Here is a 223,543-nt window from a genome sequence, read left to right as displayed (position 1 = left end):
CTCAAAAAACATAGAGGCACCTCATAATTATTACATGGTGATAGGTCAAATACCATATACCACCTATCCCAAAAACATGATCTAATCCTAGCATGAGTGCACCAATGAATATGAAAAGTTTTGGTTGTGTATAATAGGGAGTTACCGGATATAAGATCCGTGAAAAGAGAACTTACAGTACCTTTCTTTATGTCTTTATCTTTCACTTTATGATATGATAACCCATTGACATAAAATGCATGACAACTATCCCTCCATGTATCCCATTTCATAACCTCCCTAGACACCTCATTTGCATTTTGGGCCATTTGTTCAAGTGTATTCACTAGGGTTGAGTGGTGACCAAGTGTAGATGACTACAACCTATTGACCATTTGGGTAATGTTAGCACTATTTTGTGAGAGGTGGTTTATGGGGTCCTCTTGTGTAGTAGTAAAATTAAGTAACTGTATGCACAAAGTATTTATAGGAGGTGGTGGTTGTTGAATGGGAACATTGAGTGGAGGATTTTGTGGTTATGCCACTATGGGTGGAGGGTTTTGTGGTTGTGTCACAACAGGGGTAGTGTTTTGTGGTTGTGTCGTGATGGGTGGAGGGTTTGATTGTGTAGGAGGTGGTCTTTTTTTCTCTCCCTCATTTTCTTGGATTTCTTGATGCATCTATATTAAAAAAATTAAAAACATGTACAAAACTTATAAATTACAAAACCAAATTACAAAATTTGATAAAAAATACATAAACAATGAATAAAATGAAGACTTACCTTGTTTGCGGAGTGTCATGAATGGAGATGCAATCAATTTCTATGGTAAACTTGATCAGGTTTTGGTGTTCTCATACATAATTCATGTTGCTACTATCATTTGAGGATATACATATGCCTTCAAATGCGGACAATAGTAAAAATATATACTTTACAAAACCTAATCAGGTTTTGTAAAGTATAATAGCTAAGCTTGTATACCAATCTTGACCGACATTTCACTTTTAAATAACCTGATCAAGTTATTAAAATTTTCACTTTTTTTTTTTTTGGGGGGGGGGGGGGGGGGGGGGTCCACTTTTTTGTACACTATCTTGTTGCACTTACCCTAGGATTTGTGGCTATCAAGGAGGATGATCTTGATAGAGAAATTAGAGAAGAAAGAGCTCTAGTTACCCAAGTGGAAAGAAATTCGATTGGATAATTGACAATGGTTGTTCGCATTACTTGATTGGTGATATGAATAAGTTTTTTAAGTTCAAGAATCATGATGGAGGAATTATTAGAGTTGGTAACAATGCAACCTGTCATATAATGGGAATTGGATCCATTACTCTTGATGGTAAAACTAACACTGATGCTGTTTATTTTGATGATGGATTGAAGCATAACTTGTTGAGTGTTGGACAGTTGGTGGACAAGGGTTATCAGTTGCAGTTCACTGAGAAGACCTGCACTATCAAAGACAAATATTATAAGATGATTGGAACTAGCACTAGATCTAGAGGTAATATGTTTCAATTGAATCCCACTAAGATGAAATATTTGGTAGCTAAAGTGGATAAAATTTGGTTGTGGCATAGAAGATTTTGTCATATAAACTTTGATAATATTGTGAAAGCTAGTAGCACTTTTGCAGTCATAGACTTGCGTAAGATTGTTAAGCCTACTAATGTTGTATGTAAGGAATGTATTTTGGCTAAGCACAAGAAAGTATCATTCCCTAGCAAGAAGTTCACTACCACAAAGAAGCTAGAGATCATTCACAAATATGAGTGGACCTTCCAAAACAAGAGGATTCTATGGTGAAAGGTATTTTATATTTTTTGTTGATGATTTCACTAGAATGATGTGGGTAGCATTTCTTAAAGAGAAATATGAAGCTTTTGAGAAGTTTAAGATATTTAAGAATAGAGTTGAGAATGAATCTGGTGTTAAGATTAAGTCTTTGAGATCTAATAGAGGAGGAGAATTCGCCTCTAGAGAATTTAACATATTTTGTGAAGAAAATGGAATCAAAAGACAACTGTTTGCACCTAGAACACCTGAGAAAAATGGGATTGTTGAAAGAAGGAATAAGTATGTAGAAGAGGAAGCTTGAGCGATGTTATTTGAGAATGATGTTTCTAAGATATTTTGGAGAGTAGTAGTTCATACAACAATATATACTCTGAATAAGAGTACAGATCAAAAAAGGTATGGACAAGACGCCTAATGAATTATGGTTTGGACATTCACCATCAGTCAAATATTTTAGGATATTTGGGAGAAAATGTTATATTAAGAGAGATGATGAGATTGGTAAGTTTGATCCAAGAAGTGATGAAGGTATTTTTCTTGGTTGTTCATTGAAAAGTAAGGCTTACAAATGCTTTAACTATAGAACTAAGACAATAGTTGAATGTGTAGATGTAAGAATCGATGAGAAGTTTGGAACTAAAGAAAAGATGATAGATTATAATTCAGATGAGGAAGAGGATAACTCTTGGATTTTTAGACATAATGCTAAATTTTTTTTTAAGACTAAATATGACTTGTAGAATAATGTGCTAACTTTTGAGCATAGAGGAGAACAAAGTTATGAACCTAGGGAAGAGATAAGAGTTGAGATGTCAACTCCTACCCCTAACAAGTATTTGACAAAGAATCACCCTCCTAAGTAGATAATTGGAAGCAAAGATAAATGTGTGATGAAAAGGAACAAAATAAATGAGGGACAAATGGGAGTTAGTTCCTAGACCAAAAGACAAGAATGTGATAGGAACAAAATGGGTTTTCAAGAATAAGATGAATGAACAAGGAGGAGTTATGAGAAATAAAGGCAGTGATTATGAGGAAACATATGCACCAGTAGCAAGAATGGAAATAGTAAGGATGTTCTTGGCTCATGCAACAAATAGAAATTCAAGGTTTATTGAATGGATGTTAAATCAACCTTTCTGAATGAAGAACTAGAAGAAGAGGTTTATATTGAGCAGCCTAAAGTTTTTCCTTTATCAAAAGACAAAGACATGGTATGTACATTAAAAAAAACTCTTTATAGTTGAAGCAAACACCTAGAACCTAGTATGCGAGGTTGGACAGTTACTTAGCAAAGCTTGGATTTTCTAAATGTATGACAGGTAATAACTTTAAAAGAAATTGAAGATGGATTGTTGATCACTGTAATATTTGTTGATGACATCATTTTGGGAGGTAATGATGAAGCTAGTGATAAATTTGTTGAAGAGATGAAGAATGAATTTGAAATGAGCATGATAGGAGAAATGAAGTTTTTCCTAGGTTTTTAAATTGTGTAGAATAATGATGCAATATTCATTTCACAAGCTAAGTACCTAAAATATTTGTTGAAAAGGTTTGGTTTTGAAAGTTGTAAACCTATTGATACACCCATGATAACTGGTCATAAGTTATCCAACAAAGATGAGACACCTATAGTAGATTAGAAGAAACATAGATCAATGATTGGAGGTTTACAATAGTTGACTCACACCAGACCAAATAGAGAAAATGTAGTTGGGATTATAGCTAGATTTCAAGATGATCCTAAAGAATATCATTTTGTAGCAATAAAAAGAATATTCAAATATCTAAAAGGGACATCTGACTATGGAATTTGGTATGACAAATTAATGATTTCACACTTTGTGCGTATACTGATGTTGATTGGGTAGGCAATATGGATGGCAGAAAGAGCACCAGTGGTGGAGCATTCTTTCTTGGATGTAGATTAGTTTCTTGGTTAAGCAAGAAGCAAGATTGTATTTCACAAAGCACTACTGAGGCAAAGTATGTTCAAAAAACTACAATCAAGTTATGTGGATAAAGAAGATGTTGAAGGATATCATAATTGAGATGGAAGAGCCTGTTATCATTTACTGTGATAATACGAGCACAATGAGAATGTTTAAGAATCATGTATTGCATACTAAGACTAAACATATATCTATTAAGTATTACGTGATGAGAGAGAAAGCAACAGAAAAGGAGATCAGATTAGAGTATGTAAGTACCAAGGATCATTTTGTAGATTTTTTTACGAAGCCTTTGCCTAAAGATACTTTTGAGTACTTAAGAGGTATGCTTGGGGTTATACCCCTACCTACTTCTGAGTAGATGATGCAGAGAGTGCATCAGTCCAATAGTACATAACACTATTATTTGATTGGATTGAATGCTAATGCTTCTCATATGGGGGAGTATCTGGTATGAATTGAGTCATAGAGGACTCTTGGTATTTGGTATTAAATAGTGTCTTTGGACACTCGAGTTGGTTGATGACTTGGAGCAACTGATTAACAATTGGTATGTAATAATTGATAACATTGAGACTAACACCTTTGACATTGATGTCAATGGGGGAGAAAATATGCATGAAAAACATCTCCTAAGGCATGGGGGAGAGTATGCATGAGAAGAACTCCTAAGTAATGGGGGAGAGATATGAACATAAGTAACAATAGAAGATTAGTTGGTGTTCTTGGAACTTAGATGGTTTTTCATCTATGTTGCCATCAATGCCAAAGGGGGAGATTATTAGCATGAATTCTGATGATACTACTTGTGGGAGCATCTGAGCATTGGAGAGTATTGATATGTTACATTCATGAATGTATTTTTCATTGATGTCAACATAGCATTGTTTCTGTAAAGATTGGCATAGTAGAAGATAGAAATCTTGATGGTATGAAAAATGGTTTGATTGTTTGGTCATGTGCAATTATGGACATGTTCAACATAGTATCTTGATGATGTGATTAAGTGCACAAACCCTGAGTTGAAGACATAGGAAAGTTGTACCTAATTTACAAAGAGCAATTCAAAGACAGAGTATTGGGAAAGAAGTTCCTAATGTTTTTTGGCCATCTTTCATCTGAGTGTAATAAAGAGATGTGCAATTAGGTAGTGATAGAGGACAATCAACAAATGATGTCGGTGAGTGTGCAAGCCTTAGTATCACACGTGTGAAGTTTTTCATAGACTGAGCCGATAGTGCTATTGTAATTGTAATTAATTAATTATCTTATTATAATTAATTGGGAAAGCCTCAAGGCCGAATCAAGGAAATATGATGAAAATATGGTATAAAGGAAAGATGTTTTTCTTGATTGTAAAAGGGATTAAGTGTGTAGAGGTATTGTGATCATTGTATGGACTGCGAAAAGAAGTAGAGTGCTTGAGGAATGCGCGTAAGTGATCCAAGGAATTATTGAATGCCTTAAAAAATATTTAAGGCATTAGTTGAGAATCAAAGTGGAAAAAAGATAAAAAGATAAAAAATGGATAATGGGGCTGAATATTGTAATTATACATTTGACTCATTTTTGTGAAAGTTGTGGCTTTAAAGTACAAATAACAATTCCTTATAGCCCTCAACGAAATGGGGTGGCTAAAAGAATAAATAGGACTCTTTTAGAAATTTCTTATTATATGTTGCACTTCAAAAGTTTATATAATAAGATCACAAATATAAGCATGAGAATGCATAAATTCATCATCAACAAATCCCACAAATTTAAATAGTCTCTCTTCAAGATCAACTCTACTAATAGAAATTATATTACTTGGATCTTTTTTATCTCTAATAATAACTTGATCAATAATAAGAACAAACTCATATCCAACTTCAACTATTTTGTATACTAAAATTAGATTCATCCCTAATCCTTCAACTACTAAAATATTTTTTAAAGACCCATTTGTTACATTAACAGTTCATGTTCCTAGAACTGAAAATTTCATTCTATTTTCAATAGTAATTTCTTGATCTGAATTCTTTCCTTCGTAAAAATCAATAAGCAAAGATCTATCTCTAGTCATGTGAAATGATGCCCTTAAATGTAAAATCCATTCTTTAAGAGAATTTGGAGCAAAGTATCCTCCCTTCACATTACATCTAATTTTAGGTGTAGTAATTAATTCATTAATTTTTTTCTCTTGCCTTTTTTTGGAGATGGGCACAAAGTTGTGTCTATCCTTCTTTCCACCCATAGAACTTTCTTGTTTGGGGTTGTAGTACTACCTTTCATTATGCTTCTTCCATGTAATTTTCACTACCATGGAACCTGCAAATAATGGGTTTTCTTCCATCTTGTTTTTTTGCACCATCATTTCTAGAAAAAATGGATAGAACCTTCATTGTTTTAAAATTTATTATATCATATCCAATTCTTCTTTCCATCATTTCTAAGACTTTACTTTTAGATACATATGCATGATTTTTATTAATATATCCTTCTTTAATAAGTTGATCTTCTTCATCTAAAATATACTTACAAAATTGACCAAACGTTTGTTGTGGAGCATTAGCAGTTAGTTGAATAACCCTTTTCCTTCATTCCTTAAATACCTTTTATGGATGAGGGAGCTTACTTTCAACCATTTCAATCAATTGAAATCCTTCTTTTGTATATTGAACACCTATTTTCTTCAATTGATCGTTAAAACAAGTAACTTCATTGAAATAATCAATCATTTTTTGAAAATAAGATAGATCTAAGTTCACCAATCTTTCTTATATACTGAATGTGCTAGCAATATTTGCATCCATATAATCTTTTCCTAAATTCTTCGCAACTCTATTGGATCATTTCTATTGAGATTGGGGCTTAAGCTTTACCAAGAATACCTCTGGCTTGCTCTATCTTGCACTTCCAAATCTCTTTTTCTCCATTTTGGGATTCTTTAGTATCTCTACTCACTATCTTCCATAAAGCCTTTTCTTTTAAAGCATTCTTGATTGCAATATTTCAATCTGCAAAACCACTTCCATCAAATATTGGCAACACCTAATTTGTAGATCACATGTTAGCCACAATTGCTTTTCAACTAAATATTATTCTAGCAATATAGAAGCCTTGTAAACAAATAACTTAAGCAATATATTTCTAGATGAACCTTTGATCTAATACCATGCTAAAAGAACACATAAATAATATAAAATACCACAATTATAGTTGATTCAATTTAAGAGAATATGATAAAAATAGAGCAAAACAAATATGTATAACTAATTAACAAGAATATATTAATCTAACTTGCTTACGACCATTAGAGCTTTCAAATAGATTCTAAATATGCAATGCTTGTTTGTGCATAGTACATATTTATAGATGTGACTAGAATATTCTACATCCTAGAGTGTTCTACTCACAATCTGGAGTGTTCCATGAAAGACTTTAGAAAATTTCTCCTATCTGTACTCTAGAACATTCTAGACAATCTTAATCTTCCTAACACATTTTTTATATCACTTGATGGTGTTGTAACTCGAAACATTATCAACAACTCTTTCATTTATGTAGTATAAATCTGGTAGAATGTCCTTTCTCTCAATTCTATTAGTGACTGATTTGACTTCTAATCAACAAGTTCTGACCTATTGTTAAATACTTAAGTAAGTATTGATGCCTATTGCGACTAATTTGTTTACTCATTAAGTATTTTAGTTAATGTAATGTTATGAATGTTGAGGTAAAAATGAAGACTATTTAATGTTTGAAGTCACAATGTAGGATCATATATGGGACATTTAAATGTTGCATTTCTTCCATATTGTGCTATTGTAGAAATAGTGATTATTATCCCAAGTTTATTTTGTTGTTATCTATAATATTATTCATTGATATGATGTATCCCATCTCGCAAAAGTAATGATTGTTGGCCATAATATTGATAATATTTATCAGTAGCTATGAAATATTGATTGAAATTCTAGACATTTATAAACCTTGTCTTTTTGAAATAGTATCCAACATATAATTAAAAATCCTAACTTTGATTACATATGAAATTTTCATATGTTATAGTATGAAGAAATTCAAATGGCCTCCCTCTTTTATACTATCCTGTATACGATTATTGTTTTCTTCTCTTTTTTTCATCATTTTCAGTTGCTTTGATTTAATATATCTATTTTCAATCAATTTTGTATATATATTTTATGTACATCTTAAGAGAATGCTTTTCCTATCTCTTATATACTTATTAGGCATGAAGAACTCTTTTGATACCTTAATTTAAATTTTATTATATTATAATTCAATAGTGGTTAAACTATTATATTTTTATATTTTTAATATGATAATAATATCAATTTTATATCATAATAATATTTGATGCATTACTATTTAATATATATGTATATAATGATATATTATATTGATATATATTATACATCATATTATATTATATTCATTTATAATTATATCAACATTCAAATATGTTAATTATCTAAAATAAACTTACTAAAAATACTAAGTATACAATTGAGACCCTCAAATCTTCACTATTAACTCATGAGGGCCTACTAACTAGAGAGACTAACAAAAAATGAGGACATTACATATTAAATTTGGTTTATTTTTTTATTACATTTAGCTAAACAACTTTGTCTCCATTATGTGGTTATAATGTAGAATCTAATGCTTGATAACTACTACTTTTATATGACAAGTAATTCAAAGACATACTATAAAATATTCAATCAAATTAACATTTTGTTAAAGTTCTATGATCTCTTTTTTAAACTAATATTATATATCTCTTTAAAAAAATATTATCGTAAAATATTTATAAAAAAAGTATTATAGTAAAATAAATTATTATTAAAATAAAAAATAAAAAATAAAAAATAAAAGCATTAATTAGTTTATGTGTTGATTGATTATTGACTTGTTGCTTACTAAAAGATTGCTTCCATTATCTCTTCTAAAATAGTATAATACTAATTTCTACATTAGGTTTAATTTTTAAAAGAAGTATTTATAAACATAGATTTATTTTGTTTAGAAAGGGCTATCCTAAATTCATATTTATTTTAAAATATCATAATAAAAATATATTTATCAAAAAATTAAAAAATTGACGAGATACTAATTCAATGACTTTTAATGCAGAATAGTTTAATTTGAAGTTATTTTTGAATTGTTTAGATACTTTTGCATCAATGTAGCACTGTGTGATCCAATATCATTAGAAGGAACATGAAATAAGTGTAAACATAAAGATGTAAGAGGGGAGATACACTGCTAGGAGTATAATAAGAGACCTAAGAAATGATAAAAATAATAATAAAATAAGTAACAATTAGAAAACTCAATTAAACTAAAATAATAAATAATAATAAGATAAATATTTGAAATAAACTTATAAGTAAAGATAGACATCAAGAAAAATTAAAAATAAATCTAACAAAGATTAAATGAGTTAAGAAATGAACATGAAGAGAGAGATAATGAAGAACAAAATAAACCCAAAATAAAAAAATTCAAAAAGAAATAAAAATAAAACTAAGAATTTTATTTGTCTTTTCCTAAGTTTAATGGTTCAATCCATTTAGAATTTTGTTGAAGTTTGGTTCCTTCCATCTCTTTCTTAAATTAATATTATATATATCTTTCAAAAAATATTATAGTGTTAAAGGGCCCTTGGTATATTGGTGAAGTTGAATGACTCACAAAGATTGCCTCCATTATCTATTCAAAAATAATATAATTTAGGAATTTATACATTACTATTAATTATGAAAAAGAACATCTATAAATGTTGATTTGTGTTGTTTAGAAAGAACTATCCTAAAAGTATATTTACTTTAAAGTATCATTGTAAAAATATATACACTAAAAATGAAAAAATAATGAGATATTAATTCAATGACTTTTGATATAGAATAATTTTATTTGAACTTACTTGTGAATTCTTTAGACATTTTTGCATCAACATTTTAGATCACACTTTGTGATCCATCATTAAAAGGAACATGAAAGAGATCATAAGGATTAATGAGAAAATTAGTACACATAACCCCTTAAAAGGAAGGATATAGATGGAAGAGGGGAGAGAGGGAGCTAGGGCTATGTCATGAGAACTAGGAAAGAACAAAAATAATAAAAACGAACAAGCAACAATGAGAAAATTTAATCAAAATAAAATAACAAGCAATAAGAAGACAAATGTCTCCAATAAACTTATAGGAAAAGATACACATCGATATAAATTTAAAATAAATCAAACAAAGACTAAAGAAATTAAGAAATGAACATAAAGAAAGATAATGAAGAGAAAAAAGACCCCAAAAAAAAAGGAGAGAAATTGGAAAATTTTGTTTGTCCTTTTCTCTTGTCATACCCCTAGTTCCCTCTCTCCTCTTTTCCACTCTTCTCCTTTTTAAGGGGTTATGTATGCTACTTTTTTCCATTACTCCTCATGTTCATTCTTATGATGGATCACATTTGAAATGTTTATGTGAAAACATTTACATAATGGAATCCATAAGCAACTTTAGATGATCTCATGAATTATGGACTATTAATTCAAAGACCCACAATGTATAATGATTCAATCTCTTTAAAAATTTGTTGAAGTTTGATTCCTTTCTGTCTCTTTTTAAAATTAATATTATATATCTCTTTACAAAATATTATAGTAAAAAAACTATTATTAAAAGTTACCAAATAAAAATTAAATTTAGATTACTTAACAATAGTGGTGGGTTGACTATTGACTTTTGAATTTGTTGCTTCCTAGAAGAATGGAGCAATTATCTCTTCTAAAATAGTATAATACAAATTTCTACATTACAATTATTTTTAAAGAACATTTATAAATATTGATTTTTGAGAAAAGGCTACTTTAAATGTATATTTATTTTCAAATATTATAAAAATATATATTCACTAAAAAAATAAAAAAATCAAGAAAATATTAATTCAATGACTTTTAATAATCAATAATTTTAGTGCTATTATATAATCTTATTTCTATCTATTTTCTTGAACTTTGATTCCATCTATTTATTTTGTAAGTTAATATTATATATATATTACTTAACAATAATATGAATAATTTAAGCTGATATTTTATATATTTAATTTTATTTTTTTTAAATTATTATTATTATTATTATTTTAAATAAAATATTAAAATGATTAAACTTTGATTGTAGTGTATTGATTGTTCAGTAATAGTCAAATGTTGCATTTGTTAGCTACTAAAAATAAACTTTAAATAATTTGTCATATACCTACTACTGAAGTAATCAAATGTTACATTTATTTTATTAAGAAAGAATAATTTCAAATATATCTCTATAATAAAACCTATATATATATATATATATATATATATATATATATATATATATATATATATATATATATATATATATATATATATATATATATATATATATATATATCTTATCTCTGCTAATGGTGGCTAATCAAATGTTGTATTTGTTTTCGTGAGAAAAAGGGTTGGTCCAATCAAAATATAAGTTAAAAATAAATCATACAAAGACTAAGAAATTAAGAAATGAACATAAAAAGAGATACCAAAGAGCAAAATAAACTCAAAGAAAACAAGAGTCAAATGAAATAAAAATAAAACAAAGAATTTTGTTTGTCCTTTCCCAAGTCTCTTGCCATACCCCTAGTTCCCTATTTAGTCTTCTCCACTCTTCTCCTTCTTTTTTAGGGGTTATGTCTCCTACTTTTTCTCGATTAATCCATATGCTCTCTTTCATGTTAGTCTTATGATGGATCACATTTGAAATGTTGATGCAAAAACATTTACATAATGGAATCCATAAGCAATTTTAGATGATCTCATGATTATGGACATCTACTTGCTGGATGACTAGTACTCCACAATATTTAATGATTCAATCTCTTTAAAATTTTGTTGAAGTTTGATTCCTTTCCATCTCTTTTTTAAATTAATATTATATATCTCTTTACAAAACATTATAACAAAAAAATCAGTATTAAAAGTTACAAGTAAAAATAAAATAAAAAATACCTAACAATAGTCGTGGATTGACTATTGACTTTGTTGCTTCCTAGAAGAATGGAGCAATTATCTCTTCTAAATAGTATAATACAAATTTCTATATTAAATTTTTTAATAAATGTGAGAAAATACTACTCTAAATGATTATTTATTTTCAAGTATTATAAAAATACTTATTCACTAAAAAATTAAAAATTAAAGAAATACTAATTCAAAGACTTTTAATATGTAATTTTAGTGCGATTATATATATATTTTTATTTCTATTTATTGGAAATTTTCTTGAGGTTTGATTCCATCCATTTATTTTGTAAGTTAATATTATTTATATTACTTTAAAAATTCAATAAAAAATGTTTATTATAAAAAAATAAAAATAAATTAAATTGATTCAATTTTGATGTTCTAAATATCTCTTCCTAAATAAAATAATATAAATGCTTAGCTCATTTAAGAAAAAGAAAGAGTGAGCATTTATTTGAAATACTGATTTTTATTTTCTAAAAGAACAACTTCAAATATATATCTATTTTTAAATCTATGATAAAACATATTGACCATAAAATAAAATAAAATCTATAGTCTACCTATTCATGGCAGCTCTAGTCAATGTTACATTTATTTTATTTTTTATATTAACTATAAAGAGATCAAAAAATACAATGAGTTCACCAAGTAACAAATGAGGAGGCAGAGCCTCAAACCGAGATCAAAGTACCATAACTACAAAAGGAACAAAACAAAAACAACAAGAGGACTAGTGCAGAATATCAAAGTAAACATCGACCCACATGTCCCACTCGAGTGGGCTTTCCATCCAAACAATATTCTTGCACTCCTGGATCTGGGTAAGCATAAAGAACTCCTCGTTCTTGGTATTAAGGTTTCTCTTGATTTCTTTGTTAAGTCTCTTGCAAGTGTGTTCAAAAACCCATAGATCGTCAAGGGTTCTCCTCCATTGATAACTATGCTTGAGCTCATAGTAGAAGAATGTGGCGTGCCCATCCTTGAGAAACCTTCTTAGCTTCTCATTTTCGACCATCATGATCGTATGAACCTATAGAAAGATTTTAAAATAGGTGAGTTTTCAAAAAAAAATCAATAAGAATCCTCGGCTTACCTTGATATTTTTCCTCATTCCTGCATTTCCAAATTTGCCAAAGAATGTTAGAAGACAACATATTCCAACAGAAATTAGCATCTTTACTAAGACCGTTAATATGACTAGTAACAATTTCAAGAATATTCACATTAACAAGATAATATATTCCAAAAAGATTCCAAATTTCTTTAGCAAAAAGATAGTCAAGAAGAATATGTCTACCAATTTCAGGCAACCTGCATAAGTTACAATAATCAAAATTATGGTTATCTCTTTTAATTGGGAGTCTATAAAGTAAGACCAGCCAATTAAAACATCTTATTTTAGGCCATCAGATCTAGGATCATCATCAAAATCAGACGAATCCATATCCATACCAAGCATATTCTGAGAAGAATCGATAGCTGGAACGATTTCAAACAAACAATCATCATCAATTTCTTTAAAAACTTTGGGAGGGAGTTTTCGAGGAATCGACATAGGTTTATCAAATTTAGTAACAGGGGTAGGGTAAGCAATCATTTCAATAATAGGAGAGGAATCAATGGGGGTTTGAGGAGTGACAAGCTTACCAGAAGGAATCTTGGGTTTGGGGTTTCCAGTATTATTCCCCTTTCTCTTCTTCCTTTTCCTAATCATCATAAAACCATCATCACAACCAAACACTGGCTTAGGGGGTGGTAAATGTTGCTGACTGGAAGGAGGAGTGGAGGTAGAAGCACTAGAAGTACCAGAAGGTTTCAAAGAAGGAGGAGCATTAGAAATTAAAACATCAGAGGGGTTAACATGAGATGTAGAGCTAGAAGGAGGATTAGGGTTAGCTTGATTAGGTGTTTTAGTAGAAGCCTTTTTAACAATAGGGCAGTCTTTCTTGAGATGACCCTCTTTCCTGCAAAGAAAACAAGCATTCAAGCCTCCTAAAATTTCAATAGGACAAACAAAGTTATCATTTAACACTTTAACAGTGATATCTGTAGGGATCTCTTTACCAGGAAGGAGCGAAATGAGAATCCTAGCATCCATGTGAGGCACAAGCCTAACAGTGTCATCCATCTAGATGGTCTTACCCAGAGTTTCAAGTAACTATGGCAAAAAATGCCATAAGAATGAGGGGATATTCTTCACAAGTATCCATCTAGGGGCTGAAAGAGCCAACGTTTCCTCATGAATGGCTTCAGGGGTCCAAGCCAAGGTACGGAAGGAGGTTGACCCTACAGTCCAATACTATTTTTTGAGAACTTTTTTTTGGGATTCTTGATTAGCAAAGAAAATGAAAAATAACAACCTCAAATATATATCTATTTTAAAATCTAAAATAAAATCTACTCATAAAAAAATAAAAATCTGTCATCTACCTACTAATGACAGGTAATCAAATGTTGCATTTATTTTATTGGAAAAGAACAACTTCTATAATAAAACTTATTAGCCGATAGGCTTTCCCTCTAGACTTGAGTCCAATTGGATTTTGTCTCATGCTAGAAATATTTAGCCGATTAATAGTTTTTTTGATAGATTTTTCGGACACAGAAGGTAACTATCGATTCATTTTTAGCCGATAGGCTTTCCCATTGGGATTTCCTGCAATCAAAAATTGTCTGATGCCTGCAAACCATCCTGCAAACCATCTTCACTCGCTAGAAGGTATACCATCTTCAGTTAGCAATTTTTTATCACCGACTTGGACCGTCAGTTTCTGATTCTTGCATAATGAGGAAAATCTTCAAGAAATCTTATCCATTATGATTTGATATGATAAAATCTTAGAAAAATCTACGAAAATCTTGTCCATTATGATTTGCGTTAGTAAAACAAGTCCGTTGCATTGTCATAGCGCAAATTGTTGTCCATCATGCTGTCGTTTGGTTGAAACAGTACATAATCCAACGAGATTTGGTTTAGATCGGCCTTCTAGGCAAAGAAAGGGTAGGAGTTTATAATCTGAATTGAATGAATTACAATCTATAATTTGAAACTTTATATCTCAATTAAATGAAATACACATCTGCAATCTTGTTTTCCAAGAAAATGGAATCAACATTGAATTGAATGAATACAATCTATGATTTGAGATTTAATTTCCCGACTGAGTGAGTACAATCTATAGTCTGAAATGAATGAATCTATAATCATATTTTCCAAGAAAATTGAACCAACATTGAGGACTAAGTGTAATTTATCATCTCAGGGTTAACTCATCCTCTTTGATGCCATTTATGCATTAATAATTCAACCTTTGGGCTAATGGAGACATAACTCTAAATCAATTGGACTATTTCTTTCTTTACCATGATCATCTTCACCACTTTTTCCCTTGTTGACAAAATCAATTGGGCAATTTCTTTCCTTACCATGATCATCTGAGGCAAGATCATTTTTGGCTTTGGGCTGCTGATTGGTATACATGTTTCCTCTGACTCACATTGCATGATCATTTGAAACAAGACCCTTTGCATTCCAATCAATTATGTCTTGCAGAGGACTCTCTCAACACTCTTCTCAATGCTTTACATTCTTCCAATCTACCACTCTTTCCATCTTTTCTTGCACTTGCTCCTAGCAAATTACTGAGAATAATATTTGCAACAATTTTGTCCATCTTCTTCTCTAGCCTATTTGATCATCTGCTATGTTTATTCAATCTTCTTCTCTTATAAGCAATGAGGACGAGAAAAACTAAAATTTTCTTGATTTTCTTGATTTTACACTAGACTTCTTATAGTCTCCCTAATGGTCTCTATGCACAATCGGGCTGCAATCTTTGACAAAAATACAAAAATCATGACATGTTTTTACTTTTCCTGTCTTATTACATCAAAATAAGTGATATATGATTACATGTTATAATTAATTTGATAAACATGTTACATTTTCTATATAAAATAATGAACATTCATGTGTTTGATCAATTGCAAGAAAGTAAGCTAAAATTTAAGTTTGTATGCACACATTGAACAAGTTGGATGGAAATCCAAGTTTACTGTATATCAAAATGAATAATATATTATGTCATATCAATCATATAGTTACAAAAATATGTTATGTCTCATTGAGACAATACAAACGTCAAACACTCAAAAAATGTCGAATGTGTACAATAGAAATGTCGAATGTGCACAATACAAATATCGAATATATACAATACAAAGGTTGAATAGCTAACAAATTTCAAATATGTGCAATATAAATGTTGAATGTACACAATTCAAATCTCAAATATACACAATATAAAAGTTGAATATATATCAATTTCATGTGATGACCACAACTACATGTGTATATCACTATTAATATCGATGACTATGCAGAATCATCAAAATTAAGCCTCTTTGATGCAATTTGTGGCTTGCCAAGTTTCTGCAAAAGAAAAATTAAAATACACTATCAAATATCTTATCCATAAGTAATATGAAAATAACTAGAAATTGGTTCTAAATTATGGATAGTTGAGTTTTTCATTATCTCATCCCTTTGTCCCACAGTTGGACTGAATGATAGCAATTTTGGGCTCCTTCATCGATGGGTGGGACTCCTCACAAAATGATGAGGTAGAGTGACGATGGGAGACACAACTACCAATGAATCAATGCTCATGGGAGGCATAACCTGTATGATAAGTGATAAAATTTTAGCATTATAGAGTGTCATTAGGGATTACAAATAGTGTAGAAATACAAAAATTGTATTTCAGCCTGAACTAGATCTCCCATGCTAGCAGGAGGTACAAGCACTGATGAATCAATGTTGGTATGAGGCACAACTTTTGTGGTAACTGTTAAAATGTTAGAATTGTAGAGTAGGCATTAGGGGTTTCTATCACACACACAAGCAATCCAAATTGAGATTACAAAAGCACTTCAACTAAGACTCTACATGCATACCTCTGGCCTCTATTATGTTTGACCCCATCTTTGATACTCGAGATTGCTAACAAAATGAAATGGGAAAGGATTTACACGAAGTCTCAAAGACTGTTGTAATAGGTAAAAGATAAATAACACATGTCAATAATACAAATTGTTGATAATTATTATAAAATTGAAAAAAAATTGTACTCATTTGTAAATGCAACTATTTGATATGTATATAGAAAAAATGCATACTATAACCTAAAATTTATGAGAAGGAAAATATGAAATTTTACCTCTTCCATTACCTCAACATCGACAGTCTTGGAAGCATTCATCAACTCTACAAAACTAAATTATTTCTACATATATTCAACAAACAAGTCAACACATATTCATCAATATTGATTACATGTATATACATTTATTCATAATAAATTTTAAAATATAAACATGACTTGTATTTAATACCTTTTTTTTTGGTGTGCTTGTTGATTTATTTCCCTTTCTTGCAGACCTCGAGCTATGTGGAGTACCCTAAAGAAGAAATAAATATAACATAAGAGGAATCAATAAGACAAATCATGAGTTCAAATCAAATCATAAACTTGATTGGTGTGCAAGATATGATACCGCATAGCTCTCAAGGCAAAATTTAACAGCAGAAAGTGTGGCATCATCAATTTTAGAAATTTTAGCCCTCGACAAGCCCTATGAAATAGTAAAGGCTATTGTTATAAATATGAGATAATGTTGTAAATGGAAAGAAGGCACAATAATAACAAGAAGATCATAGGAGGGAAAAAAAGATAAAATGACTTAAAGGATTATATTGGAAGGATAGTACAAGGCCTAGAAATTGAAAACAAAGAGATCAAGAAGGAAAAGAGAGATGCGAATGAAATTTTGGCACCTTGTCAAGAAATAAAAGTGGAGATTCATGATCTTCATACTCTTGCAAGACACCCTATGTGATATGGAGGTTCTTAAATGTAGATGGGTATATGGAGGATGAACTCACATGTGGTTCATTAGATGGAGTTCAGGTATGCTAGGAGCAAGATATATGGATGGGAATTGGATGGATTTGATGAATTTGGGAGGGTTTCAATCATGGTAGAAGATGGAAAGGTATTATTGTACTTTAAGAGTATCAATTAAGAAACAATATTTCAAATCCAATGTATTATTGTACTTTTAAGAATATTTAATGTTTTTTACCTCGGGTGTTTTTGCTCCTAGCCTCACACCTCTAATAGAATGAGTACTATGCAATGTTCTCGTACCGCTTGTTGTACCCTGCATTGCATATTGTTTGAACATATCAATCTAAAGTGATCTATAATTTTTTTTTTTAAAAATTACTCTTTTGATATTTCTTGGCGATTAAATCATATCATGTCAAAACTCATGAGGTTCATTAGATGGGGTTTGGGTAATGCTATGAGCAAGAGATGTGGATGGGAATTGGATGGATTTGATAAATGAGAGGGTTTCAATGATGGTAGGAGATGGAAGAGGATCTATATGCGAGTTAAATGTCATACCAATTAAGAAACAATATTTTAAAGCCAATGTATTATTGTACTTTTAAGAATATTTAAAAACTTTATCTCAAGTGTTCTTGCTCATAGCCTCACACCTCTAGCACAACGAGTACTTAGTGGTGTTCTTGCATTGCCTGTTGCACCCTTCATTGCATATTGTTCACCTATCAATCTAGAGTGATCTATATTTTTTTAAAAATAAAAATTTATGGTATTTAGGTGATTAAATAATATCATGTCAACACTCAAACAAACAAACAAACTTGTGTCCCTTGTTCACCGAAGACCATCGCCATCAAATCATCTTTGAATGTGAAATCTCCACCTCCATATGAACAAAAAGTATGACCTTAATTTTCACATGAATGAGATGACACTCCATCCTGAGTCACCTCCATATCTATCCCATCATACATGTGCTAATAGTTAAAACAAAAATGTTCATTTGGCCTCAAAGATTGTAATGATGCATGTGATGACAATGCAGGTGGCAGAAGTGAGGATGACACTGGTGATGCAAGTGACACAAGAAAAGATGACACTAGTGGTGTATGTGACACAAGTGGAGATGACATTGGTGGTGTAGGAAATGCTCATGGAGCTGTCATAGGTTGTTATGAATGAGGTGCCATAGGTGATGGTGATGGAGTTGTTGCATGATGTGATGACCCTAAATGTGCATTTGATGATGGTTGGGGTGCCATAGGCAAAGGAAAACCACCTAACTATGAGCCATGTTGAATGATAACATATGTTAATGATGCAGCTGCATGAAGAGTCTGTAAATCAATGGACTCTTTTAAAATTGATGGGAGCACAACATGAGGCATGGTTTTTCATGTTGTACATCTCCTCTCATGTCCTAGTACCACCCTATGAGCCCCAAGTCTATCCTATGCAAATCATCTCCCTCTACCATAGAACTAGCAGATGTCAAAGTAATTTGGCTTCTTGCCAGGTATGAACTCACAATATAGCTTTCTCAAAAAATATAGAGGCACCTCATAATTATTACATAGTGATAGGTCAAATACCATATACCACCTATCCCAAAAACATGATCTAATCCTAGCATGAGTGCACCAATGAATATGAAAAGTTTTGGTTGTGTATAATAGGGAGTTGCCGGATATAAGATCTATGAAAAGAGAACTTATAGTACCTTTCTTTATGTCTTTATCTTTCACTTTATGATATGATAACCCATTGACATAAAATTCATGACAACTATCCCTCCATGTATCCCATTTCATACCTTCCCTAGACACCTCATTTGCATTTTGGGCCATTTGTTCAAGTGTATTCACTAGGGTTGAGTGGTGACCAAGTGTAGATGACTGCAACCTATTGACCATTTGGGTAATGTTAGCACTATTTTGTGAGAGGTGGTTTATGGGGTCCTCTTGTGTAGTAGTAAAATTAAGTAACTGTATGCACAGAGTATTTATAGGAGGTGGTGGTTGTTGAACGGGAACATTGAGTGGAGGATTTTGTGGTTATGCCACTACAGGTGGAGGGTTTTGTGGTTGTGTCACAACAGGGGTAGTGTTTTGTGGTTGTGTCGTGATGGGTGGAGGGTTTGATTGTGTAGGAGGTGGTAATTTTTTCTCTCCCTCATTTTCTTAGATTTCTTGATGCATCTATATTAAAAAAATTAAAAACATGCACAAAACTTATAAATTACAAAACCAAATTAAAAAATTTGATAAAAAATACATAAACAATGAATAAAATGAAGACTTACCTTGTTTGCGGAGTGTCATGAATGGAGATGCAATCATTTTCTATGGTAAACTTGATCAGGTTTTGGTGTTCTCATACACAATTCATGCTGCTACTATCATTTGAGGATATACATATGCCTTCAAATGCGGACAATAGTAAAAATATATACTTTACAAAACCTAATCAGGTTTTGTAAAGTATAATGGCTAAGCTTGTATACCAATCTTGACCGACATTTCACTTTTAAATAACCTGATCAAGTTATTAAAAATTTCACTTTTTTTTTTTTTCTTTTTTTTGGGGGGGGGGGGGGGGGGGGGGGCGAGGTGGGGTGCAGTTTTTTGTACACCATCTTGTTGCACTTACACAATGAGAAAATTTAATCAAAATAAAATAACAAGCAATAAGAAGACAAATGTCTCCAATAAACTTATAGGAAAAGATACACATCGATATAAATTTAAAATAAATCAAACAAAGACTAAAGAAATTAAGAAATGAACATAAAGAAAGATAATGAAGAGAAAAAGACCCAAAAAAAGAGAGGAAGGAAATTGAAGAATTTTGTTTGTCCTTTTCTCTTGTCATACCCCTAGTTCCCTCTCTCCTCTTTTCCACTCTTCTCCTTTTTAAGGGATTATGTATGCTACTTTTTCCCATTACTCCTCATGTTCACTCTTATGATGGATCACATTTGAAATGTTTATGCGAAAACATTTACATAATGGAATCCATAAGCAACTTTAGATGATCTCATGAATTATGGACTATAAATTCAAAGACACACAATGTATAATGATTCAATCTCTTTAAAAAATTGTTGAAGTTTGATTCCTTTCCATCTCTTTTTAAAATTAATATTATATATCTCTTTACAAAATATTATAGTAACAAAACCATTATTAAAAGTTACCAAATAAAAATTAAATTTAGATTAGTTAACAATAGTGGTGGATTGACTATTGACTTTTGAATTTGTTGCTTCCTAGAAGAATGGAGCAATTATCTCTTCTAAAATAGTATAATACAAATTTCTACATTACAATTATTTTTAAAGAACATTTAAAAATATTTATTTGTGAGAAAAGGCTACTTTAAATGTATATTTATTTTCAAATATTATAAAAATATATATTCACTAAAAAAAAAATCAAGAAAATATTAATTCAATGACTTTTAATATTCAATAATTTTAGTGCTATTATATAATCTTATTTCTATCTATTTTCTTGAACTTTGATTCCATCTATTTATTTTGTAAGTTAATATTTTATATATATATATATATATATATATATATATATATATATATATATATATATATATATATATATATATATATATATATATATATATATATATATATATATATATATATTACTTAACAATAATATGAATAATTTAAGTTGATAATTTATATATTTAATATTTAAAAAAAAATTATTATTAATTTTAAAAATAAAAATAAAAAATATTAAAATGATTAAACTTTGATTGTAGTGTATTGATTGTTCAGTAATAGTCAAATGTTGCATTTGTTAGCTACTAAAAATAAACTTTAAATAATTTGTCATATACCTACTACTAAAGTAATCAAATGTTACATTTATTTTATTCAGAAAGAACAATTTCAAATATATATCTATAATAAAACCTATATATACATATAATAAAATAATGAAATCTATCTTATCTCTGCTAATGGTGGCTATTCAAATGTTGTATTTGCTTTCGTGAGAAAAAGGGTTGGTCCAATCAAAATATAAGTTCAAAATAAATCATACAAAGACTAAGAAATTAAGAAATGAACATAAAAAGAGATACCAAAGAGCAAAATAAACTCAAAGAAAACAAGAGTCAAATGAAATAAAAATAAAACAAAGAATTTTGTTTGTCCTTTCCCAAGTCTCTTTTCATACCCCGAGTTCTCTCTTTAGTCTTCTCCATCTTCTCCTTCTTTTTTAGGGGTTATGTCTCCTACTTTTTCCCCATCAATCCATATGCTCTCTTTCATGTTCATCTTATGATGGATCACATTTGAAATGTTGATGCAAAAACATTTACATAATGGAATCCATAAGCAATTTTAGATGATCTCATGATTATGGACATCTACTTGCTTGATGACTAGTACTCCACAATATTTAATGATTCAATCTCTTTAAAATTTTGTTGAAGTTTGATTCCTTTCCATCTCTTTTTTAAATTAATATTAAAAATATGTTTCCAAAACATTAAAACAAAAAAATCACTATTAAAAGTTACAAGTAAAAATAAAATAAAAAATACCTAACAATAGCGGTGGATTGACTATTGACTTTGTTGCTTCCTAGAAGAATGGAGCAATTATCTCTTCTAAATAGTATAATACAAATTTCTATATTACAATTTTTTATAAATGTGAGAAAATGCTACTCTAAATGTTTATTTATTTCCAAGTATTATAAAAATAATTATTCACTAAAAAATTAAAAATTAAAGAAATACTAATTCAATGACTTTTAATATGTAATTTTAGTGTGATTATATATATTTTTATTTCTATTTCTTGGAAATTTTCTTGAGGTTTGATTCCATCCATTTATTTTGTAAGTTAATATTATTTATATTACTTTAAAAATTCAATAAAAAATGTTTATTATAAAAAAAATTTTAAAAAACAAATTGATTCAATTTTGATGTTCTAGATATCTCTTCCTAAATAAAATAATATAAATGCTTAGCTCATTTAAGAAAAAGAAAGAGTGAGCATTTATTTGAAATACTGATTTTTATTTTCTAAAAGAACAACTTCAAATATATATCTATTTTTAAATCTATAATAAAACATATTGACCATGAAATAAAATAAAATCTATAGTCTACCTATTCATGGCAGCTCTAGTCAATGTTACATTTATTTTATTTTTTATATTAACTATAAAGAGATCAAAAAATACAATGAGTTCACCAAATAACAAATGAGGAGGCAGAGCCTCAAACAGAGATCAAAGTACCATAACTACAAAAGGAACAAAACAAAAACAGCAAGAGGACTAGTGCAGAATATCAAAGTAAATATCGACCCACATGTCCCACTCAAGTGGGCCTTCCATCCAAACAATATTCTTGCACTCCTGGATCTGGGTAAGCATAAAGAACTCCTCGTTCTTGGTATTAAGGTTTCTCTTGATTTCTTTGTTAAGTCTCTTGCAAGTGTGTTCAAAAACCCATAGATCGTCAAGGGTTCTCCTTTATGCTTGAGCTCATAGTAGAAGAATGTGGCGTGCCCATCCTTGAGAAACCTTCTTAGCTTCTCATTTTCGACCATCATGATCGTATGAACCTGTAGAAAGATTTTAAAATAGGTGAGTTTTCAAAAAAAAATCAATAAGAATCCTCGGCTTACCTTGATATTTTTCCTCATTCTTGCATTTCCAAATCTGCCAAAGAATGTTAGAAGACAACATATTCCAAAAGAAATTAGCATCTTTACTAAGACCGTTAATATGACTAGTAACAATTTCAAGAATATTCACATTAACAAGATAATATATTCCAAAAAGATTCCAAATTTCTTTAGCAAAAAGATAGTCAAGAAGAATATGTCTACCAATTTCAGGCAACCTGCATAAGTTACAATAATCAAAATTATGGTTATCTCTTTTAATTGGGAGTCTATAAAGTAAGACCAGCCAATTAAAACATCTTATTTTAGGCTCCACAAGACTTTTCCAAATATTGCCAAGGACTTTATTCCAAATTTTAATATGAAAAGAGCTATACCAAATCTTGTTAATGTGATCAATAATATCTTCATTGTGACCAATGATCTTGTAAATATTCTTAGCTTTAAGCTTATCCAAAATGACCCCATCTGGCCACTGACATTTTAAGTGTGTATGGGAATCCACATGACAAACAGAGGGAAGGTCTTTAGAAGCTTGTAAAATCATATTGTAAGTCTTTTTATGAGAATCAAGAATATTAAACTTAACCTTGAGATCTTCCCAAGGGATAAGCTTATCCTGAAAAAAAATCAACTAATTGAGTGATACCAATCTTAGCCCAAAATTTGGCAAAACATCCTTGGGATAAGGCAAGGGGCTTTCCATTTAGGTTTAAATTCCACCAAATGGATCTTTCACCATGGATTTTCTTGTTGTTAAAGAATTCCTTATCGGTGATAAATATCTATACATGGTTCCGAGCTCGCCATATAGATTTGAATATAGTAGAACCTTGAACAATAACCAGGAAATTACCAACAATAAGGTCACAAAAGGGAAGATTTTTCCAAGTTCTGGCTTTTTTTGGGGAAGCCCCTTTCTATGTTATGTCTAACAGGTACTTTCCAAGGGCTATCACCCTTCGGATAGTGGAAGATCCATTTGGCAGAGAGGACAATACCTTGCAACTTGAGATCTTTAAGCCCCAACCCTCTAAGGATTTTATCAATATGACACTATTCTCATTTAATAGCATGAAACTTTTTATTGCCTCTACCATCAGACCAAAGAAAGTGTCTGATAGCCTTTTGAATTTCTAAAATTTGATAATTATTGAACATCCAAGCAGAAGAGTAATAAATACTATAAGAGGACAACATTTTTTTGACAAACTTGAATTCTACCAGTAAGAGATAAAGACCTTTTATGCCATTTATTAAGCTTATTCTCAAGCTTAGGCTTAATCCAAGACCACATATCTTTAAGAGAAGGTTCAACAGAAAAGGGAATACCAAGATACTTGACAATTTTATTAGGGCCTCGCCATTGGAAACCATGCTGATTAAACCAAACAAGGAGCTTCTCATCCCAACTTAAGCATATGGATTTAGCATGAGAAATACGAGCACCAAAGATGGTACAGAACATATCCAACTTGATTTGCATATTTTTTAAATTTATTATTAGTGAGTTCAAAAAATAAGGCAGTGTCATCAACAAAATGATTTTTTATAAGCTCATCATTATTAAGAAGGTAAAGACCTCTAACCTCAAGAGACAAAGTGTTATCTCTAAGAATATAGAATAGAGCTTCAACGATAATAAAAAAAGGAGCAGGGGCCAGGGGGCAACCTGGCTTGATGGAGCGACCAAGAGGGAAGGGTTCAGAGAGGGATCCATTAACTTCAACTTGAGCATAGGCATCTTTGAGTAGAATTTGAACAACATTATAGAAAAATGGGGGGAAACCAAAGCATTGCAACATCATAATGATAAACTTCCACTCAACTCTATCATAAGCTTTCTCAAAGTCAAGAAGGAGCATAGCATAATTCTGATGAGAACATTTAGCACATTCCATAGCTTCCCAACTAGTGATAATGTTCTCGACAATGTATCTACCCTTTATGAAACCAGTTTGAGTAGCACAAACAAATTTGGGGCGAATGTGAACCAACCAAAGAGCTAAAACTTTAGTTAAGATTTTATAAGAAACATTAAGGAGAGCAATCGGCCTCTAGTTTTTAATAAAAGTTGTTCCCTTCCTTGGGAAGGAGCTTAATGATACCACTATTGATATCAGGACCTAGGGAACCAGAGTACATGGCCTCATTATACAATTTGAACATTTCTTTACTGATCCAATTGAGATTAGCTTTATAAAATTCAATAGGGAACCCATCAGGCCTAGGGGCCTTGTCATCCTTAAGGGTTTTTATAGCATTTTTAATCTCATCAATGGAAATAGAATTAGATAGGCTAAGAACGTCTTTAGAATCCAATTTATTGGGAATAAGAGGCTTGCATTTGTTTCTAATTTCATCAACCCCCATCGAGTTCTCCGAAGTAAAAAGCTTTCTATAGTAGTCAGCAAAAGCTTGAGTAATGATGTTAGCATCCGACATTTCCCAATTGTCAATAATAAATTTATGAATAGACTCTTTAATATTCTTCTATTTAAGAAGGTTAAAAAAGAATTTGGATCCACGGTCCCATGATGAAGCCAGTTAGCCCTAGAGTGGATCTTAGCACCTTGAATTTTGGTTTGTTGATGTTTACTCAGGGCATCCTTAGTGGCTATAACCTAAGCCATGAGATCAGGCTTAGAAGCATCAACCTAAACATTGAATTCAACATTTTGAAGTTCACAAGACATGTTTTTCTATGAACCTATAATCCTTGGCACACTTTTGACCAATGGTTTAGAGAAAACACTTCCAAGTAGGAAGATTAGCCTCCCATCTATCAATCGTAGAGAGATCTTTAAGGTTAAAATAATTAATGTTTCTAATGATTTGGATGGCATAGAGAAGATCTTCATCTAGAAGAAGATTAGAATTCAGCAAGAATTTGGGACAAGCAAACTTATGTCATACTGGAGAAAAGTTGATGTTGATATAGGTGAATATAGGATGATGGTCAGATAGGGTAGTCGCGATGACCAGAACAATATTCCTAAGATTATCACGGAGAAAGGAGATGGAATCCTTATTACCATAGAAGCGATCCAATCTAGAATATATCTGTGAATGACCTTGCTAGAAATTGCACCAAGTGTGTCATATTCTAGGATTAACATCTTTATTACTAGCAAGAGGATCAAATCACTTTTTGGAGTTTATAAGTTTAGACCAATGAAAATTTTCATTTTCTTTCCATCTGAAAGGATTGCCACCCATTTTATCATTATGGGACTCAATCATGTTGAAATCCCCACCAATTAACCACGGAATATCAGGAAGGGCAGTTAACCAATTCAAAAAAGATATTCTTTCTTTAGTATCATTAGAAGCATAAATAGTGCAAAAACCAATGAGATTATTATCAATGTTCATGATAAACCATACGACTCTTTAACAAGGAGAAACACCATTAGTAGTAATGAGTTCTCTCCATTTGGGATTAACCAGGAGAGCAATTCCTCCCCTACCCCTAGTGTGGTCAGAGAAAAATTTAATAGCGTCTTTCCAAATAAAATTAAGATTAGTTTCAAGAGTAAAACTAATAGCTTTAATTTCTTGCATCATAAATATATCAACAGAGTTAAAAGAATTCAACAAATGCTTGATGAAAAATTTTCTTTTTGGGGATTCGAGGCCCCTAATATTCCAATATAAACAATTCATTGGGACATGTTGATAGGGGTTAGGCACACAACTTCAATAGACAACATGGATTTAGTGGTACTATCCCCAATCTTCTTACCTGAGGGCTTATTTTTAGACCTAGGTAGCCTCCCCCACCTTTTTGTGGTAAGGCCATCAGATCTAGGATCATCATCAAAATCAGACGAATCCATATCCATACCAAGCATATTCTGAGAAGAATCGATAGCTGGAATGATTTCAAAACAAACAATCATCATCAATTTCTTTAAAAACTTTGGGAGGGAGTTTTTGAGGAATTGACATAGGTTTATCAAATTCAGTAACAAGGGTAGGGCACCCAATCATTTCAATAATAGGAGAGGAATCAGTGGGGGTTTGAGGAGTGACAAGCTTACCAGAAGGAATCTTGGGTTTGTTGTTTCCAGTATTATTCCCCTTTCTCTTCTTCCTTTTTTTGATCATCATAAAACCATCATCACAACCAGACACTGGCTTAGGGGGTGGTAAATGTTGCTGACTAGAAGGAGGAGTGGAGGTAGAAGCACTAGAAGTACCAGAAGGTTTTAGAGAAGGAGGAACATTGTAAATTAAAGCATTAGAGGGGTTAACATGAGATGTAGAGCTAGAAGGAGGATTAGGGTTAGCTTGATTAGGTGTTTTAGTAGAAGCCTTTTTAACAATAGGGCAGTCTTTCTTGAGATGAACCTCTTTCCTGCAAAGAAAACAAGCATTCAAGCCTCCTAAAATTTCAATAGGACAAAAAAAGTTATCATTTAACACTTTAACAGTGATATCTGCAGAGATCTCTTTCCCGGGAAGGAGCGAAATGAGAATCCTAGCATCCATGTGAGGCACAAGCCTAACAGTGTCATCCATCCGGATGGTCTTACCCAGAGGTTCAAGTAACTGTGGCAAAAAATGCCATAAGAACGAGGAGATATGCTTCACAAGTATCCATCTAGGGGCTGAAAGAGCCAATGTTTCCTCATGAATGGCTTCAAGGGTCCAAGCCAAGGTATGGAAGGAGGTTGACCCTATAGTCGAATACTGTTTTTTGAGAACTTTTTTTTGGGATTTTTGATTAGCAAAGAAAATGAAAAATAACAAGCTCAAATATATATCTATTTTAAAATCTAAAATAAAATCTACTGATAAAAAAATAAAAATCTGTCATCTACCTACTAATGACGGGTAATCAAATGTTGCATTTATTTTATTGGAAAAGAACAACTTCTATAATAAAACTTATTAGCCGATAGGCTTTCCCTCTAGACTTGAGTGTAGAGGGATTTTGTCTCACGTCGAAAATATTTAGCCGATTAATAGCTTTTCAAACAAATTAATAAATACGCAACAGTAGGCAACTATTGATTCATTTTTAGCCGATAGGCTTTCCCATTGGGATTGCCTGCAATTGGAAATTATCTGACGCCTACAAACCATCTTCACTCACTGGAAGATATACCATCTTCAGTCAGCAATTTTTTATCATCGACTTGGTCCGTCAGTTTCTAATTCTTGCATAATGAGGAAAATCTTCAAGAAATCTTGTCCATTATGATTTGATATGATAAAATCTTAGAAAAATCTATGAAAATCTTGTCCATTATGATTTGCGTCAGTAAAACAAGTCCGTTGCATTGTCATAGCACAAATTGTTGTCCATCATGCCATCATTTGGTTGAAACAATACATAATCCAGCGGGATTTGGTTCAGATCGACCTTGTAGGCAAAGAAAGGGTAGGCATTTGTGAGGAACTCGAGAAGCAGTGTGAGCAAAGCGGTGAATTGAGGATTGAAAATGCTAGTGGATGGAGGGTAAGAGATGGAAAGTATACTGCTGGAGTGTGCAGTGGAGACATTAATGAAGGAGTCCAGGCCGAGGCTCACCAGCATTGAATGGATATTTTGCATCATCATGAGATCCGTGTCCATTGCCTGTAAAAAATTCATTTCCCATTGCGATGCTCATGATCTTCATGGCTCGTAACTATGCCTGCACAATTGTCTTTATCCAATCCTTTGCCTTTGCTTGATCTGTCATGTTGCTCACGTATTTGTCTCCCAAACCCACTGCAAGTTCCACTTCAAAATTTGCAAAAGCTCTCAAAACCCGCGGATTTGCATTGTATAATTTCGCCTTTTCGATGTTGATTGATTTCAAAAACCCCACGACCCACTCTGGAGACAACAGGTTATCCACGATTTGGCCATAGGTGATGCCAATACTCCCGCCCCACCCGTTGCTTAACCCTACAAAGGTAGTTACCCAGGTAAATCACTCAAAACCACCATAGATTTGAATTTTTTTTACACTTTATAATGGTCAGTGAGCCGATCTTTGGGATTTCATAGTGGAACTATTTGTATAAGCATTTAGATTTTTTTGATTCACAATATACTCCAGATTCATCCATAATTTCATTAACATTTCATTGTATATGAAAATTAGAAAGTCTAGATTCTATCATCAAAATGAGAAAGTGGTAAAAGGAAAAACCACAAAGATTGCAGATCAAGCAAACTTGACTTGGACTGACTTCTACAAGTTCCTTGATGATGAATCATCTGACTGTCATTTCAAACATAACATCCAAAAATTTAACATAACACCGTTGTTTTCTAATCAATCCACCAAATTCACCACTATGAACCTCTGCCAGCACAAGTAGACAAATGTTGCCATCAAGCTAACTAAGCGAGTACCCTGACCAACTTCAGATTTCCTTCCCTCCCCATAACGTCACTTTTTGTTTGGCTCACATAGCTGTCAAACATAAAATATTGTTGTACCATCCAATGGGGGGCTAGATTGTGATGATTACCATGCCCGTCATGCAACTCTTATTTCAACAATTTTGCTCTGAAGACGAGGGTTAGGTTTTAATCAATTTACAGTCAATCAAGTCTTCTTGTTTGTATTTTGTAATATTGTCAAATGTATATTCAGATATTTTTTGATACATGAGTTCTGCATAGTTAAATATTCGAAGTATTCAGATATTTATATACATAAGTTCTATCCAATTGTTTTATATAGATTATTTGATTTTAAATATCTTAATTTATTCTTCTTATCAAACTATACAATTTCAGATTTAAAAAAGAAGAAGAGCAAGGCGAGACCTAGGTGAGTAATGTTATGTGATTTATTGAGTTTTAGGCTTTATAGAATTGAGTTTGTTTGCCATATTCTTTTGTTTTCCATTAATATATGCTATATTTACTATTTTACAATGCATTTTGTTAGTCTTCTCCATGTTCTGACAATGCTATCTATCATGCAGAGAAAAGAAAAGTTGAAGCTGCGAGAATCAGGGACAAATATCCCAATAGAATTTTAGTAAGTGTTTTAGTTGTTAAAACATTTCAAGTATTCAACAACTTTAGCATTCAGTGACCATTTGTAATCATGGGTTTGATGTTCGACATCAATGCACAAGTTGTGGCTAATATTTTACCAATACATTTTCTCTTCACATTTCTCTATCTTTTTCAAATTGCAAAACAATGGGGCACACACAGTGCTCAAACACCTAATAATTAATAGTAGTGCAGTTTTACCCTATTTTAAGTTTTGAGAGAAGTGAGATATTAATTAGGGACTGAGTTATTAGCATACTTGATGCCAGGTTTGGTTGATTCGTATGTAGGGAAACTTGGCAATAAAGAATATAACCGTTTCCACATAACCCATAATAGATCTAAAATAAACACAGAATTAAAATCCACATGCAAGAGAATAGACAACATACCCACAAAATTGTGACACAAGATATACCCTGGGAAACCCTCATTGAGGGAAAAACCCAGCCTCCAAAAGCATCCATCACCATGTATTATTCAACAAAAAATACCATTGCCATACAACTATGGAAGCCTTCATGGCCATAGCCACAACCGAGCAAACTATGTGAACAAGCATGAATCCACACATCCCATGCCATGTTTTCAACTTTCACAAATGCTCCCTTGGCTAACTTGTCAAGCCTTGTCTTGCTCGACTCTTGCCTTTGTCTTCTCCTTGTCACTCTCACTCTCTACAACAACTACCCTTGTGGCTGCTTATATAGTAGCAAGTCCCACAAAACCACCAAGTGGTATTACATAAACCATGTGCTAAAAAACCATGTGCTACCTAACCCACTGACCCCACATTTAATATTGGGCATTTAATTCTCTTCCCCAATATTAAATAATTACATAAAATATTTTCACAATGTTACAATACAACTCATCAAGAATATTCCATGGGAATCTTTACATGTTGCACGTCCATCTAGGTACAACATTACATAATAAAAAAAAAAAAAAATCAAATAACAATATTATGCAATGTGTGCAACACCCATTATCTCAACACCGTACACTGAGCATACATTTTATTGAAACACCAGATTTATTCATAGTGTCATTAGAACATTGGCGTTGATAATTTGCATATCTCAGCTGTGTTTTATGATAGACAGTGGATTTCTTTGAGGATATTTATGTTTGCCTTATCTAAATAGTTAAGGGTATCTTTAATTCAGTTCTAGGGAGCTGTTGTTATAAGCACATTTCATCCTAGTTTAATATTGTTTTTAGTAGTTGACAATTTTGGATCTGAATCATATTTTTTTGTAGGTTAATTTTCGAAAGGACAACAATTCTTTCAAAATATAATAGAAATGAAAAGCTTCCTAAGATGTTGGTTTGGGTAAACAGAATATGGTTTCTTATTAAATAGGATGCTTAGAAGCACATCATAGGATAATTTAAAAGTACAACACGAGTCCTGGAATTTGCCATTCTGTTAAGAGTTCAGCAAAATACAACTGCATGGACTCATATTGATATGACTCCTTTTACTTTGCAAAAGTGGAGGTCTCAAGGCAAAAAAAACTACCAAACTGGAGTTGCCACATCCAACAAAGCTCAATAGTAGCCACGGTACAATATGAGTTGGACTGAATTTAGGTATATGCTTTGATAATCTGTTCTACCAAAGAAATCTGTAGCTTCTGGTAATGTCCATACTACATGTATCTACAAGCAGAGAAATAGGAGCTGAAACATTGGCACAAAGCTACAATAAGACAATTGAATTTTCTTTTTTAAGCCAACCACACAGGTACCTGAAAATATCAATTAAATCATTAAAATATGCTTGGTTAAAAAAGGTTTTGTAGCATGGCTATCATATTCATCTTTGTTGGTGCTTTCTAGCAGATTATTTTGAGGTACATTTTAAGGGTTACTGAGTTGTGAGTTTATCAAATCATTATGTACTAGGCTTTAAGATTGTGTGATTTAATTGATGTTTTACCTTCGAATAAAGTGCCTGGGATTCGAACAGTCCTCTAACATTCTTGTATCCCAAGTAATAGTGATGTAATTAAATTGAAAAGTTATTTTAGAGATGATTTTGGAAAGTACTACTATAAGACCCAATGAGTATAATTTGCAACTTGGATCCTCTTATCTTTTGATGTGTGACAAAAATGCATTCCAAGTAATAATGATGTTAAATTGAGAAGTTATCTAAGGGATGATTTTGGAAAGTAATAGTATAAGACCTGACTGCAGATGTTAACTTGATCAATCCCTCTCTTTGCTAAATAATTTGCAACTTGGTTCCTCTTATCTTTTGATGTGGAATGACAATGTCACAGGGTGCACCAAATCTCAACCAAAAATTTAGAAATCTGGCAAATAGCATTATTGTCTCTAAAATTTGTTTTACTAATTGTCTACATGCAACACAAGCTTTTTATCAAAAAATACTCTAGAAGGAAATTGTTGCTTCCCATTTAAGACACCAGCCATGTTTTAAAATGCTCAACTACAAAGATCATGAATATGGCCATCTGGGGTGAGGTCATAGAGGCATGGGTTCATTGCAAAAAATGTTGACAGCGATGTTGGTTGCTCTGTTGTTGAGGAGCTTTAATTGTTTAAGGTCATATAGATTCTGATTTTTCAATGACCTTATCACCAATGGTATGAAAACTGAGCGTTGTTACATTGCGTCACTCCAGTATAATGATTTATGGTGCGGGATGTGGGTGCTAGTGTGTTTGGATGCTCACAGGTAGGGCTTTTTTCCCCTATGGTGTGCACCCACATTTGGATACACAGACATGGAGAAAAGGTGCTCTGTTGGGGTGCACATGGATACCCAGTGCTAAGAATTTTAAATAATTTTTAAAAAAGTAGCTATATATATAAATATATCCAGAACTCCCAAAAAAAAAAATCATGTATCCACATACCGAGTTCACTTAGATTGAAACTATGGTTAATATTATAATGTGTCTACTAAGAATTTTAATTTTTTTTTAAAAAATTAGCTATATATATAAATATATCCAGAACTCCCAAAAAAATTCATATAAAAACATACCGGGTTCACTTAGATTGAAACTATGGTTAATATTATAATGTCACTTAAAGCATTGCATATTATGGGCATGTTATGTCCAACATTACCAAGCAAGTAATTTTTTTACTCATAGAATGATTGGTTAAGGCTTCTTTTGTAGCGCTACTATTTTCAGTGTTGCGCAAGTATATTTTAAAAATGTTACACCGGTATTATATCATAAGCTTTGATGTGCAATTGCTATTTTTAAGGTGTCAGTAAGTACATTTTTTGTAACTTTGAAATGGTACAGTGTTTTTTGTTTGTTTAATAGTTTATTTTCTTTGTCAGGTAATTGTGGAGAAGGCAGAGAGGAGTGACATCCCAAACATTGACAAGAAAAAGTAGGCAGTCGTTAAGTTTTTCTGAGAATAGCAGTTAGCTGTTAAGTTTTTAGAAATACTCAATGGTTGATGAAACCGATGTGTTGTTGTTCTGCTGAATATTTGTTCCTTTTGTTTTTGGTGACTCAATGGCATTACATATTTGCCCCATTTGTACATGAATTTATACTTTCATGATACTTCGACACAGATACTTGGTCCTAGCTGATCTGATAGTTGGTCAGTTTGTCTATGTCATTCGAAAAAGGATTAAGCTAAGTGCAGAGAAGGCCATCTTTATTTTTGTCAACGATGTCCTTCCTCCCACTGGTCTGTCACTACTACTCTTTTTTTATCTTTGCATCTCAATATATTGCAGATAGACTTAAATATTTCTTATACACACAATCCTGTTTACAATGGTCTATTTTGTTGGCTACGCCAAAAGTTACATTTTGGCATTGCTGTTGTGTGCAAACTACTTGACATTTTACATTTGGCTTATTAATGTTTTGATGAATAAAATCTTGCTTCGTTGTCTTTCAATGCCTATTAATAACTAAAATGCCACTTCTTAATTTTTGCAGCTGCTATAATGTCCTCAATATATGATGAGCACAACGATGAGGATGGATTCCTATATGTTACATATAGTGGAGAAAATACATTTGGCAATGAATATTTGATTGCTTGCTACTAGCTACAGTGAACCAAACAGATCTGGCAGTAAATGAATTTCCTTGCATTTAGAGTGAATATTCACTCACTCAATTTATCTACTAGGACAAGACTTACTTTTCTGATTTTAACTACCAAATTATATTGTAATCATCTTTAATGTTATTAAGATAAAGAAAACTAAACTGTATAGGAGTCGTTTGTAAATAAGTATTGTCCTCCTGAGCAAGATGCCTCTGTGTTTAGAAATGTAAATTCTATTATTTTTGAATAGCTTGTTTAATTATTTGTTTCAAATATACCTCATCTGTCGAGTCACTTATGTTGTCTAGTGATGAGTAATATAGTTTTAGGTTTAATATTGATTTTCAAGATTAATGACGCCTTTGATTGAATGAATTTTCTGGTTCTCTGAAGAATTATAGATGCTTCAAAGTAGCACTGGTGGTTTAATACAATGTCCGTACAGAAGTCACAGACCGTGTTTTTCAAATCAAATTATTACGAGGGAATCTTTTTATTGTAGCTGTTTAGATATTTCCAATGTTTGATAAATTTCCCATGGGCAGATGATTTTTGATGTTAAAAGAACCGATTGTTTTGCAATGCAAGAGTAATAGAGATGGGTTTATGATAGCAAATTAATAAATCAACAAATCACTTGTCAATATCAATGTCTTGATTTCCACTTCGTTGAACCAACCGATGGAACATTTAGATAATGGGTCTTATTCATCTAGGGCAAGTCTTGCTGGTTTTTGTCAGACACTCTAAATTCTAAATTCTTCTTGTCACTTTTCATCTGAGATTTTATTTCAAACTTTTCAATACCATGATTTAAGAAAGTATTGTAATCATGCCAGGGGCTTGTTTGTGGACACTTCCACCATCCTAATCAGAAATAAGATAAGATAAATGTATTAATGCCCTACGAAAGACCACTAGAGGTCTATGAGACTGAGAACTTACAACCATGAAAGCAACAAATAGGAGAATACCAAGAACAAGAACAAAAACCAAAAGAATTGAGCGAGAACCACATTGACAAGTAGGGATCCAAGCTCACAGAAAGAGAGAGAGGAGAAAAGATATAATTCTTTTTCCAGTGATTTAACAGGAGAGAAAATATCTATAAACAACACAAATTCACATGTGCATCAGTGTCGCTTTTTGTTCAAAATCTTTATAGCTTGGAAAATAACCAAAAATGCAATTGTGATTAGTTAGTGCGGAGGAAAACACTATGTTAAGACAATGGATGTATTTATTTGGTTAGCCTCGATAAATTATTATTTCAATTCTAAGTGAAGGAGATCAAATTTTCACACTGCGTGACAGGAAACATGGTTTGGCCTTTAATTGTGTGATAGTTTTTATTAGTTTTTATATCATTAATTTGAGATGCAGAACAGGAAAGTAGACCTTAAAATGCCAGACTATTTTTAGCATTCTGATAATGGTTCAGAGTGTGATTTGATGGTTTTTAGACTCTTTTGTTGTGCCTATACATTTTGATCATAGATCTACAACGCTGATGGCATAAAATCATCATCTGGTGTGGCTTGATGGTGTTTAGTCTCTTGTCGCTCTCCTGATTATATATCCATAATAAAATCATTATGTGGTCTTGCCTGTTGGTTTTTATTTTCTAATGACAATGGTATAAAATCATCATCTGGTGTGGCTTGATGGTGTTTAGTCTCTTGTCGCTATTTTGATGATATATCCATAATAAAATCATCATCTAGTGTGGCTTGATGGTATTTAGTCTCTTGTTGCTCTTTTGATGATATATCCATATTGAAATCATCTGGTCTTGCCTGATGGTTTTTACTCTCTAATGACAATGGTATAAAATCATCATCTGGTTCACAGTTTGTATATAATATAATAAATAATGTTGATAGAATGAAATTTAAAATGTGCCAAATTTTGATTTCTTTGGTAATGAAGCATTTTATGAAAAATTGTTTAACAAAATTCATTTTGTAGAAGATTACTTATATTAAATTATACATTTAATAGAGTTGTTAGAAATATTGTAAAATTGGAAAAAAATGTACAAAACGCAAAAAATGAAAAAATAAGTAATTTTTTCGAATATATTTTTAAAAATAAAATAAAATATTAAAAGTTTATTCAAATGCAAAGAGTAATCATAGTAATCATATTCCTTAATGGGAGATAGTAAGCAAATAAATAATGATGGAACTTATTTAAAATAATAATTAGAAGGATACAAATTAATGTATTCTTCATATGTAATATTATAGTATAAGATATTGAATTAATAAATATCCTTAACTAGATATCCCAAATAATATTTAATAGGGTATCTTATACTATAATAACTATTAACATCTTATAGATTATGAATCGTTTATTATATTCTATGAATATACTATTAAAAATAATATACTAATAACTATGTCCCACTTATAATAATAGTTCCAGAAATATTAAAAATGTGGGATACAAGAAAAGATTGTTTTAATAATAATAATATTAATATTAATATTAATAAAATTTTTTACTAATTACATTCTAATTGCCAAATCTGCTTGTGGTTTGCAAGACCATCTATCTTCTCTTGAGCGCTTTTGTAGAATGGTGGGGATGCAAGTCAATATCAGCAAAACCAAGGTTATGATTTTCTCTAATAATAAAAAACAACATCAACATGAATTTTATTACAATGGAAGTGTTCTCGAAGAAGTTGCGGAATATAAATACCTTGGCATCGATTTCAACAAAAAACTAAGCTGGTCTAGCTGCAGGTATAAAAGGACATTAGGTGGATGGAAGGCTTTCTACGCTCTTCAGAATAGGTGCCGTGAAGCGGAGTTGTGGGATTGGAAAACTATTCAAACCTTGTTTGGTCTTCTTGTGCTGCCAGTTGTTCTTTATGGGTGTGAATTATGGGCCAGCAGCACTACTATAGCACAATGGAAACAAATCGAAGGAATCCAAAAGCGCTTGATTACAAGCAAGTTTAAAATTAAAAGCACTGTTCCATATGACATCATGCTAAGTGAAATGGGGGCTGCGCCTATTGAGGCACTTGCTATGGTTCGCCTTTTAAGCTATCTAAAAAGAACCGAAAAAATGGAAGAGGATAGATGGCCAAAAGTTGTCTTTAGTGACACACTATGTAAGCGAAAAAGGACATGGATGCAACAAAACATCAAGTGGATGAGTAAATGGAATATTCATTTCAATATGTGCCCCACAAGTAATAAAGAAATAAAGGTCTTTGTTATGGAGAAATTCTACAAGAGAAATTGGGGAAGTGAGATTGGGAGGAAGAAACTATATTATATAAATGAGTTCAACCCCACTTGTGATCAACTCGAAAAAGTGTACATAGGAGCCAACATTTCTTGGAGAGCTAAAATTCTTATTGCTCAGCTGAGAACCAACTCTCACCAACTTCGTTGTGAGACCGGGCGTTGGAAGAGGCCAAAGGAGGCTTGGGAAGAGAGAATTTGCAGATTTTGCAATTCTGGGAAAGTGGAAACTGAACAACACTTTATTCTAGAATGTGAGGCCTACAAGGATAGCAGGGATAAGTTTGCGGATACTATATGTGACAGTTCTTGGCATAACCTGTTCAACGAAGAGTACATTGAGCAATTGGGGGGGCTCATCATTAGTCTACACAAGAGGCGAACAACACTACTTAAGTCTGCTTGAGTTGTCTTGCTGTCCCATAGGCTATTTTTGGCCTCGTGGACGTTAAAATTTTATCTATCTATCTATCTATCTACATTTTACACCATTTAATCATATGTACTTCCTCTTTTCAATCAAAATCATTTCCCGTCTTCATACGGGGGTTTGTGTTCGCTGGTCATGAATATGACTCAAATTATGTATGTATTTAAATGCAAAACAAACTGCTTCAACAATTGTACGTTTCAAACCAATTCTTCAGTTGGAATGTAGTACACTAAATAAAATTTTAATGTTGTTCAACTTCTGAATAAGTAAATTGTACATTACCAAATTGAAATCTTTCTTTTGTTTTAATCTTTTTAATTTTGCTTTGGACGTACCTCTTGCACCTCTTTCTGGTGCAAGTGCTAGTTGATAATAAAATAATAAAAATCTGTTATCTATCTACTAACGACTGCGAGTCAAATCAATTGGTATTTGAAGAATCAGTTTTAAAACCTATCATATAAAAGAAAGAAATCTATCATCTCCTACTACCTAATGGCGGCTAGTCAAATGTTGCATTTGTTTTACTGAGAAAAAAGGGTCGGACCAATCAAAATAAGTTAAAAGAAATGGACGCAGAGCGAATATTGTTCTGATGCCTCTTGTACATAAATATACTGCGAGTATATGCAAGATCGGAAACTTCGTGAAGCATAATCTACAGCGCGTCTGCAAGTTGGAGGCTCCGTCCGCGGACATAGAGATACACCGAGTATCTGCAAGTTCTTCTTAGCTTATTCTAGGTTGGTAATGCAGCTTCTGGCCATTTCAAAAGTTCTGAATTTGGTGAGGTCGTTTAGAAAAGTATGTAATAGGGAAATTTAAGTTCCTTGGCGACCTGTAACACCTGTACACCATAATTAGATTAGAAAGTAGGGTTCATAATATTTTGATTAGAAAGTGCATCTGTCTGCGTGTGATTATTGATTTTAGGTTGTTTGATAATTCTGTGATATTGAAATTTGAGGTGGAGGGAGTACAACTGTTTTGCTGAATTAAAAGTTGTCTTCACGAGTTTTGTCTTTCCCCACCTCGGTTGAGTAATAATTACAGAGACGGCCAACATACCTATGGATACAAGCACTTTTAACCAATACAACAGATCATTTTTAATTCTGTTATAAAATTTGAAATGTTCAGGTGTAATCGTTCTCTTAGGAGGATGATTCTCATTTTTAAAGAAGTCACACTGTTGCTCTTCTGTTTACTCTTCTTCCCCTGTTAGAATTCTATTGTTGCTACTATGATTGGTTGTTTTAATGCAAAGGAGTCATCTTGGCGTCTTTAGGTTGGATTTTGTCAGGCGATAATGCAGTTTCGTTCTTATTTGTTTCCAAAATGTCTTGAGTAGGCTGCGCTATGGTTCCGTGGAAGCATTCTTTGTACTGGGCAATCTTCTGATCTTGCTTCTGTCTTATTGGATTGAAACCATCCGTCACTTCCCTGGTACGAATGATTAATCTTTGTGTATCAACTGCTAGAAGGCATTTCGGGATAAAGCTCCCATATCGGGAACAAGTTTTGCATGGGAAGGTCACATTCTCATAGGCTTACTTTTTGAGTTCGTATTTGGCTGCCAGAAATGAAGAGGAAGCTCTAGAAGCCAGAGTCAAATAGCTAGTGAAGTGAGGGTTTCAAGGGATGCCTTAAATTTAGATTTCTAAGGCTTTTTAGTAATTCAACATACATACAGAACTAAGGGCTACGGCTACTTTTGAATAGTTCCTCATTTGGTCTGTCTAATTTGGAAACCATGATTAAAAGAAAACATGGGAATGCCTAAGATACCGTTTTGAAGGAGTGCACCCCAATTCATGGAGAGCTTCAACCAATCATTGTCAAGGGGAAGAGTAAGCCAAAGATCATGAAATAAACTTAGTAATCCTTCAAATTATCACTCTATTATGGTTAACCCCTTCCTTGGGAAACTCTTTTTTAGCATGGTTGAACACAAAATTAGTAGGTGGACAGGCACAAAAAATAAAAGAGCTAAGAGGCAGATTGGTTTTAGACCAAAGCCTTCCCCTATTAATCACGGTGTTACACTTAGATTATTGGTTGAAAAAATATGGAATACTCAAGGTGATGAGACCTTTTGCTGTTTTGTAGACTTTATAAAGACCTTTGACACAGTTTGTAATGTCCCCTCTTTAGTTCGACATGGCATTGATCATGGATTTGCCTATTACAGACTCTCGTAGGCAAATGGTGTGGAAAGAGAGTCAATTCTGCGGATCAGATAGTCATATCTTGCTCTTGAAGAAGTGTTAAGAGGTTATATTTTATCATTATGTGATATTGGGGCCCACATGTTATAATTTTAATTTGAGTTGCACTTTTTATTTTATAAAATTACTTTATTATAAAAAAGTGCATTATAATGAGAAATTATAAAGGATGTTTCTAGAAGTTCTAGCAACTTCTTAGAAAAGTGAATAAATAGAGGGCTGGGCCTCTCATTTGGACATGCTTGGATTGGAGAATTCTTCTACTTCTTCATTGTGAAGACATTTGTGGACTTTGGATCTGCAAATTATTCGATCTTTGGGAACGAATCACTCCCTTGGATTGGCGACTTTGAGGGTGTGAAATATCATCTAAATTGTTGCATAATTGGAGTTGGTATTCAGCCATCTCATTGGAGCTTATTGAGAATTCGTTGTTAGGGTTTGTTTTTGGTTGGAATAAAGATTTCAGATTTGCCCTATCATTGGAGAAGCATTTGACAAGAGTTTGAAGACAGAATAAGTGCATTTTCAGAATTGGCAAAGCAGGGTTCGGAACCACATAATTGCTCATATCTCCTCAACCCCTTGGAGTTATTTTTACGGTTTTACAGAGTTACTACCTAACCCTAGGCACCCATTTTCCTTGCATTTGGGGGTCCCAAAACCCTAATATTATTTTATTTCAGCAGCCGTACAGGTACGGCCTGGTACGGCCCTGCTAGTTTGGGCAGCAGCAGCAAATTAAGGATAGTTTGGGGGTGCGGTTGGAGGTCTTCATCAACGATTTGCAGCAAAACGTGGTGTTCTTCCATAATTTTTCAAACCAGGTTCTTGCATTCTGAAATATATGTCAATTTTTGGGTAAATTTGCTGTCATACAGTTATTGTAATAATCAGTCCAGAATTGGTAATAAAATAATTTCAGAATTTATTGCATTGTAATTGAAATATAGTTCATATATTGTAATTCTGTGAGTATATTCTGAAAGTATCAAATCTGAAATTACCATATTCTGAATATTGTTACTGTTACACGCCAAGTGTTTGACAAAATTCCTAAGTTCAGTTTGAGGGTTTCTGTGGCCTTTATAGAGAGGGTCATTACAGTGGTATCAGAGCCAAAAGTCCTGCCATCCTGTAGGGAATTTGGAACAGCTGGGGAAGTGTTTGACGAAATGTCAAAACACTAAAATCAGAGCATGTGACAGAGGCCTTATAATTTTCGCAATACCAAAGCAAGACAAGATAGGATTTCAGACCTGCAGAGCGAACAGTCTAGCTCATCTATCCAGGTGGACATAGAATCCAGTCATACTGACACAGGGGAGGTATTCTTTGATCAAGGCTACGACTACAATATGGATAGAGGCGGGAATGCCGGTCCAGATCCGCAAGAGGAAAGATTTTTACAGTTATTAGACACCCTGGCACAGGGACAGCGATTAGCCGAACAAAGAGCACAAGAACAGAATCAGAGAATGGAGCTTATGATGCAGATGATGGCTCGACAAATGGGGTTGAACGCTAACATAGGTGGAGGAAATAATTAGAATGGTCACAATCAGAACAATCAGGATGAGAGACATAATGGAGGCGAACAAATTGGGAACAATTTCGGCCATGCCCCCCAGCAAGCTCGGACAGTAAGTTCGAGGCCTATGATTCCTACGTTCCTTCCTAGAGCTCCAGAGCAACCGGTACCAGAACCCCAGATCACTGACATACAGGATCAGCTGAGGAGAGATTGGGAAGCAGGAGGACCAGATTTTACAGCTGCAATCACCTTTAGAGAGTATATGGATGTGCGGATGAAGCATATGCCCCGTGGACAAGACAGGACTCAGAACTATGAGCTAGGAAAGAAAGTAGGAAAACTACAGTTACCATATTATGATGGCTCGGGGAAGTCTACAGCAAGAGCTTGGGTTCAAAAGCTTGACACATACTTTCAATTGAATCCAATGTCTGAGGAAGAAGCTATTAAGTATGCAGCAATTCACCTGGATGGGTTAGCACACGAATGGTGGCATCATGGTATGATCACTTTGGGTCATGCACACATTACCTCATATGTGGAGTTTACGGAGAGACTGATTGAATGTTTTGATAAGAAAGATCCAGAACTCCATTTCAAGGAATTAGCCCAGCTTAAACAGTGGGGCTCATTGGAGACATACATTTCAGAGTTTCAGAAACTTGCAGTGTTAGTAACAGATGTATCTGAACGAAGGCTATTGGTTTTATTTATGGATGGGTTAGTTGATCCGTTGAGAGGGTGGATTAAAGCTCTCAACCCTCCCACTTTGCAGGAAGCCATTAAGAAAGCTCGTGACATGGATTCCTCTTCAGCTTCTAAAAATAAATTTCAGGCAAAGAGTTTCCCTTCAGGAAAAGATAAGAACAGGAAACCCTTTCATAGAGAGGCACAGCTACCTAAGGAAGAAAGTAAGAGGCTGGACAAGGAGACACTTAATGACTTGCGTAGGAAGAAGCTATGCTTCTATTGCAAAGGCCCGTATGAGTACGGCCATGACTGTCCTATGAGGCCAAAAGGGAAGGCCAACCGGGCAATGTGGGCTTATTACGAAGGCTCAGATTCAGATGGTTCAGAACATCATGATGAGGATTCTGATGAAGCAGAGGGAGAGCAGGAGATAGACAGTGCAGGGCAAAGGCAGGAAACAGAGCTACATTTACAGGAAGCACGACTGTCTAGTATCTAGAGAGAGGGATCTTTCAGACTTCGGGGAGTCTTGGCTGGACAGAAGGTTATTACATTGTTGGACACAGGTGCCACGCATAATTTCATTGATGCACGATTTGTAGAGAAGCGTGGACTCATTACTGAGGAGTTCGAAGGACTAAGAGTCAAGGTAGCTGATGGATACACTCTTCGTTGTGACAGGATGGTACGAGACTTACCTTTGCGCTTGAACAACTATGAGTTTAAGGCGGATTATCATGTGGTCAACATGGGTGACATGGACATAGTACTTGGGATGCAGTGGCTACATTCATTGAAGGTGGTTACCCTGAGATTAGAGGATATGGAGATACAATTCGAAATAAATGGTAGGATTCATGTGCTAAAGGCTATCCGTAATGGAGACATCAGGACTATCTCATTTAGGCGGCTGGAGAGATTAACTAGGCATAATGATATAGAGTGGGCAGCAGTTTGTACTTTGATACCTACACAGGAGGAGCAACATAAGGTGGAATACCATCCTGATATTCAGAAGTTGAGGATTAAGTACGAAAAGGTATTCAGTGAGATTCCACCAGGCAGGCCATCGGACAGAGGTATTGAGCATATTATTGAACTGGAGGAAGGTGCTAAACCTATCATGATCACACCATATCGACATCCAAAGCGACTCAAGGATGAGATCGAAAAGACCATTGAGGAGTTGCTAGCTATGGGGCACATCCGACCTAGTAAGTCACCTTTTGCATCTTCTGTTGTTTTAGTAAAAAAGAAGGATGGAACGCTTCGGATGTGTATTGATTACAGGGCATTAAATAAGAGAACCATTAAGAACAGGTATCCTATTCCTCGCATTGATGAGTTGATAGATGAATTGCATGGGGCCTGTTATTTCACGAAAATTGATTTGAGATCAGGATATCACCAGATTAGAGTCCGTGAACAGGATATTGAGAAAACTGCTTTCAGATGTCATTGTGGGCACTTTGAGTTTGTAGTCATGCCTTTCGGCCTGACCAATGCACCTGCCACTTTCCAGTCCACTATGAACAGAGTTTTCCACCATCAGTTGAGGAAATTCGTGCTGGTGTTTTTTGATGACATTTTGATCTATAGCCGATCATGGCAGGAGCATCTAGAGCATTTGGAGACGGTGTTGAGCATTCTACAGAAGGAGTCCTTGTATGCAAAGGAGTCCAAATGTGACTTAGGGATGATCGAGCTGTTATATTTAGGACACATCATTAGTGCAGAAGGAGTGCGGATGGATCCTGAAAAGATACGCGCTATTGTTGATTGGCCTCCACCAGAGAACCTTACACAGTTAAGGGGGTTCCTTGGTTTATGTGGTTTTTATCGCAGGTTTGTCAGTGGCTACTCACGACATGCAGCTCCCATGACAGATTTACTGAAAAAAGGGGAATTTGTGTGGACTCAGAAGGCACAGGACTGTTTTATGAGATTTAAGGAGATAATGACTACGTGCCCAGTTCTAGCATTACCTGATTTCACGAAGCCATTTGAGCTTCAATGTGATGCATCTGGAGAGGGAGTAGGTGCTGTACTTATGCAGAATAAGCACCCCATAGCTTATGAGAGCAGGAAGCTCAGAGGGCCTGAGCGTTCATTCAGTATATATGATAAGGAGATGTTGGCCATCATGCATGCTTTGGCCAAATTTAGACAATATCTTGTGGGTAGCAAGTTTTGTATTAAAACTGATCATAACAGTCTGAGGCATTTCTTGGGACAGCAGGACCTGAATGATCGCCAACAAAAGTGGGTAAGTAAGTTGCAGGCATATGATTTTGACATCTCATATGTCAAGGGAACTCAGAATGTTGTTGCAGATGCTCTATCTCGAAGGCCACACCTCACTCTTATGGTTCAGATATCAAAGGATTGGCGACACTTGATTATAGCAGAGTATGCCAGGGATACATGGGCCTCCGATATAGTAGAGGGAACAGTGATTGATACTAGATACACACTTGTGGATGATTTGATCATTTACAAGAACAGGATTTACCTAGTCCCAGGATCGAAGGTTAAGCAACTGATTATGAGAGCACTTCACGACTCACCGACAGCAGGCCATCCCGGGTACTTCAAGACTTACAAGTCAGTTCGAGAGCGGTTCACTTGGAAAGGGCTGAAAGCTGATGTTTTGCGGTATGTTCGAGAGTGTCTTGTTTGCCAGCAAAACAAACAAGAACACAGCTATCCGGTAGGGCTCCTACAGCCACTTCCGATTCCCGACAGGAAGTGGGAATGCATCTCCATGGACTTTATCACAGGTTTGCCCAAGGTACAAGGACGAGATTGTATTTATGTGGTGGTAGATAGATTAACGAAATATGCTCATTTCTTTCCTATCACCACTACACATTCAGCAGCTCAGGTGGCAGAGGTTTTCTTTCGGGAGGTTTTCAGATTGCACGGCTTGCCTCAGAACATTGTGAGTGATAGGGATAGCCGTTTCATGAGTCACTTTTGGCAGGAGGTATTCCGGTTATGTGGCACGGAGCTTACACCCAGCACTAGCTATCACCCACAAACCGATGGTCAGACAGAAATTGTGAACAAATTGGTGGAAGGGTATTTAAGGAATTATGTGGCAGCTCAGCAGCGAGCTTGGGTCAGATGGATATATCTCTGCAAGTATTGTTACAATACTACATATCATATGACTATACAGATGACACCCTTCATGGCACTTTACGGTTATGAAGCACCTAGTTTCTTGGATTTATTGTTGAGCGACAGCCGGGTACCCAGTGCAGGTGAATTATTACAGGAGAGTAAGGATATAGTTGCTACCCTCAAAGACAATATTGCAAGAGCTCAGAACCAGCAGAAGCAGTATGCAGACCAGAAGAGAACTGAGCGTAGTTTTGAGGTAGATGATATGGTTTACCTCATGTTGCAGCCATACAGGCAATCTACTCTTAAGAAGAGTGGGGCAGAGAAACTTAAGCCACGCTATTATGGACCATTCAGGATTATCAGGCGAGTTGGTGAAGTGGCTTATGAGTTGGAGCTTCCCGCAGACAGCAGAGTGCACAATGTGTTTCATGTGTCACGCCTCAAGAAGGTGTTGGGTCAGAATGTGGTGCCTTCTGCAGTATTACCTCCTTTAGACGATGAGGGAAAATTGATTTTAGTACCAGAATCCATCCTGGAGAGCAGAGAAAAGCAGCTTCGTAGAAGGGTGATCAGAGAATACTTGGTTAAGTGGAAAGATTTACCTGTTGAGGATGCTACTTGGGAGGGGGAGGCTATTTTGCAGCACCCGGCGTTGAGGTTGCTTGAGGCCAAGCAATTTCAGGAGGGGCGGACTGTAATGTCCCCTCTTTAGTTTGACATGGCATTGATCATGGATTTGCCTATTACAGACTCTCGTAGGCAAATGGTGTGGAAAGAGAGTCAATTCTGCGGATCAGATAGTCATATCTTGCTCTTGAAGAAGTGTTAAGAGGTTATATTTTATCATTATGTGATATTGGGGCCCACATGTTATAATTTTAATTTGAGTTGCACTTTTTATTTTATAAAATTACTTTATTATAAAAAAGTGCATTATAATGAGAAATTATAAAGGATGTTTCTAGAAGTTCTAGCAACTTCTTAGAAAAGTGAATAAATAGAGGGCTGGGCCTCTCATTTGGACATGCTTGGATTGGAGAATTCTTCTACTTCTTCATTGTGAAGACATTTGTGGACTTTGGATCTGCAAATTATTCGATCTTTGGGAACGAATCACTCCCTTGGATTGGCGACTTTGAGGGTGTGAAATATCATCTGAATTGTTGCATAATTGGAGTTGGTATTCAGCCATCTCATTGGAGCTTATTGAGAATTCGTTGTTAGGGTTTGTTTTTGGTTGGAATAAAGATTTCAGATTTGCCCTATCATTGGAGAAGCATTTGACAAGAGTTTGAAGACAGAATAGGTGCATTTTTAGAATTGGCAAAGCAGGGTTCGGAACCACATAATTGCTCATATCTCCTCAACCCCTTGGAGTTATTTTTACAGTTTTACAGGGTTACTACCTAACCCTAGGCGCCCATTTTCTTTGCATTTGGGGGTCCCAAAACCCTAATATTATTTTATTTCAGCAGCCGTACAGGTACGGCCTGGTACGGCCCTGCTAGTTTGGGCAGCAGCAGCAAATTAAGGATAGTTTGGGGGTGCGGTTGGAGGTCTTCATCAACGATTTGCAGCAAAACGTGGTGTTCTTCCATAATTTTTCAAACCAGGTTCTTGCATTCTGAAATATATGTCAATTTTTGGGTAAATTTGCTGTCATACAGTCATTGTAATAATCAGTCCAGAATTGGTAATAAAATAATTTCAGAATTTATTGCATTGTAATTGAAATATAGTTCATATATTGTAATTCTGTGATTATATTCTGAAAGTATCAAATCTGAAATTACCATATTCTGAATATTGTTACTGTTACACGCCAAGTGTTTGACAAAATTCCTAAGTTCAGTTTGAGGGTTTCTGTGGCCTTTATAGAGAGGGTCATTACACAGTTTCACACAAAAAACTTTGGAATAGAATGGAAGAACTAGAAATTTCTATTGAGCTCAAAGCTACGGTAAATAGACTTTATGAGAAGCCTAAGCCTAAGACCAGAACTGTATATGTGATGTTAGAGTGCTTTGGCAGTGATATAGAAGTCAAACAAGGGTGCCCCCTTGAACAATGGATAAACAAGACCAATGGTAATGGGGTTCAGCTAGCTAAATTTTGATAAAGCTACTTCTCTTTGCAAATGATCTCATTTTAATTGCCGAAATGGCTGATGGATTGAGGGAACACTTGAAGGTGCTTGGTACCTTTTGTCATGAGGTTGGGATGCAAGTGAACTACCAAAGCCAAAGTGGCGATCTTTTCTTTGAAAACAAATAGGAAGACACAAAACGTGTTCTTTTCGAAGGCAATCTTTTAGAGATAATAAATGTTTTAGTGTAAATAATTAATTATTATTACACTTTACTTAAGTTTACTTAGGAATATGCATAGACATATGAGTTGTCTTGTTGACAACATAGGAGTTAGCAACTTATTCGAGCACATGATGTTTACAACATATCTTTATGAGATACACCTATGTAAACTTATCCTCTCATCATCGCACAAACTCTTATGCCCAATGGAGGATAATCCACTCTTGGTGGACATGTGCTTAGTTGTGATGTTTATCTTTTTGCTGACTTCTAGTCATTCTAGTTGCCTTTATATACAAGCACTTCTAGTGTGTATTCATCTGATATCCGTTATCATTTTGATCATTATTGAGATTCTCATTTGATCACTATTTGTCTCTCTTGTGCTATCTATTGAGCTTCTTGATCTTGGCATTGAATTATTGCCTCAGGCAAATTCTTACATGGTATCAGAGTCATAGGAGTTCCATTGCATAGTCATTAGAGAGATTTTTTTTGCAGGTCAATAGTGGAGCTTGCTGGTGCAAATCAAATATTGGCATCACATTCAAAAGGTCAAAAAACCCCCAAATCGACTTTTGTTTCATCAAAATCGGACATCTGAAGCGGAGAGGATATGATGCCATTTTGGGCCAGGGGTGGTTGATACAAGCCAAGGCAAAACACGATTGAAAGAAAAATACTTTATCACTTGAAAGCAAAGGCCAGAAGTATGTCATCGATCTACACACTTAGATGGTTGGAGAAGAAGCTCTATCGTCGGATTCCGAAGGAGAAGATGATGAGAGGAGGCAGAGTATGGAACTCGATCAGGAGGGAGTCCTACGATTGGAAGGAGATGAGGATCTGGATTCAGTAAATGGTCTTTACCACTGGCAGATAGAGGATTACGAGCTCTTTTCAAGTTGTAATATGCTAAGGATCGACGAAGGTAAGAAAGAAGGAAATGAATGTTCGAAGGAACACAGAGAAGCCGAAGGAGGAAATGAATGTCCGAAGGAACACAGGGAAGCCGAAGGAGGAAATGAATGTCTGAAGGAACACAGAGAAGCCGATGGAGGAAATGAATGTTTGAAGGAACATGGAGAAGCCGAAGGAGGAAATGAATGTTCGAAGCAACACAGAAAAGCCAAAGAAGGAAACGCGGGTATGACTGAAGCTGAAGGACAGAACATACAGTACGAACCCAAAAGAAGGAAAGATTCTACTGTACGACTGCGCCGGAAGAAAGTATTACATCGAACCACAAATATAGCAGAAAGGTACTAGCAGCAAGGAAGACACATGATACGGTCTGCACAAGCAACAAAGAGGAAGGGTTCAATAAAAGTTGTAGCAGTACAGAGTGAATGTGTTATTGACGGACAGAAGGGGCAGCTGACGAAGTCCATGGTAGCGAGCTTCGGGAACAAACTGGGCAATGTGGAGATGACACAGAACAGGCGTAGCAGGTTTCAACTCGGACAGGGGTGTTGAAGTACGACAATCGGAATGAGATCAAACTAGGCAAGTTCAAAGTTAAGTGGGTTGGGCCGTACTAGATCCGGGAAGTAGGGGACAATGGAGCAATATAATTATGGACTTTGGATGGATAGGAAGTGCCTCAGGCGGTGAATGACTCGAAGCTGAAGGTATACCACGACCGGAAGACTTCTGCATCAGAGAATGGCCTTCGAGCGACCCCTTTGTCGTTGCAGACCGACAATGCCGATGGGCGAAGGGAAAATTAACTTTCCTATTGAGGAAAAAAAAAAAAAAATGAAAAAAAAAAAAAGAAGAGAGAAAAAAGTACCGTACGGTTTAGGGAAAAGTATCGTACGAAAAAGTGTTGTACGACTTCCATATGTACCGTACAGATTTCATAGTTGAAGGGAAGAATACCGTACGGCTTCCATATTTACCATACGGTTTCATATTTGAAGGGAAAAGTGCCGTACGGTTTCCATATCTGAAGAAAAAGGTAGCACTGTACAGTTTTTCATATTTGAAGGTGTACGGTTTTGCTGTAGTACGATTTTTAATACAATGTACGAATTTTAACTGAAGGCTGATGTACGGTTTTTTTAGCAGTGTACGGCTTTTAAAGAGCTGCATATTGTAACATTGGGACCATTGTACGATTTTAATAGCCTGAGAAGGTTAACGTACGAACTTTATTGAAATCCCAGTACGGATTTTCAACAACAATTATGGTACGGATTTCTAGTATAGTGACCGTACGGATTTTTTAGGGGTTTGATCAGTACGGATTTCTACATGTGCTGTACAGATTTTTGAGGAAAGCCATTGACACTGTGGATTTTGGCCGTACGGCATACGGAATTTGGAAGTAAAGACAGCGTACGAAAATTATAATTTGGAATGCGAGGTAATTGTACAGACTTTTCAAGCATATCATGTGTACGAATTTGGATTGCAAGATTACATATTCTGAAGAGTGGGGTTTTGGTGTGCGGCTTTTATTGCATTTAGACTTTGGAGGACATTACAGGATATTGTATAAGGAAGGAGTCGATACAGTGGCAGGATGTATGGTGGAAGGGTGACAGGAGGTTTTCTAAAAAGAAAAAAAAAAAAAACACGTCAACAAATCAAGAATGCTCAGAATGAGTAACAGATGATGCCACAAGGTAGAGGAAGAACCAACGATTGCCAGAAAGAGTGTAGAATCCGCAGAAAATGACAGAAATGGTGCGTTCCGTGCAGTTTTGTGTGGGTTTCAGAGTGCTCATTTGGTCCTCGCGGGGGCGCTGCCCCTCGACCCCACTGGGGGCATTGCCCCTTGGACCCGCAGTCGTTGTGGATATCAGTCGTGGGAGTCTGACCAGTTGAGAAGACTTGGAGCTGCTACAGGCATGGAGTGTCTGTGTACCAGAGGCATTGCGAGTAGGTGTTGGCCGTGAGGCTGTCTTGGTGGATGCGTAGAGAGCTCGGGAGGAGTTGATCATCCAGTTGAAGGCAGTACAGCGACACTTGGTTCAGTGTACCCGGAATTGGAAGGCAGAAAGCGGCACATGTATTATTATCAATGAGAAAAGGAAGTGAAAGCATTTTTCTTAAAATACAAAAGATATCTCACATGACTTGGCCCTGTGATAAAGTGACTCGAAATTCTGGAATTAGTTCTCCAGTCCGCAGCTAAAAACTCAGCCGTATACTCTGTAATACTTGTTGTACCCTCCGCACTGGGTTTTTGTGAGTTGGTTGAAGATTTCGGTTGTGCTATGGCTTACACGATTGGGAACAGTAAAGGACCCCGAGGCAAGGAAAATTATGGTGCTGAGTTACGTTGAAGTGTACAGGTAAAAAGAGAATGCTGAAGGCAAAAGATCAATGCCCAGCACAAGGACGACTGACTCCACACCCGTTAAAAGGTTTCAAATAAATAAATTAATGTTCTTATGGCTTCCATCAGTTGCAAGAAAACCCCTATGAAAAATCCAAGATGACCATTCAGATTCCAAAAATTAAATTGGCTAAAAGGAAAAGAATAAGAAGTTGGAAAGAATTGGAAGATTAAAATTCGAAGATTATAATAATTACAATAATGATAATCCGAGCATTATTATGAAGTACAACTATTAAAATTATTAAATGATAATGGTGCCAAATCATGGTTATATTTAGATGAACATTTATAAACAATTATTAAAAATACTACGACAAAAGATAATTTAAAATCCTTTAAGATATGTTTTATAAATAATTTAATTATTTTAATTAAATTAATTATTAATAACTCAATTATTTTAATTAAACTATTTATTAAAATAACTCATGCGATTCCATAGATGTATTTTGTTCCAAGTCACTAGGTCCTCTACCTGTCTGCCTAGTGATGGTGACGCCCTGCCTAATTCTTTTCTGACAATGCTTCCACCTCTTCGGCATGCTCCCTGCAAGAATTTTCTCCGCAATTAAATTATAAATTATATAATCATAAATAATCATAACAGTTAACCTTTCATCCTAATTCCATGAATTCGCGATTAACGATCAACTAACATGTCATTGGCACTTGAAATCATAATGACCAACTTACCATTTCGCCAGATTATATCAAATTAAACTGCCAATTGACTTCATGTGAACCTCAACGTCTATATTCCAAGCTAGGTCAAAAATTGGGATGTAACAATGGCTATACCCCTTAGTGTGGTAGGGAAAGCTTTTAGCCACTCAGTTGGGTGATTTCGTCCGTTGGCTTGCCATATTGTTATGCATGTTTTACAGTAGCAGGTGAGGTCCTCTGAGCCATCCCCTGTGAACCTTGGCAATTTTTGTTTGTCTATTGCCATTATGTGGTGCTTTTTCCCTCCTGTCAGAATACTTCCTCCTGATGGAACTCTTCCTCTTGACAGAACACTTCCTCCCGACGGAACTCTTCCTCTCGATGGAACATTCCCTCCCGAGGGAATACCTCCTCCTGACAGAACACTTCCTCTTGATGGAACGCTCCCTCCTGATGGAATACCTCCTCCTAACTGGAAGTTCCTTCTCAACAAGGAGTCTGATTCTGATTCTTGATTATTGGAAGTATCCTCTTCTCGGGACTTTGCTTCTTTCGGAGGTCTCTTCCTGTAGGTGTCTCTGGATTTTTTTCCCTAACTTCCTTCTTAGTGTCTCCGAGATGACCAAATTGGCTATACCTTTGATTGTATGCTCAATTAGCCCCTCTTGGATTCTGGTGGAATGCCCTTGTCCTCCCTTCAAGTTACGACATCTCTTCTCCTCTTGCTAGAGACGTAGTGTCCTCAAGGCTACTTCCTCCTTGGTTTATTCTCTTGGTACTTGCCTCGAATAATGTTTGGAATTAGGGGCATGAATTGGTTTAGTGTCTTTTTTTTTCTTGGCTCTTTCTTCCTCCATACATAACCAGTTGCATGCCAACAGGCAAGGAATCTGTCCTAGTAGATCGTACACTGCTAGTGGCATCGAGAGTTTGTTGTGTACCGTACCTTCAGGAACCGTTCTCTTATGGGCTTCCCTTTTTACATACTATTTGACTACAACTTCCCAGGCTATCACTAGATCGCGTGTCAACGATCGTCCCTGTTTATTTCCTCCTCTTGTCCATCACTATTTGTTACTTGTATAAGTGGTAGAAAGGGCCTTCCCATTACTCCATCCTGTTGACCTCCAGGTTCGGACTTACGCCATGACGCCAAAAATGTAGAAGGGAAATATCACTCAAGTTCATAGAGATATGGGAGGTGAAGGAATATTGAATTAATATGGTATCCAGGTTTCACATCTGCGAAGATAGACTCGGTGGCGAAAGTGTCAAAAAGCAAGGGATGAAGAAGTCCTTCATTGCAAAAGGGGCTTGGAGATGCATTGTGGATGTGGTGAAGAGTCGATTGACAAGGTTGATCCGGGCCTTAGATATAGCCCTTCCCTAGATTGTCCTGATGAATGGCCTTATGAACGACCTAGTTTATGATTGGGCAACACTCTTTGCAAAGTGGATGCTTGATTTTATGACATTGTAGCACAAAATGTTCTACATGCTGCATTATACCGCAGGTTTGTTTCTGGATGCCACATGGGTGCAGATTCCACACGCAGAGCTCGAGGTGAAGCCCAAGGGCACCTTGGCACATGGTGAGCCGCCTATAATGTGTTGAAGGTACTTGGATACAGGGATGATTTCAGCAAGGTAGAAGAGTTGAGGCTAGGTAGTTTTTGAGTTCGAGTTAGAGGATGTGGATGGTGGGAGAGAGGCTACATTGGAGAGCAATGCTACTTCAAGAGATGGCGATAGTCAGGTTGCAAAGGATAAAGCCCTAGAGTCTGCAGTCATGGGCATAGCAGCATCTACGCCCATACTTACACCTATGCTGTTTACTCGACCTCTGTTGTCCAAGATGACAAACTTGATATGACCCACATCAGTAGGGTTGGTGAACACAATACCTATTCCTGTCTTAGGTTAGATCTGGACACGTGTGACTATGACACAGACAATAGTTGAACTGATGGTAGTTGCATTCGTGGAGTTGGTTGAGGGACCTCATGTAGCAAAGGAGGTAGTGAAGCTTAGGGCCGAGTTGGATTTGGTTAGTTGGGATTTGCATCTTGTAGAGCCACATATGATTGTAAATATAGCCGAGACAGAGGCAGAGAGGGTAGAGCCTATTCGAAGTGGTGTGCTACCAGAGGTTGAGACAGTAGCAGTAAATTCATTTTTAAGTGAGTACAACATGGCACATGTTACCTCCTGCTCATGAGTTTTTAGATCTTGATGGTGAGAGTTCACTAGTTAGGCCAATGCCTATGGAGTTGGAGTAGATAAACCTTGAGTATCCTTGATAGCCAAAGACTTTAGTAGAGATAGCCAAGGAGCATGCCCCCATTAGAGACATTGTACCTACAACGGGGAGTTTGGAGAATGGCCCTCCTTGGGAGCCACAAAGGGATTTTGAAGATGGTAACTTGGAGTGGTATCTATAGGAGTTGTAGGAGCTAGCAAGTGATAGCCTTTTCTCAGTCATACGCCTAGGGGGGTGATCCAGGTGTTAGGGAGGTTGTTAACTTTTTTGGAGGGGGATTTGTCCAGGCATTTTGAGAGTGTTGTGAGTCTCGAGGATAGCCTACTATAGAGTCCCTTGCTATGGTGAAGGATTGGGCTCTCCAGGAGAGAGTAGGGGAGAGGCGGGTGGATGCCTTGATGAGGGAGATCAAGTAGGCTTTTAGATAGGGCTATTATACTCTCCGTTGCACAGAGAACCTCTCTACCACTCATTAGGCAACACAGAGGGAGTTGGCTAGGCTACTCAGTTGGAGACTGTGCAAGCAGAGATGGCTTTGCTCAGGTTAGATGTGGTTTGAGAGCAAGAGGCATGGGCAACAAAGAGGACAACCATACACATTGAGAGAGATGCTTTGTTAGTACAATTGGAGCAGGCCTACATAGATAGGGCTATGTTGGAGTTTTGCTTAGTGAGTTCCATTGAGACGGTGGATGCAAAAGAGAAGAAGCTAGTAGAGGCAACCATGATGGTGAAGCGTACTACGGAGCGGAAGTTGGTAGCTGATCAGGATTTGCTCGCTTTGCAGCAATCACAATGCCATCGAAAGGTGAGAGTGTGCCCCAATGCCACCCAAGGTTACATCATGAGGGACACACTCTCAGCCTCCTACATTTTGATTGCTTTTGTTTGTATAGTTGTCAGTTTGGTATCATTCCATTTTGTTGTACATTGCGGGGAGGATTTCTTTTTTGGGGGGATGATGTTGGCACGAATAATTATAATGTCGTTGGGTTGTTAGTATAACCAAGAAGTAGGTAGGTATGGGTTGCAATAGGTCACCTCGCACTCTCTCGGGGTTTATATATGTACTCTCTTGGATGGAATATGGCATGTTGTCTATGGGGTCATAGGACCTTGTGGAGTCTGAACACTTAGATATTAACTTATTTGCCATTAATGGAGAAGTTGGCAGTTCTCGAATATTACATTATTTTTTTTTGTATTACATTCCTTGCTATCTATACTATTATTTATTCACTTTACTTATAGCGGCAAACAATAAATGATTGTCTTATGTAGGGTTCATTAGAGCAGTATCTCCTATATATCTTTCTATTTTATTTAATAGTCAATATGGTAAATCTTTTGCATATTAGAATATTTCTAATTCTAACAATTGTTTCTTAATAGAAATATTATCTCTTTATAAACTATAAATGAATGTCTCTTCATTCATTAATTCATCTAATATTTTACCAATTACCTGTGTGATGATATTAGAGCATGTCGATGGGATTTCATAAAATTTGGCAAATTTTTAAGAGAAATTCAAGCCTTTTCTGATCTGGAATTGTTTTCCAGAAATTTGTTTTTCAAATTTTTAAAATAACAATCACTGAAGGCATTTTATGAAAATTCATTAATTCATCTAATATTTTACCAATTACCTGTGTAATAGGGTTCTCAAGGTATTTTCAGATTTAGGCCAACCTCCAGCAGTCATATGTAAATATTGGAATTGGTTCCCAAATAATGGTAACTGACACTTGCACATGTATAAATTTGGGACTTCGTGGATAGTTGGGGCAACACCCTAACCATGACTGTCATCCTCCTGCTAGAATGCTTTAGCTGCATAGTGGTGTGATTGCTTCTCTTTTGTTTGTAAACTCTTACATTGACTTTTGGGGTGATTTGATTCCTCTTGTCTTTGATGCCAGGTAGTGTATTATATTTTTATATAATCTAATACAGAAAGTACTCAATCAAACCTAAAATAGTTTAAAAGTTGTTAATGTTTTGTAGCTTTAGTAGGTTAAACCTATGAATAATTATATATGAGATATAAGATTATTATTATATGAGATAAATTAATAATGATATATATGTATATTAATTTGTTATTATTTTAATATATGAAATTAATGAATAGACCCATGTCTTTTCATAATCTTATACCCAATATAAATACAAGGGAGATTGTACCAAACAGGCAGTATTATTTCATTTGCAGCAATCCTCTGGTTATATCATGTTATCAGAGCAGGCGACTTCCAGACCTGTTAGTAATAATGGCAATGATCATCAGACATTCTAACATCATTCTGCGAGACATGTCTTTGGAAGACAAAATAAACTAACATGAAGCATCATCTTTTTCTGAGACTCATCTTTTCCTGAGACTGCTCTTTAAGTGATAAGATTGAAATAAATGAAACAAAAGAACTAATGTCTTCCTAAATAATAGAGGAGCAACATTAACATGGATGTTATGAATAAATACTTTCTTATTGCTGCTGGGAAAATCAAAGCAGACTTAGAAAATACTAAATATGGCCACTACAGAAAATACATCAGAATCATTGAGAAGCAACGAATAATGTTTATGATTAATAGAAGACTATGCTGGAAATCACTAAACTTAAAGAACTCAGAATAATTCCAATGGCCAAATATAATGATACAAAATGCATGGTAATGCCACTACCCTGATTTGCAAGGAAGTTCCTAAGGGTTTCAAAACCTAGGAACAAGGGACATGCCTATACTTGCGGATGCCACTGAGAATGCATGAGATTATGTGTTTGAAGAGAAAATTTGTAAGAAAGAGATGCCCCAAAGTGAAAAAATGAAAAAAAAAACTACAGATTCGGAGTTCAAACTTCATTGCTTTCCTAATGATTAATAAACATGAAACCAAGTTGAATCTTTGTAGAAATTATTCAAATCCCAAGTCAGGTTTGCCAGTAAAAATGAAATAATATTTCGTAGTGTATCGAGAATTAAAAGAAATTAGTAATTGGGCCAGTGATAGGTCATGTGACAGTGAAGGGTGATCTAAAGCGAGGAGTACCAACTTGATCGATAATACATACCAATCCGACTGACTACGACAATATGATAATGGTTTGGGTGATTATTTTCACCTGTGAGGAACGGAAAACAAAATTGTTACACATATGAAGAGAATGCAATACATAAGAATAAATAATAAAGAAACTTTTTGAATTGTTGAAGAAGTTTCTCATCAAATGCAATCTCAATGAAGGTATTGAAACACTTTTAATATGCTTGGGCATTTATAGCAGACATATCATGGGATTGTATTTGGTTGACTTCATGATAATTAATTCATGGACTACTGAAAGTGGGAGAATATTTATATTGGTTGGAACTTTAATAAATGACAAAAGCGATATAGCTTGGAGCCTTTATATTTGATCAGAGTCGACAGAGTATAAATCGCATGCTAACTAAAATGTGAAGGTATCGAATCCATAGAGGTGTGGTGTCAATGACTTCATGGGCGCATATATAGATAGGATGCTGTGGATACTCAATAATGAGGAAATATAATCGACACTAAAAGATCTAGTTTAACCTGTCAAGAGTCATTCACAGTCAATGATTGTGTTACCACATATCATTGATAGCTATCTGAAATCATCTACACATAGAGAGTGATAAAGTCGGGAATGATTAAGTCAGTGGGCATATACACTCAGCAATTCTGTTAGTGAGGACAGAAGCAAGGAGTAAAAGTTGGCTGTAGGTAAAATGCTAAATTCAGTGCCTCAATAATCATCATACACAAATAATGGGAACATACAGTCAAAGATTAATATAATGAAGGGATACCCATTCAACAATTCTACCAGTTGATCATTAATATACACAAACCTTAGAAGTCATTATAATCTATGACAGAGTTTATGTAGATGCCATTATTTAGGATAGAAAATGATTTAGACAGGAATAGAAATCAGCAGAGAGCACCCTAGAAGGCATTGTTCATGATCAATAATGAGATAGAGCTGATTCAATCTGACACGGAATGCTGGACAGCGACTACAGATATACTTTCTCATATATGAACATATATTGACGTTTCATTTATATTTTGATATTTCTAAACCATTTTTGAGTCCACAGGTTTAAGAATTGCAACCACTAATTAGTGGGCCCATTGGAACTATACCAGGAAAGGGCTGAAGCACTAAATATGAATGCTTACATGGTCAGTTCAAAATTGTCATCACAACACGAAGCAGTTAAGTTGCATGAACATGAATGTCAAGACGTATGAGACAAATAAATAGTATCACTTCTTGGCATAAACTTATGGCAAAGGCGGCATTGGTGGATAAATGATTATCATAATACTTGAGACTAGATGTTGATGTGGAGGGATGGCTTAAGTTTTTCACAAAACCGTGGGTCTTCACATACTACCGGGATTCTTCTCAATTGTTGCATATAGGTTACATGCATAGCTTCATGTATAGACATATTTGCTGCCATTGGTAAGTTTTACTGGATATTTGAACCTTCATTCAATGAAAGGACCAAATCGGAACTAGGAAGAAGGCTAATACTTAGAAAGAAGAAAGAAGTAGATTACATCAAGATAGGATGTTAGTGAACATCTTGAGATAAGTATTGTTGGTTATTACCTCTTGAATACAAATTTTATTTTCGTATCATAGTCAATATCTTAACCATATCCATGTAATATAAGTGTTATTTGCTTTATTATGTTTTCGTTCTTTTCTTTGATTCCCAGGGATGATTCTTTGCAAAGAAGCAAAAGAACGGAAATAAATTTGCAATATTTGACGTGATGCAAATTTCTTCAACAATATAAGAGTGGCAATTTACATTTTGGGGAGAATAATAAACAATGTTTCATTCCCATTGAAACTATCCTTAGAGGAAAGTGTAGCGAGTAAAGTCGCATTTAAGTAATTAAGTAGTTGTTAGGAAAAGTTGTACCAAGAGTCGCAGCCGTTGGTATATTAGTAACCAACTTATGCACTATATGTAGTATGCACATGGAATAGTATGATATGGAAATTTTTGGACTATTTGTGGTACGGTTATGTAACTTGGCTTGGTACAATCAATGCATTGTTCCATTTACTTAGATAGATGTGATAGCAATATTGTGATTTACATACATTCATATGTTGTTAGTACTGTTCTACCATTTTGACATAAACATTTTTGGCACCGTTGCCTAAGTAGAACCCAGGGTACCATAGGCCGAAGCAAGATGGATGTATAATGGGCCAACTCTTCGATCATTAAACAGTGATATTGAGGAAGAAGTGACTAGAGAGAATCAACTGACACACGACCTTGTGTACATGTGGGATGTAGTGGTTGATGAGTACATCAGGTGGGAGGTAGAGTAGAGGACTCTCCCCACTGGTACAGTACGTGCCGAATTCACGGTGAAGAAGGTTGTGTATGATCTTCTGGGAAGCCTTCCAAGGCTGTTCACCTTGAGGTTGGTAGCAGTAGAGGAGCAAAGAGAGGCGGACTTGAGAGAACAAAGGAGACAATAGACATTGCAATGGTTCTATCAAAGGACCCAAAGAGAGGAGTCCAAAGATACTAGTAACCAAAACACTAATTCTCGGTGGAGGAACCGGGGGACACAAGGAGCCATGGAAGAAACTACTACCTCCACATTTAATGCTTCTCCTGCCCAATAAAGATAGACAATGCAGGAAGGACGCCTCATTTGAAATCTCCGAAAAAGACATAAGGTAGGCGTTGCTGGCACAAAAACAAGGAGAGAGGAGGAGGCGATCTTCAGAACCTTGCCCAGAAAGTACAAGGACCGGAAGGTATTCTTAGTGAGGACAAGGAACAAAACTTGGAAAAGTAGCAGAATTATTGTAAAGTACGGTAAGAGGAATTGAAAGACTAGCAATCTCGGAGGCACCCATCATAGGGAACATTGAACTAGAAACCCCGATAAGGTGGGAATCCCACTTTCACCAAGACAGAGGAAGAAACGAGCACGCGAATACGGAAACTCTGCGAACTCTAGGAGGAGGAGAGGAACGGGAGCAAAGGACCTTGGGAGGTCGAGGAGGAGAACCCTTGCAACAAATCAATAAGAGAAAAATGGCAAACACACCGGTTAAACAAAAAATTCTAAAGTTCAAAGGGGAAGGATTAGTAGATCCCATAAGACATTGCAAGACATGTGTAACCATTTGGGAAGTAGGGGGCAAGATGATGAAGCCATCCTGTGGGGAGTGGCAATCGACTGGTATACGGACTTGGCAGACACATATAAGGCCACATGGGACGCTCTAAGGAAAGCCTTTGAGGCAAAATTCAAACTACTAAGAGACGATGATGAGGTAGTCGCTGAAATATATAGCACTCGCCATGGGAAAAATTAAATTATGCAGGTATACCATAGGAGATTAAAGGAACTGATAGGGAAGCTGGAGAACAAACCAGCCGACGAATTGAAGAAAGGTGGTTGATTGAGGGATTAAGTCCCTCCATTCGGAAGAAAATGAAGGTGGTGCCTCCATCCACTTATAAAAAGGCTTGTGATAGCCCTATGCATATTGAGAGCGAAAATAAAATGTTTAGAATTGAAAAGAAAAATAGTGATGCTAGCAGTGAGGAGGAATAAAAAATGATCCAAGCCCTCCTGAAGGACATGATGTGGATGATGAAGGTGTAATGAATGGGCGCACTTCGGTCGGGACTGCCAAAATGGTGGGGGGTGTAAGCTGTGCAGGTAGTGTGGCCCAACGAATCATGAAGACATGGATTGTCCTAAAAGAAAATCAGTCAACATAGTGGAAGTCAAAGAAACAGAGGAACAAGTTATGGCAGTCACTCGACTACAGACCAAAAAACCTTACTACCTTGATCCCCAAACTGAGAAACAATGATTCAAGGAGGGACGAATGGTGCTGGAAGAGGAAAAATATGAGGAGAAAGTAAAGCCTTCCATTCGATCTGTGTCTGAAATCAATATAATCAGACAAATGTTGCGAGTTACTGTACCAGTAAGGGTGGTCGACCTACTGGAAACCTTGCCGTAGTTAAAGGTATTAATCACTAAGACAAGAGAAGATAGCATCAAAAAAGAAGAGAATACATCAAGGAAGATGATAGTAAGAAGAAACAAGCATCAAAAGTCAAAACAATGTTAGAACCAACACTCTTTGCTATAAGAATGAGAAGAACACCTACGGTAGTAGAGATTGAAATCATGGGTCATTGACTGACTAACACCATAGTGGATGGAGGATCTAGGGTGAATGTGCTTCTTGAAGAAACTTGGATAGCATTGGGTAAACCTACACTTTGGCCATCTACCTTCCACCAAGTGGGAGCAGACTAGCATGGCATTGTCAAAAGGTAATGAGCCAAAAGGTAATTATTGGCATGCAACTATTTCTGCTAGATTTTGTGCTTATTACGCTTGAGAAGACAGGGTATGATGCCTTATTAGGAAGAGAATGGTTGGCGCTAGCCAAAGCCAACTATAATTGGAAGTGGAACATGTCCATCGAAAGCGAAGGAAAGAAATACACTATTGACTTGCAAAACCAGGTGGTAAGTCAAGAGTTGGCATCGGATTCGGATTCGGATTCGGAAGGAAGGTAATGTGAGGGAAAGGGATAGGTATAACCAGATGAGGAAGGCATCCTGAGACTTGTGAACTGTTTAGAAGATGAAACAAATTTTTTGAGTGGATTGTTTCATTGGCAAATGGAGGAGGACGAGGTGTTTGAGCCAAGTTGTAATATGCTGGAAATTGCTGAGATGGAGGAAGAGGAGGCTACGTACCCTAAGGAATTTAAGGAGTACAAGGAAGGAGTGGTACTCGTAGATGACACACTAGCCCACCAGTTTAGGGAAGAAGAGAAGATAATATACAAAGAACCAAGGGTGGTAGAGCTTAACTTGGGAAATCAAAGGGAACCAACTATAATGATGGGGATGACTAGGACCCGATTCTTAAAGGAGCGACACTTAAAATATTCCTGGAATACAAAGATGTCTTTGCATGGACATACAAGAATCTTAAAGGAGTTCCACTAGAATTGTGTTTTCACAAGATTCCACTAATGCTAGATGCACAACCAATACGAAAGTGACCATATTGTATGAACAAGAATTATGCCGCCAAGGTACAGGAGGAGATTGACAAGATGCTGGATGCGGGGATTATTTTCAAGGTACAAACTAGTGAATTAGTATCCCCAATAGTAATCTCATTGAAAAAAGAAGCAAATTGAATCATAATATGCGTGGATTTTTGATGTTTCAATGCAGTAACAATAAAAGAACCTTTCCCTATGTCTTTCACAGACACCATATTGGAAGAGGTAGCCGGAGAAAAATGTACTAGTTCATGGAAGGGTTCTCCAAGTATAATCAGATCAACATAGTAGAGTTGGACAAATTGAAGACTACCTTCATAGTGGAAGAGGGGTATATGCATTTAATAGAATGCAATTTGGATTATGTAATGCCCTTGCAACATTAGAGGATTATACTTCATATATTTGATAGAATGTTAACAAGCAACTTTAGGGCATTTCTAGATGATTGGTCTGTATTTAGTGGGAAGGAAACCCATTTGCCAATACTACGAGAGTGTATGGAACAATGCAGGAAAGCACGGCTAGCTCTAAATCCCAAGAAATGCCGCTTCGTGGTACCCAAAAGAAAACTGTTAGACTATATTGTATGTAAAGAGAAACTAAAGCTAGATCCAAACAAAGTCAAAGTTATTGTCAAGATGGAGAACTTGCGGGATGTGACTATTGTAAAATCATTTTTGGGCCATGTAGGATATTATAGAAGATTCATTATGGGGTTCGCTGGAATTTCTTAGCCACTGGAAAAGCTTACACAGAAGGTAGAACCGTTCACATGGGGGACAGAGTAGAATGATGCTTTGAAGGAACTTAAGACAAGATTGGTAGCGGCAACAATACTGGTCTATCCTAATTGGAGCAAAGTATTTCACGTACATGTCAATGGTTCAAATTTTTCCATTGGGGCAACATTGACCTAGGCACGGGCAGCAGGAGTGGATCACCCAGTCTACTTTGCGAGCAGTCTGGTCTCAAAAGCAAAAAGGAACTATAGTACAACAAAAAAGGAGGCGTTGGGCATGGTGCACTCAGTACAAAATTTTTGCCACTATCTCCTTGCCACGCCATTCATGTTCTTTGTAGATCACCAAGCACTCCTATACCTAGTCAATAAAGCAATAATTCAAGGAAGGGTGAGCAGATGGCTTCTTCTACTCTAGGAATTTACATTCAAAATTGTAGTATGACCTGGAAAAAGTTGTGTTATGGGAGACCAACTTTCGAGAATGAGGTCGAGAGAGCAAGCAGGTGGAGTAAATGAGGATTTTAATACAATGCAATTTGGATTATGTAATGCCCTCGCAACATTCCAGAGGATTATACTTCATATATTCGACAAAATGGTAACAAGCAACTTTAGGGCATTTTCTAGATGATTGGTCCGTATTTAGTGGGAAGGAAACCCATTTGACAATACTATGAGAGTGTATGGAACAATGCAGGAGGGCACAACTAGCTCTAAATTCCAAGAAATGCCGCGTCACAGTACCCTAAGGAAAATTGTTAGGGTATATTGTATATAAAGTGGAACTAAAGCCAAATCTAGACAAAATCAAAGATATTGTTGAGATGTAGAACCTGTAGGACGTGACTATTGTAAAATCATTTTTGGGCCATGTAGGATATTATAGAAGATTCGTTAAGGGGTTTGCTGAAATTTCTCTTCCACAGGAAAAGCTTACATGGAAGGGAGAAGGGGACAGAGTAGAATGATGCTTTGAAGGAACTTAAGACAAGGTTGGTAGGGGCAGCAATATTGGTCTAACCTAATTGGAGCAAAGTATTTCACGTACATGTCAATGGTTCAAATTTTGCCATTGGGGCAACATTGGCCTAGGCAGGGGCAGCAAGAGTGGATCACCTAGTCTACTTTGTGAGCACTCTGTTCTCAAAAGCAAAAACAAACTATAGTACGATAGAAAGGGAGGCATTGGGCATGGTGTACTCAGTACAAAAGTTTTGCTACTATCTCCTTGCCATGCCATTCACCTTCTTTGTAGATCACCAGGCACTCCTATACCTAGTCTATAAAACCAATAATTCGAGGAAGGGTAAGCAAATGGCTTCTCTTACTCTAGGAATTTACATTCAAAATTGTTCTACGACTTGGAAAAAGTCATGGTATGGGAGACCATCTTTCAAGAATAAGGTTGGGACAGCGAGCAGGTGGAGTAAATGAGGATTTTAATAGAATGCAATTTAGATTATGTAATGCTCTTGCAACATTCCAGAGGATTATACTTTATATATTTGACAAAATGGTAACAAGCAACTTCAGGGCATTTCTAGATGATTGGTCCATATTCAGTCAGAAGGAAATCCATTTGCCAATACTACGAGTGTATGGAACAGTGTCGGAGGGCACGGTTAGCTCTAGATCCCAAGAAATGTTGCTTCACGGTAGCCTAAGGAAAATTGTTAGGGCATATTGTATGTAAAGAGGAACTAAAGCCAGATCCAGACAAAATCAAAGTTATTGTCAAGATGGGGAACCCTTGGGATGTGACTATTGTAAAATCATTTTTGGGCCATGTAGGTGTATAAGCTTAAATCTGCACATCTAATAATGAAATCAAATAAGCTACCAAACATGAGCCTATGAACAACAAAATAAAGAGTACTAAATAATTGGAAACACACAATAGAACATGCAAAACAATCAAATACTCCAAGCTTCTGTTGCCTCTCTTTGATTATATGAAGTGTGCACTCAGTTGTGATTTTGGCACCACATAGACTCCGAGCTCTGAGAAATGATAAAAGATATTGATTTAGATGATAGCAAGATGGTAGAAAATTGATAGAGGTTCGATGTGAAAGTGAGCCATCAAATTAAGAGATAGGAGGGTTGTTTATATAGATTTTCTAGAAATCCATAAATGGTTGAGATCGATTTGGGAAAATTATGATCAATGGACAAGGATGAAAGAGATTGGAGGAATAATTGGAAAGTTTTCAATTTTAAATTGAAAAAAATAGAGGATAAAATCTGAGATATTTTCAATTTTGGAGAGATAAAGTTCCCAAAATTTGAAAATGGAAACTTTGAAATGATTTATGATTTTAGATTTTCAGAAAATACTGTGATGTCATCCATGTAAATGATAATGCACTTAAGTCCTTGAAAGTATAATCCATGGCCCTTTGAAATGTTGCACCTGCATTGATAAGGCTGAAAGACATCCTCCTGTATGCGAATGTTCCCCACTTCGTAGTGAAAGCCGTTTTCAATCTATCTTCTTCTTCCATAATCACTTGATTGTACCTCGAATACCCATCCATAAATGACATCTGTGCTTCATTTACAACTTGCAAGACCTCATCTAGTGATGGCAATGGGTAATGATCCTTTTTTGATGCTTTGTTCGAATTCCTAATATTGACAGATAACCTTATTTCTCCATTTTTCTTCCTAATTGGGACGAGATTGGTGACCCACATTGAATGCCTCACTGGGAAGATGATCCGCGCATTTAGCAACTTATTTACTTCTTCGAATATCAATGGTTTTAACAAGGGATTGACTGGCTTTCGTCATTGCCTAAATGGCTTACTTCCTTCCTTCAGTAGAATTGAATGTGTGATGATGGAAGGATCATATGTTTTCAAATCTTCATACCCCCAATCATTCACATCTGGGAATTCCCTCATCAAACTCAGTGTATCCACCTTCTCCTTAGGTGTGCAAATGCTCCCAATGGGAACTATTTTGGGACAATCCTCTGTTCTCAAATTTACCTTTTTGCATTCATCACCTCCGTGGGTTGATATGGCATTTTGTTGAATCGGTCCATGTTGAAAATTCTTTCTAGCTCAATCATTCCCTTTGGAATAGTATTTGTCTTCAAGCTCATAATACCTTCTAAATTGATTTCTGCTTCTAATCCACTTTACCATCTATGATTTGTGCTGTGAAAACATTTGAGTTGGTCAAGAAGTTGAGGATATGCCTATCATCCTCAAACACTCAGAAGTTCTTGACATTATCTGGTACTGATGGGACCAATGCTAACTCGACTCTAAATTTCTTCAAGCTGTCCAACGTAATTGGTGCTAGTGAGCTTGCAACCTGTGTGAGGGCGTTAGTCACCTGATTGTTTGCTCTATAGCTAAACTTGATATTGAAGGCATCAAAGTCCTCTATCAAATCCCAAACTCTGTTTCTGTACCTTTTCAATCTCTTGTCATGCCAAGCAAACTTATGCTTTACTTGCTCGGTTACCAAATGCGAATCTCCAAGTACATGAAGAATCTTGGCACCTTTCTTGATAGTGCACAACAAGCCTAAAATCAAATCTTCATATTCTACCATATTTTTGGTGCATGGGAATTGCAATCTATGTGCCTCCAAATACGTTGCCCCTATTGGACTGACTAACACAAATCTAGCTCCAGCCCCTTGCATAGTTTTGGAACCATCGAACCTTAGAGTCCATACCTCATCACCTTCTCGATGATCCCTTTGGGAACACTTTGGACTTGTCTAATTATCATTTTTCTTCATTTCCAAGTTAGGTGGTATAGTTTGGTTCTTTGTTTCACCCATCATGCTACTTTCTGCTTCATCAACTTGTAGGGTTTCAACCATTTGTTTTCCATGTTGATCATCTTGTTTTAGTGCCCTTGAGACTCTCTTTTCCACTTGTTCTAAGGCAACTGTGCACAAGGTGCAAGATAATTCCAAATGGAAGGCATTGTGGATTTTGTACCAGTTGGGCTGTAATACGTCTTTTATTGATGTTTGGTTACCCAACTCTACTCCTTGTTGTACAACCTTAATTAGAAAGTTTCTAAAATTCTCAAACATGCCTTCACCATCGTCGAGATCTGACTCAATCAGGATCTCAGTGGAATCTGTCCCTTCACTTATGATATTCATAGTCAACACCTCTGTCTTCTTAGGTCTATAGATGTTCATACTTGTCTCCGCAAACAATATTCCATTAGATTCCCCATACTTAGTAACTATCAATCTGAACCTTGGGGTGCTATCAATTCTGATTTGGTTGACAAGTCCTCTCCACAGGAGTCACATGTGAGAAAAGTCAGTTGCCATGTATCCATTCAACCTTCCGGCCCAGTCCCTACCTAGAATCGAACCATAGGTATCGGACACATCTACCACTGAAATATCTACCATGTGTTCCATCCTTAGATCAGATGCCAACAGCATGTGTATGTTGTGTAGCTCACCTACTACTGACACTTCTGTCTTATCCAATTGGGTAACCCTTCTGTTTGATCCCAAAGGCGTGATTCCCAAATTTCTACAAATAGTCAAAGGCATGACATTACTCGATGCTCCTGAATCTATCAAGCAATTATGAAGATATCCTTACTGAGAGCAGGAATGGGGCTGGCTCATCTTTCCCTTGATAATATACCACTGGTGTCTTATGTACTTGCTTCGGCTTCACTCTGAAATCTGTCGGTTGAACTACCTCTTCTATCTACACTGTTTCCTTATTATTTATCGTGTCTTGAATCTTTTGAGTCCGTTATTCCACTGACGTTGATCCTTGAGCCACATAAATTGGTTGAGGCCCTGGCTGTCTGTTGAAATTACTAATGTCACCATATGCAATCTCTTGTGTAGAGTTCTCCATCTCACTGTGTGAAATCCCTTGAGATGAACTCGTTGTGTTCCCACCTAGAATGCCTTGGATCACATGCATTGAGTTAGGAGGAGGCCTCCCTTGAGTATGTGTTATTGAGCTTTGAGTGTGAGACCCTTGTGATTTGTTATCCTTCAAACTATTAAGGAATGTATCTCTAATTTCCGTTACCTTCAAAAATTCAAACAAAGGGAGATTGATTTTGATCTTCTTCATCTCCTCTGATACACTCTGTGCTAATCTTTTCAACTCATCATTATTCACAGCATTGTTCCCTGTTCTTCCTCTATTTACTTCTTGTGTTGATTGCACACTCTGTGATCCTTGAACGTCATGATTGTTTTGTTGCGTACCTTGTTGAAAACTCTGTTGTCCACTTCCATTGTTATGGTTGCCATGTCTGTACTCAGGTGCATCCCTTGAAGGATCTGGTATATTACTTGCATTGGGATGTGGAGGCATATTGAAATCGTTCGGAGGTATGGAGGATGAGAAAGGTCCCTCATTCCTCTTATTGTTTCTTTGTTAAAACCTTGCATTGCTAGCCAGTTGTTGAAATGTTTGGTTTCCACCTGTCCCTTGAACTAGAACGTCACCCAAAGGTGGGAAAGAAAAATCTGACCCATTGCTATACCCATTTTGATCTATTACCTCGCTAATTGGCCCATTGGCTGACTTGGGAGGAAATCTCCCTTGGTATTCTTCATATGCTTCAAATTCTGGTGGAAATGAAATCTCCTCAAAAGTAAAGCACTGATCATATTTCGAGGATGCAACAATTTCATACCTCGAGACCTTAATCTCTTCCTGATTGATTGACTCATCTACTATGTTCTGAAACAAGTTAGATGCCTTCTTGAACTCAGCACATCCTAACTTTGAATGTTGATCAGTCTCATGGAATCTGCAATATTTAGACATGGCGGACTCAGCTAGAAATATTCTATCCACAAGCCTACTGTCTGCTGAAGCTTGGTTATCAAGTGTCAACACCGCATTTCCATTGTTTGGGCTTATGTTCCATGTCCTCTTTTGGTTAGACTGATTGTTATATCCTTGATCTTGTGACTGGTTTCTACCTTGATGATTGTTATTTTGATTGTTCCTTTGATAACCACCACCTTGGTTGTTTCTTTGATAGTTTCTGTCCTGATAGTTCCTTTGGTATCCACCCTCTTGATTATTTCTCTGATACCCCCCTTGATAATTTCCACCTTGATTTTGATAATTATATCCTTGATTACCACCTTGATTGCTCCTCTGGAAACCTTGGAGTTGATTGTTTTGATTTCTCAAATAAGTAACTTCTGTAGACAACTTATTGACTTGCTCAATCAATTCCTTCATTTCATCCTTTTCTTCTTGCATTCTTGTGGATGAACTTGCACTTTGTAGATAAACTGGCATTGGCAGTGGTACTTGAGACAATGGAGGTCCTGAATGTACCACAAACTGATTTGTAGGTGTCTGGTATGTAAGTTGTGGAACTGGATTGTTCGGATACCTAGCACTTGGGGGTTCCATTCCTTTTTGGCCCAATTGCTTCCCTATTTCAATTGCCTTAGTGTAAGCTCCATTCAATGTTGTGGGAGTGGGATTTACCATCCTTGTAAACATAGCTGTCTGATTGTCTAAGGCATTTGAATATGCTTCCAAAGCACTCGCCACCTGCATTGTGTAAGGGGCTTGCAATCTTGTGTAAACTTTGTGGAAACGATTGTTGAAGGAACTTATTGATTCTTTATCATGTCTCCTAATGTCCACAAACATCCTATGTAACTCCAATGGTGTGGTGGGCATGCCAAATTTTGCAATAAACGCTTCTTTGAGTTGAACCCATCTTGTTATAGATGACAATGGCAGATTGACGAACCAGTAATAAGGTTTTTCCCCCAATGAGTAAGGAAAAAGTTTGCACGCTACATCCTCATGTAGAATCCTTTTGTTGCACAATGCATCTTCAAATACTTTGATATGCTCCTCCGTTGTACGGTTGGAGTCATAAAAAACAAACTTGGAGCAGAATCTTGCCAGATTCTTTGGCAAGTCATGATATTGTTGAAACGAAATGGATGAGGCATTGTTTTGAATCCATGGTGGTTGAACCATTGTTGCTCGATTGACTTGAGCTTGAACTGGCTGACTACTTGAGGAGCTAGCCAAACTTGCAGTATTAGCTACCCAATGATTCCTTGCGTTCCTGTGAAATTGCAGCTCAATTAAATCCTTTTCTTGGTGTGGTGTAGATCTCAGTACCCTTTGCCTCCTATCTGATTGTAATTTCTCAAATCTTTCGGGCGAGAAAGACCCAATTCTTCTATCCAACTTGATTGTAGTTCAGACCTAATTGATTTTCCTAATTTGAAATTTCCTCAAGAGCGGCCTGAGCTTGTCTTCATGTTTTCCTTTCTCTCTAGTTCTCTTTGATGTGCCAAACCTTTTTGAATTCTCCCTTCAATAGCTTGTGTTTTCCTCTCCTCTTGATTCAATACATCAATGGTGTCCAGATACTCTCTAGTACGCTCACTTTCTTTCCAAGCAATTAAGCACAAAGTGGTTACAATATGATCTTGAAGCGTTCCCCAATTGTCTCTAGGTTGACTTGATCTAGGAAGCACCATTCTTCATCATAATTAAATATCAACAAGTCAAAATGAAAACATTATTAGCCCTCCTAGCACCAAATAATGTTGATGTCAGTTTTGTACCACTACATAACATATAGCAATTGAATACTTGATATGGAATATCAAACACTCAACTCTCTCTTGAAAAGTAAATACTTATGAAGAACACGAGAAAAACTCCAAGGTTCCTTACACCTGTGAATACTACCTCATTTATATTAATGTGATTTGTTGGTTAATTACGTAGGTGGGCTTACGTTGTTCTTTCAAGGATGTTGGATTTTTGTTGTGATGATGATGAAATCTAGCTTTGCAATTTATATTAGCGCCAAATGATGTTGATGGTGATGATGGAGGGAATGTCCTCTAATAATGCTTATAACTTTCTAACTTTCTTCTTGAATGAACTCCAACTACTAAACTACTTGCTGCTTTACCTCTACTCTTATGAATGGAAAGATTAGCAAATGCACAGGGATCAAATTTGATGAAAGCTTACTAACAGCTCTACCTCCATAGATGCAATGATTCAATGAAAAATGACTAGATTACCATGCAAGGCTTCCTAACAAGCCGCTACGATGCTAGTGGCCTAGTTTATAGATCCCTATCAAACATCTACTAATATCACCATACAACTATTCATCTATTTTTACTCTTGCTTAACAACTTTCTTGAAATGAAATCTACTTTAACAACTTTAATGAAATTTAACTCAACTATTGGAAGTAGAAACCATGCAATACTACCAAGTGTTCTTAATCACCATGCAAGTCACAACAATGATAAAGAGAAGCAATTTTGCTCTTATCTTAAGCACCAATTTTCTTCAACCCTTGGAAGTAGAAACCATGCAATAACACCAAGTGTTCTTATCACTATGCAAAACACAACAATGATAAAGAAGCAATTTTGGTATTATCTAAGCAACAATTTTCTTCAACCCTTTACAAATGAGAGCAAATGGCCTTATGTAGGGGCCAAAATTACAACCAACGATAGAGATTAATAGGTGAAATCAACGATCTAGATCAGATCCCAGAAACCTTAACTAGGTTTGCCACCCCATTGGCCAATGAGAAGACACTACCTCATCAATGGACCAATGAAAAAAAGGAAAAGTGGGAACCAATGAGAAGGTACCAAAATGGTAGCCAATCAGAACTAGACACCTATCCTACCTAAGAAGAAGGAGAATTTGCCACTTCGGCTTACATTAAATGATCTTCTAATATAATTCTACCCTTTTCATTCACCTTTTTAGCCAAGGCAATGAACTTGGCTAGCCTGTTGTTGACTTCCTTCATGGGAGGGCAAGGCGTGTGCTTCATCTTGAACTCAGCTGAATTCATCATGTTGCTCGTTGCTTGCAGTGTCTTCTCATGATCCTCCTCATATTCTTTCACATATCCAATAAAGGCACCGAGGGAGGCAAGGGTGCCCAAGTGCTTCTTCTTGATGACAACCTTCCTCAACTCATCCAATCTCGAACCAAACTCTGTCTCATTGACTGTCTCCTCTTTGATATCTTCAAAATCAAGTGCAGCCCCAACATTGCTCATCATGGTTGAAATGGAAGTGTCAACGCCTGGGCTGTGCTGTGCAATCTCATTTCATATCTCTTCAAGTATCCTTAATCTAATGGTCAAGACAACATACCAAAACTCCAGCGTACTCATTCCTCTGTCATCCACCAACTTGGTTCTTTCAAAATATCTCTCCGGTAGCCCAATAAATGCTCGTAGCTTGGGAATGGCCAAGTCCTTCACTAGAAGGAAATCCTTCCACTCCCCTCCAAATGTTCTGAATTTGTCTATAACAGCCAATAATGACCTGAATGTCGAGATAAATGAAGGCAAGAAATTTTGCCCATCTTGAATTATATCATTGATCCAATCTTTGATTTCGTGTAGCTGAGACGATATCTCTTCTATGTTGCCCCCATTGTCTTGTAGAAGGGCTACCTGATGCAACTGTTGGATAGGCTGGCAATCTCTCCAATACTTGTTTTTGGCCTCCAACTTTACAATCCTTTCATTTGCCTTCCTCAACCATTCTCTAATTGAAACCATGCCTTCTTGGATCTCCTCACACTCTATTCATCCATGATTCTTCCCAAGTTATGCTCTACTATCTCATACTCCTGGGCTACAATCTCATCGACTGCCTTGCTAACCTTTGGTATAGCAATCTAAACTTTTCAGTGACCCTCATCATCACTCCTAATTACCTTTGCCACCATTTTTGCAATTTGTTTCTGTTTCTCACTATCTTCCTTTCCACTAACCCTTGAATATCTTCAATTGTTCGGACAGTCACCATCTCGCCTCTTGGCATAAGCATTTGCCTTAACCATAGTAGTACAGTGCATCTCCCCAAATTTGGATTTGGTTCGACTAGCAAAGCATCACCAATAGCCTCAGGGGCCTAACTTACTTCCTCAATATCAACTGGCCTATCCTCTTCTTCACTAGTGACTGTCATATCATCTCCATGTTGGTTCTCCGAGAGAGGAGAGTATTTGGTACTGTCATTGTAACCACTTGATTCCAAATCATAACTCACCTCTACTGGGACCCTTTGTCCACTTGTATTAACCTCTTGGCTTCTAGCCTCAACTATGCTCTCCCTTGACGATGCTGCATATTGTCTCTTTGCTGGAGGCTCCTGGTGTTCTTTACTTTTCTCAACCTCCAAATTTCTCTTCTTGCCCTTAACTACTCTTTAGTGCTGGTTACTGCCCCCACCTTCCTGTCCGACTGACTCCGCTGGACCTTGCTCCGGTTTCATCTTCTCATAAGTAAGGTGTACCTTCCGACTTTGTAATTGCCTTAACTTCTCATTGTACCATGACTCAGTGTGTAGATCAATTGTCCTTGTAACTGCCTCTAAGGAAGGATCCCAATGATCATCCCAATCCACTAGACCCAACTTTGTTCCATCCACTGTATCATAATCTTCTCTTAGCACATTTTCATCATATTCTAGTTGATCGGGAATATCAAGGCCTCTCCATCTGATTGCCCTCATCATGCCCACTGGCAATCTTCAGAATGCTAGCTTCCTCACGTGAAAGTCATCCTGTGCATCAACCCAAAAATCTTCTTTAGTAGAAATATGTTTGAATGTGTTTTTGTGAGATGCCTTGATAAGACCATTAGAATCGAATCCTTGTCTTGCTCTATACCATCCTAGATGATACCATTCTAACTCCGTAGCTGTAAAGGCGACATGATTGGGGCAAGTATCATTGCCTATTCCCTATGAGAAGGTAATCCCTTTCTTACCTTTAAGTTTCATCATTTTGTGATAATGCTCAAGTTGCATAGCCAACTCCATCAAAACTATCTTGTCGAGTGGGTACTTTGGAAGTCTCTTGGGACAAACTGTACTTCTTGCTACTGTAATATATGTGAATTGTGGAAATTGGATGAACCAACTCCCATACTTCTATTCCTTCCGATTTTGATGAGAGCCTTGTAGCAGGTGTCCCTTGTAATATCCTTATCGTCTTCATGGCAAAGGCGTCATAAAACATCTTATAATCTTTGGTGTTGTGCAAATGAAGCTATGGATAGCACTTAGTCACCAAACATTGCCCCGACCCATTGCCAATCATTCCTAAGGCCTTAAGTCCAGGATTTTCATATAGTCTCGCTATTAGATAGAAAAGATAGGATCCCATGTAGAATTGCTTTTGAATTTGTATTGTCCTTAGTTGCAACTCTAAATTTTCACTTATAATTCTAGCCCAATCAAATTTTCTTTCCATTTCAATTTCATCAATAAAATAATACATCCAATTTTCGAATTGCATACCTTGAGCCACACCCATGATTCGACTGAGAAGCACAATAAGGTTGCCATACTTGACTTGAAATTTGACTTGGTGAGCTTTGACGACTTGGTAACTCCCTTCTTGCCTTCGTGTAACCAATTTTGCTTTAGATGAATGAAGTAAGCCTCCTGATTATCCTGAAAGAACTTGGTTGTTTGATCCATCATTACTACTGTCATGCCTTTATGCTAGGGAATATTGAATACTTCTTTGACCACTTGTCCGCTGATGTTAGCTAACACTCTCTTCCCTTCATAAAAAATGATGGACTTGGTCACAATATCAAACTAGTATACACACTACATTACCAATTCCAGACAAGGCAAAGTAGTAGGGAAAGTTGTTGCGTGTACAATTTTGCTCTTGTAGTTCTTCACCTTGGGGAATTGTCCTTCAATCTATTCTTCAATTGTACCATGTTTACCGTGCTGATATTGGTGTTGCTTATTCACCTCACTTTCGAGAAGAAGGTGGTCTTAGGCATTATGTCTTCCTTAACTTTTTTGGTATTCGTTCCCTTGGGGTTCTTGCTTGCACTAACATCCACCATCATAAACACTTATTTCTGCCCCTTTGTTCTAAATGATGTGGACTACACTTATCATTCTCCAACCTTCTTTCTATCGATGGAATCTAGCTTATTTCTGCCTCTCCAAATCCTATCTCTACGCTTGTCAATCTCCAAACTTCAATCCTAGGGGTGGGACTATCAATTATTTTTGCCTCTTCGTTATCTTAGGATGGACTACACTTATATCGCCCAACTTCAATCCTAGGGTGGTCTAGCTTATTTCTGCCTCTCCAAGTGTCCTATCATGAAATTTACACTCATATCTCCCAACTTCAATCTATAAATGGAAATGATGAAGTGGTGGATGAAAACTGCAAGGGAAATGGACCAAGTTGGAACAAGGAATCAAACCCGCTTTCAAAACCAATCTTCACCTCTAAAAATGAATGATAATTTTACCTTTAATCTGCCTTTACTAATAATCGGGCCTCTTCAAATTTAGATAAGATCTCAGAACTTCAATCTTCCTCCAAAATCTGATGCCCTTGAAGGATTAAGTTACAAAGCAGCGATCATTTAGGCATCAAACTATAATGTGTGGTCATAGGTTAAATGAATTATCACTTGCAAAAATCTACCCTTTCCACTAAATTTTGACCTTCTCACCAAAATCACCCAATTTGAAGAAAATCACCGCCCTAGCGCAGAAAAATTTGCTCCAAAAAATTGCCCAACCTTTCAAAAATCAAATCTGCTCCTCCAAATTCGCCTTAGGGCAGAAATTGCCCATCCAAGGAAGAAGTCGCCGCCAAAATGCAAAATTCAAATCTTCAACTCCAAAATTGCCCTAGGGAAGAAATCACCCAACCAAGGAGGAGAAAATTGCTGCCAAGAAATGGAAATAAATCATACTTCCAAAAAATTGCCTTAGGGTAGAAATATGCCCCTTTAGAAGAAAATCGCTCAATCTTGCAAGAGGAGGTGGAAAGAATGAATGAGGAAATAAGAGGGGGGAAGCCCCTTCTTATATCCTCCAGTTGATCTCCAAAGTGGGCCGACCTGTCTGGAGGGAAACAAAAATTAAGTTAAACCTCCAAAGATGACCCAGTTTTAAATAAAACGTGAAAATAACTAAGCCCCATAGTAAAATTGGCCCATTTAATTGCCAGTTTGATCTAGAATTGCAAAATAGAAACAAGTTAAGCCTACGAGATGTCAAAATTTTCATTTAACAACGTATTGGCAATTAAAATATCAATAAAATCAAATCTAGCAAGCCAAAATCAATTTTCAATTTCAATTTACCAATTTCTTTTAAAATTGCTAAAATCTTCTAGGCAAAATTTCAACCAAATTAATGATATTTTGCAATTTAATCCAATTTTAATTTTGCAATGCACTTTCAATTTTTTAACAAATTAAATCCTTTTTACTGGCAATCGAAATTCAAACTCTAAATCCAATTTCACTATCAACATTTCTTTTCACCAAAAAATCGCAAGATTTCCAAAACAATTAAATCTAACAAATTCATTTTGAAAATGCTGAAGCTCGTTCAATTATATCAAATTTTTAGAAAACCATATAAGTCCAAAATTTGCAATTTTATCCTGCCAGATTGTTTTAACCATCGAAAAATGTTGTTGAAACTTGTTTGGCCTAAGGACAAAATCACATGTTTCGGAAAATCAAGTTTCGCACCGGGTGAAAACAAATCAAATTGAATCCTGGCCCAAAGGTGTCCAAGGTGTAAAATTGTCCATTAAAAAAAAAAACGTCTGAGCCACTCCAAATTTTGCTAAGGCAACCGAAAAATTCCAAAAATCTGCGAAAATTGCCAAGGCTTGCCCGAAAAAGGGGGTCCTCAATTTTTTTTGGGGCGATGGTGTGAAAACCTCACAACACACATGAACTAATACACACTACTTGGGGGAATAAAGTAATACTTGTATTGAAGAAAGTAAAGCTTACTATCCACTGAAATGAAAGAAACAAAACCAAGTTTATTTGCAATCTTTCAGTTTTCATTTACAGCACATTCATCCGAAGTACCATACAGAAACTAAGTGAACAACAAAATTAAAATATAGTCTTAGAGTCGCACACAATAGTCCTAGCTACAAGGGTTTGCCCACAAAGTAATTTACCAATGTTATTAAATTCTTAGAAAGTTACATATATAAGCCTCTTTAGAATGGCCAGTTATATTCGATGATTACATTGTTGTAACATCTTGATCTCCCGGGTCTAATTTAACATTCAATATACTCAAGGAATACAGTTACTATTTCCTTTCATAGGAAGATGGTTATATCATTCATGTTCATGAGAATAAGATTTACCGTTAAAATCCGTTAAACAAAATTTCTTAACTAAATACTTGAAATACCATCAAAATAAGTTACTACAGAAATTAAAAACCACATACCTCAGAAAACTGAGTTTGAATCAAACTAGGGATGCCTCTGCAACCACCCAGGTTAGTCCACAAATACACTATAACAATTTCATATAAGAACTATCATCTAAAAACGGCTATCAAATTAAATACTTTTAATTATTTTAAATTAGGGCGTCACATACCACTGTATCAATTAGGACATTGTTTACCATCGGCTCATTTGGGGATTTTGATATCACTATCTCACTTAAGGCTTCCAATTCCACGGATTCATTTTAGGGCTTTTGCGACCACAGATTTAATTTAGGGTTTCTGCGACAATGGACTCAATTTAGGGCTTTCGCGACCACGGATTCAGCTAGGGCTTCCAACACTACTATATCATTTAAGGTTCCAGCTGTCACCCAATCAATTAGGGCTTCGGATTTCTTTTCCTTCTGATTACTTTTTTGTGACAGTTTCTCAAGATTAGATAAATACTTATATTCAATATTCATATATATGAAAGTAAAATGATGACAACAATGAAATACTTCAATCTAATCTTACCTCCTCATAAATAAATAAAAATGATAATACCTGTTTTTTGATAATCAATTGAATGCATGGCTTATCTTTGTCTGTTGCATATTTGACATCTTGAGAGAGGTGAAACATTGTCAGGGGCTTTACCACCCAACCTTGGACCACAACATATCCCCACATGATCTCTAACGAGAAAGGCCCTCCCTACTTGGAATTGACAAGGGTCATCTTGCCATCCACTAGGCTTCCCGATAATTTAGGTCACCACATGACTTGGTAGCAGGAGATCACAGTAACAGGATTAAGCATGAGCTATTAATTAATTCATATTAAATGGTAAGTATTGTATTGTCATAACTGATACTGGTTCATATTAATGATGATCCCTTTCTCACACCTCATCACCCATCTTCTCGGCTACACAGCTAGGTAAGTCCCAGGTATTCGAAATTCTCAAAATAGGCAGCTCTAACTATCATTCAAGAAGATTACATACAATCATTATTTCACATTCTATGATTATATTCTTTTAAGATCTCAAAATTGACATCATACTTCCTGGGTAAAACATGCATAAGCTATAGAAATGGTTTAAGTATCATTTTTATGAATACTGATGTCAACCTCATTTTCGCCGGTTCTCTTCACCTCCTCACCCTATTTAGGCCTCCAAGCCGGTGACTCCCAAGTGTTATCAAATTAAAGATCACAACGATATTTTACAACTTCTTCACCACATATTGGCATTCACCTGGTGAATTTCTAGGTTCTTTATCTTATTCTTAGTTATTTATTCTTATCTCAGGATGTAATTGATTTTATCTGGGATGATATCTTTCTTAAAATAATTCAGAGAAATTTAAACATATTTAGATATATATTCCAAAGAGAACTTAGACCAGAGTGTAAATCATTGCAGTGAATATCACGAATGACAGTCGGCAGACTTGATAATCTTAATAAGGAAAAAGAAAGACGACATGCTTTATACACCAATCATTGACATATTGTTTCTGTGGAGACGACAAAAATAGACTTTTCACTACATGGACGGCAACTTAAATCAGAATATGGAAGGCAACAGTCCTATTATCTGTATTATGTTTTTCAAATAGAAATGACAGTGTAAGAGAAATGATACACTTGTTATTGAAATAGAGACCTAGCATCCTATGCTTTTTCTATGAAACCCAATGCATGTAGACGTCTGCTAAAGGAGCAATTTCATCTTTATTACCAACCAGGAAAGGAATGAAAAACGGTTTGTGGAAAGTATTAGAATTCTTACATGACTCTGCCTGATTAATTAAGTAGCTTGGTTTGTTGGATGAGTTTGCCAACCTTAGTTGAGACCCGCGGCTAGACCATTCAGCCGTATGCACAGTATATCCGTTTTTGGGATTGTCTCTGCAAGATAAATTGATTGCTAATAGGGAGGGTTCGAATGTTTGAAAGGCTTGCAAGCCGTGAGCAGGGATGAATGCTGGTAACAAGAATGAATGCCGATATACGTTGATGATTCATAATAAAGATACGGCCAAACCTTTTGGCTTCCATTGGTTATAAGATCACATTCCATAGCTTCAATATAAGAGACGAACAATGACTTTCCGACTCCCATCAGTTATAAAGAAAGCCCCTCGAAAGACTATATGAATACATCAAAAATTCAAATCTAAAGAAAAGTTGGAAAAACTCAAATTTTCAAATGTTATCATTTAAAAGCAAATAATATTAAATTGGAAGAATAGAGTTGGAAAGTTATAATTCGAGAATTATAATAATCTATTATGATTCTGACGTTTTTAAAATCTTATATGTACAAGCAACATTACATTATTAACTAAATAATAATAGTGCCAAATCATTGTTATAATTAAATGAACATTTATAAACAATTTTAAAAAATACTACGACAAAAGATAATCTAAAACCCTTTAAGATACGTTTTATATTTTAACTCAATTATTTTATTTAAATAACTCATGCAATTCCATAGGTGTATCTTGTTTCAAATTGCTAGGTCCTTTACCCGTCTGCCAGTGATGGTGATGCCCTGTCTAATTCTTTTCTGACAATGCTTCCACCCCTTTGACATGCTCTCTGCAAGGAATTTCTCTGTAATTAAATTATAATTTATAAACAATCATATCAGTTAACCTTTCATCTTAATTCCACGAATTCACAATTAATGATCAACTAACATATTATCTTCACTTGAAATCATAACGATTAACAATCTTACCATTTTGCTAGATTATATCAAATTAAACTGCCAATTGACTTCATATAAACCTCAACAACTATATTTCAAGCTAGGTAAAAAATTGGGATGTAACAATTGTAGAGAATCTCTGAATAGAGGATGCTAAAAATAGAACTTGACCTGGTCATCTTCTGTTACATAGTCTAAGCCTATGGAGAAAATGCCAAAAATGGCTACAATAGAGAATTTGAGAAAGAAGAGATGATGACACTTGTCTTAGAGATTGTCAGAGCGTCAAACTTTCTTTGGGGTCACTGCGTAAGCTCTATATGCTTTCATTGCATCAGTTACATTGTTCAATTCATTGACACCTGGAATCATGATGTTATCAGCTCGAATCATCCAGTAATCATGCATCTCTATCAACTCTTCCACTCTAGCGATCTTTGATTGAAGCTTCTCCAATGTACACCTTATGATGGAATCTGTTTCTGAAAGCTCTTGGATCTTTGACACTTGGAAGTTGGCTGGATCGGTGGCTTCATCAACAAATGCTAGGAATTTGGCCTTCATTGGCTCGATGTCCACCAATTGACCATTACTGGTTACATATGATTCCGTATGTAGCACCTTTAAATATTCAAAAATCTTTCCCATGACCTTCTGCACTAGATCATACACATCCTTAAGCTCATTTGCAGATCTTACAGAGCTTTCCACTATGAATTCTAATGATTGCTTCTAATGGAGCAATGGTTCTTGACCTGTTTTGAGAATCCTGTAGGTCATGGCCACGTTAGTCTTCATATCAATTACCTCTTGCAACAAGGCCAATTGTTTTGTCAAGTTCCCCGATGCCTTGTGCATTGTGGTTTGATGACTAGACAGTGCTTCCCTTAACTTATCTGCAAATCATGTTGTATTGCAGCTGAGTAAGCAAAGTTAATTTCTTTTAGCATCATGTGAGATGGTGCATCTGAGAGGAAAAATGCATTGAATAATCTTGGAATGGATACAGTTTCTAGTCAAACATTTCACTGGCCTGACATATCTATGCTTGAATGGTGTGTTGTATCAATCAAAACCTTTTCAGTGCTTGGTAATAATGTGGCCTTTGTACCCCATCATTTAGACAACATATTGAGAAGCACTCAGATCCTTTAAGATTCCATATCCTACAGAAGAGATGTCTGATGGAGAGAAAAGGGTAGGATAATAAAACAGTATGTGGCAACTGAAGATTGATATCTAGAGAGGATCATATAGATGAATGATGGCATTAGATTTAATATTTGTGTTATGGATCTTTTTTTCCCTCTTCTTGTCTATTTCTAGTTCAAGACCCTGAAATATGTCCCACCCACTCAACACAATTTTGGTGCCTTGGTAGAGGACAGCATTCATTCCTGTACTATTAGCCAGTTCAAAGTTATGTCCACTTTTTGTTAAACAGCATTTTTTAGTTATGTTATTTGCCAATCGAAATGAAGTTTGAAGCTTATATTTTTAATGGTTGTTTTTTAAGTTTCTCAGCTATTGTATATGAAGTTGACTTGCAGTTTCTAGACTTTCATGTCATGATTGATTCATAGGCTGATATTTAGGTGAACAATGGGTCCTGAAGAAGATTGCAAGGGAAATTGTATAGGATGGGCAGCCCGAGACCCATCAGGTGTTTTGTCACCTTACAGATTTAGCAGAAGGTAAGCCTGGTTTTGTTTATTGTTTTGCATTGAAATTGTTGATATTTTCTTCAGCTTCGAGAAATATGTTTTAAATCCCTCTCAAAATATAAGTTCATCAGTGTGTCATATGTATAAATGATAGAAAGAAACAAGTTATAATAATATCCACATGTGATCAAAATAAATCAACTGGTTTAAAAATGTCATGTTACAATAGCTAATCAGGAGTGCCAACTGGAATTCCGATAGAAAAAATGTTAGGAAAACTACAACCAAATAAGAATCACCAAGTTTGAAGCTATATGAATCACCAACAGATAAAGCAAGTTCTTTCTTTTTAAAGCGAAAGCATGCTTTTCAGTAGGGGCGATATATACAGCGAATCACAGGGCTCATTTCAACGACCCCACAACAAAAAGTTGCAGTTTTTAATATGAAATATGTTTAAGATGAAGAGGAATAACTCTTAGAAACATTTGAACAATGCACAGGAGAGGTGCTTGGAATTGTAAATTAATGCCGGAAAACTACAACCAAATATGAAAGGGGTACTGGTAAAACTTCAACAAGTTTGAAGCTCAGTGAGTCACCAACAGATCCAAGAGAAGGATGCCAATGGAGAACAGAGTTCTATTATCAAACCTATTAGCATTTTTGATTTTGGTAGTACGTTTTTGAATTTAAGAATTTTTTTTAATGATAGTCTTATGAATTTGCATATGTATTGTGTTATATTTCTCCATCTCTAGGCTGCCCCAAAGAGATTGCTGTATTTTAAAGCTATATATGAGCTGTTCATGTGGGATACCATAATGTGTATGTTATGGGCGAAATATATCTGCTGTTATTGCATGTGTATGGGATTTGCTTGGATAATTTGTTAGTTCATTTATATGCTTAGATTTTGTGGTATCTCAAGTTCTCTTTTGCAAAAGCTTCTGATTGTAAAATGTGATTGAAGGTAATTGCAGAGACCTTAACACTGCTTATGACACGTGTCAAAGGCAGTTTTGTACATGTAAAGGAAACACATTACAGAAGAGCTAGTCACTGTGTAAAAACCACGATGGTTCTAACCAATACAATTGATGATGTTTCCTTGAGTTTCGAGTTTTTCATAATTTTTGAACAAGCATGAAATTTTGACAAATCCTCAAGTTGCCAGAATTCAATGAAACTTTCAAGATATGTTTTAGATGAATTATTTGAACTTTTTATACACTCAAAACTATGAAAGCATGCAATTGCAAACTAATTGATTTTGCCTTGAACATGAAACAAATTTCTCTAAGAATGATTGCTACGCAATATATAGGATTTCTTTAAATTCAAATTTGCATTTACATACCAATAACTTGCCGCTGTATTAAAACTATGATTTCTGGAAATTACTTGCAGCAAGAATTAATATTCCGTATGCCCTTGTATTGCAACTCAAATACTTGATAAATAACAATGAAATGTGTCTCCCAAGGAAGGTCAATCAAGCAATTAATTTACACCTTGCCTGGGAATGACAGGAAGATGTACAAAACTGAAAATGAATGCAAAACCCCTTCCAAACTGCAATTTATTTGTGAATCGATCATCAATGATCAGATAAAGACCCTATGCAAATAGAGGAACGTCTGATAGGCTGATATGAAAATATTTGCAAACCAACCTGCAATCTTAGTGCACAGTTTCAACACCTCAAAGCTGTCCAACTGTTAGAAAGGTTAATCTTTCCTTGGATATATTTTAATTGGGATATTCCAAGGGTCCCTACATGTAGTTTGTCCACTTGTACACATGTGGAGGACATGTCATTGTTTGTCCTTTATTCCACATGTAAGGACAACTCTTGTTTATTTCTTTATTTAGTTTATCCTCCTTAAGAGGATTGTGACACTTTGCACACACCTATTATGAATGTGGCATTCATAGAAATGGGAGTTACAAATGCAACTCCTCTCTCATCTCTATATAAGAGATGCTCCTCCTTCTTTCTTCACAACTACAACACCACTCTAAGCACTTGATGTTATTGTATTGAGCTACTTTTGCTCCAACACTCTCTCTCTTGTCTAGGCATTTGCCTTCATTCATAATACTCACAAGGGGTTTTCTTTGCTTTCCCCTTATAAATCCTTGTCTCCATTGTTGAACCATCTTGGTGTATGCTCTTGGAGTTGCTTATCTTATGGTAACATTGTTTCACACTTAACTTACTTGGATTGTTTCTCGTTCCTTGCTCAACATTATCATTTCTTACATGGTATCAGAGCTTGGTTATCTAATCCTTGTTTTAAGTTTTGTGGTGAAGGTTGCCATTCATTGGAGCACACCTTATTTGGAGACGTTATTGAGAGAAGAAGTTTGTGTTGTGATTTTAGCTCTTTTTAACTAATCTTGTGCATGCAAGTTTCATATTTTTTTACTAACCCTCTTTGGAAGGCTTGCCGCCAAAGGGTTTTCTTGTAAAGTTTCATATTTTTTTTACTAACCCTCTTTGGAAGGCTTGCCGCCAAAGGGTTTTCTTATAAAGCTTCATATTTTTTACTAACCCTCTTTGGAAGGCTTGCCGCCAAAGGGTTTTCTTAGTAAATTTCAATTTTTTTTGGTTTGTTTTGGACGGCATGCCACCAAAACAAAAAAATATTACATTGGTAAAGCTTTTTATAAAAACACAATAGTAAAGCTTTCTAACTCTCTACTTTTTCTTACTTCATTTATAAAAAAAAATAAAATTTTTTTACTCTTTAAAAAAAAATATATTTCACTATATTGTTTTTTTTAAAAATAGTGCAAAGCTTCATTTTATTAAAATAAAAAAAATATATTATTGTTCCATTTTGCTGGGCGGCCGCGCCACCCGTGCGCCACCCTCGCACCGCCGCGGTACAGACTTCGCACCGCCGCGCGCAAACACCGCCGCCGGTACAGACTTCGCGCCGCCGCGCACAAACACCGCCGCCGGTACAGACTCCGCGCCGCCGCGAGCAAACACCGCCGCCGGTACAGACTCCGCGCCGCCGCGCGCAACCACCGCGCGACACCATACCGTCGCTGCGAACCGGTTGCGCCGCTGCGCACCACCGCCCTCTGCATCTCTGCCCCACATCTGCAACTCTGCGCGCAATAACCCTTGACCACCGCTTCCGCCGCCCCCATATCTCTGTGCGCACACCTTTTCGCGGCCCGCATCCCGGACACGCGGCAACCGCCGCCTGCAATGCCCGCATCCTCCTCCGCCACGTTTTTTTTAAAAATTTTTTTTCACCACCGACCTCGGCCCCTCCTTTGGCCACGCGGCAGCCATCGACGAGCTCCGCTCCCCTTTTAATTTTTTTAAAAAATTTTCCCCCTCTTTGCTAATTTTCCACCTTTTATGTTTTTTCAAACTTTGTTTTAAATCAAACTAATAAAACCTGTTTTATATTAATGTTTTTTACATCAATTTTTTAATTCTCTTTTACACAAATAGTTAGAATTAAAATAACAAATATTCTTAATCTTATAAACAAAAAAACCAATTTTTTTTCAATTAATAAAATTAAATTTTTTTCTCATTTAACAACATTTTTTTCAATTAATCTGATTTTCAAATTAAGGGAATTTTTTTTCAAAAAAAAAGCGAAGAATTTTGTTTCCTTAATCATGTCAACATTAATTCCAGAAATCAAACTTAATTATTCTAATTATCATTCTTGGAAAACTCATATCTCATTTATTTTTCGTTTTAAACATCTCTTCGAAATAGCCACTGACCCTTCTCTTGAGCCCGGTTCAGCGGCTACTCAAGACGAGAAAGATACTTGGAAAGCTAAAAACGAAGAAGCTTTAGGGTTAATTGGTATTTCTATTATTCCAGATTTATATGTCTTAATTGCTCACTGTTCTAAAGCTCATGATGCATGGTCCATCTTGAAAACCAAGTATGACAGTGGCGATGAATACTGCAAAATACAATTGCAAGATCAACTCGAAGATCTCAGGTATGCAGATTTTAAAGGTATGGATGAATTCCTCTTAAAATTTGATTCTCTTAAAAGTCAAATTATGGCTTTAGGTGTTCAATTAGAGGACATTCGTTTAATCCATCTTATTCTTAAAAAATGTCTTCCTAGACAATTTCAACAGTTTATAACTAATATTCATGCACAACTTGCTATTCCTACTTTAACTTCTCAATTAACTTATGTTATTTTTCAAACTTTATTAAGATAGGAAGAAGCTAAGCTAATTCAGTTTGGTACTCTCAAATCAACTGAACATGCATTTGTGTCTAGAAATTCAACTAATAATTTTCGTTCCAATAATAATAATTACAAACAATCTAATTCTAATTCAAATAACACCAACAATAAATTTCATCCCAAATATAATAATACCCATCATCCTAATAATACTCGTAATACTAATAATCAAAGGAACCATTCCAATTCCAAACCTCATTGTTCTTATTGTGGCAAAGATGGTCACCTTGTCAATAACTGTTTTAAAAAAACAAAATGACAAAAAACCTATGAATCATAGTAGCAATCATCAAACCTCAAACCATAAAAAAGGTAATTCGACTAGTTCTAATCCTCGTCATGCTTTTACTTGTAGCTTTAATCTTTGTAAACCTTTAGAATGGATTGTTGATAGCGGTGCATCACAACATGTCACTTCTCATAAAGAAATTTTTGATTCTTTACAACCTGATATTGCTAACATTCCTATTCAGTTAGCTAATAATCAGACTTGTAAAGTTGAAGGACTAGGTGATGTTACTATTCCTAATGGTAAATTGCATGATGTTTTATATGTACCTGACTTGAAAACTAATCTACTTTCTGTTTCACAGCTATGTCAGAACTATAAAGTTGAATTCTACAAAGATACATGTTATATTATAGATCCTCAAACTCTCAAAGTGATTGCTCATGCTAAAATGGATAATGACAATTTGTTTAAATTCCATGAATTTGCTAGTTCACGCTATTCTTTACATACTTCTATTGATTTCAATATATGGCATGAAAGACTTGGTCATTTAAATTCTGATTATATTACTTTCATGCAAAAGCATAATATGGTTGATGGCTTGCCTAACATTATTCCTTCCAAGATTGCCTGTACAGGTTGTATGAGTGGTAAGATGCATAGGGAGCCCTTTTCCAGTGGAAAATCATGGCGAGCAACTCATAAGTTGCATCTTGTCCATAGTGATCTTTTGGGTCCCATGGAGAATACCTCCATCCAAGGTTCTCGGTATGCACTTACCTTTGTTGATGATTTTTCTAGACGAACTTGGATCTATTTTTTGCATAGCAACGATCAAGTTCTTGATATATTTATTGAATTTCAGTTATATGTTGAAAGGCAATCTGGGTATAAACTTAAAATTCTTAGAACTGATAATGGGAAGGAATATGTGAATAATGCTTTTCATTCTTATTTGAAATCGTGTGGAATTAAGCACGAGCTTACTATTCCTTATACACCACAACAAAATGGTGTAGCGGAAAGAAAGCATCGGACCATTGTTGAAATGGCTCGAAGCATGTTGCATGCTAAGAATTTGCATTATAAATTTTGGGCTGAAGCCATGTTTTGTGCAACTTATATTCTTAATCGGACTCCTACCAAAGCTCTCAAGGCTATCACTCCAAAAGAGGCTTGGTCTGGTAGGAAACCGAATTTACATCATTTACGGATATTTGGTTCTATTGCTTATGTTCATACGCCTAAACAGAAAAGGCATAAATTAGATGCTAAGTCATCTCCTTATATGTTTGTTGGCTATGATGAAAACACTAAGGGTTATCGTGTTTATGATTCCACTACTAACAAAGTTCAAGTTGCTAGAGATGTTTGTATTGCAGAAAATGGAGTTCATGATTGCTCTACTACAACGGATGAAGAATTCAGTGGCACTAAAATTGTGCTAGTGGAGGACCAACCTCCTTCTCTTAACCCTACTCATTCTCTTAATCAAGTACCACCGATTATTTCTGCTCCTACATCTCATGATACTCAAATAGATACTAATGATACTTTTCTTACTCATGATTCTTCCTCTAGTGATAATTCCATTACAACTAAACGTAAACCTAAATGGGCTCAAAACCTCATCAATGAAGCTGATGATTATATTTCCAAATCTGGTGGAATTAAACATAGAAGGATTAATTATTGTAATTATGCTTTGATGACTACTATTATGAATTCTAACGATCCTAAGTCTTTTGATCAAGCTAACTCAACCTCATTGGCAGAAAGCCATGCAAGAGGAATATGATTCGTTACTTGCTAATCACACTTGGGACTTAGTCACATTACCTCCTGGCAAAAATCTAGTTTCATGTAAATGGTTATATAAAACAAAATTGACTACTAATAATGAAATTAGTAAATTTAAAGATAGACTAGTTGCTAGAGGTTTTTCCCAAATTGAAGGCTTAGACTATAATGAAACCTTTGCACCTGTTGCTAAAATGCCTACTATCAAATTAGTTCTTGCTTTAGCATCTAAAATGAATTGGCCCATTCATCAAATGGATGTTAAAAGTGCCTTCTTAAATGGTGAGTTACATGAAGAAATCTATATGGCTCAACCTCCTGGATTTGTTAAGAAAGGTAGTGAAAATCTAGTTTGCAAATTGAACAAATCTATTTATGGTCTTAAACAATCACCTAGAGAATGGTATTCTAAAATTAATTCCTTCTTCATTTCTCAAGGTTTTACTAGAAGCAAAAATGATCCTAATTTGTATATTAAACAAACTAACGATGATATTATCATTGTTATTGTTTATGTAGATGATTTAATTCTCACTTCTAGTTCAGACATTTTGATTTCTGATATTAAATTCCAACTTAAACAAAAATTTCAAATGACAGACTTAGGTATCTTACATTACTTCTTAGGTATGCAAATTTTTCAAACTCCTAAAGGTATCTTTGTTTCTCAAAGCAAGTATGCTTATGATCTTTTAGAAAAATTTAAGATGAATGACTCTAACCATGTTTCAATTCCATGTGAATTAGGAACTAAATTAATGAATGATATGAATACTCCTTTTGTTGATGAAACTTTGTATAGACAGTTAGTAGGAAGTTTAAATTATTTAACTCTTACTAGACCTGATATTGCTTATAGTGTTGGATTAGTTTCTCGCTTTATGTCTAAACCTCAACAAACTCATTTTAAAGTTGCTAAACGCATCTTAAGGTATATTAAAGGAACTATTAATATAGGCTTATTTTATGATCCAAACTCTGAATTTATTTTACATGGCTATACTGATTCTGATGTAGGTGGAGATCCCAATGATGGAAAATCCACTTGCGGTTATTTTTTCTTTGTTGGTTCAGGTCCAATTTCTTGGAAAAGCAAAAAGGAACACTCTATTTCCCTATGCTCAACTGAAGCTGAATACAAAGGTTGTACCAATGCAGCTAAGGAAGCCTTGTGGATTCGAAGAATTCTTGATGATTTCGGTCTACCTCAACAATTACCTACACCTATACATTGTGACAATCAAAGTGCTATTGCCTTGGCAAAGAATCCAGTGTATAATGCCTGCACCAAACATATTTCACTTCAACATCACTTCATTCGAGAACAAGTTGAAGACAATCAAATTATTCTTCTTTATTGTAAAGGAGAAGATCAAGTGGCTGATATTTTAACCAAACCACTTTCTAAAGAGAGATTTCAGTTCCATTGTAAAAATTTGGGTTTACAACCCGTTGAAGTAAACTCCCCAAGTAAAGATTAAGGGGGGGTGTTAGAAAGGTTAATCTTTCCTTGGATATATTTTAATTGAGATATTCCAAGGGTCCCTACATGTAGTTTGTCCACTTGTACACATGTGGAGGACATGTCATTGTTTGTCCTTTATTCCACATGTAAGGACAACTCTTGTTTATTTCTTTATTTAGTTTATCCTCCTTAAGAGGATTGTGACACTTTGCACACACCTATTATGAATGCGGCATTCATAGAAATGGGAGTTACAAATGCAACTCCTCTCTCATCTCTATATAAGAGATGCTCCTCCTTCTTTCTTCACAACTACAACACCACTCTAAGCACTTGATGTTATTGTATTGAGCTACTTTTGCTCCAACACTCTCTCTCTCTTGTCTAGGCATTTGCCTTCATTCATAATACTCACAAGGGGTTTTCTTTGCTTTCCCTTTATAAATCCTTGTCTCCATTGTTGAACCATCTTGGTGTATGCTCTTGGAGTTGCTTATCTTATCGTAACATTGTTTCACACTTAACTTACTTGGATTGTTTCTCGTTCCTTGCTCAACATTATCATTTCTTACACCAACAATGGAGAAAACTTGAAAAGTTTCTTGTTGAAACCCTTGCCAATGAGAAGATAAGATAAAATAAGATAAGATAAGATGAGATAATAATATTAATGTCCATGAAAGACCAACAAGGTTTATGGGACTGAGCATACAAACAAAAGAGTTGGCCAAAGCAGAAGCACCAAATGGTGACTAAGAAGAAACAAAAGCAAGAGACAAAATAGGAAAGAAGACAAAGTAAGGACTAAGGGTCCTTCCTTGTCACAAAGAAATCAGTAATAGAGGGGTAAAGCTGTGAACGGTCCATAGTCTTAGAATGCCGTGTAGAATCGCTGTAGGACGGTCGCTGCCTGGAGAGACTGGTGCAGTGTTTAACCGATTTGGAATGAGAAGTATTGGAAGACCTTTTCAAACCCTATGGAGGAGACAAGGGAGAGAAAAAGACAGTAATGAGCTGGTCTGAAGTACGCCCCTGAGGTATAAAAGACTGCAAGGTAATCTCTCCAAGATGGGTGGCCTCCTGATGATAAAGTGCAAGACACCGCTGATCAATATAGCTGACAAACATCGAAAGAGAAGAACAGTCTCTGAAAAGGCAGTAAAATCTCCCTCTGATCTCATAGTAAAGAGGACATCAAAAAATGAAGTGGATCCCAGTTTTAACTTCTACCAAAGTACACAATTGACATATCCGATCAGCCCAATCCATATGGTGATCGATCCGAGCCCTGAGGCTGTGAGGACCAACTCTGAATGAGCCTAAAGAAAACCGTAAGGCATGATTCCAGTGCCGATAGAGAAGTGAATTCACCGAGTAGTAGAGAGAAAATTTGCAAATTCATTGTATGAGAATGAGCTTTTAAGTCCCCTTTAATTTTTTCTTGTGAGAGCTCAAGCACATTCCTTACCAATGTGGGATTATAGATATATTCCTGCATATTTTCTTTTGTTTCATTTAAGGTAATATAACTTATATAACTTTTGCATGCTTTTCCATAGTTTTGACTTAGACACCATTTCAAATAAAACAAAGTCACTTAAAGAACTAATTGATGGGTCATGGCCCCATTGTCCTTCTAATTGATCATTAAAATGACTTTATTAAATAACTTTATTTGTAGAGCATTGTAATTCTATAAAAAGTGAATAAACAAAAAAAAGAGAAGCTTATAAGTTATTTAATATCATTAATTATACTCTTTTTAATAATTTCTAAGTCAACCATTAATTGCCACTGCAAATAGGGTTTTGACTGGTCCTCAGGGTGCCTGACTAAATTTAGCAACTCTCTTAACATACTTACTATAGATAGCAAGTCCTAAAAATACTCCAAACGTAGGTAGTAGGAAATTGCAACTGATGACACTCTACTATGTCACGACGGCCTCTAGTAGCCACTGCTAGGATAATTGACTTACTATAAATAGGAAGTCCCTAAAACTCACTCAAACAAAAGGTTGATGCTCTTGAACTTGGTCAATAGCTACTGTGCCCTTTGGAGATGTCTAAAAAAATTAGGTATTAGTGTACATATATGCCCTCTATCTAGACAATTAATCCACGAGGGTCGCAATAAAGGACCAATCCCAATAACTCAATAGTCAACTGAAAAAGGGGACATTATAGTCCTCCCTCCCCAAAGATTGCTCGTCCCTAAGCAAAAACAAACATCACACTCCACTTGGATCTTAAGGGTAAAATTGTGTAATGTGTTGGGTGGATATTTTGCAACCAACAGTTTTGTTAAAATCTAGTCGCAAAATAGGTAGACCAGCCACAACCTATGAGACAAAATCTTTCCTACCTTAAAGGGAAGGCTTCCCCTTCTCATCATTCCTTGGATCAACTCAAGGTAAACAAGAAGTTGAGAGATTCGTAAGGGGCGTTACCAATAGTCTTTCTTCTTAACTTTCAGAAAAGAATCCACTTACCCATGGTCAGAGTAATGGGAAAGATGAAATCTCTAACTACACTTCTATCTAGTAGCTGGAATCGTTGATACCGATAAACCAACACCAACTCAAAGGATGATTGAAAGTGTAAGGGGTTTGGCTCTAACTCCGATTTGTCTAATTATAAGAAAAATCACTACCATTGGGGCACAAAGACTTCGAGAAGTAGATGATCTCTCTTCTATAACTTATTTTTGTCAATTGAGGCGGTAACACAAGCTACACTCAAAGCTTTTAGTTTATGTATTACCACAACCGCTCCCAGTCAAAGCTTCGGCCTCCTATTCCTCCTTAACTCACTATGATCTATGATTAAACTCACAATAATAACACAAATCAAAGACAATAGGCACAAGTTACAGCCGAAACTTCTAATTTGTGCTATCACAATTGCTTCCTGTCATAGCTTCGAATCCATTTGTTTCCTTTATTCACTTTTCTCCCAAATGAGTACTACACAATCAAAGTTATGCTTGCACAAGTTTGCCAGAGCTTTCTTGCATACAACAAAAAATGATTTTTACAATGAGAGGGCACTCCTTTATATAGGCAAATGAGTTGAGAAAAAAGTGGATGCAACTCAACCAACTTTGACCTACTCTAACTAGGTGAGAAGAATTATTGGATTAAATGTCACAAGGACATGTCATCGGATTACATGTCATGAGGACATGTAATTATGTCTCATGTAATTCATCCTCTCCAACTACATGCATAAAAAACACATGAAGAAAATATGAGGTTGTTGATTCTGAATGAATCAATCCTATAGATTATCGGCAAAGGCCTTGTACTTGATGACGCTATTTCCGATCATTACATGATCAGGAGTTCTTGTATTTTTGTGCCACTGCATTCTCTTTGATCAGTTTTTCATTTGAAAACTTGATGTGATCAAGTTTTTTCTCTTTCAAGCTGTCATGAATTCTCCTTTGCAGATTGACACATTTTGGAGTCTCTAATACTTTAAAAACCTTCTCGATGGTGTCCGGATGTAAACTTGAAACAACTTTCCCACCAATATTTTCACACTAGCTTAGGTTCTCGGGCATCCATTGGGGAAATGGAAACCAAATGAATTACTGCTTCCGTAGGATCAAAGCTTATCTTCTCGATCGGATGTCTCTGTTCTTTGAAGTTCTGACATATCTTGAAGAGTGCACTGCAACATGAAAATTCCAATGAGTGAACACATCGTTTGACATAATGGGATCCATGAAGGCATTTGACTTTGGCTTGAAATGAAATATCTATGAAGAGAAAGTGTCCAAAATATGGATTAGATACTTCTGGAACACATGTGATGGCTGAAAATGGATTGGAAAGCATATGCATTTGGATGAATAGGGTCAAAATCGGACTCTTAAAATGTGGGCAAAGATGAGCTTTTGTGGGTATGGACAAGAATGTAAGTTAGGATGCATATGGATGTGTACAAAAGAGGACTTTGGTATTTAAAGAGTGACCTTTTACCAAAGTTGGATTCTCCGGATGCAATTACATGTAATAGTTGTTTTTGATGCGAACATGCAATTAAGTTCGGAGGATAGAAACACATGTAAGTGCAGATAAAGAATGAGATTTCATGCAAGTGCAGATGGGGGATGATATTACATGCAAACGCATATGGAGAATGAGATGCAACGTGTCATGACATGTAATGATGAATGTGGAGTGAAATGATGCACTTGCATGAAAAGTTGAAAAGTGGAATGAAGTGAAATGGATCTTGCATTCTTGGGAAAGAACTTACAACTTCTTTAAAAAAAAAAAAACTGAAAAAGCAAGCAAGCAACCAACAAATACAAGCACAAAACAAACACATACCTTTGGTCTTAGACTCAAATATGTCAACAAGCAAGTTGGTCTCTTATGCAAACTCGAAATTGGATTTTGGGAAAAATCCAAGCATGTGAAAAAGAAGGTTTTCATCTTATTTAAAGAAAAATGTACTATTCATGGCATGCCTTTGAACAAGTGTGCAATAACAAGCCATAATATGCAACAAAATAGCAAGATGAGCATGAATTGACAAGCAAAGTTGAAAATGTCTACTTACTTGGAGATGAAAGAGCTAAATGTTACATCCTAGTTTTTGACCTAGCTTGAAATATAGCCGTTGAGGTTTGCATGAAGTTAGGTGGTCGTTATGATTTCAAGTGAAGATGACATGTTAGTTGATCGTTAATCGCGAATTCATGGAATTAAGATGAAAGGTTAACTGTTATGATTATTTATGATTAAATAATTTAATTACTGAGAAATTCCTTGCAGGGAGCATGTCGAAGGGGTGGAAGCATTGTCACAAATGAATTAGGTAGGGCATCACCATCATTGGGTAGATGGGTAAAGGACCTAGCGATTTGAAATAGAATACATTTGTGGGACTCACATAAGTTATTTAATAATTTAATTAAATTAATTGAGTTTAAATATAAAACATATCTTAAAGGATTATAATTTATCTTTCTTATTTAAATACGTGCATATAATATAAAATAATTTGGCACCATTATAAATAAATAAATTAATAATCTAATAAAATGATGTTTATATGTACCTATAAGATTATAATAATGTTCATAATTTAGTAACATTTGAATTATAATTATAATTCTATTCTTTCCATTTTATTATTCCTCACTTTTAGCCAATTAGCACTTGGTTTGGAAATCAATTTATTATTTGGCATTTGGAACTATTTTATAATTTTTTCTTTTTATAATCGTTTCCTCTTCTCTTCTATATTTTAATCAATTTATTACTTGGGGATTTAAATTGAATTTATGATTGGAATTCGTATGGTCTCTTGTAACTGTAGGAAGCCGTAAGTTCTGGCTCAAGTCTATATATGAAACCTTTAAACGTATATCAGCATTCATCCTTGCTCTCAACATTTTTTTCCTTGTTCACGGCTTTCAAGCCTTTCAAACATTCGAATCCTCCCTATTAGCAATCAATTTAACTTGCAGAGACAACTTGATAGTAGATATATTGAGCATACGGCTGAGTGGTCTTGCCACGGGTCTCAGCTAAGGTTGGCGAACTCATCCAACACACCAAGCTACTTAATTAATCGGGCAGAGTTATGTATGAGTTCTACTACATTCCACAAACCGTTTTTCATTCCTTTCTTGGTTGATAATGAATATGAAATTGCTCCTTTAGCTGACGTCTATGTTCATTGGGTTTCATAGAAATAGCATAGGATGCTATGTCTTTGTTTCAAATAACAAGTATATCATATCTCTTAATCTGTCATTTCTATTTGAAAAACATAATACAGATAATAAGTTTGATGCCTCCCATATTTTGATTTAAGTTGCTGTAATTTCTTTATATGAGAAAAGATAATATCTCTGAGTTCTTTTATGATTTAAGACAAGAGAATAACATTCCAGTATTTAACCATTACAGTCTGATTGGCATATATAAATATCTTCATAAGTGAACACCAACGAATTCACCAGGTGCAATGCTAGAGTATGGTGAAGAAAGTTTGAAGTAACACAGTGAATATAATTTGATAGCACCAGGGAGTCACCTGCTTGCTGGCCTGAAATAGGTGAGGAGGTGCAGAGAATCTACAATAAACAAGAATGTTATCAAAAAGAGATAATAACATGATAATTAAACATTACTTTAGCTCATGCATGCTCCACTCATGTAGAATGTTGTCAAAGAACAAATCATAGAATTTGAATGATGGTTTTATGAAATCTTTTTGAATAACTGATAGAGCCGTCTGCTCAAAGAATTCCAAATATATGAGAGGAAAAGGGTGATGAGGTGAAAAAGAGGGAATCCGTAATAATTGACTCCGTATCAGTTATGACATTTCAGTATTTATCATGAATTAAGAAATATTTCATGCACATTCTTGTTATCGTGATCTCTTGCTGCCAAGTCGTATGGTGAGTTAATTATTAGGAAGCCCAGTAGATGGCAAGATGACTCCTGCCAATTCCGAGTAGGGAGGGCCTTTCTCGTTAGAGATCGTGTGGGGACAAGTTGTGGTCCGAGGTTGGGTGGTTAAACCCCTGACAATGTTTCACCTCTTCCCAAGATGTTAGTAGAGCATCAGATAGAGATAAGCTTTGCAGTCAATTGTTTATCGGAAATAGGTATTATCATTTTATTTACGAGGAGGTAAGATTGAATTGAGTTAATTTCATTATTACCATTATTTTACACCTAGATAGGTTCGTGAATTGTTTTCATTTATATGAATATCGAATGTAAGTTATTATCTAATCTTGAGAAACTGTCACAGATAAGCAATTCGGATGGAATGGAATCTGAAGCCCTAATTGATTGTGTGATAGCTAGAACCCTAAATGATACAACGGTATCGGAAGCCCTAATTGAATCCAGTGGTATCGAAAGCCCTAATTGAATCTATGGTATTGGAAGCCCTATTTGAATCCAGTGGTATCGAAAACTCTAATTGAATCTATGGTATTGGAAGCCCTATTTGAATCAGCGGTATCAGAAGCCCTAATTGAATCCATGGTATTGGAAACCCTATTTGAATCCGTGGTTGCGGAAGCCCTAAGAGAGTTAGCAGTATCAGAAGACCTAAATGAACCAAAGATAAACAATGCCCTAATCGATACAGTGGTATGTGATGCCCTAATTTTATATAATGGTATTCAATGACAATTATCATTTGATTTTGGTTTAATAATATTGGATAGAAGTCGTTTTTTTGGTATTGTTATAGAGGTATTTGTGGACTAACCTGGGTGGTTGCAAAAGCATCTCAAGTTGATTTCAATCTCAGTTTTCTGAGGTATGTAGTTTTCAAATTGTGTAATAATTTTATTTGATGGTACTTCAAGTTTTTAAGTTAAGAAATTTGGTCTAATGGATTTTAACGGTAAATCTTATTCACATGAACATGAATGATATAACTGTCTTCCTATAAAATGAAGTAATAACTGTATTCTTTGAATATGTTATTTGTTAATTTTAGACTCGGAAAATCGGGATGTTACACTAAATATGGAGGATTGATAGGTTTGAATGATTGGCTTTTGTTAAGTTTTGATTAGATTTAGAAATTTAATTCTCTAAATATATGATACTTATAATTATGCCCAGATTTGTAATAACATATATCATGAGATATGTTATTACAAGTCTAGGCACTAATTATAAGTATCATATATTTAGTTTATTAAATTTCTAAATCTAATCAAAATTTAACATGGTATTAGAGACAAGTTTAAGAGACGATCTCGATTAGATTTATTTATCTAGTGCAATCAAACATATTTGAACCCTACTTAGCAAAATGATAAGCGGAATGAGGATTGAAGACAGATTTGAAGGTGCTTCAAATTTTGAAGCTTGGAAATTGCGTATCTTGACGATACTAAGAAAACATAAGCTAACAATGATTGTGGAAAATCCTCCTGAAAATAAGAAGACTGATGAATGGGAAACTAACAACACTAAAGCAATGGAATTATTAGTAGATGGAGTAAAAGATCATCTACTACCTATTATCACAAAATTAGACTCTGCGTATGATATGTTTAAAGGTTTAGAAGACATGTTCAAGATCAACAACACTCGCAGGATTCTTACTCTGAAGAATCAACTCAATAACATATAGATGAAAAAAGGAGAGACCATCACTTCATACTTTATGAGGATAACAGAATTAAGAAACCAATTATTAATAGTTGGTCACAATTATGATAGCAAAGAGTTAATTATGGCATTAAATGAGCAACTTTTTCATGGGAAAATTTTGGACAAGGAATAGGTTTTTGTCTTGAACCCCCAAATTTGATCGACTAAAAGATGATTGCATTCAAGAAGAGTGTAATCGAAAAACTAGAGGAATTGACATGGAGTCCCAAATTGAAGACATTTAGATTCTCACCACCAATTTAAAAAGAAAATGGGGGAAGAATGATAAACAACCATTCAAGAAACAGAAAGATTTTTCTAATGTATAATGTTTTAGATGCGACAAATTTGGTCACATTGTAGCAAGATTTCCTAATAGACTCAAACATCAAGCTTCTTTCTCTGAAATCAGTAATTCAAACTTGGATTTAGAGAAACTTGTATTCTAAAGAACCTCAACATATTTGAAGACTTCGTAAAATTCCAGATTAAGAGGGAGTTACTTATCATCTGCACCAAGCCTCTAGCAAAATAAAATTGGATCACTTCTGAAGTAAACTTGGTATGTGGCAATAAATAAGAAGATTCTCAAGATATTTTATTGTAATAATGAATTACTTATTAATAAAATTTATAACACATGGTCCCTATGTACATCATGAGGAAGTGACGACTTCTAAATGATTATTACTTGTATATGTAGAAGTTATTGAAAGATGACGATTTGACAATAACTTAATTTTGTATTATGGCAGATGTTCATACGTTAAGCATTATGAGAATGCACATGCACATACCTTATGAACATTTTGAGTACTTGGTGAATGTTATGCAAATGGATGTTTAGGAGGCCATTACATAGAGTACTTGGTGAATGTGAAATGAGTTGGTATTGAATAGGTCGTTACTCACAGTACTTGGTGAATATCTAGCAACTCAACATTCAGGAGGCCATTTCTCAAATAGTACTTTGTGAATGTCAAATGAGTTGACATTCAGAAGGCCATTACTCCCAATATCTTCATTCAAAGTATTTGGTGAATATCATATGTTGATATTAAAGAGGCCAATACTCGTGACGTCTAATATGATATCCTCAAAATTCTAATATTGTGTTGAGATAATATTTCTAAGTTTATCCTCCCTAGCTAAGAGGGAGTGTTAATGTTTTATAGCATTAGTCGGATAAAACATAAGTGTAAACTTAAAGATCACTTCCTTGATTAAATGATAATATATATAATTGTGTAGTTATTTATTAAATATATTAATAAATAACATAATGGTTATTATATATCTAGTTATCTTTGTCTAGCCATACACCTGCACCGGGAGTGCTTACAACCTCTTTTACATCAGTGAGCAATTCCTTGATTTAATCAATATTGAGTCCATGTCACCATCATGTTAGACATCCGTTGATGTGACCTTGACAGTGATATTTCTGAGCCTCCATTATATGGTTTATCATTCTCAATCTTGGGCGTTGGAAAGTATTATGAGTGGTCAAATTAAACCATAGTACTGCCATTGCAGGCAGACAAGACAAGTACTGATTTGCATGTAACATCAAGTATGATTTCACATGTCACGTGAAAGTAGCGATTCCAATCAGATGTTTTATCTGACTAACGCTATAAAACGTTACAACTTAACTCCAAATGCAAATCTCCAACTACTTTTTGACTATTTCAATGCTTGCAAATGAAAAACGATATGCTCAAACACTTGATCGTTTTTGCATGTAATGGGCAAAAACATGGTCTTGACATGGCAAAACAAGCTCCCAAATGCAAAAACTTGACCTCACTTTTGGTTTTTTATAGCTGGAAATGCATTTTTATGGCCTCCAAATGCAAAAACGTGAGCTGGAAATGAATATTTCTGGGTCGTTTTTGATAAAAACGTGCCCTATTTTTTGCCAAAACATAAGACATTTCTTCCTTAGAAATGCAAAAACGTGTTCCTTAAATTCATTTGCATACATTTGAATGTCGAAACATGGGTTTCCAATGCCAAAATGTGGATAAAAATCCAATTTTCCGGGCGTTTTAACAAAAACATGGCTTAAAAATCCATATATATTTATTGTTTTTGACTTGTGAATGCAAAAACGACTTCCACAAACAATAAAACATGGATTGAAAAGCAAAAATGTGGATGAAAAATGCAAAAACGTAGATGAGAAACCCCTTTTTCTGGGTGTTCTTAGCAAAAACGTGGCCAAAAAAATAAGTGTTTGAAGTGTTTTTGACCTAAGGAAAGCAAAAAGGGGGTCCTCAAATGCATTTGCATGTGTTGAAATGCCAAATCAGGGTCTATGGATGCATTTACATGTTTAAAATATATTCATATGATGGCTGGAAGTGCAAATCACACTCTCAAGACCTCATTACATATTTAAAATATGTAATACATGCCATGTGTTTGGACGTTTTTGGCTATGGAGTACAAAAAGGGGTCTTGGAAGGTGATTACATGAGTTTTAAGTGCAAAATCGGATTCTCCAAGACACATTACATATAAAATCCATTGGTTGGAGGTGCATTTACTTGTAAATGGACTGTTAGAAGTCCATTACATATTTCAAATATGCATTTACATGTTTAAAATCGGACACTAAATATGCAAAATATTTACATGTTTTAGTGTAAATCACACTCTAGAGGGTATTTACATGTTTTAAAATACATACTTTTGGATTTTAAAATACATGCTTTTGGAGTCAAGATGCAAATCACACTCTTGGAGCGCATTTACATGTTTAAAAATTGTAAAACAATGCAAGTAGTGCAAAATCTCATTCTCCTAGGGTCATTGCAAATTTTGAAAACAATGCATTTTCATGTTTTTGAGCCTTTAGATGCAAATTGCATTCTATGAGACCCATTGTATGTATTAAATTACATGCATTTACATGTTTTAGTATTTCAAAATAACTCTAGTGCAAAATCACATTCTCTAGAGGCATTTACATGTAAATGGGTTGGAAAACATGTCTATGCACAACTTAATTGATCAATTAAGCACACCTTTAATTGATTTTTGAGGAAATATCACTTGGGTCAAAAATAACATTTACACTATACAATTAATATATTATGTGCAAATATCATTTCAAAAAGCAATATTTAACTTAAATGTTTTAAACAAAACATAAAGTAACTCAAAAAAAAATCAAACTATATAGTTAATAAAGTCACTTAAGTGAAACTTAAAAAAAACAACTCAACATGAAAATATAACATAAAGTGCTCTATAGTCACTTAAGTGATAAATTTAAGTGATAAAGTAACTAAAAAACATAATATAAAGTGAGTTTATGTTATATTTTTCAAAAAGTGAATGTCAACATCAAAATATAACATGATTTTTTAAATCATGTAGTTGAACGTAGAAAGTTCACCTTTTGGGCACTAAAATGATCATATCTTTTGATTACCAACTCCGATTAAGCCCTAAGATAGACTGAATCGAAGGGAAAGCCGAAAACAATGATTGGAGAAAAATCAAAGACCAAAAGAAAACACACATACACACACACACACTAAAAAACGAGAAAAAAGACGTTGAAGGGTTAAAAAATAAGCATAGGCTCAACAATTAGAAAAACTAAAAGGGCTTGACGAAAGCCTTCAGTATAAGGGGTCATTATGTTAACTGGGGTTGATTGGTTGATCAATGCTAGCCAAATAAATAATGAACTAACTTAGAGAAATGCGAAACTAGGTTGAAAAAGTTTTGTATTGTTACCCATATTTTTTTGGTGACAAAATGCAGGGCAACATAATGTCCCTGGTGTATGCAACCGAGTCTTGTAGTGTCAACACCGAGATAGCCGACAACAAATGCCAAATCCACTCAACTATGACAATAGGTGTTGAAGGGATAAACAACTCATCATATCTCAACCAGATTGTAATGCCAACTTCGTCAACACTTGAGTCCCAATATATCTCTCTGACACTCACATCTAGCTGCACCATGGAGATAGTAACTACTAACAACCATAGCTGCATTTAGGATAACCACCATCTCCATCCTTTGCTGAACTGCCCTAGATGTGCTGACATTGCAAGTGATCTAACTTGTAGCTATTGATCCCATCTGCAGAAGATTGTGCTAACCCATCCCACAATGGATGGTATAAGCTCATAGTCGATCTACACCAGCTAATCAGCAAGTTCTCTATATATGTATCAAAGGAGAAATGATGAGCACTCGCAATTGTAAACGCGCAATAAAATGCTCCAATCTCTGTTAAGGACTCCTCGTCAACTATATGAGAATCATGAGATGGCTCTAATATCTGAACTGTAACTGCTGGTGGGGAAGAAACTTTAACAACTTGCTCTACAAATCCTACCACAAAATCTCTGTGAGGAAGCATTATAGCTAGGGTATCTACAATAGCCCCCATGAAACGTCTGATAACTTCTAGCCCTTGCACGAGAGTATTTCTAGAGACTCTGTATGGTCCCTTTTGTAGCTCCAGACTAGAAAGTAAATACTCTGCAAAAGTGTCAACACGATAGAAATGGAATAAAGCGAGGTAAACCTTATCCTCTGAAACCTACAATTGACCATCTTGTCTTTGGTAAACAAGTTGTCAATCACTATTAGCTGCATGAAGTGGAATAATAGATTCCTTTCTAGAAGGAAACAAATCAACGAGAGAGTTATTACTCCCAACCAGATGATACTCTATGGTCCTACGAAGGTGACGGAGGAGAGTCATGTACCAACACAAAACTCTCGAGGGAGTTCATTACTTCCACCAGAAAACTATTTGTAATCAAATCGACATTATTTGACACTACTAATTTTCAGAGAATCTAATACAACTTGTGACTCTCTATTGCTCATTTGTGTATTACTCATCTCTAAAGAACCAATTGTGCCTGACTCAGTGATGGATGTAGGCTCATCCTCACTACAGTCTATGGATAGCTGATCCTCACAAGCCATTGTTGTAGATAATTGTGCTATAACGGTAGCTAGTGAAGATTGTGCTAATCTCAACTCCATGATCATCTCATGCAAACATGACTGTGACTCTTGGAGTGCCAACTTAGTACATCGCAAAGAGTCCACAGTCACCTCAAGTTCATGGGTGAACTTGTCAACCTCCTCCTTTCCCTTCAAGGCATTATAACATACACAGTCTCTTTCAAGTAGGAAATCCCAATCTGCTAACAACTATAAATAATTATGTCTCATAATCCTAATAGCCTCTCGAAGAACATGAAACTTCTCAAGGGAAAGACAACTATGACTGTGCCCAAGTGTTATAGGGGAGCTCCAACCAATGGTAGCTAACATCTGTCATGCAACATCGAAGTGCTCTAAAACTGTGGCAGTTATGGTATCACTAACCTTTAGCTACCCAATCAGAAGTTAAGGGAAGTGTAACCACTAAAAAGAGGCTGCATCAAAGTCACTTACCTCATGAAGTGCAACATCATGTGTGCTATCATCAATACACATGTCAACCACTAAGTTAATGCTGCTGCGTGCCTCACCGAATGGCTCATCTGGCACGAAAGTAGATGCTGATTTGAAAGTATCATCACATGCTCTCACTCCTACTATCACTGCATCGCCATCAAATGCATGATCTTGGGAACTCATGCCACTATCACTTCATTGCCATCAAATGCATGATCCTGCGAACTCATGCCAACACCTACTTCTTCCAACTCAACTTGACATGAATTCCAATTGCACTCCACATCCAATGTATCCAACACCTGAGCCCAGACATGTGATAACTCAAAAGAAATGTCCTCTGCATATGTAGCTGCCACTGTATCATCATGATGCCAAAAATCCTTATTGGTGTCCTGCAAATCAGAACTAATGTGGCTATCAATATCCATGTTATCTTCCTCAGTATCATCAATAACATGCGCATTACCATCAATAACTCTATCCACAACATTTTCAGACTTTGCTATGACACTAGGTGCAACTATAATCTCGCATGGACCACTGCTGTTAGAACAGTTAGACTTAGAGTTTTGACTGAAAACATTTTCTTGCTCTCTGATGGTGTCCACTGTAGCCTCGTGTCTTGTCCTTTGAAAAAATGATATCATGTTCTACTCAAGTTTTGGATTTGTAATCACTTTTGTTATCCATTTATGGTTTTGATTCAACTCATTCACCTTCACATTCAAATGTTTCACAATACCATCCCATTGTTTCTAATTAGTGGCCATAATTCTGATATGCAAAATTGATTTTATTTTCTTGCCGCATAGAATGGCAAAAAACTGCTCTAATACCGCTATAAAAACCTTGATGGTTCTAACCAATGCAAAGTTTTGAGCTTTTCACAACTTTTATAAGTATGAAATTTCAACAAATTTTCATGTTACTAGAATTCAATGAAACTTTCAAGACATGTTTTAGATGAATTATTTAAACTTTTAATACACTTAAAACTATGAAAGCATGCTAAAATCTATAAGCTGTTCGAAAACATGAGAATATGGAGTTCTATTGCAACAATTGCAAACAGTAACATCCCGTTTTCCCGGTTCTAATTTATCATTCAACATACTCAAGGAATATAGTTACTACTTCGTTTCATAGGAAGACAGTTATATCATTCATGTTCATGTGAATAAGATTTATTGTTAAAAATAGTTGAACAAAATTTCTTAAAAATAAATTTGAATTACCATCAAATGAAATTACTACAGAAATTGAAAATCACATACCTTGTAAAACTGAGTTCGAATCAAACTAGGGATGCTTCTGCAACCACCCGGGTTAGTCCACAAATACACTATAACAATTTAATATGATGACTATCATCTACAAACTGCTATCTTAAAATCAAATGATAATTACAATTAAGTACCACTATATTTTAAATTAGGGCATCTCATACCACTGTATCAATTAGGGCATCATTTACCATCAGTTCATTTAGGGCTTCTAACACCGCTATATCACTTAGGGCTTCCACTACCACGGATTCAATTTAGGGCTTCCGTAACCACAGATTCAATTCAGGGCTTCCGCGACCACGGATTCAATTCAGGGCTTCCGTGACCACAGATTCAAATTAGGGCTTCTGTGACTACGGAATCAATTTAGGGCTTTTGCGACGACGGAATCACATAGGGTTTCAGATTCTTTTCCTTCCGATTGCTTAATTGTGACAGTAACTCAAGGTTAGAAATATACTTATATTTGATATGAAAAACAATCCACAATTCTATAACGGTAACAATAAATTAACTCAATTTAATCTTACCTCCATATAACTAAAAATGATAATACTTGTTTTCGATAAACAATTGAATGCATAGCTTATATCTGTCTGATGCAAATCCGACATCTTGAGAAGTGAAACATTGTCAGGGGCTTAACCACCCAACCTCAGACCACAACATATCCCCACACAATCTCTAACGAGAAAGGTCCTCCCTACCTAGAATAGGCAGGGGTCATTGTGCCATCATCTGGGCTTCCTGGTAATTAACTCACTATACAACTTGGCAGTAGAAGATCACAATAACAGGAATATACATGAGCTATTAATTAATTCATATTAAATGATAAATATTGAAATGTCATAACTGATTCTGATTCATTTTATTGATAGTTCTTTTCACCTCGTCACCCTTTTTCTTGGCTGCATAGTCGGGTGGATTCCAGGTGTTAGGAATTCTCAAAACAACCGGTTCTATCAATTAAACATGCATCCAACATTTCACTAACTGTGATTACATAATTATGTTCTCTAAAGATTTCAAAATTGAATGTCTAATTAATCAACTCCACCTCTTCACCATATTGCTTGGTGAGTTCCATGGTAATTGGATTTATGATAATATTTCCATCTTTGTATGGTTTGAATGAATGTATAACATTCTACGCTAAATTTAATTGCTCACAACTTTCATTGCATTTCAATCTCTTATATGCATGATTGATACACTCTTATGAATTAAGAAAACATCTATGATATAAGAGCAGTTTCCAATAACTAGAAATCTATTACTGTCCACCATGATTCAGTTTGTGATTATATTAGTTCCAGTACATTGTATTTTTCATGATTTCATATTCATCTCTAGATTGAGCATAAATGGAAGAGTTAAGATCCTAAACTTCATTGCAATTTCCATTTTTCAAATTGAGACAGTTTATAGTTAAAGGGACAATCAACGATATGAACATATTTGGTGACCTAATTTCTTGTAATTGATATCCAACTAGATGATAACTTTATTTCAGATTGTATAAGAATTTTATCAAAGAAGAAAAGCATTTCAAAAAAGAATATTGCACATTTGGATATTATAATGATAAACAGACTCAAATTTGAAAATTACTATGGCAGTCGATTGATCTTGAAAGATTATAATGAACTCGGAAAAAGACGGTAGTCGGATTCAACCATTATCTTGCAACACTATTAAATAAAAGGTAGATTGAATATGGAAAACGTATGACTTCTTCACAACTCGTATTCTCTAATATAGGAGGAAAATGATATACTTGCATATAACAATAAATATATATATTTGCATTGGTCTAGATTCTACGACTAACTCAACAATCATGTTGGAAATGGAAAAATAATACAAACAGAACCTTACGTGACTCTCTCTGTCACTGCAATCTGAAAGGGCCGACACTTGGATGAATCCACCTATCTTGCTTTGAGATTCACGTCGGATATCCACAATATATGATAATGTTTCAAGGACAATCAAAACAGAGTTTTGTTGGCTCAATAAACAATATTTTTAAGAATTCAAAGTTTAGGGATTAACAACTCTACTAGGATTATTAGAAAGGAATGCTGAAGGAAAGGTGAATGCCGAGATACGTTTAATGGTTCCTAATATAAACTTGAACCGACCTTACGGCTACGCAGTAGTTACAAAAAACCCCTTACGAAATCCCAAGATGACCATTCGGATTCCAATTATTTAATTGACTATGAAGAAAGAAAAGAATAAAAGAAAAATAAGAAGTTGGAAAGTTTTAAGACTATTTGAATGCCAAATATTAAATCGATTAATAATGCTAAGTGTCATCATTTAAAAACAAGAATATTAAATCGGAAAGAATATAGTTGGAAAGTTATAATTTAAAAATTATAATAATTGAAATGTTATTATAATTCAAATGTTATTAATATCTTATATGAACGTTTATAATTATTCATTAAAATAATATGATGAAAGGTATATTAAAATCCTTTGAGATATGTTTTTGTGTCTAACTAAATTATTTTAGTTAAATTAATTAATTAAATAACTCATGCGGTTACTCAAACGTATCCTGTTCTAAGTTGCTAGGTCCTCTACCCATTTGCCTAGTGAATGGTGATGCCCTGCCTAATTCTTTTCTGACAATGCTTCCACCCCTTCGACATGCTCCCTGCAAGGAATTTTTCTGTAATTAAATTATAAATCATAAATAATCATAACAGTTAACCTTTCATCTTAATTCCATGAATTCGCGATTAATGATCAACTATCACATCATCTTCATTTGAAATTATAACGACCAACCATCTTACCATTTCGCCAGATTATATCAAATTAAACCGCCGACTTCATGTGAGCATCAACGGCTATATTTCAACCTAAGTCAAAAATTGGGATGTAAGACAAACTAATTGATTTTGCTTCGAACATGAAACCAATGTCACTACGAATGATTACTAGGCAATATAAAAGATTTCTATAACTTCAAATTTGCATTTAATGATCGATAACTTGCTGCTGTATTGTAAGATCATTGTTTCGACTTGCTGAAAAATTCCTTAGTCTCTCGTGGTAAAAATATTGACCTAGGTGTATTTTTGAATGGATGAGCTCAGTTTCTAGAGTTAAAATGTTAAAGATTTTTAAGTAGAATCTTCTAATAATCTTGCATCTCATAACAATTTGAGCTGGGGTTTGATTGATTAACTAACAAAGCACCTTTTCAAATAACATAAATGATATTTCTCTTGCCCAGAATAGGAAAAACATAAACTATTAAAACTACTATTTCATGTAGACAGAAATCAACAGTATTTCATATGCAAATGTGATGTCTGTGCAGTGGCACATAACACAATTATTCATCAATAAAGCTTCATCTCTCAGCTTACGATACAAAACAACCACAAAATTGGATGAAGAAGAAATGACAACACCTAGATAGTGTCTTCACTCCGAATACGTCCTTCAGATTGTGGCCAAAGGAATTTACTCTACACTTAAGTTCAGCTTCTGCTAACACCCTGCATATGTATAGATGCTTAACTTAATACGATTCTGAGTATTTCCAAAGACGATTGTAGTACTTAAAGCAATGTCATCGTTTTACTGATAGCATCCTCAAATAGGTGGCTGACCATGAAATGGACTCCTTCATGGATGGGTTTTTAGGATATAATCAGATCAGTATTGTGAAGGAGGATAAGCTAAAGACTACATTTGTTGTTGAAGATGGGGTGTATGCCTATAATAGGATGCTGTTTGGGCTATGCAATGTACCAGCCACGTTTCAAAGAATCATACTACATATCTTTCATGGAATGTCTGTAGGAAATTTCAAGGCCTTCCTCGACAATTGGTCAATCTATAGTGGGAAGGAGTAACACCACAAAATCATTGGTGAATGCATGGATCAATGTAGAAGGGAAAGGCTGGCTTTGAATCCCAAGAAATCTAGATTCATGGTCCCGCAAGGAAGACTTCTTGGCCATATGGTATGCAAGGAAGGGTTGAAAACAAACCCGGACAAGATCAAGGTAATTTTAGACTTGGAAGTTGCACACTTAGAACTCCAGCAAAGAAAGAACTTGGCACAACGGTTGGCTAAGGAATGAGAGATTGAAAAGGCTATTCTGGCAAATCAGTGGAAGGCAGAAAACGCTGCCTTGGATGACAAAATCACAGTAGTAGAAGTGAAGAAGGTGGATGTATTGTGGGTTTTACAGGGAGTTCAAGCCAAAGGAGAGGGCGACTGAGCAAGATCTTCAACGGCTTCGTGAAACCTTGACTATAGGGATGTCTTCCCAATCCTCTTCTTGAAGTCTGGTTTTTCTTTATTTTGTTGGGTGGTTTTTTGGGAGACAAATTCTTTTTTGGCAGGATAAATGTAGTACTTAATAAAGTAATGATGTAATTAGATCTAGTTAAGCTTTGTGGGAAAGGGTAGTTAGGAACCGAGGGGATGCGTCCATTGGTTATTCCAACCAACCGACCATTTTATAAGAACTTTGGACTATGAATGATGTTCTCATGTTTTGTTAGTGAATAAAATACTTATATTCCCTCGCCATTTGATATTCTGAATGTTTTGTTGGTACTATTGCATCCATGTGATACTGCTCTCATGTTATATTGTTTTGAATATTGTTCATTAATAACCATTCTATAGTGATCAACTGACATTAGAGAATCTGTGTGGTCTCCCCATCATTGGTCTAGCTAGTGTCTATGACCAAATCTATAGCTTGATAGAGAACGGTTATCATTGGAACTTCCGAGCCACATGTGAACCCGATGCCTTACCACATTGCAAATGACCTTTAAGGTCATGTTTTGGTTAATCCTTGGTATTGGAGATCATTCTCGTAATGCTGGGCACCCCTATCATGAGCCAGAATGTTCGATTTTCTCTTCAATCTCTTCCAGTATCCGTTGAATCCATGTTGATCACAAAGATGTGTTAGTATCCACAATATTGGGACTACATCCAATCTTAACTCTCAAGGTATTTCATCCTTAAGCAAATTGCGGTCTTAGCAAAGGAATTCACAAACATTCTTCTATATTTCTTCCCAACGTCCAAACCAAACATAAAAATAACCTCATGAGAGCTTGCAGAGCCATTACTTACTCCTTGAACATGCACGAGGCAAGTGGGAAGGAACATTGTGAAGAATCTACCGAGTTGGTAGGGATAATCGTTACTGTCCAGCATGTCGTCCACTTGGGTGATTATAGGCCATGTTAACAACAATCTGACCTTTTTAAATATTGAAGAAGCCCTTCAATAATTCATTCGTAGTGCAAAGTTTGGGAAACAAAGACTAATAATAGATTGGTCAAATACTTGATTTTGGGTCCACCACAACATTCCTTATGATACCAATATAGCCTATTGGGATGTAGTAATAGGCTTTGGGAAAAGTTGATTAGGCTAGGTTAGGGGACATGGTAGTTCTCCCTTCCCGAGATTGCTTGCCCTCAAGCATTCACAACATTGGGTGCTGCAAAATGCGCTCATTTTCCCATTTTGCATCCTCAATGGGCAAGTCTTTCCAACACACCAAATACTCTCTGTTCGTTAGTTGTATTTCTCTCATTTCCATCACTTTTGTTGGAATCAATTCTAAATGCCCTTCCTCATCTAGTGGTGGTAGTTTGTGTAATGTCCCCTTTTTAGCATTCATAGCATGATGTTGTCGTTAGCCTATTTCCCCATGGTCCCGTAGGCTAACCAAGACATTAAAGGGGCTTAGAGGCCATTTGGCCTAGATAGTTTCAGTTGTAGGTCTTTCTGAGGGGTTTTGAGGCAACTTTGGGCATACTTACTATTTATAGTAAGTCATTTTGGGCATGGGTGGACATCCAGTGGCAGCGGTATGTCGATGGTAATTGTTTAAAATCGGCAAAAAGACTTGTTTATCATTGATAAGATTTGTTTTACATTGATAAAGCTATTTTATAAAGTTAAATTTAAATATTTAACTTTATTAATGCATAGACTATAGTTTGTGGGAAATATTTAAATTAAAAGAGTCCCCTTTATTTTATAACACATTGGAGACATAAGTTACATAAAGGGAGTTATGTTTTATCCCACATTGAGAAAACGAAAGATGGAGCTCTTGTGAGAACACTATAAAAGAAATGGAAGAGCTTCTTTTAAGCATGGTTGGAAATATCAAAGAAATTGGAGAATTTTCTGGAGGTTATGTCTCAATAGTTTGAAGGACGAAATCCCTTCAAGCTGAAAATCTTGACGCCATTGAAAGATATGGTCTTGAGATTCAACAGGGTAGCAATCGAAAAAACAAGCGAAAAAAGCGGAACCGAAAAAGCAGGCAGAAAAAACGGAATCGAAAAAGCAAGCGGAAAAAGTGGAATCGAAAAAACAGGCGGAAAAAGCGGAATCGAAAAAGCAAGTGGAAAAAGTGGAATCGAAAAAGCAAGCGGAAAAAGCGGAACTGTAAAAGCAGGCCGAAAAAGCAGTTCGAAAAAGTAAAGCAGAAGTGGCAGCATTGAAGAAAAATTATTACAGCCATCTACAACCAGGTTCCTTTGTTAGTATTGTATTTTTTAGGGTATTATAAGTTTCAGCTGTAAGTGTGCATTATACCAGCATTATCATTTTGTAATCCATGTAAATGCCGAAGTCTTGGCCATATTTCATGAGCATTGTAATTTTCATTGCAATTAAGAAGATAATAGTTGCTGGTGTCATTTAAGCAATTTAATATCATTATTTATCAGCTAGTTAGTTTGCATACCAACTGTTTGTAAAAATGCCAGTTGGCTGTAGGTGTTCATTTCTCATGCTTAGATCATATATATGCACTGAATATTGTCAAAATTAGGAGTACACTCATGTTAGGTCATTGGGTAGTTCATTGTAATCTTCTATCACTAGATTCTCATTGATGCAAATTGGAAAAAAGTCATTTAAAGAAAGCTGAAATACTATATCAGTCATATGTCCCTTGCATGTGAATTGTTTGACAAAATTCTTTGAGCCTTCAATCAGCATTTTTGAGAGCAGATTTGAGAAGGGTTATTACAGTGGTATCAGAGCTTGCTTGCAAAGTGTTTGACGAAATGTCAAACCACTGAAGTATAAAGTTTTTTGGTGTTTGAAGAAGTTATAACCTATTGGGGTTATTACAGTTTGGGAGAACTCATGATATGCTGGCCAAGCAACTTCTTGAGGCATGAAACGTGAAAAGCATTAAGAATTTTGCTATCACTTGGTAATTCCAGCTCATAGGTAACCCTTCAACCCTTCTTGACGCCTTATAGGGCTCACAAAGCCTAAGCTTGAGCTTTTCTCTACGACTCTTCTTCAATGAACTTTGCCTGTAGGGCTAAAGACGTAGCAGCACCAAGTCTCCTACCTCAAAAGAGCTTTCTGTCCTGTGTCAATTTGCATAAGTCATCTATTGGTTTTGAGCTGGCTACATATTCTCTCCAAGTGTTGTGAGGATGTTTTGATGTTTCCTGTAGCCAGTCCTTTGCTAAGGGACTCCTATTGTCGGCTATGGCCAAGTCTATGAAGGACAATGGATCGTGAACATGTAATCCTTTGAAGGGTGACATACACATAATAGATCGAGTTGTAGCAATACTCACCCAAATATAGCTATTTAACCTAAGCTTGCTGCTGCCCTGAAACATAATTGTGCAGATGCCCTTCCAACCACTTGTTTACTATCTCTGTCTGTTCATTAGTTTGAGGATAGTAATTGGTGCTAGGGGAGAACTATGTCCTAGCTAGTTTGAATAGGTCTTGCCAAAATATGCTCAGAAACATGCTATCCCTGTCATTGACAATTTTCTTGGGTAGACCATGCAACTTGAAAGCCTCTGGAAAGAACACCATTGCTACTTGAGAGGCTGTCCAATCAAATGCCACTGCAAAAAAGTGAATGTACTTTGTCAACCTGTCCACCACCACAAATATGCTATCCTTACCCTGCACTCTCGAGAGCCTTGTGATGAAGTCCATGTTGATACTTTCCAATTTATGCTCGGGAATCGATAGGGGCTGTAATAAACCAGCGGGGTGTACATACTTTGACTTGTTTTGCTGACAAGTCCTACACCCTTTAACATGATTGAGGGCACCATTTTTTAAGAACCTTCTAAGAGAACCTATCCTTAATCTACCTGTAAGTCCTAAAGTACGTAGGATGCCCAACTATCGGATTATCATGTACTACTTGCAACATCTGCTCCTTAAGTTTGGATATAGGGACCAAATAATCTTGTTTTTGTAATAGATGACATTATTAATAACCCTGTATCTATCATCTGGAATTCACCCATCCACGATCTCACATGCTAACATGTTTTTGGAATACTCAATTAAAAGTTGAGATTTCCAATCAGCTGAAATTTCTAACATAGCACAATAGGTAGCGCTGGCTGACCTCCTAGAAGGTGCATCAACTACTACATTATTCTTCCCTTTTACGTATTCGATGCCAAAGTCCTAAGCCTAAATCTTGTTGATTCACTTTTGTTGCCTCTCATTCAATTCCTTCTGTGGCAAGAAGAAACACAAGTTATTATGATCGGTCCTTGCCACAAAACATCCACCCACTGAATATTGTTTGTACCTAGCTAGAGCGTGCATGATAGCTAACATCTCTTTATCATTGTGGAGTACAATTTCTCAAGATCTTTCAACTTCCTCCTCTTTTAAGTGATAAGGTGCCTATCCTGTATAAGTACTGCCCTTATCTCATCACCCGAGGCGTCACACTCCAAAACAAATGGTCTGGTGCAATCTGGTAATGCTAACATTGGGCATGTACTCATCACCTATTTGACCTTATCAAATATCACTTACACTTCCTCAGACCATTTGAAAGAACCCTTCTTTGCGAGGTCAGTAAGAGATGCCACAAGCCGGCAAAACCCCTTCACAAATCTCCTCTAGTTGGAACACAATTTAAGGAATCCTCTCATATCTGAAACAATCCTTGGTTGCCGCGAATCTAGTATAGCTTGTATTCTCCTAATGAACCTTGACGCCATTAGCTCCAATTACATGCCCAAGATACAAAATCTTTGTGAAGCCAAACTTGCATTTCGATTCTTTGGCAAACAATGAATGCTGCTCCATGATACTCAAAACCTCATCCAAATGTTGTAAGTGTTCCTCCCTAGTCCCATTAGATATCAAAATATCATCAAAGAAAACCAATACGAACTTATGCAACCGCTTATTAAATATGTGATTCATACACGATTGGAATGTCACAGGTGCGTTGCTGAATTCGAAAGGCATCACTAAAAACTAATAGTGTCTATAGTGGCACCTAAAAGGTGTCTTATGCACATCCTCCTTACAGACCTGAATCTGATGGTATCTTGAACAAAGATCATTCTTTGAGAAGTAAATGACCCCATGTAACTCATCCAACACAGGGTCTTGGATACTTGTTCTTGATAGTCCTTTTATTTAGAGAACTGTAATCAATACACATCCATAGAGTCTCGTCCTTCTCTTTGACCAAAACTAATGATGAAGCAAATGGGCTTGAGGTTGTTTTGATGTGCCCCATATCTAGTAACTCTCTAATGGTCCTCTCAATCTCCTCCTTATAATGCCTAGGGTGATGATAAGGTGTAGTAATGACTGGCTTCACACCCTCTTCCAACGCTATCACATGCTGAAACTCACATTCAGGAGGTATCCCTGTTGGAATGTCATCGAAAATCCCTTTGTGCTTGTCTAGCACTGATTGGATATCAATGTCATGCTGCTGCCCTAAGTTCGAAACAACTTCAGTGGAGATAAAGCAATGTGCTGCTCACTCTGTATCACTGTGTCTCAATATGGACTCTATCCTATGGGCTGAGATGATCCTAGGACCTCTATCGATCATAGCTCTAAGTATGATCTGCTGATCTCCCCTCATAAAATCAATCTGTTTTTTATCATGACCGATGGTGTACCTGCCAAGAGTCTGCAACCACTGTAGACTCAAAATAGCATCCATCCCTCCTTATAATGCCTAGGGTGATGATAAGGTGTGGTAATGATTGGCTTCACACCCTCTTCCAACTATATCACATGCTGAAACTCACATTCAAGAGGTATCCCTGTCGGAATGTCATCGAAAACCCCTTTGTGCTTGTCTAGCACTGACTGGATATCGATGTCATGCTGCTGCTCCAAGTCCGAAACAACTTCAGTGGAGATAAAGCAATGTGCTGCTCACTCTGTATCACTGTGTCTCAATATGGACTCTATCCTATGGGCTGAGATGATCCTAGGACCTCTATCAGTCATTGCTCTAAGTATGAGCAGCTGATCTCCCCTCATAAAATCAATCTGTGTTTTATCATGATCAATGGTGTACCTGCCAAGAGTCTGCAACCACTGTAGATTCAAAATAGCATCCATCCCTCCTAACTCAATCACATAAAAATTTGCAGTTAGTGTGTAACTACCCAGTTGAATCTCCAACTGCGAAATCATCTAGGAATGATGAAGTAGATTTCCACTAGCAACCTTAACATCAAAATGTGGAATTGCATTCACCTGTAATTTATTTATTGTTGCTATGGAGGCACTAATGAAGTTATGTGTAGCTCCCTTATCTTAAACTTGTCCCTCAACCTTCTCCACTTGAGGGTGCTCGAGATCGCCTTCTTTATCACTGTCATTAGATTTGCTGCCTTCATTTTCATCATCTAAAACTACCTCAATATAGTGAATCCTACCCTTTCCAAGGCATCTGTGATCTAGTGTCCAAGGCTGTTTGCATGTAAAGTACAATTTCTTCCTTCTTAGCTCATTCTTGGACTCAAAACCTGCCATTGGTGGCATAGCCTTGTTTTGATTTGAAGATTTCAGATTGGTCTTTGACCCCTTGAAAGGCTTTTTAGGAGGCTGAATCGCTGATGATGAACTATCTAAACCAAGTACCATCTTGATCTGAATCATTTTGGCAATTCAAAGGACAATACTGAAACAATAAATAATGGTATTATAAATACATAATAAACAATATGAAGACTTGTATTCATTTTTTTTTTTTTAATACAACTATGGACAGTTTCATAAGAGAGATGTATGCTTGCAAATAAATCAAAATTGGACAAAATTGTGGAGGAGTTGTATGTCCAAGTTCATAAAAGTTGGACAATCTCGTGAATGAGATGTATGCCCATGAACTCCATAGGAGGTGGGCAATCTCGTGGATGAGATGTATGCCCATAAACTCCATATACAAGGTCTGATATAAATTGGCAATCTTAACAAATGAGATGTATGTCCATATCCTTTTTCCCTATTAAATTCAAATTGAACCTCTTTATACATCATCAAAGAAGCTGAAAGATCATAGCCCTTACACTCCCATTAGAAGTTGGATGGACACCCAAAACTTGAAAGGTCATTACCCTTGATTGAATATTGATTAAAAGATCATTTCATTAGATGTCTATTGATTTCTGATCATTCCTCCTTCCTTAGGAGGCAATGGGCCCATTGCCCTGTCATCTTCCCAATGATAAAATTGAAAGTTGAATTGAAGTGATAATAATTCTGCCTTGCAGATTGAGCGTGCTCCTCAGTATGTCCAATTGATTTTCTTTTCTTTTCCTTGGGCAGACAATATAGTGAAAGAATGATGACAACATTGGTAGAAGAATCTGGATTGTATACTTCGAAGGCCACAATGTATTTCTTTGTGTTCATCTCGGGAGGAAAGATGTGGAATTGTATGATGCCAATCTTGGTGTTCTCAATTCTTATAGGCCTACCAAACTTATGCTTTGCTTTTGTATCAGACACCAAACCATTAACCATCTTCGCATCATTCAGAATCATGCCCAACTTTTGCAAAACATTAATGTCCCTCTAATCCGTCGACAACGTTCAGGATTGAATCAACAGCAAACGTTGCTATTAGAGCATAATATTGGCTGAAAAGACTTACATTTTTCTGTAATGATTGTGTCTTCACCAATTGTCATGAACATAGCCTTGGGGATTCCTATCTAAAGTTCACCCGAAAAGCATGTCACTCACAACACTTACGAATGGATGGCCTCACCATGAAATGTCTTGAAGGACTATAGTTGCGCACGAGAAGAAACACAACATTATGATGGAGGGAATCTATTTTCTTCACATCTGGAGTCAAGCATTCAGTGCCTCTTGGAAAGGAAACCTCTCTGAGGGAGAAACCTTCAGCTTATCAACAACATTACAAAAATACCCCCACTTTTCTATACTGCCTTATTATCAAGTCTCCAAATACATTGATACATTCTTTTGCAAATACTATGTAAGTCCTACATAGAGAAATTCCACATCTGCGGCCTTTGGAGCTTCAACTTCCCTCAAGAACTAAAATTGAGCTGTTATGGCTCTGCTATTTTGACTTCCGCCATATAGTGAAAACTTTCATCAGTTATTTCCCCACAAGCAAGATGAACTGTCATTAAGGAAACCATTGAGAAGAACGATCCATCATGAAGTAATCACTCATGTAGGCTTATTGTCATTCTAAAGACCTGTTGTCAGTTTTGTATTGGTAAAACCCGATGTTGATTTTTGATAAGACCACTATAAGAACACTTTCATTTGGGGGTAAATCTGGTTGTAGACACATCTGAAACAATCAAATTAAGGTCTGATACCACTGATCTAAATCATTTTGGCAATTTAGAGGACAATACTGAAACAATACATAATGGTATTGTAAATGCATAATAAACAATATGAAGACTTCTATTCATAAGTATTTTTTTATACAACTATTGACAATCTCATACGTGAGATGTATGCCTGCAAATAAATCAAATCTGGACAAACTCCTGGAGGAGTTCTATGTCCGAGTTCATAAAAGTTGGACAATCTCGTGACTGAGATGTATGGCTATGAACTCCATAGGAGGTGGGCAATCTCGTGGATGAGATGTATGCCCACGAACTCCATATACAAGGTCTGATATAAATTAACAATCTCAACAAATGAGATGTATGTCCATATTCTTTTTCCCTGTTAAATTCAAATTGAAGCTCTTTATACATCTTCAAAGAAGCTGAAAGATCATTGCATTTATATTCCCATTAGAAGCTGAATGGACAACCAAAAATTGGAACGTCATCAACCTTGATTGAATATTGATTAAAAGCTTATTTCATTAGATGTCGACTGATTTCTGATCACATCTTGATTGCATCCTGGAGACTATTGGGTTTGAACACTTTAACAAACCCTTTGAATCTCTCACTCAATCCCTCAACAAACAACATTACTTGCTTTCAGAAATGTCAAGAACCATAATAGATATTCACTGAAACTAATCAATGTAGGTGTCCAAGGCACCACTGTGCTTAAGCTGGGCTAACTCTCTATAGTAAACTTTTATATCCTTCCCGTCAAATTTAGTTATCAGCTTGCTGCTAAACTCCTCAAACGATTTAATCATGCCCTGACCTTAAGTGACAAGGCCGTGATGCCACCAATTATAAGATGACCCGTCCAAATGCATAGTGGCTAACCTGATTGCCTCATCTTTAGTCATGGGATTCAATGTGAGAAATGTAGGGAACTTATGTATCCAGGCCCTGGCCATAGTTTTCCCACTCCCATCAAATATTGGTAAGGTAAGCTTGTTCATAGCATGCTTCAAATCCCTATTTGGGCTCCTTGATCTTCTATCTTGCCTAGTTCTTACCATATCCATTCTTTGTCCCATATACTGAATAAAGCTCAAATCCTCCTTAACATTATCAGAGAACAAATTCCATTCAACGTCCATAGCTATGATGTCTTCTAGAATGGGCATTGCCCCTCCTGCATTAGTAATCTCAACTTCCTCATTATGTTCAGCAAATATGGGCATTAAGGGTCTGTCTGTAGTATGAGTGAGTACCCTCACTCCTCGTGGTGTCCCAACCGCACTGCCACCCTCACTGTGATGACTTTGGGGTCTTCTTGGCCTGGTATTATTCTGTTGTATTGCTTTCTTAAGCTGGTGCAATACATCAGCAACATGGTTTTGTCCTCTCTGAGAGCTCTCAATGTATCTCTCGCTTCTCTATCAGCTTCCTCAGCCTAATTTGCAGCCCTCTCAACCATTGAGTGAACTCCTACAATCTCAGATACTGTTCTACCTTATGGAATTGGTTGGGGTCTCCAAACTCTTATTGGTTCCCTGTTATATTGATGCATTCAAAATAGTCATCCACTAGATAGCAGGTTCGCAGCTCTAATACCATTGTAAGATCACTATTTGGACTTGCTGAAAAACTCAGTAATCTCCCCATTTCTGCTATTATAAAAGTTTGAGGGACTAGTCTATTATTGTGATCCTTGTAGGCTAATCATTATGGATAGAGGGTCGCCTGAGGCAGAGACTTTGCTTGGGAGGGTCTTGTCTTCTCCACAATTCAGTATGCTATAGGTTCTTTGGCTCAAATTGGACTTCGTTTGGGCTTAGTTTTGTGTACTTACTATTTGTAGTAAGTTGTCGTTGATTGAAATTGACCCTTTCTATTTTCGGAAAGTGCTTTTGGTCACATGATAGGAGTGACTTCTATTTTAGACAACATATTTAAATGGTGAGTGTTTTGGGAGTTATTATATTTTTTAGTGGCCAAATAATTATTAATTCATTAAATGGCTTTTGATAAAGTTATAATTTTACTTGAGGGTTGAATTATCATTGGAAGGGTCCATTTATTTAATTAGTTATAAGCGAAGTAAAAGAATCTAATGAAGCTTCTAATTAATGTTGTGTTGGTGAAGCTTCTTGAGTGGAGCTTCGTTTGGGAAACAAGTGGTTTTTGGAGATTATAAATATGGGCTCATTGTGAAAGGAAAAGCATCCAATTGAGTATAAATATTTTCTTTTGTTGTCTTTGTGACATTCCTGAGTTTCTGATATTTAATGCCCTTGCTGAGGTATAAGGGTTTGATTTTAGGTGTGTATTTAATCCACAGTTAAAGTTTTGTGGATTAAATTCTGAGACTTGTTCAAGGCTGAAAATCCAAGTTTTCTTTCTGTGTATGCTGTTGCTAAGAAGACGTTAAGGAGTTGGGAGAAATTGATAGAATTAATTACTGTGCATTACATCTGCTGCTGGGCATTGGAGATTGTCATTACTTTTGGCATTACTGGGGCCTGCTATTGATTGCATATACTGCTGCAAAGAAGGTTATTGTCATTGTGAAATTTGGTGCTGCATTTCCAGATTCGGTGTCACTGCTGATGGGGGTAAAGCATTGCATTTTAGAATGCTAGGGCTTCAACATTGGTATTGAATCACTTGGTGGCTACTTGTTTATGGGCAGTACATTTTTCTGTTTATCCATCTGCCACAGGCCTATTTGAATACCACAGTCCAGGTGTTGAATTGCTGCAATAGGGCATCCATCTCATCTGTCTGGGACACCAATCTATGTCTAATTTCGGTTACCAGTTTGGGCATGCTTGTGGAATCTGCTGCAATTGTATGCAGTGATCATTAGGTGCAATGAATTTATGTTGTAATTCTGATTTCATAATAAGCTTGAAAAAAGATGCATTTGCTATAGACTTCAGAATTATTGTTTGTTCAAAGTTCAGAATACTAGTGTTCATTTGGCATAGCAAACAATCTGCAGAAACTTTCCTTGCAATTTGAATTGGTTTGACCATCATCATTGTTGTTTAGAAAATTGCCGTTATCTTTTAGTTACGCCGTTATCTTTTAGTTACTTGAGTGTGATAATTTGGAATTGAGGAAATACCAATAAACATTTGGAGTTCATGTCGGTCGTAGTAGTGCTGCTTGCCTAGTGTTTGATTTAATGTCAAACAACTTATAATAAAGAAATTTGGTGTCTGTCAAAGTTATAACCAGATGGGGTTATTACAGTGGGTATCAGAGTGATTTCCTACCATTCCATAGGAATTGGGCTCAATTTGATTGGTGCTTAATTTTAGAGATTGGTTTTCAGTGTTATGAATGGTGATAGAAGGTTCATTCTAGGTAGATATTATAGTTGCAGAGGGTGTACTTCTCCACCTAGGGATGGAGAATTTGAGATAGAGGGTATTGTGAAACTATTTAATGTGCTAGTGAATGAGCTGAAACAAAATCACAAGCTGATGTCAAATCCGATTTCACAATCAGGTTTTGATCAAAGCATGATATCGCTTTTTCGAAGTAAGAAATGTGATGATACCATGGTGGCTACAGATGTGTAGGCCATTTCTTATGAGACACCGCATGAGTTCGTCACATTAGATCTGGAGTATGATGGGAATTCATGATAGTATGAGTCAGATGATACAGTTGTTGACATGAGCCCCCAAGATTGTGTGTTTGATAGTGATGTAGTGATAGTGGAGGTAGGAGCATGCACAGGTACTATCATATCAGCAACCACTTCTGTGTCGGTTGAGCCATCTACCAAGGAGTTTAGCAGGATGCAGGCAGTTGTAGATGTGTGTTGTGATGATAGTATACATGTTATTGATGATGAGGTGGGTGATGTAGAAACAAAATTATGTTATACTATTGATCAACATAGTGTCGATATTCACTTTGTGGACAATCCCACGTTCGACATGTATGCAACATTGTCTTATGACAATCCCCTTTTTGAGATTGATGTTTATCACTCACCTAAATGGAATTGGGCTCAATTTTTGTAAGTTTTCTGCAAATTCTGAAGATATAATATGGATGGAGAATTTATACCTTGCTGCAAATCGATCTACTCCAATTTTGGACTGAATGTTATTGTTGTAGAAGTCTGCAATAAATTCTGAAAATATCTTTTATTTCTGCACTAAATCGCCAAGGAGCAGATTGCTAGAAGAGGAGACTTAAGGTTGTATTGTATGTTTTCTATCCACAATCTTGCTCCTTATATATTAACCAAGGGTCTTGTCTTTTCATAAGACACAACCCCTTGAGGTTGGCCCTCCATGAAACAACCTACTCCTCTACAAATCGGCGACCTTTGTCCATTAACTAATAATTAATTATTAATTAATTACAATAGTCAAATACAAGGCATATAAATATCCCTAGGAAATTACCGATTTGTTCTAGGGAGATGTATTTATCATGAGGCCATATATAAAGGAAATTATATGCATTTTAGATCTGTCTACTTTGAAAAATCAAAACATTAATATGATCAAGTTATCAAGATTTAACTCTCCCTCTTAACTTGATAATATAAATGAGAGAAACATATCTAGCAACATTGTTAAGTGTAGATTTGTATTCTATATCCATTTGATTCTTCCAAGCATGTAGTATCATGGTACACATGATACTTTGTCATATTACTAAACTTGTACTATGAATTATCACTAATACTTGTGATAAAGTATTACATGTGATGCAATACACAAGATTAATTCTGGAGAATGATTAAATTATTCCTTTATCCAAATTGTGATTCATAGGCATTGACAAGCCTATATCACAATATGATCCTGAATTAAGATCTGCCAGTACACAGGATAAAATCCGGAGAATGATTAAATTCTTCTTTTATCCAAATTGTGACTCAAGCATAGAAATGTCTATAACACAATATGATCTTTAATTCATCCAGATCTGCCAGTAGTTCCCTACTGTTATAGAACATTATCTCAGAGGTTGTCATCTCATATAATGCCTATTTATTATCACAAAAATCGTCATCTCTTTAGATAATAAACACAAATGGTGATGCCCATAACAATCAATAACTTGACAATAATAATTTAACACAAAATTATTTTATTAATAATCAAAGAATACAAATGAGTTATAATTTAACCATACCAAGTCCTTTTTTGAAGTGATCTATCTTCAGTCGAGAGAGAGGTTTGGTAAGAATATTTGCTATTTGATCTGCAGTACAAATATATCTTGACTTGATAGTATTCCTGTCTACCATATCTCTTACATAATGGTAAGGAATTTCAATATGCTTGGATCTGTCATGAAAGAATGGATTCACAGAAAGCTTGATGCAACTCTGATTATCACAATGAATAATAGTGGGATTTATGGGTTGACCAAATAATCCCACAAGTAACTTTCTAAGCCAAACCGCTTCTCGAGAAGCCATTGCAGCTGCAATGTATTCAGCTTCTGTGGAACTCTGTGTTACTGATGCCTACTTTTTGCATATCCACGATATCATCTCTGAGCCTAAACTGAAATAGCAAGTGCTTTTCCTATCAGTAACACTTCCAGTCCAATATGAGTCTTTGAATCCATGTAAGTCTAAGTCAACTTTCTTATACTTGAGCCCAAGGTTAAAGAGTGCCTTGTTAGTATGTCATAATGTATTTGACTGCAACCAGGTGAATCGCCTTTGGCTCACACATAAATTGTCTTAAGGCATTAACAGTATAGCAGATATCAGGTCTTGTATTTACCAAGTACATAAGAGACCCAATCATCTGTCTATAAAGAGTAGAATTTATGGAGGGTGATTCTACTGCTGCTTCCTTAGGTTTGTGTAGATTAGTCTCCATTGGAGAAGACATTGGTCTGTAGCTTCACATTCCAAATCTATTCAAGATGTCTAATGTATACTTTCCTTGATTAAGTATGATGTTGTCAGAGTTTTGCCGTACTTTCAGTCTTAGGAAGTAATGAAGGAGTCCTAAATCTTTCATTTCAAATTCTCTGATTAGATCTTACTTGCATTGATTTATAAGATGATCATCACCTCTTTATTAGTAAATCATCAAGATATAGTATCAAAATTATCATATCATCTTTATCCTTTTTATAATAGAGATTTAGATTAGCTTCATTCTCGGAGAATCCTAAACTGGTGAGATACTTATCAATTCTTTCATACCATGCCCTCGAAGCCTGTTTAAGCCAATAGAGAGCTTTATTGAACATGCAAACAAGACATTAGGGTTATGAGTTTCAGATCCTTCAAGCTGTTCCAAATATACCTCTTCAGTAATCTTTCCATTTAGAAATGTTGTTTTCACATCCATCTGATGTACTTTCCATCCCTTCGATGCTGCAATAGCTAAGAGTGCTCTTACAGAGGTGTATCTGATAACTGGAGCAAAGGTTTCTTCATAATCAATTCCCTCCTAGGAGAATCCTTGGGCTACGAATCTGGCCTTATATTTTTCAATACTATTGTTGGCAGTATGCTTGATTTCAAATATCCATTTAGAAGAAGCAACAAATTTTCCCTCAGGCCTTGGACCAATTTCCCAAACATCATTCTTAATAATGGATTGGTATTCACGTGTCATAGAATCTTTCCAAGCTGTATGTTTAATAGTATTTGAAAGATTGGTTGGTTATGATTTAGATAAATTACTCATGTTTGTAGCATAGCTAGAGAATATTTTGGGTGTTTTGCTTTCTCTGAAGGTTCCTTCTGGTTTAGAGAAGTCCTGTGCTTCTTCTATAGTCTTAGATGCCCAAATTGGTTTGTTCTTAGGATTTTGAGTTTCCTCAAGATTAAGATTTTGAATTTCACCTTCAATTTCTTCAATGTTCTCCCTTTGAAACCCAAGTTCATGATTTTCTTCAGAACTAGGTATATGTGAGGATTTGCAGAACTTAAGGCTCTTTTGAATGCTAAATCTTCTTGAAATATTATATCCCTAATAAGTTCAATGTTTTTCTGACCAGGTATGTAAATTCTATATGCTTTGGATGTTTCATTGTATCCAACAAAAATACCTCTTCTACCTGAAGGTTCAAGTTTAGTTCTTTTCTCTTTAGGAATATGAATGTAAACAGGACACCCAAATATTCTAAGATGACTGATATTTGGTTTAGAATTAGGGAAGACTTCCTCAGGAATTTTATCTCTGAGGTGGGAGTGAGGGCATCTGTTTTGAATATAGACGACAATAGATGTGACTTCTGCCCAAAGATAGGATTTTAAATTTTCGTCGAGTTGCATAGCTCTTGCAACTTCCACAATTGTCCTATTCTTTCTTTCAGCTACCCCATTTTGTCGAGGATTGTAAGGAACAATACAATCCCTCTTAATCCCTACTTTTTTACAAAAATCCTTAAACAAATTTGAAGTACATTCCCCTCCATTATCAGTTCTGAGAGTTTTAATTTTTTTGTCTTGATAAATTTTTAGTTGAGGATTTGAATTCTTTAAATCTTTTAAGAATTTCTTCTGATTCTTTACATTTTAAGAAGTAAATCCATGTCTTCCTAGAGAAGTCATCCATAAAGAGTACATAGTACAAAAATTCTCCAAGAGAAGGAACATGCATAGGTTCACAAATCTGAGTGGACTAATTCTAAAACATTGTTAGTTTTTCTAGTGCTATTTTGAAATGGACTTTTGGTGTTCTTACCTAGTGTACATCCTTTGCATATACTTGAATGATCTTTAATAAATTTAGGTAAACTAATAACCATCTTCTCCATGGTCGATAAGGCTTTGAAGTTTAGGTGCCCTAACCTTCTATGATATACTTCGTTTATGTCAGCGGCTTCGTGGATTAAGGCTTGAATAGGTTCTATATTTAATTCATAAAGTAAGTATCCCTTTCTTTGACCAATCAACTTTGATTTCTTAAATGAAGAGTTCTTAGGCCAGGTCATTGCTTTATCGTCCATGGATGCAACCTAATGTCCATCATCTTCAAGTGCTGTAAGAAAGATTAGATTCCTCTTGATTCCTAGTACATAGAGTACTCTTTTGAGATGAAGAGAAATACTCGACTTTAGTTTCAAGGTGTAGTTTCCAATTCCTTTGACAAAATGAGTGGAATTATCACCTATGGTAACTTCGTCATTAACTTCTTCTGATATTGAGTCTAGTACTTCTTTGTATCCTGTAATGTGTCGAGATGATCCACTATCAATTACCGATGCTTTTCTTGATACTTCATTTGATAGCGCTGCATACAGTATGTAATTTTTAGGATCATAGTCTTCTTTTGTCTTAGTTACCTCTGTAAAATTTACTTGCTATTTCATATTCTCAAGGCAGTTTGACTTATAATGTCCAAGTTTCTCACATTTGAAGCATTTGACTTTAGATATGGCCCTCTTGAATTTGTTATTGCCTTGAGGGGCCTTCTTCTTCTTCTTAAAGTGTTTCTTCTTTCCTTTGTAGGAATTTGTATTGAGAACATGAAGTTCTGCATCTCCAATTTTCGATTTTAGTCATTTCTTAAGTTGCCTAGATTCTTCTTGAAAGCAGTCTTCTTTAAGTCTGCTGAAGTTTGGGAGCTTGTCTCTAGCACTTACTCCTTGTGAGAATGTTTTCCATGAATCCGGTAACCCATCTATAGCCATAAGTGACAGCTCTTTGTCTTCAATTATGGTCCCTATACTTGCAAGTTCATCTCTTAGACTAGCCACCCTTAGGAAGTATTAATTCATGGATTTTCCCTTATTTATTTTTATATGATTTAGTTGCCTTTTTAGTGCAAGGGTTCTAGTTGCATTGTTAACCTCTATGCATTTAATAATGCACTCATCATATTTGTAACAAATGATTTTTCATAACAAACTAAAGACGATCGATAAAGAGTTTTCCCCAATTGAATACCTTTTCATGGGACATTAACTACTTTTAATTACCAACGATTAAATGAAATAACCATGCTCAACTAAGATAACCATAACAATGATCAACTGTAATAACTATAATAATGATTAACTGAAAATAACTGTATCAATGATTAACTGAAATAATTAGAATAACGATTAACTAAAAATAACTGTATCAATGATCAACTATAATAACTATGATAACTATTAACTGAAATAATTGTATCAATGATCAATTGTAATAATTGAAATAATGATTAACTATCTTTCCCTACAAACAAGTAAAGTAAATGCTTAACATGAGAAGAACATACAAGTAATATCTGGTGAATCTTTAGTTGGTTGCGCAAGCCTCGGCTTTTGGTAAGAGGAGAAACATTGACTTAGGCTTAACTTCCCAACCTCGGGCCATACTTATCACCACACAATCTATTGAATTAGAAAGGCCCTCCCTACTTCGGGATCAGGCTTGGGATATTTTTAGTGTAGACACCTGAGCTTTTCGGTATTTAGAATGACCGCACAATTATGGATGGACATGTCTGAATGACCGGCACCACTGATATCAAGTGATCATAGAGGACAAATATGCCTTTAAACGACCTTGGCCAACGTTTTCTGATGGGTTCATTGACCCGATCATTACCATTCGACTTGACAATAGAGAAATAATAATAGGGACGAGCATGAGCTATTAATAAAATGATTTTAGTTTTATTTCATCATATCTGACTTTTATTTCTCTGTCATTGCAGATTTCATCTCACCTCTTCACCTTTTTGTGGAGCGAGTAATGGGCAGGGTGAATCTCTAACTACACTTCTATCAAGAGTTGGAAACAGTGATATCGATAAACCTTTACTAACTCAAAGGTTAGCTAAAAATGTACCGTTTTAACTCTAAGTTCGGTCGTATTTCTATATGGAAAAAGCTTTTACAATTAGGGCACAAAGACTCCTAAAGTAAGAAAACTATTTTGCGAATTAAAACGAAAATATAAGCTACAAAGAAAGCTTCTAGCTATACACTTTCACAATTGCTCCTGGGCAAAGCTCCAACTTCAATTGATTCTTAACTCTTTTCTATTCAATTCACTAGATACAATTATCAATAACACAAGATAATATGAATCAAAGATAACTTGAATGAATTACAGACAAAGTTTACAATTCACACAAATAACAATCTCATTCAATCAAAGTTAAGTCTCAAATGCTCCTTTGTATTCACTTTCTCTCAAAATAGTACTCACACAAACAAAGTTCTGTTGGCACAATTTCTTCAGAGCTCTCTTGCATAAAGATAATGATGATTTTACAATGAGGGGGCACTCCTTTATATAGGCAAAGAAGTTGAGAAAAAGGTGGAGAAAAAAGTGGGAGCAACTCAATCAACTTTGACCTGTCTAACTACAAGAGAAATATAGGGTTACATGTAATTGCATATGCAACTGTCATTACATCTTTTACATCTACATGCAACTTGCATTATATGTAATTACACATCTTCATGTAATACTTCCTCTCTAACTACAAACATGAAAGAAGAAGAAAGAAGACGAAAGAGAAGGAAACAATTCTGAAGGGCCTTGTACTTGACGATGCAATCCCGGATGATCACAGGATTGATAGTTTCTGTATTTTGTGCCATTGCATTCACCTTGATAACCATGGTCTTGCATCTTTTGATGGCTTGAATCTCTTTGCTGAATTGTCCATTGTCATTTGAACACTTGATGTGATCTGGCTTTTCTCACTCAAGTTGTCATGAATTCTCCTTTGTAGATCAGCACAAAATGGAGTTTCTAAAACTTCGAAAACCTTCTCAATGATGTCTGTATGTAAATTTAGAACAACTTTCCATCAACACCTTTACCTCTTTTTTTTTTTTTTAAAAATGCTTGGCGCATGAGAATGCGTGCAAATGAAGATTGCTGATTTCCAAAATATGACTTGGGCTTTCAAGATGTCATTGTACGAAAAATGATTACATGTAAGTGCAACATGTAATGAGGAATGGAAAGTGAGATGATATGCAAATGTGGATGATGGACGTGCTTTTACATGTAAGTGCAAATGGAAGAGATGCAAAGCATGTAATGACATGGGAAGTGGAAAAACATGTATTTGATCATGGAGGTGTGAATGCATATGGAGAGGCGAGAATGAAAATGGAAACAGAAAATGGGATTACATGCATGTGTGGATGGCGAATGAGATGAAAAATATTTAATTGCATTTGTTGGATGAGATGTGAAGTGAAATGTGACGATGCTTTCGCATGAAGTGAAGCAAGAACAAGTTCTTGAAAAAGAACTTGTAACTTCTCCAAAGTGGAGAAAACCAACAAGCAAGCACAAAGCACAAAAACAAGCACAATACAAACACATGCCTTTCTCAAAAGACTCAAACATGTCAAGATGCAATGCATTTTAAAGCTCAAATTTGAAATTGGGACTTGGGAAAGAACCTAAAACATGCAAATGAAGAAAAAAATCATATTTAAAAGAAAAATGCACTTTTCATGTCATATATATAGACAAATGTGCAATTTCAAGCTAATATATGCATGGAAAGAGCAAGATAATTATGAATTAATGAGCAAGTTTGAAAATGTCCACTTACTTGGAGGTTAAAGAGCCAAAATAGCAAGTTTTATGGACTTGAGACCAATTCTCCCTTAAATCCAGATTTTCAAACAACCTTTTTATTTTTTCCGGACTTGCATTTAACAAAAATTAATGAGCAATGAAGGGTCGAATTTGACATGAAAGAGCTAAATAAATGGTCTCCAAAGACAATATCATGCATTTAAAACTCAAAAACAATCCCTCTTGATCAAAGGTATGGGCTGGAAATGCAATTTTTTGAGTTTTTTTGAACAAAAACATGATTTTTTAATGCCAAAATCTAGGCCGTTTTTGCAAAAACATGGCCAAAAAATGCATGTTTTTGAGTCATTTTTGACTTGTGAATGCAAAAACGACTTCCCCAAATGCATATACATGGATCAAAATGCAAAAAAGTTGATTCAAAACACATAAAAGTGGATTTAAACCTCAATTTTTTGGGCATTTTAAGCAAAAACGTGATTCATTGTGAAAGTTTCAAAAACATTTTTGAGGTAAATGAATCCATTTTAGAAGCAAGGAAACTCATTGCCATCCAAAAACGTTTCAAATGGAACAAATCCCATGCAAATCCATTGAGAAAAACTCAAGTTATGAGCAAAAATGAAGGTATTTGGAGTTTTTCTTAAAAAACGTGCCCTAGGATTGAGCTCCAAAAATAATTTTCAGCATGCTAAATCCATTCTTGACGCAAAAAAAATTATTGCCGAGGAAAAACGTCTTCAGTAGAGAAGATTTCATGCAAATCTAACAAGTAAATCTCAAGTTATGAGCAAATTCGAGTTTTTGGAGGCCAAATGCATGCTTTCCTTTAAAAATTGGACTTCATGGGATGCATAACATATTTTAAAATATGCTTTCCTTTCAAATCGAACCTTTTTAGGTGTAATGCATATTTTAAAATATGCATCAAGTGAAAATAGAACCTTTATGAGTGCAATGCATATTTTAAAACGCATCTCACTTTTTAGACACATAAGCATAAAAACTCCACTTTTCATGTCATGACATCAAAAAGGTCCCTTTATGGTGAACTTTTGATGTAATGACATAAGAAATGTCCACCAAAGTAAACTTTATATGCAATAGCATGAAAGAAGTCCACTTTTGATAGTTTTTGCATGTAATTGCATATAAAATGTCCACTTATGAAGCTTTTAAGTCATTTAATTCACTTAAAATTATAAAAATGTTACAAAATGGGTCAAAAACAATATTTATTTATCATATTATGAAATATAATACATAAACATCATTTTAAAATAACATTTTAATGTATATTTGATTTTTAAAACCAAAATTTAAAATGAAACTATATAGTTATATAGTTACTTTAAGTGAAAAATAAAAAAGTAACTCAACTTAAAATTATAACATAAAGTGCAGTATAGTCACTTTAAGTTATAAATTTAAAGTAAAAGTAACTTAAAAACATAACAAAAAGTGAGTATAATGTTATACTTTTCAAAAAGTGAATGCCAAATTGAAAATATAATATCATATTTTTTAATTCATGCTGTTGCACTTAAAATGTCCACTTTTGAAGCACTAAAACGGGCATAACTCTTGACTGACAACTCCGATTGACCTCTAGGTTAGACTGAATCGAAAGGGAAATTGAAAGGCATGACATGAGAAAAAATTAAAGGACTAAAAACCAACAAATGCAAACTCAAAAGCAAAGAACAGACTGCGAAGGCTTCAAAAATCAAGCAAAAGCTCGACAAAAAGCAAAACGAAAAAGACTTGACAAAGGCCTTTAGTAAAATAATTTGATATTTGAATTGAAATGGATCGATCGATTAACATTAAGCAATTGAATATCAAATTCAAGCTTAGAGAAACACGAAACTAGCTTGAAAAAGTTTTGTACTGTTACCAACATTTTGTGGTGACAAAATGCAGGACAACAACTACTATGAATAAATTTGAAATTAGGTCAAAATTTGGAATGTAACATACCCTGCCCCTTAAATTTTTCATTGTCCTTGATGAATATCACAACAAAACTTAAACAATATCTATTCAGATAATTTCAAGAAAGAAAAGGTTCAGGCTCTAGTCCTGGAGAAATGATGAGGCTTTTTTTGGAAAGATTTTGTGATAATCTTCCCAGGTAGCATTATCTTCTGCATACTGATTCCACTGGACCTTGCATTGAGTCACCTCTCGATTTCGTAAGCGTAGCTTACGCACTTTGAGTATTCTAAGTGGTTCTATTTCTGCCACCCCTGGTTCTCGCAGCTGTAATAGGTTCCAATCAATTATACGATCATGATGAATAATGTATTTCTTAAGGTATGACACATGGAAGATGTTATGCATTCTTGCAAGAGCTGGTGGTAAGGTAATTCTGTAGGCTACTCGGTTCATAACTTCCAATATTTCAAAGGGCCCCACATACCTTGGGGCTAACTTGGTATTCTTACCAAACTTGATATTACTCTTTTGAGGTTTTACTCTTAATAGCACCTTTTCTCCCCCTAAGAATTCCCAAGGTGCTCTTTTTGCATCTGCATAACTTTTCTTTTTATCATTGGCTTCCTTCAACCTGTGACGAATTTGGATTATCTAATCTTCCATTTCCTTAAGCATTTCAAATCCAACAATAATTCTATCTTCTATTCGATTCCAACTTATAGGAGTTCTACATTTGTGGCCATATAGAGCCTTAAAGGGGGCCATTTTAATGGTGGATTGGTAGGAATTGTTATAAGAAAATTCTACCCAAGGTAAATACGTTTCCCATTGGTATTGTCGATCCATATAGTAAACTCTTAAAAGATCTTCTAATACCTGGTTTACTCTTTCTATTTGACCATTTCTCTCGGTATGATAAGTTGCACTGATGTTTAGTTTAGCCCTTAATGTACATAATAATGTTTGCAAAATCGGGAAGTTATCCTAGCATTCCTATCTAAGATAATTTTCTCTGGAACTCCATGCAATTTGAAAATTTCCTTTATGAATTTATGAGCGATTTCTGGTGTTCCATCGATTAGATTTCCTGGTATAAAGTGAGCAAATTTTTTCAATCTATCTACTACTACTAGAATGGTGTTGTCTCTATTCTGTGTCATAGGTAATCCTTGTACAAAATCCCTGGAGATTATTTGCCATTTCCATTTTGGTACCTCATTTGGGTGCAAAAGACCGGTTGGGTAACGATGTTCTGCTTTTACTCTTTGGCATTCTAGGCATCCTGCCACAAATTCTGTTATCTCTTTTTTCATTCTTTTCCAAAAATCTAGGGGGTTTTATATTTGACAACATTTTAGTTATTCTAGGGTGTCTTGAATATGGAGTTGAATGAGATTCTTCCATAAAAATTCTCCCCAGTTCAATTTTATTAGGTATATAAATCCTGTCATGATATCTTAACAATCCATCCTCTTCTATCCTAAATTCTGAATACTTGGGATGTTGTGGGTCTCTGATGAGAGCTAGACTAATCTCTGCATAAAATTTATCATGCTCTAGATGCTGTAAAATCTGGTCTTTTAATTTGAAATTTATAGTAAGCCATTGCAGAAATGTGTCTCCTCCTACTTAGGCATCTGCCACTTTGTTTTCCTTGCCTTTGATGTAATTTATGTCAAATTCATAGTCTGCTAGAAATTCCAACCATCTTCTTTGTCTAACATTAAGATTAGGTTGAGTAAAAATATATTTAGGCCATGGTGGTTGGATCGTAGATCAAAAGGTTTTCCAATCAAGTAATGTTTCCACATTTGAAGAACATGAACAATAGCTGCTAATTCCAGATCATGAGGGTCGTAATTCTGCTCGTAATTCTTCAATTTCCTAGACTCGTAAGTAATTACCTGCTCATCCTGTATTAACACACCTCCTACTCCTGATGCATCAGTTATAACAACAAATTTCTTTTGCGGGTTAGGTACTCTTAGTATGGGTGCTGTAGCTAACTTTTTCTTCAAGCATTCAAAAGCTGATTGACATTTTTGAGTCCATACAAAATTCCTTCCCTTCCTCTGAAGTGATGTAATCAGGTAGGCTATCATGGAGAATTTTTTGACAAACTTCCTATAGAACCCTACCAATCCCATGAAACTGTCGACTTCTATCACATTTTTAGGTATTGGCCATTCCTTAATTGCTTTGATTTTTGACGGATCTACAACTATTCTTGAGCTGATATAATGTGTCCTAAATACTGAATTTCCTTTTGATAGAAAGTGCACTTAGACAATTTTCCATATAATTTATGTTCTCTCAACCTCTGTAAGACTTTTTCCAGATGTTCTTGATGTTCTTCCTTGTTCTTTGAATAGATTAGGATATTGTCGATAAAGACTAGTACAAACTTATCTAGACAATTTTGGAATATGCTATTCATTAAGTTCATAAAAGCTGTTGGAGCATTGGTTAACCCAAAAGGTAACACTGTGAATTCATAATGCCCATACCTAGTTCTGAATGTAGTTTTGTGAATATCTTTGTCCTTAATATGAAGTGGGTGATATCTTGACCTCAAATCAATCTTTGAAAATACTGTAGCGCTTTTCATTTGATAAAAAAGGTCGTCAATCCTAGGTAGTGGGTATTCGTTCTTGATAGTAACCTTATTGAGCATTCTGTAATCAATGCATAATCTCATAGTTCCATCCTTCTTCCTAACAAACAATACTGGGGCTCCCCATGGTGAAACACTGGGTCGAATTAGTTTCTTGTTTAACATATCCTGTAATTGTATTTGCAACTCTATTAATTCGGTGGTGGTCATTCGATATGGTGCCTGAGAAATGGGTTCTGCTCCTGGTAACAAATTTATGGTAAAATCAAAGACTTGGGATGGAGGTGGGGATTTTTTTCTTCGAAAGATTCCTTTAATTTTTCTTTGATTTCACCATCGTCAAAATTGTAGTCATCTCCATATGTGTTGTTTATAGGGTCTCTCATATCTTCAACTCTTACTTCAAAAATCTCGTAGCCTTTTCTTCCACACTTCTTAAGTTGCACGACAGATATTTGTTCTGATTTAATTTCATGTTTAATCCCAATAATGATTGTAGGTTTGCCTTGGTCATCCAAACAATCTACAATTTTAGCAAGGCAATCAACCTTGGCCTTATGCTCACTGAGCCAATTAATGCCTATAACAATATCGTAAGATCCAAGAGGCGCTACATACAAATTCAATTCAGTGAAAAAATTTGGAAAATCAAGCCAAGCCTCAAATAGACACTACTCTACCTTAGCCCTTGATTGGTTTGCATACTCAAATGTCCATGGTTTTTCCATAAAACTAAATCTCTTGGGAAATCTATTTAATAGTTTAGGTGATATAAAACATTTAGAAGCTCCAGTATCAATTAAAATAGAGACAGGGTTCCCTAGATCTTACCCGGAGTTTCGATCGGGCCTATCTATCGTTCTGCTTGTCTATTGTCAAGGGTTGCGTGGATCCTTTGCTGATAAACATGTTGTTGTTGTGGAAGGGGTGGTTGGTGTGGTTGTTGGTGTTGGGCTTGATGGGGCATTAATTAGCATAATGATCTCCCTCACAATTGTAACATTCGGAAGGTGGCTCCTTTTCATTGCTCTTATTATTCTTACTTGTATTGAAATTACTTTTGAAATCTTTGATTCCATTCCCATTTTTGCTAAATTTGTAATCTTTAAACTATTTCTTCTAAGATCCAGTATTTGTACTTTCTGTATTCCAGTTTGTTTTTCTTTTATTATCCCGAATGTAGTCATCTCTCTTGATTTTATATTCTTGTCGGACAACCTTCACTAAAGCTTCTTCCACGTTTCGAGTGAGAACATCTACTGCTCCTATTCTATTATTCAGACCCATAATGAATTTCCTCACTTTCAAATTTCTATCTTGTTGATATGGTGGTACATACTTCAGTAATCGGGTAAATTTCTCCCAGTACTTATGTATAGTCATGTCTCCTTGCTTCAGGTTTTGGAAATCCATCAATTTTTGGTCATAAAAGGTTTGGGGCAACCAACAATTCCAAAAAATGGTTACAAATTTTTTCTAGGTAATTTCAGTGGTTTTAATGTTTTGCTCAACCTTAGTATTTTCCCACCATGTAGCAGCTTCTCCGGTAAAGTAGTATATTCCCCAAACCGCTTTTGAGGTTTCTAAAAAGTTTTTAATTTCAAAGTACTGTTCCACTTTGGTTAACCAGGCCTCTGCATCCTCTCCGGATTCATAACCAACAAATTTGGGTGGTTTGATCTTCTTAATATCTGCGGACAGATCACTCACTATTTCTTGTTTTTTTTTTTTTTTTTTCAGTTTAAGTGGGTGAAGTTTGTGAGGTTTTCTTGTTGTGTTTGGAAACTTCTATCTTTGTTTTGAGAGGAGGTGAGGATTGCATTTCCTCTTGGTTCTGCCTCATCTGGGCTGCCATCTCATTCATTCTTTTTTCCATATTATTCAACTTCTGTTGCATTTTTTGCAAAATCTGAAGTAATAAATCAATGGATGATTGTGTGTTTTCATGGACTATGTTATGATCTGCAACATCCTCATTGTTGCTCATTTTGTTTGTTTACTGGTTTAACCTGGAAATTTACAAAACTTTGTGTCAATTTATTGTATACATATTTTTAAGTGCGCCTACAACAAATTAAAAGAGTTTGCGAGTCATTATAACACACGAATAAACCAATTTATTTGATTAACTTTAATACTTTTGCTATTGCATTTATGGCAGCCTTATTTACAAAAATTTCCTCTGCTGAGGATGTTTACATTATGGAATCTAAATTTTTCTTTGTAGCATTTAATTTTGATTCAGATTTGTACATATTCTGCACCATCCAAGATCTATGGAAGTGCACAAGAGTGTTGCCTTGACATTGTCTTGGGGCATGGAGCAGCAAGTGTAGTCGAAGTTTGGCATGTTTTTAATTAAGTACAAGAAGATGGGATGCCGTGCCTTCTTGCAAGATGTTTTACGTACATGCATCCTGTACAATTATTCTATGAATTTTTAGGTTTACATGTACAGTAGTGTGCCCTAGGTTCAATGTTGAATCCAACGCTTTGGTACCATATGTAACAAACGATTTTTCATAACAAAATAAAGACGATCGATAAAGAGTTTTCCCCAACTGAATTCCTTTTCATGGGACATTATTTGCTTTTAACTACCAACGATTAACTGAAATAACCATGCTCAACTAAGATAACTATAACAATGATCAACTGTAATAACTATAATAACGATTAATTGAAAATAACTATATTAGTGATCAACTGAAATGATTAGAATAACGATTAACTATCTTTCCCTACAAACAAGTAAAGTAAATGCTTAACATGAAAAGAAAAAGAACATACAAGTAATATCCGGTGAATCTTTAGCTGATTGTGCAAGCCTCAACTTTCGGTAAGAGGAGAAGCATTGACTTAGGCTTAACCTCCCAACCTCGGACCATACTTATCCCCACACAATCTATTGAATTAGAAAGACCCTCCCTACCTTGGGATCAGGCTTGGGATACTTTTACTCCAGCCACCTGAGCAGCCCGGTGTTTAGAATGTTCGTGCAGTTATGGATGGACATGTCTGAATAATTGGCACCACTGACATCAAGTGATCATAGATGGCAAACATGTCTTTAAACGACCTTGGCCGAGGTTTTTTGATGGGTTCATTGACCTGATCACCACTGCACGACTTGACAATAGGGAAACAATAACAGGGACGAGCATGTGCTATTAATAAAATGATTTTAGTTTTATTTCATCATATCTGACTTTTATTTCTATTTCATTGCAGATTCCATCTCACCTCTTCACCTTTTCCATGGCTATTCAACTGGCGAGTCCTAGGTGCTCGGATCTCAGAGCAATTGGCGTTGTCCATTGATTCTCAACTGATTCATGAATAATGTATGTTCCAGCTTATCACAATTTGTGATTTGAAGAATGTATTCTTTAAGACTTGCAGAAGATATCATTTGAATTCTAATCAGTAATGGCATAATAAATCATGATTTCATAACATGGTTACTTGGCTTTTATTTTCCATAAACAACTCTAACTTAGAGAAGGTCTAACTTATGATATTAAGCAAGATATTTTGCATCATGATATAAGCTATATAGCATACTGCTATGTAAATCGGATTTGCTGTAACAACTGAATAAGAAAATCATATTGCAATGTTTGGATTATGGATAACCACATAACTTGGAATTATCTGAAAAAGGAATGGAGTCTTGTTGGATGCTCAGCAACCTGCCTCACTTTTGATTGTAAAGATCTTGAAAACTAATCCCTAGTATGAAGATTGCTCATGATTTCGGTAGAATAACAATATAATAAAGAAATCGTGGAAAGGAACAATGCAACGGTTACTAATTGATAATAGCAGAGATATCGGTGCTATGAAAAATGTAGTCGGTAATATGGAAGAAAATGGATGATGAACACAGAAGGCAGATGTTTTAACAAGAAAGTCGGGTGATGGAAAAATGATGTCTTTCGTCTCCCTCGACTTCAAACTATAAAGAGATAATGTCTCTTTGGCTTCCAAGAAGCCGTAACATAAAAGAAGTGTCTTGTCTCTTGGACGGCAAATAAATATGCCAAGTGTTTCAATCGGTTTCAAGTAAGAAAATGAATAAAAAGATTATAAGGTTATAAATTGAAAGTAATTATGGTTTATATCTATTTACGTGCACATAAATATACTTATGAGGTGGCATCATATTATTATAAAAAATAATAATATTATGGTGTCACTTTATTCTTATATTTATGTGTACATGCATAGGTATTTATTATAATGATGTGGTGGAGAGATCAATCAAAACCTTTGAGGTATGTATTATATTTTAATTAAATGATTTTATGTTTAAAATGTTTACTTAATAGCTCACGCGGGTCTTTCAATTGTATCCCGAAGTTCAAGTTGCTAGGTCCTTACCAAGGCAATTTAAGGTCATACTTGTCAACCTGATGATTGGACTAAGCCAGTATCCCATTCCGTTGATCCCGTTTATGCAATGCTTCCCACCTTCATCTTCTCCTGCAATCACCCGTGCAATATTTCCACAATAATAACAAGTTCCATAATAATTTTCATATTAACATTTAAAGAATTTAATTATTAATCATAATTCCAAAATCAAGCAATTGCTAAACATTGCATGACAAATAATGGATAACAACCATCTTCATTAAATAGTTAATACAACAGATATAAATAACTACCTAATTCACATGATTATGAAAGAAAAATCCGTTTAGTCTAACGGCTATGAATAAATTTAAAATTAGGTCAAAATTTGGGATGTAACAATATTAAATGCTGATAAGTAGGAGATAATTTCCACAGCTAGTCAAATTGTGATATGAATATCAGGATTTAACTGTGTGATTTTGAGTCAAACTCGATGACCCATGTTTCATGAGTAGTGATTCAACATGAATCCATCTCTCATGAGAATAAATGGAACACTTAGCACTCATTGGATCTAGGTGATGCTCACAGGGGTGAAGCACCGGGACTTCCTGAGAGGTCACCCATCCCAGTACTACTCCAGCCTGAGCGCGCTTAACTACAGAGTTTCCTCCATAGTTAAACCCAAAGCTTGCAACCCCATTTGCAAAACCTTCACCAAGTGTTGTGCCTTATGAACCATTCATTAGAAAGCCCCTTAAGCTCATCAATTGATAAGTAGGAGATAATTTCCACAGCTAGTCAAATTGTGATATGAATATCAGGATTTAACTGTGTGATTTTGAGTCAAACTCGATGACCATGGTTCATAAGGCACAACACTTGGCGAAGGTTTTGCAAGCTTTGGGTTTAACTATGGAGGAAACTCTGTAGTTAAGCGCGCTCAGGCTGGAGTAGTACTGGGATGGGTGACCTCCCGGGAAGTCCTGGTGCTTCACCCCTGTAAGCATCACCTAGATCCAATGAGTGCTAAGTGTTCCATTTATTCTCATGAGAGATGGATTCATGTTGAATCACTACTCATGAAACATGGGTCATCAAGTTTGACTTAAAATCACACAGTTAAATCCTGATATTCATATCACAATATTAAATGCTATCTGTTGTTTCATTAGCATAGGTACTTTTTCATTTTTAACTCCATCTAATAGGATTTTCATGGCTTTCCTGTTTCCTTTAATCTAGAGAGTTTTATGAGGATTAGCATTAGGTTGCTTGGATTCATTATCAACAAACTGTATTACATCATTGTCTTCAAGAGTCATCATAATTCTGAATTTCCATACAATGAAGTGTTCTTTTCCATCAAACCTGTGTTCGGGTCTAATTGTGTTGGCCATTGAAGGTAGAAGGATGTTGCTTAGATATTTTCATATCTGATTGTCAATTTGCAGAGCCTAGGTTCGACAACTTGGCTCTGATACCATGTAAGTTTTTTGCAAATTTTGAAGATATAATAGTGATGGAGAATTTATACCTTGCTGCAAATCGATCTACTGCAATTTTGGACTGAATGTTATTGTTCTGGAAGTTTGCAATAAATTTTGGAAATTATCTTTTATTTCTGTACTAAATCGCCAAGGAGCACATTGCTAGAAGAGCAGACTTAAGATTGTATTGTATGTTTTCTATCCACAAATCTTGCTCCTTATACATTAACCGAGGGTCTTGTCTTTTCATAAGACACAACCCCTTCAGGTCGGCCCTCCATGAAACAACCTACTCCTCTACAAATCAGCGGCCTTTGTCCATTAACTAATAGTTAATTATTAATGAACTATAATAGTCAAATACAAGGCATATAAATATGCCTAGAAAATCACCGATCTGTTCTAGGGAGATGTATTTATCATGAGGCCATATATAAAGGAAATTGCATGCATTTTAGATCTGTCTAATCTGAAAAATCAGAACATTAATATGATCAAGTTATTAGGATTTAACAGTGTTCACCATTTGGAGACATGGTTTAGTTTCCTATAGCCATAGTTGTTGTCGTTCTTGTAGCCACGGATTCTGATGAGGATGTAGTTATATTCATTGTAGTTATAGGTATTGTTGGGATGAGTGTATATGTTGACATTGACGTAGAACCCCATGTTGCACTAGGTTCTCCTGTAGCTACATTTTTTGTGGAGGTTAATGATCATGATTCTAGTCTAGTGTATATATAATGTGGGTGGTAATCAAGAAGAAGAGTATGCTGAGATTTCCAGTGGAGTTGCCTTCTGGTGATATCCTAACTCCTACATCATCAACACAGGTTCTAAGTGCTACGTTGTAGGTTATATTGTTGGTCCTGAGGATGTTAGTGGTATGCAGTTAGTTCAATGTTGACAGAGGTGTCATTTACTTCTTAATTTGGGATCTAGGTGGAGGTTGGAGTTCACCGTGTTCTCGGATTGCTTGAGGACAAGCAATCTCAAGAAGGGAGGACTGTAATGTCCCCATTTCTACTAGCATTAGAGTTTGAGGGATTGGCCTATTATTGTAATCCTCGTAGGTTAATTATTGTGGATAGAGGGTTTTCCTGAGGCAAAGACTTGGCTTGGGAGGGTTTTGTCTTCTTCGCAACTCAGTAAGCTATAGGTTGGTCTTCGTTTGGCTCAAATTGGACTTGGTTTGGGGTTAGTTTTGTGTACTTATTATTTGTGGTAAGTTGGGTGTTGATTGAGATGGACCCTTTCAATTTTTGGAAAGTGCATTTGGTCACATGATAGGAGTGACTCCTATTTTAGATGACATATTTAAATGATTAGTATTTTTGGAGTTATTATAATTTTTAGTGCCAAATTATTATTAATTCATTAAATGATTTATTATAAAGTTATAATTTCACTTAAGTTGAGAGTTGAGTTATCATTGGAAGGGGCCATTTATTTAATTAGTTATAAGCCAAGTAAAAGAATCTAATGGAAGCTTCTAATTAATTTTGTGTTGGTGAAGCTTCTTAAGTGGAGCTTTGTTTGGGAAACAATTGATTTTTGGAGATTATAAATATGGGCTCATTGTGAAGGAAAAGGGTTTCATTTTGGGTGTGCATTTAATCCACAACTGAAGTATTGTGGATTAAATTCTGAGACTTGTTCAAGGCTGAAAATTTGAGTCTTCTTTCTGTATATGTTGTTGCTAAGAAGATGTTAGGGAGTTGGGAGAAATTGGTAGAAATAATTACTGTGTATTACATCTGTTGCTGGGCATTGTAGATTGTCATTACTTTTGGTGTTACTAGGGCCTGCTATTGATCGTATATAGTGCTGCAGAGAAGGATTGTCATTGTGAAATTTGGTGCTGCATTTCCAGATTTGGCATCACTGCTGTTGGGTGTTTTTGGCATTGCAGTTCACACATTGGTATGGATATCATTGGGCGGTTACCTGCTCATGGGCAGTACATTTCACTGTTTATCCACCTGCCATGGGCCTGTTTAAGTACCACATTCCAGGTGTTGAACTGCTGCAACTAGGCGCCCATTTCCTCTGTTTGGAACACCAGTCTATGTGTAATTTTGGATACCAGTTTGGGCATGCTTGTGGAACCTGCTGCAATTGTATGTAGTGATTATTCAGTGCAAGGAATTTATGTTGTAATTCTGATTTTCATAATTAGCTTGAAAAATGATACATTTGCAATAAATTTCAGAATTATTGTTTGTTCAAAATGCAGAATTTTAATTTTCATTTGGCATAGCAAACAACCTGCAAAATCTTTCCTAGCAATTTGAATTGGTTTGACCATCATCATTGTTATTTAGAAAATTGACTTTATCTTTTACTTGAGTGTGATAATTTGGAATTGAGGAAATTGCGGACCAATAAACATTTGGAGCTCATTTCAGTGGTATTAGTGCTGTTTGCCAAGTGTCTGATTTAATGTCAAATAACTGATAATAAAGAAGTTTGGTGCCTGTTGAAGTTATAACCAGGTGGGGTTATTACAAACTCCTTAGTCTCTTGTGGTAGAAATATTGACCCAAGTGTATCTTTGAATGGATGAATTCAGTTTCCAGAGTTAAAATGTTCAAGATTTTTAAGTAGGATCTTCTAATAAACATGCATCTCACAATAATCTGAGCTGGTGTTTGATTGATTAAATAATAGAACACCTTTTCAAATAACACAAATGATATTTCATTGCCCAAAATAGGAAAAACATAAAGTCTTACAATGGTTATTTCATGCAAACTGAAATCAGCAATATTTCATATGTAAATGTAATTTCTATGCAATGGTATGTAACAGAATGATTCATTAATAAAGCTTCATCTCTCAGCTTATGATACAGAACGACCACAAAATTGGATGAAGAAGAAATGACAGCATTTGGATAGTGTCTTCACTTTGAATGCGTCCTTCAAATCATGGCTAGAGGAATTTACTATATTTTTAACATCAGTTTTTGCTAACACCTTGTATATGCATAGATGCTCAGCTTCATGTGATTTTAAGTATTTCCAAAGGTGATCAGTTAACGTTAGAGAATCTGTGCGGTCTCCCCATCAGTGGTCCAGATACTGTCAATGACCAAATCTCCAGCTTCGAAAGAGAATGATTATTGTTGAAACTTCCCAGTCACATGTGAACCTGATGCCTTACCACACTACAAACGACCATCAAGATCATGTTTTAATTAATCCTTGGCATCACAAACCATTCCCATGATGTTGGGTGCCCCTATCATGAGCCAGAATGCTTGATTTTCTCTCTTCAATCTCTTTCGGTATCCATTGAATCCAACGTTAATCACAAAGATGTGTTAGTACCCACAAGATTGGGACTATGTCCAATCTTAACTCGCAAGGGATTTTGTCCTTAAGCAAATTGCAAATGTGATGATACTTTCTCTACGTAAAAGTGATTGTAGGTAATTTGATTTTATCACTTGAAGTGCTTGTCTAAGTGTTTGTAGGTTAGATTCAGAGACTCCATCCCTAGACCTGTTTCGTCCCTCATCCAAATGAACAATCTAAATGAGGTATTCAATGGCTTTTTCTGCACATTAAAACGAGCTAATCCTTGTACAACTTCCTCTGTTTATAGCTCTCCCTCAAGAGTTGCTTCAATAGGTGTAACTTGCTAGAAATCAAATGCATTTCCTATCAAGTTTTTTTCCTCATGGTTGCAGGTTGCACGTCCCTGTGAATCGTTCTCCTCCTCTCTCCCAAGTTCAAACTCTTGATATATTTTCCCATCATTATTACCTATGAGATATGAAGTTTCCTCATCAGTAGCTGATTTACAATCAACATCATGGTCACTTGTGACACTAGCCAAGGCAACAATCTCATGGTTGTAATGAGAACCTTCTTGAAGTTCACAACTGCTCCTGTTACTTGTTGGTCCTCTGCATTTGTTATATCTGAATGTTGTATCTCAGTTGATGATGCGATAGAAGGTGGCTTTTCTGATCGAGCTGAAAAAGGATGTGACAAAATCAATTTCTGACCAAGCTCATCTACATGATTTTCTGCTTTGTATAGTGTCACTAGGGTATCTTGAGTGTTCAATAACTCAGAGGTAAGGTTGTCTACTTCTTCTTCCTTCTTTCTGAATGCCTCTGAATAAAGCTTTGCGTGATCAAGGAGATTATCTCAATCTGAAAGATGTAGATGAAGTAACTAAGTGCCCTCCATTAACTGAGTGCTCTTCATTAAACATTTCAATACTATTAATGCAATTTTTCATGTCCATCTGTGTAGATGAAGTGGGACTAACACTATGGTCAAAAGTAGATCTATCCCAAGGACCCACACCATATGTAGGGACCAGTTCACATGGACCAACATAAGCGTTAACGCTCACGTATGATGTGGAGTCATCATTATTAGATGATTGAAAAACATCTTCATGTGGGCTATCAATATGCCCATATGCACTAGTGTGATTGGCCTTGTAGGATAGCTATACCTCCAAGCTTCTTACCAATAAACTTGTGCGATCAATAACATCTTTCCATGACCAAGTGTAGGTTGTAAGTCCCAAGCAGTTGGTTCCTCTTTTTTTCCCATCCTCTCTTCAAATAGATCCTTTTTGTTTCCTTGTTCTTGCACCCCTTGCTCTTCTTCTTTCCCATTGCTTTAACTGCTATCTTTGGATTCTTCCTTCCTTTTTGCTACTGATATGAACTTGTAGATACCAAACCATAATCATCCTTATCTGATATGCCCATACATTGTGTGAAGGAAAAGAGATCACATACTCCATAGGAAGAGTGCAATATTTATGGTAGCTGCTCATAATTGCATCTTTGGTTTCCTTGGCATGAGGCCTCTTACTGGTACTTGTTGATGAAGATGAAACCTAAATGACTAGTTTTCCTTTAATGTACATCATTCAAATGTTGCAATTGTGATTGTTCAGTTGTGTTTCTCTTAGCTTTACAAGATCCTTTGTTATTTTTTTCCAGTTAGGCACCTTGTCCTTTGGTGGTGAAGCTTGTAGGAAAGTAGGCAACAATTTACTGTCCTTAATTTGGGCCATTAGTACAATATGCAGCTGAAACAAACTGATTTCTACCTTCAGGCTAACAAAATCAAAGCTCTGATACCTCTATAAGAACCCTGGGTAATACTGATCTATTTTCCTCTAGTTTGGATGTTTGATATTTTGTCAAACAATTGGCATACAACCCACTGTTATCTGATATCTGATTATAGTTAATGGTTTTTTGGGTTTATAACTATTGCCTATTCAGATAGAAATGCATAGAAAACAGTGTAACACCGGTACTGAGGTAGGTTAGGACAGGGGTAAAATGGGTCTCATTTTCGGGATGACTAGAGCATGGCGGCAAGTGGCAGACGGGGCAGGGAGGAGTGTTGTATGGTATACATATAGAACTTCAAATGCTAGTTATGAAATGATGTTTCAGTAGAACATACCAAATTAAAATACTGGAATAAAGAAAACTTGCAACATACCAAATTAAAATACTCGAATATAGCAAACTTGCAACATGAATTAGAACCATTGAACATTCAACATAGTAACATATTGCATACCCAATAGTAACATTCAAAAATAAAAATTCAAATAGAAATTCAAGTACCCATCCTAGCGGCGGCATGGTTGCGGAATGGCAGAAGTGGGGGTACTTGGGTACTCAAGTATCTAGTTCGGAGATGTCTGGGGGAGAGGTACTTCAAGGTTTGGGAGGGGGCTGTGAGTCCTCATGTTACACAGATAGAAAATGAATATTATGCCATTTCTACTCAACAACCTTCACATTTCATGGAAAGATTGTTGCCTACGCAATATTTTATGAGAAAACATAAATAAAATGAAATTATAATGGTTGTAGATATAATATATATTTAGATTACAAATCAATAATGAGAATATCTGATCTTATTTGCTGAATCAAACTCAAAAATAGTGTTTGTCGTTAGGAAACAGTGTACCAGGAGCTTCCCGACGGTGTTTCGGGAGGTTCCCGACGGTGTATCAGGAGCTTCCCGATGGTGTTTCAGGATGTTCCCGATGGTGTATCAGGAGCTTCCCGATGGTGTTTCAGGATGTTCTCGACGGTGTATCGGGAGGTTCCCGACGATGTATCAGGAGCTTCCCGATGGTGTTTCAGGATGTTCCTGACGGTGTATCGGGAGGTTCCCGATGGTGTTTTAGGATGTTCTCGACAGTGCATCGGGAGGGTTCTATCAGTGTATCGGGATGTGTGCCGTCAGGCCGACATGTATCAAGATGTATCCAGAAGGTTCTATTATTGTAGTTGACATGTTGTATGTGGCCGACGGATACCTTCGAGAAGGTTTCTCGGACAGTATTTATATCTCCCTTCGGGATCATTGTAATTATCATCATGAGAACCTAATGTAATATCTTGGCATATGCGAATAATAATAAGAGTTTTGCTGTTCATGTTCGTGTTCATTATCTGTGTGCAATTCTTAATTAACCTATGCGGTAAACATTTGGCATCGTTGCCCGATGGACCTGGAAAGGCAGGAGAATGAGGAGTAATGCCGAATCAGCTGAACAAGAATAAGAACAAAGTAAAGGACAAGGACGAAATACGCACAGCACACGGCGATCTGATTTTGGTGCAGCAAGCTGAACGCAGAAAGAGATTCCAGAAGATTGTTGCCGACGGACGCAGAAGTGCAGAAGCATTATTGGAGGAGACGCGACAGCGGGTGGAATTGGTCGAAGAGGCAAGGGAGGAGTTTTTGAATTGGTGTTCGCCGAGTGAAGGCAGTCCAGACGGAAGAGAATCGACTCGCACGGCTCAGAGTGGTGAAGGAGCAAGAGCGTGGAGTGAACTCTTCATCCAGGATCCACTTCCAGAAGGAACAGATTCACTTAACGGAGACCCTTCTTCACCAAACATAGCTGTCGGGATACCAAGTGTGAGCATCGAGATACCAAGTGTGAGCATCGGAATACCAAGCGTGAGCATCGGGATGGCGGGACCAAAGGAGAAGTTACCTAAATTTGATGGTGATGGAGCAGCTGATCCCATCAGACATTGTAAAACCTGTGAAACGATTTGGAGAGCTAATAGCATAACGGATACAAATGAATGGATAAGGCAATTTTCGGCAACCCTCCGGGGTGTTGCAATTGATTGGTATACTGATACCGATCCACAAAAGTTAAACAGTTGGGATAACATTAAAAAGGAGTACATCGCTGAATTTCAACTCTTGCGCGATGATAATGAAATTGTAGCGGAGATATTCAATACTAAGCAGGGGAAGAATGAAACAGTCCGAGTCTTCGCAAGGAAATTGAAGGACTTGATCAATGAGATGGAGAATAAGCCAGCTGACAGGTTACAGAAACGATGGTTCATTGAAGGCTTTCACCAGAAGCTGCAGAAAAAGATGAAGATCGTGCCACCATCGACATACATTGAAGCGTACAATCGGGCAATGAACCTCGAAAGTGACCAGAAGACAAAGAAGAAAAAGAAGACCAGCTCATCAGATTCAGATGACGATGACCCTTCAGGAGAAGATAGCAACGACGATGACGAGGGCAACAACAAGAAGGTCTGTGCTCTCCAGAAGGACATGATTCGGATGATGAAGGAATTCAAAAACATGAGCAAGGAGACTAAGGGCAATGACCTATGGTGCACGGAGTGCAAGAAAGAAGGCCATACGAAGGGATCCTGCCCGAAAGATCAATTTTGTGAGATTTGCCAGATTCTGGGACACTCGGTAAAGGAATTCCCTTTCAATTTGAAAACAAGAACACCGCAGCAAGTGTTCCTCACGCAGGAGGCATCCCCGTCAGGAGGGAACGGGAACACAAGTACAGAAGGTGCCACATCAGGTGGATACAGAAACAACTGGTGCGGTCAAAACAACAACAGCAATAACAACAATGGCGGCAACAACAATAATGGTGGAAGAAGTCGAATCCAGTATGATGCGAATGGACGACCAATAGTTCAATGCCGCGCATGCAATCTGTGGGGTCACTTCACCCGAGAGTGTACAACAGCGAACACACCGAAGTTGCTATGCCGATGGTGTGGACCTGGTGATCATGATGATACTAGGTGCCCGAAGTCCGGAGTAAACTTGATTACCGTCGGGACGGACGAGGAAGAAGTTCTGGCTATCACTCGGAAGCAGGCGAAGCTCTACCCTGATCCGACGGAGGAAAAGAAGAGACTGGAGGAAGCTCGTGCAGAAATTTAGAAAGCAACATAGGGAGAAATGGCACACCTGAAGGACACACCGGGTACCTCTGTACGCAACTGTGCAGAACAAAACATTTTTAAGACAAATCTTGCAAGCCGAGGTACCCGTCAGGATCAATGATCTGTTGCTCACTATGTCGCAACTCCGTACGGCACTCACGAATATAGTACTGATTGCTAAGCAACCAGTAGAGCGAGAAAAAGAGAAACAGGGAGACAAGTGCAGAAGACTCGACGCTGTTAGCTCTTTCATCTGGACGCTATCCGGCGGTTGTCGAAATGGGCATTTTCGGAACTGTGTTAACAGACACGATTGTGGACGGAGGGTCTGGTGTCAATGTGCTGCCAGAAGATACCTGGAGGAAGTTGGGACAGCCGACATTGTGGCTACCCACCTTCCAGTTGTTAACAGCCGATCAACATGGAATCAAGCCATTGGGAATACTCATAGTGCAACCAGTGACAATTGGAACACAACCATTCCTGTTGGATTTCGTGGTGATTCCTCTAAGGCGGAAAGGATACAATGCTATTCTAGGTCGGGGGTGGCTGATACAAGCCAAGGCAAAGCACGATTGGAAGAAAAATACTTTATCACTCGAAAGCAAAGGTCGGAAGTATGTTATTGATCTGCACACTTAGATGGTTGGGGAAGAAGCCCTATTGTCAGATTTTGAAGGAGAAGAGGATGAAAAGGGGCAAAGTATGGAACCAGATCAGGAGGGAGTTCTACAACTGGAAGGAGATGACGATTTGGATTCAGTAAATGGTCTTTACCATTGGCAGATAGAGGATTATGAATTGTTTCCAACCTGCAATGTACTGACAATAGAAGAACACAATACTGATGAATTTGCAAAGGAGTGTACTGAAATGAAGGAAGGGGATGCATCACTCGATGTGACCTCGACACATAAGTTCACTAAAGGGGAACCCATCAAATACAATGAAGTCGCGTTGTAGACCATGAATTTGGGAGACGAAGTGGAACCACGGAACATACTGGTAGGAGACAATTAGGACCCAGTACTAAAGACAATAGCATTCAAGATATTTTTAGAGTATAAGGATGTCTTCGCATGGACGTACAAGGACCTGAGGGCGTACCACCTGAATTATGTGTGCACCGTTCAATTGATCGAAGGAGCAATACCCGTACGGAAGAGGCCCTACAGAATGAACAAAAATTATGCGGCTCGGGTTACGGAGGAAATCAATTGGATGCTAGAAACCGGCATTATTTTCAAAGTGTAGACCAATGAATGGGTATCCTCGATCGTGATCTCACTGAAGGAGGACTCCATTCAGATCCGAATATGTGTTGATTGCCGATGCCTGAATGCAGTCACCATCAAGGATCTGTTCCCGATCCCATTCACGGACAACATCCTGGAGGAGGTAGCGGGACACGAGATCTACTCATTTATGGATGGTTTTTCCAGCTACAATCAGATCTCAATCGCAGAGGAGGATAAACTGAAGACGACATTTGTCGTAGAAGATGGGGTCTATGCCTATAATTGGATGCCATTCGGTTTGTGCAATGCGCTTGTGACATTTCAGCGGATCATACTACACATTTTTGACAATATGTCCGTCAGAAACTTCGAGGCATTTTTGGATGACTGGTCAGTGTTCAGTGCAGAGGACAAACATCTAGCAGCCTTAGGCGAGTGCATGGAAAGGTGCTGCCATGCGCGTTTGGCCCTGAACCCGAAGAAGTGCAGATTTATGCTCCCACACGGAAGGTTGCTCGAACACATAGTTTGTAAGGAGGCAATAAAGATAGATCCAGACAAAGTGTAGGTCATATTGGAGATGCAGACGTCCACCAATGTGACAGAGGTAAAATCTTTCCTTGGGCATATAGGGTATTACAGGCGTTTCATCAAATTTTTTGCCAAGATAGCATATCCGTTGGATAGGTTAACTTGCAAGACACAATCGTTTCGATGGGACAAGAAACAGGATGAAGCATTTGAAGGACTCAAGGTACGACTGGCTACAACACCTATTTTGGCATACCCGGATTGGAATAAGGAGTTTCATGTGCATGTGGATGCATCGAACTATGCGATTGGAGCAACTCTCGCGCAGACAGAAAGCCACGGGTTGGATCATCCGATCTACTTCGCTAGTCGGTTACTATCAAAAGCAGAACAAAATTATAGTACGACCGAACGGGAAGCATTGGGGATGGTCTATGCTGTGCAAAAATTTCGATACTACTTGCTGGCTACTCCGTTTGTGTTCTATGTCGATCATCAGGCCCTATTGTATATGATCAATAAACCAATCATTCAAGGAAGGATCAGCCGATGGTTACTCCTGTTGCAGGAGTTTACCTTCAAGATCATCGTACGGCCAGGAAAGAAACATGTAAGCGCCGATCATTTGTCACGTATTAGAACAGGAGAACCGACAGACGGTGTGAATGATGACTTTCCTGATGCACAGTTGTTTCAGATTGCTGCACTACCGAAGTGGTATACAAGCATCGGCGAATACTTGTTGACGGGACAGTTTCCAAATACCATGCCATCGAATGAAAGACGGAAGTTGGTGATACGGAGCAGAACATTTCAACTGATTAATGGACTTGTATAAAATGGGACCCGATCAAATCTTGAGGCGTTGTGTCCTGGAGGAAGAAATTCCATGGGTACTAAAGGAAGCGCATGAAGGATCGACAGGAGGACACCTGGGCTCGGACACAACTGCACGAAAGATACGTCTAGCAGGATTATGGTGGCCAACGGTATACAATGACGCCAGGGAATGGGTTGTTACATGCGATACATGTTAGCGCGCGGGTAAACCCTTGAAGAGAGACTTCATGCCTCTAAATCCCTCTCATGCTCAGGAGCTCTTTGAACGATGGGGTTTGGATTTCATAGGACCCCTGAAGACGAGCAGAACCAGAAGGTGCCGTTACATTGTGGTCACCACGGAGTACTTGACTAAATGGGTGGAGGTGCGTGCACTACCAGACAACTCAGAGGTAAGTACGGCACAGTTTATTTATGAGCAAATTATTACCAGGTACGACATTCCATTACAATTAACAAGCGATAGAGGAGGACATTTTGTAAACCATGTGATTCGACTGCTCACCACGGAGTTCAAAATTTACCATTCATTGTCAAGTCCGTACTACCCAAGAGCAAATGGACAGGCCGAAGCTACCAACAAAATTCTGGTATCAATTATATACAAATCCTGCGCAGTTGAAGAGAGGATTGGGAGGAGAAATTACCTTCTGCTCTGTGGGCTTACCGTACGGCTTATAAAGTTACAACAAGACACACGCCGTTTCAACTGATGTTTGGGCAGGAGGTTGTAGTACCAGCAGAATTCATGATACCAAGTCTGCGGAGAGCGCTAGAAAACAAGTTGGGCGACATGGAAAGCTTAAGGGAGCGACTGTACAAACTAAACAGGTTGGAGGAAAAGTGATTGTTAGCACAGTGGGCCACTGAAGTAACCCAAAACAGGTGGAAGGCGTGGCACGATAAGCACTTGAAATTGAATAAGTTTCAGCCCAGACAGCGGGTGTTGAAGTACGACGGCCGGAATGAGATCAAGCCAGGCAAGTTCAAAGTTAAGTGGGTCGGACCATATCAGATTCGGGAAGGAGACAATGGAGCAATAAAATTATGGACTTTGGATGGACAGGAAGTGCCTCAGGCGGTAAATGGCTCGAAGCACAAGGTATACCACGATCAGAAGACTTTTGTGTCAGAAAATGACCTTCGGGTGACCCCGTCATCGTTGCAGACCGATGATGCTGACGGTCGAAGGGAAAACTGACTCTGCTGTTAAAATATATATTCAAAAAAAAAAAAAAAAAAAAAAAAATTAAAAAATTCATTAAAAAAAAAAAAGAGCACCGTACGGCAGGCTATTCCATGTCATTGTCACCGTACGGTGTTGTCCATGTCACCGTACGGTCCTATTTTGGTTGTATAAGAGCATGAAATGTAAGAGAAGCCATTCGACTTAGAGATGAGTGAAAGTTGAACACAAAGACCATTTTCGAATCAGCTGTTCTCAGCACAGTGCTTGCAGATTAGGAGAGAGAGGGCGTAGGGCGAGATAGCAAACCGGCAGGAACCTCCTTACATGGAGCGTCATTGGTCTTCTCGGGATTTCAGTTCTCTTCATTTGGCTGAGCTTTGCGAGAACGAAGAGCCATTGGCTTCGTCTTTGATCCATCGTGACTTTTATTAGTTCTTCATCGCTTGGATTTTGTAGATGACTGACTTAAGATTTTTTTTCTTCAATTTGTTCACGACAAACTGGGCAGTGCCACTTTCCAGGGGAGTGCGCTTAAGGGGTGGGTCAAGACACTGAAGATGATAAGTTCGAAGGCAGTGATCACAACAAAGCAAGTTGCCACCAGCATCGAGTTTCGCATATTCATGCTGCTGCACTGTGGCTTCATCAAGGGCCTTGACGTGGTGAATAAGTAAAACAACGTAGGGGAGAGTTTTCAGATTATCATCAGCCCTACTTCGTCTGGATACTCGATATGCCACATTTGGAATGTCTTTTAGCAATGTGCCTTGCCGTTCCAATAACAATATCATTGGAGGTTTCCTTTAAATGCTTCTGCGCCTGTTGAGGGTCGTCAGTGGTTATTTGGAAGCCGTCTAGACCACAGGTTGGAAGTATTGTGTTCAAGGGTTTCATCGGAGGGCACTCGTAGCAGGAGTTACAGTGCTCTTAGGACGAAATTGATGAGATGTTGCACTGACCCGCTGTTTTGTATCAAGCGGCACGATACATGAAGTGATGGCGTGAGAGAGAGTTTTGATGTGAATCCGTATAGCTGTACGGCAGGTGCAGGAAAGATAATAAGCATCTGCACTCATGTCAAGAAGGATAAATTTTGCAAGCTGTACGGACACGTCACTGAAATAACAACTTTCTTTTCAGCAAAAGGCATAGTATGCAATCAGCCGGTAAGAGAGCTTGGAGGAAACACCTGGAGCAGGATTCAGTCATGAATCAAGAGGTGCAGGCAGGACCCTCGCAAGCACGGTCACGGGGAAAGGAGACAGGCAAGCATAGGGCAAAAGTACAGACTCAGCCGGATGTCCATACAACGCCACAAACTGTAGCTTTTGAGGGCTGAATGGAGGGGATTGTCGGAAATGGTGGGAGGAACATCCCGATACTCACCTAGTTAAAGCAAGCATCAGAAAGGCGCAGGTGGAGTGGGCTATCCGGATGCCACTTTTTTGTATTAGAGACTTTGAGGGCGTTTTGCGGCCGATGATTGAGGCTTATGACAGGCATTCTCGAAAATGCTCAATTCCATATTTGGGGTATGACATAGTGGTATCCTTTCGGCCAATTGATTTTACGAGAGTCTTTGGTATACCAGGGGTGGCGCAAGGTGGAGCCAAGATTGATGGCAAACCCAAAAAGATGAGCAAGGAGACGAAATTGCAGCTCATATGGATGGTGTGTAACAATGAAGTACAGAAGCACATCGATACTCTCATGGACGCGTCGAAGAAAAGAGGGCTGCAGAAGTCTGAGATTCGCGAAGGACATTGGAAGTGTTTGATGGATGTGGTTAAAAGCAGGCTTCCAGGATCCAGCAGGGCATCTGACATTTCCTTTCCTTTGGTCAGTATGATGAATGGAATCATGAACGGTAAGGTATATGACTGGGCTTCATTGTTAGCCACGCGCATGGAGGAGTTCATGACCTTACAACACAAAACGTTCTATATGCCACACTAAGCCATCAGACTCTTTTTGGACGCCACGGCTAGGACGATACCCCATGAGTAGCTAGAAGTTAAGCCGACTCTGGTAGTACCTGGAGAGCCTCTAGTAATGCAATGGAAGCATTTGGATACACCTATAGGTCAGAAGAGTGGGGGCCAGAAGAGGACACGGTAGGAGATGGAGGAATCGGGTAACACCGATAGTGGCCATCAGGACAATCTTGCGATGAGGATGACGACTCTGAAGGTATGGAGGTAGAACAGGAAGAGGAAGAAGATGAGGAAGGTAGCATAGTCTCAGTAGTCCCACTTCGCTTTCCGCGACCAGCTGCACCTGTGACTATCACTTCAGCTCCAGTAATTTCGACACCCCACATTCACACCATGGCAAATGTTCACATCCCAGGGTTTGGTCAGTTTCGGCGTCCAGTGGTGATGACCCCGGTTACTCTACATCCTGCATCACGAACAGCAGTAGCACCTATGCAGCCAGCAGTGCGCCAGCGGACAGCAGCACCTGTAGCCACGAGTACGCAGCCAGCGGTTCACGAACCAACTCCCATACCTATACTAGAGAATTTGCCTCAGCCACTTCCTAATTAACCTATGTGGTAAACAGTGTTATCATATATTTCAGTCCTTAAAGTCTCATGAAGCATGCCAAAAAGACTAAGTTACCGATGCTGGTTCTGATGCTGATGCAGGTGCGGGGGGTGATGCAGGAATTTTTATTTTTATTTTTATGGGATTTTAGATGCATTTGGGTGCACCCATATATATATATATAGGCCGTTTAATATATAAGGTATTGTCTGAAACATATAGGCTGTTCAATAAATAAGTTATTGTCTTCATCAAGCACCCAGAATTGAGAGTTTGCTGCTTGTTAAGGTCAGACAATTAATTGCAGATTTCTCTGTGTTTAGTTCTGCGAATCAGTACTGCAGTAATCTTTTAAATAGATAAAGGTTGCTTCAGAATTCTTATACATAGCTATTTTGTTATGAATAATCTGCCATCAATCAAAAGAAACATTATAGATTTTGTTAAACAGATGTTCTCTAAATGTGTCCAAATGATGTTTGGGTTCTCTCCGGATGCTCTCGGACGCATCCTGTTTGCATCCATAGGTGCTGGTAGAGCTTCCTGTGCGCATCGGTTCAACACCCAAATGCATCTGTGCATCCTTAAGCACCCGCACCAGTATCCAAGGAATTCCTGAATGCACCGGTATCTAAGCAAAAAGATGTTGATAAACATGCCCTAGTTGGGCAAACCCATCCCTCCAAATAAGAAAGACGGATTACAATCAAATGATGTATAAATCAGCTCCAAAAATACCTCCTAATGGCTGTACTAGGATTTGCTGAAGTGAGATGTGCAAGGCTGTCCCCAAAAAGGGATGAAAATGCAGGTCCAAATTTAGGCTGTCTCAAAGGTCTGCTCTAGAAATCAGCATCTCAACAAAACCCTAGCAACCAACATATGCATAAAAACTCTTCTTTGATCGAGTCACTCCCTTTGTGAATGGTACCAAGGTTAGGGTTTGAACCCTAAGTCTTCAAGTCACAATTCCGCCCATGAATGCCTCCAAACTGATTTGAAAATATGCAGTGCAATGTAGCTCCAAACCTGTTCTGAAATACAATGTAGCTCCAATGGAATTCTGTGATGAATCCCTCCCTAAGTGATCTTGGGTTTCCGTCCAAGTCATTCAATATCTCTAAGGGTTTCTTTCCTAGAAGATGATCCAAGAGAAATCTCATCAAAACAAGTGAAAACAAATAAACTTTCCATATAACATATCCTTGAAGAAGGTTGTAAAATAAGCTCCAATGGAATCTTGTGATGAATCTCTCCCTAAGTGATCTTGGGTTTCCATCCAAGTCATGCAACATCTCCAAGGGTTTCTTTCCTAGAAGATGATCCAAGAGAAAGCTCATCAAAACAAGTGAAAATAAACTCTCCATATAACATATCCTTGGAGAAGGATGAGGCTCCTTTATAAAGATTTCCCAAACCATTGGGGAGCCTCCACTTTCAATGTGGGATTGTGATGTTCCCAATTAGAGCTTAAATCTGGGACTGACTAATACTGGTTATCACAGAGATTGATGAAAATTAACAGATGGATTTCTTTTTCGTGATCCGAGAATGAATCCTATGGACCTTCCTATTATACCTAATGAATTGTAAGGTTTCATCTTTTGATAATGAAACAACATACCCCATCTAGAGTATAAAATAATATGTTATTAGTATCAAGAAATAATTTGATTTAATTATTACCTGAAGATTTAATACTATTAGATTACAGTATTTAGTTTATATAAAAATATTATATTTATCTGGTAGATAAAATATTACAATAACATCTATTAAATAATAATATTCTTTAGTTATATCATATCATTCATTTATAACTTACATGATTATGTACAATATTATCTATTTAACTAATTATATATTTATCTATCTTTACTTAAAATATATCTACTAAAATATTATTATTTATTTATAAATACTAATTATATTCTTATATTTTAATAATTATTTATTATTTAATCTTATTTTAGTGGGGATATCACAGCCCTCTCCTCTCGAATTTGCTTGTCCTCAAGGAATTGATTTGATGTTTAATTGATTCATAGTTTAGATTCATTCTCTCACCTGCATATGCATTAAACACTTGCAAAAGTACACATGTTAGGATATGATGACTTATACAAGAACATATGAATGAAGACACGAGTAGACACATTGATGACTTATACAAGAACATATGAATGAAGACACGAGTAGACACATTAATGCATGAGAAAACAATGCAAACACAAGGTAGACACATGAATGGATGAAGACACAAAGAAGATACAAAGAAAACACATTAATGCATAAAGACACAATGTAAACACAAAGTACACAAATTAATTTTTACTCTTTGAAATAAGAAAAGGTTAAGGAAATGTTTTACCAACTTTGATCGTAGATATTGTGCCTTTGTAGTTCTTCATTGTAGACTTTCTCTCACATGCCTAACTCTGTAGTGAATGGTAGATCTACTTCTACTCAAGCTTGGAAACAATCAACTTGGGACTGCCTCAGATTTTCATCCATATTGGGACTCTTTTGCCCCAACGTGATTGAATTACTCCTCACCCTATGCATGCTACCTACCCACTCGGTGCATGCTTAATTGAGTTGTGGAAGGTAGATTTACTGCTGCTTAGGTTTGGGCACGCTTAGCTTGGAGTTCTCTCAGATCATTATCCATATTGGGGTTCTCTTGCCCCAATATGATCGATTTACTCGTCCCCCTATGCACACTTCCACCCACTAGGTACATGCTTAATTTTTTTGGTGGATGGTAGAGTTACTGCTGCTCATGTTTGAACATGCTCAGCTTGGAGCTCCCTCAGATTTTTATCCATATTGGGATTTTCTTGCCCCAATGCAATCGATATCCTCACTAAAATAAGATTTAATAATAAATAATTATTAAAATATAAGAATATAATTAATATATAATATTTATAAATAAATAATAATAATTTTAGTAGATATATTTGAAGTAAAGATAGATAAAGAAATAATTAATTAAATAGATACTATTGTACATTATATAATAATTTAAGCTATAAGTGAATGATATGATATAACTAAAGAATATTGTTATTTAATAGATATTATTGTAATATTTTATCTACCAGATAAATATAATATTTTTATATAACTAAATACTGTAATCTAATAGTATTAAATCTTAAGGTAATAATTAAATCAAATTATTTCTAAATACTATTAACATATTATTTTATACCAAGGTCACCGGGAGACGGAGAGACTTCGAGGTCTCTGGTACTGGTACTGGTACCGGTACAACATTTTTCCAAATAGGAGACGGGGGTACTTGGAGGCGGCAATTTTTATTTTATTTTAATCTTTTTTAATAGTTTAAAGAGTCTAATACTAAAAGTAAATACAAAATTTGAAAATAGTAATACTGTAAGATTGAAGTAAATAATAATAGTAATGTCACATTAAAAATTAAAATAGACCCAGAGTCAAAGATTTCAAAACTCACATGATCACAATATTGTATCTCATAGACATTTGTTTTTCGAATATTGCATATGATCACCATCATATCAGATTGATAATTGCTGAGATTATCATTACATATTCAAATTTTAAATTAAAAAAAGTATGGTTTGATGCTGAATTGCTGATATGCAGACAAAAATGAACACTTTGTACAATAAACAAAAAACAGAAATATATCTAGTATTAGTATGTTGATGGTACTATCATCTACTCCACAAGGTTGTGATCATCCATCTCAAGGTCTTCAGCTATCATGCTCTCCAAAAAAACATCACTCTCCAAAAATATTTTAAATGATTTAATCATTTAAATAGTTGAATAAAAATAATTTTTTAAAAGTGTTTCTAATGTTTTTAAAGTTAATACTTTATTAAATAAAATATTTTAAATGATTTAATCATTTAAATTGTCGGTGGTCTTAATTTTTGTATTAAAACATTAAAATGAGGGCTAAAATATATATAATTAGTTAATATTATATTTTACATTTATATTTTACTAGGAGACTTCGGGGAGGCTTCACTTTTTGGATTAGGAGACGGGGAGACTTTGTCGTGAAGTCTCCAACCTTTTTTGAGGTCTTCGAAGACGCGAAAAGTCTCCAAGATGCGTCTCGGTCTCCGAGATGCGACTTTTAGGGGGGAGACGGGTCTCCCAGTAACCATGTTTTATACTCTAGAAGGAGTATGTTGTTTCATTATCAAAAGATGAAACCTTACAATTCATTAGATATAATAGGAAGGTCCACAGGATTCATTCCTGGATCATGAAAAAGAAATCCATCTGTTAATTTTCATCAATCTCTATGATAACTAGTATTATTCAGTCCCAAATCAAGCTTTAATTGGGAACCATCACAAATGGTATTAGAGCATGTTACTACCAACCTGGAAGAATAAATCGATAGCATGCACCATTCAAAATGATCACATTCAATCAGATCATATCAATAAATACATTGAACACCAAGTACAAAAGAATCAATTACCATCCATAACATAAGAAAAAGTCACACATTGTTATTTGAGCACCAAATTTAAATGGGATGGATTTCCCTAAAGTACAACAAGTACAAAAAGAGAGAATATAATTTGCGAGTTCAATCAAAAGATTGTCTACATTGGATCGATTATATAATTGATTCATTGGATTAAAGAGACATTTTATTCTAGAATGCATCTTAGGATGTTTCAAAGATCATCACAGAGCGAGGTAGAGAATTTACAATTATAGTGAACAGTATCCACAAGGTATGAAGAAAACATCACAGAAAACAAATGGAGGATCATCGGGTGAGCCCTTAATCCAATGAAAACATTATAGTCTCACATGTTCATAAAAAAGAACATTACAGGGACTAAAACTCACTTTTATATTATTTTCTCTCCAGAAGGAACTTTATGTTATAATTTAAAGTTGACATTATGATAAAGTTACTATATTAATATATACTCCCTTGTTGCTCCAAACATGACCTTTTGATTAATATAATGATAATATGAAAATAGACGCACAAGGTCTCGTTTAATGTGCCCAAGATTTAAAACTTTTCATCCTGGTTCCAATGAGCTATAACACTAAGGCTCTCATTAGACTAATTTTATTAAATAGTAACTGTAGTAAATTTAGTTAAACTATAGCCAACAATACACTCGACTTGCAAAAAATGACCAAAAAGCATTGGAATCAAAATCTGACAGCACAATAATGATCCTCATGATTAAAAGATAATAAACACGCCCGACTTGGTGACTTTACAAAAATAGACACTCCCTCCAAGATGTTTGGAGCCCAAATTAGAAGCCAAAAATAACATTTGAAAGTGTTATTTAACTCTTGTTAACCATCTGAGCTTATTGGAAATATCAAAAAACCCCTTGAATCATGCTGCCACAAACTCAGAGTGTTATAACAACTTCACTGCTAGAGGATGTGAAAACAGGGACATTACATATGTAGAACACAATTCTTCTACTGCGAGGGGGGGGGGGGGGGGGGGGATCAGTAGAAGAGATAAAATTGTGATCCTTAACCAATTAAGCTTTTTGATAAAGTTTGTCAAATTTGAAACTGAAAACTGAAAATTATTTAACTTGAAAGATTGAAACTGAAATCAGGAAGAAATGCAACCACAAAATGAAGTCATGATACGTGGAAACCCGTGATGGAAACCTATGGCGAGAAATGCTGCTAGGATATATTGTTGTAATCCAGCCTCACATTTGAAATGTTTTCAAAATTTTAGGTCACCGACCCCAATCAATCACCAAATCCTTTGTCAAAGTACCAACTTTTCAAAATCACAACTCAACGACCTGAGCACCAACTCAGCATTCTTGAAGCACCAACTCTAAGAATATAAGAATTACAAATTTGAAATTATCCCTGATTTCAATATCAGAAGAATTACATATCGTTAGTGATATATACAAATCATTACAAGTTGAATATAAACAATCTTCAGAATTTTGTACTGTGTTTTTCTTCTGCAAATATACTTCTGGACTCTGAAAACTTAATGCTCTTTACTGCTAAGTTGGTAAAATTTGCAGGTGGAACTCTAAAATGTCTTTATTAGCACTCTTCAGAAGTTTTGTTTATACGAATTCTGAACAAACTCAAACAATATATGTTGATGATTTGTAGCTTCTGTCAGATAAAACCCATTAGACCAAACTGAAGGCACACACACACGCATGCCCACACACACACATGTAGTTAAATAATCAATTGTTTTATATTAATAATATAATATTGAATAGACATTTCCCATGACAGGACATGTCTCTTCTTGGCTTATTCTCAATATAAATACAGAGGGATCGTTGGCTTTGGAAAACACAGACCGAACAGGCAATGCTGATACATTTGCAGCGATCCTCTATAATCAACAATACTTTTACAATAATGACATGGATCCAGCAGTGAACTGTTCAGGATTTTCTTACAAAATCAATGTGACTTCTATTTGGTACTAAACTAGCAATGTTTATTACAAAATTGAATGTTGAGCAAATTAATACTAAATCCAGCAATCATGTCAAATAGTTGTCCACTAATCTGATTGTAGAGATTTTATCAAACAGTTGGAAAGAAAATTTAAAAAAAATGTCCAAAATATCAAATAGCTATTATAGCCCTTTCAATTTAGAATTCCTTGCTTCACTCTATTGGCAATCGACTGAAATGCATGAAACTTATGTATTGAACTGCAGAGATAACTCTTATAGCTTGCAATTGTTTGTGTTTTGTTCCACACTGCATTGACTATTTCAGAGAATTGTACGACTCTTTGCATAATGGTATGGCAAGTAAATATGGCCTTGTTTTCTTATATGTGCATGGTGTTTTTTCTACTTCACATATTGCACGTTAAGTTACAACTCATTTATGCATTAAATCTTTAAGTTGATGAGTCATGTATGGAATATCCATGCAGTGTATAGATCACGTGGAGTGCATATTAGTCATGTCTACCTAAAGCCATGGATTTGGCCTAACCATGGTTATGTCAATGTGTGATGCATTGATTAGTGGGTTCAGTTCTTGGAATTTTATTGGCTGAGGGTAATCTCTAAAATGATTATTGCTTAAGTTAAGAGTGGTCACACCAAATCTAAGGTAAAGTGGTATAACTAGGTACGTACATTGATAATATTCCAAGTACTTATAAAGGGTCGGATGGTTGGGAAAACCAACTGTCGCATTCCCTCACCTCCTAACTACCCAACCCGCTCAAGCTTTAACCAATGCTAAGTACAATATTACCTTGTCCTCTACTACAATTTGTATCTTAAATCTATCATATATTTGGTTTTCCTATAAGTATTTTGTGGGCAAACGATTTGACCAGTAGCAATGAGTTCTAATACCATGCACAGCGGAGGGGGAAAGTATATAATTAGATTTTAGATGAAGATCAGAAGTCATGAACTTTAGCTTGAAATTTCTTAGAGTTAATTATCCGATAGTTGAGTGGTTGTGGTAAATTATTGATAAATGCAACAATTTTGAGCTACTATTGCAGGATTGATTTATCTGGGTACTTACTTGGAGAAAAGAAGACATAAATTTAAAGGCCAGGTGATACATATGATAGCTTTAGTGAGAATATACAACCATATGTACAAATATCACAACTTTTCACTTCTTCGACAGCTACAAATTATCAATTTTGACTGGTCTATTGTAGTGCTTCTTTCTTGCTACATAATATTTTACTTTTAAATTGTGGTGTGTCTTTTCTTTCCATACATAGTTTTTTACTTTTAAATTGTGATATAAAGTAGATGCAGCCATAGTTTTTTACTTTTAAATTGTGATATAAAGTAGATGCAGCCATTTTTGGATAAGGCATTTCTTAAATGTCTCTTACCATTAGCTCCCTGTCTGGGATGAGGGAAATAAACTAGTGAGATATAAAGAAATGGAATACTCTTGGATTCACTCACCTTCTTTGTCTTTTATTGTTTAATAATAGTAATATCTGATTTGAGCATATACATCTGATCCTATTATATATGTATTAGCAATAGGAAATGATATTGACCATTGGCTCCTTTTCTTGGTCAAGAGGGAAGTGAAACTAGTGAAATGAAAAGAAACACTTATTTCTCTTATTGATAATGTGGGGATGCAGAACCCCAGGTCCAGATGACGTCTCATTTAAGATAACACACTGTGGAGTCTGTTACGCGGATGTTGTCTGGACTCGAAATAAACATGGCGATTCAAGATATCCGTTGGTGCCAGGGTGAGTTTCCTTCTCTTGCACCTCTATTTTCATGTTACGTTTGTGTGTCTTGATGAACATCCCTATGTCCTCAGAAGATCTGACCTAAGTAAATACAAGTGCATGTTAATATCATATTATGAACTTACCATCTAGGAAATAAAGAGTTGTAAAGAAATAAATCTGATTTCATTCTTAACTTTTGTGTCACAGGCACGAGATTGTGGGGATTGTCAAAGAAACTGGTTCTAATGTGGTTCGCTTTAAAGTTGGTGATCGCATAGGAGTTGGCACATATGTCAATTCTTGCCAGGAATGTCAATATTGCAATGCTAAAATGGAAGTTAATTGTGTGAAGGGAAGTATTTTCAGCTTTAATGGTGTTGATGTAGATGGCACGATAACTAAAGGAGGATATTCTGACCATATTGTTGTTCACCAAAGGTGAGAAAAACTCATTTTGTATATCAAACGCATTGATGGATCTTTTGGATGTTTCTAAAACCTTTCTCTGTAGAAGTGAAGAATTTAGGTTACTCTTCCCCTTAAAATAAAAAGAATTGGAGGAAAATCAACCTTCTTTCTCTGTTATTAAATTGTATGCATCCATTTTTGGGAAGTTAATTGAGTAGCTATTTGTATGGGAACTATGAGTTTGAATATATTATATCGAAAAATAAAAAATTAATTAACTTATTTACTTAAAAGTTAAAGCCTTGTTGTTTAAGTAATTTGATAGTGTGTTGGATCAATTGAAAGAAATGAAGATTTTGTATCCACTAGATTATACCCTAAACTGCACTAGATCCAGGAAAACAATAAACTATAAATCTGATTATCATTGATCACTCACATGACATTTCTTTAAGCTTGAGAGGAATCTTACTTTAATAATAAATGATCGAAAAGAGTTAAGTGACCTAGCCTTTTCATCATTAGTGACAACATTGTAACTCTCTCCCTCTCATGAAAACATTTCCATTCTACATATGAAGTAATATTCATATACGAGCATAGAGTTTTGTTTACTTCACATCCATAATCCATGTAAGGAGCAATTTCTGGTAGAAAATATTGTGGTATTCATGTGATATATCATGTAATATTAGCCACAGGATAGACCCTTTATCCTAAGATGGCACTGTCTTTCAGAAAGATGGGAATCAAAATGGGTTGCATCTCTCTGAGGTATTTATATTTTTTGGAATTGTCATGTTCTGAGGGCAAATAGTTATTATGCATGTCCCATGACTGATTTGCCTTGGAAAGATTTTGAAGGATGTCTTGTCGATAAGTTTATGCGCAGGTGGAATTTAGTCCGATTGTTGTCAGCAACTAAAATAAAATATTGGTTTGGATCAGAAACTCAATTATATAGCAGGCCAAAATTCTATTACCTCCGTAATACCAGGTGTGCATGAAAACAAAAATGATGAGAAGCACGCTGATTTGTTTAATCAATCAAGGCAGTTTGCCATTGGGAAATCCCTAGCCTCAGATATTTCAGCCATGAGAATTCTTAAACCAGCAGATACTTGATGCATCTTCGGTCTACATAATGATGGCAGTAAAGTCATTCAGGGCAGGTCTATCCCTAATCAAAAGGGGAAAATGATTAAAACAAATTGGAATGGAAATTTTAGAGATGTTACAAATAAAGAAAATGTTATCAAGATAAAATGATACAAACATTTGTTGGAGTTATGCTATCCAGATTGTAGAATTACATGCACAAACAGAGACTTTCTTCTTCTAGTTTTGTAGCTAGTTAAGGCATGTTATGATAATTTAAATTTTCAAAGCTACTACCAATAATTTTCAGCTTGAAGCTGCTCATAGAAGATAGACTTTAAGATTCGTAAATACTTAATAAATTTTTTTCTCCCAGGCCAAAATTCTATAACCTCCGTAATTCCAGGTGTGCATGAAAACAAAATTGATGAGAAGTACGCTAATTTGTTAAATCAACAAGGCAGTTTTCCATTGGGAATCTCTAGTCTCGAATATTTCTGCCATGAGAATTCCTAAACCAGCAGATACCTGATGCATCTTCGGTCTACCTAATGATGGCAATAAAGTCATTCAGGGCAGGTCTATGCCTAATCAAAAGGGAAAAATAATTAAAACAAATTGGAATGAAAATTTTAGAGATGTTACAAATAAAGGAAATGCCATCAAGATAACATGGTACAAAAATTTGTTGGAGTTATGCTATCTAGATTCTAGAATTACATGCACAAACAGAGACTTTCTCCTTCTAGTTTTGTAGCTAGTTAAGGCATGTTATGATAATTTTAATTTTCAAAGCTACTACCAATAATTTTAATTTCCCGAGTTACTACCAATAATTCTCAGCTTGATAAACTTTAAGATTCATAAATATTTAATAAATTTTTTCTGTTATCAACATTGGTCTCGTGCTGTTCTTTTGCAGACTCAGAGCTTTCGCCTTCTTCAAGACCAACTCCACGTTTATCAGTAGATGATCTTTGTGAGCCAATGACCTTTTCGGATTTTCCAAGGACATGAATTTTTTTTCTAACTTATCTTCTAACAATTCCGCTGTGTCAAAGAGTTATCTAACTTTTTAAGTGAAAAAGTTTTTCAGCTTCAACTCTTTCACAGTTCTTCCTTGAGCTTAAGCTGATTTGTATTTTTTTTTCCTATTTTCTTTGCTTCTTCATCCCAAACTTCAAATCAACTATCATTTTTTATGCTTCTCCAAGAGCTTGAGATGTCTTGGTTTTCATTTCATTCTCTTCTTCTAGCATAGAATATCCTTAGCCAGATCCATGTAAAAAATTGTTTTCCAAATCAAACAATCACATAGACAATAGGAACAACTCCTCAGATTCAGTTACTGAAGCAACGCAAAATCATGAAAGATATCCAGAACACAAATTCCAGGTTGCACAAAAGACAAATTAATATATCATTCCAGAATACATCGGTTTCCCTGATTTTGCACGGAAGATAAGACAGTATTACAATCCTTTCAATCTGTCCTACAGTTTAGATTTCTGAATGAAAAAGTTGTACTTGTTTTCTAAACATGAACACTTCCAGGTGCTTCTTTTATAATCACAGTAACATTACCGACTTTTGCAGATCAAAACAGTGAAGGGGCTTACAAAGTTTGACTCATGCGCTACCACTGTTGCCTTTGACCAGGCTGAAAACGACCAACTCCATGCCTAGCTTGCAGACCTCTGTTGATAAAGAATTGTATCTCTGCATCTCTGGCTTTGCCCTACCAGAGACAAAGGCAAAGACCGACTTATGGTTTGTACCCAAAATCGGTTTTCAAACTGCTGCGATGCGATTTCTGTGAATTGTAACTCAATTCTTTTGAGTTCCCTTATCCTCCTGTAGTTAGTATGCAATCAGAAAAACATTAGTCTTCCTTCCTTACAAAGCTCGATTAAGTTGAATTGCTAGAATAGGGTGAGCGTCCTACCTAGCATCAACCATGGGTTTTGCGTCCCACTAGTCAGCGTGCACAGAGGCGATATCTTTCAATCAAGCATGTACAATACTAAAGACAGAAACCATATAAATAGGTGAACAACACCTAAGGCGGTCAGGTCAGCTTAACAAGAAAATAAACAAAACATTTTATTTTAAATTATCACTAACCGTCTAATAGTCCGTTAAAGCCGACAAAGCACAAGAATGTTTTATTTATTTAAATATGCAAATAAAAGGAAAAATTAAATAAGATGGGTGTTATAGAACACTGTGTGCGCCCCAAGGCCTCCTATCTCAGGATAATCACATTGCAGCAACTTTAAGCTCTGATTTTTCTTTCTAATTCTCTTGATTAGAGCACTTATTATCTTATCTTCAAAATCTACTTCTACTTGATCGATACGATCTTCATGTTCTTGATTTTCATCATGTATTTCTATGGCCATGAACAATATTTCTTCACTTAAAGACTCTTCATTACTAACATTGGATGAATAACGTTCTTTCTTTGAATAGAGACTCCTTTTGAATATCTGAAACTTCTCTTTTCCCTTGTGCTTTTTCTTTGTTGTTCTTCGACTTCTTTTCATAGTTGCTGTCCTCACTTTTTACATATGGACATTTAGCTGCAAAATCTCCTACCTTACCATAGTCAAAGCACTTGAAAAGCAACTAGCTTTTATAATTACTTAAATGTAAGTTCATCTTCCTCATGAAATGCGTCTTTTCAGAACCAGACTCTTCATTAGAACTTTCACTAGAGACACACTCCTTGTCTTTTCCTTTCATTGAAACTTTGGAAGCTGCCTCCTTTCTGGATGAAGAATCAGAGTTTGTCCTCATCTCATAGGCTGTTCGAATGCCATGAAGTTCATCAACAATCAACTTATCAAGTTCCTTCATCTCTTCAATCACTGAAACCTTTGTATCAAAACACAAAGGAAGAGACCTTAAAATTTTTTGAACTATAGTGGACTCCTCAGCATTCTAAACTCTTAATAGAGTTAACAACATCATTTTCTCTCAAAAAATAAGCAGCAGTGTTTTCCTCATCCTGCACCCTGAGACTTTCAAATTTCTTTTGAGTTTGAAGCTTTGCCTTATTAACTTTGTCATCCCCTTAATATGTTTTTGAATTTTCTCCCAAATCTAATGAGCTGTATCACAATACATATTTTTCCACTGTTACCCTGGCGTGGGGATGCGGCGGGATGAGTTTTGGGTGCGGGAAAAAAATGGCCTCAATTTGGGGACAGTAGGGGGGATGGCGGGGGGGAGGAGGGGGAGGTGGTTGCATAGTATATATATAATATATATGACTGAAAATGCTAATTATGAAATAATAATTCAATATATTATATAACATACCAAATGTAGTTGAACAGAGAAAATTGAAATGCGATTCACAAACCATAAGTTCAAACTTGAAACTTGAAACTTCATAACCATTACCAATGACCATTTAACAAATTAACTTAGTTCAAGATGCAAGATTCAAAATTCATTGTTCAAATATGAATATCATATATGATATAGCATAAAGATGCTCATGATGACAATGAGCTGAGTAGCATGAAACAGTGAAATGAAATAATGTATTGTAGCCATATCAAAGTGAGTACAATCAACAAAATGACAAAATGTCAATAATGAGAATGGAATCATCCTGAGTGCTCTCTAAGCATGCATAAAAACCAAATTAAAAAAGAAAAGAAAAAAATATTTTTTAAAAAACTTTTTTGGGTCATTCAGCCGGCCGCACCCCACGAGCACCCTAGGAGTACCCTGCAAGCATCCTGGGAGCACCCACACACCCAAGCACCCGCGAACCACCTAGGTGCTTGATCAGTGCGGCCAAGGTGTGGTGGCACATTTTCAGCCAGCAGGGGTACTCGGGTGCATGACGCACCCACACCAGGTGCTTTGGGTTTTTGACTTTGACCCGGGTGCATGCAACCGGGTTACACTGTATTTTTCACAAATTCTATCTTTGAAAAACCACATAAGATTGCATTTATGGCTTTTGCATTGTTGTCAAAAGCCTTCTTCCCATCAGCATTTGTTGGAGGAGGTGGAGGAATTGTATAACCAATCCTTTCTTGTTTCGAACATCAAAATTAGGAGACATTAGACACATATGCTTTCGAAGAATCCAAAATGCATAATGGGTACCATTGAATAAGGGTGCTCTATTCATAGCAATACCTTCATATGATATAGAGTGTTTAATGTCTTTTTCCAAAGGCACCTTGCTCTGGTACCAATTGAAGAGCACACAAAAAATATTGAGGGGGGTGCAGGGTGAATCAACATTATCAACTTTTAAATGTACAAAACCACATAAAGCAGAGAACTAGAATAGAGAAAGCAACGAACTAGAACAGAGAGAGCAAACATCTAGATGAAAACACCAAATTTCTCATGGAAAACCCTTTCAAGTAAAAAAACCACGACACATCAATATCTTTCATTCATGAAATGGACCAACCTAAATTACATAAGTGAGCACCATTTCATAGAGGCCACTAACTCTCAGAGAGCACAAACCCTCCTCGAAGCACCAACTTCATTCAGCTGAGGTAGAAACCTCAATTTTTGTACCAACTCAAATTCCAAAGGGTCACCAACATGTATGTCATTTTCTAGCCTGTTAAACCACATTCGTAACAACAAAGCAATGCAGAAAATTACACATAGCTTCCCTGCTGATGCTCAACTCGAACACCATTCTTCACACATTAACATAGCCAACTTCCAAAATGCATGATTGACTCCTCAACCTTCTTTAGTAAAAAAATTGTTGATAAACTCAATTACCACACCAATCTGTTCTTCATATGCCCAACTTCATCAATCCCTTGCAACTCAAGACACACACAAAGTATGTGCTAGTACACTCGCACCTTCCTTATTCTTGTTTGTCATAACTTTTCCTCACAACTTTATCTCTATCTATTAAAAAATTAATCTGCAGCAAGCTATTGTATGAGTTGAAATCAACGTTTTCTTCCAAAAATTTCTCACTACCCAATCTTGGCAAGGACAATCATCGCACACTTAAAAACCATGCTTTGACTCATTTGAAATGGCTCCATCCCAGGTGACTATAGTAAAAAGTTGGCTCCCACTGGTATAGGTCGACTGAAGAATACTTTTTAGTTTACTTTAAAATGACTATTTAATGCTGGAGAAAAAGGTGTTATGTAGCTTCCCACTCATAATCGACAGAGGTTTCTTGGTTCTCTACACTTGATGCAACCTTGGGAAGAGGTATTTTGAATGTTTAGTTACATAATCTTTAGAATTTGGGTGGTGTGGAGCCTTTGCAAAATCTTTATTTAGTTTTGAACCTGCTAATGTTAGTGTAGTTTCAGTTGGATAATATTGCACTGAAGATATTTGTTTATTGTTGAGGAATGTAAAATCACAGATAGAGATAGATGTATTTCAGATTCAATTTGATTTGTGAATACTAATGGATTCTTCTTGAATTTGCAGGTTGATGATAGTTCCCTTGTAGATATATTAACTTATGCTGATATTTTTTTCTGAATATTCTGAATTATGTTGTCCTTCACTGAAGAGGATTTATTATTGAATATATATGTGTGCAGATCAAATGTGTACAGTGTCATCGGTAGAAATTGTGTATCGGCCGATGGGTCCCTTCGGAAAAGAAATTGTGTATCAGCCAACAGGACCCTTCGGAAAAGTTTATGTATCTGGCCGACAGACTCCTTCGGGAAAGTTCTTCGGAAAGTATTTATAACCCCTTCGGAAAGCATTGTAATCATCATATCTTATCATGGAAGCATAATGTACTATGGGCATATGCGAATAATAATAAGAGTTCTGCTGGTTGCTGTTCATGTTCGTATTCTTTGTCTGTGTGCGTTTCTTAATTAATCTATTCGGTAAACATTTGGCGCCGTTGCCCGATGAACCTGGTACGCAGGCAGGCGGATATGAATTAAATGCCGAATCAGTTGAACAAAGATAAGAATAAGCTGAAAGAAAAAATGACATACGTGTTGTGCAGAAAAATTTAATTCTGGCTCAGCAGATAGAGCGTCGAAGGAGATTTCAAAAAATTGCCGACGGAAACAAGAGCGCGGAAAGATTGTTGAAGGAGACTCGACAACGGCTTGAGTTGGTGGAAGAAGCAAGGGAGGAGTTTTTGAACCTGCATACGCCACGGGAAGAGAATCCTGACGGAAGGAGATCAACTTGCACGGCTCGGAGTGCCGATGGAGCATGAGCGTGCAGTGACCTCTTCATCCGAGATCTACTTCCGGAACGAACGACTTCGGTTGACGAACCCTCTTCTTCACCAAATAGCGCGGGTGTAGAGAACAGTGCGGGTGTGCAGAACTGCGTGGGTGTCCACAACAGTGCGGGTGTGCAGAACAGCGCGGGTGTTCAAAACAGTGTGGGAGCTCAGAATAGCGCAGGTGCTCAAAACAGCGTGGGAGTGCAAAACAACGCAGATACACAACAAAACCCCCAACATATAGTGATAATGGTAGGTCCGAAGGAAAAATTGCCTGAATTTGATGGTGATGAAGCAGCTGATCTCATTCGACATTGTAAAACATGTGAAATGATCTGGAGGGCAAATGGCATAACAGATACAAACAAATGGATCCGATAATTTCCCGCTACCCTACGGGGTGTTGCGATTGATTGGTTTACTGATGCTGATCCACAAAAATTAAATAGTTGGGATAACATTAAGGAGTTCATTGCAGAATTTCAACTTTTGCGTGATGATAATGAAATTGTAGCAGAGATATTCAATACCAAGCAAAAGAAGAATGAAACAGTACGGGTCTTCGCCAGGAGATTGTAGGACTTAATCAGTAAAATGGAGAATAAGCCGGTAGATGGACTCCAGAAAAGATGGTTCATTGAAGGCCTTCATCCTAAGCTGCGGAAAAAGATGAAGATCGTACCACCATCAACATACGATGAAGCGTACAATCGGGCAATGAACCTCGAAAGTGACCAGAAGACAAAGAAGAAGAAGAAGAACAGCTCGTCCGATTCAGAGGACGATGCATCTTCAGGAGAGGATAGCAACGATGACGAGGGAAGCAACAGGAAGGTCTGTGCCCTCCAGAAGGATATGATGCGGATGATGAAGGAATTCAAAAACATGAACAAGGAGACTAAGGGCAATGACCTGTGGTGCACGGAGTGTAAGAAAGAAGGCCATACGAAGGGATCCTGCCCGAAAGATCAATTTTGTGAAATCTGCCAGATCCTGGGACACTCGGTAAAGGAATGCCCTTTCAATTTAAAAACAAGGACACCGCAGCAAGTGTTCCTATCACAGGAGGCATCCCCGTCAGGAGGGAACGGAAACACCAGTACGGAAGGTGCCACGTCGGGTGGATACAGAAACAACCGGCTCGGTCAAAATAACAACAATAGCAGCAACAACAATATAGGAAGAAGGAGTCGAATTCAGTATGATGCGAATGGTCGACCGATTGTTCAATGCCGCGCATGCAATTTGTGGGGTCACTTCGCCCGAGAGTGTACAACGACGAACACACCGAAGTTGTTATGCAGATGGTGTGGACCTGGTGATCATGAAGATGCTAGGTGTCCGAAGTCAGGAGTAAACTTAATCACTGTCGGGACGAATGAAGAAGAGGTTTTGGCCATCACACGGCAGCAAGCGAAAGTGTACCCCGACTCGGTGGAAGAAAAGAAGAGACTGGAGGAAGCACGGGTAGATATCTAGAAAGCAACACAGGCAGAAATGACACACTTGAAGGACACGCTGAGTACTTCCGTATGGAACTGCGCAGAACAAAACATTGTACGAAAAATTTTGCAAGCCGAGATAACCGTCAGGATAAGTGATCTGTTGCTCACTATGCCTCAGCTCCGATTGGCACTCACAAACATCGTTCCCATTGCCCAACTACCAGGGGAACATGGAAGGAAGCAGGAAAGTGGAGCAAGTGCAGCGGACAAAAAAGACAAGGAAAGTGGCGCAAGTGCAGAAGATCTGATGCTGTTAGCTCTTTCATCTGAACGCTATCCGGCGGTTGTTGAAATGGGCATTCTCGGGACTGTATTGACGGAAACAATTGTGGATGGAGGGTCCGGTGTCAATGTGTTGCCTGAAGACATGTGGAAAAAGTTGGGACAGCCAACATTATGGCCGCCTACATTCCAGCTGCTAACGGTCGATCAACATGGAATCAAGCCATTGGGAGTACTCACAGCACAACTAGTGACGATTGGAACACAACCGCTCCTGTTGGACTTTGTCGTGATCCCACTGAAGCGGAGAGGATATGATGCTATTCTAGGTCGGGGGTGGCTGATACAAGCAAAAGCAAAGCACGATTGGAAGAAAAATACTTTATCACTTGAAAGAAAAGGCCGGAAGTATGTCATCGATCTACACACTCAGATGGTTGGAGAAGAAGCTCTATCGTCAGATTCCGAAGGAGAAGATGATGAGAGGAGGCAGAGTATGGAACCCGATCAGGAGGGAGTCCTACGATTGGAAGGAGATGACGATCTGGATTCAATAAATGGTCTTTACCACTAGCAGATAGAGGATTACGAGCTCTTTCCAAGTTGTAATATGCTAAAGATCGACGAAGGTAAGAAAGAAGAAGGAAATGAATGTCCGAAGGAACACAAAGAAGTCGAAGGAGAAAATGAATGTTTGAAGGAACATAGAGAAGCCGATGGAGGAAATGAATGTCCGAAGGAACATGGAGAAGCCGAAGGAGGAAATGAATGTTCGAAGCAACACAGAGAAGCCGAAGAAGGAAACGCGGATATGACTGAAGCTGAAGGACAAAACATACAGTACGAACCCAAAAGAAGGAAAGATTCTACTGTATGACTGCGTAGGAAGAAAGTATTATGGCAAACCACAGATATAGCAGAAAGGTACCGGCGGCAAGGAAGACACACGATACGGTCTGCACAGGCAACAAAGAGGAAGGGTTCAATAAAAGTTGTAGCAGTACAGAGTGAAAGTGTTATTGACGGACAGAAGGGGCAGCTGACGGAGTCCATGGTACGGAGTTTCGGGAACAAACTAGGCGATATGGAGATGACACAGAACAGGTGTAGCAGGTTTCAACCAGGACAGTTGGCATTGAGGTATGATGGACGGAATGAGATCAACCCAGGCAAGTTTAGAATTAAGTGGGTCGGACCATATCAAATTCGGGAAGTGGGTGATAATGGAGCAGTAAAACAATGGATGCTAGACGGAAAGGAAGTTGCCGACACAGTGAATAGGTCGAAGTTGAATGTCTGCCATGAAAGAAGTAACGCACCTCCATGGACGAACAACTGAGAGAAGAAGACTTATGGTTTTTAAAGCCAACGTACGGATTTCATGTTTGCAGTACAGTTTTTAAAGCCAACGTACGGATTTCATGTTTGCAATACGGTTTTTAAAGCCAACGTACAGATTTCATGCTTGCAGTACAGTTTTTAAAGACAACGTACGGATTTCATGTTTGCAGTACGGTTTTTAAAGCCAATGTACGGATTTCATGCTTGCAGTACGGTTTTTAAAGACAACGTACGGATTTCATGTTTGCAGTACGGTTTTTAAAGCCAACTTACGGATTTCATGTTTGCAATACGGTTTTTAAAGCCAACTTACGGATTTCATGCTTGCAGTACGGTTTTTAAAGATAATGTACGGTTTCCATCTTCAAAGTTGGTGTACGGTTTTGCTGTGGTACGGTTTTTTCTTGCACTGTACGATTTTTAAAAGTTGCACTGGAATCACCGTACGGATTTTGATAGCCTTAGAAGGTTAACGTACGGAATTTGATACGGATTTTGATAGCCTCAGAAGGTTAACGTACGGAATTTGGAGCCAAAATTTGTTAATTTCCATCGTATGCATTTTGAAGACTTGGTGGGATATTGCAGTACGGCTTTTCCAGAAGGTTGTAATCGTGAAGACGCCTTCAGCGTGGCAGCTCCAGGAAGGAGGCATCCATATGCAATCAGCAGACAGTGCTGCCCCTTGACCCCGCTGGGGGCGTTGCCCCTTGGACCCCCAATCGTTGCGGATATCAGTCATGGGAGTCTGACTAGTCGAGAAGACTTGGAGCTGCTGCAGGCATGGAGTGTCTGTGTACCAGAGGCACTGAGAGTAGGTGTTGGTCGTGAGGCTGTCTTGGTGGATGCGTAGAGAGCTCGGGAGGAGCTGATCATCCAGTTGGAAGCAGTGCAACGACACTTGGCTCAGGGTACCAAGGAGTTGGAAGCAGAGAAAGCAGCACAGGTGGCTATCAAGGTCAGCTTGAAGAGTCAGTATTGTGTTAGCAAAGGCTATAGATGCAACGGGATGAATGTGAAAGTGATATTGTTGTATTAGTTGTTTGAGTTTTGTTCTATAGTCATTAGGAGATGACTTTTCTTTCTGGGGGGGATGATGTCATCGGTAGAAATTGTGTATCGGCCGACGAGTCCCTTCGGAAAAGAAATTGTGTATCAGCCGACAGGACCCTTTGGAAAAGTTTATGTATCTGGCCAACGAACTCCTTCGGGAAAGTTCTTCGGAAAGTATTTATAACCCCTTCGGGAAGCATTGTAATCATCATATCTTATCATGGAAGCATAATGTACTGTAGGCATATGCGAATAATAATAAGAGTTCTGCTGGTTGCTGTTCATGTTCGTATTCTTTGTCTGTGTGCGTTTCTTAATTAATTTATGCGGTAAACATACAGGAGATTGCCGATGTTATTGATGTCTTTTTTGATCGACTTGCACAACATATATATGTTGGTGAAGGGACATGACAATGTAAGGGCATGACCCTTACATGGCATGAGCCACATAGGGTCAATGACTGAAGGGACATGACAACGTAAGGGCATGACCCTTACATGGCATGAGCCACGTAGGGTCAATGACCTTATGTGGTCATGCCCCTTAGCATTTTTTAACAAACATAATCATAGTGTTACGATTTCATAACAATAGTATGCATTAAGATTCACGACAATATAAGGCCCGATCATAATACTAAGTCACTATTGTGACTTTCGGTCCCTTCTCAATACATTGTCTGATTGGGCATGACTAAGAATATTGTGCAGACAGATTTGAGAGAAAATACAGTAAATTAGATCCACCATTGATTTATAATAAAGAACTGTAAAGTTTATTTACCAGATTTGACTGATTGCAGAATTTTGTTGCAGCTACAAACAAATAACACCAATGTTTTAATTGCTTCCAGAATCTGCAATTGTTAGTGCAGTAATAACAGAATTGAAATATACGAAACTCAAAATTATCTTCGATCCTTTTGGAGTGCTTGCATTAATAGATTATGATTCCAAGATTACATCAAGCAGATTGGATAAATACCAATGGAAGAGGTGTGGGGATGAATGGACATATCTCCCATGGGAGACATGGACATTCATTCACACACCCGTTCGTGGTTAACTAATGCACATAATTAGTTACTATCTTAACACAGTGATTTAATTGTATAACCAATCATTACATCTGCGACCCAATATAAAGGATAGATCGATCATGATCTAAACATCAAAGGAACCAAAAATAATTTCGATCATGCCTTCATGATCTTGGAACATATATATGTCTCATTGGTTGCAGATTGGGTAAAGTACAACAGCATGTACGTATGCATATATGCATAACAGAGTGTGCATCATGCTGTTGTGCATATATACATGCGTATTTGCTTCTCACAGTAATGTTAGACCAAAGCTACATGCATTAACACTCCCTCTTAGCTAGGCAAGACAAAGTGCATATATACAAGTTCTTCTTTATATGAAAATTACTATCCTCAAGATATATAAGAAAATCAAGTCTCATGACATTCTTTCTAGTTATGGTGTGTATACAGATATCAAGTCACATGATATCTACCATAAAAGATAATGGTATATCCATAGATATTAAGTCACATAATATCCACCATGAATTTGAACATATTGATCTTCAACAGATATCAAGTCACATGATATCCATGAAAATGCTTTTTTAATTATCATGATTTTTCCTTGAATATCAAGTCACATGATAGTCATCATGATAGTAATCTACCTTATCTTATCAGAATCAATATTTCATTATAAAAGATTATCACCTTAAATAATGAACATAGGGTAAGCCCATTAGTCATAGAGTCACACACATGATAAAAGAGTTTACACTTTTAACATCTTTATTTAAATAATACAAATTTACAAAGTTGAGACTCAATTTCATAAACTTACATTTCAATCAAGCCAAGTTTCTTTCCGAAGTGATTAACTTTCACTTTAGGGAGAGCCTTGGTGAGAATGTTAGCTATTTGATCACCTATATTAATACATTCTAATTGAATAACTCTTCTTTCCACCATATCTCTTACGTAGTGGTAAGAAATTTCTATATACTTGGATCTATCATGAAATACCGGATTCATAGATAACTTGATACAACTTTGGTTATCACAGTGAATAGTGGTAGCTTTTATAGGTTCACCAAACAAGTTAGAAAGAAATTTCTGAAGCCACATTGCTTCTCTAGCTCCCACAGCTGCTGCAATATACTCTGTCTCAATAGAACTTTGAGCAATAGAAGCTTGCTTTCTGTAGATCCAAGAAATCATGGCTGATCCTAAACTGAAGCAACATCTTGATGTGCTTTTCTGGTCTTTTACACTTTTGGCCCAATCGGAATCAATATATCCATGTAACTCCAAATTGGTATTCTCATATTTAAATTCATATGCAATACTACCTTGAAGATACCTCAATATATGTTTCAAAGCAACAAGATGGATCTCACGTGGTTCACACATGAACTAACTTAATGCATTCACTGCATAGGAGATATTAGGTCGAGTATTTACAAGATACATCAAGGACCCAATTATTTGTCTACATAAGGTGGGATCAACTAGTTTGGATTCGACACTTGCTTCCTTTAGCTTGTGAAGGTTGGTTTCCATAGGTGTAGACATAGGTTGACAATCCCACATTCCAAATTTTTTCAAAATATCAATAATATACTTCTTTTGATGTAGAAAGATATTACTAGACTTTTGATGTACTTCTGAACCAAGAAAGGAATGAAGAATTCCTAAATCCTTCATTTCAAATTCAGAAGCTAAATCTTTCTTACACTAATTAATGAGATGTTCTTCCCCTGTAATTAGAAGATCGTCAACATAAAGAATTAGAATTAACATATCACCTTTAGTTACCTTGAAGTAGAGATTTGGATCAGCCACGTTCTTGGTGAATCCAAGACTTAAAAGGTATTTGTCAATCCTTTCATACTAGGCCCGGTAGTCTATTTAAGTCCATATAGAGCCCTCTTCAATTTACAAACATAAGAAGCAGCATCATGAGTTACAAATCTTTCTGGCTGTTCCAAGTATACTTCTTCCTCTATTTTTCCATTAAGAAAAGCAATTTTTACATCCATTTGATAGATTTTCTAACCTTTGGCTACTGCGATGGCTATTACAGCTCTAACAAAAGTGTACTTGGCAATTGGTGCAAAGGTTTCTTCAAAGTCAATTCCTTCCTTTGGAGAAAAATCTCCAGCTACAAAACGAGCTTTATGTTTTTCAATGCTGCCATCTATAGCATACTTACCTTTGAAGAGCCATTTTGAAGACACAATAGATTTTTCCTTAGATCTCGGAACTATGTCCCAAACATTATTTTTTAGTATAGACTGGTATTCTTCCACCACGGTGTCTTTCCAAGCTTGATGTTTAAGTGCTTCATAAGTACTAGAAGGTTCAGGATTCAAGCTCTCACACATGAAAGCATTATATGTCAATGTTCTAGGTCTCTTGCTTTCTCAGAAGGTTCCTGAAGGGGCTGCGAATCCATCTCCTTCCTATATTATTTTTCTTGCCCAAAGTGGCCTTTTAGAGTGATCAAGACTCACTTCTTGAGTATTTAGAAGGATTTCAGTTTTAGTTGAAGTCTCTTTAGGAAACTCCCTCTAAATCTCAAGAGAAGGAGTCTCTTTTGGAGATATATCAAATGTATCCAGTTCATTGGAGGTTTTGGTTCTTCTGAAAGCAATGTCTTCCTCAAAGATGACATCTCTGCGTAGTTCTATTTGTTTCTGTCCAGGAATGTAAACTCTGTATCCTTTTACTATTTCAGTAAAACCAATGAGAATACCTTTTCTTCCAGAAGGTTCTAATGTAGTCCTCTTTTCCTTAGGTACATGAACATATACAGGACATCCAAATATCCTTAGGTGACTGATATCAGGTTTATTTCCAGAAAATGCTTCTTTAGGAGTCTTATTGTCCAAATGTGAGTGAGGACATCTATTCTGAATATAGACTGTGTTGGTTCCTAAAACCACAGATTGGAAATCCAAGAGCTTGCCACTTCTCTGATAGGACTTCTCAATCAGTTCTGGCCAATGAACGGAAATCGCTTAGATTCCCTTGCACTTCAGGCTCTGCTACACCCAGGCAGGTAGACCTTCACCTTGAATATTGACTACTCATTTCAAGGGTTTTCTATAGCAAATTTAAACTTTGTGAGTTCCTTGACTGGCAAGGTCCCTAAACTCGATCAAAATGAAATTGGATGTTGAATACTCTATAATTGAATGTTTTGTTAAAGTTTGAATAATAATGAATTTGATGCTTGCAGGAGGAATATATAGATTTTTTGACTTTAATAACAAAAGACCAGTGCCTTTGCTCATCCGAGCGATAGATTCAACTTCGGTAAACTTTCATGTACAACTTCATAATGTTCAATGCACTTATACTACCAACAATTTTAATAATCTAGATGCAATAGACCAATTATAATGCAATCTTAAATTAGTCCAAATTGAATTTTTAACTCCGCTAAAAGGAGACAAACTGGACAGAGGTATGGAAACAATTTAATATTTCACAACACCTATGATGATCAAATCTAAAATGCCAATTGACCATGTCCACTTATCTAATATCAAAATCATATACAAAATTCTAAAATATAATTATAAAGAATGATTCACCCTGTAGTTTGAATCGCCACGCCATTCAGAAATAAACAAAAGACACTTTATTTTATTTTAAAATAAAATAATGGAATTTATATTACAAAGCCATAATATACTTCTTATCCCCCCGTACAATAAATAAATAAAAAATGCTTTTTAGAGTGTATGGATGTTCTTTCCGAATACATTTTTGTCTTCAACTTCTAACTTGCATTTATATCATTTTTATCTTAGAGACGTGACCTTTTAAATAAAGTCTTACCTCAAAAAATAAATAATCACACCCCTTTTTAAAATAAAACTAATGACTCCCGCTAACCAATATCTTATAAATATTTTATTATTATAAGCACTCTAATGTAATCATCGGGCCTCATCAACATCAATTCTTTACGGCATTGGGTGTTGTTTTGATTCAAACATTCAAGCACTGAACTTTCATTGACGTGGATGAGAGGCAATAAAATCTTTTGGAAAATCGTATTAGGCATCTAAAAACTCCTGCTGCTGTCAGAAATGAAACTGTGTGAGTCATGTTCTCCTTTGACCAAATCCCGTCAAGCATAAACTCTCCGTAATGTGTAATGTCTCAAGTGCGGCTTATGAAATATGACCTTTGTAACATCATATTATTTATTTTTGGGTATGTTCCATACGAAATATCTCATTGCCGTGAATGCATAAGATATTAAACGCAACATTTTGTCTCTAGGTTCTTTGATATTAGTATGTGCTCTGGAATCGACCATCACACTTATTTCATGGCTTCCTATACTCAGTGGCTCCAAACTTCTATTTTTAAATGCATCAAGGCTCAAAATACTTATTTCCAGCATAAATGATTTGCGTGAATTCTGAAACTTTTGCAATAAACACACTCGATATGCCTTCGGTTTGGACTTCTATTCTTTCATGCTATTGATGTATATCATTCCTCATCACTAACCTCGTAGCCTCCTGTAACTTTGTTTTTGGAATTCCTAGGCACAATACTCTTCCAATCAGTATTCTTCAACCATGTGACGTGTATTCAAGTGAGTTCTTTGTATTGTTAGAAACAAATCAATCTGGTCCTTGTGTCTATCATTTCATCTATTGTTTCCATTTCTTTTGCCTCTTGTATGCCACAAAGTTTGCACTTCAACCATCTACGGAGACTTGAATCTCATGCCTTTGGATGGTGCCCCCATATCTTGTTACTGTATGCACACAAAACAAACTCCTTCAATCTAGCATAAGACTCCAGATTCCCTACTCGCACAAAATTGTTTGCATCTACCCGACTCCTTGTCAACCTATGTGTCTTTCAGAATTTAGAAGCTAATATTTAGTCACTGTTGTGGCACGTAACTTCATCCGACCCAGATAAGATTAGGATTCTTCCAATCTTATCCGCATTTTCAAACATCCATACATGTTACAACAGCTGGAATTTATTGGGCATCTAGAAGAACCCCACACTTTTACAAGCAATTGATAAGCATTCCGATGCTGGCAAAGTATTTGAATCATTCCCATATCTGAATTCCTCTACACTTGATAAACAAATAGTTCCTGAACCCCAGATCCTCCAAAAGATTCTTGCTTAGTAACGAATTGTATTTTCTTTTTCCTAGTCCAGTGTGGAGGCCTGACATGTGACTTCAATGGTAAGTAGCCATGATCTAAATCTCTCACATCAAGAATTATCTATGCTCAATATGCTTTAGGTTTTGCTTCTGATAGCTTTTCCATGTATCAATTGCTAAGCCTCCTCATTGTATATACACGTCCTTCTATTTGCAAGCTTCTAATCATTTGAACTGGTATGCAACTTCATATCTTCGCACAAGTTTGTTCATATGTGTTACTTTTTCTTCCAAAATTTGTTTCAATAACAATTCTCCTACTTGATTGCAATCATGCATTGGAGCTTTCATTATCATAGCTAAAATATTTAGTAGTTTTCTTCAAAAGATGTAAGAGATAAATGATAGTAGATATCTTCCTTTGATCTTCCTCAACTTGAGCTCTATCAAGAAGCTTCTTTAAGGCTCTTCTTTTTTTCAACCTTTGGAGATACTATATCCAACCTATCAGCTACTTAATTGAAAACCTCTGGTTTTGAAAAATTGCTACAACTGCTAGAACTCTGTTATAGTAAAATAATAATAGCATGCCCTACTTCCCTCAATTGTTTTGTGGTTAGAATATTTTAATATGACTAATTTTAATGCTAACAACTTTCATTTGCAATCCAACTTATGTTGCCGATGAGAATATTTGGCAATTTTATCTCCAACATTACTTCAAGAATAGAGGTGCTCTGTTGGATGCTTTAGCCCAGAAGGACATACTCAAATTTTGATATAAAATCATAGCTCGAGTAGCTTCTACAATAGTTTTGTTCTTCCTTTTAGTAACCGCATTTTGTTGAGGATTGTAAGGAATTGTGAACTCCCTCTTAATCCTAGTGAGTTTACAAAACTCTTTAAATATTTTAGAAGTATACTCCTTCCCATAATCTGTTCTTAGAATTTTAATGTTCTTACCGGAGGAGTTCTTAGTGATAGTTTTGAATTCTTTAAACTTAGAGAGAATTTCTTCAGATTCTTTGCATTTAAGGAAGTATATCCATGTCTTACTTGAAAAAGCATCAACAAATATCAAATAGTACAAGAATCCTCCTATAGTAGGTGTAGACATAATACCACATAGATCAGAGTGTACTAGTTCCATCTGATCAGGCATGACTAAGAATATTGTACAGTTAGATTGGAGAGAAAATACAATAAATTAGATCCACCATTGATTTATAATACAGAACTGTAAAGTTTATTTACCAAATTTGACTGATTGCAAAATTTTGTTGTAGGTACAAACAGATAACACCAATGTTTTAATTGTTTCCAGAATCTACAATTGTTAGTGCAATAATAACAGAATTGAAATATATGAAACTCAGAATTATCTTCGATCCTTTTGGAGCACTTGCATTAATAGATTACGATGCCAAGATAACATCGGGCAGATTGGATAAATACCAACTGTTAGCCGACTGGACGGTCCGGCGGTGTTTTTGTAGCCGACGGTCCGGCGGTGTTTCGGTATTCTGTAGCCGACGGTCCGGCGGTAAATAGTTTGTAACGGATAAAATAATTGTGGCCGACGGACTCCTTCGGGAAGGTTCGGTGGTAGTATTTATATCCCGTCTGGGATCATTGTAAATCATCATTCATCTACTATTGCGAATATAATTTTGCTGTTCGTGTTCATTGTTTGTATGCATTCATTTTCTTTACCCGTACGGTGAACATTTGGCGCCGTTGCCTTATGAATCTAGAAGGTGGGAGGAATGAAGATTAATGCCAAATCAGCTTAACAAGGATCGGAATAAGGCGAAGGGAAAAGATGGAATCCATATTGCGCAAGAGAATTTAATTCTAGCACAGCAAGCTGAACGCCGACGAAGATTTTAGAGGATAGCCGACGGAAACCGAAGTGCGGAGGAATTGTTGGAGGAGACTCGACAGCGGGTGGAATTGGTGGAAGAAGCACGGGAGGAGTTCTTGAATTTGTGTTCGTCGAGGGAAGAAAATTCAGACGGGAGAGCATCAACTCGCACGGCTCGCAGTGCCGACGGAGCACGAGCGTGGAGTGACCTCTTCGTCCAGGATAGACTTCCGTGGGAAACAATTTCGGAGGATCCTTCGTCTTCACCAAGGGTTGCAGCTGTCGACACCTCTGGTGTGCGAGTGTAGACCGCCGGTGTAGGAGTTCAGACTACCGGTGTGGGAGTGCTGACTGCCGGTGTGGGAGTGCCGACCACTGTGGGAGTGCAGACCTCCAGAGTTATGGCGGGACCCAAAGAAAAATTACCGAAATTTGAAGGCGATGGTACAGCCGACCCTCTTCGACATTGTAAGACATGTGAGAGAATCTGGCGGGCAAATGGAATCACAGATGCCGATGAATGGGCCAGGCAATTTCCGGCAACCCTACGGGGTGTTGCGATTGATTGGTTTTCGGATATGGATCCGCAGAAGCTGGATACATGGGATAACATTAAAAAGGAGTTTTTGGCGGAATTTAAACTCTTGTAGGATGATAATGAAATTGTAGCAAAAATTTTCAATACCAAGCAAGGGAAGCACGAAACTGTTCGTGTTTACGCCAGGAGATTGAAAGACTTAATAAACAAAATGGAAAGCAAGCCAGCGGACGGATTGCAGAAAAGGTGGTTTGTGGACGGCCTACGCTCGAAACTGCGGAGGAAAATGAAAATTGTGCCACCGTCATCATATGCCGATGCTTACAACAGAGCCCTCGACCTTGAAAGTGTACAGAAGACAAAGAAGAAGACAACCAGCTCCTCTGACTCTGATGATGATGAATCCGCTCAGGATGATAGCAGCGATGACGAAGGTAGTAACAAAAAGGTTCGTGCCTTACAGAAGGATATGGTTCGAATGATGAAGGAGTTTAAAAATATGCAAAAAGAGCCCAAAGGTAATGAATTGTGGTGCACGGAATGTAAGACCAACGGTCATACTAAAGGATCGTGTCCGTAAAACCAATTCTGTGACATCTGTCAGATAATGGGACATTCAACAAAGGACTGCCCCTTTAACATGAAAACAAGAGGATCTCCGCAGGTGCTTCTCACACAGGAGGCCTCCCCGTTAGGTAGCAACGGAAACACGAATGCCGTCGGCGCTACATCTGGAGGCTACAGGAATAATCGGCGTGGACAAAATCACAACAATAATAATACCAATACAAGCAGAAGCCGGATTCAGTATGATGCAAACGGACGACCAATTATTCAGTGCAGAGCATGTAACTTGTGGGGACATTTTGCGCGGGAATGTCCAACAACAAATACACCTCAACTATTGTGCCGATGGTGCGGACCTGGCGATCACGATGACTCAAAATGTCCAAAATCCGGAGTGAACTTGATCACTGTTGGAGCCGAGGAGGAAGAAGTTCTGGCAATTACACGGCGACAAGCAAAAGAATACTTGGACCCCACCAAAGAAAAGGAGAAATTTGCGGCAGCACGGGCGGAGGTTGGAAAAGTATCTCAAGCAGTAACTCCTTCGGACACCGCTGCCACTTCAGCAAGAAATTCCGCAGAACAAAACATAGTACGACAAATTTTGCAAACGGAGGTGCAAGTAAAGGTAAGTGATTTGCTTCTCACCATGCCCCAACTTTGTTCTGCTCTCTCAAATATGGCAGGGGAATCAAGCCTGCAGAAGGGAACGTTATCGGGAGAATCGAGTCGATGGAAAGAAAAGGAAATTGTTGCCGGCGGAGAAGATCAGATGTTGTTGGCACTGACGTCCGGACGACACCCTGTAGTTGTCGAAATGGGGATACTTGGACATGTTCTCACAGACACCATCGTGGACGGAGGGTCCGGCGTAAATGTATTGCCAGAAGAAACTTGGAGGAAACTTGGACAGCCGACATTGTGGCCTCCAAAGTTTCAGCTACTAACCGCCGATCAACATGGAATTAAACCACTAGGTATCCTCATGGCACAGCCGGTAACCATTGGCACCCAGCCATTCCTCATGGATTTTGTGGTGATTCCTTTGAAAAGGAAAGGATATGATGCCATCCTCGGCCGCGGGTGGCTTATCGAAGCAAGAGCTCGATACGACTGGAAGAAGAACACTTTATCCCTGGAAAGTAAAGGCCGCCGATTCGTCATTGATCTACATACCCAAATGGTAGGGGAAGAGGCTCTGTCATCAGATTCTGATGAAGAGGACGATGAAGATAGACGATGGATGGAACCCAATCAGGAGGGTGTCCTCCGATTGGACGGAGGAACAACGGATGACGACTTGGATCCCGTCAACGGTCTCTATCACTGGCAAATGGGGGACTATGAATTATTTCACAGCTGTAATGTTTTGTCAATTGAGAATGAATATCTAAAAGAGTTTACTGAAGTAAAGGAGGGGGAGGCACTGTTGGATGTTACACCCGCCCATGCATTCAGTAAAGGACAGACAATTAAGTACAACGAAGCTCCACTGCAAACAATGAATTTGGGGGACGAGACAGAGCCGAAGAACATACTAGTCGGAGATAATTGGGATCCAGTACTGAAGGCTGCGGCATTCAAGATATTTATGGACTACAAGGATGTGTTTGCATGGACATACAAAGACCTCAAAGGAGTACCGCCGAAATTGTGTGCACCGCATTCCGCTGGTGGACGGAGCTGTACCTGTACGGAAGCGACCCTACAGGATGAATAAGAACTATGCCGCACGCGTTACAGAGGAAATCAACCGGATGCTGGACGCTGGCATTATCTTCAAGGTACAGACCAGCGAATGGGTGTCACCAATAGTCATTTCCTTGAAGAAGGATACTATTCAGATCCGGATATGCGTTGATTTCAGATGCCTGAATGCAGTAACAATCAAAGATCCCTTTCCGATTCCATTCACAGATACCATTCTGGAGGTCGTCGCGGGACATGAAATCTACTCTTTTATGGACAGCTTCTCCGGATATAATCAGATTTCTATAGCGGAGGAAGATAAGTTGAAGAAGACGTTTGTTGTTGAAGATGGGGTCTACGCGTACAATCGGATGCCTTTTGGGTTGTGTAATGCACCGGCCACATTCCAGCGGATTATACTGCATATCTTCGACAAAATGTCTGTCGGAAATTTCAAGGCCTTCTTGGATGATTGGTCCATATTTAGCATAGAAGACGGACACCTGGCAGCACTTGGTGAGTGTATGGAAAGATGTCGCAGGGCCCGACTAGCATTGAACCCCAAGAAGTGCCGGTTCATGGTTCCACACGGCAGACTGCTCGGACACATTGTCTGTAAGGAAGGATTAAAGACGGATCCTGACAAGGTGAGAGTCATTCTAGAAATGCAGCCATCTACTAATGTCACGGAGGTAAAATCTTTTCTCAGACATATAGGGTATTATCGGAGATTTATTAAAATTTTTGCCAAAGTGTCCCAGCCGTTAGATAAGCTAACGTGCAAGGAAGAAGCATTTCGATGGGAGAAAGAGCAGGATGAGGCATTTGAAGGCCTAAAGGTACGACTAGCTACGGCACCCATCCTGGCATATCCGGATTGGAATAAAGAATTTCATGTTCATGTGGATGCCTCCAATTATGCGATCGGCGCAACCTTGGCACAGATTGGTAATCACGGATTGGATCATCCAATTTACTTTGCCAGCCGATTGCTATCAAAGGCCGAGCAGAACTACAGCACGACTGAAAGAGAAGCTTTGGGAATGGTTTATGCTGTGCAAAAATTCCGCCATTATTTGCTTGCTACACCGTTTGTGTTTTATGTTGATCACCAGGCTCTGTTGTACATGATTAACAAGCCCGTCATCCAAGGGAGGATCAGCCGATGGTTGCTACTGTTGTAGGAATTTACTTTCAAAATCGTTGTCCGACCAAGAAAGAAACACGTCAGTGCCGACCACCTGTCACGGATCAAAACAGGGGAACCAGCGGATGGTGTAAATGACGACTTTCCTGACGCACAGCTGTTTCAGATTGGGGTGCTGCCGGAGTGGTACAGGAATATTGGTGAATACCTCTCAACAGGACAGTTCCCCACGGGGATGTCACCAAACGATAGGCGCAAGTTGATAATCAGGAGTCGTACATTTCAATTAATCAATGGGTTGCTCTACAAAATTGGGCCGGATCATATTCTTCGACGGTGTGTGTTGGAAGAAGAGATACCGCAGGTTTTAAAAGAAGCACATGAGGGTCTCGCAGGAGGACACATGGGGCCTGACGCCACTGCACGGAAGATATTGCTCGCAGGACTCTGGTGGCCGATGGTGTACAATGATGCACGAGAATGGGTCGTCAGATGTGATACTTGCCAACGGACTGGGAAGCCGCTGAAGAGAGATTTCATGCCACTTCAACCCTCTCATGCGCAGGAACTATTTGAGCAATGGGGACTAGATTTCATTGGACCACTGAGAGTGAGCAAGACTCGATGGTGTCGCTACATCATTGTTGCAACGGAGTACCTGACCAAGTGGGCGGAGGCCCGTGCGCTACCAGATAACTCGGCCGTCAGTACCGCGAAATTTATTTATGAATAGATCATCACAAGGTATGGAATCCCATTACAATTAACAAGTGATAGGGGAGGTCATTTTGTTAATCATGTTATTCGACTGCTCACCACTCAGTTCAAGATTTATCATTCATTGTCGACTCCATACTATCCAAGAGCAAATGGGCAGGCAGAGGCCACCAATAAAATTCTGGTATCCATCATCTACAAATCCTACGCGGTGAAAGGTGCGGATTGGGAGGAGAACTTACCTGCTGCCCTCTGGGTGTACCGCACGGCATACAAAGTAACGACCGGGCACACACCATTCCAGTTAATGTTTGGACAGGAAGCAGTGGTCCCCGCAGAATTCGTGATTCCAAGTCTCTGAATAGCGTTGGAAAACAAACTGGATGATGACGGAAGCCTCCAAGAGTGATTGAATAATTTGAATAAACTGGAGGAGAAACGGTTGCTGGCACAGTGGGCAATAGAAGTGGCGCAAAACAGATGCAAACTCTGGCATGATAAGCATCTAAAACGTAGCAGATTTCAGCCGGGACAGTTAGTTCTGAAGTATGACGGCCGTAATGAAATCAAGCCGGGCAAATTCAAAGTGCGATGGGTTGGACCGTATCAAATCCGAGAAATTGGCGACACTGGGGCAATGAAATTGGCAACCTTGGACGGACAAGAGATAGCTCAGCCGATTAACGGGTCCAAGTTGAAACTATATCGTGTAAGGAAGTTCTCGCCGTCCTTGAATCCTGCCTTGTCGTCAGCACAACACTCTCTGGCGGCGGCGGCATCCAAAGATGCCCCAGGTACTGTTATTTGAAAAAAAAAAAAAAAAAAAAAAAAAGTTCGTTCCGCGGCCTGAGAGCCCCGCAGGCCCCGCAGACCCCGCGCACTGGAAGTCCCGCGGGAAGGAAGGCCCGCGGACTAAAGATCCCGCGGGCAACTGCCTGTCCGCGGGCACTTAAAGCCCCGCGAGTCCGCGGGCGAGAGACTCCCGCGGAAGTTTGCCGTCACATAACCGTCTTCCGCACGATAAACAATTTCCGTGGCGTTGGTGATGGAAGAACTTCATTTCGGTATTAAAACCTCTGCTCCTACGTGGGACTGTGGTATTGACAGAGCTACCTTGCGAGACTGAAAGGAACTTCTTCCGTCCGTCGACGCATTTCTGGACTGGAGCTTTGAGGCGTCGATATCTCCATTAAACTTGTTTAGTTCCCCTGCATATGCCGTGAAAAGCCGAGCGGGCACCACTTTTCTACATGCATAATTCGATGAAATTTGCCTAGAACCTTCTTATGTACAACTGTTGCATAACTATCTCCAGGGTGAGTCTCGGACCGAGAATCAATCTTGCGTTGTACTTGAATACCAAGATCAGTTCTTCCTTCTGTAGGCCGGAGCTTTCTTCCCAGCCCATATCTTGCAGCATTCTATTCCCAATATTCTCTTCGTCAATAAGTAATAACTTCAAAGTTTCTGGGACGGATGCCCTCGTAACCACCATTGAGGCTTCAGAAGACTGCGGCCGCAGGAGAAACTTCAACGCCGTGGATAGAAAAGAGAATCGCCACGGGAGAAACTTCAACCTCCGCCGTCAGTCAGAATGTCTCCGCGGGAAATTTAAGAGGCCGGCAATAGGAAGAATAAACCATTTTTGGCATAGAGTCAGCGGGCAAGCGGAAGCCGTGGAAGAGTCAGTTGGCAGCAAATATGGAGAAGACTTCAAGAGTTTTGGCATTGGGAATTCGAGTTGCAGGCCCCTCCGGTTCCAGTAGCAAGAAACAGAAGACCAAGGAAGAACTCACTTATCTCACCATCTAGTTTGAGTCTTAGTGGAAGCGAATGCCGGAAGTGGTGGCAGGAGACCTCGGAGGCAGACCAAATTAAATAGATTTTGATGCGGGTACAGGTACATTGGGCTATTCAGCTTCCCATCTTTTCCATTCGGATGTTTGAATCAGTATTGCGCACCATGATAGAAACATATAGTGTCCAGAGCAGAACATGTACATTCTTGTACAAAAAGCAGCGGATGACGGTGTCCTTTAAACCGAGAGATTTCACTAGGGTCTTCGGCATCCCTGGCCCCGGCGGGAAGAAAGTGGAAATAAAGAATCATAAACTGTCACAAGAACGGAAGGAGCATTGGATAGCCCTAGTATGCAGGGACCTTACACAAATGGAGGAGGAGGCAGTAGTTCAGGGGACAAGGTGCAGAGGGCTTCGCAGGGACTTTATTCGAGAGGGGCATTGGCGTTGTATCATGGACGTCATCAAGAGCAGGTTGACAGGTGCCACTCGAGCTTCAGATATCGCACTGCCACAAATTGTGTTTATGAATGGTATCATGTAGGGAGTGGTCTATGATTGGGCCTCAGTGCTTGCCGACAGAATGGAAGAATTCATGACGCTTCAGCACCGAACATTTTTTATGCCGCACCATGCCATCGGGTTGTTTTTAGAGGCAGCAGCTAACCAGATCCCAATGGATGGCTTTGAGGCTCCTCCACGAGGCAAGTTGGCAGACGGGGAGCCTCCCATATTCTACTGGCGACACCTGGATACAGGAGGGTCAGCTGCTGGACACAAGAAAGTACTCCGCGAATTGGCCCTTTTCGGAGAAACAGATAGCGGACGGGAGGGCACTTCGATGAGTGACGGGGCTGAATCTGTGGAAGAAGAGGAGAGCACATTGGCTGAAGTTGACGGAGAGACAGCAGGTGGTGGGCCTACATTCTTTACCCCGCCTCAGCTGTCAACTTCAGCGCACTTGACTACCTCTTCGACGGTCATTCCGGCCTATGGTCAGCGCCATGCCCCGGTTCTTATGACTCCTCCAGCGGAGGTAGATGTCCCACGGACAGTGGCGGAGGTGGTTCCACACAGTATCGGATACCGTCCCACAAATAGTTGTCGAGCCACTGCCGACGGCTGTAGTGGAGGTGATTCCAGTTGCACCAACGGATGTCACTATCGCACAGCCACCACTACCACAGTCTGAGCCGCAGGTTCGGTTGGAGGACATTGATTGTGACGCAGTGGTCACTGTTTCATCATCCTTTTTAGCAGAGGCCGAGTCAGCCCAGCCAGTACAGAAGATGAATATGGAGCTTGCGCGGGTCGACCAACCGGAGGTGATGGATAGAGCTAGTGAGTTTTTGAGGCAGCAGTTCCGACTCACTCCGACGAAGCAGGGTCCCTCCATTCAGTCTCCTAGGCGTTCAGAGACATGGCCAGCAGAACCCCAGCCTCAGATTCAGGAGGAGGGAATGCCACATGCCGTGGTTGCGCCAACATCACAGACGGCGGCACCAGATGTGGGCATGGCTCTCGCTGACGAGGAGGGAAACAGTGATGCAGAATGGTCATTGGAGGCCTTCGCCAAGGAAGACTATGGGTCAGACGAGGACAGGTGTTGGGATTACCTCAGGACTATGAAATCTGCATTGAAGAAGGGCCACGATGTGGCAATTCAGGCCCTGACTCGGCGGAGGGAGTGACACTTGATCAGAGCATATATCCGTGGGATTTGTCCTCGGCGATTCGAGACTTGCTTTTTAGACAGGGGCTGGCCAGCAACGGAGACAGTTGAGATGCTGGCCGATTGGGCCACGGAGCCGGAATTGGGACCCATTGACACTCCTATGATGAAGCTGGCACATGAGGTTGTGGGACTGTACAAAGATGTTTACTTCGGTCGTCAGCGTGCGGAGGCGAACAGGGTTGCAGTAGAGCGATCATTGGCAGCGGAGATTGAGGCTAGACAGCAACTAGCCACCGACTTGGCCGCCCAGCAGGCAGCATGGGCCACAGAGCGGGCCGCACTACTGGCAAATTTGGCAGCTGCGGCGCAGGAGAAGGACTTGGCTAAGCAAAGCACAGAGGCAGCGGTTTGAGATAAGGATGCGGCTGAGCACGAGATGCAGTTAGCCAGGACGCAGGCCATGGATGCGACACTTCTTCTCAAGGAGGCCGTCGAAGTCAACTCTCAGATCCAGACAGATCTCCGCATCAGAACAGAATAGGTGTGTGAGTTACGTCGCCAGCACCACACCTCTGGGACGCCTCCTTCTCTCTAGATTTTTCTGTAGTCTGTAGGTTGTCTCCTAATTTTGTGAGTCGTCAGGAGACGACTGTTTTTTTTGGGGGGATGGTGTTAGCCGACTGGACGGTCCGGCAGTGTTTTGTAGCCGACGGTCCGGCAGTGTTTTTGTAGCCGACGGTTCGGCGGTGTTTCTGTAGCCGACGGTCCGGCGGTGTTTCGATATTCTGTAGCCGACGGTCCGGCAGTAAATAGTTTGTAACGGATAAAATAATTATGGCCGACGGACTCCTTCGGGAAGGTTCGGCGGTAGTATTTATATCCCGTCTGGGATCATTGTAAATCATCATTCATCTACTATTGCGAATATAATTCTGCTGTTCGTGTTCATTGTCTGTATGCATTCATTTTCTTTACCCGTACGGTAAACATCAACAGAAGAGGTGTGGGGATGAATGGACATGTCTCCCACGGGAGACATGGACATTCATTCACACACCCGTTTGTGGTTAACTAATGCACATCATTATTTATTGTCTTAACATAGTGATTTAATTGTATAACCAATCATTACATCTGCGGCCCAATATAAAGGATAGATTGATCATGATCTAAACATCAAAGGAACCAAAAATAATCTCGATCATGCCTTAATGATCTTGGAACATATATGTCTCATTAATTGCAAACTGTGTAAAGTACAACAACACGTACGTATGCATATATGCATAATAGCATTTGCATCATGCTGTTGTGTGTATATACATGCGTATGTGCTTCTCACAGTAATGTCAGACCGAAGCTAAATGCATTAACAAGCACAAATTTTGAATATGTCATTATATATGTATGTGTTGTCCGGTGACAAAATGCAGGTAACAGTACGAAACTTTTTCAACTTAGTTTCGTTTTTCTCTAAGACAATTCATTATTTAATTGGCCAACATTGATCAATCAATCAACCCCAATTTGTATAATGAATCCTTTAATGAAGGCTTTCGTCAAGTCTTCTTTATTTTTAATTTAGCCTATGTTTGATTTTTGAAGTCTTCAACGCCCTTTTTCTCGTTTTTGAGTGTGTGTTTGTTTGCTTTTGGTGTTTTGGTTTTGTTCAATCCCTTTCTTTCGGTTTTCCCTCCGATTCAGTATATCTTAGGTCTTAATCGGACTTGGCAGTCAAAAGATATGGCCATTTAAGTGCCCAAAAGGTGGACTCTCTAGATACAATTGCATATTTAAAATATCAAGTTATATTTTAATGTTGACATTCACTTTTTGAAAAATATAACATAAATTCACTTTATGTTATGTTTTTAAGTTACTTTATCACTTGAATTCATCACTTAAGTGACGATAGAGCACTTTATGTTATATTTTCATGTTGAGTTGGTTTTTAAATTTTCCACTTAAGTGACTTTATTAACTATATAGTTTGATTTACTTTTGAGTTACTTTATGTTTTAATTCAAAACATCTTATTTAATATTACTTTTTGAATGATATTTGTAGATAATATATTAAACTATATAGTGCAAATGTTATTTTTGACCCAATTAAGTGATATTTTCTCCAAAATCAATTAGACATGTGCTTAATTAATCACTTAAGTTATGTAAATACATGTTATCCAACCAATTTACATGTAAATGCCTTCAGAGAATGCGATTTTGCATTAGAGAGGCATTTTGAAATTCTTAAAATATGTAAATGCTTATGTTTTAGAACATGTATTTGGCCTCCAAGAGTGTGATTTACATCGAAAGGCCTCAAGACATGAAAATGCATTATTTTTAAAACATGCAAAGGGCCTTGGAGAGTGGATTTTGCACTGCTTACATTGTTTTGATAAATTTTTAAAACATGTAACAAGTCCTAGAGAGTACGATTTGCCTCTTGACTCAAAAAGCATGCATTTTAAAACATGCAAAAGCACTCCAAGAGTGTGATTTGCATAGAAGGCCAAATCGTTTGCATTTTAAAACATTTAAAGGCCTTCTTAGAATGCGTTTGGGCTTTCCATCACTTGTTATTGCTTCTCGAGACCAAGATTTTGCAAAAGAGGGCAAAACGTCCATGTTCTTGGCCTTGGAGAACACATTATTGCTATGATTCTTCAGATTTGACCTATCCATGGCATGAACTCCATGCATTAGGGGGCATTTTTCATCCTTTTTCCTTCTCATGCCATAGGCGTTGCATTCCAATGCCAAATATGATTTATTTCATGGCATTTTGAGTCAATGTTTTAGCAAAAAATGCCCAGATTTAATGGCTTGGAGATCACATTTTGTACTAGAGAGGAGTCGTTTTGACCTTTGAATCCATGCCATTGCATTTGGTGATCATGTTTTTAAATTCCAATGCCAAAACCGATTCATGTTATGGCATGTTGAGACCACGTTTTTGACAAAAAATCCAAGAACTTGGTTTTTGCAAATAATGTTTGCATACTTGGAAGTTAGTGAGCACATTTTTGGCATTCATATCCAAAATGCCTCATTGATTGCTCACTAATACCCATCATTTGCAAGTGTTGAGGAAGTCAATATAGTTGGTTGAAGATTCGAATTTGGAGGACCATTCTTCAAACCTAATAATCTTCCACTTTTGGCTCCTTGATCATCAAATAAGTTGAAGTTTTCAATCCCTTGCTATTTCATTGCATATTTTCATTCATCCTTGTACATTTGTCCAAGTATGTGCCATGTATTTCGCAAATTTTCTTTAAATAAGCTGAAAACTTTCATTTTTAAATGCTTGGAATTTTCCCAAATTCCAAATTCAAAATTGAGAACAACTTGATATTTTGTCATGTTTGAGTCGAAAACCAAAGGTATGTTTTTGTTTTGTGCATAGTTTTGCTGTTTGGAAGAAATTTGAGGATTCTTTCCCAAGAATGCAAGAGCATTTTACACCTTTTCACTTTCCACCTTTCCATGCAGATGCATCACATCTTTCCATATTTCACCAACACATATCAAAGCATATTGCATCCATTTCCCAATATATGCAATTACATTCCAAGAGCATTTACATGTAATTCCATCCTTCATCGGCATTTACATGCAAGTACCTCCATACCCACTTACATGTAATTCCATCTTTCAAACCCAATTACATGTTTACATTAAGTAATAATTACATGTTGTGAAGTTCATGGATCTGTTGCAAATGTAATAAGCACTGCCATAATGTCTAGTATGTGTATTAAATGCAACATCCAATTAGATTTATATATAGAGAATAGGCCATGAATAGACATGTCCCTGCATATGACATGTCTATTCATTAATTAGATAATTAATATAATAAAAGCTTTAATCACACACACACACACACACACATATTTCTCATATAAAAATAATCTTATTTCTCAAATAAAAAAACACATATATATAAATTATATCTTATATATAATAGGTTTATCTAACTGAAGCTATCAAACATCAACACTCCCTCTTAGCTTAGAAGGACAACCATATAAGAATAAATATTCCTTTAATGTAATATTACAATTAATAATTTTAAGGATATCTCATTTGATATCTTAGAAGATTTCCACCATTTGATATCACATTCAATATCAAGAGTATTGGCCTCCTCGAATATCAATGATATTCACCAAGTACTAAAAATAAGGTTTGATATCACATCTGATATCAAGATATTGACCTCCCAGAATATCAATGATATTCACCAAGTTCTCAAAATAAGGTTTGATATCACATCTGATATCAAGAGTATTGGCCTCCTAGAATATCAATGATATTCCCCAAATATGGCCTTCTAGAATGTTGAGATGCAAGACATTCACCATATAGTAATATACTCAATTTGTTTGATCTCATGATACAAGTTATTGTAAGATTGTCACCTTACAGTAACTTCTGCAAATACAAGTGACATCATTTGGAAGTCGTCAGTTCCTCATGATGTACATAGGGGGTATGCCCATTAAAGCCACAGTCACGAGGTATATTCATGAATCATAGTCCTCTTGACTGTTACAATTTATTGATCACTGGAGAATCCATCACAACATGGTTTACTCCCTTTGAATCAATGTGATGGAGATCATTGAAGGTTGATTGAATCATATCATCTATTTCCTCCCTCTCTTTCAAGGTTGCCTCTAATGAAATGCAAGGCTCCTTCTCAATCCCAATCTTCCTCTTCCTGCAATAAGATTCTCGGAGGAAAAGATCAAGGCACATAGGTCTTTATAAAAAATAAAAATAAGAGAGAGACTACAATCATACTCTAGAATAATAAATAGTTTGCATAATGATATAAGATTATTTCAATTTTTAACATAGATAAATAAAATATACATATATTCAATATTTTAATCTATGTTTCCTATTTATTGTTTCCTCATTAATAAATATATGTTGTGATGCATTCTCAATATACCAATACTCACTAATTAAAAATATATTCATAATGAGTTAGATAAGTACTTACATTAATGTTACCTTATGTATTATTGTTATTGTTATTGTATAGTGGGACGGGAAATGAGGAGTCATTGTAGCATACAAATCTAAACATGCCTTTTCGGGGTGGTCCTCCTTACCTTGTGGTTCTCTGCTTTATCTAATTTTGTAAGCCATCAATTAAACTCCACATGGTTGCTTCCCTATAATCTGGAATGTAGTTGTCTGATTTTTGCTCGATATGTCTTGGGTATGGTATTTATAATACTGTCTTACCTGCCACGTTACACTTTTAACTTTTCCAAATGCGATTTCTACATTAAATATTTCTTCCTAATAACCCTTGATTTGCTCAAAGCCTGATGCAGTTGAGGGATCTCTGATAGTCGCTAAGGTATATACCATGTTTGATTTTATGTGTCGCAAAGTTGTCGCATAAGCCTAATAATCGTTAAGGTATTTCTACACCCCAAATTCCCTTTTGTTTTCACCCTTATATCTAGTTGTGGTCTTTAGTGTGTTGGTGATATAGAAGTGGCTCAAAACGATGACCATATTGATTTAAATTGTTGATAAATATCCTCTTCCTCTCATTTGCTATATGGCCACATATTCCTTCATCTATCTTTCATGTTACTTTCTTCATTCATGTTATGTAAGCTATGTTAGGGAATAATTCATCTTTTAGTTCGCCTTGCAATTTTGGAGTAGACGGAATATAATAGTGTAGTTCTTACCTTAAACTGTAGAACATAGTCCTCTTTTTTCTTTTTTCTTCCAGAGGTTGAGTGCTTAATTTTCCATTCCTGTCATGTTATCCTCTGCGGAAAATAAGAATTTATTCTGTTTGTTGAACTCTCATGAAACAGTCAAGGTAGAACCCAAGTTTCCTAAGCCATTATCTTCACAAAGTTTTCTTTCAGTCTTAGCCTCTGCCAACTCTCAAAAAATGATGAGGGATAAATCTCTGAAGTCTTGAAATCGTTTCTCATAAACCTCTTTCCTGTTTCCTTCTCTGTGCTTAATTTATTCAGTAAGATCTTCCTTTAAGCGGTAAAGCTTCTTCAAGGGAACCTGGCTTTGATACCATGTTGGAGTTCATGGATATGCTGCAAATGTACTAAGCACTGCCATAATGTCTAGTATGTGTGTTCTAAATGCAACATCCATTTAGTTTTATATATAAAGAATAGGCGATGACTAGACATGTCCTATTTCTATTAAAATTTAATATAATAACAACTTTAATCATACATATATATAATTTTTTCTCATATAACAATAACCTTATATCTCAAGTATAAAGAACACAAATATATATAAATTATATCTTATATATAATAGGTTTATCCTACTAAAGCTATCAAACATCAACACATGTAAATCACTTTACATTTAATTACCTCCAAAGAACTTAGTCTTTGTAAAGTGTCACACTTTTAAACACCAAAGTCGCCATTTGCACACATCCATATGTATCCCAACTTGCATTCTTGGCCATATCCACAAAAGCCCATCTTTGCCCACATGCAATCCACCCTTGAGAGTCTGATTTTGACCCTTCTTGCCCAAATACATATGCTTTCCGGTTCATTTCCAGCCATCATATGTGTTCTATAAGTATCTAATCCATACTTCGGACACTCATTCCTCATGAATTCGTCATTGTAACTCAAATCCCAAAGTTTTCATGGATCCAATCTCACTGAAAGATGTTTTCATCTTCATGTTGCCACACACTCTTTAGGATATGTCAGAACTTCTTCAAAGAACAAAGACATCTCATCAAGAAGATATGCTTTGATTCTCAGGAAGCAGTAATTCATTTGATCTCCATTTTTCCAATGGTTGTTTGAGAAGCTGAGTTCGTGTGGGAATGTGCCAAGCACTTTGCTTCAAAAGAAAAAGTGTTGAAGGTGCTGATGGAAAGTTGTTCTGAGTTTACATCTGGACACCTGTCGTCGGTAGAAATTGTGTATCGGCCGACGGGTTCCTTCGGGAAAGTTCTTGTTATGTAGCCGACGGAGGAACTGAATGTCCGAAGGAACACGGAGAAGCCGACGGAGGAAATGAATGTCTGAAGGAACATGGAGAAGCCGAAGGAAGAAATGAATGTCTGAAGGAACATGGAGAAGCCGAAAGAAGAAATGAATGTTCGAAGCAACATAGAGAAGCCGAAGAAGAAAATGCGGATATGACTGAAGCTGAAGGACAGAACATACAGTACGAACCGAAAAGAAGGAAAGATTCTACTGTACGATTGCGCAGGAAGAAAGTATTATGTCAAACCACAAATATAACAGAAAGGTACTGGCAGCAAGGAAGGCACACGATACGGTCTGCACAGGAAACAAAGCGAAAGGGTCTAATAAAAGTTGCAGCAGTACGGAGTGAAAATGTTATTGACGGACAGAAGGGGCAGTTGACAGAGTCCATGGTACGGGGCTTCGGGAACAAACTGGGCGATATGGAGATGACACAGAACAAGCGTAGCAGGTTTCCACTCGGACAGTGGGTGTTGTACGACGATCGGAATGAGATTAAACCAGGCAAGTTCAAAATTAAATGGGTCGGGCCGTACCAGATGAGGGAAGTAAGCAATAACAGAGCAATAAAACAGTGGATGCTAGACCGAAAGGAAGTATTCGATGTAGTGAAGAGGTCGAAGTTGAATGTCTGCAATGAAAGAAGTAACGCACCCCCGTGGACGAATAACTGAGAGAAGACTGTAAGTACTGTATATATGTAAATATTGTACATAATTGTTCCAGGAGTGAGATTTAAAATTTAAAAAAAAAAAAAAAGAGGGAGAGAAGTGAAGTAAAGCACCGTACGGATTTTGAAGTGTCGTACGGTTTTTCAGAAGTGAAGTACGGATTTTGAAACTAAAGTACAGATTTTGAAGAGCACCGTACGGTTTTCCAGAACTAAAGTACGGATTTTGAAGAAGCACCGTATAGTTTCCATCAGCAACGTACGGATTTCATGTTACCGTACGGATTTCCATCAGCAAGGTACGCATTTTGTGTTTCCGTATGGTTTTCCATAGCAAGGTACGGATTTTATGTTGCCGTACGGTTTTCCATTGGCGAGACAATCCAAATTGCAGTAGGATTTTTTAAGAATGTACGGATTTCATGTTGTAGTACGGTTTTTAAAGCCACCGTACGGATTTTATTGCAATGGTACGGATTTCATAGTGAGGGGCATTGTACGGTTTCCACAAGCACCGTACGGATTTCACAGGAAAAAAAATTGTTGTACGGTTCTCAATGTTTGAAGAATGGTGTACGGCTTTTCAAATAAATTAATTGTACAAGCTCTCAAGAGGCTGCTGTACGGATTTTTTAGAGGAAGATACCGTACGGCTTGTTATAAGCTTGTGTTTCGTACGGATTTTAAAGCACATATATTAAGCATACGGATTTTAGAGCTTTTTTTGTACGGATTTTTAAAGAAAAGCAGCGTACGGAAATTGCAGCTAGGAATGCGAGGTGATTGTACGGATTTTCCAAGCATATCATGTGTAGGGATTTGGATTGCAAGATTGCAAATTTTGAAGAGTGGGGTTTTTGCGTACGGATTTCATCACAGAAGGGTGACAGGAGGTTTTGTATAAAAAAAAAAAAAAAAAAAAAACGTCGACAAATCGAGAATAGTATCAGATGATACCATAGGGAAAAGGAAGAATCAGCGATTGCCAGAAAGAGTGTAGAATCGGCAGAAAATGACAGAAATGGTGTGTTCCGTGCAGTTTTGTGTGGGTTTCACAGTGCTAAATTGGTGTTGGCGGCGAGGGGCGCTGCCCCTCGACCCCGCCGGGGGCGTTGCCCCCTGGACCCCCAGTCGTTGTGGATATCAGTCGTGGGAGTCTGACCAGTTGAGAAGAATTGAAGTTGCTGCAGGCATGGACCTTCTGTGTACCGGAGGTAGTGGGAGCAGGTGTTGGCTGTGAGGCTGTCTTGGTGGATGTGTAGAGAGCTCGGGAGGAGCTGATCATCCAGTTGGAGGCAGTGCAGCGACACTTAGTTCAGTGTACTCGGCATTGGAAGGCAGAAACCGGCACAGGTGGCTATCAGGGTCAGATGTCAGATTGGCTAAGGTGACAGTGTTGGGTCAGTCATTATATTTTGGTTGTTGATTTGTCTCAGAGATTTTTTAATAGTCGTCGGGAGACGACTTTTCTTTTTTGGGGGGAATGACATGTCGTCGGTAGAAATTGTGTATCGGCTGACGGGTTCCTTTGGGAAAGTTCTTGTTATGTAGCCGACGGTGAATAGTTTGTAGCGGACATGATATATCTGGCCGACGGATACCTTCGGGAAGGTTCGTCGGAAAGTATTTATAACCCCTTCGGGAAGCATTGTAGGCATCTTATCATTATCATATCATATGAGAAAAGCATAATGTACTATTGGCATATGCGAATAATAATAGAAGTTCTGCTATTTGTTGTTCGGTGTTCGTATCGATTTTCAGTGTGCGTTGCTTAATTAATCCATACGGTAAACAACACCATCAAGAAGGTTTTCAAACTGTAAGAGATTCCAGAATGTGCCAATCTACAAAAGAGAATTCATGACAACTCGAATGAGAAAAAGCTTGGTCACATCAAGTTTTCAAATGACAATGGGCAATTCATCATAGAGAGTCAGAGGCTATCAAAAGACACAACACCATGATTATCAAGTTGAATGTAGTGGTACAAAATACATGAACTCCCAATCCTGTGATCATCTGGAATTGCATCATCAAGTACAAGGTCTTTGTCAACAATCCATGTGATTGATTCATTCAGAATCAACAACCTCAACTTTTTCTTTGAGTGCTTTTATGTTTATAGTTGGAGAGAATAAATTGCATGAAATTATGTAGTTACATGTAATTCGACTGCATATCCTTATGACATGCAATCCAATAATTTCTCACCTAGTTTGATTGGGTCAAAATTGGTTGAGTTGCTCCCACTTTTTCCTACCCTTTTTCTCAACTCCTTTGCCTATATAAGGGAGTGCCTGGACATTGTAAAAATCATCTTTTGTTGTATGCAAGAAAGCTTTTCCAAACTTGTGCAAGCATAGCTTTGATTGTGTAGTACCAATTTGGAAGAAAAGTGAATAAAAGAAGCAATTGGATTCAAAGCTTTGATTGGAAGCAATTGTGATAGAGCAAATTAGAAGCTTTGATTGTAACTTGTGCCTATTGTCTTTGATTCAGGTTATTAGTGTGCTCAATAATAGAGCTTAGTGAGTTAAGAAGCAATTTGAGCCAAAGCTTTGACTGGGAGCAGTTTTGGTAATACATAGACTAGAAGCTTTAATTGTAGCTTGTGTTACCATCTCAAATTCACGAAAAATAGTTAGAATTTCCCTACTTCTAGAAGTCTTTGTTCCTGGGTGGTAGAGGTTTTTCTTATAAATTAGACAAACAGGACTTACAGCCAAACCGGTACGCTTTCAATCACCCTTTGAGTTGGTGTTGGTTTATCAATATCACCGTTTCCAACTACTAGATAGAATTGTAATTAGAGATTTCATCTTGCCCATTACTCGCTCCGTGGGTAAGTGTATTTTTTCCTGAAAGTTAAGAGGAAAGAATATTGGTAACACCCCTTACGAATCTCTCAACTTCTTGGTTACCTTGAGTTGATCTAAGGAACGGTGAGAAGGGGGAGCCTACCCTATAAGGTAGGAGAGACTTTGTGTCATACGCTGTGGTTGGTCATCCTATTTTGCAATTGGATTTTCACAAAACTGTTAGTTGCAAAATATCCACCCAACAATATGTATGTATGTATATGTATATATATAATATGATTTATTAGTCATACTGTGATTTATTGAGAGCATCAATTGGACCGATACTATAACTCTTAACACTCCCTCTTAGCAAGGGAGAATATAATCAATTTCACAATCTCAATCACTCATATTCGAGTTAGCATCAAAAAATGCTTATTCACAATTATATCCTTTTAAGAATATAGACTTTTGGATTTTCGGCACATCTCGGGACAAAACATAGTCGATCAGATAGTCACTCTTGATCTCAGATAACAAGAATCATGATATTCGGCTCAATCTGGGGCTAAAGTAGTCTATCACGCTTTACTTATTGTCATGATTTATAGCACAATCCAGGATAACAAGTTAATGTAGTCTATCATGACAATGGATCAAGACCTTAAGAAATAAACAACACAAGTGTCATCATGATTTCCAGCTCATTCTAGGACAACTTAATGAAGTCTTATGATAACAAGTCAAACTATTGTTAAGGTCGTCACCTTACAATAGAGACTTTACATCCAAATGAAAGATCGTCACCTTTCATAAAATAATACACATGTGCACAATAGTAACTCTTAACAACAATACACACACACACACACATATTAAACAACACTAAGACTTAATCTTAGAAGTTACGTTTACATCTTAGTCATACCAAGTTTGCCTTTGAAATATTTCACTTTTAGTTTTGCAAGAGGTTTGATAAATATGTCGATAGTCTACTCTTCAGTGCTGATATATACCAACTTGATCACATTTCTATCCCCCATATCTCTAATGTAGTGATAGGGAATTTGAATGTGCTTGGACATCTTATGGAAGACTAGATTTAGAGAGATTTTAATGCAGCTTTGATTATCACAATGTATAATTGTGGGATTCAGAGGTTTCCCAAATAGTCCAACTAATAACATCTATAACCACAACTTCTTGAGCTCCCATAGATGCCACTATGTATTCAACTTCAGTAGAACTCTGAGCAACTGCAGATTGCTTCCTTCTAAATCAAGATACCATAGCAAACCCAAGAGTAAAACAACATCCTGTAGTGCTTTTCCGATCAGTAGAGCTGCTGGTCTAGTTAGAATCTAAATACCCTTGAAGCTATAACTTAACATTGTCATATTTTCCAACTCTCACGAAAGGTCAAGATTCCCAACTTAATACTTAAATGACTGGTTTCGATTTGTTCATGACAAAATCTTCTCATCAAGCACCTATGAATTCAGCCGTGCAAACTAACGCATGCACGGTCACGCCGAAAATACAATCAAGATCAATGTCTATTGTAGCCGCTATTCCTATTTTTACAGATGAGAGTTTTAGTTTGCCTACATGGTTAGGTAAAATCACTATGAAAAGAAGAAAGGTTGTGGTAATTCCAGACAATCTTCCTATCAAGAAAAATAAGTCTAAATCTTTGAAAGAGATGATTGTTTCAAGGATTGTGGTGGATTCTGAAAAGACTAAGTATGCAGAAATCGCTGAACCTTTGGTAGACAAACCAGTTGAAGAACTTAACCATTCAAATTACAAGTTCACTAAAATTGAACTTGGTAAACAATCGCAGCTGAGTTGTCTGCAGGATACTCAAGATGCAGTTGCCAATGTGTCAAAAAGCAACCATGCACTGTGGGAGAACAAGAATCAGCTTAAGCAAAAATTTGCTCGTCTCAATGAGGTCATTAACTAACAATCTTCACAACATGTAGTCGCCACATCTCAGACACCTTGAGAAAAATAGATAATTGAAGCAACAAAGACTTGGTTTGGAGAGGTTGTCTCTAAAGGAGTTCAAGCCATCAAAGATGCGGTTAAAGTTCTTGAATGTACCCGAGGCGTTGAAGAGATGTTACATGACCTAATTGCTTCTTTGAATCAAGGAGCTGATACTTTGAAAGAAATCCTAGGTGATTCAAATCAAATGGCTAATGCTGATCTAGACGACATGATTGCATGTGAAGTCGTTCCATCTTCATAAATGTTCTATAGATGTCAAGGACTTATGGGCCACAAAAAATAGACACTAGGAAAACTTTTGATAAAACTATTGGCAGCCTTAGAAGACTGTCAATCAATTGAAATGGAGATCATGTGTAATTTGGACCAAATGAGATGCAATGTCCTTACTGAACATGACAACCTAGTCACAGAGGAGGAGATGACTTCAAAATATACAGTCAAGAGTAAATGCTGATCTTAATTTTGAAGAATTTGGATCACACACGATGAACAGATTTGCTGCATACAAATTAGTAGCAAAGCGTGTATAGTGTAATAACCCTGATTTGGTTATAACTTAAACAACAATTCCTTAGTTACACATGTTTGACATTTTATTAAACATTTGGCAAACAACCTCTAATATCACTGAGATTATAACATTCCGTGTATTTTGAGTTTATTGCTTTTTCTTTTGAAACATTTATGTCAATTTTTTCCAACAGTTTGAAATACTGAAATCAGTAGAGGAATAGTAGCAATTCAAGCAACTAAATTCTCAATAAATCCTAATGTTGCAACTTAATTTATTCATCACTATCACTCTTGCAAATCTCAATCTCAATTGTAATACATCTTCTGAATATTCTAATTTATTTTAATAAGCACAATTAAATGCAAGAACCTATAGCAGCTTCAATGGCTCACGTCAAACTCCACACAGCCAAATCTGTACCATGGACTGGACTCATGTCCCATTTGTGTGAAGCAATTAGCAGCAATGTAGACACCCAGATCATAGGTAATTCAAAGCCGACTAGCATAGATTATTTCCACCAAATAGCAGAGTATTTAAGGGAAGTTGCAGACCCTAATCGCTGGTGTAATTTGTTCCCAAGAAAGACGCTATAAACACCAACAGCAGACGCTTCAGATAGCTGTATGCAGAGTGAAAGTATCCACCAAATTTCAGAGAGAAGTCAGACCAAACAGCAGGCCTCAACCAGTCTTCCAAGCATAGTGAAACAGAAATGAAAGACTCCAAAATGATTCTCAAAATGCAAAACCAGCCCCACAAAACTTTAGCAGTGGAAAGAAACCTCAGATTAATCCCTAGTCATAGTAAGCACGGTAGGGAAAGCACTTGCAATCATTCCTAGATATGCAATCCACAATACAACAGCTGTAGATTAAATACTGACCCTCAGATCAAACCACTATACCTCAGCAGCGGAATGAACAATCAGCTACAAACCCTTATACTGCAGCAAGGGCACAAAAAATCAGAACTCAGAAAAGCCACAAAGGCAACAAAAGCAAATAGATATTCAAGCGCGCTTTTCCCAATGAAATGAGCTTGTATTTATAACCTTCAGATTCCCTTTTGTTGCCAAAATGTATGTTCACTCAAGAAGCTTCACCACACAACATTAGTTAGAAGCTTCCTTTAGATTCTCTCATTTCACTTGGCTTAACTAATTAATAAATGACACTTTCCAATGATAACTCAACTCTCAACTTAAGAGAAATTATAACTTTATAATAAGCCATTTAATAATTAATAATAATTTGGCCACTAAAAATATAATAACTCCCAAAATACTCATCATTTAAATATGTCGTCTAAAATAGGAGTCATACTTATGATTTCTCCATGTGACCAAATGCCCTTCTAAAAATAGAAAGGGTCCATCTCAATCAACACCAACTTACCACAAATAGTAAGTACACAAAACTAAAGCCAAACAAAGTCCAATCTAAGAGAAACAAAGACCAACCTGTAGCTTACTGAGATGTGGAGAAGATAAGACCCTCCCAAGCCAAGCCACTGCCACAAAAGACCCTCTATCCACAATAATTAGCCTATGAGGATTACAATAACAGGCTAATCCCTAAAACTTTAATGCTGGGAAAAATGGTGACATTGCATATAGGATTCTCTTTTACCAAATTAAAAGGTTGTGAAATCAGCATCTACCGCTGTAGTCAGAATTGAAGCTATATCAAAGACAATGGAAGTCTTAGATCTTCCTACAGTACGTGATTGCATTGCCAAGTACAAGGCTCTTTAGAACAATGGCTAGGATTGTTTCAACTTTCTTTAGTTTTCTTCCTTATTAGTTTTCATGTTTGTAGATTGGAGAGAATGAATTACATGAAATTATGTAATTGCATGTAATTTGATTGCATATTCTTATGACATGTAATCCAATAATTTCTCTCCTCTAGTTTGACTAGGTCAAAGTTGGTTGAGTTGCTCCCACTTTTTTCTCCATTTTTCTCTCAATTCCTTTGCCTATATAAAGGAGTGCCTCCCCACTGTAAAAATCATCATTTATTTGTATGCAAGAAAGCTCTAAAGAAATTGTGCAAGCATAACTTTGTGTAGTACTATTTTGGATGAAAATTAATTTGTGTTCGTCTTCTTTGATTCATGCCACTGTTATTTGGTTTAAATAATTGAGCATAAAGAGTTAATAAATAGTCGGATTCAAAGCTTTGACTGGAAGCAATTGTAGTAGTACATAGACTAGGAGCTGATTGTAGCTTGTATTACCTTCTGAATTCACAAAAATAGTTAGAATTCTTTACATTTGGATGTCTTTGAGCCCTAATAGTAAAGGTTATTTGTAATATCCTCTCTAATAATAGAATTTAGCAACTAATATTTTTATAATCAATCGATGATGTATATCTTACAATTTAACATCAAATGAATAATTACAAAATTCAATGTGAGGATGATATAAAAATTGATAAATGGTCATGGGCCCATTCAATCACCAATCACGTACACATTAAATGGTCAAACAAAGTGACTGATTGGTTAGGCACTTGTACTATAAGTATCAACCGCAAGGGAGAATCAAAGGATGAATCCGAACAATATAGATATGAACCAGGAATCAATAAATAAGATCATATGTAGGTCATATGCAGAGAGCAAATAAAAATAACAAAGGTGGAACTAACATAGCGGGAAATTTTAAGGGAGAGAAGTCCCGTAGCATTCACAACATTTAGAGCCATTTATTACTTAATACAAATTCATCCTCAAATGTAAGGAGAGGAGCTTACATGGAATTTCATAGGGAAAGCAAAAGATTCTTAAGATCCCGAAATTATAGGAGGGGATAATAAGAGGTATATGCCATCATTTTAATAATAGATTTTCTTATAAGAAAATATATTCTTATTGTTATTATTATTTGGTAAAGAGATTTATTTTATAGTTTTTACTTCACATTACTGATTAGATTATATATATTGTTAAATCTGAAAATAAATGTCAATTTAAAATAATATTTAATAAGTGATATCATGTTTCTGAAAGAATTAGTTGACAATTCTTTACAACTCTAAGTAAGTGATCAAATTTTCAGAGTTCACAATCATCTCTATATGAATGGATGTGTGCTAGTATAAGGACATTGCTTGTCTCTATATAAATGGCTTCTTGCCAGTGTAGAGTTGGGAGTCGCCTTTATATAAATAGCTAAGATAGGATTGATAAAATTTTATAGTGCCAGTACGTGATTTTTTTTCCCTTGTATGAATTGCTTTTAGTATTGCCAGTGCGAGAGGTCACTCAATCCACATATAAATGGCTAGATGAGTAGTAAATGGAATCTCATAGTGCAAGTGCAGGAAGTGGACTCTCATGGAATCCCTAATTCTAACAATTGGAGCTGAACTTTGATTGAGTGCAATTGTGATTAGTGCAAATTGGAAGCCTTGACTAGAATTTGTATTTGTCTTCTTTGATTCATGCTATTGTTGTTTGGTTTAAATAATTGAGCATAAAGAGTTAAGAAACAGTCAGATTCAAAGCTTTGACTGGAAGCGACTGTGGTAGTACATAGACTAGGAGCTTTGATTGTAGCTTGTATTACCTTCTTAATTCACAAAAATAGGTAGAAGTCTTTACATTTGGACGTCTTTGAGCCTTAATAGTAAAGGTTATTCTTATAAAATAGATTAAAACTGGACTTAGAGCCAAACTAGTACACTTTCAGCTAGCCTTTGAATTAGTGTTGTTTTATCGGTATCATTGTTTTCAGCTTTAGATAGAAGTGTAGTTAGAGATTTCATCTTGCCCATTACTCGCTCTGCGGGTAAGTGGTTTCTTTCTAACAAGTTGAGAGGAAAGAATATTGGTAATACCCCTTTTAAAATCTCTTAACTTCTTGCTTACCTTGAGTTGATCCAAGGAATAGTTAGAAGGGGCAGCCTTCCCTTTTAGGTAGGAGAGACTTCGTCTCATATGCTGTGGTTAGTCATCCTATTTTGCAACTTGAGTGTGTATCTAAGTTGGAGGTTTAGCATTAGACCAGTAATGTTAGCATCTAGTATTCTCTTGCCTATGAGAGAAGTATCCCAAGAGGTCGATCCTATAGCTCCACAGGACGAGAGTCAGCCCACTGGTATAGTTGAGCTACCATCTCCACCTCCGACGGATAGCACTATTGAGAGGATGTTAGAGGTAGTTGAGATAGTGATGGGCACACAGGAGCAGCCCACATCAGGCCCATCCACAACCTTGGGGGAGGATATAGAGGCATACTTGATTGACATGGTGACTTGAGGTTGCCAAGTGGTGATTTTTGTGCAAGCACACACACTAGAGACAGTGGTGTACAAGTTGGAGCAGGTTCTATCCTTCATGCGAGTCGGTTTCCCAACTGCCTTTACAATATGCTTCGAGGCATGAGGGTGGCCTAACTCAGAGACTCCGGCGATGAGGTAGGAGTGGACAGCTAGAGAGCCTATAGTAGAGAGCTGAGTGGAGAACCTGATGTGTGAGATAGTATAGGTGTATTGAGATGCATACTATGCTCTACGGAAGAGTCAAGTAGATTAGGTAGTAGCAGAGAGGGCTCGGGAGGAGACAGCTACTAGATTAGTGGCAGCAGAAGCCAGTTTGGCTATGCAATAGTCAACTTGGGAGTCAGAATGGGCAACATTCATTGCTGAGTTGGAGGTAGTTAATTAGAAAAGGTAATTAAAAAGCAACATTCTTATCTCGGTTGGAGGAAGCAAAGCAAGCCAACAATCAACTACGGATGCAAAAGAGGTGGAGCTCAAGAATATAGTAGAGATGATGAAGAGAGCTTTAGAGATTCAGATACAAGCTAAGGTAGAACTGAACACTCGGATCCAATAGGTGCACAAGTTACGAGCACAGTTGAAGGCTAGTACACCTGCACCACCAAGGATGCACCCTTCTTCTTAGTCTTGTTTTGATGTACTTAGTTGTCTCTATTTTTTCATCTAGAGATGACTTTTCTTTTGGGAGGGACGATGTTATCAACAAAGTCTACATACAAGCCGACAGGATTAGTTAGTATCCGAAAGGTTGCCTGACGGTTGAGTCACCCCTTCGGGGTATATATGTATATCGTCCGATTGAACTATGGATCATCATTGTACCTGTGATTGTATACTTTGCTTATATGAATAAAGTACTATCTTGTTTTGTGTCATTTTCTAGTCTTTTAATGCAATAACTATCTACACTGTACGGTAAACATCAGTCTCTTCTCATTGTTGCATGTGTCAGCGGCCTTTGGTTAACCAGTTCATCGAGTGGATGAAGGTTAACTGTTGCAACATGTCTGCTCTAGACATTGACATCATGGATTTTGGTTTTTTTCCTGCTTTGTTTTGTCTCTATTGAAGATTGCATTTTTTGTGAAGCAGAATGGCCCTTGTTTCTTTGGGAAGTCGGGATTTTTTATCACCTCTTGGCAACATTTCTTTGATCCTGCTACTACTGTTATATCTTTTGCTCCCATTTTTATTAAATTATATAACCAATCCTTGCTCATGCAGGATCCCAGGCTCATCAAAGACATGATCAAACAGATTGGTTCCTTTGTCAACTTGGGTTCAGATTCAATGACTCCAGTTTGCTGATACACTAGTTTTTGTGCCATCTTCAACATTGCTCAGCCAGTCCATCATTCTATTCTGATCGGTTCCTCTCATGGGAATTGGTCCCAATTTTTAAATTATAGATGCCTTTCTTTTGGATGTTTTCCCTACAACATGCTTGGCCATAAAGTGGCTGGGTGCTCTTCCTCCAAGTCCAATTCTCCAAGAAGGTTCAGTTTCAAAAAGTGGGTCAAGAAGAGAGCTGATCCCAATCCTGACTTTATTTGGTGTACTTATGGGGTTTCCAACCTTGCTAGTATGGTTTTTGATAGCGTTGCCTCTGCTGTGGAGCCATCTCCCTGTCACCACATTCATGTCACTGATGAGCCCCCTCCCACCATGCCTGAAGTTCCTTTTGATTGTAATCAGTTTGATGAAGCTATTGGTGATGGGCTTGATTTTGAGGGATCTTATACCTTTATGGAAGATTTGGACAATGAATTTGCTGACTATTGCCCCTAAGAAACAATGCATCATCTCTCAAACAGCTAGTGCTATCTCTAAACCAAACAACCTTATCAAAAAAGGAAGGGTCACAAATCTGATGCAGAGAAGCTATGTATTGAGGGCCATGATGCAGTTGACAATGCTATTCAATGCACCATGGATGCCCTCCTCAGTAGGAGCAGAAGGAATGGGATAGGATGAAAGGCTAGCTGAGGGGGTTCTGATTGGTGACTGTTTTTTTCAGTTTCCACATTGGCATTGATTTGCATAATTTCTGTTATTATGTTTGGAGTAAGCTATAGTTTTTGAGCTTTTTCTAGGTTTCTTCATCCGGTTCAGTCTCTTGATGCTCCCTATTTGTGTGTCTTCTTTCAAACGGCTAGTGCCATCTCAAAACCAAACAACCTTATCAAAAAAAGGAAGGGTCACAAATCTGAAGCAGAGAAGCTATGTATTGAGGGATATGATGTGGTTGGCAATGCTACTCAATAGACCATGGATGCTCTCACTAGGAGTAGGAGGAAGGGGTTAGGATGAAAGGCTGTCTGAGTAGGTTCTGTTTGGTGACTGTTTTTTCAGTATCAAAAAAAGGTAGGGTCACAAATCTGAAGCAGAGCAGCTATGTATATGTATTGAGGGCCATGATGCAGTTGGCAACGTAACCCAATGGGCCGTGGGTGCCCTCCTCACTAGGAGTAGGATGAAAGGCTAGCTGAGGAAGTTCTGATTGGTGACTGTTTTTTCAGTTTCCACATTGGAGTTGATTCACATCATTTTGGTTTCTATTACTGAGCGATCTATAGTTTTTGAGCTCTTTCTAGGTTTCTTCACCCAGTTCAGTCTCTTGGTGCTTCCTATTGGTGGATCTTATTTTTATTTGTTAGAATATGGAAGTGGTCCCTATCCCGCAATTTGCCGATTAAAAAGGAAAGTAATATTTGCATAAGTATTTGTAAGAAGTATTCTAGTGGTACCAAAGTCATTGTTTAATCAGTATCTGCATAAGGCTTTAAGTAATATTTGCATAAATAACTTGCAAGGGAAATATCAACTTAGTAAAAGAAAGTGCAACAGAATCAGAAATTTGCTCATTTGTTATTCTATAGGAGCTATGTTGTCCACAAAATATTGCTTCAAGTTAGTGGCTTGTCCACTATAATTCCTGGACACAAAACACATGTAGTAATGGAGAGTTAAGACCATAGGTTGGATCCATCGCATGTAATTTTTGGAAAATGTGGGGTATTTTTTTGTCATCGTGAATTAAAGCAAGAACTACATGTCCAATAATAGATTTGATATTTCTGGAGGCAATTTGAATGAAATTTAGAATACTTTTGGTAATAAACTGGAACTGTTTTTAGTAATATCTGAAGACCACAATTTTTACATGAATCATTTTAAACTTCATGCACATCTAATGTTTAAAGTATTTAAACACCTTTGAGAAATTGATTTGAGTTTGAAGTCTCTAGTAGGGTTGAGGACAACATCCCTCATGAGGGTCTTGGGGCAGTTCCCCAAATAGTGTAAGGATAGCACCCTCGGCATGTTCCTTGTGGTATAGGCTGGGTTGAGGATCACAGCTCTGGCCATCAAGCCAAATTAAGGCCTTTTACACCACATGGGCATTCATGGTGCATGCAATTTTTATTATCACCATTGTTTCTGCACTTCTTCTTCCACTTACTTCTACCCTTCCTTATGTAGCCTTGCTCAATGCTTCCAAGCTTTGATAGTGATTTGGCATGTGGTGTATTTTAGGCTTTTTTTGGACTAATGTGTGGGTGGGACACATCAAATTTTAAGGTTAGGATTGGGGGTGTGAATATCAAGAGAAAAGTGTCTTTTTTTCCAAATTGCTTTGTGGAGTTGTTTGATGCAGGGGACAGCTAATAGTCTTGGAGACAGCATGAAAGATGCTTGGTAGTTTCCCCTAAGTCTCAGGGGCATCTAGAAGCACCTCCAAAGTGACCGATAGGAGTAGATGTATGAGAAACATCACATCTTTGAGGGAGGCATCCCGGAGATATTTCCTTATGGTGGTGGAAGGTTTCACAGCAGTCCTCACGTCTTGGTTAGTTATTCATTTATTCAAATCTTTGATGGAGGCATTCCAGAGGCATCCCCATAAATTATCTCACGAAAGTATTTATTTATTGATAAGTTAGTGCCATTTAACATTTTGTTAAACATGCAAGGACAAATTTGCACCAAGGCTAAATTTTTTAATTTGTAAGGTTGAAAGGTAAACAATACAGCCATTTCCTGTCAAGATCTTACAAACTAAAATTTATAATAGGTCTTTGACTGTACTATAAGAATAGTATGTCAAAACTACTTAATAATAAATATCAAGACTTTACCTTTTATAATCTAAGGATTGTAGCAATGCTGCTGAAGTGGAGAAAAAGCAGTATCCAAATTATGTAGAGATTCTATTAACATTGCTTTGAAAATGTGTAGGAAACAAACGACATGTTATTTATGCATTTATGAATAAAAAGATTGTAATGTTTTTAACATTTTAGATATAATAATCTGAACATTAAAATGTGAGGAAAACTGATACGAGTGCATGGTCGAAAAATAAATCTTTTTACTTAGGGCATTACAATCAAAACATGATTGCTTTCACAAACAAGGAGAGTAAGTCCTATTTTATTTGATAAAAGATAGTAGTAAATGTCACGATTATCCAGCTATATATTGATAATTATCATTCACCTAGTAGGAACCCAGTTAATATATCTTCTTGACCCAGGGTCTTTTTAACTGTTATTTTCTTTGTTAGCAGTATCCAGATATGTAATATTCATATTATGTCTGATTGAATTCTAAAATCTTTAATTCCTAGTCTTGTTTCTTTCATTTTTCTTATTTCTAATTTTGGGCAAGACTCCCTCCACTCACAGGAAGCAAGTGAACTGGAATTTTCTGGAAAACAATTTTTTTTCCTATTTTGGGAATTGCCAGGTTATATTAGCATTTCACCTGTGTTTCATTCATTTGTGTAAACCAGTGACGGATTTGTGCCAAAACAGGAGGAAGCACCTTGGGTACTGCTGAGATAGGACTCTACGAAGAACTTTACTATTATTTAAGGGACCATACAATTTGCGATGTTCTTGTAGCTCACTGCTGCTGAGGAACTTAGGCTAAATTAAAAGTATGTGAAACATTTCATGCTTGCCAGGGTTGCTGGTCCATATAACAAACTCAAAAACATTAATATTATCATTGAGCTCTGCATCTGTCTAAATTTATATATAACGTTTCAGATTTCTCAGGTGTGACCTATACATTTTATTTTCTAAAGCTCCATTATTTTTATTCACTGTTCATTTAATTGATTTTAAATGTGAGACATGAATATAGATCTACTGTGCACTTCTGTCTGAATGCATGAATTTCACATCTTTCCTTGCGTGTGCATTCTTCCTTGAACAAATGCCATTTTGCAATGCTATAGTGTCATCTTTATGCTTTGTCATCTTCGTGGCATTCTTAAGTAATTTTGTGATAATGCTTTGCACCACGGGCATATAATGAATGATCTTACTTATCCTTTTACCTTCTGATGCTTGGTGTTTCTGTTTCAAAGGCCTATGATATTGCTGTTTGAAATTTACAGGTACTGCTTTAACATACCAGAAAACCTACCTCTGGCTTCAGCAGCTCCTCTGTTGTGTGCTGGTATTACTGTTTATAGCCCCATGATTCGCCATCACATGAACCAAGCAGGCAAGTCTCTTGGAGTGATTGGGCTTGGTGGGCTAGGCCATATGGCAGTTAAATTTGGAAAGGCTTTTGGGTTAAATGTTACAATTTTGAGTACATCTGTATCGAAGAAGGATGAAGCATTGAAGATTCTTGGAGCAGATAAATTTATTGTGTCATCTGACAAAGAGCAGATGGAGGTCAAGTCTCCAAATTTCCAAATACATTTCAGATTGTAGAGGAAGTTTCTATAGCAAATGACTCAGAATTCGATTAAGAGTGTTTATTTTTGTTTGATGTGTTTGTCACAGGCTTCATCCAAGTCTCTAGATTTCATCATTGACACCGCTTCAGGAGACCACCCTATTGATCTTTACATGCCACTTTTGAAAACGGAAGGAGTGTTTGCCATTGTTGGTTTCCCTTCCGAAATCAAAGTTCAGCCTGCCAATCTTATATTGGGTAAGTTGATATAAATAAATTTCAACTACTATTACTAAAGACACATTAAGTTCTCTAAACAGTAATTTTATTTACTATTTAAAAATTCTGTACTATTTGTTTGTTCAAGGAGAGACGTGATATTTTCACCATCCAGAAGCAATATGTTGCAATTTGTACAGAGATCTAATTTTCTTTCTTTCACATAGAATGAGCACCCTTACGATGAATGATACGATATTGGTTTTGAAAGTGTCATTTCTTTCTATTCTTTTTTAATTGTGGAATCGTTGTAATGTGTGCTAATGTGCCAGAAACCCTAGGAGCAAGTTGCTGGGTAACTCTGTCTTTGCCATATTTTCAATACCATTTCTGGAATTAAACTTGTGACACTGAGGAAATTAGGTGCTGCAATGTTGGTCATATTAATAAATCTTTATACATAGATGTGTTTGCCTATATGTTAGATGCTTGTTTTGCAATGAACATTACTCCCTATGTGCTTTGCATCAAATATCGAAAATGTGAGATGGGATATGTAAAATGTAATATTGAATAATTGCAGATAATGCTTGACTAGGCTATTATAGTCTCGGCAGAAAAACTAGAAATCATGCTTGGGCAATCCCGAACTGGCATACATGTACATCACTGATATTTGGCTTCTCCATGGTCATGCAGGAATGAAATCAATTGTTGGTAGTTTAACTGGAGGCACCAAAGACACTCAAGAAATGATTGATTTTTGTGCCAGAGAAGGGATATATCCACAGATTGAAGTCATTCCAATCCAATATGTGAATGAGGCTTTAGAACGCATGATTAAGAAAGATGTGAAATACCGCTTTGTAATTGATATCGAGAATTCTCTACACTCAGACTAAGCATGTAGGAATTAATAATGATTTAACGTGAGAATGGAGAGACTGGTGGATAAGTCTTAATGCCACATGGTGTAGAAAGGTGATACATACCAAACACTTTTCATGTCTAGACAATGAATGATTCACATAAACTAGAATTTGAATTTTCTGTTAAAGATTTTTTTAATATTTCTCAGGTAATCAACTTAAATTGATCTCTCAGGTGTTTTCCACTACAAGGAAAAAATTGTTTTTTAGAGCTGCATTGTTTCATCACATATATTTATTATTTTTCCTTCTGTAGTCCCATATCGATGACATCCATTTTTACATGGAATTTCTAAACTTATTAGTGATGACTGATGCCCTTCATCCCTGTATTGCTTAACACAGGCATGACTAAAGTCAGTAGGTATGATACTGATGATATACAGAACTTGAACCTTCTTCAGACACTGAAGAGTAACCTTAAGTACTCCCTGTACATTGTGCTATCCTTTCAATTTCTTCTCGGCACCAATCAGCAAACTAATTTTTGTTGAACTGTGATAATTTTCCTATAAAGATTAGCTTGAGAATGCCTTCTGAGAATTACTATTCTAATGCATTTTGAGGCCTATGGCTTTTTTTAGCAACTCCTATCTTGTTACATCATAAAAACTAGTTTAATACTCTCAATTGATAGATATTTTTGGGATGAGCATAAAATACATATTAATGTCAAAACTGAAATAGTGGCAGGAACCTCAAATCTGCAATATAAGGGCAGGTATGACGAGCCAACCAGAAAAAAAGAAGCCTGTGATGTTTATCTAACCAATGAATAACTTTGTTAGTACGAAGTGGACATTCTAGGACTGCACCTCTTACCTTATCATGTCGTGAGGCAAACTATGAGGCATTTATACTTGTTCCTGCCACCTCCTTATCTTTCTGGATGAAAGCCTTCCTTACCATTTCTTTTAGAGTGTTATGAATTGATGGGTCACGGCGATGGAACAAAACATTAACAGAGAGAAAGTATGCAGTCTCTGCTGCAACCTGTGGTCTCTGTCCTTGAAACATGATTTTTCATTATGATTACAGAGGTCAACTTGTAGGCATAATAAGAAGGTTCAAAATGTTTGGGAGGTTTAAGAAGTGGAAGGATTTTCCAAAGCTTAGAATTTCAAACAGTTCAAGACCATATGACACAAATTATAACTCAGAAATAGAATTACAAAGTATGAACAATAAAATTGCATGTCCAATGTTCCTTGTATTTCTGAAATTGGATGCATCACACTAGCATACAATACTTAGAGAACATGAATCACCCTTGATTCTCCATAGAGTAGGCCATAGGGTTTTTAGTCTTGTTTCAAGAATAATGCCGAGTCCTCAATTTACAAGTTGAAAATGAACCCTAGGAAACCAATAATTGAGATCAAGATCTGTATAGTCGAAGTTAGCCTAGTGGTGGAGAACTTGTGTTCTTGAAAGAGAGGTCATAAGATCAAATCCCACAAGGGAGTAGGGTATGTACACCTCGTTTGTTGCACACTTAGGTACCTCCCACAAGGAGTACATTTGTAGTTTCATATTAGTATCACCAAATGTTGACCCCAAAACAAGTGGCTGCTGTTGTGCAAAGTATCTATCCTTTTCCTTTCCTAGTATTGAGATTGTTAAGAAACACATTGAAAGTGAATTAAAAGGAACATGGCAAAGCATAAAACTTGAAAGTGCCAAATGACATGTTTTCATTTACTTAGAGAAAGGCTTCAATCATAAAGGAAAAAAAACCCTCCCAAGATAACTTGCATTGATGAGCTATGATGTAGGAACATCTTGGGTGAAAGGGCACTCTTGCATCACCCTATTAAATGGTTTGTCAATAAGGGCTATTTCAATGTAGAGATACTATTTCTAGAAGTTGACTATTTTTAATAAGTAGTTTGATGAAGCTCAGAATGCTCTAATTTCTTTCTTGGAGGCTCATTGTGGTTAGTTGTCTCAGCCTATCAATAAAATTCCATTGTAATGTCAAGTCTGATTTTAAAGACATTAATTTTTTTTTTGGTATTGAGAATAGGGTACAAAAACTTTGAACTCAATTTTGAAGGCTTTAGAGGCTCCCAAAAGGGGTCAAAAAGGGTCATACCTTGGCATGTGCGGTGCTTCATATCTTAAGCCACTAGAACACTTCGCACAATTTTTTAAATGGGGTTACAATAGTCTATCAGGGCAATCGGTGAAGAGTAAGTTAAAATAGAAAAATAGAATTCCTTCAAAATCTCATTTGGGTTCTAAAAGTTGTTTGGGGCCTATTTCAATGTAATAAAATATGACCAATAATATCTTAGGAATGGTTGACCTCAAAGTTCAAGGTTAAAATTTTTAGAACCTTCTTAGGTGGTTAAAAAATGCCATATAATGAAGGCTTGTAGGGCTATCTAGGGCAGTTCCTGGGGATGTATATTTTGGCTCTAGCTTGCAAAATATTGTAATGAAAATGCCCACGTGATTGTGCATGCCATATTTTTGAATATTGTAATTTCCATTCTATTGGAGACAATAGAAAACAAGTTTTTAGCTTTTATAATTTGTTGTTAAACAAATCGTTCATTGTGAGACATTTTGTACCAAGACTTGTTGTGAGCTTGAATGATAATTGTAAAAATGCCTCCACAAAGGAACCATGGTGAAATAATTGAGGGTGATAGAAGAGAGTGTTAGAGCCCTCTAGAGACGAGTGCAAACATTTGCAAGAGGAGTTGTGTAGAGGAACAAATATTGTAGTAAGAGACGAAAGTATGGAATTTAAAGAAGGGGGGAAATTGAATAGGAAACACTAGAAGTGGCTAGGGATCTTAAGGAAGATAGGTTTTTTAGGATTATTTGTAGGATTGAAAAGAGACTCAAGATTGAGGTCTTCACATTTTTTCGAAATTCTCACCTAGAAGAACTGATCGATTGGATTAATGATTTGGATGAATATTTTGAGCATTAAGTTGTCAAAGATCTTGAGAGGGTCAAATTTGCAAAGTTCAAATTGAAAGGGCATGCAAAAATTTGGTGGCAAGAGATTTAGTTGGAGAGGAATAGAAGAGGAAACGAGAGAATCACAAGATGAGACTAGAAGATAAAGAAATTAAAGAAACAACTCATTTCCATTGATTACGAACTTGATTTGCTTAAGAAAATGCAAGGGTTAAAGCAAGCAAGCAGATTTATTCAAGATTACATATTGGAATTCTTTCAAGTCCTCATCAGAATAGGTCATGAAGAGGTTGACAAGAAAAATGTTGTTTGTTACCATAATGGGTTGAGGCCAAGTATTTAGGAGTTGATTACTCTGGTTATGTTATTTTTCACTGAGCAAACAATGGTATTTAAGAAGTCGACTCTTCATATGTTTATAAAGAAAAGGGTTAAAAATGCATAAAAATAAAGATGATACACTAGAATTTGGAATGAATAAACTAGTTACACATGCTATGCTAACTAATGTATCAAGGCCAAATTATGAAACCACCTGAATAATATTTCATGACTATCTATGAACATAAAGAAAGACCATTCATAAGTGTATAGATTGAATAGAAAAGCTATAAAGCAACATAGTCTAATCAATGCATCCACCATAAACACTAGACCATAGCTCTAAATTGCACAGAAAAATTGCACAAAAATTTAGTAAATTGAATAGGAAACACTTAGCAGGAATCAATGGGCCAACCATGGATTGATTATGTTAATACTTCAAACATATTTACAACTTTAGGCTAAAAGTCACTTATAACATAAAAAGTTTAGATATAACCCAAAAGTTGATTTTTAATTTTTTTTTTCATATATATCTCTTTGTTTTATAATTTGGGTGAGATAACACCCCAAAATATGAATAGAGAAAATAATGTCTAAAAGGACGTGGCACCACACACTTGAAAGTACCTTAACAACACATTCTCAATTGCCTCTGAAGGGAAAGGTAAGACACACACATTGGTTGATTAGGTGGAAAATGACCCTAGCAAAGAGTATCATGGTCGAGGCGACAACCATGGACAGTGACAACAATGCAAAGGAGTAATCATCACTCACAAAGGGGGCTATGAAAATGTCATTGATTGAGCATGTGTACTATGTTGGTCATAGGCTGAGACTAGGACCATCTGCATAAGCACATTATCAAGACGTGGGGGACAAATACATGTGGCAGAGAGATTGAAAAATGTGGGTAATTGCTCCTTACATCAAGAGGCTCTTGGGAGGCTAATAGGTGTCGAGTTCGACTAAGGACCCGAGTCCACAAGAAAAGCTACTGCAATGACACAAATGACATGTGGTACTCAAGCAGAAGACCTAAAGACAAAGGGGATGGAATATTCCTTAGATGCATGTTCAAGCAACACTTGGCAAGATGTGCGCATCTTCATAATATAAAGGAAACAAAAGAGAAAGTTGCTGAGTTTTGTGTGCAAAGAAAACCAAGCTTCCTTTGAAGGGATCTCCCAACATCATAAACATGATATTCCTAATCAAGATTCCTCATTTCCTGGAAGGAATTGGAAATTACATCGTAGAAGTTAGACTCTAAAAGAACTTGTAGGTGAACTCCTAGATGAAATGGGCTCATAAAGAAAGTGGTATCTAGATTAGCATGTAGCATTTCATGGTTCAAGGAGTATATCTAATGATTAATAATCCCTACAATTTTCTATAAAGTTAGGACCACACCTTCACTTTCAAATGGGGATTGGAAACTATGCTTTTCTAATTTAGTGAACCTTTTCTTCTATTCTACCACTATGATGTCCATGATTGATAGGACAACCCTGCTCATTCCACAACTTGGTGGTAGTTAATTGTCACGTTTAGAGTCCTAATGGTGGAGGCTCGTTCTGGTAGTTCAATTGCATTGTGGAGTACACCCATTTGGAAAAGCATTGAGCATCACTGAACCTAGGTGAGGTGTACTCATAATACTGGTCTACAATTGGCTTGGCTTCTACACTCAAGGTGTTGGCTTCCTTTAAGAATCATAAGGTAGGCCCACTCGTCAAGTTGAAGGCCTTGATCCTTCTCCACTTAGTGAGAAACTTAATTTCAAAAATAGGGAACAAGTTAGAAGGAGGTAGTGGAGGAGAATGATCTTGAGGCATGATTTGGACTTCTTTCTCTAATTTTGATACCCTCACTACTAGGGACTCTTCCCTCCCCTTAGCCTGATTGTGACTTCAACCCTTCCAGCTTTGTACTTTGAAGTACATAGTCTATGATACTTTTCTTCAGCTCATATCGCTCCTTATTCACAACCTTGGTGCAAGGCACCAAGGGCACAATGTGGATCAAGGCATATGACGACCTTGTGCTTATGACAATGATCTTATGTTTGGTCAAGGAACTTCAGGTGTGCTTATAAACCTAAGTTCACTTAGTCCAAAAAGATCCTAAAAATGCATATTTTGAGTAAATAGGAGTTTTTAATATGTTTTAATGTTCATTCTACCTTAATAAGGTTTGTACGAAGGCAAATGAACAAGTAATCTTGTCTTAAGCGAAAAAGTTGTAAAAGTTGTTGATTTGCAATTTTGTTGTTGACAACTTTTTCTCAACATTTTGTCAAAAGTGCAACTTTTCACCCAATAGTCCCAACCTTTCAGCTTTTTTTTGAAACCGTTGGGGATGTTGTATTTATGCATTCACACTCAAGAAATAATCAGAGGTATGAAGTACCATATGGAAAAATCAATTTTGAGGAGAAATAAACAGTTTTCTTGAGCATTTATTGTGTATACGAAGTTGTATGGATTGGTTGATTGGATTAGATGGCATGAGTTGGTACATCTCCATTACACTTGGTTTCATTCATTTTTGTTAAGTTTGGTAGAAGATATCTTTGTTTTACCAAGGTAGGGTCAACAAACCTTGAAATTGAGGGTTCCTGTGGCTCTTGGGTCCTAACTTGTGACTCCATGGTTGGAATTCAACGGCCTCCTGGATTTCACAAGGGATAGTACTTGTCGATTTGTTAATTGCAAATTTGCCTCAAGAGATATGAAGGTTCTATGAGTAAGCCCTAGGCTGAATATTCACATTTATTCAACCAAATTTGTGTGGGTTTGCAGGGTAAACGAAGGGATGGAAGTCTAGAACTTGGTAGAAGGTTGTTTCATTGTGGAATAAGTTAGAGGAAGACCTTCCACATCAATTTCTAAACCTAGGAACCCATTCTTGTTATTTGCCAGGTGTTCCAAGCCTCTTTTGGCCAATTAGGCCTGAGAAACCTGTGTGATTTCAGGGGTGCTTGAGTAGGTCGGGAAGTTGAAAGTTGGGAGATAGATAGAAGGCCCAAAGGGGTGTCTGAAACTATAATTTTTTTACCATGTTCTTTTGGGAATTTCCAAGTTGTTTCCCTAAACCCCATAAAAATACTACTAGGATCAATTAGGCCTCTTAGTGCATTTGGTGTTTGTAAGTGTTGGGGTATCCAAACTATGGTGGAAATTTGATCTTTGTGTGTCCCTTGAAACGTTCCAAGTCTTGGTTGGAGTTAGGGAGTTCGGTTGTGATAATGTCCAAGTTTGTGCCCTAGGATCCAAAGTAGGCTTTTAGAGTCACTTTGTGAAATTTGTGAAGAAGATCGTGGAAGTTGTTTTAGAAGTTTATGAATAGTTGAAGTGTGGGAGAAGGGAGTCTTAGAGACCCTTTTAGGGTATTGAGTTTCCTTGAAGAATTGGACTCATTCACGCTTTTTTTGTGAGCACTTTGCACCAAGTGGTATCAGAGCCACTAAGGTCTAGTGGAAATGGAAGATGAAGATGTTCCCTTGAGGATCACTACTATAGAATTGGAAAAGATTGTCAAATAATAGATGGCTAAGAGCACAACCATGAGAGAAGAAAATAGGACTATGAGAAGAGAGATTGAAAAATTGAAGGGGCAAGTGCCCAAAGGAGACCAAGGAGAGTCTGAAGGAGAAGAAGAAGAGGAGGATGACTTGCCTCATGTGCCTGAAGATCAGAGAATGATTGTGGCACCCCTGCAAAGGGTAGGGAAGAAGGATAAAGGAGATTTACCCATGTTTGACGTGAAGATGGAAACATAAGCATGCATGGAGTGGCTTGAAGCCCTTGAGAACTATTTTGAGTATGAAGAGATCCCTGCAAGCCAAAAGGTGAAGACATCAAAGTCTAAAATGAAAGGACCAAGATTGAGTTAGTGGAACTTCCTTCAGCGGGAGAGGATGGAAGAGGAGAAGCATCCCGTATCCACTTGGAAGAGGATGATGGCAAAGATAATGAAACAATTTGTTCCTGATGACTATGAAGTCATGATCCATAAGAAATTACAGAATGTTAAACTGAGGGACATGGATGTGAGCACGTACACCCAAGAGTTCCATACATTGACTCTTAGGGCCAAGGTGTATGAGAATGAGAAGCAAAAGCTTGCTAGGTATACTAATGGCCTCAAGTACAACATACAGGACGAACTGACTCTAGCATAAGTAGAATCAATACACAAATGCTATCAATCTGCTCTTAAGATTGAGGATAAGATCAAGAGAAATAATGATATGAACAAGGGGAAGGGAACTAATTTTAGAGGCAAAGGAAGGTTCCAAGGAAGAGGGTCAACACCAAGACCTCAAGAAGGATCAAGCAATCAAGAGAATGATAATGACACAAGCTCTAGAGGAAACTTTAGAGGAGGCAAAGGAAACAATAGGGGGAGATCAAATGGGAGATAAAATAATGTGTTCACTGGTAGATTTTTTTCCTGCAACCAAGTGGGGCACCAATCCTTTAGATGCCCAAGCAAGAATGGAGCAGGCCCAAGCCATCAAGGCAATGACAGAAGAGTACAACTTGCCCAAGAGGATGACTATCAGAGTGTAACCTCTTACCATTCAAGTGTCTCTGGATCTGCTAAACCAAAGCAAGGAGAATGTATCATGTTCAATATAACACTCTTGAATATGCCAATGCAGAAGGAGCCTCCCTAAAGGAAAACATTGTTTAAGACACACTGTAAGGTAAATGAAAAGGTTTGTAAAGTGATTGTTGATTCAAGTTCAACAGAGAACTTAACATCTATAGAAATGATTAGTAAACTTGGATTGAAGAAATTCCCACACCTAAACCCTTATAAGGTGTCTTGGTTAAACAAGGACCAACAAACCACAATAAATGAGCAATGCTGGGTAGAGTTTCAAATAGGGGAATATAAAGACAAGGTCCATTGTGAAGTTACTAACATGGATGCATGCCATCTCCTTTTAGGGAGGCTGTGGCAGTATGATGTTGATGCCCAACATGAGGGGAAGAATAATGTATACACTTTGGTCAAAGATGGGGTGAATTATAGTATGACAACATTACCTAAGGGTGAAGGGGGGAAAGCCTTAAGTAATAGTGTGACCCTAGTTGGGGAAAATGATTTTTTCAAAGAACTAAAGGAGGAGAGTGTCCCATGCTTTTCCATAATAGTGAAGCCAAAAACAATAGCAAAACTAGTGAGGAGAGTAGGTCCAAAAGAAGTTGCAAACCTGTTAGACCAATACAAAGGGGTAGTAGCTGATGAAAAGACTAATGCCTTACCACCTATGAGGGAGAGTAGTCACTATATTGACCTAATCCTTGGTTCCACATTACCTAATAAAGCAACCTATAAACTAACACTAGAACAAAATGCAAAAGTGGCTAGGTAGATGCAAGGTCTTCTAGAGAAATGTTTTATAGGAAAAAGTATTAGTACTTGTGTTGTTCCAATAGTGCTTGCTCCTAAGAAGGAAGACACATGGAGATTGTGCACTAACTCCAAAGCAATCAATAGGATCACTATCAAATATAGGTTCCCAATTCCTAGAATAGAAGATCTTATGGATTGCCTAGGAAGTGCAAAGTATTTTTCCAAAATTAACTTGAAAAGTGGCTACCACCAGATAATGATTAGAGAGGGGGATGAATGGAAAACTGCCTTTAAGACCAATGAAGGATTGTTTGAATGGGTTGAAATGCCCTTTGGCATGTCTAATGCTCCAAGCACCTTTATAAGGTTAATGAACGAAGTCCTCAAACCTTTCATAAATCTTTTTATCATTGTTTACTTGGATGATATCTTAATTTTTAGTAAAGATAAAGAAGAACAGTTAATGTATCTTAATATGGTATTGAAGAGGTTATATGAGGAGCAGTTAAAGATCAATTTGGACATGTGTGTGTTCTTGTAGTAGGAACTTGTATTTCTTGGGTTTGTCATCTCCAAGGGCAACCTAAAGATGAATCCCTCAAAAGTTGAAGCCATATTGAATTGGCCTACTCCAAGATCAGCTAGTGAGGTAAAAAGCTTTCATGGCCTTGCTAGTTTTTGTAGAAAATTTGTTAAGAATTTTAGTAGGATAAGTGCACCTATGATTGATACTATTGAGGGAGGAAGAAAATGTCAATTTGAATGGACTAGGGATGTAGATCAATCATTTGAATATTTGAAAACAAGGGTAGCACAACAACCAATACTAGTTTTGCTTGATTTTAACAAGATATTCACC

The 223,543-nt window shown here is 36.8% G+C and overlaps 2 protein-coding genes and 1 pseudogene across 3 annotated transcripts; 2 read left to right on the top strand and 1 right to left on the bottom strand.

Moving 5' to 3' along the window:
- Positions 1–28,649: 28,649 nt before the first annotated feature.
- LOC149532188 (glucan endo-1,3-beta-glucosidase 11 pseudogene) lies at positions 28,650–29,449 on the bottom strand (annotated as a pseudogene).
- A 409-nt stretch (positions 29,450–29,858) lies between these two features.
- LOC149532187 (autophagy-related protein 8C-like) lies at positions 29,859–34,458 on the top strand. Its single transcript, XM_089808444.1, has 5 exons — positions 29,859–29,907; positions 30,320–30,375; positions 33,727–33,779; positions 33,970–34,088; positions 34,346–34,458. Exons 1-5 carry the CDS (start codon positions 29,859–29,861, stop codon positions 34,456–34,458), a joined length of 390 nt encoding a protein of 129 aa, XP_089664570.1.
- A 4,337-nt stretch (positions 34,459–38,795) lies between these two features.
- On the top strand, positions 38,796–214,181 carry LOC149532186 (cinnamyl-alcohol dehydrogenase). Of its 2 annotated transcripts, none has more exons than XM_089810219.1 (7): positions 38,796–38,899; positions 81,778–81,876; positions 161,740–161,853; positions 162,046–162,276; positions 212,616–212,901; positions 213,013–213,163; positions 213,824–214,181. In XM_089810219.1, exons 2-7 carry the CDS (start codon positions 81,785–81,787, stop codon positions 214,024–214,026), a joined length of 1,077 nt encoding a protein of 358 aa, XP_089666345.1. In that variant the 5' UTR covers positions 38,796–38,899; positions 81,778–81,784; the 3' UTR covers positions 214,027–214,181. The 2 variants fall into 2 exon arrangements, with proteins under 2 accessions (XP_089666345.1, XP_089666346.1); XM_089810220.1 differs by having other exon boundaries at positions 81,766–81,876.
- The last annotated feature ends 9,362 nt before the right edge of the window (positions 214,182–223,543 follow it).

This window comes from Cupressus sempervirens, chromosome 11 (assembly GCF_028749045.1).
Source record: "Cupressus sempervirens isolate cs-2001-9-10 chromosome 11, ASM2874904v1, whole genome shotgun sequence".
NCBI classification, from domain to species: domain Eukaryota; kingdom Viridiplantae; phylum Streptophyta; class Pinopsida; order Cupressales; family Cupressaceae; genus Cupressus; species Cupressus sempervirens.
The sequence above is the reverse complement of the archived record's forward strand: the minus strand, read 5'-3'. Positions and strand labels throughout refer to the sequence as shown.

Excerpts from the sequence above, each read along its gene's own strand:
- LOC149532186 (XM_089810219.1), top strand. The coding sequence starts at position 81,785 with ATGGGTCCTGAAGAAGATTGCAAGGGAAATTGTATAGGATGGGCAGCC. Across the intron at positions 161,854-162,045 it reads AGATATCCGTTGGTGCCAGG|GCACGAGATTGTGGGGATTG; the intron begins GTGAGTTTCCTT and ends TTTGTGTCACAG. Across the intron at positions 162,277-212,615 it reads CATATTGTTGTTCACCAAAG|GTACTGCTTTAACATACCAG; the intron begins GTGAGAAAAACT and ends TGAAATTTACAG.
- LOC149532187 (XM_089808444.1), top strand. The coding sequence starts at position 29,859 with ATGCCCGTCATGCAACTCTTATTTCAACAATTTTGCTCTGAAGACGAG. Across the intron at positions 33,780-33,969 it reads CCAAACATTGACAAGAAAAA|ATACTTGGTCCTAGCTGATC; the intron begins GTAGGCAGTCGT and ends ACTTCGACACAG. Across the intron at positions 34,089-34,345 it reads CGATGTCCTTCCTCCCACTG|CTGCTATAATGTCCTCAATA; the intron begins GTCTGTCACTAC and ends TAATTTTTGCAG.